Source organism: Bos indicus, chromosome 23 (genome assembly GCF_029378745.1).
Source record: "Bos indicus isolate NIAB-ARS_2022 breed Sahiwal x Tharparkar chromosome 23, NIAB-ARS_B.indTharparkar_mat_pri_1.0, whole genome shotgun sequence".
NCBI lineage: Eukaryota > Metazoa > Chordata > Mammalia > Artiodactyla > Bovidae > Bos > Bos indicus.
This window is the reverse complement of record NC_091782.1, coordinates 36,498,272-36,786,629: the sequence shown is the minus strand read 5'-3', so window position 1 is coordinate 36,786,629 and position 288,358 is coordinate 36,498,272. Positions and strand designations below refer to the sequence as shown.

Genomic DNA, 288,358 nt, shown 5'->3' with positions numbered 1-288,358 from the left:
AAAGTCAGTAAAAGACAGGTCTTTTTCACAGAGCCGATGACTTTGTGTTGGTGCTGACCATGTAATATTCTGATATTACCATTTGGATATTTATTAGAAATTTTCTCAAAGAAACAAATGTAATGAGAATATTAAAGATGCATAAAAGTAAAAGAGCTGTCAAGGTGCCTAGAGAAAGGCTAGCCAGGAGAACCAGGCCCCCACACTGATAATTGTCAAAGACTTTAACAGTGAGTGTTATAGACAGAGAAGAACAAATGGATAAAACCAATGTTCTAGGGCACTGCTGTTTTGTAGTCAAAGACAAAATATTTTTCCATTTAAGCAGAGTCATCACAGCTCCCAATGTGGTCCCAGTTACACACATGCAGACCGAGAGCCACAGGCATGTGTGATGTGACATCAGGAAGTGAACAGATGAGTGTATTGGTGTTCAGTGACCTGCATCTGCTAATAATGGGACCTGGGGAAAATTACTTGCCCTCTCCAAGTCATTACATCTTCATTACCATAACTCGATGATCATAGTGAGATTAACGCTATCTCACAGGGTTACTGTGAAACACAAATTTAAAAATTTTTTAAGCTTTTGGGAAAGTATCAAAGACATGCATGGGGTTACTAAGGTGAGTGAGCAGATCCAGGGTACAGTATCCTTTTTCTCTTGGTATTCTCTTTGTACTCAACAGTAGCGATCAGTCAGTCATGTGTTTACTCTTATCCCAGTGTGATGGTAAACCACACAGATCAACTGGACTTTTCTTGTCATTTCAATGTCTAAAATGCAAGCATTAGTCAATGTAGAATGAAAAATTACAAACTCCTTGAGGGCCTCCCTGCCAGAGTCTGCAGAGTCCCAACACTAAACTGTCTTAAAAGAATGGCCTAAACGCTCTGGCTCAGAATTAAGTTCCAAATGTTGGCAGAGCACAGAAGTACTTCTGAGAGCAATACAAAAATTCAGGGAGTAATCTACTTCTCCAACTATCTATCTGTGCAAATATCATCATATACCTAAATTTACACAGAAGGCGCTCCTTCTTCCCCACCCCAGGTACTACAGCACCTGGGCACTCAGAGCAACTGGGAAATAGAAGGCTTCTCTCCAAAGATGGATTTGATAACCTCAGGTGAATAGATCATCTCAGAATGGCTCATGTTTTTATTTAAACAGGTCCTGCCTGCTGCTGCTGCTGGTCATGTCAAATCTGCTCTGTGCCAAGGTAACTCATGCCCGTCCTGCTTTCCTGACATGTTTGACATCCCCCTGATCTCCTTTACAGACCCGTTTCTCAATGCCACCAGGCTGTCCCATGACATTTTTGGCCTTTCCTGGATAATGTTCACTGAGTTTGTAAGTACTGTGCTGGTGATGGTTTAGTTGCTAAACCATGTCTGAGTTTTGCAACCCCAAGGACTGTAGCCCGCCAGGCACCCAGATGAACCTTGGTGTAAGTGACTGAGCTATACTGTCCTTTCAACAAGAAGGCTGCATCAGCCAGACTTCAAATAACACAGTGTCTAGGTCAAAGAAGTCGTCAGCTTATAAGATGTGGAAATCAAAGAGAGGATCAGTTTTGTGAAATCTCAAAGATTCCTAAGAAGTGCAATAACTTTTTAAATTTCCTTTCATTCATTTATTTTTGTAAATTTCCAAAGTAAATGATTTTGTATTTGTCAGCCAAGAGTGCCATAAAAGAATAAAATAGACTCAGGAATAATCAACAGAAATTTATTTCCTCACAATTCTGGGGTCTAGAAGTCTCAGATCAGGAGATCAGGGTGCCAGCATGGTGAGGTCCTGGTAAGAACTCTTTCTTCCCAGGCTGGCTTCTCTGTGTGTCCTCACACAAGGTGGTGGGTGGGGAAGAGAGATAGATGAAAAGACACAGAGGCACTGAAAATTCTCTGGTGTTTCGCTTCATGAAGAAACTAAACCTATTGAATCAGTGTTCCACCTTAAGAGCTCATTTAACCTTTTGGGCTTTCTAGAGGCTCAGAGGGTAAAGAAACTGCCCACAATGTAAGAGACCGGGGTTCTATCCCTGGGTCTAGAAGATTCCCTGGAAAGGGGAACGGCAAGCCACTCCAGTATTCTTGCTTGAGAAATCCCATGGAGAGAGGAGCCTGGTGGGCTACAGTCCATGGGGTCCCAAAGAGTCAAACCCTTTCCAAAACACAGTACTTTGGCAGTTAAGGCCTAACACTCAGATTTGAAGAAAACACTTTCAGTCCATAATACTACCTGACATAAAGCACTAAAGTGAAAGAGGAGAGTGAAAAAGTTGTTTAAAGCTCAACATTCAAAAAACTAAGATCATGGCATCTGTTCTCATCACTTCATGGGAAATAGATGAGGAACAGTGGAAACAGTTTCAAACTTTATTTTTTGGGCTCCAAAATCACTGCAGATGGTGACTGCAGCCATGAAATTAAAAGACACTTACTCCTTGGAAAGAAGGTTATGACCAACATAGACAGCATATTAAAAAGCAGAGACATTACTTTGTCAACAAAGGTCCATCTAGTCAAGGCTATGGTTTTTCCAGTGGTCATGTATTGATGTGAGAGTTGGACTGTGGAGAAAGCTGAGTGCCTAAGAATTCATGCTTTTGAACTGTGGTATTGGAGAAGATTCATGAGAGTCCCTTGGACTGCAAAGAGATCCAACCAGTCCATTCTAAAGGAGATCAGCCATGGGTGTTCTTTGGAAGAAAGTATGCTAAAGCTGAAACTCCAGTACTTTGGCCACCTCATGCGAAGAGTTGTCTCATTGGAAAAGACTCTTATGCTGGGAGGGATTGGGAGCAGTAGGAGAAGGAGACAACAGAGGATGAGATGGCTGGATGGCATCACTGACGAGATGGACATGAGTTTGAGTGAACTCTGGGAGTTGGTGATGGTTAGTGGGACCTGAAGTGCTGTGATTCATGGGGTCACAAAGTGTCGGACACCACTGAGCAACTGAACTGAACTGAACTGGGGAAAGGGAAGCATGTTGATTTTCTGGTCCTTCAGTGTCTCTCTGGGCTTTCTTCTCCAGGCTCAGAATAAATAGCCAATAAAAGAGAATTTCTCTGCAGTGAACTGGGTGGATGGAACATGTTAAACAAAGCTGTATCCTGGTCACAAAAACGAATACTGTTTTTTTTTTCATGCTACAAGTTATTGTTTTCAGATTTGCAGTGAATAGATTTAGAGCTACAGTAGAATGGAGTTTAGAACTGGAAACAATTATTCTCTTACTGATGAAGGTATTTGAAAGTTGTATGTTAATTCTTTTAGGTCAATCAAGGAGCACACAGTAGCGCAGACAGCTAATAAAAAGCAGTGCTAAAGGTTTCTATTAAATTCACAGTTTTCTTTTTACTCACTAGTTTTTGTTTCATCCTCCATTTTTGACTACCCATTTTTTCCATATCTTCCAAGTAATCTATTGAAATCTTCATAACTTTTGCTAAAGATTAGTTTTCCTCTATCAATGCGTTAGCTTGATTTCTCTACTCTTATTATTCTCAGTCCATTTCTTACTATTTCCTATAACTTTATGCCATGTTTTTCTGCAGTACCATTTTGTCCCCATAAACAACACTGTATTCTGCACCTGGGATGAACACTAAGCTTCTTGGTGTGCGGATCAGAGATAAGTCAACGTCATAACTGTATAACACCTTATAAGGGAATATATTGGCTCTAACCCACAGTAAACAAGAGATTAATGGTTAATCTCTTGTTCATTGGAAGGACTGATGATGAAGCTGAAACTTCAATACTTTGGCCACCTGATGTGAAGAGCTGACTCATTTGAAAAGACCCTGATGCTGGGAAAGATTGAGGGCAGGAGGAGAAGGGGATGACAGATGATGAGATGCTTAAAGACATCACGGACTCAATGGACATGGGTTTGGGTGGACTCCGAGAGTTGGTGATGGACAGGGAGGCCTGGCTTGCTGCAGTTCATGGGGTTGCAAAGAGTAGGACATGACCAAGAGACTTAACTGAACTGAACTGAAATGGCCTAGAAGAATAAATAAAATGTCATATGGATATCATTATATATATTCATTTGTAAAGAAAATTAATGAGAACATGCAGAAGACTTACAATTTGCTGAAACAGAAAGTGTACCACCTCAGAGCTGAATATATATATCACCTAGAAAAAATACTTTCTCAGCTTATGATGACTTCTAAAGAAAGGGACTCCACAGCTTTCATCTCCAGCCTACTGTGGACTCCTTTCCACTTTCCTCCACAACTTCCCTCTATGAAAACTCTTCCCTAGGTTATAAAATACACCTTGAGCTTCTGGTTCAGACCAGAGGACATTGATCTTTTTGTGACCACTACTCTGATTGTTCTGGAAAAAGGAGACCACTAAAGGAGACATTTTATAGCTTGCAAAAAGAAGGTGAACTAGTTTAGGGCCTGAAGAATGGAAGAGCAACACAGCAGCACCTAAGAGAAGACAAGCCAGGCTCAGCATTCCTGACCTCCAACCTAGCCTCAGAAGGCAGCCTGAGTAGGGCTGTTCTTCCCAAGGAATAAATGTGAAGGAACACCAGGTGGTGGTTTAGTTGCTAAGCTGTGCCTGACTGTGTGTTATCCATGGAATATAGCCCACCAGGTTCCTCTGTCCATGGAATTCTGCAGGCAAAAATACGGATTCCCATGTCCTCTTCCAGGGGATCTTCCCAACTCAGGGACTGAATCCGAGTCTTCTCAAGGCAAGTGGATTCCTTACTGTCTGAGGCACCAGGAAAGCCCAAGAAACTCAATAATCACATGGATATTTGGAAAATAAAAGGATAAAAACAGATGTTAATATTAGATAAAGTAGACTTTAGAGAAAAGAAAATATCTACGAACAAAGGAATACAAGGACTTTACATAAGTGAAAAAGAGTCAATTCAGCAGGAATTCATAATACTCCTAAATATGTATACACCAAGCAACATAATCTCAAAGTACTTGAAGCAAAAATAGATATATCATCTGAATACTCCTATAAATTATAATGAGATTGAAACTGTGACATAAAACTTTTGAAAAAGAAATCATTAATCCAAGATAGTTTGACCAGAGAATTCTAATAAATATTTTAACTATTAAGATCAATTTGATATAATCCCTTCAAGAAAATGAAAGAGTAGGAAACCATTCCCAACTAATGAGATGGGGCCAATATTGATCTATATCAAAATGAGACAAAGGCAGTACAAAAATGAAATTTCAGACTAACCTGTCTCACAAATTTGGAATTAAAAGTTTTCACTCTCACACATACAAATCAAAAAAATGAATTCAACAATGTATATATCATCTCTTGATAGTTTCTGGTCCCTTCCTAAGTCTGGTCACATTACCTATCTCTTCTAAGGGTTTAAGTGAATCAAGGATACAGTCAGTTAGGGACCCAGTAATAATATTATGATACCAGAAATACAGTGACAAATACTCAAGTCTAGGTCAAATCAGAAACTGACTTCTCCCATTAAAGTTAGTCCTACCCAGTAATCCTAAATGTCTAGCAAAATTAACTACAACTAGAATCATAAGATAAAGAAAACATAGCAACTGTATAGACATGGTGTGTGTGTTTGATATTCTTTATATGCCCCTGGGGAACCCTGTTGATCATTTTCTATTATGTTTTGAACCTTTGGAGGCTGAGAAGACTAGACTTTATCTCTCTAGCTCTCCTTGCATCTGACTTCTACTTGAGTTGGCCAGGGGTGGACAAAAGAGATTGGTGAGTCAGTGGAGAAAGAGATTAGTAGATTGATTCTTTCCTCTGACTCCTTTTTGCTGGAAAGTAGCCAAGTTTCTCACTGAAGCCCAGAGATCTGGTCAGAGGCCATCGCTTTTAGCAGCAGCTATGTACAAGACTCTTTAGAGACTGCACTATCCATTCTCTTCCTTTGCCCTGTTGGCTTATAAGTGTTTGTGAATCTATGTTCTTGCCTGTCTCAAAGAGTTTCCCTTTTCCTTTTAAGCTATCCTTGTCTCTGATACATCTTCCAAATCCTTAAAGTTCATTGTGTGTTAGTTGCTCAGGCATGTCTGACTTTTTGTGATCCCCATGGACTGTAGCCTACCAGGCTTCTCTGTCCATAGGATTCTGCGGACAAGAATGCTGGAGTGGGTAACCATTCCCTTCTGCATGGATCTTCCCTGCCCCAGGGGTCCAACCCAGGTCCCCCACATTGCAGGCAGATTCTCTACCATCTGAGCCACCAGGGAAGCCACTTTTCTTTATTTTCCTTACCTGTGTAAATCATCTTGATTTCCGACAATGATAGGGTTGGCTATGGAGCTGCTAGATAAAGATGGTCCTCAAAGATCTAATGCTAAACTGCTTCCAACAGGAGCGGGAAATCTTTTTTCCTGACTCCAAAACCATAAATACAAGAACATGTCACAGGTCATGTAAAAATAAATGCTGAGAAATCAATGATTTAAGAATGGATTTGGTCAAAGTGCACAAACTTTAAGCTGTAAGATGATGCATAAGGTCTGAGGATCTAATGTGTAACATGGTGACTATGGTTTGTAAAGTGTTATTGACATTTGTGGGGCTTCCCAGGTGGTGTTCGTGATAAAGACCCCTCCTGCCAGTGCAGGATGCATAAGAGACATGGGTTGAATCCCTGGATCAGGAAGATCCCCTGGAGGAGGGCGTGGCATCCCACTCTAGTATTCTTTCCTGGAGAATCCCCATGGACAGAGGAGCCTAGCAGTGTATATAGTCCAGGGGTCACAAAGAGTTGGACATGATTGAAGTCAGTTAGCACACATTTAAGAGAGTTAAACTTAAAAGTTCTCACCAAAAAGATCTTGAAAAGTAAATATGTGAGGTGATATTAATAGATATGTTAATTAAATCAATGAGGGAATCCATTCATCATGTATACTTATTTAAATATAACGTATGCTTCAAATATCTTGCCATTTTATCTGGAAATTATACTTTAAAAGACTGAAAAAAGAAAAAAAAACAAGAATTTCAATACTTTTTATATCATATTATAGATATTTCAGCCATTACTCTTGGTATGTAAAGTGTTTTTTTTTTTTTTTTATTCCAGATAATAACCAGTGGGATTCATTGGACATTCAGAAAAGGAAGAAGCCTTGGAAATTATCTAGAAAATTCTCTCATATTAAGGACATATAAGGGAATCCAAGAATGATTAGGTCACTTATCTAAACTTATAAAACTCGATGCAAAAGTAGCAATAGAAACCAGATTTTGTAGGTTTAGGTGACTCTTTACCGAATTACCCAACAAATGGAAATATCTCGTATGCTCTGCAAAACTTGATTGTTATCTCTTTCACAGAACTGATCATATTCCACCTCATGTTATTGTCCAGTTAGCCTGTTTTACCAAGTATATTAAATTCCTTGAAGGTTCAATCCTGGCATGTCTGTTCTCACTCTATATTCTCACATATGGCTAACTCTTTAACAGTGCCATTCCTACTACCTGGAAGACCCTGTCTCTTTTACCTCATGACTTCCCCGACATCTTTCAGATCTCAGTAAAGACCACTTCCCCAAAGCAGCCGTTCCTGATTCTGACACAGCTCAGGGCTCCTTGTTATGTGCACATATGGCATTGTGTGCTTTTCCCTCTCAACACGTGTCCCAATTGTGGTGCAACATGTAACTTTGAAATTTATCTGTTTCTGTTTTTCTATTAAAATTTAAGTCCTAATTCACAAAGTCCACATGTGTTCTTCCCTGCTGTTCATTCTTTGCATCCTGCAGGCCTTCCTTAGGTGCTCATTCAATGAAACACTTTTATTCGTGCAGAGTAAAATTCCAGTGAATTTTTGATTCTGCTCAAAGCATACACTGAACTACAACCATGGAGGTCTTTTCTCCCCACCCAAGCCCTCATACCCTGATTATTTGGACATAATTACAGAACTAGAACTGTGGGGATTTCCCTTGTGGCTCACTGGTGATATATCTGCCTGCAGTGTGGGAGGTCTGGTTTTGATCCCTGGGATGTGAAGATTCCCTGGAGAAGGGAGAGGCTACCCACTCCAGTTTTCTGGCCTGGAGAATTCCATGGACTGTATAGTCCATGGGGTCACAAAGATTTGGACATGACTGAGTGACTTTTACTTTCACAAAACTGTGGATGCATTTGTTTTTAATCATCACCTTATTAGATAGAAATCACTTGATTTGCAGTCTGTTATTCCACATACACTAGCCCTTGCAGTTCATGTCCTAAGATAATGTGATAATCCACTCACGGACCAAAAGCCTGAATAGGACAGAACTAGAGACAGTGCTCTGAACCTGCCGCTTGAATCTACTTTTTACCATAGGATTCTCAGCTTCACTAGAGGAGTTCAGTTTCTTAGCTGTACTCTCTGATGATGACAGATAAAAATACTTTAAGGAGAGCCTACAAATCAAATATTCCTACATTGTACACAAACATTTAATCTCTCTTGGAAGGTACAAAAGAAAGTCACCTCCTTGATGAATTGTTACCTACTTTTCCCAGATGAAAGTACCATCTTCCTCCTTATGGCTTCCTGATTTCATTCTCACAATTTTTGTCTCACTGACCACATTTTGACCTATATTATAGTTAATTATCTGAACAACTCCAAACCCCACTCCTTTAGTTCAGTTCCCCTGGAGCTATAAGGGTATGCCAACTGCCCTGACGTTAGTATTTATTGAGTATCAAACATGGCAGAAACTGGCCAGCCATTTGTTCTTTCTGAGGTAAATATTATAATTAAAAGAAAATACCCAGCCTCTGGTATTTTGGACAAACTGACAACTGGACAAAATCTTAACTGCTATTCCAGATAAAAGTTCCTTTTGTGTGGACTTTTTTCTTTTAGAGAGAACTTGCATTCTAGATAGCATTCAGGTAAATAGAAATTGGACTGATACATTAGCTGGAAAAACCCACGGTTGCAGGAAACAAAAGTAGACAAATCACACATCTTCTGTATACTTCAAGACCTATTTTATTAGGAGCTGGCAGCTCAGACAGGAAAGAGAGTCCCCGTGCATACAGGAGATCTGGGTTCCATCCCTGGTCAGGAAGATCCCTGGAAGAGGGCATGTCAAACCACTCCAGTATTCTTGTGTAGAGAATCCCAATGGACAGAGAAGCCTGGTGGGCTGCAGTCCAAGGGGTTGTCAGTCCAGGGGGTCGTAAAGTGTTTGACATGACTGAGCAACTACGCACCGCAAACTTCTCACATTGACATCCTGACATTTAGAAACAGTTTCTCTCACAATGTGCTTAACTACAACTCCTGCTTTTCAGTGGAAGATCACAGATAAAAGTAATATTCCATAACAGTCAAGTAATTATTTCTATCAAGGTACTTTCTGAAAGCTACGCTAGAGAAATACACTGTGGGATAAAGCAGATAATGAGAAGTATAAGAGACCCAAACACAGAAGCTGCACAACCAATCGATAATTTTCTTTTTGGGAAAAAGAATAAAACCTCAGTTTGGAATCATGTTTTATACAGAGATTTGCATAATCTTTGGAAATGTAAAGGATTTTCTACTCTAATTTTCCTTTTCCAGTTGAGAAAACCAAGCCCTAGAAAATTGAAGATAAGTTTTCCAAGTCAAAGAGCAAGTAAGTTAGGATTCTGATGAGAGCCCAGATACAGGCCTCAGTGTCCATTTGCTTCATCGTTAGGCTGACGGGCTGGTGATTGGGGTACCAGTAATGGTGCCGTCTTCAGGCTGAATTGCTTTTATTTGGGAAACCTCTATCTTTGCTCTTAACAGCCTCAACTGATCGCATAAAACCCACAATCTATTGATTTAAATATTAGTTACCTCTAAGAAAATATGTTAGCATGTCAAGAAAATAGGTGAGCATGTCAAAGAACTACAATTTGAAAGAAATGTACAATTCTATGGAATAGGTCACCATGGGCCTCAGGAATTGAATATCTATGCTACCTGTTCCACATTTATCACCTTGGAAGGGAAAACAAGAGTTTCAGTCCCCCCCCCATTTAATCACGTTCAGTGTTTTAGTGCACGCAGGCTGCCTTTACAGAATGCCAGCGGCTGGGTGGTTTATAAACCACGTTATTTATCACAGTTATGGAGGCTAGAAGTCCAAGATCAGGGTGCCAGCATGGTTGAGTGAGTGAGGGCCTCTTCCAGGACATATCCCTAAATAGAAGGGATGAGCAAGTATTTCAGGCCTCTTTCACAAGAGCCCTAATCCCATTCATGTGGGCTCTGCCTCATGACCTAATCATTTTCCAATCATCCCACTTCCTAATATTGTTACTTTGGGGATTAGGTTTTCAACATATGAATTTTAGGAGAACACAAGCATTTAGACCCTGGCACCCAATGAGGAGACTGACTTGTCTAAGGTAACCCAGTGCCTCATCCATACTGAATGCTCAGTGGTGCTGATAGGAAGCCAAGGACTAAGGAAGCTGAATCAGGACCAGCAGCCCCAGGTGGAGGGTCTGAGATGGCAAACTCCTTGATGGATTTCCCAACAATATAAGAGTGTTTCCAGGGTCTTCCTTGGTTATCAGTCATTGAGCAATCCCCCGCCCCTCCTATACATGTTCCAATTTCAAATATGAGTTAATTACTGAGTTCTTAGACAAAGTACCTGTTGATCAACATGGAAACATCACGACTATGCACATGAGGAAAAGGGCCTTTGACAGATACAAATTTCAGTGTGGAAAGTCCTCAAGACTTTATTCACTTCAAATAGCAATTACAAGTTTGGGGATCTCCCAAGATCATTCTTGGATTCCTAATGAGCTAGGACACCAAGAGCTCACTTAAAGCTGTTATACATGTGGTTATGGTTTATTCCAGATCTTTGATTTATTTTTAATTCATTTTTTTATTTTTAGTGCAGTATAATTGATTTGCAATGCTATAAATGTCAGTTTTTGTTGAACAGTGAATAAGTTATACATATATGTATATACAATCTTATTCAGATTCTTTTCTCATGGAGCACAGACGGGTTCCAAATAGGAAAAGGAGTACGTCAAGGTTGTACATTGTCACCAGGCTTGTTTAACTTATATGCAGAGTACCTCATGAGAAACACTGGGCTGGATGAAGCACAAGCTGGAATCAAGATTGCCGGGAGAAATATCGATAACCACATATATGCAGATGACACCACCCTTATGGCAGAAAGTGAGGAAGAACTAAAGAGCCTCTTGATGAAAGTGAAAAAGGAGAGGGAAAAAGTTGGCTTAAAGCTCAACATTCAAAAAACTAAGATCATGGCATCTGGTCCCATCACTTCATGGCAAATAGATGGGGAAACTGGAAACAGTGGCTGACTTTATTTTGGGGGGCTCCAAAATCACTGCAGATGGTGACTGCAGCCATGAAATTAAAAGATGCTTACTCCTTGGAAGGAAAGTTATGACCAACGTAGACAGCATATTAAAAAGTCAAGACATTACTTTTTCAACAAAGGTGTGTCAAGCCAAGCCTAAGTTTTTTTCAGTAGTCATGTGTGGATGTGAGATTTGTACTTTAAAGAAAGCTGAGTGCTGAAGAATTGATGTTTTTGAACTGTGGTATAGGAGAGAACTCTTGAGAGTCCCTTGGACTACAAGGAGATCCAACCAGTCCATCCTAAAGGAGATCAGTCCTGGGTGTTCTTTGGAAGGACTGATGCTAAAGCAGAAACTCCAATACTTTGGCCACCTCATGCCAAGAGTTGACTCATTGGAAAGATCCTCATGCTGGGAGGGATTCGGGGCAGGAAGAGAAGTGGATGACAGAGGATGAGATGGCTGGATGGCATCAACAACACGATGGACGTTAGTTTGACTGAACCCCTGGAGTTGGTGATGGACAGGGAGGACCGGTGTGCTGCAATTCATGGGGTTGCAAAGTGTCAGACACAACTGAGCGACTGAACTGAACTGAACTGATGGGACCAGATGACATGATCTTAGCTTTTTGGATATTGAGATTTAAGCCGGCTTTTTCATTCTCCTCTTTGAACCTCATCGGAGTTTCTTTAGTTCCTCTTTGCTTTCTGCCATTAGAATTGTAACACTCACATATCTGAGGTTGTTGATATTTCTCCCAGCAATCTTGATTCCAGCTTTTAGGACTCATCCAGTCCAGCAATTTCCATGACATGTTCTGCATATATATTAAATCAGCAGGGTGAAGGCCTTGAAGGACTCCTTCACTAATTTTGAACCAGTTTATTGTTCCTTGTCTGCTTCTAACTGCTCCTTTTTGAACTGCACACAGGTTTCTCATAAGATGGGTAAGGTTGGTCTGGTATGCCCATCTTCTTAAGAATTTTCCACTTTGTTGTTGTCCACACGATCTGGTGAGGTCAATGAAGCAGATGTTGTTCTGGAACTGCCTTGCTTTCTCTGTGTTCCAGAAAATGTTGACAATTTGATCTCTGGTTCGTCTCCCTTTTCTAAACCGAGATTGAACATTTGAAGTTCTAGCTTTGAATAATGCTGAAGCCTAGCCTGGAGGATTTTGAGCATAACCTTACTAGCACTGGAGATGATTGCAACTGTTCAGTGGCTTGAACAGTCTTTAATACTGCCCTTCTTGGGAACTGGGACAAGGTTGACCTCTTCCTGTCCTTACGCCACTGCTGGCTTTTCCAAATTTTATGATATATTGAATGGAGCCTTTATTAGCATCATCTTTTAGGATTTTAAATAGCTTTGCTGGAATTCCATCACCTCCAATAGCTTTATTGGCAGCAGTGCTTCTTAAGACCCACTTGACTTCACATTCTAGAACGTGGGGCTCAGAGTGAGAAACTACACCATTGTGATTATCTGGGTCATTAAGATATTTTTTTGTATAATTCTTCTGTGTTCTTCTCCTATCTCTTCTTGGTCTATTCTGCTGTATTAAATCACAAAATACCAAAGAGTCAAAGTGACCTTGAGAAAGAAGAACAAAGCTTGAGACCATGGCTGCTGATTTCAAATATATTAGAAAGCTGTAGTAATCAAAACAGAATGCTTTGCTTCTGGCACAAAAACAGACACATAGATCAACAGAGCAGAACAGCAAAGCCGGAAAGAAACACACACCCGTATATTGTCGGTTAGCTTATGAAATAGGAGCCAAGAATATCCAGTGGGGAAGGACAAGCTTTACAAAATGGCACTGGGAAAACTGGATAGTCCTATGAAAAAACAGAACTGTGTCCCTCTCTTTAACCATACACAAAAATCAGCTAAAAAGGGATTAAAAGTTGAACGTAAGACTTTAAGGGATTAAACCCCTAGAACAATACATTGGGGTAATCTTCTTGCCATAGGTCTTTGCAATGAGGTTTCGGGTTTCACAGCAGAAGCAAAGGCAACAATTGCCAAAACAAACAAGTGGAACCACATCAGACTCCAAAGAAAGGAACATCAACAAAATCAATGGCAATTTACAGATTCACAGAAGATATTCCAAATCATATATTGGTTAAGGGCTTAATATCCAAAAATACATGGGACCTACAACTCAATGGCAAAAAACCCCAAATAATCCAAATTTTTAATGGAGTGTAAGGAAAGTAAGAGTTTCAATAAATCTGAAGATTATACTGTAGATGAGAGACACAGCAAGGTTTTCCGTCTAGAACAATAAAAGCCTATGCCTTCCTGGCATTACTTTCTTCATCTCCACTCACTTGTTTGACAATTACAGTTCAATGTGTACATTCTTTAGTCAATACTAATCACCCCACAGTGAGCTATAATATGTACTAAGAACAGCCCCACTGGGGAAAAAAAAATCCTAATATTTGCATCCTTACTAATGAGGCATATCAAAAGGTAGGTAATTTCCAGAGTTTACCACTCCATTGTTTTCTATATTTCATTTCAAAATTGAGCTGCCTAGTAAGGAAAATGAGTTAAGAGACTTCAATAATATATAGATAGAAAATCAGTTTTAAAAGGGAGCATTAATGGATTATAATTTGGGGGTAATTTATTACTACTGTTGTAACTATAGTCCTTTTGGTTCTCTACTGCATCCATTAATAATTTTTATGAATATTAATACCAACACAGGGACTGCTGCTGCTGCTGCTGCTGCTAAGTCACTTCAGTTGTGTCTGACTCTGTATGACCCCAAAGGTGGCAGCCCACCAGGCTCCCCTGTCCCTGGGATTCTCCAGGCAAGAACACTGCAGTGGGTTGCCATTTCCTTCTCCAATGCATGAAAGTGAAAAGTGAAAGTGAAGTCGCTCAGTGGTGGTCAGACCCTCAGGGACCTCATGGACTGCAGCCTACGAGGCTGCTTCACCCATGGGATTTTCCAGGCAAGAGTACTGAAGTAGGTTGCCATTGCCTTCTCCGGAGAATTAGGTAGGGTCGGGTATACAGACATTCAAAATTCTCCATTGCTTAGTGCATCAGGCACTCAAGGACCACCCTCACTGAAGTCTTTCTTTATTGCTCAACCTACAGGTACCAGCATGGAGAAAGAGACAGCTCTACTCCACAGGCAGTAGAAGCCTACCTTTACGCCTCATGGCTTTCCTTAAGAAGCATTCCATGCAGCAGATTCTCTCCATCCCATCCCATCTGGCTGACTCCCCACTGTCAACAGGAGTCCTCACCCTGGGATCATTCCGCAATCCCCATGGCTCCAGCTCCCAGCTTCCGTGGACACCAGTGGACTTACAACCCTGTCCGAGGTATGAAAGGCTGCAGCATGGCTTGTCTGTGTGGTTCTCACTCTGTTCAGACTGTCACAGATTAGTGAGTTCACTCCCCAACAGCTTCAAATGCCTCCCCCTTCCCAGTGGATGGGCATGGACATGGGGATCTCTCCCCTGCGCTTCAGCTCCCTCTCCCCCAGGTGCAGGCTGGTCCCACTTGCTCTCCTCCTTCTTTCCCCTTCCTCCTTGTCCCTTCTTTGCTTTGTCCTACCAAGTTCTGTATGGATCCGGATGTTCCTTCTCAGTAGTCAGCGAGTCCTGCCAGGATTCACCTGGTCTTCTGTGAGAACTGCTGCGTCTTTAGACGTTCTTGATGCATCCGTGGAGAGAGGTGTACCCCACTTTCACCTACCCCTCCGTCATCTTGTCCACCCCCATTTGTGCATGGATTAGAAACGAGTTTCCTTTTCTATTAAGTAACATTGCCATCACCACACACATTTAACTTTTGCTTTTTGAGGAGAACACAGGTAATTCCCACTCTCTTCAGTTCAGTCTGTCATTCAGTCGTGTCCCACTCTGTGTGACCCCAGGGACTGCAGCACGCCAGGCTTCCCTGTATATCCCGACACCCAGAGCTTGTTCAATCTCATGATTAGACCCAAAGCTCAAACTTAGATCTTCATCTTAATAATTTTTTATACATAAAAATATGTAACCTTTAAAAATCTCTCCCAATTTTCCTACCCTCCAGTCTTTGGCAATCATTTTTCTACTCTGAGTTCCTTTTTTTTTTTTTTTTTTTGGAAATTCCTTATAGTTGAGATCCTATGGTATTTGTCTTTCTCTGACTTAGTTTACTTAGTGTAATGCCCTCCAGTTTCATCCTTGTTGCCACAAATGGAAGGATTTCTAATTCTAATGGCTAAATAATATTTACCTATATATATCACATCACCATTCACCTGTTGAAAGATTGTTTCTATAACAAGGCTACTGTGAATAATGCTGCAATGAACATGGGAATACAGATCTCTCTTTGAGACAATGACTTCATTTCCTTTGACTATATATCCAGAAGTGGGATAATGGATCACATAAACGTTCTCTTTTAAATTTCTCGAATAACTTCCACACTATGATTCCAATGGAGGTGCACTGGTATACATCCCTACCAACAGTGCATAAGCACTCCTTTTTCTCCTCATCCTCAATAACATTTGTCCTTTCTTACATTTTTGGTACTAGCCATTCAAACAGGTAAGAGGTGATATCTCTTGTGCTTTTGATCTGCATTTCCTTTGATTATTAGTGATGCTGAGCATCCTGTCATATACCTTTTGATCATCTATATGTCTTATTCATGGGAAAACTGTCTATTCTTTAAAGATGTAGCATACATTATGTTTACTATATTCCAATATATGAAACTCAGTTGTCTACCTATGTATCAACAGCAAATTATCAGATAGTGGAATAAAGAAACAATTCCATTTACTATTGCATCACAAAAAGATAAAACACTTAGAAATAAACTTAAGCAAGGTGTTGAAAGGTTTTATGCAAAACCATTAAGACATTGATAAGAGAAATTTTTAAAGAGTTAAAGATATGTAAAGTTAGGTCACCTATCAATGTGTTTCTTGAGGTAGGATTTGTATTACTATAAACTTCCCTCTTAGAACTGCTTTGGTCCATCCTCTAGGTTTTTGATCATCATGTTTTCATTGTTCTTTGTTTCTAGGAATGTTTTGATTTCCCTTATTTCTTCAGTAAACTGTTCACTATTTAGAAATGTGTTGTTTAATCACCATGGGTTTGCGTTCCTTAAAGTTTTTTTTCCTATAATCGATATCTAGTATGATAGTACTCTTGCCTGGAAAATCCCCTGGATGTAGGAGCCTGGTAGGCTGCAGTCCATGGGGTTGCCAAGAGTCAGACACAACTGAGGGACTTCACTTTCACTTTCACTTTCATGCATTAGAGAAAGAAATGGCAACCCACTCCAGTGTTCTTGCCTGGAGAATCCCAGGGACGGGGAGCCTGGTGGGCTGCTGCCTATGGGCTCGCACAGAGTCGGACACGGCTGAAGTGACTTAACAACAGTAGTAGTAGCAGTATCATAGTGTTGCGGTCAGAGAAAATTCTTGATATAATTTCAATTTCCTTAAATTTACTGAGGTTTGATTTGTGACCCAAGATGAGGAGAATGTTCCATATGCACTTGAGAAGAAAGTATACTCTTCTGCATTTGGATGGAGTGTGCTGAAGATATCAATTAGGTCTGTTTGCTCTAATATTTCCTTCTAGGTTTATGTTTCCTTATTACTTTTCTGTTGTGTTGATCTGTCCACTGGTGTAGGTGCGGTGTTAACATGCCTACTATTATTGTGTTACGGTCAATTTCTCCTTTTGTGTCAGTTAGTGTTTACCTTATGTATTGAGGTGCTCTTATGTAGGGTACATAGTTAAAATTGCTGTCTTTTTCTTGGACTGATCCCTTGATCATTTGGTAGTGTTCTTCTTTATCTCTTATAATAGTTTTTATTTTAAGGTCTATTTTTTCTGATACGAAAATTGACAATCTGGCTTTCTTTTGATTTCCATTTGCATGGAATATCTTTTTCCATCCACTCACTTTCAGTCTGTATGTGTCTCTAGGACTGAAGTGGGTCTCTTGTAGACAGCATATATATGGGTCTTGTTTTTGTATCCATTCAGCCAGTCTGTGTCTTTTGGTAAGAATGGAAGAAGATAATAGCAAATAAAGCAACTGATAAAGGATTGCTTTCCAAACTACAAGCAGCTCAAACAACTCAGTCATCAAAAGCAAAGGCAAGAACTGCAAAAATAAACTAGTGAGATCACATCAAACTCAAAACCTTCTGCATAGTAAAAGAAGCCATCAGTAAAATGAAATGACAACCTATGGAACGAAAAAAAAATTTGTAAATCACCTATTTGGTAAGGGCTTAGTATCCAAGTATATATAAGAGACTCATGCAACTCATTATTGAAAGAAATCAAACAACCCAAATTATTAAATGAGCAAAGGAAGAGTAAGTGTTTTGAAAAATCTGAAGAGTAGACTGTAGATGACAGACACTGTAAGTTTTTCCTTCCAGAACAAAAGCCTGTGTCTTCCTGGCATTGTTTTCTTTATCACCAATCACCTGTTTGGTGACTGCAGTTCTCAGTATACATCCTTCATTCAATAGCTGTCACCCAACACTTAGCTATATGTGCTCAGAATAGCCTTATTAACTATAACAAACTAATAATTACATACTTAACCTTGAGGCATCTAAAATCCAATGTGATTTTCATAATTTTCCAGTCCATTGTTTTCTACATTCTATTTCAAAATTGAAACACCTAGTATGGAAAAATGAGTAAGGGACCTCAACAATACATGCATAGAAAGTAATTTAAAACTGGGAGCATTACTGGATTTTATTTTGGGGGAATGTATTATTACTAATGCTATTGCAATTGTATTCCCTTTAATTCTCTGCTATACTAGTAGATATTGATTTAAAATAGTAATAACAACATAGAGCGCATAGTACTCAAGTTATAGTAGATTGAGAAAGACAAAGCTTGTGGGGCAGGCAGTGAAATCACAGAAAATTAGTAATCATATCAAAACAAGGGGCAGTGTTGCCTAGAAAGAAAGCAGAGTTCTGTAATTATTTGGAGACAACATGAACAAGCCAGACGTGAGCCAACCAGCTTAAACTGTGTACCAAAAACCGCACCAGAAGGAAAATGAAGTTCATAAAAATATGCTGATGCTAAACGCCAAAATCCAGACAATAAGAGAATAGGGTAGGGTTTATGTAGATGCTGAAAACTACTCAGAGAGGTAGACATGGAAGGAAATACACTAATGAGCATCAGAAAGATCAAAGCACAAAAGGGTCTGAAAAATAAATCGTAAAGGGACTTGGTAGTCTGTTCAAAAGAATAAGAGAATCAAATTAGAAAACCAAAATATAAAAACGTGTGCACGTGATAGACCCAGAGAATGCTCAGCAGAGAAAATTTCAGCCTTAGTGACCAGCGAACGGAAGCCTCCAGCATCAGGAACAAAAACCCTGGGCAGGACTCACAACTGTGCGCTTCTGGGAACAGCCTCAGTTTCAAAGTTTGGGCACTATACCACCAAAAAGCGAACACAGCAAGGATTATAGCTTGCTATTGCACTGAATCACAGACAGTAGTGTTTGTCAGTTTACATTTCTCATTCAACTATAAAGTTAATGAATCACTAACCGATGATAATTGACATCATCATTTTCTAGTCAGACCCTCTTTAGTCATACAATGGATATGTGAACCTGTTATATGATCCCCAATAACAGTTTTAATAATTGAATTTCTTGATGTTTAATTGAAGGGAAATTGCTTTACAATACTGTACTGCTTTCGGCCAAACATCAGCATGAATCAGCCATAGGTATACCTGTGTCCCCCCGCTGTTGAACCTCATTCCCACCTTCCTTCCTGTCCCACCCCTTTAAGCTGTTACAGAAAAATATGGAAGGCTTCAGAAATGTGTGTGTCATCCTTGGGCAGGGGCCGTGCTAATCTCCAATTTATTAATATATGTGCTACCAAAGCAAACGCACGAATAACAATTTAACAGAAAAACAAACCACATAGTCACCTACAAGTAAATGACCAATTACATTAGGAATTAGGGTATTCTGCTATATTTACCATCTCTTATAAAATCGAATTTTATAAGGTCCAAAGTTCCATGAAGGAATTAAGCATATATTTAGGCATAACACATGTATACATGCACAGAAATATATGCACACAAATTCGTCTATGTTATACAAGCTATTATTCTCCTTGGCTGTCACAATAAGCTCTTTAGTTGATAAAAGATATAGTTTCAAATTTTTCCAACTTATATGTCTTCCTTTTGAGAACTACTTTTATTTTTATCACCTAATTTTAAATAACCATTTTATTCTTAGGTACCATGCCCCTTTAAACTAGGAGCACAAAAACCTAGTAAATGTTGATATCTTATCATTAATTATATCACCATTTTTCTGGTAAATTGGAAAAAGAATCATGTTAAGATCTCATTCAGGAGGATATAATCCCTATTTTACCAGTTCTCTTGTCCAAACTCAGTTCTTGCTCACTTCAGTCTTAAATTATGCTTACTTTGATGGATGAACAGGAAAAGTAATATTAAAATCACGCTTGCAAGAGTCTGTGATTTTATGCTTCTGTTGGTCAAAGGTAGGGGCCATGAATAATATCTGAAATTTTACAATACATCATTGAAACATGAAGGTCTAGTTCTACCATCAAAGAGGAGATGTTTGGAGATGGTTCAAAAACTAAGCACCATGGGTTGTCAGGATGTACTCCCGACCAGACAGATAAATTTTGTCCCTAAAAAGTCAAAGTCAGGAAAGGGCAGACCTTGTTCCCAGAGCCAATGATGTTGTCTTGGGTGCTGACCAGGTAATAATCTCCAATTATCATTTGGAGATTTATTTGCTATTTTCTCGAAGAAACAAACGTAATGAGAGGATTAAAGATGCATAAAAGTAGAAGAGCTGTCAAGGTACCTAGAAGAAAGGCTAGCCAGGAGAACCAGGCCCCCACACTGATAATTGTCAAAGACTTTAACAGTGGGTGTTTTATAGACAGAGCAGAACAAATGGATAAAACCAATGTTCTAGGGTCACTGCTGTTTTGCAGTCAAAGACAAAATATTTTTCTCATTAAGCAGAGTCATCATAGATCCTGCTGTGGCTCCTGGTTACACACATTGCAGACCGAGAGCCACAGGCATGTGTGATGTGACATCAGGAAGTGAACAGATGTACTGGTGCCCAGTCACCTGCATGTGCTAATAATGGGACCTGGGGAAAATTACTTGCCCTCTCCAAGTCATTGCATCTTCATTAACATAAATTGATGATCATGGTGAGATTAAAAGCTATCCCACAGGGTTACTGTGAAACACAAATTTTAAGATGTTCTAAAGCTTTGGGGAAAGTATCAAAGACATGCATGGGGTTACTAAGGTGAGTGAGCAGATCCAAGGTACAGTATCCTTTTTCTCTTGGTATTCTCTTTTTACTCAACAGTAGCGATCAGTCAGTCATGTGTTTACTCTTACCCCAGCGTGATGGTAAACCACACAGATCAACTGGACTTTTCTTGTCATTTCAATGTCTAAAATGCAAGCATTAGTCAATGTAGAATGAAAAATTACAAACTCCTTGAGGGCCTCCCTGCCAGAGTCTGCAGAGTCCCAACACTAAACTGTCTTAAAAGAATGGCCTAAACACTCTGGCTCAGAATTAAGTTCCAAATGTTGGCAGAGCACAGAAGTACTTCTGAGAGCAATACAAAAATTCAGGGAGTAACCTACTTCTCCCACTATCTATCCGTGCAAATACCATCATCCATGTAAATTTACACAGAAGGCACTCCTTCTTCCCTACCCCAGGTACTACAGCACCAACTCCTGCTCAGAGCAACTGGGAAAGAGAAGGCTTCCCTCCACAGGATGGATTTGATAACCTCAGGTGACTAGATCATCTCAGAATGGTTCATGTTTTTATTTAAATAGGGTCCTGCCTGCTGCTGCTGCTGGTCATGTCAAATCTGCTCCTGTGCCAAGGCAACTCATGCCCGTCCTGCTGTCCTGACGTGTCTGACATCCCCCTGGATTTACATAGAGAACTGTTTCTCAATGCCACCTTGCTGTCCCAAAGCATCCTTAAGCATTCCAGAATAATGTTGAATGAGTTTGTAAGTACTGTGGTGTTGGTGGTTTAGTTGCTAGTCCTGTCTAACTCTTGTGACCCCATGGACTCTAACCTGCCAGGATTCCAGATGGAACCTTCGCGTAAGTGACTGGGCTATACTGTCCTTTCAACAAGAAGGCTGCATCAGCCAAACTTCAAATAACACAGTGTCTAGGTCAAAGAAGCCATCAGCTCATAAGATGTGGAATACGAATAAGGATCCTTTTTGTGAAATCTCAAAGATTCCTAGAAGTGCAATAACTTTTTCAATTTCCTTTCATTCATTTTCTTTTGTAAATTTCCAAAATAAATGATTTTGTATTTGTCAGCCAGGAATGCCATAAAAGAATACAATACACTCAGTGGAATAAACAACAGAAATTTATATCCTCACAGTTCTTGGGTCTAGAAGTTCCAGATCAGGGTGCTAGCAAGGTGAGGTTCTGGTAAGAACTCTTTTTTCCCAGGCTGGATTCTTGGTGCATCCTCAGACAGGGTGGTGGGTGGGGAAGAGAGATAGAGGAAAAGACAAAGAGACACAGAGGTAATTCTCTGGTGTTTCACTTCATGAAGACACTAAACCTATTGGATCAGTGTTCCACCCTAAGAGCTCATTTAACCTTAATGGGCGTCTGTGGTTGCTCAGATGGTAAAGAATCTGCTCTCAATGTGAGAAAGAGACCTGGGTTCTATCCCTGGGTCTGGAAGATTCCCTGGAGAAGGGAACGGCAAGTCACTCCAGTATTCTTGCCTGAGCAATCCCATGGACAGAGGAGTCTGGTGGGCTACAGTCTATGGGATCCCAAAAAGTCAGAACCCTTTTCAAAACACAGTACTTTGGCAGTTAGGACTCAAACACATGAATTTGAAGAATACACATTTAGTCCATAATACTTCCTGACATAAAGCACTTTTAGGTGGGACTGGGGAAAAGGAAGCATGTTGATTTTCTGGTGCTTCAGTGTCTCTCTGGGCTTTTTTCTCCAGGCTCAGAGTAAATAGCCGACGAATGAAAACTGCTCTGCAGTGAACTTGGTGGATGGAACATATTAAACAAAGCTGAATGTTGGTCACAAAAACAAATACTGGTAGTTTTTTTAATGCTACAAATTATTGTTTTAAGATTTGCAGAGGTATAGGTTTTGAACTACAATAGAAGGGGAGTTTACAATTGGAAACAATTATTCTCTTTTTGAGGAAGGTCTTTGAAAGTTGTATGTTAATTCTTTTAGGTCAATCAAGGAGCACACATTAGAGCAGACAGCTAATAAAAGGCTGTGCTAAAGGTTTCTATTAAATTCACGTAGTTCTTTTTACACACTAGTTTTTGCTTCATCCTCCATTTTTGACTGTCCATTTTCCCCCCAACTCTTCCAAGTAATCTCTTGAAATGTTCATAAGCTTCGCTAAAGATTAGTTTTTCTCTATCAATGTGTTATCTAGATTTCTCTACTCTTATTATTCTGTCCATGCTTACTATTTCCTATAGCTTTATGCCACGTTTTTCTGCCGTACCATTTTGTCCCCATAAACAACACTGTATTCTGCACCTGGGATGAACACTAAGCTTCTTGGTGTGCGGATCAGAGATAAGTCAGAATCATAACTTATTACTCCTTGCAAGGGAATATATTGGCTCTAACCCACAGTAAACAAGAGATTAAATGGTTAAAAAGAGGTGCATGCATGCATTCTAAGTCACTTCAGTTGTGTCCACCTCTTTGCAACCCTACTGACTGTAGCCCAACAGGCTCCTCAGTCCAATGGGTTTGCCAGGCAAGAATACTGGAGTAGGCTGCTGTACACTCTTGCAAGGGATGCTCCTCACCTAGCAATCAAACCTGAGTCTTCTTATATCTCCTGCACTGGCAGGAATGTTGTTTACTACTACCTTCACCTGGGAAGCATCAAGTATTGGCACAAAAGTGCTATATTTGGTTCAAATACTAAAAAATAAAAAATAATAATAATAAAATAGAGAAGGGAAAAGGTTGAACTTAGAAAATTTACATGTAAAATCATTTTATAGAGACAACATATAGAAAAAGTAGGAAAAGAATGACTTTCACATTTTGTGATGCCCCCCGTTAAGAAAATTACAGGACTGTCAAACATGTTAATGTTTTGGTAGTGGGTTCATCTATTTAATACCCCAAAACCCTAACTAATTGCCTGATCACTTTCAGGATGAAAAGTATGCCCAGGGCAAACTGTACTATCTCACTGCCACCAAGAGCTGCCATACCAATTCCCTCCATACTACCGAAGACATGGACAAAGCTGAAAAGATAGACGTGAGTCTTTCACCTGGGTTTTTCACAAGATCATATGAGACAGTTGTAGGTTACCAGGCTTCAGATTATAAGAGGTAATGGTAACTGTACATGCAGAAAAAGGTGGAGGAACCATAAGCAATTGAAGGAAATTATATTATGCAGTTGATGAAGCATGAGCAAAATCAAGGGATGAGTAAAGATCTGTAGTAGCAAGATAAATAACAGATCCATAAATTGTCCATGCAGACAACTTTAGTTCAACCAATGGATTAGACACAGGATTGCAGCTATTGTACTGTACAAAAACAGGAAATGAATGGGAACTTCCATGAGTAAAATATAAGATTGCAAAATTCATGAATATGTAAGAAACACACTCCAGTTTTGAGTGCTCCCTGTTACTAGTGAGTGCTACTTGGAAATGCTATACTGCACCACCCGAGCCCTCGCATCTGCCTTTCAAGGCTCTCCTGATACTGCTTCTACTTCTCTGACACCTCCTTCATTCGTCATTCTCAATGAATCCTCCATCACCTTTTATTCTTAATTTGTAAGTCTCCCCTACAATGGCCTATAACATATTGCCTTGCTTTTCATGGCCACAATTGCATCTGTTCTGAGCACAGCACAGTTTACATATCAAGCCTCAATCATATGGCAGCTCCAAATTTTTACCCTTATGATCCCTCCTTTCTGATTTCCTGCATTATCCTTCGTCCTAACACTATTTAAAATATTTTCACATGCATCCCCCCTTAAAATACTAACTTCTCTCTCTACAACTTTCTTAATGATACCAGCATTCTTTTCCTCTGTTAAGCTTATTAATAAAGAAGATGATCAAGTAAAGGAAAAAGTCAAAGAGAAAAAAGAGGAGGGATTTTTCAATAATCTTAAATTTAAAGTTTATTGAGAGTTCACTACATGGCCTTACATTTTACTCAGCACCTTAGGTGCATAACTATATTTAATCCTATTCAGTTCTCTGTTCTTTACCAGTAAAACAGTTCATGGCTGTAAAGAAATCAAGCATATTAACTAGAAATTTTCAGCCCCCAGGATTTTCATGCTGAATTCTGGTAATAGTAGTGAAGTAGGGGGAAAAACCCTCCATTGTGAATCCCACTGATGCTGTTACTAAAGACAACGCTATGCCATTTTCTGCCCGGACACATGTCAACAAAACAGACTGTTCTGATATCAGCAGGGGGCTGGTGTTGGGATCAGCTGAGGAGAGAAGCCTGTTTAGGAATGTCATGTCTTCTTCCTTGTCTCTTTGTTGTAATATCATAAAACAATTACCAATAAAAAATCAATATGGAGGACCCACCTGATTCATTAATACAAATGAATCACTGGGTGTCAATGATGTGGGCACAGGTGGAATCCCTCTTTCCTGGGTCAGGCACTGCAGCACATACTGACTTGCGTAAATACTTAGATTTCTCTCGAGAAAATACACAACATAAAAGAACTCACCGAGTGGTGGTAGAATTTCAGGGGACAAAAGAAAATTCTTCATGGTATAAATTAGAATGCATCAGAAGAATTAGTTCCTAGCATAGCCTAGATTTTTAATAATTCAGCAAAGTGTGAACTAATAGCTTACATTTTATACTTTTCTAACTTTCACTACCCTCTAAAATCTCTGCATACACATAGGAATAACCAAAAGTTTTTTAGGTCAGCTGCTCTAAGCAAAGATCACATGTTACCAAAACCACTTAATTATGATTATTTTAATGAGAATGTTTCTTCTGGTTGCTTAGAATGAAGACCTTAGTAAGTGGATACTCATGTTACTGTACTCCTGGCATAGACCTCTGAATCATCTAGTCACTGACATGCGGGGTATGATCGAAGTCTCAGACACTATCCTATCAAATGCCAAAGAGAACGTGAAAAAAGTAGAAGAACTTCAAGCATTCATAGAGAGGCAATTCTGCCAGGTGAGCATCCTGCAGAGGGCTTTCTTGCTTTGTTCATGAATGAAAGAGGTCACCTCTGTAATGCATAAGGTGTTTGGAAATATCTCATTTTGCAAGAAAAAGTTCATGACTAGTATATTCTAGACTGCTACTACATAAAGCAGGAGCCTAGTCATTCATAGTGATAGATTCTACTGTAAAGGAATCAGAATTTCACTGCAATTTTTGACATGTGCAGTCTTCCCTGCATTGCACACAATTCCATCAAAAGCTTGCCTCTTCCTGGGCACTGGTGGTTGAAATATTTTCAAGAGTATGAGAACTAGAGAACAGAATTTCCAAGATCAGAATTTTCTTCAAAGTAATCCAGGAGATATGCTATTGAAGTTCCACTTGTCTTCTTTCTCTGTTCTCATCAAATCAAAGGATGAGAGTAAGAAGGAAGAAAAGAGAAAGGTAAAACTAAACTCGAGTTATGTTTCTACTTTTTAGATTCATAGTAGTTTTCTCATAGGCTGGCTCCAAAATCCATATCTAGATAGTTTTATATTCATATGTCTTCCCCAGATCTTAATTTGATAATTAGAAGGAACAAAACAAATCCTCATAAAGCACATAAGAACTCATTATCTTTTGGGTATTCAGATTATTATTCCAGTAATGCGGAAGATGTTGGAGAATAATATTTACTGGTCGGGACTCCCATCCCTGTTGTCCAGCGATGAAGATGTGCGTCATTCTGCATTTTATAGCCTGTTCCACTGCCTGCACAGGGACACACTTGAAATTGACATTTACACCAAGATCCTGGCACGCCGAATGATCAACACCTAGTGCTAAATCCACATCCATGCAATCCAGGTCTGAGATTATCAGAATCATCTATCCCATAGCAAGCTTATTTGAAATTTACAGCGTTTTAATGCATGTTCTGTGAAATGGGTCTCCTCTTAAAAAAATAAACACAGACTCTGTAGAGATGTCAAACTCTATGAGGGCAATTTGTCAACATTTCTTATTTTCACTTAATAGAAAATCAAAAGAAAATCTACCCCTACAATTCAGAGAATGAAGCTCCTACTAAAATTAGGCACAAATAACAGAAGCTGGCATTACAAAGAAGATCATTAAGAGATTACGTAAGAATCACAGCCAGTTATGCTGGGTCATGTTATTAGAATCAAAGAATTAGACAATTGTTCATGGTTCTGGTCATGCTACCAAGAAGACTGAATTCTCAGGATTCTTTATGAAACCCAGCCACGAACTGTCAGCCAACTATCACAGTGTAACACCAGAAAATATAAGTGCTTTGTACCTTTGTATAAATACCATGAGCTTTACTGAACTGTCTAAAGATTGTTAGGATGCTGTATTAGTTCTTCTGGGTTGCCATAACAAAATATCAGAGGCTTAAAAACAATGGAAATGGATTTCCACAGCGTGGTCATGCAGGGTCCATTCTGGTCACTCACTTCTTAGGGTATCCTCACACAGGGGAGGGCTCAGGAGCTCTGTGTGTCTCTTATATATAAAAGCACTCATCTCATTGAAGAGACTCCATCCTTACAACTCCATCACCACACAAAGGCCCAACCTAGGATTACCATAACCATGAGAATCAGGATTTCATCATATGAAATTTCTGGGGGACACAAAGACTGAGACCATAGCAGATACAAAGGTGAACTGGCTCATCCTCCTGCAGTGGCTGTCATCACCCACACTCCACTGCATCCTCATTTCCAGCATCACCTTGCAGCCATTCCATACATTCTATCACTCTGGGTTTCACAAGTCCAGGTCAGTCAAGGGTCAGCTCCATCTCATATTCAGCCTATTCAATGTTTCCCTCTCCCCTGCTGAGGCCCAGGGAACCTACCAGGAAATGCAGATGTGTCCATTTTGGCAAGGTTCCTTCTCTCTCCCTCTCTGGATCTTCTTCCTTGGGCCATATTCAAACAAGGTAGATGGTAATGAAATGGGAAGGTTCTGACATCACTGACTTACATGGTGCTGTTGAAGCCTTCTCTTGGTTCAGACAGACTGATCTGAAATCCCGCTGACTGACAAGTGTTTCCCTTGTGGGGTATCCTTGTGATTTTCCAGGACATTCAGAGTTGGGGATCCCCAAATTCATAGTTTCCTTTGTAATCAGGGGAAATGTTCTGGAACCACAGCTCCCCACCTGCAGTAGTCACCACAGCCTCACTGATTCCCTCATTCTGCAAGCACCATCTGGAGAAAATTAAGCAGCCCACAGTGAGCTGCCTACTAGCTGACCCACAGGAAACCCATGTATCATAAACACTCTGAACATGAATGGAAGAAATACTGGTATGCATCTGTCCACTACTGAGGCCTCTGGACGATTGTCCAACTGGTCACATAGACACAGAGTAGATCAGAAAGCTGGATTCAAAAACACATTTATCTGATAAGTGAGATACCATTCTCTCTTCCTTTTAGAGTAACTATCCTTGTCATTAATTATTTGGCCTTACAAACATGCCCTGCTGCTGCTGCATCTGCTAAGTCACTTCAGTCATGTCCGACTCTGTGTGACCCCATAGATGGCAGCCTACCAGGCTCCCCCGTCCCTGTGATTCTCCAGGCAAGAGTACTGGAGTGGGTTGCCATTTCCTTCTCCAAAAACAGGCCTTAGTAGGTCCCTAAATTATAAAATTCTCCAAATAGACTGAGTCTCTACTGAGACTGGAGCAATGTGACTGGATTAGGGATGCTCAGCTTGTTCAACAGCCTCCAAACAACCTGGGATGGAGGCCAATCTCTTTACTGGCTCTCCTAGGAAGCCAGTGATGTTGCTGGGCTGGTGTTGCAGCATCTTTCAGGCTTTAGCAGTAATTCCTGGTAAAGAAAATGGGAAATCAAAAGGTAGAAGGAAAAGGGGCATGAAAAAAAGAGAAGGAAGAGAAAGACAGAAGGAAGGAAAAGCAGCAAAGGGAAAGTGAGTCTAGTACTTGGGTAGTGAAGGATGAAATGCTGTTAGAACATTTTATTTTTAAGGACACAAATATATAAGTTTTTTTTTTTAATATCCTAAGAGCAAATATCTCATATTCCCTTTTATTTCCATTTTCTCCTCTCTCCTCTTTTTTCTGAAATTGTCCTTTATATAATCAATCTGATTTCGGTCTTGACCATCTGGTGATGTCCATGTGTTGAGTCTTCTCTTGTGTTGTTGGAAAAGGTTGTTTGCTATGACCAGTGCATTTTCTTGGCAAAACTCTATTAATCTTTGCCCTGCTTCATTCTGTATTCCAAGGCCAAATTTGCCTGTTACTCCAGGTGTTTCTTGACTTCCTACTTTTGCATTCCAGTCACCTATAATGAAAAGGACATCTTTTTTGGGTGTTAGTTCTAAAACGTCTTGTAGGTCTTCATAGAACCATTCAACTTCAGCTTCTTCAGCATTACTAGCTGGAGCATAGACTTGGATTACTGTGATATTGAATGGTTTTCCTGTCGTTTTTGAGACTGCATCCAAGTACTGCCTTTCGGACTCTTTTGTTGACCATGATGGCTACCCATTTCTTCTGAGGGATTCCTGCCCGCAGCAGTAGATATAATGATCATCTGAGTTAAATTCACCCATTCCAGTCCATTTTAGTTTGCTGATTCCTAGAATTTCAACCTTCACTCTTGCTATCTCCTGTTTGACCACTTCCAATTTGCCTTGATTCATTGACCTGACATTCCAGGCTCCTATGTAATATTGCTCTTTACAGCATCGGATCTTGCTTCTATCACCAGTCACATCCACAACTGGGTATTGTTTTTGCTTTGGCTCCATCCCTTCATTCTTTCTGGAGTTATTTCTCCACTGATCTCCAGTAGCATATTGGGCACCTACTGACCTGGGGAGTTCCTCTTTCAGTATCCTATCATTTTGCCATTTCATACAGTTCATCGGGTTCTCAAGGCAAGAATACTGAAGTGGTTTGCCATTCCCTTCTCCAGTGGACCACATTCTGTCAAATCGCTCCACCATGACCTGTCTGTCTTGGGTTGCCCCACGGGCATGGCTTAGTTTCACTGAGTTAAACAAGGCTGTGGTCTTAGTGTGATTAGATTGACTAGTTTTCTGTGAGTATGGTTTCAGTGTGTCCGCCCTCTGATGCCTTCTTACAACACCTACTGTCTTACTTGGGTTTCTCTTAATTGGGAGTGGGGTTTCTCTTTAAGCCTGCTCCAGCAAAGTGCAGCCGCTGCTCCTTACCTTGGATGATGGGTATCTCCTCACTGCTGCCCCTTCTGACCTTGAACATGGAATAGATCCTCTAGGCCCTCCTGCACCTGCGCACCCACTGCTCCTCACCGCAGCCACAAGAGAAGAATCTACACATGGACATCACTGGATGGTCAACACTGAAACCAGATTGATTATATTCTTTGCAGCCAAAGATGGAGAAGCTCTATACAGTCAGCAAAAACAATTCCAGGAGCAGACTGTGGCTCAGATCATGAACTCCTTATTGCCAAATTCAGACTGAAATTGAAGAAAGTAGGGAAAACCACTAGGTCATTCAGATATGACCTAAATGAAATCCCTTATGATTATACAGTGGAAGTGAGAAATAGATTTAAGGGCCTAGATCTGATAGATAGAGGGCTTGATAAACTATGGACTGAGTTTGTGACATTGTGCAGGAGACAGGGATCAAGACCATCCCCATGGAAAAGAAATGCAAAAAAGCAAAATGGCTGTCTGGGGGGCCCTTACAAATAGCTGTGAAAAGAAGAGAAGTGAAAATCAAAGGAGAAAAGGAAACATATAAACATCTGAATGCAGAGTTCCAAAGAATAGCAAGAAGAGATAAGAAAGCCTTCCTCAGCAATCAATTCAAAGAAATCAAGGAAAACAACAGAATGGGAAAGACTAGAAGTCTTTTCAAGAAAATTAGAAATACCAAGGGAACATTTCATGCAAAGATGGGCTTGATAAAGGACAGAAATGGTATAGACCTAACAGAAGCAGAAGATATTAAGAAGAGGTGGCAAAAATACACAGAAGAACTGTATAAAAAAGATCTTCATGACCCAGATAATCATGATGGTGTGATCACTCACCTAGAGCCAGACATCCTGGAATGTAAAGTCAAGTGGGCCTTAGAAAGCATCACTATGAACAAAGCTAGTGGAGGTGATGGAATTCCAGTTGAGCTGTTTCAAATCCTGAAAGATGATGCTGTGAAAGTGCTGCAGTCAGTATGCCAGCAAATTTGGAAAACTCAGCAGTGGCCACAGGACTGGAAAAGGTCAGCCTTCATTCCAATCCCAAAGAAAGGCAATGCCAAAGAATGTTCAAACTACCACAGAATTGCACTCATTTCACATGCTGGTAAAGTAATGCTCAACATTCTCCAAGCCAGGCTTCAGCAATACGTGAACCGTGAACTTCCAGATGTTCAAGCTGGTTTTATAAAAGGCAGAGGAACCAGAGATCAAATTTCCAACATCCACTGGATCATGGAAAAAGCAAGAGAGTTCCAGAAAAACATCTATTTCTGCTTTATTGACTATGCCAAAGCCTTTGACTGTGTGGATCACAATAAACTGTGGAAAATTCTGAAAGAGATGGGAATACCAGACCACCTCACCTGCTTCTTGAGAAATTTATATACAGGTCAGGAAGCAACAGTTAGAACTGGACGTGGAACAACAGACTGGTTCCAAATAGGAAAAGGACTATGGCAAGGCTGTATATTGTCATCCTGCTTATTAACTTACATGCAGAGTACATCATGAGAAATGCTGGGCTGGAAGAAGCACAAGCTGGCATCAAGATTGCCGGGAGAAATATCAATAACCTCAGATATGCAGATGACTCCACACTTATGGCAGAAAGTGAAGAGGAACTCAAAAGCCTCTTGATGGAGGTGAAAAAGCGAGTGAAAAAGTTGGCTTAAAACTCAACATTCAGAAAACGAAGATCATGGCATCCGGTCCCATCACTTCATGGGAAATAGATGGGGAAACAGTGGAAACAGTGTCAGACTTTATTTTTTGGGGCTCCAAAATCACTGCAGATGGTGATTGCAGCCATGAAATTAAAAGACACTTACTCCTTGGAAGGAAAGTTATGACCAACCTAAATAGCATATTGAAAAGCAGAGACATTACTTTGCCAACAAAGGTCCATCTAGTCAAGGCTATGGTTTTCCAGTGGTCATGTATGGATGTGAGAGTTGGACCGTGAAGAAGGCTGAGCATGGAAGCATTGATGCTTTTGAACTGTGGTGTTGGAGAAAACTCTTGAGAGCCCCTTGGACTGCAAGGGGACCCATCCAGTCCATACTGAAGGAGATCAGCCCTGGGATTTCTTTGGACGGAATGATGCTAAAGCTGAAACTCCGGTACTTTGGCCACCTCATGCGAAGAATTGACTCATTGGAAAAGACTCTGAGGCTGTGAGGGATTTGGGGCAGGAGGAGAAGGGGACGACAGAGGATGAGATGGCTGGATGGCATCACTGACTCGATGGATGTGAGTCTGAGTGAACTCCAGGAGTTGGCGATGGACCGGGAGGCATGGCATGCTGCGATTCATGGGGTCTCAAAGAGTCGGACAGGACTGAGCGACTGAACTGAACTGAACTGAACTGTCCTTTATATTAGGAGTATTCTTTTGTTGTTACTAAAGGCCAAAGTTCTAGAGATGAACAATGCTTGGCAATCTTCAGGGCACAATCCAGCCAAATCATCTTCTTTTAGGCAAAGACACCTTTCAACCACATACAGGAACACTGTCCAGAAAAACCAACTTCTTCCCTCATATCCAGGGTTATTCTTGTCTGAGTCCTGCCCCTGACTCTACCTGGGATGACCCAAACCTTTCAGAACATGACAGAATACTCTGTCCCAAAGCAATCTATCAATCCCTCCTTTGGCTCCTTCATGCATGTAAAGTGTCAGCTTTCTTGTTTTTTCACTTTCTGCTTTCAAAAGTTGAAAGACCATCAAACACCCTGTAAGTACTTTGTAAGTCATTTACTGCCAAAAACATCTAATTCTATTTTGTTACTTGCTTAACTTTCTTTCCTTCAATGTCTAGATATTTCCAGCAGAGAACATGGTATTAATTAGAGGGAAAATTTTGCAATAAGGGGAACAATGTAATTGGAGGAAACATACACTCACCAATAGACCACACACATCTTCATGTATTTGTCTCTTATAAAATGTATTTCAAACATAAATTTAGGACTTTACATCAAGAACAGAGGTGGTGACATTAAGAGCACTCTCCTTGCTTGACTGTGACATATAAAGTGAATACTGTAGATTTCAGACAATATTGAACAGGGCCATAGATATATTATAGAGTCAGTCAGGAATAGCCAAAGCAGGGATATTTGGACAGGATTTGAGTCACTCCCTTGCTATCGAGAAAGTGTTGATTTTCCCCTCTTTTACAGATTTCCAATTAAGATTACATTTGAAGAAATGGCCCTGGTATATCAAGAATAGTAGCAGTGCTTACCAAATGGAAACCAACAAATGAAAAATCTTCGAAGTTCACTGACCTTTATAGATTAGTAAATCACATGTCATGGATACATGGATACTTAAACTGAGGCTTTAACAAATCTCTATTTTCCAGAAGCAGGCCCTCAAGTTGTGGAGAAAGACAGGTTGATATAAACACACAAACTGCTATATTACATGATAGATCGAAGAAGAATAAATGTGACATCAACATGGTGCTACAGTATATTAAAGTAAAGCTAGGAACCATCTAAGTGTGTCATAGGAGTGACGCTAATGGGATGGCTTTATGATGGAGTTTTGAAAAGTTGATGGGATATTGATGTGCAAAAATAAGAAAACAGTATATCTGTCAATTCATTTAGGATCATCTTAGGAAGTAACGATCTCTGACATCCTAGATCAAAGCAACTGAGATATTAATACACATAGCATTATAAGGTATCAGTGAATAATCAAGTCTGACAAAAACACAAGAAATGTTCATTTTTTACCATTCATGTTGTATCTCTCATGATTATGCTCCCGTGATATACTGCATATATTATTGTAGGGTTAGAATGGAGAAATACTTGTATGCATTTTTATGCATTAGATATTGCATTTTTTGCAATATCATATATTGCAAAATGGAGAGTTTGCCTTTATCCTACAATGCAGCAGGAAACCAAGAAAATTCAGTCCAAGAGAGCAGTATGTCCAGAATTAGAAAAGAGAAACTTTAATGTGGGTTGAGGAGTTGTGGCTGGTAGAGAAAAGAAAGATGAGAAAGATGTGGGAATATTATGACACTAAAAATCAAAGAGGGCTCTGCCAAATGAAAAGACACAAAGCATGTGAGAGATACAGGAAATGAAATAGACCTTGACCACATGCAAGGAATGAGGCAGACAGAAGAGCCAAAAAAGGCATCCAGCAATATGGGACTAGCTGAGTCAATAAATGACTGAAAAGTCAGAGAGAAGGGGGGAGATAAATTAAGGTTTTATCCAAAAGCACCTGAGCTCTATTTTCCTGTATTTCATATCTTAGTACCAGAAATCACCAAAAAATGTTAAGGTTCTGCAGCAAATGATAGAAATAAATACTCTATGGAGCCTCTGCTAGACCCTATGGAATCCCAGAACCAAAGCAGGACTACCCAGTGACAACAAGCAGTAAGTCACTAATCACTTTCAACACTTAAATAAGACATACATTGTAAAGCATAGAGGATGAATGGAAATCAAATGGAAACAACCCATACATGTACAGAGTCAGTCTAAACAAAACCTAAAACCTAAACCAAATAGAGGTAATGGTCTCCTTAATCTTGTGTCCACTTTCTCCCAGAGTTTCTCATTCCTTTTGCCTGAATTCTCCCTAGTTTCCTAACGCTTCATTGCCTTACTCTCAGTAGACGGTCAGCTAATCACTAATCAAGTAAATAATTAAACAGTGTTCACTCCTGAGATATAGTTGTATTGATGGACTCTACAAACTGAAAAGCTTCCTAATCCCCTGAAAGTAAAACGCTGATACTGGAAGGACTCCTTCCCAGCCTCTTTCCAAAATGCCCAGTGGGCAGCAATTGTGAGTCTAGCTACTTAGACATCTTCTGCTGTAATTATAACCTGTTTGGATAGTCAAGACAGGAGACAGATGAAGCACTGAATGATGTTGAGAAAGAAATGCATGGACAAGTGGAAAAGATACCATAAGCCTTAAACACCGATCTATGCCTGCACACCATGCCATGTGTGATGGGAGCCAGGTGGGCCTAATGAGGGATGGATTTTTCAAGAAAGCTGTATATGAGTTGGCACTGAGACGTTTGATTCAACTCAACTGTTTCAACATGATTTTTTGATTCTAAACTAGAGCCACTTGTCTCATTTAACTGCACTAATTCAAAAAGGGAATATACTTATTGCCTATTTGAACACTGACAAGAGATCATAAAAGTTTTCATCACAAGGAGAAAATTGTAACTATTTCTAATGAGGGATGTTCACCAGACTTATTGTGGTGATCATTTTGCAATATATGTGAAATAATTATGTTGTACACCTGAAACCAAAATAACATTATAAGTCAATATGATCTATGTAAAATGATACCTGAACCTAAAATAGCATATTTGTCAATGTGACTTATGTATACTGATCATATAATCATTATGTTATATACATAACATATATCATACCTTCAATTAACTTCAGTCACTCAGTCATATACAACTCTTTGAGACCCCACGGACTGTAGTACATTAGGGTCCCATTTCCTTCACCACCTCCTGGAGCTTGCTCAAACTCACGCCCATCGACTCAGTGATGCCATCCAACCATCTCATCCTCTGCCTTCTCATTCTCCTTCTGTCATCAATCTTTCCTAGCACCAGGGTCTTTTCCAATGAGTCAATTCTTTGCATCAGGTGGCCAAAGTATTGGAGCTTCAGCTTCTGTATCAGTCCTTTCAATGAATATTCAAGGCTGATTTCCTTTAGTATTGACTGGTTTGATCTCCTTGCAGTCCAGGGGGCTCTCAAGAGTCTTCTCCAACACTGCAGTTCAGAAGCATCAATTTCTCAGTTCTCAGTTTCCTTATGGTCCAGCTCTCACGTCCATACTGACTACTGGGAAAACCATACCGTTGACTAGATGGAATTTTATTTATATATATAAACATATATGTATACACATCTATGTAAGGAAAAGGTTTTGAAAAGGAATATAATTATATTTCAGATAAAGAAAACAAATAAACTAGTATAATTGTTTTTTCAAATGTGCATTTTGACTATCATGTTTAGTCTAAAGACTTTTCTTCAAATATAGTTTATGTTTATGATGATAAAAGAAACATAAATGTATCTTAATCTTGTAACATTAACTGTAGAACAGTTTATTTACAATAGCTAACCAAAATCATAAAATTTTGAAACCTATAGTCCTGCCCAGTACTCTGCTATTGGTCATTTAACCAAATGATCATTGACTTAATTCTTCCTTGACTCAGAAACTCTTATAGGTGCTTGAAGTGAAACTGAAAGTAAAGTCGCTCAGTCTTTTCTAACTCTTTGCGACCCCGTGGACTGTAGCCCACCAGGCTCCTCTGTCCGTGGGAATCTCCAGGCAAGAATACTACAGTGGGTTGCCATTTCCTTCTCCAGGGGATCTTCCCGACCCAGGGATTGAACCCAGGTCTCCTGCATTGCAGGCAGACACTTTAACCTCTGAGCCACCAGGGAAGCCCTCATAGGTGCTTAGTTTACACCAATAAACAAAGCAGGCAGACACGTATCCTCATGGAACTGATTCTAGCTGGGGGAAGACAGATAATCTGCAATAAACATGAATCCAAGTATATTATATGGTATGTTAACAGGTGATCTGTACTATTGGAAAAGAACTAGTAAAGCAGAGGATGGGGTTTAGGGAATAAAAGTGAAAAAAAGGGAAGTGATTTAAAGAAAAACAACTTAGACCACACTGAGGGGAGCAAACATGCTCTCTTGCATTCAAGAGTCAACCCAGTCAGGTCTCGGTCTTCTACCCAACTTCAAAATTGTTTCCATCTCTGAGGCTCTATGCAAACTCATGCAAACATGGATGTTGTGAACATTTTGCCTCTCTTCAGTTGAACTGGTTTCATAAAAAATTGTTGGTAAACTCCCCCAAATTAAGTAACATTTTATGCAGCAAATTTTGATAATTTTCTGTTTCCTGAAGAACTAATCCCCAAATTATTTTCCATTTTACAACACACTGTCAGTAATCTAATTGTATTATGTAAAAATATTATATATGCATTGCTATTCTATATATTATGACATTTAAAAATATACACAAAATATAAACTAAATGACACTGAGATAAAAATAGAAATGGAAATGCTACCATTTTCTTCCCCAGGGGATGAGGACACTCATTTTTATGGCCACTAGACTAATGGATTCTGAATGTACACACATAATTATACTAGTTATTTAACTATCATAAAAAAGTAACTTCTTTTACATATAGCTTCATTCAAAGTTCTCAGAATAACACAAGGGGCCAAGAATACAATTATATGTGAATAACTCTCTTCATATGCATATGTAAAATTTTGTGAGCTCAATTAAGTAATCATCTTTAGTTCTTCTGTTATTCCATCAATTCATCTACTGGTAAATAATCCAAACTCTACAATAGATATCTCATTTTCAGGGTTTAAATCTCAAGTCATAATAAAAGCAGAGCAATGGCCTAGAATGAATAAAATGTCATATGGATATCATCATATATATGCATTTGTAAAGAAAATTAATGAAAAAATACAGAAGACTTACAGTTTGCTGAAACATAAAGTGTACTCACTCAGAGCTGAATATACACTCACCTAGAAAAAATACTTTCTCAGCTTCTGATGACTTCTAAAGAAAGGGACTCCATGACTTTCATCTCCAGCCTACTGTGGACTCCTTTCCACTTTCCTCCTCAACTTCCCTCCATGAAATCTCTTCCCTAGGTTATAAAACACACCTTGGGCTTCTGGTTCAGACAAGATGACATTGATCTCTTTGTGCCCACTCCTCTGTCTGTTCTGGAAAAAAGAAGAGACCACTAAAGGAGACCTTTTATATTTGGCAAGAAGAAGGTGAACTAGATTAGGGCCTGAAGAATGGAAGAGAAACACAGCAGCACCTGAGAAGACAAGCCAGGCCCAGCATTCCTGACCTCCAACCTAGTGTCAGAAGGCAGCCTGAATAGGGCTGTTCCTCCCAACGAACAAATGTGAAGAAACACCAGGTGGTGGTTTAGTTGCTAAGCTGTGCCTGAGTCTTTGTGACCCCATGGAATAGAGGCCACCAGATTCCTCTGTCTACAGAATTCTCCAGGCAAGAATATGGATTCCCATGTCCTCCTCCAGGGGATCTTCACAACCCAGGGGTTGAATCCAGGTCTTCACAAGGCAAGTGGATTCCTTACTGTCTGAGCCACCAGGAAAGCCCAAGAAACTCAATAATCACATGGATATTTGGAAAATAAAAGGATAAAAGCATATGTTAATATTAAATAAAGTAGACTTTAGAGCAAAAAAATTTCCAAAGACAAAGGAAAAGGACATTACATATAGAAAAAAGAGTTTAATCCCTGGGTCAGAAGATCCCCTGCAGGAGGCCATGGCAACCCACCTTAACATTCTTTCCTGGGAAATCTCCATGGACAGAGGAGCCTGGCAGGCTATATAGTCCATGCGGTCACAAAGTGTTGGACATGACCGAAGTCACTTAGTACACATGTTAAGAGAGAAAAACTTAAAGTCCTCACCAAAAAGATCTAGAAAGGTAAATATGTGAGGTGATATTAATAGATATGTTAATTAAATCAATGAGGGGATCCATTAATAATGCAGGATATAAAATCAACACACAGAAATCCCTTGCATTCCTATACACTAATAATGAGAAAACAGAAAGAGAAATTAAGGAAACAATTCCATTCACCATTGCAACGGAAAGAATAAAATACTTAGGAATATATCTACCTAAAGAAACTAAAGACCTATATATAGAAAACTATAAAACGCTGGTGAAAGAAATCAAAGAGGACACTAATAGATGGAGAAATGTACCATGTTCATGGATTGGAAGAATCAATATAGTGAAAATGAGTATACTACCCAAAGCAATTTATAGATTCAATGCAATCCCTATCAAGCTACCAACAGTATTCTTCACAGAGCTAGAACAAATAATTTCACAATTTGTATGGAAGTACAAAAATCCTCGAATAGCCAAAGCGATCTTGAGAAAGAAGAATGGAACTGGAGGAATCAACCTGCCTGACTTCAGGCTCTACTACAAAGCCACAGTTATCAAGACAGTATGGTACTGGCACAAAGACAGAAATATAGATCAATGGAACAAAATAGAAAGCCCAGAGATAAATCCACGCACATATGGACACCTTATCTTTGACAAAGGAGGCAAGAATATACAATGGATTAAGGACAACCTCTTTAAATTGTCATGTATTCTTTATATATCTTGCCATTTTGACTGGAAAATATATTTTAAAAAAACTTAAAAAAGAAAAATAGCAAGAATTTCAATGCTTTTTATGTAATTTTGTAGGTATTTCAGACATTACACTTGGTAAGTAAAAGGTTTTTTTTTTTTTTTTTTTATTCCAGATAATAACCAGTAGGATTCACTGGATATTCAGAAAGAGAAGAAACCTTGGAAATTATCTAGACAATCTTCCCATATTAAGAATTTATAAGTAAATCCAAGAATGATTATGTCACTTATCTAAACTTATAAAACTCGATGCAAAGTAGCAATAGAAACCAGGTTTCCTAGGTTTAAGTGAATCTTTACCGAATTACCCGTCAAATGAAAATATCTCCTATGCTCTGCAAAACCTGATTCTTATCTCTTTCATAGAACTGATCATATTCCACCTTGTATTCATTGTCCAGTTAGCATAAGTTTTACCAAGTAAATTAAATTCCTTGAAGGTTCAATGTGGTCATATGGCATTCTGTGCTTTTCCCTCTCGGCACGTGTCCCAATTGTGGTGCAACATTTAACTTTGAAATTTACCTCTTTCTGTTTTTCTATTAAAATTTAAGTCTAATTCACAAAGTCCACATGTATGTTCTTCACTGTTGTCCATTCTTTGCATCCAGCAGGCCTTCATTGTGTGTTTGTTCAATGAAACATTTTTATTTGTACAGAGTAAAATTCCAATGAATTATTGATGTTGCTCTCACAGCATACAGTGAACTAAAACCATTGAGGTCTTTTCTCCCCAACCAAACCCTCATAACCTGATTATTTGGACATAATTATAAAACTAGAACTGGGGGGGCTTCCCTTGTGGCTCAGCTGGTAAAAAATCTGCCTGCAATGTGGGATGCCTGGGTTTGATCCCTGGGTTGGGAAGATTCCCTGGAGAAGGGAAAGACTACCCATTCCAGTATTCTGGCCTGGAGAATTCCAGTCCATGGGATCACAAAGAGTCAGACACAACTGAGTGACTTTTACTTTCACAGAACTGTGGATGCATTTGCTTTTAATTGCTACCCTATTAGATGGAAAGCACTGGATGTTCAGTCTTTTATTCCACATACACTAGCCCTCACAGTTTCATGTCCTAAGATAATGTGATAATCCACTCACGGACTAAAAGGCTGAATAGGACATAACTAGAGACAGTGCTCTGAACCTGCCACTTGAGTCTACTTTTTACCATAGGATTCTCAGCTTCACTAGAGGAGTTCAGTTTCTTAGCTGTGCTTTCTGATCATGACAGATGAAAATACTTTAAGGAGAGTCTACAAATCAAATGTTCCTACATTGTACACAAACACCTACTCTCTCTTCGAAGGTAGAAAAGAAATTCACCTCTTTGATGAATTGTTTCCTACATTTCCCAGATGAAAGTACCATCTTCCTCCTTATGGTTTCCTAATTTAATTCTCACCAATTTTATCTCACTGACCACATTCTGTCTTATAGTTAATTATCTGAACAACACCAATTCCCACTGCTTTAATTCAGTTCCCTTGGGTTTACAAAGGTTGCACCAACTACCCTGAACTTACTATTCACCACTTACTGTTTATCAACCATGCCAGAAACTGGTATTTTTCACAGACCAGCTTATTTGTTCCTTTTGAGGTAAATATTACCATTAAAAGCAAATACTCAGGCTCTTGTATTTTAAATAAACTGACAACTGGACAAAATCTTAACTGCTATTCCAGATAAAACTTCCTTTTGTGTTATTTATTTATTTTTTTTCTTTCAGAAAGAACTTCCATTATGGACAGCTTTCAGGTGAATGGAAATGGGACTGATATGTTAACTGGAAAAAAGCCACCATTGCAGGAAACAAAAGTAGACAAATCACACATCTTCTGTATACATCAAGACTCATTTTATTGGGAGCTGTTGGCTCAGACAGTAAAGAGTCCCCCTGCAGTACAGGAGACTTGAATTCCATCTCTAGTTAGGAAGATCACTTGAACAGGGCATGTCAAACCACTCTAGTATTCTTGCCTAGAGAATCCCCATGGACAGAGTAGCCTGGTGGGTTGCAGTCCATGGGGTTGTCAGATCATGGAGTCGTAAAGCATTAGACTCAACTGAGCAACTACGCATAGGAAAATTCCTCAAGTGACATACTGACATTTGGAAACAGTTTCTCTCACACTTGTGCTTAACTACAACTCCTGCTTTTCAATGAAAGACAAAAGATAAAAGTACTATTCCATAATAATCAAGTAATTATTTATATCAAGGAATTTTTCTTAAAGCTAAGCTAGAGAATACACTGTGAGATAGAGCAGATAATTAGAAGTAGAAGAGATCCAAACACGGAAGCTGCACAACCAATGGATAATTTTCTTTTCAGGAAAAAGAGTAAAACCTCACTTTGGGATCATATTTTATACAGAGATTTGCATAATCTTAGAAATGTAAAGTATTCTCTACTCTAATTTCCTTGTTTAGTTGAGAAAACCAAAGCCTAGAGAAGTGAAGATAAGTTTACTAAGTCAAAGAGCAATTAAGTTAGGATTCTGATGAGAGCCCAGTGACACGCATTAGGGTTCATTTGCTTCATCTTTGGGCTGATATGCTGGAGATTGGGGTACCAGTAATGGTGCAGTCTTCAGGGTGAATTGCTTTAGTTTGGGAAACCCCTATCTTTGCTCTTAACACCCTCAACTGATCCCATAAAATCCAAAATCTATATGTTTAAATGTTATTTACATCTAAGAAAATATCTTCCCATGGGAACATGTCAAAGAACTACAATTTGAAAGAAATGTACAATTCTATGGAGTATGTTACCACATACCACTGGAATTTAATATCTTTGCTACCTGTTCCACATTCATGACCTAGGAAGGGAAAACAAGATTGACAATTTTTTTTTTCCCCACTTAATCATGTCCAGAGTTTTAGTGCATGCAGGCTGTGATTACAAAATGCCAGAGGTTGAGTGGTTTATAAACCATGTTATTTATCACAGTTCTGGAGGCTAGAAGTCTTCAGAGAGGGTGTGGAGAAAAGGGAACCCTCTTACACTGTTGGTGGGAATGTAAACTAGTACAGCCACTATGGAGAACAGTGTGGAGATTCCTTAAAAAACTGGAAATAGAACTGCCTTATGATCCAGCAATCCCACTGCTGGGCATACACACTGAGGAAACCAGAAGGGAAAGACATGTGTACCCCAATGTTCATCGCAGCACTGTTTATAATAGCCAGGACATGGAAGCAACCTAGATGTCCATCAGCAGATGAATGGATAAGAAAGCAGTGGTACATATACACAATGGAGTATTACTCAGCCATCAAAAAGAATACATTTGAATCAGTTCTAATGAGGTGGATGAAACTGGAGCCTATTATACAGAGTGAAGTAAGCCAGAAAGAAAAACACCAATACAGTATACGAACACATATATATGGAATTTAGAAAGATTGTAACAATAACCCTGTGTATGAGATAGCAAAAGAGACACTGATATATAGAACAGTCTTATGGACTCTGTGGGAGAGGGAGAGGGTGGGAAGATTTGGGAGAATGGCATTGAAACATGTAAAATATCATGTATGAAACGAGTTGCCAGTCCAGGTTCGATGCATGATACTGGATGCTTGGGGCTAGTGCACTGGGACGACCCAGAGGGATGGTATGGGGAGGGAGGAGGGAGGAGGGTTCAGGATGGGGAACACATGTATACCTGTGGCGGATTCATTTTGATATTTGGCAAAACTAATACAATTATGTAAAGTTTAAAAATAAAATAAAATTAAAAAAAAAACAAAACAGAACCAAAATGCTCAGAAGTGGGAAAGAGGGAGTGAAAAGATAAGATGAATTATGAAGTTCTTGACTGGCAGAAATTTCAGAAAGGAAACCTTTATTGGATATAACTATCCAAAAAACTATTCAAAAATTTCCCACAAATGATAAATATGCATTTCTATATTGAAAAGACTCATTAAAATATTGTCTCTAAAATATTGGTGGAAATAAAAACAGCAACAAGATGCATCATCATAGAATTCACAGAATTTCTGGCATTGAGGAAAAAATTTGAAAAGCCATCAGCAAGAATAACACAAGTCACATGGGAAAGACCAGGAATCAAAATAGTCATATTTCTCAGTGATAATTAGGAGCTCAAAAGAAATGAAGATACAGTTCACAATTCTGAGGAGAAAATTATTTCTAATTTAGAATTCTATACACAGTTAAAATACGAAAGAAGTGGATCGAATAAAGTCATTTGAAGTACCTATGTGATATAAAAAAATTTACATTCAATGCACTCTTTCTAGGCAAACTATGGAAAGGATGGTATAAAGCAAGAAAAACATGGGATTCAGGAAGGAAAGAATTCAGCCTAGGAGAGAAGTACAAGGGAATATGACGATGATGCCTGTACAGCAGATATAGAAAGAAGCATGTCCAGATTAAAGCAAGAATATTAAAATGCCTAGGAGCAATATCTTTAAGAAAACAAAGGGAACTGACCACCTGATGTAAGACCAAGGGTTATCAAACTATGGCTGAGGCCAAATCTGGCTCCCTGCTTGTTTTTTTAAATAAAGTTTTATTGAACTATCAAAAAGAAAAAAGAAAATATCTTCCCATGGGAGCATGTCAAAGAACTACAATTTGAAAGAAATGTACAGTTCTATGGAGTATGTTACCACGTGCCACTGGAATTGAATATCTTTGCTACCTGTTCCACACTTATGACCTAGGAAGGGAAAACAGGATTGACAATTTTTTTTTTCCCCCACTTAATCATGTCCAGAGTTTTAGTGCATGCAGGCTGTGATTACAAAATGCCAGAGGTTGAGTAGTTTATAAACCATGTTATTTATCACAGTTCTGGAGGCTAGAAGTCCAAGATCAGGATGCCAGCATGGTCGCCTGAGTGAGGGCCTCTTCCAGGACATATCCCTAAATAGAAGGGATGAGCAATTATTTCAGGCCTCTTTCACAAGAGCCCTAATCCCATTCATATGGGCTCTGCCCTCATGTGGGTTCCAAACTCATGACCTAATTATTTTCAAATGGTCCCACCATCTAAAATTGTCACTTTAGGGATTAGGTTTTCAACATATGAATTTTGGGAGAACACAAGCATTAGACCATGGCACCCAACGAGGAGACTGACTTGTCTAAGGTAACCCAAAGCCTCATCCATACTGAATGCTCTGGTGCTGATATGAAGCCAAGGACTAAGGAATTAGAGATTTCTCCTGGTATATACCAACGGGATTGCAGAGTTTTGAAAGAAACAGATAAAAAACTGCCCAGATAAAACACTGTTTTATTTGGGGGAAAATTTTTCTATTCTGTAAAAAATAGCAGCATTTTGTATGCTGTATATGAATACATAAAACTGAGTTACCTGTCCATACACCAAAATACATTACAGAAATACAAATAATCCCATTTACAATTGCATCAATAAAATAAAATATTTAGAAATAACGTTAAGCAAGGTGTTGAAAGATCTATGTATGAAAACATTCAAGACACTCATGAAAGAAATATTTAAAAGACACAAGGGAAACATATTTCATATTTATTGACTAGAAGAATTAATATTATTAATACATCCATACTCCCCACAGCTATCTACATATTCACTGCAGTCTCTTTCAAAATTCCAAGGCATTTTTCATAAAACAGAAAGAAAAAAATTCTACAACTCATTTAAAACTGTTGTTGTTGTTCAGTTGCCAGGTCATGTCTGACTCTTTGTGACTCCACAGCCTGCAACACACCAGACTTCCCTCTCCCTTACATTTCCTAGAATTTGCCCAAGTTCGTGCCCATTGAATTGGTGATGTCATCCAACCATCTCATCCTCTATCACCCTCTTTTTCTTCTGTCTTCAATCTTTCCAAGCATCAGGGTCTTTTCCAATGAGTCAACTATTCACATTAGGTGGCCAAAGTATTGGATATTCAGCTTCAGCATCAGTCCTTCTGAAGAGTATATGGGGTTGATTTCCTTTAAGGTTGACTGGTTTTCAACTCCTTGGTGCCCAAGGGACTCTCAAGAGTCTTCCACGGAACCACAGTTCGAAAACATCAATTCTTCAGCGCTCTGTTTTCTTTATTGTCTGCCCAGCTCTTACATGTGGACATGACTACTGGAAAGAGCCTAGCCTTGACTATACAGACCTCTGTCAGCAAAGTGATGTTTTTGCTTTTAACACACTGTCTAGGTTTGTCATAGCTTTCCTGCCAAGAAGCAATCGTCTTCTAATTTTGTGGCTGCAGTCACCATTCACAGTGATTTTATTTTATTTATTTTTTTTAATTTAATGTTATTTTTTAACTATATAATACTGTACTGGTTTTGCCATATATCAAAATGAATCCGCCTCAGGTATACATGTGTTCCCCATCCTGAACCCTCCTCCCTCCTCCCTCCCCATACCATCCCTCTGGGTCATCCCATTGCACCAGCACCAAGCATCCAGTATTGTGCATCGAACCTGGACTGGCGACTCATTTCATATATGATATTATACATGTTTCAATGCCCTTCTCCCAAATCATCCCACCCTCTCCCTCTCCCACAGAGTCCAAAAGACTGTTCTATACATCAGTGTCTCTTTTGCTGTCTCATATACAAGATTATTGTTACCATCTTACTATACTGTATTGGTGTTTTTCTTTCTGGCTTACTGCACTCTGTATAGTAGGCTCCAGTTTCATCCACCTCATTAGAATGGATTCAAATGTATTCTTTTTGAAGGCTGAGTAATACTCCATTGTGTATATGTACCACTGCTTTCTTATCCATTCATCTGCTGATGGACATCTAGGTTGCTTCCATGTCCTGGCTATTATAAACAACGATGAACGTTGGGGTACACATGTCTCTTTCAATTCTGGTTTCCTCAGTGTGTATGCCCAGCAGTGGGATTGCTGGATCATAAGGCAGTTCTATTTCCAGTTTTTTAAGGAATCTCCACACTGTTCTCCATAGTGTCTGTACTTGTTAGCATTCCCACCAACAGTGTAAGAGGGTTCCCTTTTCTGCACACCCTCTCCCGCATTATTTGCTTGTAGACTTTTGGATCGCAGCCATTCTGACTGGCATGAAATGGTACCTCATAGTGGTTTTGATTTGCATTTCTCTGATAATGAGTGATGTTGAACATCTTTTCATGTGTTTGTTAGCCATCTGTATGTCTTCTTTGGAGAAATGTCTATTTAGTTCTTTGGCCCTATTTTTGATTGGGTCATTTATTTTTCTGGAATTGAGCTGTAGGAGTTGCTTGTATATTTTTGAGATTAGTTGTTTGTCAGTTGCTTCATTTGTTATTATTTTCTCCCATTCTGAAGGCTGTCTTTTCACCTTGCTTATAGCTTCCTTTGTTGTACAGAAGCTTTTAAGTTAAATAGGTCCCATTTGTTTATTTTTGCTTTTATTTCCAATATTCTGGGAGGTGGATCATAGAGGATCCTGCTGTGATGTATGTCAGAGAGTGTTTTGCCTATGTTCTCCTCTAGGAGTTTTATAGTTTCTGGTCTTACGTTGAGATCTTTAATCCATTTTGAGTTTATTTTTGTGTATGGTGTTAGAAAGTGTTCTAGTTTCATTCTTTTACAAGTGGTTGACCAGTTTTCCCAGCACCACTTGTTAAAGAGATTGTCTTTAATGCATTGTATATTCTTGCCTCCTTTGTCAAAGATAAGGTGTCCATATGTGTGTGGATTTATCTCTGGGCTTTCTATTTTGTTTCATTGATCTATATTTCTGTCTTTGTGCCAGTACCATACTGTCTTGATGACTGTGGCTTTGTAGTAGAGCCTGACGTCAGGCAGGTTGATTCCTCCAGTTCCAGTCTTCTTTCTCAAGATCGCTTTGGCTATTCGAGGTTTTTTTGTATTTCCATACAAATTGTGATTTTTTCTATTTGTTCTAGCTCTGTGAAGAATACCATTGGTAGCTTGATAGGGATTGCATTGAATCTATAAATTGCTTTGGGTAGTATACTCATTTTCACTATATTGATTCTTCCAATCCATGAACATGATATATTTCTCCATCTATTAGTGTCCTCTTTGATTTCTTTCACCAGCGTTTTATAGTTTTCTATATATAGGTCTTTAGTTTCTTTAGGTAGATATATTCCTAAGTATTTTATTCTTTTCATTGCAATGGTGAATGGAATTTTTTCCTTAATTTCTCTTTCTATTTTCTCATTCTTAGTGTATAGGAGTGCAAGGGATTTCTGTATGTTGATTTTATATCCTGCAACTTTACTATAATCATTGATTAGTTCTTGTAATTTTCTGGTGGAATCTTTAGGGTTTTCTATGTAGAGGATCATGTCATCTGCAAATAGTGAGAGTTTTACTTCTTCTTTTCCAATTTGGATTACTTTTATTTCTTTTTCTGCTCTGATTGCTGTGGCCAAAACTTCCCAAACTATGTTGAATAGAAATGGTGAAAGTGGGCACCCTTGTCTTGTTCCTGACTTTAGAGGAAATGCTTTCAATTTTTCACCATTGAGGATAATGTTTGCTGTAGGTTTGTCATATATAGCTTTTATTATGTTGAGGTATGTTCCTTCTATTCCTGCTTTCTGGAGAGTTTTTATCATAAAGGGATGTTGAATTTTGTCAAAGGCTTTCTCTGCATCTATTGAGATAATCATATGGTTTTTATTTTTCAATTTGTTAATGTGGTGTATTACATTGATTGATTTGCGGATATTGAAGAATCCTTGCATCCCTGGGATAAAGCCCACTTGATCATGGTGTATGATCTTTTTAATGTGTTGTTGGATTCTGATTGATAGAATTTTGTTAAGGATTTTTGCATCTATGTTCATCAGTGATATTGGCCTGAAGTTTTCTTTTTTTGTGGCATCTTTGTCAGATTTTGGTATTAGGGTGATGGTGGCCTCATAGAATGAGTTTGGAAGTTTACCTTCCTCTGCAATTTTCTGGAAGAGTTTGAGTAGGATAGGTGTTAGCTCTTCTCTAAATTTTTGGTAGAATTCAGCTGTGAAGCCTTCTGGACCTGGGCTTTTGTTTGCTGGAAGATTTTTGATTACAGTTTCAATTTCCGTGCTTATGATGGGTCTGTTAAGATTTTCTATTTCTTCCTGGTCCAGTTTTGGAAAGTTGTACTTTTGTAAGAATTTGTCCATTTCTTCCTCGTTGTCCATTTTATTGGCATATAATTGTTGATAGTAGTCTCTTATGATCCTTTGTATTTCTATGTTGTCTGTTGTGATCTCTCCATTTTCATTTCTAATTTTATTGATTTGATTTTTCTCCCTTTGTTTCTTGATGAGTCTGGCTAATGGTTTGTCAATTTTATTTATCCTTTCAAAGAACCAGCTTTTGGCTTTGTTGATTTTTGCTATGGTCTCTTTTGTTTCTTTTGCATTTATTTCTGCCCTAATTTTTAAGATTTCTTTCCTTCTACTAACCCTAGGCTTCTTCATTTCTTCATTTTCTAGTTGCTTTAGGTGTAGAGTTAGTTTATTTATTTGACTTTTTTCTTGTTTCTTGAGATATGCCTGTATTGCTATGAACTTTCCCCTTAGGACTGCTTAGAGCCCGGGAAGCAGAAGTCTGTCACTGCTTCCACCTTTTCCCCTTCTGTTTGCCATGTAAGTGATGGGACAAGATGCCATGATCTTAGCTTTTTTGATATTGAGTTTTAAGCCAGCTTTTTCACTCTCCTCTTTCAAACTCATCAGAGGCTTTTTAGTTCCCCTTTGCTTCCTGCCATTATTGCAGTATCATTCACAGATCTGAGGTTGTTGATATTTCTCCCAGAAATCTTGATTCTAGCCTTTAGGATTCATCCAGTCCAACATTTCACATGACATGCTCTGCATATAAGTTAAATCAGCAGGGTGACAATGTTCACCCTTGACAGACTCCTTCACCAATTTTTACCCAGTTTATTGTCCCTTTTCTGCTTCTAACTGTTGCTGTTTGAACTGCATACAGGTTTCTCAGAGGACAAGTAAGGTTCGTCTGGTATTCCCATCTCCTTAAAAATTTTCCACTTTGTTGTGGTCCACACAGTCTGGTGAGGTCAATGAAGCAGATGTTTTTCTGGAATTCATTTGCTTTCTCTATGTTCCAGCAAATGTTGCCAATTTGATCTCTGGTTCCTCTGCCTTTTTAAAACCCAGCTTGAACATCTGGAAGTTCTAGGTTGACATAATGCTGAAGCCTAGCCTGGAGGATTTTGAGCATAACCTTACTAGCACTGGAGATGATTGAAATTGTTCAGTGGCTTGAACATTCTTTAACACTGTCCTTCTCGGGAACTGGGATGAGGATTGACCTTTTCCAGTCCTCTGGTCACTGCTGGCTTTTCCAAATTTTCTGACATATTGAGTGGAACACTTTAGTACCATTACCTTTCAGGTTTTAACTAGCTTTGTTGGAATTCTATCACCTCCACTAGCTTTGTTGGCTGCAGTGCTTTTTAAGACCCACTGGAGTTCACATTTCAGGATTTCTGCCTCTGAATGAGAAACTACACCATCGTGATTATCTGGGTCATTAAGATATTTTTTTGTATAGTTCTTCTGTGTGTTTTTTCCATCTCTTCTTTGTCTATTCTGCTGTATTAAATCACAAAACACCAAAGATAAAAGTGATCTTGAGAAAGAAGAACAAAGTTTGAGACTAGGGTTGCTGATTTCAAATTGTATTAGAAAGCTATAGTAATCAAAACAATGATTTGCTTCTGGCACGAAAATAGATACATAGATCAACAGAGCAGAACAGCGAAGCTGGAAAGAAACACACACCCATATATTGTCGGTTAGCTTATGAAAAGGAAGCCAAGAATATCCAGTGGGGAAAAGACAAGTTTTCCAAAACTAATACTGGGAAAACTTGATAGTTATGAAAAAACAAAACTGCGCCCCTGTCTTTTACTATACACAAAAATCAACTAAAAATGGATTAAATATTTGAACATAAGACTTTAAACAATTAAACTCCTAGAAGAAGACATTGAGATAATCTTCTTGCCATTGGTCTTTGCAATTGTTTTTTGGGTTTCACACCAAAAGCAAAGGCAACAACTGCAAAAACAAACTAGTGGGACCACATCAAACTCCAAACAAAGGAACATCAGCAAAATCAATGGCAACTTACAGATTGACAGAAAATATTTCCAAATCATATATTTGAAAAGGGCTTAATATCCAAAACTCGGAGAAGGCAATGGCACCCCACTCCAGTACTCTTGCCTGGAAAATCCCATGGACGGAGGAGCCTGGAAGGCTGCAGTCCATGGGGTCATAGAGAGTCGGACACGACTGAGCGACTTTACTTTCACTTTTCATTTTCACGCATTGGAGAAGGAAATGACAACCCACTCCAGTGTTCTTGCCTGGAGAATCCCAGGGATGGGGGAGCATGTTGGGCTGCCGTCCATGGGGTCTCACAGAGTTGGACATGACTGAAGTGACTTCACTTCATTTAATAGCCAAAACTACATGAGACATACAACTTAAGGGCAAGAAAACCAAATAATCCAAAAATTTAATGCAGCATAATAAAAGTAAGAGTTTCAATAAATCTGAAGATTAGACTTTAGATGAGAGACACAGCAAGGTTTTCCTTCTAGAACACCAAAAGCCTGTGCCTTCCTGGCATTGCTTTCTTCATCTCCACTCACTTGTTTGACAATTACAGTTCAAGGTGTAATTCTTCAGTCAATAGCAATCACCTCACCCCATAAAGTATGTTGAACATGCAAAGAAAAAAATAAACAGCCCTATCCCTAAAATGTTGTGTAATCTAAAGATAAAATTATACATGTATGAAACGAGTCGCCAGTCCAGGTTTGATGCACGATACTGGATGCTTGGGGCTGGTGCACTGGGACGACCCAGAGGGAGGGTCGGAGGGAGGAGAGTTCAGGATGGGGAACACAGGTATACCTGTGGTGGATTCATTTCGATATTTGGCAAAACAAATACAATACTGTAAAGTTTAAAAATAAAATAAAATTTTAAAAAAAGTTATACTGTACCTAGGAGAATGACATATACGCTAAAATGGGTACTCAACAAATACTATAACAACAATAGTAAAAAGTCCTATGAATATGACTAATTTTCTGGGGCTAAAGGTACCTAAAGCACTAATCCACATTATCTCTGTTTCTCATTTTATATTCTTCCCTAAAATGCTATTCCTTTAATAAAGTGTAACTAATTTGCATTCCAAAAGTGTGAGGTGGATAAAAGTTTGTCAATCTTAATCTAAGTGTACAAGATTATCACAGGTACAGGCAATTAATAAGCAGATTGCCCTACACCCCGAGTCCTTGGGGACCCAAAGCTAGCAGTAAAGGGATAGTAGAGATTTCAGCTCAGTTACAAATAGAATTAGGCAGAGAATATTTATACACCCTGTTCTCATTTTCTCCATTTTCTTTTGAAATTGAGAACATGCTTCAGTCACTCTGAAGTGATATTATTGACTTGTATAATATTTTTTTTCTTTGCTCTGCAATGTGAATGTACATTTTTCAAATATCAAGCCTTTGATCTGAGTTGCTCCACCAGAACACTCTATAGAGAATGGAAACCATTTCTATATAAGGCTTTGCTTTGCTGAGAGGAAGAATACTTCAGCTTGGAAGAGGTTGGAAATATTCCATCTGAAAGATCTTTTCAAGCCCTCCTCAGCATAAACACTTTACTGAGAGGGGTCAAAGGTCACCAACTGCTAGAACAAAACCCAAATGACAAAGTGCTTCCATAAGGAAGCTAAGTTAACTGGAAACTCAGAGGTCACCAACTGAAATCCTTAATGCAACAAGGGTCAAACAGTAAAAATGTCCTTAAAAAGTAACAGGTACATTCTTCTAAATCCTACTGATTTTTACAAGTTGTCCAATAAGTTTAAAAGACTAGCTTCTTAGGTATCAATGTAGAAACTAAATTGAACTATTCAAGAAGGAGGAGGGAGTGGTAGTAGTAGTGGTGTGGTCAGCCCAAACTTTGAACTCTCAAAGCAACCAGCCTGCAAACTACGAAGCGCCAGATGGTTTTATAAACTCGTAGGTCCATAAATCTTTCCTTAAAATTTCCAATTTAAAAGAAAAAGGGTTGCTTTCTTTGTGGCATTGGGGTAAATTTTTGCCATTGGGTATCTGACCCCCCGAAACCCTAATAGCTTTTTAAGTTTTCTTGCTCTACATGCAGGAGACAAGCAGAACAGAGGCCAAGAGAACAAGCTCAGAGCACAGTGTCATCTGGCAGCTGTCTTGCTGGGGAGAGAAGGCTGAGCTTCTATTTCTCAACCTTGACTGTCTCACTGTAGTCATCACAACTTAATGAAGTTCTGAGATTTTAAACATTCATGGACTGAGTTCACAGATTGCTGTTTCAATTGGAAAAGTAATATGTATTTCTGATTTTCAATTACAACTCCAAATCTCCAGTTTTCAAATCATATTCAGCAGTGGCCAGAAAGAGAGAATGATGGGGAAAGACTTCCCTGATTTTGTTATTTAGTCACTAATTGGTGTCTGATTCTTTTGCAATCCTGTGGACCATAACCAACCAGACTCCTCTTGTCCATGGGATTTCCCTGGCATGAATACTGGAGTGGGTTGCCATTTCCTTGTCCAGGAGATCTTCACCACTCAGGAAATCGAACCCGGGTCAACTGCATGGCAGGTGAGTTCTTTACTGCTGAACCAGCAGTGTAACTTTAATTTGTAATGGAGTCAACTTTATCCCTACAACTTTTAATGTGTGTGTTTGAGCTACCCATTTCCCACATCCTACCCGGTAGAACATGCAGGAAGAGTACAGAAAATTGAAGGGAAAGGGGGGCAGACCAAAGAGCCATTGGTAGGCACAATGCAAATTGGCTCATTTCACTTGTCAAGGTCTGTGTACACACCTGTGTGCAGAGGTGTGTGCCAACTTTGTCAGGACGGGATTCAATCAGGCAAGAGTCTGCAAAAAATATGAGGCTTTGATTTTGCTACAAAAATTAGTGAATCAGAAAAGGGCAACTGTTCTTGGTAGATCCATCGATCTTACTTAGTTTGGCCACTGAAATACGTACACATGCCATTATTTCATGTTCTTACGTGTTCTTTCATGTTCTTACATTTCCTGATCTACTCAACCCTTCATTACACATCACCTTAACTTCCTTCCTTGCTTCCCAGATTTCTTTCTTCCTTAAGTGCATGAAACCCTTGTCTCCTTGTTTATCACAATGAGACTAAGACCAACATGGATATAAAAATTGCTTTGGAAATTATGAAGCTTTGAAACAATGTCAATCATGAATATTTATTCATATGCCAAAGTATACAAAAGATAGAGTGCAAAGGAAGACATGAGAAATGCTAAATGCTTAAGATGGCTTATCTTTAGAAAATAGGTTCAAGATCATTTAATAATCACATCAAAGTGTATTAGGAATTATTAGACTAGAGAGGTTTCAAATTCCATGGAAAATGGAAAAGAAAACATGGAATGACTTCAAGCTTCAAGGTATATATAATAGGAAATTTCAGCAATCTGGGTTGTTGAGTCCTGGGGTGGATCATTAAAGGAGACTGTGGCCTGACTTCCCAGGAATTGTATAAGGAGCAGAATGGTCACCATCTGATGTGGTCCCCACTCTGGAACCAAGCAAAAGGACTGAGAGAAATCCTGTCACCCCAATCCTATTTTCTAGTTCCAAAATTTGATCAAAGCATTAATTTTTTAAAACTCTTATGCAAAGTCCCTATAACTTTAATACAAACACTCACATTTAAAAATGTAAAATTTCCTACAGAATGGCAAAGTAGTTGAAAATTCCAGCTATTATGGTAACAAATAATAAAAGTATCTTTCCAAATGCAATGCATGGACATTTTAACAGCAGCCATTTCAGATGAGACTTCTGTTTATAAGACACCCCCAAAGATTCAAAAATCAGAGGTGGTGATAGCAAAACAAGAGCAAGTTTCTTGGTTTTTGCGTGTAGCCCCACAAAAGCTTTATGATCTGAAGTGTCCAGAAGAAAAAGAATATTCAGCCCCATGAAAAATGTCAAACCTTTCAGTGACTGGTTATCATAACACTGTCAGAGACCTTCCACACCAAAGTTAATGACAATCTGGTTAGAAGATCCTTCAGCTACCCTTTATGTATATCTGTATGAATATATGATGTCTATGTATTTATATTTTTTTTAATATTTTTATTTTAAGAAAATGAAGGAGGAATGTTAGAATTCTCTTCTGATTTGAAGGTTTAGTGTGGGATTTTCACTGTTTTCATTCACATTTTACTTTTAAAAGAAGAGAATTGGGGCAACAAGATCAGTCTAAATTTTTTATCTTCAATCACTGGAAAATGGGAAGCTGAGTTTCCTTTCATGCCAGTCTTTTATTATGTGGGGACTGTGTGTGTGTGAGATGGGCATATGTATGCAAGCACAAGACAGCCACTGCTGCTCAAGCAGCCTGAAAACTTTTGTACACCACCAATCTAGTCCTGACAAGAGGAGTCCAGCTTGGAAAACAAAACCTCTCTCTCAGTGCTACCCTCAGCTTTTTGGATCTCCTTAAAAACACGAATGATACGGGGCAGGCTTTTATTTCACACAAGCAGTTTCAACTGATAAGATTCTTTGTCACCTCTGGGGACAAAGCACCCAGTTATAACATTTGTATGGAAGCTGACTTGTTAAATTTGCCCTCAAAGATAAATAACCTACCAAAGCACAAGAAAGAGGAGAAGCAGGGTCCAGTTAAAGGTGATGCCAGAGGCTGAGGGGCTATTCATCCACTGATAACTACTTAATTATTAATGCTTTTGCTTAAGTGATATTTAAACATTGAAAAAGTTTCCATTTTGCCTTTCTTAGTAGATACTGCAGTTCTTTTTTTTTTTTCTTTTTCCTATGTAGACACCAACATATATAAATCAAATGTCATGAATAGTGACTAATAAGCAGAGTATTTTTTCAGACAGAATTGGCAAAGAAAACTGTCAGATATTTAAAGTGTCAGTTCAGTTCAGTCACTCAGTCATGTCCGACTCTGTGACCCCATGAATCGCAGCATGCCAGGCCTCCCTGTCCATCACCAACTTTCGGAGTTCACTCAAACTCATGTCCATTGAGTCAGTGATGCCATCCAGTCATCTCATCCTCTGTTGTCCCCTTCTCCTCCTGCCCCCAGTCTCTCCCAGCATCAGGGTTTTTCCAATGAGTCAACTCTTGCATGAAGTGGCCAGGTATTGGAGTTTCAGCTTTAGCATCAGTCCTTCAATGAACACCCAGACTGATCTCCTTTAAATGGACTGGGTGGATCTCCTTCCAGTCCAAGGGACTCCAAAGAGTCTTTTCCAACACCACAGTTCAAAAGCATCATTTCTTCGGTGCTCAGCTTTCTTCACAGTCCAACTCTCACATCCATACATGACCACTGGGAAAAAACATAGCCTTGACTAGATGGAACTTTGTTGGCAAAGTAATGTCTCCGCTTTTCAATATGCTATCTAGGTTGGTCATAACTTTCCTTCCAAAGACAGGATAATTTGATATATGTATATATTATTTTTTTAATTTATTTTAATTGGAATATAATTGCTTTACAATGTGTTGGTTTCTGCTGTACAATGGCATGAATCAGCCATAAGTACATATATCCCCTCCCTCTTGAATCCCCCCACCTGCACCCCATCCCACTTCTCCAGGTTGTCACAGAGCACTGGGTAAGCTTCCTGTGTCACAGCCACTTCCCACTGGCATCTATTAATATTTTACATATGGTAATGTACTATGTGTCAATGCTACTCTCTCAATTCAACTTGCCCTCTCCTTCCCCTGTTGTGTCCATAAACACGTTCTCTGTCTGTTTTTCTTTCTGCCCTGAAAATAGGTTAGCCAGTGCCATTTTTCTAGATTCCATATATACACATTAATATACAGTACTTGGTTTTCCCTTTTTGACTTACTTCACTCTACATAACAGGCTGTAGGTTCATCCACACCAGCTCAAGTGACCCAAATTCACTTCTTTTAAAGCTTAATTAAAATTCCCTTGTATAGATGTACCACGCCTTCTTTATCCATTGCTCTCTCAATGCACATACAGATTGCTTCCATGTCCTGGTTATTTTAAACACTGTTGCAATGAATTTTGGGGTACACGTGTCTTTGAATTATGGTTTTCTCAGGGTATATGCCCAATAGTAGAATTTCTAGGACATACGGTAATTTTGTTAGAACTTCCCTGATGTCTCAGCAGGTAAAGAATCTGCCTGCAATGGAGGCAACACAGGGAATGGTTCAATCTCTAGATCAGGAAGCTCCTCTGGAGGAGGAAATGGCAACCCAGTCCAGTATACTTGCTATTTCCACCTACCCCTCTGACATAGTGCTGATCTTTATTTACATATATTTTAGAAAAGATTTTCCCTTTCTATTAAGTAATGTATGAAAGCTGAGCGCCGAAGAATTGATGCTTTTGAACTGTGGTGTTGGAGAAGACTCTTGAGAGTCCCTTGGACTGCAAGGAGATCCAACCAGTCCATTCTGAAGGAGATCAGCCCTGGCATTTCTTTGGAAGGAATGATCCTAAGCTGAAACTCCAGTACGTTGGCCACCTCATGCGAAGAGTTGACTCATTGGCAAAGACTCTGATGCTGGGACGGATTGGGGGCAGGAGGAGAAGGGGACGACAGAGGATGAGATGGCTGGATGGCATCACCGACTTGATGGACTTGAGTCTGGGTGAACTCCGGGAGTTGATGATGGACAGGGAGGCCTGGCCTGCTGCAATTCACTGGGTGTCAAAGAGTCGGATGCCACTGAGCGACTGAACTGAACTTAACATAGGTATCATCTGACATGTTTACTTTTATTTTTTGAAGCGAATACAGGTAAGTTTCACTCTCTTAGACAGCATCAATTATACAACACAATTTTAACAGTTATAATCATCATGCTGTACATTAGATCCTCAGACCTTATAATTTAAATATGTTAAAATGTATCAGATCAGAGCAGAGCAGATCAGTCGCTCAGTCATGTCCGACTCTTTGTGATCCCATGAATCCCAGCACGCCAGGCCTCCCTGTCCATCACCAAATCCAGGAGTTCACTGAGACTCACGTCCATCGAGTCAGTGATGCCATCCAGCCATCTCATCCTCTGTCGTCCCCTTCTCCTCCTGCCCCCAATCCCTCCCAGCATCAGAGTCTTTTCCAATGAGTCAACTCTCCACATGAGGTGGCCAAAGTACTGGAGTTTCAGCTTAGGATCATTCCTTCCAAAGAAATGCCAGGGCTGATCTCCTTCAGAATGGACTGGTTGAATCTTCTTGCAGTCCAAGGGACTCTCAAGAGTCTTCTCCAACACCACAGTTCAAAAGCATCAATTCTTCAGCGCTCAGCCTTCTTCACAGTCCAACTCTCACATCCATATATGACCACAGGAAAAACAATAGCCTTGACTAGACAGACCTTTGTTGGCAAAGTAATGTCTCTGCTTTTGAATATGCTATCTAGGTTGGTCATAATTTTCCTTCCAAGGAGTAAGCATCTTTTAATTTCATGGCTGCAGTCACCATCTGCAGTGATTTTGGAGCCCAGAAAAATAAAGTCTGACACTGTTTCCACTGTTTCCCCATCTATTTCCCATGAAGTGGTGGGACCGGATGCCATGATCTTCGTTTTCTGAATGTTGAGCTTTAAGCCTACTTTTTCACTCTCCACTTTCACTTTCATCAAGAGGCTTTTGAGTTCCTCTTCACTTTCTGCCATAAGGGTGGTGTCATCTGCATATCTGAGGTTATTGATATTTCTCCTGGCAATCTTGATTCCAGCTTGTGATTCTTCCAGTCCAGCGTTTCTCATGATGTACTCCTCTGCTGCTGTTGCTGCTAAGTCACTTCAGTCATGTCCGACTCTGTGCAACCCCATAGACGGCAGCCCACCAGGCTCCCCCATCCCTGGGATTCTCCAGGCAAGAACACTGGAGTGGGTTGCAATTTCCTTCTCCAATGCATGAAAGTGAAAATGAAAGGTAAGTCGCTCAGTCGTGTCCAAGTCTAGTGACCTCATGGACTGCAGCCAACCAGGCTCCTCTATCCATGGGATTCTCCAGGCAAAAGTACTGGAGTGGGGTACCACTGCCCTGCATAAAAGTAAAATAAACAGGGTGACAATATACAGCCTTGACGAACTCCTTTTCCTATTTGGAACCAGTCTCTTGCTCCATGTCCAGTTCTAACTATTGCTTCCTAACCTGCATACAAATTTCTCAAGAGGCACATCAGGTGGTCTGGTATTCCCATCTCTTTCAGAATTTTCCACAATTTATTGTGATCCACACAGTCAAAGGCTTTGGCATAGTCAATAAAGCAGAAATGGATGTTTTTCTGGAATTCTCTTGCTTTTTCTATGATCCAGCGGATGTTGGCAATTTGATCTCTGGTTTCTCTGCCTTTTCTAAAACCAGCTTGAACATCAGAAAGTTCACGGTTCACATACTGCTGAAGCCTGGCTTGGAGAATTTTGAGCATTACTTTACTAGCGTGTGAGATGAGTGCAATTGTGCGGTAGGTTGAGCATTCTTTGGCATTGCCTTTCTTTGGGATTGGAATGAAAACTGACCTTTTCCAGTCCTGTGGCCACTGCTGAGTTTTCCAAATTTGCTGGCATATTGAGTGCAGCACTTTCACAGCATCATCTTTCAGGATTTGGAATAGCTCAACTAGAATTCCATCACCTCCACTAGCTTTGTTCATAGTGATGCTTTCTAAGGCCCACTTGACTTCACATTCCAAGATGTCTGGCTCTAGGTCAGTGATCACATCATCGTGATTATCTGGGTCATGAAGATCTTTTTTGTACAGTTCTTCTGTGTATTCTTGCCACCTCTTCTTAATATCTTCTGCTTCTGTTAGGTCCATACCATTTCTGTCCTTTATTGAGTTCATCTTTGCATGAAATGTTCCTTTGGTATCTCTGATTTTTTTGAAGTGATCCCTGGTCTTTCCCATTCTGTTGTTTTCCTCTATTTCTTTGCATTGATCACTGAAGAAGGCTTTCTTATCTCTTCTTGCTATTCTTTGGAACTCTGCATTCAGATGCTTATATCTTTTCTTTTCTCCTTTGCTTTTCCCTTCTCTTCTTTTCACAGCTATTTGTAAGGCCTCCCCAGACAGCCATTTTGCTTTTTTGCATTTCTTTCCTATGGGAATGGTCTTGATCCCTGTCTCCTGTACAATGTCACAAACCTCATTCCATAGTTCATCAGGCACTCTATCTATCAGATCTAGGCCCTTAAATCTATTTCTCACTTCCACTGTATAATCATAAGGGATTTGATTTAGGTCATACCTGAATGGTCTCGTGGTTTTCCCTACTTTCTTCAGTTTAAGTCTGAATGTGGCAATAAGGAGTTCATGGTCTGAGCCACAGTCAGCTCCTGGTCTTGTTTTTGCTGACTGTATAGAGCTTCTCCATCTTTGGCTACAAAGAATATAATCAATCTCATTTCAGTGTTGACCATCTGGTGATGTCCATGTATAGAGTCTTCTCTTGTGTTGTTGAAAGAGGACGTTTGTTATGACCAGTGCATTCTTGGCAAAACTCTATTAGTCTTTGCCCTGCTTCATTCCGTATTCCAAGACCAAATTTGCCTGTTACTCCAGGTGTTTCTTGACTTCCTACTTTTGCATTCCAGTCCCCTATAATGAAAAGGACATCTCTTTTGGGTGTTAGTTCTAAAAGGTCTTGTAGGTCTTCATAGAACCATTCAACTTCAGCTTCTTCAGCGTTCCTGGTTGGGGCATAGACTTGGATTACTGTGATTTTGAATGGTTTGCCTTGGAAACTAACAGAGATCATTCTGTTGTTTTTGAGATTGCATCCAAGTACTGCATTTCAGACTCTTTTGTTGACCATGATGGCTACTCCATTTCTTCTGAGGGATTCCTGCCTGCAGTAGTAGATATAATGGTCGTCTGAGTTAAATTCACCCATTCCAGTCCATTTTAGTTTGCTGATTCCTAGAATGTTGACATTCACTCTTGCCATCTCTTGTTTGACCACTTCCAATTTGCCTTGATTCATGGACCTGACATTCCAGGTTCCTACGCAATATTGCTCTTTACAGCATCGGACCTTGCTTCTATCACCAGTCACATCCACAGCTGGATATTGTTTTTCTTTGGCTCCATCCCTTCATTATTTCTGGAGTTATTTCTCCACTGATCTCCAGTAGCATATTGGGCACCTACTGACCTGGGGAGTTTCTCTTTCAGTATCCTATCATTTTGCCTTTTCATAGTGTTTGTGGGGTTCTCAAGGCAAGAATACTGAAGTGGTTTGCCATTCCCTTCTCCAGTGGACCACATTCTGTCAAATCTCTCCATCATGACCCACCCGTCTTGGGTTGCCCCACGGGCATGGCTTAGTTTCATTGAGTTAGACAAGGCTGTGGTCCTAGTGTGATTAGATTGACTAGTTTTCTGTGAGTATGGTTTCAGTGTGTTTGCCCTCTGATGCCCTCTTGCAATACCTACCGTCTTACTTGCGTTTCTCTTACCTTGGGCATGGGGTATCTCTTCACGGCTGCTCCAGCAAAGCGCAGCCATTGCTCCTTACCTTGGACGAGGGGTATCTCCTCACCACCGCCATTCCTGACCTTCAATGTGGGATAGCTGTAGGCCCTCCTGCGCCCGCGCAGCCATGGCTCCGGGTAACTCCTCTCGTCGCCACCCCTAATGTATAACCTTTTACAAACCCATCCTTATTTCCCCCACCATCCAAGCTTTGGCAATCACTTTCCTACTCTGTTTCTGAGTTCCAGTTTTGTTGTGTTTTTTTTTTTTAGATTCCTTACAATTGAGATCATACAGTATCTGTCTTTCTCTAACTTATTTAACTTAGCATATAGCCTTCCAAATTCATCCATGCTGCCACAAATGGAAGAATGTCTTTCTTTTTTAATGGATAAATAAAATTCACACACACATACACACACACACACACACACACACACACACACACACACACATATATATATATATATATATATATATATATATATATATATATATATATAACATCACATTGTTTTAATCTCTTCACCTCCTGACAGATACTTAGATTGTTCCTATAATAGGTTTCTAGGCTACTGTGAATATTGATGCAATGAACATGGCAGTACAGATTTCTCTTTGAGATGATTATTTCATTTCCTTTGAATATATATTCAGAAATGAGTATATATCCAGAAGTGGGATTAATGGGCGCATAACAGTTCTTTGTGAAATTTCTTGAGAAACTTCCTGAAGGTATTCCATGGGAGTTGCACCAATATAGATTCCTACAAATAATCCATTAGACCTCCATTTCCTACACATCCTCAACACACTTATTTCTTAATTCTTGGTAAAAGCCATTTCAACAGGAACGAGGTGGTGTATGTTGTACTTTTGATTTCACTTCCCTGATAGTGATGTTGAGCATCTTGTCATATACTTCCCGGGCATTCTGTATGTCTTATTTGGGGGGGGAAATTGTCTATTCTGTAAAACATAGCATGCATTTTGTATGCTGTATTTGAATACATAAAACTCAGTTACCTATCCCACACCAAAACAAATTATAGAAATACAAATAATCCCATTTACAATTGCATCCAAAAAAAATACTTAGAAATAAATTTAAGCTGGGTGTTGAAAGATTTATGTATGAAAACATTCAAGACACTCATGAAAGAAATATTTAAAAGACACAAGGGAAACATATTTCATATTTATTGACTGGAAGAATTAATATTATTAATACATCCATACTACCCACAGCTATCTACATATTCTCTGCAGTCTCTTTCAAAATTCCAACAAAACAGAAAGAAAAAAATTCTACAACTTGTATAAAACCACTGTTGTTGTTCAATTGCCAGGTTCTGTCTGTCTCTTTGTGACTCCACAACCTGCAACACACCAGACTTCCCTGTCCCTTACCATCTCTTAGAATTTGCCCATTGAATAGGTGATGGCATCCAACCATCTCATCCTCTGTAAGCCTCTTTTTCTTCTGCCTTCAATCTTTCCCAGCTTCAGGGTCTTTTCCAATAAGTCAGCTATTCACATTAGGTGGCCAATGTATTGGAGCTTCAGCTTCAGCATCAGTGCTTCCAAAGAGTATATGGGGTTGATTTCCTATAAGGTTGACTGGTTTTGAACTCCTTGGTGCCCAGGGACTCTCAAGAGTCTTCTACACCAGCACGGTTTGAAAACATCAGTTCTTCAGCACTCTGTCTTCTTTATTGTCTTCCCAGCTCTTACATGTGGACATGACTACTGGAAAGAGCCTAGCCTTGACTATACAGATCTCTGTCGGCAAAGTGATGTTTTTGCTTTTAACACACTGTCTAGGTTTATCACAGCTTTCCTGCCAAGAAGAAATCATCTTCTAATTTCGTGGCTGCAGTCACCATCCACAGTGATTTTAGAGCCCAGGAAGTGGAAATCTGTCACCGCTTCCACTTTTTCCCCTTCTATTTGCCATGTAAGTGATGGGGCCAGATGCCATGATCTTAGCTTTTTTGATATTGAGTTTTAAGCCAGCTTTTTCACTCTCCTTTTTCACCCTCATCAAGAGGCTATTTAGTTCCTCTTGCTTTTTGCCATTAGAGTGGTATCATTCACATGTCTGAGGTTTTTGGTATTTCTACCAGGAATCTTTATTCTAGGCTTTAGGACTCATCCAGTCCAACATTTTGCATGACATGCTCTGCATATATGTTAAATGAGCAGGGTGACAATATTCTGCCTTGATGGACTCCTTCACCAATTTTGAACCAGTTTATTGTTCCTTGTCTGCTTATAACTGTTGCTTTTTGAACTGCATACAGGTTTCTCAGAAGAGGGGTAAGGTTGGTTTGGTATGCCCATCTCCTTAACAATTTTCCACTTTGTTGTGATCCACACAGTTTGGTAAAGTCAATGAAGCAAATGTTTTTCTGGAATTCCCTTAATTTCTCTATGTTCCAGAATATGTTGCCAATTTGATCTCTGGTTCCTCTGCCTTTTCTAAACCCAGCTTGAACATCTGGAAGTTCTAGGTTCACATAATGCTGAAGCCTAGCCTGGAGGATTTTGGGCATAACCTTACTAGCACTGGAGATGAGTGCACCTGCAGTGGCTTGAACATTCTTTAATACTGCCCTTCTTGGGAAATGGGACAAGGATTGACCTATTCCTGTCTTCTGGCCCCTTCTGGCTTTTCCAAATTTTCTGACATTGAGTGGAGCACTTTAATAGCATCATGTTTTAGGATTTTAAATAGCTTTGCTGGAATTCTATCACCTCCAATAGCTTTATGGGCAGCAGTGCTTCTTAAGACCCACTTGAATTCAGATTCTAGAATGTCTGGCTCTAAGTGAGAAACCACACCATTGTGATTATCTGGGTCATTAAGATTTTTTTTTGTATAGTTCTTCTGTGTACTTTTCCCATCTTTTTTGGTCTATTCTGTTGTATTAAATCACAAAACACCAAAGATAGAAGTGATCTTGAGAAAAAAGAACAAAGTTTGAGACTAGATTGCTGATTTCAAATTGTATTAGAAAGCTATAGTAATCAAAACAGAATGACTTGCGTCTGGCACATAAATAGACACATAGTTCAACAGAATAGAACAGCAAAGCTGGAAAGAAATGCACACCCATATATTGTTAGTTAGGTTATGAAAAAAGAGGTTTTTTCCAATGGGGAAAGGACAAGCTTTTCAAAAATGGCACTAGGAAAACTGGATAGTCCTATGAAAAAATGAAACTGTGCCCCTGTCTTTTACCATACACAAAAATCTACTAAAAAGGGAATAAAAGGTGAACATAAGACTTCAAGCAGTTAAACCCCTAGAAGAATACATTGAGGTAATCTTCTTGCCATTGGTCTTTGCAACAAGTTTTTGGGTTTCACACCAAAATCAAAGGCAACTACTGCAAAAACATACAAGTGGGATGACATCAAACTCCAAACAAAGGAACATCAACAAAATCAAATGGCAATTTACAGATTGACAGAAGATATTTCCAAAACATATATTTGATAAGGGCTTAATATCCAAGAATACATGAGACATACAACTCATGGGCAAAAAAACCCCAAATAATCCAAATTTTTAACGGAGTGTAAGAAAAGTAAGGGTTTCAATAAATCTGAAGATTAGACTGTAGATGAGAGATACTGAAAGGTTTTCCTTCTAGAAAAACAAAAGCTTGTTCTTTCCTGGCATTACGTTCTTCATCTGCATTCACGTGTTTGACAATTACAGTTCAATGTGTACATTCTTCAATGAATAGCAATCACCCCACAGTGAGCTATAATATGTACTAAGAACAGCCCCATTGGGGGAAAAAAAAAAACATCTAATATTTGCATACTTACTAATGAGGCATATCAAAAGGAAGATAATTTCCAGAGTTTACCACTCCATTGTTTTCTATATTTCATTTCAAAATTGAGCCACCTAGTAAGGAAAATGAGTTAAGAGATCTCAATAATATATAGATAGAAAATCAGTTTTTAAAGGGGGCATTAATGGATTATAATTTGGGGGTAATTTATTACTACTGTTGTAACTGTAGTCCTTTGATTCTCAACTGCATCAGGTTAATAATTTATTATAAATATTAATACCAACACAGGGACACATACTACTAAAGTTATAGTGAATAGAGAAAGACATATTAGGCAAGAAGTGAAAGTATGGGAAGTCAGCAATGGTAGCAAACTAAAAGGCAGTATTGCCTTGAGGGGAAAGAAGATTCTCAAAGTTTCTTGAAACAGCAAGAACAAACCAGATGTGAGGAGTTAGTTTAATTTGTAAACCAGAAGCTCTACCAGAAGAAATGTAAGTTCATAAAAACATTACGATGCTAAAACTCAAAATTTAGCTAGGGAATAGGGTAGGGTCAGGTATATAGACATTCAAAATTCTCCATTGCTTAGTGCATCAGGCACTCAAGGGCCACCCTCACTGAAGTCTTTCTCTATTGCTCAACCTACAGGTACCAGCATGGAGAAAGAGACAGCTCTACTCCACAGGCAGTAGAAGCCTACCTTTACGCCTCATGGCTTTCCTTAAGAAGCATTCCATGCAGCAGATTTCCTCCATCCCATCCCATTAGTCTGACTCCCCACGGTCAACAGGAGTCCTCACCCTGGGATCATTCCACAATCCCCATGGCTCCAGCTCCCAGCTTCTGTGGACACCAGTGGACTTACAACCCTGTCCAAGGTATGAAAGGCTGCAGCATGGCTTGTCTATGTGGTTCTCACTCCGTTCAGACTGTCACAGATTAGTGAGTTCTCTCCCCAACTGCTTCAAATGCCTCCCCCTTCCCAGTGGATGGCCATGGACGTAGGGATCTTTTCCCTGTGCTTCAGCTCCCTCTCCCCCAGTTGCAGGCTGGTCTGACTAGTTCTGCTCCTTCTCCCTCCCCTGCCTTGTCCCTTTTTTCCTTGTCCTACTGAGTTCTGTGTGGATCCGGATATTCCTTCTTAGTAGTCAGAGAGTCCTGCCAGGATTCACCTGTTCTTCTGAGAGAACTGTTGCATCTTTAGACGTTCTTGATGCATCAGTGGAGAGAAGTGTACCCCACTTCCACCTACCCCTCCATCATCTTGTCCACCCCATTTGTACATATGTTAGAAATGAGTTTCCCTTTCTATTAACTAACATTGCCATCATCACACATGTTTATCTTTTGCTTTTTGAGAAGAACACAGGTAAGTTCCACTCTCTTCAGTTCAGTCAGTCATTCGGTGGTGTCCAACTCTTTGTGACCCACTGACTGAGGCAACACAGGCTCCCCTGTCCATAACCAACTCCCAGAGCTTTTTCAATCTCACGATTAGATCATGAAGCTCAAAGTTAGATCCTCAGACCTTATTAATTTTTTATACATTAAAATATGTAACCTTTAAAATCCGACATAGAGGCACATAGTATTCAAGTTACAGTAGACTGAGAAAGGCAAAGCTTATGAAGCAGGAAATGAAATCATATAAAATTAGCAATGGTATCAAAACAAGGGGCAGTATTGCCTAGAAAGAAAGCAGAGTTCTCTAATTTTTGGAGACAACACGAACAAGCCAGATGTGAGCCAACTAGCTTAAGCTGTATACCAGAAACTGCACCAGAAGGAAAATGAAGTTCATAAAATTATGCTGATGCTAAACCACAACATCCCGACATAAGAGAATAGGGTAGAGTTTATGTAGACGCTGAAAACTACTCAGAGAGGTAGACATGGAAGCAAATACACTAATGAGCTTCTGAAAAATCAAAGCACAAAAGAGTCTGAAAAATAAATTGTAAAGGGACTTGGTAGTCTAGTCAAAAGAATAAGAGAATCAAATTAGTAAACCAAAATATAAAGACTTGTATACATGATAGACCCAGAGAATGCTCAGGAGAGAAAATTTCAGCCTTAGTGACCAGCGAAGAGAAGCCTCCAGCATCTGGAACCAAAACCCTGGTCAGGACTCATGACTGTGTGCTTCTGAGAACAGCCTCAGTTTCACAGTTTGGGCACTAAACCACCTAAAAGCAAACGCAGACAAGGATTATAGCCTGCTATGACAGTGAATCAAGACAATAGTGTTGGTTAGTTTACTTTTCTCATTCAACTATAAAGTTAATGAATCACTAACCAATGATAATTGACACCATCAGTTTCCAATCAGATCCTCTTTAGTCATACAATGGATATGTGAACCTGTTACATGATCCCCCAATAACAGTTTTAATAATTGAATTTCTTGATGTTTAATTGAAGGGTAATTGCTTTACAATACTGTACTGCTTTCCGCCAAACATCAACATGAATCTGCCGTAGGTATACCTATAGCCCCTCTTTCTTTAACCCCCTTGCCACCTTCCTTCCAATCCCAACCCTCGAAGTTGTTATGGAAAAATATGGAAGGCTTCACAAATTTGTACATCATCCTTGGGCAGGGGCCATGCTGATCTTCTCAGTATTATTCCAATTATTTAATATATGTGCTACCAAAGCAATCACACGAATAACATTTTAACAGAAAAAAAAATCATATAGTTAGTCATCTACCAATAAATGATCCATTACATTAAGAATTAGAATATTCTGCTATATTTACTCGGAGAAGGCAATGGCACCCCACTCCAGTACTCTTGCCTGGAAAATCCCACAGATGGAGGAGCCTGGTAGGCTGCAGTCCATGGGGCCGTGAAGAGTTGGACACGACTGAAGGACTTCACTTTCACTTTTCACTTTCATGCATTGGGGAAGGAAATGGCAACCCACTCCAGTATTCTTGCCTGGAGAATCCCAGGTACGGGGGAGCTTAGTGAGCTGCCATCTATGGGGTCACACAGAATCGGACACAACTGAAGCGACTTAGCAGCAGCAGCTATATTTACTGCCTCTTATAAAATAGAATTTTATAAGGTCCAAAGTTTCATGAAGGAATTAAGCATATATTTAGTCATAACACATGTATACTTACACAGAAGTATATGCACACAATAATGTCTATGTTATACAAGCTATTATTCTCCTTGCCTGTCACAATAAGTCTCTTTAGTTGATGAGAGATATAGTCCCGAATTTCTCCAACTTATATGTCTTCCTTTTGAGAACCACTTCTTTTATTTTCACCACCTATTTTTAAATGACCATTTTATTCTTATATACCTTCCCCCTTTAAACTAACAAAGAGCAGAGAAAACCTAGTAAATGCTGATAACTTATCCTTAATTAAATTACCACTCTTCTGGTAAATTGGAAAAAGAATCATGTTCCCACCTCATTCAGGAGGATAAAATCTCTACTTTATCAGTTCTCTTGCCCAAATTCAATTCTTACTCTCTTCAGTCTTAAATTCTGCTTACAAAGGATGCACAGGAAAAGTAATATTAAAATCATGCTTGCAAGAGCCTATGATTTTATGCTTCTGTTGGCCAAAGGTAGGGCCAGGAATAATTTCTGAAATATTACAATACATCGTGGAAGCATGAAGGTCTAATTCTCCTATCAAAGAGGAGATGTTTGGAGGTGGTTCAAAAACTAAGCCCTATGGGTTGTCAGGATGTACTCCTGACCAGACAGATAAATTTTGTCCCTAAAAAGTCAAAGTCAGGAAAGGGCAGGCCTTATTCGCAGAGCCAATGACATTATATTGGGTGCTGACCAGGTAATATTCTTGTATTAAATTTGGAGATTTATTTGCTGTTTTCTTGAAGAAACAAACATAACGAGAAGATTAAAGATGGATAAAAGTAGAAGAGCTGTCAAGGTACCTAGAAGAAAGGCTAGCCAGCAGAACCAGGCCCCCACATTGATAATTGTCAAAGACTGTAACAGTGAGTGTTTTATAGACAGAAGAACCAGTGGATAAAACCAATGTTCCAGGGTCACTGCTGTTTTGCAGTCAAAGACAAAATATTTTTCTCTTTAAGCACAGTCATCAGAGATCCTGATGTGTTCCTGGTTACACACATGCAGACCGAGGGCCACAGGCATGTGTGATGTGACATCAGGAAGTGAACAGATGAGTGTACTGGTGCCCAGTCACCTGCATCTGCTAATAATGGGACCTGGGGAAAATTACTTGCCCTCTCCAAGTCATCACATCTTCATTAACATAACTTGATGATCTTAGTGAAGATTAAGGCTATCTCACAGGGTTCCCATGAAACACAAATTTTAAGATGTTTTAAAGCTTTTGGAAAAGTATCATAGACATGCATGGGGTTACTAAGGTGAGCGAGCAGATCCAAAGTACAGTATCCTTTTTCTCTTGGTATTCTCTTTTTAGTCAATAGCAGCGATCAGTCAGTCATGTGTTTACTCTTACCCCAGCATGATGGTAAACCACACAGATCAACTGGACTTTTCTTGTCATTTCAGTGTCTAAAATGCAGGCATTAGTCAATGTAGAGTCTAAAAATTATGAACTTCTAGATGGCCTCACTGCTCAGAGTTGCAGAGTCCCAACATTAAACTGTCTTAAAAGAATGGCCTAAACACTCTGGCTCAGAATTAAGTTCCAAATGTTTGCAGAGCACAGAAGTCCTTCTGGCAGCAATACAAAATTACAGGGAGTAACCTACTTCTCCACCTATCTATCTGTACAAATATCATCATCCATGTAAATTTACACTGAAGGTGCTCCTTCTTCCTCATCCCTGCTACTACAGCACCACTCCTGCTCAGAGGAACAGGGAAAGAGGAGGCTTCCCACCACAGGATGTATTTGATAACCTCAGATGACTAGATCATCTCAGAACAGCTCATGTTTTTATTTAATCAGGGTCCTGCCTGCTGCTGCTGCTGGTCATGTCAAATCTGCTCCTGTGCCAAGGCAGAACATGCCCGTTCTGCTGTTCTGACGTGTTTGACATCCCCTTGGAATCCCTTAGAAACCTGTTTCTCAATGCTACCATGTTGTCCCGCGACATTGCCATCCATTCCAGCATAATGTTCACTGATTTTGTAAGTACTATGGTGGTGGTGGTTTAGTTGCTAAGTCGTGTCTGAGTTTTGCAACCCCATGGACTGTAGCTCGCTAGGCTCCCAGATGGAACCTTCGCATAGTGACTGAGCTATACTGTCCTTTCAACGAGAAGGCTGCATCAACCAAACTTCATATAACGCAGTCTCTAGGTCAAAGTAGCCATCAGCTCATAAGATGTGGAAATCGAAGAAAGGATCAGTTTTGTGAAATCTCAAAGATTCCTAAGAAGTGCAATAACTTTTTCAATTTCCTTTCATTCATTTTCTTCTGTAAATTTCCAAAATAAATGATTTTGTATTTGTCAGCCAAGAATGCCATAAAAAAATACAATAGACTCAGTGGAATAAACAACAGAAATTTCTTTCCTCACAGTTCTGGGGGCTAGAAGTATCAGATAAGAGTGCCAGCAAGGTGAGGTTCTGGTAAGAACTCTTTCCTCCCAGGCTGGATTCTCCATGCATGCTCACACATAATGGGGTTGGGGAAGAGAAAGACACAGAGATGTAGAGAGAAAAGAGAAAATTCTCTGCTGTTTCGCCTCATAAAGACACTAAACCTATTGGATCAGTGTTCCACCCTAAGAGCTGGTTAATGTTAATGGGCTTCGCTGGTGGCTCAGATGGTAAAGAATCTGCCCTCAGTGTGAGAGACCTGGGTTCTATCCCTGGGTCTAGAAGATTCCCTGGAGAAGGGAATGGCAAGCCACTCAAGTATTCTTGCCTGAGAACTCCCATGGACAGAGGAGTCTGGTGGGCTAGAGTGCATGGGGTCCCAAAATGTTGGAACCCTTTTCAAAACACAGCACTTTGGCAGTTAGGGCTCTAACACATGAATTTGAAGAACACACATTCAGCCCACAATACTACCTGACACAAAGCACTTTTAGGTGGGACTGGGGGAAAAAGAAGCATGTTGATTTTCTGGTCCTTCAATGTGTCTCTGGGCTTTCTTCTCCAGGCTCAGAGTAAATAGCCAACAAATGAGAACTGCTCTGCAGTGAACTGGGTGGACGGAACATGTTAAACAAAGCTGAAATCCTGTCACAAAAACAAATAATGGTAGTTTTTTTTAATGCTACAAATTATTGTTTTAAGTTTTTCAGTGAACAGTTGTAGAACTACAATAGAAGGAATGTTTACAATTGGAAACAATTATTCTCTTTTTGATGAAGGTATTTCAAAGTTGTGTGTTAATTCTTTTAGGTCAATAAAGGAGCACATAGTAGAGCAGACAGCTAATAAAAAGCGGTGCTGAAGATTTCTATTAAATTCACGTAGTTCTTTTTACTCACTAGTTTTGCTTCATCCTCCATTTTTGACTGTCCATTTTTTTTCCAACTCTTCCAAGTAATCTCTTTAAATGTTCATAACGTTCACTAAAGATTAGTTTTTCTCTGTCAATGTGTTAGCTAGAGTTTTCTACTCTTATTATTCTCAGTCCATGCTTAGTATTCCCTATAGCTTTATGCCATGTTTTTCTGCAGTACCGTTTTGTCGCCGTAAACAACATTGTATTCTGCACCTGGGAAGAACACTAAGCTTTTTGGTGTGCGGATTCAGAGATAAGTCAAAGTCATAAGCGTATAACTCTTTGTAAGGGAATATATTGGCTCTACCCCACAGTAAACAAGAGATTAAATGGTTAAATATAGGTGCATGCATGCATTCTAAGTCACTTCAGTTGTGTCCAACTCTTTGCAACCCTACTGACTGTAGCCTAACAGGCTCCTCTGGCCATAGGATTTGCCAGGCAAGAATACTGGAGTAGGCTGCTGTGCCCTCTTGCAAGGGATGCTCCTCACCTAGGCATCAAACCTGAGTCTTGTTATATCTCCTGCATTGGCAGGAATGTTCTTTACCACTACCATCACCTGGGAAGCACCAAGTATTGGTACAAAAGTGCTATATTTGGGTCAAATAATAAAAAATAAAAAGAAAAGAGAATAATAAAATAGACAAGGGGAAAAGGTTGAATTTAGAAAAGTTAGATGTAAAATCATTTTTATAGAGACAATGTATAGAAAAATAGGAAAAGAATGACTTTCAATTTTTGTGATGCTCCACGTTATAAAAATTACACAAATGTCAAACATGTTAATGTTCCTGTAATGGGTTCATCTACTGAATGCCCAAAAACCGTAACTAATTGCCTGATCACTTTCAGGATGAAAAATATGCCCAGGGCAAACAGTACGATATCAATGACGAGAGCTGCCATACCGATCCCCTCCCTACTCCCGAAGAAAGAGAACAAGCCCTAAAGATAAACGTGAGTCTTTCACCTGGGTTTTTCACTGGGTCAAATGAGACAGGAAGTATGTTACCAGACTTCAGATTATTAGAGGTTATGGTAACTGTACATGCAGAAAAAGGTGGAGGAATGGTAAGAAATTGAAAAGAAATTATATTATGCATTTGATTAAGCATGAGCGAAATCAAGGGATGACTAAAGATCTGTAGTAGCAAAATAAATAACAGATTTATAAAATGTCCATGCAGACAACTTTAGCTCAACCAATGCATTAGACACAGGATTGCAGCTAATATTCTGTATGAAAACAGGAAATGAATGGGAACTTCCATGTGTAAAATATAAGATTGCAAAATTCATGAATATATAAGAACACACCCCAGTTTTGAGTACTCCCTGTTACTAGTGACTCCTACGTGGGAGTCCTATACTGCACCACCTGAGCCCCCGCATCTGCCTTTCAAGGCTCTCCTGATTCTGCTTCTACCTCTCTGACACCTCCTTCACTCGTCATTCTCAATGACTCCTCTGTCACCTTTTATTCTTAATTTGTAAGTCTCCCCACAATGGCCTATAAACATTGCTTTGCTTCTCAAGGCAGCAACAATTGCCTCTGTTCAGAGGACAGCACAGTTTACATATCAAGCCTCAGTCATTTATGGCAGCTCCAAATTTTCACAGTTATAATCTCTCCTTTCTGATTTCCTGCATTATCCTTCATCCTAACATTATTCAAAATATTTTCACATGCATCCCTCTTAAAATACTATCTTCTCTCTCTACAACTTTCTTAAAGATACCAGCATTATTTTCCCCTGTTAAGCTCATTAATAATGAGGGTGATCAAGTAAAGGAAAAGGTCAAAGAGTAAGAAGAGGAGGGGTTTTTCAATAAGCTTATTGTTTAAAGTTTATTGAGAGTTACTACATGGCCATACATTTTACTCAGCACTTTATGTGCATTACTATATTTAATCCTATTCAGTTCTCTGTTCTTTACCAGTAAAACAGTTCATGGCTGTAAAGAAATCAGGCATATTAACTACAGAGTTTCAGACCCCGGGATTTTCATGCTGAATTCTGGTAATAGTAGTGAAGTAGGGGGCAAAACCCTCCATTGTGAATCCCACTGATGCTGTTACTAAAAACAAGACTGTGCCATTTTCTGCCCGGACACATGTCAACAAAACAGACTCTTCTGATATCAGAGGGGGCTGATGTGGGATCAGCTGAGGAGAGAAGCCTGTTTAGGAATGTCATGTCTTCTTCCTTATCTCTTTGTTATAATATCATAAAGCAATTACCAATCAAAAATTAATACAAGTGACTCATCTGATTCATTAATACGAATGAATCACTGGGTGACAATGATGTGGGCACAGGTGGAATCCCTCTTTCCTGGGTCAGGCACTGCAGCACATACTGACTTGTCGTAAAAACTTAGATTCTCTCAGGCAAATATACAAAGATAAAAGAACTCACTGAGTGGTGGTAGAATTTCAGAGGAAAAAGAAAATTCTTCATGTTATAAATTAGAACTCATCAGAAGAATTAGTTCCTAGCATAACCTAGATTTTTAATAATTCAGCAAAGTGTGAACTAATAGCTTACATTTTATCATTTTGAAACTTTTACTACCTTCAAATATCTCTGCACGCACATAGGAATAACCAAAAGTTTTTTTAGGTCAGCTGCTCTGAGCAAAGATCACATGTTACCAAAACCACTGAATTATGATTATTTTAATGAGACTGTTTCTTCTGGTTGCTTAGAATGAAGACCTGAGTAAGTGGATAATCATGTTACTGTACTCCTGGAAAAGACCTCTAAATCATCTAGTCACAGAGCTGCAGAATATGAAAGAAGTCTCAGATACTATCCTATCAAGTGCCAGACAAAATTTGAAAAAAGTACAAGAACTTCAAGAATTCATAGAGAGGCAATTCAGCCAGGTGAGTGTCCTGCAGAGGGCTTTCTTGCTTTGTTCATGAATGAAAGAGGTGACTTCTGTAATGTGTAAGGTGTTTTGAAATATCTCATTTTGTAAGAAAAAAATTTATGACTTCTATATTCTAGACTGCTACTATATAAAGCAGGAGCCTAGTCATTCATAGTGATAGATTCTACTGTAAAGGAATCAGAATTTCACTGCAATTTTTGACATGTGCAGCCTTCCCTGCATTGCACACAATTCCACCGAAAGCTTGCCTCTTCCTGGGCACTGGTGGTTGAAATATTTTCAAGAGTAAGAGAACTAAAGTACAGAATTTCCAAGATCAGCATTTTCTTCAAAGTAACCCAGGATATCTGCTACTGAAATTCCACTTGTCTTCTTTCTCTGTTCTCATCAAATCAAAGGATGAGAGTGGGAAGGAAGAAAAGAGAAAGTTAAAACTAAACGAGTTATGTTTCTACTTTTTAGATTCCTAATAGTTTTCTCATAGGCTGGCTCCAAAATCCATATCTAGAGAGTTTTATATTCGTATATCTTCCCCAAATCTTATTTTGATAATTAGAAGCAAAAAAAAAATGAGCAAATACTAATAAAACACATAAGAAGTCACTATCTTTTGGGTATTCAGATTATTTTTCCAGTAAGGCGGCTGACCGAGGGTGAAATAGTCTGGTCAGAACTTCCATCCCTGGTGTCCAGCGATGAAGATATTCGTCATTCTGCATTTTATAACCTGTTCAAGTGCCTGCAGAGGGATTCACATAAAGTTGACATGTACACCAAGATCATGTTGTGCCGAATCAACAACACGTGCTAAATCCAAAGCATCCCATCCAGCTCTGAGGTGGTGGTAATGTTCTATCCCATAGCAAGCTTCTTAGAAATTTATAGTTTTTTAATGCATGCTCTGTGAAATGGGTCTCCTCTAAAAAAATAAACACAGACTCTGTAGAGATGTCAAAATCTAAGAGGGCAATTTGTTAACATTTCTTATCTTCATTTAAGAGTAAATCAAAAGAAAATCCACACCTACAATTGAAAGAACGAAGCTCCTATTAAAATTAGTCACAAATAGCAGAAGCTGGCATTACAACGAAGACCATTAAGAGATTATGTGAGAATCACAGCCAATTTTCTGAGTCAAGTTATTAGAATCAAAGAATTAGACAACTGTTCGTGGTTCTAGTCATGCTACCAAGAAGGCTGAATTCTCAGGATTCTTTATGAAAGCCAGCCACGACTTTCAGCCAACTATCACAGTGTTACACCAGACAAGATAAATGCTTTGCACCTTTGTATAAATAGCATGAGGTTTACTGAACTGTCTAAAGATTGTTAGGATGCTGTCTTAGTCCTTCTGGGTTGCTATAAAAAAAAAATATATATATATATATATATATATATATATATATCTCAGGCTTAAAAACAATGGAAATGGGTTTCCACAGCGTGGTCATGCAGGGTCCTGTCTGGTCACATACTTCTTACTATATCCTCACACGGGGGAGGGCTTGGGAGCTCTGTGGGTCTCTTATATATAAAAGCATTCATCTCATTGAAGAGGCTTCATCCTTACAACTCCATCATCTCACAAAGGCCCCACCTATGGATGTCATAACCATGAGAATCAGGATTTCATCATATGAAATTTCTGGGGGATACAAAGGCTGAGACCATAGCAGATACAAAGGTGAACTGGCTCATCCTCTTGCAGTGGCTGTCATCAACCGCACTCCACTGCATCCTCATTTCCTGCATCACCATGCAGCCATTCCATATTCACTCTGGGTTTCACAAGTCCAGGTCAGTCAAGTGTCAGCTCCATCTCATATTCAGCCTATTCAGTGTTCCCCTCTCCCCTGCTGAGGCCCAGGGAACCTACCACGAAATGCAGATATGTCCATTTCTGCAAGGTCCCTTCTCTCTCCCTCTCTGGATCTTCATTCCTTGGGCCAGGTTGGATCAGGGGAAATGGTAACGAGATGGGAAAGTTCTGATATCACTGACTTACATGGTGCTGTTGAAGCCTTTTCTTGATCCAGACAGACTGATCTGAAATTCCCCCTGACTGACAAGTGTTTCCCTTGTGGGGAATCCTTGTGATTTTCCAGGACATTCAGAAGTTGGGGATCCCCAAATTCATAGTTTCCTTTTTCATAAGGGGAAAGGTTCTGGAACCACAGCTCCCCACCTGCAGTAGTCACCACAGCCTCTCTGTTTCCCTGAATCTGCAAGCATCATCTGGAGAAAATTAAGCAGCCCACAGTGAGCTGCCTACTAGCTGACCCACAGGAAACCCATGTATCATAAACACTCTGAACAACTGAATGGCAGAAATACTGGTGTGCATCTGTCCAACGCCTGCGGCCTCTGGACGATTGTCCAAATGGTCACATAGACACAGAGTAGATCAGAAAGCTGGATTTAAAAACACATTTATCTGATAAGTGAAATACCGTTCTCTCTTCCTTTTAGAGTAACCATCCTAGTCATTAATTATTTCACCTAGTAGTTCCAGAAATATAAAATCCTCCAAATAAACTGAGTCTCTACTGAGATTGGAGCAGTGTGACTGGATTAGGGTTGCTTAGCTTGTTCAACAGCCTCCAAACAACCTGGGATGAGGGCCGATCTCTGACTGTCTCTCCTAAGAATTCAGTGATGTACCTGGTCTGGTTTTACAGCATCTTTAGGGCTTTAGCAGTAATTCCTGATACAGAAAATGGGAAATCAAAAAGTAGAAGGGAAAGGGGGATGAATAAGAGAGAAGGAAGAGAAAGACAGAAGGAAGGAAAAGCAGCAAAGGGAAAGTGAGTCAAGGACTTGGGTAGTGAAGGATGAAGTGCTGTGAGAACACTTTATTTTTAAGGACCCAAATATATATGCTTCTTTAATATCCTAAGAGCAAATATCTCATATTCTCTTTTATTTCCATTTTCTCTTCTCTCCTATTTTTTCTGAAATTGTCCTTTATATTAGAAGTATCCGTTTGTTGTTACTAAAGGTCATAGTTCTAGAGAGAACAAAGCTTGGCAACTCTTCAGGGCAGAATCCAGCCAAATTATCTTCTTTTAGGCAAAGACACCTTTCACCCACATACAGGAACACTGTCCAGCAAAACCAACCTCTTCCCTCATAGGCAGGGTTATTCTTGCCTGATTCCTGCCCCTGCCTCTACCTCGGATGACCCAAACCTTTAGAATTATGACAGAATACCCTCTCCCAAAGCAAACTATCAATCCCTCCTTTGGCTCCTTCATGCATGTAAAGTGTCAGCTTTCTTGTACTTTCACTTTCTTCTTTCAAAGGTAAAAGACCATGAAAAAACCCTGTAAGCACTTTCTAAGTCATTTACTGCCCAAAACACCTAATTCTATTTTGTTACTTGCTTAACTTTCTTTCCTTCAATGTCTAGACCTTTCCAGCAGAGAGCATGGTATTTATTAGAGGGAAAAATCGGCAATAAAGGGGACAATGCAATTTGAGGAAACATATACTCACCAAGAGACCACGCACATCTTCATGTATTTGTCTGTTATAAAATTTATTTCAAGCATAAATTTAGGACTTTACATCAAGCACAGAGGTGGTAACACTGAGAGTGCTCTACTTGCTGACTGTGACATATAAAGTGAATAATGTAGATTTCAGACAATATTGAACAGAGCCATAGATATTCTATAGAGTCAGTCAGGAATAGCCAAAGAGGGGACATTTGGACAGGATTTAACAATCATTCCCTTGCCATCCAGAAAGCATCAATTTTTCCCTCTTTTACAGATTTCCATATAAGATTACATTTGAAGAAATGGCCCTACTATATCAAGAATAGTAGCAGTGGTTCCCAAATGGAAACAAATGAAGAACCTTTGAAGTTCACTGACCTTATAGATTAGTAAGTCACATGTCATGGATACAGTGAGACTTAACTGAGGTTTAAAAAAGTCTCTATTTTCCAGAAGCAGGCCCACACTTGTGGAGATGGAAAGGGTGATATAAACACACAAATTGCTTTATTGCATGGTAGAGTGAAGAATAAGATGTGATGCCAACATGGTGCTACACTGGATTGAAGTAAAGCTAGGAGCCATCTGAGTGTGGCATAGGAGTGACGCAGATGGGATGGCTTTATGATGGAGTTTTGAAAGGTTGATGGGATATTGATGTGGAAAAATAGGAAAACAGCATATCTGTCAATTCATTTAGGATCATCTTATGAAGTAAGGGTCTCTGACATCCTAGATCAAGGCAACTGATATATTAATACATATAGCCTTAAAAGGTATCAGTGAATAATCAAGTCTGACAAAAACACAAGAAATGTTCATTTTTTACCATACATGTTGTATCTCTCATGATTATGCTCCCATGATATACTGTATATATTATTGTAGGGTTAGAATGGAGAAATACTTGTATGCATTTTTATGCATTAGGGAGAATCATATATGCCAATTTGGAGAGTTTGTCTTTATTCTACAAAGCAACAGGAAACCAAGAACATTAAGTCCAAGATAGCAAAATGTTCCGAATTAGAAAAGAGAAACTTTAATGTGGATTGAGGAGTTGTGGCTGTTGGGGCTGGTAGAGAAAAAGAAAGAGACCAGAAAGAGCTGGGAATATTATGACACTAAAAATCAAAGAGGGCTCTGCCAAGTGAAAAGACGCAATGGATGTGAGAGATACAGGAAATGAAATAGACATTGACCACATGCAAGGAATGAAGCAGACAGAAGAGTCAAAAAAGACATCCAGCAATATGGGACTAGTTGAGTCTATCAATGACTGAAAAGTTCGAGAGAAGGGAGGAGATAAACTAAGGTTTTATCCAAAATTGTCTTAGCTCTATTTTCCTGTATTTCATCATCTTAGTACCAGAAATCACCAAAAAAGAATGTTAAGGTTCTGAGCAAATGATAGAAATAAGCACACTACGAAGCTTTGCTAGACAGTCTGGAATACCAGAACCAAAGCAGGACCACCCAGTGATAACAAGCAGTAAGTCACTAGTCACTTTCAACACTTAAATAAGACATACATTGTAAAGCATAGAGGATGAATAGAAATCAAATGGAAACAACCCATACCTTTACAGAGCCAGCCTAAACAGAACCTAAAACCTAAACCAAATAGAGGTAATGGTCTCCTTAATCATGTGCCCACTTTCTCCAAGAAGTTCTCATCCTTTTGCCTGAATCCTCCCTTGTTTACTAACGCTTCATTACCTTACTCTCAGCAGATGATCAGCTAATCACTAATCAAATAAATAATTAAACAGTGTTCACTCCTGAGATATATTTGTATTGATGGACACTTCAAACTGAAAAGTTTTCTAATCCTCTGAACGTAAAACTCTAAAACTGGAAGGACTCCTTCCCAGCCTCTTTCCAAAATGCCCAGTGGGCAGCAATTGCGAGTCCAGCTACTTAGATGTCTTCTGCCATTATTACAACCTGTTTGGATAGTGAAGACAGGAGATGGATGAAGCACTGAAAGATGTGGAGAAAGAAATGCATGGACAAGTGGAAAAGACAGCACAAGCCTTAAACACCAATCTATGCCAGCACACCATACCATGTGTGATGGGAGCCAGGTGGGCCTAATGAGGGATGGATTTTTCAAGAAAGCTCTACATGAGTTGGCACTGAGAAACCTGATTCAACTCAACTGTTTCAACATAATTCTTTGATTCTAAGACTCTAGCCAATTTCATATTTAACTTCACTAAGTCAAAAAGGAAATATGCTTATTGGCTATTTGAACACTGTTAAGAGTTCTTGCCTGGAGAATCCCAGGGACAGGGGAGCCTGGTGGGCTGCCGTCTATGGGGTCACACAAAGTCGGACACGACTGAAGTGACTTAGCAGCAACAGCAAGAGATCTTAAAAGTTCTCATTGCAAGAAGAAAATTGTAACTATTTCTAGTTACAGATATTCACCAGACGTACTGAGGTGATCCTTTTGCAATATATATATCAAATAATTATGTTCTATACCTGAACCGAAAATAACATTGTATGTCAATATTATCTACGTATAATGATCAGATCAGATCAGTAGCTCAGTTGTGTCCGACTCTTCGAGACCCCATGAATCGCAGCACGCCAGGCCTCCCTGTCCATCACCAAATCCTGGAGTTCACTGAGACTCACATCCATCGAGTCAGTGATGTCATCCAGCCATTTCATCCTCTGTCGTCCCCTTCTCCTCTTATCCCAAATCCCTCCCAGCATCAGAGTCTTTTCCAATGAGTCAACTCTTCGCATGAGGTGGCCAACGTACTGGAGTTTCAGCTTTAGCATCATTCCTTCCAAAAATGCCAGGGCTGATGTCCTCTAGAATGGACTGGTTGGACCTCCTTGCAGTCCAAGGGACTCTCAAGAGTCTTCTCCAACACCACAGTTCAAAAGCATCAATTCTTCGGCGCTCAGCCTTCTTCACAGTCCAACTCTCACATCCATATATGACCACAGGAAAAACCATAGCCTTGACTAGACAGACCTTTGTTGGCAAAGTAATGTCTCTGCTTTTGAATATGCTATCTAGGTTGGTCATAACTTTCCTTCCAAGGAGTAAGCATCTTTTAATTTCATGGCTGCAGTCACCATCTGCAGTGATTTTGGAGCCCAGAAAAATAAAGTCTGACACTGTTTCCACTGTTTCCCCATCTATTTACCATGAAGTGATGGGACAAGAAGCCATGATTTTCATTTTCTGAATGTTGAGCTTTAAGCCAACTTTTTCACTCTCCACTTTCACTTTTATCAAGAGGCTTTTGAGTTCCTCTTCACTTTCTGCCATAAGGGTGGTGTCATCTGCATATCTGAGGTTATTGATATTTCTCCTGGCAATCTTGATTCCAGCTTGTGATTCTTCCAGTCCAGCGTTTCTCATGATGTACTCTGTATATAAGTTAAATAAGTTAAATATACAGCCTTGACGTACTCCTTTTCCTATTTGGAACCAGTCTGTTGTTCCATGTCCAGTTCTAACTGTTGCTTCCTGACCTGCATACAGATTTCTCAAGAGGCAGATCAGGTGGTCTGGTATTCCCATCTCTTTCAGAATTTTCCACAGTTGTTTGTGATCCACACAGTCAAAGGCTTTGGCATAGTCAATAAAGCAGAAATAGATGTTTTTCTGGAACTCTCTTGCTTTTTCCATGATCCAGCGGATGTTGGCAATTTGATCTCTGGTTCCTCTGCCTTTTCTAAAACCAGCTTAATGCCTGAAACTAACCTGAAACATTATTGTCAATGTGACCTATGTATAATGATCATATAATCATTATGTTATATACATAACACAAATGCATACCTTCAGTTAAGTTCAGTCACTCAGTCATATCCAACTCTTTGAGAGAGACCCCATGGACTGCAGCACATCAGGCTCCCCTTGTCCTCCACCATCTCCTGGAGCTTGCTCAAACTCATGTCCATTGACTCAGTGATGCCATCCAACCATCTCATCCTCTGCCATCTCCTTCTCCTCCTGCCATCAGTCTTTCCTAGCATCAGGGTCTTTTCCAATGAATCAGTTTTTTGTATCAGGTGGAAAAAGTATTGGAGCTTCAGCTTCAGTATCAGTCCTTTCAATGGATATTCAGGGCTGATTTCCTTTAGTATTGACCGGATTGATCTCCTTGCAGTCCAAGGGACTCTCAAGAGTCTTCTCCAACACCACAGTTCAAAAACATCAATTCCTCGGTGCTCAGTTTCCTTATGGTCCAGCTCTCACATCCATACTGACTACTCAAAAACCAGAGCTTTGATGAGATGGAATTTTATTTATATGTATAAACATATATATAGACACACCTAGGTAAGGAAATGTTTTTGAAAAGAAATAAAATTATATTTTGGATAAAGAAAACAAATCAACTAGTATATATATATATTTTTTAAACCTGCATTTTAGTTATCATGTTGGATCTAAAACCTTATCTTCAAATGTAGTTTATGTTTATGCTGATAAAAGAAAAAAAACGTTTCTTAACCTATAACATTAACTGCAGAACAGCTTATTTACAATAGTTAATCAAAACCACAAAATTTTGAAATCTATAGGCCTGCCCAGTACTCTGCTATTGATTTAACCAATTGATCAATGACTTAATTTCTCCTTGACTCAGAAACTCTTATAGGTGCTTGCTGCTGCTGCTGCTAAGTCGCTTCAGTCGTGTCCGACTCTGTGCGACCCCATAGGCAGCATCCCACCAGGCTTCCCCATCCCTGGGATTCTCCAGGCAAGAACACTGGAGTCGGTTGCCATTTCCTTCTCCAATGCATGAAAGTGAAAAGTGAAGTCGCTCAGTCATGTCCGACTCTAGGGACCCCATGGACTGCAGCCTACCAGGCTCCTCTGTCCATGGGATTTTCCAGGCAAGAGTACTGGAGTGGAGTGCCATTGCCTTCTCCTAAAGGTGCTTAGTTTACATCAATAAACAAAGCAGGCAGACACTTGTCCTCATGGAACTGATATTCTACCTGGTGGAAGACAGATAATTTGCAATAAACATGAATCCAAGTACATTATATGGTATGTTAACAGGTGATCTGTACACTGGGAAAAGAACTAGTAAAGCAGAGGATGGGGTTTAGGGAATAAAGGTGAAGAAAGGGAGGTGATTTAAAGAAAAACAACTTAGACCACACTGAGGGGAGCAAACATGCTCTCTTGCATTCAAGATTCAGGTTTTCCCCTGTCCAGGCAGGTCTCTTGGTCTTCTACCCAACTGCAAAAATGTTTCCATCTCTGAGGCTCTGTGTAAACTCATGCAAACATGGATGTTCTGAACATTCTGCCTCTCTTCAGTTGAACTGGTTTCATAAAAAATTGTTGGTAAACTCCCCCAAATTAAGTAACATTTTATGCAGCAAATTTTGATAATTTTCTGTTTCCTGAAGAACCAATCCCCAAATTACTTTCCATTTTACAACACACTGTCAGTGACCTAATTATATTATGTAAAAATATTTTATATATATGCTGCCATTCTAATATATTATGACATTTAAAAATATACACAAAATACAAATTAAATGACAGTGAGATAAAAATAAATGGAAATGGAAATGCTAACATTTTCTTCCCCGGGGGATGAGGATACTCATCTTTATGGCCACTGGACTAATGGATTCTGAATGTACACACATAATTATACCAGTAGTTTAACTATCATAATAAAGTAATTTCTTTTATATATACCTTCAATCAAAGTTCTCAGAATACCACAAGGGGTCAAGAATAAAATTATATGTCAATAACTCTCTTCATATGCATACATAAAATATTGTGAGCTCAATTAAGGAATCCTCTTTAATTGTTTTGTTATTCCATCAATTCATCTACTGGTAAATAATCCAAACTCTACAATAGATTTCTTTTTTTCAGGGTTTAAATCTCAAATCATAATAAAAGCAGAGCAATGACCCTGAAAAAAATGGCCTGGTGAAAAAAGTTGGCTTAAGCTCAACATTCAGAAAAGTAAGATCATGGCATCTGGTCCCATCACTTCATGGCAAATAGATGGGGAAACAGTGGAAACAGTGGCTGACTTTATTTTTCTGGGCTCCAAAATCACTGCAGATGGTGATTGCAGCCATGAAATTAAAAGATGCTTACTCCTTGAAAAGAAAGTTATGACCAACCTAGTAAAAAGCAGAGACATTACTTTGTCAAAAATGTCTGTCTAGTCAAGGCTATGCTTTTTCCAGTGGTCATGTATGGATGTGAGAGTTGGACTACAAAGAAAGCTGAGCACCGAAGAATTGATGCTCTTGAACTGTGGTTTTGGAAAAGACTCTTGAGTCCCTTGGACTGCAAGGAGATCCAACCAGTCCATCCTAAAGGAGATCAGTCCTGGGTGTTCATTGGAAGGACTGATGTTGAAGCTGAAACTTCAATACTTTGGCCACCTGATGCGAAGAGCTGACTCATTTGAAAAGACCCTGGTGCTGGGAAAGATTGAGGGCATGAGGAGAAGGGGATGACAGAGGATGAGATGAATGGCATCACCAACTCAACGGACATGGGTTTAGGTGAACTCCGAGAGTTGGTAATGGACAGGGAGGCCTGGCGTGCTGCAGTTCATGGGGTCACAAAGAGTCAGACTAGACTAAGCGACTGATCAGAACTGAACTGAAATGGCCTAGAAGAATAAATAAAATGTCGTATGGATATATATGTATATATATGTATATATATATATATATATATATATATGCATTTGTAAAGAAAATTAATGAAAAAATACAGAAGACTCACAGTTTGCTGAAACAGAAAGTGTACTCCCTCAGAGCTGAATATATATATAACCTAGAAAAGATACTTTCTCAGCTTCTGATGATTTCTAAAGAAGGGGACTCCATGACTTTCATCTCCAGTCTGCTGTGGACCCCTTTCCACTTTCCTCCTCAACTTCCCTCCATAAAATCTCTTTCCTAAGTTATAAAACACATCTTAGGCTTCTGGTTCAGAGAAGATGACCTTGATCTCTTTGTGCCAACTCCTCTGTTTGTTCTGGAAATAAGAAGAGACCACTAAAAGAGACCTTGTATATTTGGCAAGAAGAAGGTGAACTAGATTAGGGCCTGAAGAATGGAAGAGCAACACACCTAAGAGAAGACAAGCCAGGCCCAGCATTCCTGACCTCCAACCCAGCATCAGAAGGCAGCCTGAGTAGGGCTGTTCCTCCCAAGGAATAAATGTGAAGGAACACCAGGTGGTGGTTTAGTTGCTAAGCTATGCCTGACTCTTTGTGATCTGTGGAATGTAGCTCACCAGGTTCCTCTGTCCATGGAATTCTCCAGGTAAGAATACGGATTCCCATGTCCTCCTCCAGGGCATCTTCCCAACCCAGGGATTGAATCCAGGTCTTCACAAGGCAAGTGGATTCTTTATTGTCTGAGCCACCGGGAAAGACCAAGAAACTCAATAATCACATGGATATTTGGAAAATAAAAGGATAAAAACGTGTTAATATTAGATAAAGTAGACTTTAGAGCAAAGGAAATATCTAAGGACAAAGGAATACAAGGACATTATATAAGGAAAAAAGAGTCAATGCAGCAGGATACATAATAATACTAAATATGTATATACCAAACAACATACTCTCAATATACTTGAAGCAAAAATAGATACATCATCTGAATACTCCTATAAACTTTAATGAGATTGAAACTGTGACATAAAACTTTTGTAAAAGAAATCATCAATCCAAGATAGTTTGACCAGAGAATTTTTTTTTCATTTTTTTAAATTTATTTTTTTTTTTTAATTTTATTTTATTTTTAAACTTTACATAATTGTATTAGTTTTGCCAAATATCAAAATGAATCCATCACAGGTATTTTTAACTTTACAATATTGTATTGGTTTTGCCATATATCAACATGAACCCGCCACAGGTATACATGTGTTCCACATCCTGAACCCTCCTCCCTCCTCCCTCCCCATACCATCCCTCTGGGTCGTCCCAGTGCACCAGCCCCAAGCATCCAGTATCATGCATTGAACCTGGACTGGTGACTCATTTCATATATGATATTATACATGTTTCAATGCCATTCTCCCAAATCATCCCACCTATATTTTAAAAATTAAGGTCAGTTTGACATAACCTCTTTAAAAAAATTAAAGAGTAGGAAACCATTCCCAACTAATTAGGTGGGGCCGATATCGCTCTGTATGAAAATCAGACAAAGGCAGTACAAAAAGGAAATTTCAGACTAACATCTCTCACAAATTTGGAATTAAAAGTTTTCACTCTCACACATACAAATCAACAAAATGAATTCAACAATGTATAAAAACATCTCTTGATAGTTTCTGGTCCCTACCTAAGTCTGGTCACATTACCTATCTCTTCAAAGGGTTTAAGTGAACCAAGGATACAGTCAGTTAGGGGCCCAGTAATAATATTATGATACCAGAAATACAGTGACAAATACTCTAGGTCAAATCAGAAACTGACTTCTCCCATTAAAGTTAACCCTACCCAGTCATCCTAAATTTCTAGCAAAAATAACTACAACTAGATTCATAAGATAAAGAAAACATAGCTACTATATAGAAATGGTGGGTGTGTTTGATATTCTTTAAATGCCCCTGGAGAACCCTGGCTAATAGAGTATTGCCAAGAGAATGCACTGGTCATAGGAAACACACTTTTCCAACAACACAAGAGAAGACTCTACACATGGACATCACTGGATGGTCAACACCGAAATCAGATTGATTATACTTTTTGCAGCCAAAGATAGAGAAGCTATATACAATCAGCAAAAACGAGACCCGGAGCTGACTGTGGCTCAGATCATAAACTCCTTATTGCCAAATTCAGACTGAAATTGAAGAAAGTAGGGAAAACCACTAGACTTTTCAGGTATGACCTAAATCAAATCCCTTATGATTATACAGTGGAAGTGAGAACTAGATTTAGGGGACTAGATCTGATAGATAGAGTGCCTGATGAACTATGGAATGAGGTTCATGACATTGTACAGGAGACCGGGATCAAGACCATCTCCATGGAAAAGAAATGCAAAAAAGCAAAATGGCTGTCTTGTGAGGCCTTACAAATTTCTGTGAAAAGAAGAGAAGTGAAAAGGAAAGGAGAAAAAGGAAAAATATAAGCATCTGAATGCAGAGTTCCAAGGAATAGCAAGAAGAGATAAGAAAGACTTCCTCAGCAATCAATGCAAAGAAATAGAGGAAAACAACAGAATGGGAAAGACTAGAGATGTCTTCAAGAAAATCAGAGATACCAAGGGAACATTTCATGCAAAGATGGGCTCAATAAAGGACAGAAATGGTATGGACCTAACAGAAGCAGAAGATATTAAGAAGAGGTGGCAAGAATACACAGAAGAACTGTACAAAAAAGATCTTCACGAACAAGATAATCACGATGGTGTGATCACTGACCTAGAGCCAGATATTCTGGAATGTGAAGTCAAGTGGGCCTTAGAAAGCATCACTATGAACAAAGCTAGTGGAGGTGATGGAACTCCAGTTGAGCTATTTCAAACCCTGGAAGATGATGCTGTGAAAGTGCTGCACTCAATATGCCAGCAAATTTGGAAAACTCAGCAGCAGCCACAGGACTGGAAAAGGTCAGTCTTCATTCCAATCCCAAAGAAAGACAATGCCAAAGAATGCTCTAACTACTGCACAATTGCACTCATCTCACATGCTAGTAAAGTAATGCTCAAAATTCTCCAAGCCAGGCTTCAGCAATATGTAAACCATGAACTTCCAGATTAAAAGGCAGAGGAACCAGAGATCAAATTGCCAACATCCACTGGATCATGGAAAAAGGAAGAGAGTTCCAGAAAAACATCTATTTCTGCTTTATTGACTATGCCAAAGCCTTTGACTGTGTGGATCACAATAACTGTGGAAAATTCTGAAAGAGATGGGAATATCAGACCACCTGACCTGCCTCTTATGAAACCTGTATGCAGGTTAGGAAGCAACACTTAGAACTGGACATGAAACAACAGACTAGTTCCAATTGGAAAAGGAGTACGTCAAGGCTGTTTATTTTCACCCTGCTTATTTAGCTTATATGCAGAGTACATCATGAGAAATGCTGGGCTGGATGAAGCATAAGCTGGAATCAAGATTGCTGTGAGAAATATCAATAATCTCAGATATGCAGATGACACCACCCTTGTGGCAGAAAGTGAAGAAGAACTAAAAGGCCGCTTTATGAAAGTGTAACAGGAGAGTGTAAAAGTTGGCTTAAAGCTCAACATTTAGAAAACGAAGATCATGGCATCTTGTCCCATCACTTCATGGGAAATAGATGGGGAAACAGTGGAAACAGTGTCAGGCTTTATTTTTGGGGGGTCCAAAATCACTGCAGATGGTGATTGTATCCATGAAAGTAAAAGATGCTTACTCCTTGGAAGGAAAGTTATGACCAACCTAGATAGCATATTCAAAAGCAGAGACATTACTTTGCCAACAAAAGTCTGTCTAGTCAAGGCAATGGTTTTTCCAGTGGTCACATATGGATGTGAGAACTGGACTGTGAAGAAAGCTGAGCGCCAAAGAATTGATGCTTTTGAACTGTGGTGTTGGAGAAGACTCGAGAGTCCCTTGACTGCAAGGAGACCCAACTGCTGCTGCTGCTAAGTCAGGTCAGTCGTGTCCGACTCTGTGCGACCCCATAGATAGCAGCCCACCAGGCACCCCCGTCCGTGGGATTCTCCAGGCAAGAACACTGGAGTGGGTTGCCATTTCCTTCTCCATTGCGTGAAAGTGAAAAATGAAAGTGAAGTCTTTCAGTCGTGTCCAACTCGTAGCAACCCCATGGACTGCAGCCTACCAGGCTCCTCCTTCCATGGGATTTTCCAGGCAAGAGTACTGGAGTGGCTTGCCATTGCCTTCTCCAGGAGATTCAACTAGTCCATTCTAAAGGAGATCAGTCCTGGGTGTTCTTTGGAAGGAATGATGCTAAAGCTGAAACTCTAATAGTTTGACCACCTCATGCAAAGAGTTGACTCATTGGAAAAGACTCTGATGCTGGGAGGGATTGGGGGCAGGAGGAGAAGGGGAAGACAGAGGATGAGATGGCAGGATGGCATCACCGACTCGATGGACATGAGTTTAAGTGAACTCCGGGAGTTGGTGATGGACAGGGAGGCCTGGCGTTCTGCCATTCATGGGCTGGTAAACAGTCAGACACGACTGAGCGACTGAACTGAACTGAACTGAACTGGGGAAACCTGTTGATCATTTTCTATTATGTTATGAACCTTTGGAGGCTGAGAAGACCAGACTTCATCCCTCTAGCTCTCTTTGCCTCTAACTTCTACTTGAGTTTGGCTAGAGGTGGACAAAAGAGTTTCATGAGTCAGTGGAGAAAAATTAATGGATTGATTCTTTCCTCTGACTCCTTTCTTGCTGGGAAGTGGCCAAGTTTCTCCACTAAAGCCCAGAGCTCTGGTCAGAGAACCTCACTTTTAGCTGCAGCTATGTACAAGACTCTTTAGAGACTGCAATATCCATTCTCTTCCTTTGCCCTGTTGGCTTATAAGTGTTTGTGAATCTATGTTCTTGCCTGTCTCAAAGAGTTTTGCTTTTCCTTTTAAGCTATCCTTAGCTCTGATACAACTTCCAAATCCTTAAAATTCATTGTGTGTTAGTCGCTCAGGCATGTCTGACTTTTTGTGATCCCCATGGACTGTAGCCTACAAGATTTCTCTGTCCAAAGGCTTATTCAGACAAGAATTCTAAAGTGGGTAACCATTCCCTTCTGCGTGGATCTTCCCTACCCCAAGGGTGCAACCCAGGTCTCCCACTTGGCAGGTAGATTCTATACATTTTGAGCCACCAGGGAAGCCAGATTTCTTTATTTTCCTTATCTGTTTAAATCTTCTTGATTTCTGACAATGATAGGGGTGGCTATAGAGCTGCTAATTAAAGATGGTCCCTCAAAGATCTAATGCTAAACTGCTTACAACAGGAGGGAGACATCTTTTTCCCTGACTCCAAAATCATAAATACAAGAATGTGTCACAGGTCATGTAAAAGTAAGTGCTGAGAAATCAATGATTTAAGAATGAATTTGGTCAAAGTGCACAAACTTTAAGCTGTAAGATGATGAATAAGGTCTGAGGATCTAATGTGTAACATGGTGACTAAGGTTTGTAAAGTGTTATTGACATTTGTGGGGCTTCCCAGGTGGTCTTAGTGGTAAAGACCCCTCCTGTCAGTGCAGGATGCATAAGAGACGTGGGTTGAATCCCTGGGTCAGGAAGATCCCCTGGAGGAGGGCATGGCAACCCACTCTAGTATTCTTTCCTGGAGAATCCCCATGGACAGAGGAGCCTAGCAGGCTATATAGTCCATGGGGTCACAAAGAGTTGGACATGACTGAAGTCAGTTAGCACACATGTAAGAGAGTTAAACTTAAAAGTTCTCACCAAAAATATCTTGAAAAATAAATATGTGAGGCGATATTAATAGACATGTTAATTAAATTAATGAGGGACTCCATTAATCATGTATACCTATTTAAATTGTAATGTATACTTTAAAAATCTTCCCATTTTATCTGGAAATCATATTTTAAAAACCTGAAAAAAGAAAAAAAACAAGAATTTCAATACTTTTCATATCATATTATAGATATTTCAGCCATTACTTTTGGTATGTGAAAGGTTTTTTTTTTTTTTTTTTTTTATTCCAGATAATAACCAGTGAGATTCACTGGATATTCAGAAAAGGAAGAAACCTTGGAAATTATCTAGAAAATCCTCTCATATTAAGGATATATAGGTAAATCCAAGAATGATTAAGTCACTTATCTAAACTTATAAAACTCGATGCAATGGTAGCAATATAAACCAGGTTTCCTTAATTTAGAAAGATGGTAATGATAACCCTGTATGCGAGACAGCAAGAGAGACACAGATTTTTTCCCCCATTTAATCATGTCCAGTGTTTTATTGCATGCAGGATGCTGTTACAAAATGCCAGAGGTTGGGTGGTTTATAAACCACGTTATTTATCACAGTTCTGGAGGCTAGAAGTCCAAGATCAGGGTACCAGCATGGTTGAGTGAGTGAGGGCCTCTTCCAGGACATATGCCTAAATAGAAGGGATGAGCAAGTATTTCAGGCCTCTTTCACAAGAGCCCTAGTCCCCTCATGTGGCCTCTGCCCTCATGACCTAATCATTTTCCAATGGTCCCACCTCCTAAAATCGTCACTTGGTGATTAGGTTTTCAACATATGAATTTTGGGAGAACACAAGCATTTAGACCATGGTACCCAATGAGGAGACTGACTTGACTAAAGTAACCCAATGCCTCATCCATACTGAATGCTCTGTGGTGCTGATAGGAAGCCAAGGACTAAGGAAGCTGAATGAGGACCAGTAGCCCCAGGTGGAAGTTCTGAGATGGCAAACTCCTTGATGGATTTCCCAACAATATAAGAGTGTCTCCAGGGTCTTCCTTGGTTATAAGTCATTGAGCAATCCACCCCCTCCTATACATGTTCCTATTTGAAATATGAGTTAATTACTGAGTTCTTAGATAAAGTACCAGTAGACCAACATGGAAACATCATGACCACGCATATGAAGAAAAGGGCTTTTGACAGATACAAATTTCAGTGTGGAAAGTCCTCAAGACTTTATTCACTTCAGATAGCAATTACACGTTTGGGGATCTCCCAAGACCATTCTTGGGTTCCATCATCAGCTAGAACTGCAAGAGCTCACTGAGCTGACTCATTTGAAAAGACTCTGATGATATAACTGAAACCTGTTATACATGTGGTTGTAGTTTATTCCAGATCTTTGATTTATTTTTAATTCATTTTTTTGTTTTTAGTGCAGTAAAATTGATTTACAATGCTATAAATGTCAGTTTTTGTTGAACAGTGAATAAGTTATACATATATATATATCCACTCTTATTTGGAATCTTTTCTCATGGAGAAACAGACAGGTTCCAAAAAGGAAAAGGAGTATGTCAAGGTTGTATATTGTCACCCTGCTTATTTAACTTATATGCAGAGTACATCATGAGAAACGCTGGGTTGATGAAGCACAAGCTGGAATCAAGATTGCCGGGAAAAATAACAATAACCACAGATATGCAGATGACACCACACTTATGGCATAAAGTGAAGAAGAACTAAAGAGCCTCTTGATGAAAGTGAAAAAGGAGAGCATAAGTTGGCTTAAAGCTCAACATTCAGAAAACTAAGATCATGGCATCCAGTCCCATCACTTCATGGCAAATAGATGGGGAAACAGTGGAAACAGTGGCTGACTTTATTTTTTTGGGCTCCAAAATCACTGCAGATGGTGATTGCAGCCATGAAATTAAAAGACGCTTACTCCATGGAAGGAAAGTTATGATCGACCTAGAAAGCATATTAAAAAGCAGAGACATTACTTTGTCAATAAAGGTCCATCCAGCCAAAGCTATGGTTTTTTTCAGTAGTCTTGTGTGGATGTGAGACCTGGACTATAAAGAAAGTTGAGTGCCTAAGAATTGATGTTTTTGAATTGTGGTGTTGGAAAAGACTTTTTTTTTTAACTTTACATAATTGTATTAGTTTTGCCAAATATCAAAATGAATCCGCCACAGGTATACATGTGTTCCACATCCTGAACCCTCCTCCCTCCTCCCTCCCCATACAATCCCTCTGGGTCGTCCCAGTGCACTAGCCCCAAGCATCCATTATCGTGCATGGAACCTGGACTGGCAACTCGTTTCTTACATGATATTTTACATGTTTCAATGTCATTCTCCCAAATCTTCCCACCCTCTCCCTTTCCCACAGAGTCCATAAGACTGTTTTATACATCAGTGTCTCTTTTGCTGTCTCGTACACCGGATTATTGTTACCATCTTTCTAAATTCCATATATATGCGTTAGGATACTGTATTGAGTTTTTCCTTCTGGCTTACTTCACTCTGTATAATAGGCTCCAGTTTCATCCACCTCATTAGAATTGATTCAAATGTATTCTTTTTAATGGCTGAGTAATACTCCATTGTGTATATGTACCACTGCTTTCTTATCCATTCATCTGCTGATGGACATCTAGGTTGCTTCCATGTCCTGGCTATTATAAACAGTGCTGCGATGAACACTGGGGTACACGTGTCTCTTTCCCTTCTGGTTTCCTCAGTGTGTATGCCCAGCAGTGGGATTGCTGGATCATAAGGCAGTTCTATTCCCAGTTTTTTAAGGAATCTCCACACTGTTCTCCATAGTGGCTGTACTAGTTTGCATTCCCACCAAGAGTGTAAGAGGGTTCCCTTTTCTCCACACCCTCTCCAGCATTTATTATTTGTAGACTTTTGGATCGCAGCCATTCTGACTGGTGTGAAATGGTACCACATAGTGGTTTTGATTTGCATTTCTCTGATAATGAGTGATGTTGAGCATCTTTTCATGTGTTTGCTAGCCATCTGTATGTCTTCTTTGGAGAAATGTCTATTTAGTTCTTTGGCCCATTTTTTGATTGGGTCATTTGTTTTTCTGGAGTTGAGCTGTAGGAGTTGCTTGTATATTTTTGAGATTAGTTGTTTGTCAGTTGCTTCATTTGCTATTATTTTCTCCCATTCTGAAGGCTGTCTTTTCACCTTGCTAATAGTTTCCTTTGATGTGCAGAAGCTTTTAAGGTTAATTAGGTCCCATTTGTTTATTTTTGCTTTTATTTCCAATATTCTGGGAGGTGGGTCATAGAGGATCCTGCTGTGATGTATGTCAGAGAGTGTTTTGCCTATGTTCTCCTCTAGGAGTTTTATAGTTTCTGGTCTTACGTTTAGATCTTTAATCCATTTTGAGTTTATTTTTGTGTATGGTGTTAGAAAGTGTTCTAGTTTCATTCTTTTACAAGTGGTTGACCAGATTTCCCAGCACCACTTGTTAAAGAAATTCTAGCAATCAGAATCCAACAACACATTAAAAAGATCATACACCATGACCAAGTGGGCTTTATCCCAGGGATGCAAGGATTCTTCAGTATCCACAAATCAATCAATGTAATACACCACATTAACAAATTGAAAAATAAAAACCATATGATTATCTCAATAGATGCAGAGAAAGCCTTTGACAAAATTCAACACCCATTTATGATAAAAACTCTCCAGAAAGCAGGAATAGAAGGAACATACCTCAACATAATAAAAGCTATATATGACAAACCCACAGCAAACATTATCCTCAATGGTGAAAAATTGAAAGCATTTCCTCTAAAGTCAGGGACAAGACAAGGATGCCCATTTTCACCATTACTATTCAACATAGTTTTGGAAGTTTTGGCCACAGCAATCAGAGCAGAAAAAGAAATAAAAGGAATCCAAATTAGAAAAGAAGAAGTAAAACTCTCACTATTTGCAGATGACATGATCCTCTACATAGAAAACCCTAAAAACTCCACTAGAAAATTACTAGAACTAATCAATGACCATAGTAAAGTTGCAGGATATAAAATCAACACACAGAAATCCCTTGCATTCCTATACACTAAGAATGAGAAAACAGAAAGAGAAATTAGGGAAACAATTCCATTCACCATTTCAACGGAAAGAATAAAATACTTAGGAATATATCTACCTAAAGAAACTAAAGACCTATATATAGAAAACTATAAAACGCTGGTGAAAGAAATCAAAGAGGACACTAATAGATGGAGAAATATACCATGTTCATGGATTGGAAGAATCAATATAGTGAAAATGAGTATACTACCCCAAACAATTTATAGATTCAATGCAATCCCTATCAAGCTACCAACAGTATTCTTCACAGAGCTAGAACAAATAATTTCACAATTTGTATGGAAGTACAAAAAATCTTGAATAGCCAAAGCGATCTTGAGAAAGAAGAATGGAACTGGAGGAATCAACCTACCTGACTTCAGGCTCTACTACAAAGCCACAGTTATCAAGACAGTATGGTACTGGCACAAAGACAGAAATATAGATCAATGGAACAAAATAGAAAGCCCAGAGATAAATCCACGCACATATGGACACCTTATCTTTGACAAGGGAGGCAAGAATATACAATGGATTAAAGACAATCTCTTTAACAAGTGGAAAAGACTCTTGAGAGTCCCTTGGACTGCAAGGAGATCCAACAAGTCCATCCTAAAGGAGATCAGTCCTGGGTGTTCATTGGAAGGACTAATGTTGAAGCTGATACTCCAATATTTTGGCCACCTGATGCGAGAGCTGACTCATTTGAAAAGACTCTGATGATGGGAAAGATTGAAGGCAGGAGAAGAAGGGGACAACAGAGGATGATATTGTTAGGTGGCATCACTGACTCAATGGACATGAGTTTGTGTAGACTCCGGGAGTTGGTGATGAACAAGGAGGCCTGGCGGTTCATGGGGTTGCAAAGAGCTGGACACGACTGAGAGACTGAGCTGAACTGAACTCAGTAGCTCATTACAGAGAGTTGAGTAGAGTTTCCTGTTCTATATAGTAGGTCCTTATTAGTTATCTACCTTATATATATTATACCTTATATATATACACACAAATATATATTAGTGTGTATACATTAATCCCAATGTCACAATTCATCCCTCCCTTCTTCCCCCTGGAACCGTAAGATTATTTTCTACATTGTGACTCTCTTTCTGTTTGTAAATAAGTTCATTTGCACCATTTTTTAATATTCCACATATCAGTGATATCAGATGCATTTGTCTTTCTCTCTTTTACTTCACTTGGTATGACAATATCCAGGTCCATCCATATTGCTTCTGATAGCATTATTTTGTTCCTTCTTATAGCTGAGTAACATTGCATTGTATATTTGCACATCTTCTTTGTCCATTTCTCTGTTGATGGACATTTAGGTTGCTTCCATGTTCTTGCTATTGTGAACAGTGCTGCAAAGAACACTGCTGTGCTTATTCACTCAGTCGTGTCCAACTACTTGCGACCCCATGGATTGTAGGCATATAGGGCAGAGTAAAAGCAAGTGTAAAACATGAAACTTTGGTTTCCTCTTCCCAGGGTGTCATGGGCAGCTTTGTGTTCCCAGCACCGATGTGCCAGCAGTGAGCACTTGCAGACACAGGAGCTCACTCCAAGCTCCATGTCCAGAGCTTTTAATGGGGCTCCATCGCCAAGGCATGACTGACAGTCCATACAGCTGATCTCAGGCTCTAACCTCTCTAGAGGTGCAGCTGATACTGCATGACCAAAACCCCCATCCTGAATCACATCATTCTTGTGGCCCAAAGTTTTTACTCTAAATCACACTGTTTACATCCCTATCAGGCTGGCCCAAGACCCTCACATAAACAATAGCACTTTTCTCAGTGTCAACCTTTGACACCTTTAGTCACCCTTCCCCAGAGGAAACAACCTAAGGGTTGAGAGAGGAGCTCCCAGGAAACAAGGGCAAAGTCCAGACTTCCCTTTGGATGAGGCTGAGCCCTTCACTACAGAGCCCGGTGGCTGGTTTTGCTTGACAAGGCTTCCTCGTTGTAACTTCACAATAAGAAAATGTGAAGTGACAAACATTGGTCAAGCATTTATCTTCTTCTGGTCTTTCTCTGAAATGTTTTTCTTGTGTTATCTTCATTAATTCTTATGCAACTCCATGAAGTAGACACTAGTTTGAATGGCATTATGGAGAGAAGTAAATTAAAGCTAGCCTGAAGATTCAGAGCTAGTGAGTGGTGGAGTGGGAGTATGTACAAGGGCTACAGGACTCCAAGGTTCATACGTAAAGCCACTATGTGGCGAAGATCCCAGCACTTCTTTTTTTAGCATTTTTATTTACTTGGCTGCATTGTGTCTTAATTGTAGCACATCTGGATCTTACAGTAGGATAGAAAACAGCCCAAGTCAGCCTGCTTTCTTACACCAATTAGTCACTGAGCAATACAAGAAGTAACCATTTTAGGGGATGCAATTTCATTCTGTAAAATTTTGGGAGGTTCCCCTTAGTCTATAAACTGTGTCTAAGAGATTAACTAAAAGTAAATTCAAAAGAACCTGATCAAAATCTCTGAAGCACTTTTGGAGTTTAAGTAGAAATGAATGCAGGTCTGGTAACCAAGATTCAGTCACAGATGAGTCAGAACCAGTACCACTTTAGAAAAATATCTGTGTATTGTATCTGTTCAATCTGGAGTCTCCCCATTTTCCAAACAAATGACTGTATAGTATCATTTAAGATCCACAGTTCAGTTTTCATCTCAGTCTACATATGAACTTTGACATGTTAGCACTGTGTTGGAAAGAGGATGCAAACAAATAGATTTATCAGAGGTTGAGAAGCAAAATAAGAGCTACTGTTGTAGAAGGAAAAATATTGCGTTGCCTAACCGCTGACATAATGTCTAACAGGCTGAGGCAAAGTTAAGGAACAGATCAGACCTCAAGATTCAATCTCTGAGTCTCATGTTTTGAGCTTTACACTCTGAACATAGACTTCCACAATATTATAGTTCACCATCATCATTTCAGGAAAGAACACGGGGAAAGAAAGAATTGTCAGGAGAGTTAATTTTTATCACAATATGGTTAATATTTAGTTTCTAGCAAATCAGATAATTTGTGCTAGATATATGTCAAGTAAGTACCGATATAATACGCTAAAATATTTGCATGCATAGATGTGAACGTAAGACTTTTTCTAATGTTATCATAAAGTATGTTGAACATGCAAAGAAAAAAAATAAACAGCCCTATCCCTAAACTGTTGTGTAATCTAAAGATACAATTATACTGTACGTAGAAGAATGACAGACACCCATAAAATGGGTAATCCACAAATACTATAAAACAACAGAAAAAAATCCTATGACTACCACTAATTTTCTGGGACTAAAGTTATCTAAAGGGCTAATAATCCACATTATCTGTTTCTCATTTTATATTCTTCCTTAAAATGCTATTCCTTTAATAAAGTGCAACTAATTTGCATTCCAAAAGTGTGAGGTGGATAAAAGTTTGTCACCCTTTTAATCTAAGTGTACAAGATTATCACAGGTATAGGCAATTAATAAGCAGATTGCCCTACACCCAGAGTCCTTGGGGACCCATCACTAGCAGTAAAGGCATAGTTGAGATTTAATCTGTTACAAATAGAATTAGGCAGAGAAAACTTATACACCCTGTTCTCATTTTCTCCATTTTATTTTGAAATTAAGAACACACTTGAGTCACTCTGAAGTGATATTATTGACTTGCATAACATTTTTTTTTTTGCTCTGCAATGTGAATGTGCATTTTTCAAATATCAAGCCTTTGATCTGTGCTGCTCCACCAGAACACTCTACAGAGGCTGGAAACCATTTCTATATCAGGCTTTGCTATGCCGAGAAGAAGACTACTCTAGCTTGGAAGAGGTTGGAAATATCCCATCTAGAAGCTCTTTCAGTACTCCTCAGTCTAAACAGTTTACTGAGAGGGGTCAAACGGCTAGAACAAAACCTAAATTATGCAGTGCTTCCTCAACCTTGACTGTCTCACTGTAGTCATCACAACTTAATGTTAAGTTCTAAGATTTTAAACATTCATGGACTGAGTTCACAGATTCCTCCTTCAATTGGAAAATTAGTATCTATTTCTGATTTTCAATTACATCTCCAAATCACCAGTTTTTAAATCATATTCAGCAGTGGCCAGAAAGAGGAAATAATGGGGAAAAGACTTCCCTGATTTTGTTATTTAGTCACTAATTTGTGCCTTATTCTTTTGCAATCCCTTGGACCTTAACCAACCAGGCTCCTCTGTCCATGGGATTTCCCTGGCATCAATACTGGAGTGGGTTGCCATTTCCTTGTCCAGGGGTTCTTCACTACTCAGGAACTCGAACCCAGGTCTCCTGCATTGGCAGGTGAGTTCTTTACTGCTGAACCATCAGTGTAACTGTAATTCATAATGGAGTCAACTTTATCCCTACAACTTTTTTTTTTTAATTAATTTTATTTTATTTTTTTTATTTTTTTTAAATTAATTTTATTTTATTTTTAAACTTTACATAATTGTATTAGTTTTGCCAAATATCAAAATGAATCCGCCACAGGTATACATGTGTTCCCCATCCTGAACCCTCCTCCCTCCTCCCTCCCCATACCATCCGTCTGGGTCGTCCCAGTGCACCAGCCCCAAGCATCAAGTATGGTGCATCGAACCTGGACTGGCATCTCGTTTCATACATGATATTTTACATGTTTCAATGCCATTCTCCCAAATCTTCCCACCCTCTCCCTCTCCCACGGAGTCCATAAGACTGTTCTACACATCAGTGTCTCTTTTGCTGTCTCGTACACAGGGTTATTGTTACCATCTTTCTAAATTCCATATATATGCATTAGTATACTGTATTGGTGTTTTTCCTTCTGGCTTACTTCACTCTGTATAACAGGCTCCAGTTTCATCCACCTCATTAGAATTGATTCAAATGTATTCTTTTTAATGGCTGAGTAATACTCCATTGTGTATATGTACCACTGCTTTCTTATCCATTCATCTGCTGATGGACATCTAGGTTGCTTCCATGTCCTGACTATTATAAACAGTGCTGCGATGAACATTGGGGTACACGTGTCTCTTTCCCTTCTGGTTTCCTCAGTGTGTATGCCCAGCAGTGGGATTGCTGGATCATAAGGCAGTTCTATTTCCAGTTTTTTAAGGAATCTCCACACTGTTCTCCCTAGTGGCTGTACTAGTTTGCATTCCCACCAAGAGTTTAAGAGGGTTCCCTTTTCTCCACACCCTCTCCAGCATTTATTATTTGTAGACTTTTGGATCGCAGCCATTCTGACTGGTGTGAAATGGTACCTCATAGTGGTTTTGATCTGCATTTCTCTGATAATGAGTGATGTTGAGCATCTTTTGAGCTACCCATTTCCCACATCCTACCCGGTAGAATATGCAGCAAGTTTCTCGGTTTTTGTGTGTAGCCCCACAAAGGCTTTATGATCTGAAGTGTCCAGAATAAAAAATATATTTCAGCCACATGAAAAATGTCTAACCTTTCAATGACTGGTCATCATAACACTGTCACAGACCTTCTACACCAAAGTTAATGACCTCTTTGTTAGAAGATCCTTCAGCTACCCTTTATGTGTATCAGTATGAATATATTGATGTCTATGTATTTATATTTTTTTGAATATTTTTCTTTTAAGAAAATCAAGGAGGAATGTTAAAATTCTCTTCTGATTTGAAGGTTTAGTGTGGGATTTTTTACTCTTTTCATTCACATTTTACTTTGAAAAAGAGAATTAGGGCAACAAGATCAGTCTAAAGTTTTTATCTTCAGTCACTGGAAAATGGGAACCTGAGTTTCCTTTGCATGCCAGTCATTTATTGTGTGTGTGTGTGTGTGTGTGTGTGTGTGTGTGTGTGTGTGTGTGTGATGGGCATATGGATGCAAGCATAAGGCAGCCACTGCTGCTCAAGCAGCCTGAAAAATTTCACACATCCCCAATCTAGTCCTGACAAGAGGATCCAGCTTGAGAAATAGAACCTCCCCCTTCAGTGCTACCCTCAGCCTCTTGGATCTCCTTCAAAACATGAATGATACAGGGGAGGCTTTTATTTCACACAAGCAGGTTCAAGTATAAGGGACTTTGTCACCTCTGGGGACTAAGCACCCAGTTATAACATTTGTATGGAAACGGACTTGTTAAAATTTCCCTCAAAGATAAGGAACCCACTAAAGCATTAGAAAGAGGAGAAGCAGGGTCCAGTTCAAAGTGATTTCACTTTTGGACTCTGTGGGAGAGGGAGAGGGTGGGATGATTTAGGAGAATGGCATTGAAACATGTATAATAACATATAAGAAATGAAGTGCCAGTCCAGGTTTGATGCAGGATACAGGATACTTGGGGCTGGTGCACTGGTATGACCCAGAGAGATGGTACGGGGAGGGAGGTGGGAGGAGGGTTCAGGATGGGGAACACGTGTTCACCTGTGGCAGATTCATGTTGATGTATGGCAAAACCAACACAATATTGTAAAATAATTATCCTCCAATTAAAATAAATAAATTTAAATTTAAAAAAGTGATTCCAGAGGCTGAAGGGCTATTCATCCACTGATAACTACTTAATTATTAATACTTTTGCTTAAGTGATATTTAAACATCAAAAGTCTCCATTTTGCCTTAGTAGATACTGTCAGAGAAGGCAATGGCACCCCACTCCAGTACTCTTGCCTGGAAAATCCCATGGACGGAGGAGCCTGGTGGGCTGCAGTCTATGGGGGCGGTAAGAGTTGGACACGACTGAGCGACTTAGCAGCAGCAGCAGCAGTAGATACTGTAGTTCTTTTTTTTTCTTTATACTATGTAGAAGCCAACATATATAAATCAAATGTCGTGAACAGTGACTAGTAAGCAGAGTATTTTTTGAGACAGAATTGGCAAATAAAACTATAAGATATTTAAAATATCAGTTCAGTTCAGTCACTCAGTCATGTCCAACTCTTTGCGACCCCATGAATTGCAGCACACCAGGCCTCCCTGTCCATCACCAACTCCCGGAGTTCACTCAAACTCATGCCCATTGAGTCGGTGATGCCATCCATCTCATTCTGTGTCGTCCCCTTCTCCTCCTGCCCCCAATTCCTCCCAGCATCAGAGTCTTTTCCAATGAGTCAAATCTTCTCATGAGGTGGCCAAGTATTGGAGTTTCAGCTTTAGCATCAGTCGTTCCAATGAACACCCAGGACTGATCTCCTTTAAAATGGACTGGTTGCATCTCCTTGCAGTCCAAAGGACTCTCAAGAGTCTTCTGCAACACCACAGTTCAAAAGCATCATTTCTTCGGCGCTCAGCTTTCTTCACAGTCCAACTCTCACATCCATACATGACCACTGGGAAAACCATAGCCTTGACTAGATGGACTTTTGTTGGCAAAGTAATGTCTCTGCTTTTTAATGTGCTATCTATGTTGGTCATAACTTTCCTTCCAAGGACATGATAATTTGATATATGTATATATTATTTTTTAAATTTACTTTTATTTATTTATTTTTGATGTTAATGGTTTAAATTTTATTAATTCCTAGATACTGTGTGCTGTTATGTAAACATTTATTTATTTATTTATTTACTTTTTTAAAATTTTATTTTATTTTTAAACTTTACAATATTGTATTAGTTTTGCCAAATACTTTTAATTGGAGTATAATTTCTTTACAATGTGTTGGTTTCTTCTGTACAACGATGTGAATCAGCAGTAAGTATACATATATCCCCTCCCTCTTGAATCCCCCACCTGCACCCCATCCCACTTCTCCAGGTTGTCACAGAGCACTGGGTAAGCTTCCTGTGTCACAGCCACTTCCCATTGGCATCTATTAACATTTTACATATGGTAATGTACTACGTGTCAACGCTACTCTCAATTCAACTTGCCCTCTCCTTCCCCCATTGTATCCACAAGCATGTTCTCTGTCTCTCTTCCTGCCCTGAAAATAGGTTAACCAGTGCCATTTTTCTAGATTCCATATGCACGCATTAATATACAATATTTGGTTTTCTCTTTTTGACTTACTTCACTCTACATGACAGGCTGTAGGTTCATCCACCTCAGCTCAAGTGACCCAATTAACTTCTTTTTAACATTAATTAAAATTTCTTTATATAGATGTACCACAATTTCTTTATCCATTCCTCTCTCAGTTCACATCTAGATTGCTTCCATGTCCTGGCTATTGTAAACACTGTTGCAATGAATTTGAGGTACAAGTGTCTTTTTGAATTATGGTTTTCTCAGGGTATATGTCCAATAGTGGAATTTCTAGGACATATGGTAGGTTTGTTAGAACTTCCCTGATGGCTCAGCAGGTAAAGAATCTGCCTGCAATGCAGGCGTAACAGGAGATGGTTCAATCCCTAGGTCAGGAAGCTCCTCTGGAGGAGGAAATGGCAACCCACTCCACTATACTTGCCATTTCCACCTACCCCTCTGCCATAATGCTGACCTTCATTTACATATGTATTATAAAAGATTTGCCCTTTCTATTAACTTAAGTATCTTAGCTGTCATCTGACCTGTTTACCTTTTATTTTTTGAAGAGAACACAGGTAAGTTCCACTCTCTTAGCATCAATTATACAACACAATTTTATCAGTTATAATAATCATGCTATACATTAGATCCTCAGACCTTAACATTTTCACATGTTAAAATGTATAACCTTTTACAAACCCGTCCCTATTTCCTCCACTCTCCAAGCTTTGGCAATCACTCTCCTACTCGGTTTCTGACTTCCAATTTTTTTTTTTTTCAGATTCCTTACAGTTGAGATCATACAGTATCTGTCTTTCTCTAACTTATTTTACTTAGCATAAGGCTCTCCAAATTCAACCATGCTGCCACAAATGGAAGAATTTCTTTCTTTTTAAATGGCTAAATAAAATTCACATGTTTTAATCTCTTCACCTCCTGACAGATACTTAGATTGTTCCCATAATAGGTTGTTTCTTGGCTACTGTGACGGAGAAGGCAATGGCACCCCACTCCAGTACTCTTGCCTGGAAAATCCCATGGACGGAGGAGCCTGGTAGGCTATAGTCCATGGGGTCGCTAAGAATCGGACATGACTGAGGGACTTCCCTTTCACTTTTCATGTTCATGCATTGGAGAAGGAAATGGCAACCCACTCCAGTGTTCTTGCCTGGAGAATCCCAGGGACGGGGGAGCCTGGTGGGCTTCTGTCTATGGGGTTGCACAGAGTCGGACATGACTGAAGTGACTGAGAGTGAGTGAGCGAGGCTACTGTGAATATTGAGGCAATGAACATGGGAGTACAGATTTCTCTTTGAGATGATTATTTCATTTCCTTTGAATATATATTCAGAAATAAATATATATCCAGAAGTGGGATTAATGGCCATATAACAGTTCTTTATGAAATTTCGTGAGAAACTTCCAGAAGGTATTCCATGGGAGTTGCACCAATATAGATTCCTACAAATAATATATAAGACCTCCATTTCCTACACATTCTCAACCACACTTATTTCTTACTTTTTGGTAAAAGCCATTTAAACAGGAACAAGGTGGTGTATGTTGTACTTTTGATTTGCACTTCCCTGAGAGTAATGTTGAGCATCTTGTCATATACTTCCTGGGCATTCTGTATGTCTTATTTGGGGGGAAAATTGTCTATTCTGTAAAAAAATAACATGAATTTTGTGTACTGTATTTGAATATATAAAACTCAGTTACCTATCCATACACCAAAACAAATTACAGAAATACAAATAATCCCATTTACAATTGCATCAAAAAAATAAAATACTTAGAAATAAATAAAGCTGGGTGTTGAAAGATCTATGTAAAGGAAACATATTTCATATTTATTGACTGGAAGAAATAATATTGTTCATAAATCCATATTACCCAAGGCTATCTACATATTCACTGCAGTTTCTTTCAAAATTCCAAGGCATTTTTCACAAAACAGAAAAAAAAAATTCTACAACTTGTATAAAACTGTTGTTGTTGTTCAGTTGCCAGGTCATGTCTGACTCTTTGTGACTCCACAGCCTGCAACACGCCAGACTTCCCTGTCCCTTACCATCTCCTAGAATTTGCCCAAGTTCATGCCCTTTGAATTGGTGATGCCATCCAACCATCTCATCCTCTATCACCCTCTTTTTCTTCTTCCTTCAATCTTTCCCAGCATCAGGGTCTTTTCCAATGAGTCAGCCATTCACATTAGGTGGCCAATGTATTGGAGCTTCAGCATCAGCATCAGTCCTTCCGAAGAGTATTTGGGGTTGATTTCCTTTAAGGTTGACTGGTTTTGATCTCCTTGGTGCCCAAGGGACTCTCAAGAGGCTTCTACAGCACCACAGTTTGAAAAGATCAGTTCTTCAGCACTCTGCCTTCTTTATTGTCTGTCCAGCTCTTACATGTGCACATGACTACTGGAAAGAGCATAGCCTTGCTATACAGACCTCTGTCAGCAAAGTGATGTTTTTGCTTTTAACACACTGTCTAGGTTTTTCAGAACTTTGCTGCCAAGAAGCAATCGTCTTCTAATTTCGTGGCTTCAGTCACCATCCACAGTGATTTTAGAGCCCAGGAAGAGGAAATCTGTCACTGCTTCCACCTTTTCCCCTTCTATTTGCATGTAAGTGATGGGGCCAGATGCCATGATCTTAGCTTTTTTGGTATTGAATTTTAAGCCAGCTTTTTCACTCTCCTCTTTTACCCTCATCAGAAGCTCTTTAGTTCCTCTTCGCTTTCTGCAATTAGAATTGTATCATCCACATATCTGAGGTTGTTGATATTTATCCCAGCAATCTTGATTCCAGCTTTTAGGACTCATCCAGTCCAGCATTTCACATGACATGCACTGCATATAAGTTAAATCAGCAGGGTGACAATATTCAGCCTTGTCGGACTCCTTCACTCATTTTGAATCAGTTTATTGTTCCTTGTCTGCTTCTAACTGCTGGTTTTTTAAAAGCATACAGGTTTCTCATAAGACGGGTAAGGTTGTTCTGGTATGCCCATCTCCTAAAGAATTTTCCACTTTGTTGTGATCCACACAATCTGGTGAGGTCAATGAAGCAGATGTTTTTCTGGAATTCCCTTGCTTTCTCTATGTTCCAGCAAATGTTGGTAATTTAATCTCTGGTTCTTCTGCCTTTTCTAAACCCAGCTTGAACATCTGGAAGTTCTAGGTTCACATAATGCTGAAGCCTAGCCTGGAGGATTTTGAGCATAACCTTACTAGCACTGGAGATGATTGCACCTGTTCAGTGGCTTGAACATTCTTTAGTACTGCCCTTCTTGGGAATTGGGACAAGGATTGAACTCTTCCTGTCCTCTGGCCACTGCTGGCTTTTCCAAATTTTCTGACACATTGAATGGGACACTTTAATAGCATCACCTTTTAGGGTTTTAAATAGCTCTGCTGGAATTCCATCACCTCCAATAGCTTTATGGCAGCAGTGCTTCTTAAGACTCACTTGACTTTACATTCTAGAATGTCTGGCTCTGAGTGAGAAACTACACCATTGTGATTATCTGGGTCATTAAGTTATTTTTTGTATATTTCTTCTGTGTACTTTTTCCATTTCTTCTTGGTCTATTCTGCTGTATTAAATCACAAAATACCAAAGTGTCAAAGTGATCTTGAGAAAGAAGAACAAAATACAAGACTAGGGTTGTTGATTTCAAATTGTATTAGAAAGCTGTAGTAATCAAAACAGAATGATTTGCTTCTGGCACAAACACAGACACATAGATCAACAGAGCAGAACAGCGAAGCCAGAAAGAAACGCACACCCGTATATTGTCGGTTAGCTTATGAAAAAGGAGCCAAGAATATCCAGTGGGGAAGGACAAGCTTTACAAAATGGCACTGGGAAAACTGGATAGTCCTGTGAAAAAATGAAACTGTACGCCTGTCTTTTACCGTACAAAAATCAACTAAAAAGGGATTAAAAAGTTGAACATAAAACTTGAAGTGACTAAACCCCTAGAAAACACTGAGGTAATCTTCTTGCCATCAGTATTTGCAACGACTCTTGGGTTTCGCACCAAAAGCAAAGGCAACAACTGCAAAAACAAACAAGTGGAGCCACATTAAACTCCAAAGAAAGGAGCATCAGCAAAATCGAATGGCAATTCACAGATTGACAGAAGATGTTTCCAAAACATATATTTGATAAGGGCTTAATATCCAAAATACATGAGACATACAACTCAAGGGCAAAAAAACCCAAATTTTTAATGGAGTATAAGAAAAGTAAGAGTTTCAGTAAATCAAAACTAATACAATTATGTAAAGTTTAAAAATAAAATAAAATTAAAAATAAATAAATAAAGATTATACTGTGGATGAGAGACACAGCAAAGTTTTCCTTCTAGAACAACAAAAGCCTGTGCCTTCCTGGCATTACTTTCTTCATCTCCACTCACTTGTTTGACAATTACAGTTCACAGTGTATGTTCTCCAGTCAATAGCAATCACCCCACAGTGAGCTATAATGTGTACTAAGAACAGCCCCACTGGTGGTGGGGGGGGACTAACGTTTGCATACTTACTAAGGAGGAATATCAAAAGGAAGGTAATTTCCAGAGTTTACCACTCCATTGTTTTCTATGTTTCATTTCTAAATTGAGCCACCTAGTAAGGAAAATGAGTTAAGAGACCTCAATAATATATATATAGATAGAAAATCAGTTTTAAATGGGAGCATTAATGGATTATAATTTGGGGGTAATTTATTACTACTGTTTTAACTGTAGTCCTTTTGATTCTCTATTGCATCCATAAATAATTTATTATAAATATTAATAGCAACACAGGGACACATACTATTAAAGTTATAGTGAATAGAGAAAAACATAGAATATATTAGGCAAATAGTGAAAGTATGGGAAGTCAGCAATGATAGTTAAGGGCAGTATGGCCTTGAGGAAAGAAGGAAGGTTCTCAAAGTTTCTTGAAACACCTATAATGAGCCAGATGTGATGAATTGGCTTAATTTGTAAACAAGAAGCTCTACCAGAAGAAATTTAAATTCATAAGAACATTACTATGCTAAAACCAAAATTTAGACAGAGAATAGGGTAGGGTAGGGTATATAGACATTCAAAAATCTCCATTGCTTAGTGCATCAGGCACTCAAGGACCACCCTCCCTAAAGTCTTTCTCTATTGCTCACCCTACAGGTACCAGCATGAAGAAAGAGATAGCTCTACTCCACAGGCAGTTGAACCCTCTTTTATGGCCTCATGGCTTTCCTTAAGAAGCATTCCATGCAGCAGATTTCCTCCACCCCATTCCATCCGGCTGACTCCCCACGGTCAACAGGAGTCCTCTCCTTGGGATCATTCCACAATCCCCTTGGCTCCAGCTCCCAGCTTCCATGGACACCAGTGGACTTACAACCCTGTCCGAGGTATGAGAGGCTGCAGCATGGCGTGTCTATGTGGTTCTCACTCCGTTCAGACTGTCACAGATTAGTGAGTTCACTCCCCAACTGCTTTAAATGCCTCCCTCATCCCAGTGGATGGCCATGGACGCGGGGATCTCTCCCCTGTGCTTCAGCTCCCTCATCCCCAGGTGCAGGCTGGTCCCACTTGCTCTGCTCCTTCTTTCCCCTTCCTCCTTGTCCCTTCTTTCCTTTGTCCTACTGAGTTCTGTATGAATCCGGATATTCCTTCAGTAGTCAGGGAGTCCTGCCAGGATTCACCCGGTCTTCTGTGAGAACTGCTGCGTCTTTAGACGTTCTTGATGCATCGGTGGAGAGACGTGTACCCCACTTCCACCTACCCCTCCTCATCTTGTCCACTCCCATTTGTGCATGGATTAGAAACAAGTTTCCCTTTCTATTAAGTAACACTGTCATCACCACACATGTTTAACTTTTGCATTTTGAGCAGAACACAGGTAAGTTCCACTCTCTTCAGTTCAGTCAGTTATTCAATGGTGTCCGACTCTTTGTGACCCCAGGGACTGTGGCAACACAGGCTTTGCTGTCTATAACCAACTACCAGAGCTTGTTCAATCTCATGATTAGACCTCATGATTAGATCATGAAGCTCAAGCTTAGATCCTCAGACTTTATTAATTTCTTATACATGAAAATATGCAACCTTTAAAAATCTCTCCTTATTTGTCCTACCCTCCAGTCTTTGGCAATCATTTTTTCTACTCCAACTTCCATCTTTTTTTTTTTCTACTGAGATTCCTTGTAATTGAGATCATGTGGTATTTGCCTTTCTCTGACTTAGTTCACTTGGGGTGATGCCCTTCAGTTTCATCCATGTTGCCACAAATAGAAGGATTCCTTTCTTTTTCTAATGGCTAAATAATATTTACCTATATATGTCACATCACATTGTTTTAATCCATTCTCCTGTTGAAAGATACTCAGGTTGTTCCTATACCAAGGCTACTGTGAATAATGCTTCAGTAAACATGGGAATACAGATCTCTCTTTGAGACAATGATTGGGATAATGGATCACATAAGAGTTCTCTTAAATTTCTTGAGGAACCTCCACAATAAGTTTCCATGGGAGTTGCTCTGGTATACATCCCTGCCAACAGTGCATAAGCACTCCTTTTTCTCCTCAGCCTCAATAACATCTGTCATTTCTTACCTTTTGGTACTAGCCTTTCAAAAAGGTATGAGGTGATACCTGTTGTGCTTTTGATCTGCATTTCCTTTGCTTATTAGTGATGCTGAGCATCTTGTTATATACCTCTTGATCATCTAGATGTCTTATTTGTGGGAAAATGTCTATTCTTTAAAGATGGAGCATACATTATGTTTACTATATTCCAATATACGAAACTCAGTTGCTGACCTATATATCAACAACAAACTATCAGAAAGTGGAATAAAGAAAACAATCCCATTTACCATTGCATCACAAAAAGATAAAACACTTAGAAATAAACTTAAGCAAGGTGTTGAAAGGTTTTATGCAAAAACTTAAAGAAATTGATAAGAGAAATTTAAAAAGAGTTAAAAGATACATAAAGTTAGGTTGTCTATTCAATGTGTTTCTTGAGGTAGGATTTGTATTTCTATAAACTTCCTTCTTAGAACTGCTTGTGTTGCATCCTCTAGGTTTTAAATCATCGTGTTTTCATTGTTCTTTGTTTCTAGGTATGTTTTGATTTCCCTTATTTCTTCAGTAAACTGCTCATTATTTAGAAATGTGTTGCTTAATCTCCATTTGTTTGTGTTCTTTACAGTTGTTGTCTTTTTCCTATGATCGATATCTAGTCTCATAGTGTTGAGGTCAGAGAAAATGCTTGATATAATTTCAATTTCCTTAAATTTACTGAGGTTTGATTTGTGACCCAAGATGAGGAAAATGTTCCATGTGCACTTGAGAAGAAAGTGTATTCTTCTGCGTTTGGATGGAGTGTGCTGAAGATATCAGTTAGGTCTGTTTGCTCTAATATTTCCTGTTAGGCTTATGTTTCCTTATTAATTTTCTGTTCTGTTGACCTGTCCATTGGTGTAGATGTGGTATCAACATGCCTACTATTATTGTGTTACGGTCAATTTCCCCTTTTATGTCAGTTAGTGTTTACCTTATGTATTGAGGTGTTCTTATGTTGGGTACATGGATATTGAAAATTGTTATGTCTTTTTCTTGGACTGATTCCTTGACCCTTTGTTAGTGTCCTTCTTTATCTCTTATAACAGTTTTTATTTTAAGGTCTATTTTTTCTGATATGAGAATTGCCAATCCGGCTTTCTTTCTTTTTCCATTTGCATGGAATATCTTTTTCCATCCTCTCACTTTCAGTCTGTATGTGTCTCAAGGACTGAAGTGGGTCTCTTGTAGACAGCATATACAGTGGTTTTGTTTTTGTATCCATTAAGCCAGTCTGTGTCTTTTGGTAAGAATGGGAGAAGATAATAGCAAAAAAACAACTAAAAAAGGATTGCTTTCTAAAATACAAGCTGCTCAAACAACTCAGTCATCAAAAGACAAGGCAAGAACTGCAAAGATAAACTAGTGAGACCACATCAAACTCAAAACCTTCTGCATAGTAAAAGAAGCCATCAGTAAAATGAAACGGCAACCTATGCAATTAAAAAAAATATTTGCAAATCACATATTTGATAAGGACTTCATATCCACATATATATAAGAGACTCATGCAACTCATAGGAAAAGAAGTCAAACAACCCAAATTATTAAATGAGCAAAGGAAGAGTAAGTGTTTTGGAAAAATCTGAAGAGTAGACTGTAGATGACAGACACTGTAAGTTTTCCCTTCCACAGCGGAAGCCTGTGTCTTCTTGGCATTGCTTTCTTTATCTCCAATCACCTGTTCGGTGACTGCAGTTCACAGTATACATCCTTCACTCACTAGCAATCACCGTACACTGAGATGTATGTGCTAAGAATAGCCCTACTAAGTATAAAAAACTAACAATTACATACTTAATCTTGAAGCATCTAAAATCCAAGGTGATTTTCAGAATTTTCCACTCCATTGTTTTCTACATTCTGTTTCAAAATTGAAACACCTAGTAAGGAAAAATGAGTAGGGACCTCAACAATACATGGATAGAAAGTCATTTAAAACTGGGAGCATTACTTAATTATAATTTGGGGGAATGTATAATTACTAATACTACTGTAATTTTATTCCCTTTAATTCTCTGCTATACTAGGTTGGTATTTATTTAAAATAGTAATACCAACATAGAGGCACATAGTACTCCAGTTACAGTAGATTGAGAAAGACAGAGCTTATTAGGCAGGAAGTGAAATCACAGAAAATTAGCAATGGTATCAAAACAAGTGGCAGTACTGCCTAGAAAGAAAGCAGAGTTCTCTAATTTTTGGAGAAAACGCGAAGAAGCCAGATGTGGGCCAACCAGCTTAAGCTGTATACGAGAAATTGCAACAGAAGGAAAATGACGTTTATAAAAATATGCTGATGCTAAACACCAAAATCCAGACAGTAAGAGAATAGGGTAGGTTTTATGTAGATGTTGAAAACTACTCAGAGAGGTAGACATGGAAGCAAATACACTAATGAGCATCAGAAAAATTGAAGCACAAAACAGTCTGAAAAATAAATCGCAAAGAGACTTAGTAGTCTGATCAAAAGAAAAAGAGAATCAAATTAGAAAACCAAAATATAAAGACTTGTGCACGTGATAGACCCAGAGAATGCTCAGCAGAGAAAATTTTGGCCTTAGTGACCAGCGAACAGAAGCCTCCAGCATCAGGAACAAAAACCCTGGGCAGGACTCACAACTGTGTGCTTCTGGGAACAGCCTCAGTTTCAAAGTTTGGGCACTATACCACCTAAAAGTGAATGCAGACAAGGATTATAGCTTGCTATGACACTGAATCACAGACAATAGTGTATGTCAGTTTATTTTTCTCATTCAACTATAAAGTTAATGAATTACTAACCAATGATAATTGATGCCATCAATTATCAGTTTCCAGTCAGACCCTCTTTAATCATACAGTGGATATCTGAACCTGTTATATGATCCCCAGTAACAGTTTTAATAATTAAATTTATAGATGTTTAACTGAAGGGGAATTGCTTTACAACACTGTACTGCTTTTGGCCAAACATCAGCATGAATCAGCCATAGGTATACCTATGTCCCCCCAAATTTCAACCTCCTTTCCACCTTGCTTCCTGTCCCACCCCTCAAAATTGTAACAGAAAAATATGGAAGGCTTCACAAATTTGTGTTTCATCCTTGGGCAGGAGCTATGCTAATCTTCTCAGTATTATTCCAATTATGTAATATATGTGCTACCAAAGCAAACACAGATCTAACATTTTAACAGAAAAAAAATCATATAGTTAGTCATCTACCAATAAATGATCAATTACATTAGGAATTAGGGTATTCTGCTACATTTGCTGCCTCTTATAAAATCGAATTTTATGAGGTTCAAAGTTCCATGAAGAAATTAAGCATATAACACATGTATACATGCACAGAAATATATGCATACAAATACGTCTATGTTATACAAGGTATTATTCTCCTTACCTGTCACAATAAGCTCTTTAGTTGATGAGATAGGTAGCCCCAAATTCCTCCAACTTATATGTCTCCTTTTTGAGAACCACTTCTTTTATTTTCATCACCCAATTTTAAATGACCAGTTTATTATTAGATACCATGCCCCTTTAAACTAACTAAGAGCAGAGAAAACCTAGTAAATGCTGATATCTTATCCTTAATTAAATTATCACTCTTCTGGTAAATTGAAAAAAGAATCATGTTCAAATCTCATTCAGGATGATAAAATCTTTATTTTATCAGTTATCTTTTCCAAACTCAATTCTTGCTCACTTTAGTCTTAAATTCTGCTTACTTAAAAAGGTCAGAAAGGAAAAGTAATATTAAAATCATGCTTGCAAGAGCCTATGATTTTATGCTTCTGTTGGCCAAAGGTAGGGCCAGGAATAATTTCTGAAATAATACAATACATCGTGAAAGCATGAAGGTCTAGTTCTACTGTCAAAGAGGAGATGTTTGAAGCCGGTTCAAAAACTAAGCCCCATGGGTTGTCAGGATGTACTCCAGACCAGACTGATAAATTTTGTCCCTAAATAGTCAAAAGTCAGGAAAGGGCACGCCTTATTCACAGAGCCAATGACATTGTCTTGGGTGCTGACCAGGTAATAGTCTTGTATTACCATTTGGAGATTTATTTTCTGTTTTCTCAAAAAAACAAATGTAATGAGAAGGTTAAAGATGCATAAAAGTAGAAGAGCTGTCAAGGTGCCTAGAAGAAAGGCTAGCCAGGAGAACCAGGCCCCCACACTGATAATTGTCAAAGACTGTAACAGTGCGTATTTTATACACAGAGCAAAACAAGTGGATAAAACCAATGTTCTAGGGTCACTGCTGTTTTGCAGTCAAAGACAAAATATTTTTCTCTTTAAGCAGAGTCATCACAGCTCCTGATGTGGTCCTGGTTACACACATGCAGACCGAGGGCCACAGGCATGTGTGATGTGACATCAGGAAGTGAACAGATGAGTGTATTGGTGCCCAGTCACCTGCATATGCTAATAATGGGACCTGGGGAAAATTACTTGCCCTCTCTAAGTCATTGCATCTTCATTAACATAACTTGATGATCATAGTGAAGATTAAGGCTATCTCACAGGGTTACTGTGAAACACAAATTTTAAGATGTTTTAAAGCTTTTGGAAAAGTATCATAGACATGCATGGGGTTTTAAGGTGAGTGAGCAGATCCAAGGTACAATATCCTTATTCTCTTAATATTCTCTCTGTACTCTGTAGTAGCGATCAGTCAGTCATGTGTTTACTCTTACCCCAGCATGATGGTAAACCACACAGATCAACTGGACTTTTCTTGTCATTTCAGTGTCTAAAATGCAGGCATTAGTCAATGTAGAGTGAAAAAATTACACACTCTTAGAGGGCCTCACTGCTCAGAGTCTGCAGAGTCCCAACACTAAACTGTCTTTAAAAAAATGGCCTAAAAACTCTGGCTCAGAATTAAGTTCCAAATGTTTGGAGAGCACAGAAGTACTTCTGGGAGCAATACAAAAATGCAGGGAGTAACCTATTCTCCAACTCTCTATCTGTGCAAATATCATCATCCATGTAAATTTACACAGAAGGGACTCCTTCTTCCCCACCCCAGGTACTGCAGCACCAACTCTTGCTCAGAGCAACAGGGAAGGAGAAGGCTTCCCTCCACAGGAGGGGTTTGATAAACTAAGGTGACTGTATCATCTCAGAATGGCTCATGTTTTTATTTAAGCAGGGTCCTGCTTGCTCCATCTGCTGGTCATGTCTAATCTGCTCTTGTGCCAAGGCAACTTATGCCCATCCTGCAATCATGACGTGTTTGACTTCCCCCTGAAAACACTTACAGATGTTTATTGATACCGCCAGGCTGTCCCATGATATCCATAACCTTTCCACCATAATGCTCAATGAGTTTTAAGTACTGTGGTAGTGGTGGTTTAGATGCTAAGTCGTGTCCGAGTCTTGCAACCCCATGGACTGTAGCCCGCCAGGCTCTGAGATGGAACCTGGCATAAGTGACTGGGCTATACTGTCCTTTAAACAAGAAGGCTGCATTAGGCAAACTTCAAATAACACAGTCTTTATGTCAAAGAAGCTGTCTGCTGATAAGATGTGGAAATAGAAGAAAGGATCGGTTTTGTGAAATCTCAAAGATTCATAAGAAGTGCAATAACTTTTTCAATTTCCTTTTATTCATTTTCTTTTTTAAATTTCCAAAATAAATGATTTTGTATTTGTCAGCTAGGAATGCCATAAAATAATGCAATAAACTCAGTGAAATAAATAACAGAAATTTATTTCCTCACAGTTCTAGGGGCTAGAAGTACCAGATAAGGGTGCCAGCAAGGTGAGGTTCTGATAAGAACTCTTTCCTCCCAGGCTGGCTTCTCCGTTTGTCCTCACACAGAGTGGTGGGTGGGGAAGAGAGAGAGAGGAAAAGTCACAGAGACACAGAGAAAATTCTCTGGTGTTTCGCTTCATGAAGACACTAAACCTATTGGATCAGTGTTCCACCCTAAGAGCTCAGTTAACGTTAATGGACTTCTCTGGTGGCTCAGATGGTAATGAATCTGTCTGCAATGTGAGAGACTTGGGTTCTGTCCCTGGGTCTGGAAGATTCCCTGGAGAAGGGAACGGCAAGCCACTCCAGTATTCTTGCCTGAGAACTCCCATGGACAGAGGAGTCTGGTGGGCTACAGTCCATGGATCCCAAAAAGTCAGAACCTTTTTCAAAACACAGTACTTTGGTATTTAGGGCTCTAACACATGAATTTGAAGAACACAGATTCAGCCCACAGTACTACCTGACACAAAGCACTTTCAGGTGGGACTGGGGAAAAGGAAGCGTGTTGATTTTCTGGTCCTTCAGTGTCTCTCTGGGCTTTCTTATCCAGGCTCAGAGTAAATAGCCAATAAATGAGAACTGCTCTGCAGTGAACTGGGTGGATGGAGCATGTTAAACAAAGCTGAATCCCGGTCACAAAAACGAATACTGGTAGTTTTTTTTAATGCTACAAATTATTGTTTTAAGATTTACAGTGAATAGCTTTAGAGCTACAGTAGAAGGAGAGTTTACAATTGGAAACAATTATTCTCTTTCTGAGGAAGGTATTTGAAAGTTGTGTGTTAATTCTTTTAGTCAATCAAGGAGCACACAGTAGAGCAGACAGCTAATAAAAAGCGGTGCTAAAGGTTTCTACTAAGTTCATGTAGTCCTTTTTTCTCACTACTTTTTGCTTCATCCTCCATTTTTGACTGTCCATTTTTTTTCCCAACTCTTCCAAGTAATCTCTTGAAATGTTCATAACTTTCACTAAAGATTACTTTTTCTCTATCAATATGTTAGCTAGATTTTTCTACTCTTATTATTCTTAGTCCATTGCTTAGTATTTCCTGTTACTTTATGCCATGTTTTTCTGACGTACTATTTTGTCAGCATAAAAAAGATTGTATTCTGCACCTGGAATGAACACTAAGCTTTTGGTGTGCGGATTCAGAGATAAGTCAGAGTCATAACTGTATAACACCGTATAAGGGAATATATTGGTTCTAACCCACAGTAAACAAGAGGTTAAATGGTAAAATATAGGTGCATGCATGCATTCTAAGCCACTTCAGTTGTGTCCAACTCTTTGCGGCCCTACTGACTGTAGCCCAGCAGGCTCCTCTGTCCATAGGATTGGCCAGGCAAGAATACCGGAGTATGCTGCTGTGCCCTCTTGCAAGGAATGCACTTCACCTAGGGATCAAACCTGAGTCTTCTTATATCTCCTGCATTGGCAGGAATGTTCTTTCCCACTACCGTCACCTGGGGGGCACCAATTATTGGTACTTATGTACTATAGTTGGTTCAAATACTAAGAAAAAAAAAGATAATGATAAAACAGAGAAGGGGAAAGTTTAAACTTAGAAAAGTTTTATGTAAATCATATGTATAGAGACAATGTATAGAAAAAGTAGGAAAGGAATGACTTTCAAATTTTGTGATGCCCCCCTATTAAAAAAATTACACATCTATCACGCATGTTAGTGTTCTGTTAATGGGTTCATCTACTGAATGCCCAACAATACTAACTAATTGCATGATCACTTTCAGGATGAAAAATATGCCCAGGGCAAACAGTACGATATCAATGCCACCAAGAGCTGCCACACCAATTCCCTTCATACTCCTGAAGAAAGAGAAAAAGCCCAACAGATGAACATGAGTCTTTCACCTGGGTTTTTTTTTTACCAGATCAAATGAGACAGTATGTAGCTTACCAGGCTTCAGATTATCAGAGGTAATGGTAAGTGTACATACAGAAAAAGCTGAAGGAATTGTAAGCAACTGAAGATAAATTACATTATGCAATTAATGAAGCATAAGCAGAAACAAGGGATGACTAAAGATATGTAGAAGCAACATAAATAACAGATCTATAAATTGTCCATGCAGACATGTTTAGTTCAAACAATGCATGAGACACAGGATTACAGCTATTATACTGTATGAAAACAGGAAATGAATGGGAATTTTCATGTATAAAATATAAGATTGCAAAATTCATGAAATGTAAGAAACACACCCAGTTTTGAGTACTCCATGTTACTAGTGACTGCTACGTGGGGTCCTATATGGCACCATCTGAGCCATCGCGTCTTCCTTTCAAGGCTCTCCTGATTCTGCTTCTACTTCTCTGACACCTCCTTCACTCGTCATTCTCAATGACTCTTCTGTCACCTTTTATTCTTAATTTGTAAGTCTCCCCCAAATGGCCTATAAACATTGCCTTGCTTCTCATGGCCACAACAATCGCCTCTGTTCTGAGGACAACACAGTTTACATGTCAAGCCTCAATCATTTATGGCAGCTCCAAATTTTCACTGTTATAATCTCTCCTTTCTGATTTCCTGCATTATCCTTCATCCTAACATTATTTAATATATCTTCACATGCATCCCCCCTTAAAATACTATCTTCTCTCTCTACAACTTTCTTAATGATACCAAAATTCTTTTCCTCTGTTAAGCTCACTAATAAAGAGGATGATCAAGTAAAGGAAAAATGTCAAAGTGGAGGAGGAGGAGGGATTTTTCAATAAGGTTAAATTTAAAGTTTATTGAGAGTTACTACATGGACATACATTTTATAAGCACTTTATGTGCATTACTATATTTAATCCTATTCAGTTCTCTGTAAAACAGTTCATGGCTGTAAAGAAATCAAGCATATTAACTAGAGATCTTCAGCCCCTGGGATTTTCAGGCTCAATTCTGCCAGTAGTAGTGAACTAGGGGGGACCCTCCACTGTGAATCCCACTGATGCTGTTACTAAAGACAACGCTGTTCCATTTTCTGCCCGGACACATGTCAACAAAACAGACTGTTCTGATTTCAGCAGGGGGCTGGTGTTGGGATCAGCTGAGGAGAGAAGCCTGTTTAGGAATATCATGTCTTCCTCATTGTTTCTTTGTTCTAATATCATACAACAATTATCGATCAAAAATCAATATGAAAGACTCATCTGATTCATTAATACGAATGAATCACTGGGTGACAATTATGTGGGCACAGGTGGAATCCCTCTTTCCTGGGTCAGGCACTGCAGCACATACTCACTTGCGTAAATACTTAGATTCTCTCACGGAAATATACAAACACAAAAGAACTCACTGAGTGGTGGTAGAATTTCAGAGGAAAAAGGAAAATTCTTTATGTTATAAATTAGAACACATCAGAGGAATCAGTTCCTAAAATAACCTAGATGTTTAAAAATTCAGCCAAGTGTGAACTAATAGCTTACATTTTATACTTTTGCAACTTTTACTACCTTCAAAAATCTCTGCATACACATAGGAATAACCAAAAGTTTTTTAGGTCAGCTGCTCTGAGCAAAGATCACATGTTACCAAAACCAGTGAATTGTGATTATTTTAATGAGATTGTTTCTTATGGTTGCTTAGAATGAAGACCTTAGTAAGTGGACACTCATGTTACTGTACTCCTGGAATAGACCTCTGTATCATCTAGTCAAAGAGCTGCTGAGTTTGAAAGAAGTCTGAGATGCTATCCTACAAGTGCCATAGACAATGAGAAAAATTCAGACAAACTACAAGGATTCATAGAGAGGCAATTCAGCCAGGTGAGCGTCCTGCAGAGGGTTTTCTTGCTTTCTTCATGAATAAAAGAGTGACCTCTGTAATGCGTAAGGAGTTTGGAAATATCTCATTTTGTAAGAAAAAGATTCATGACTTCTATATTCTAGACTCCTACTACATAAAGCAGGAGCCTAGTCATTCATAGTGATAAATTCTACTGTAAAGGAATCAGAATTTCACTGCAATTTTTGACATGTGCAGCCTTCCCTGCATTGTATACAATTCCACCAAAAGCTTGCTTCTTCCTGGGCACAGGTGGTTGAAGTATTTTCAAAAGTAAGACAGCAAGAGTACAGAATTTCCAAGATCAGCATTTTCTTCAAAGTAACCCAGGACATCTGCTATTCAAATTCCACTTGTCTTCTTTCTCTGTTCTCCTCAAATCAAAGGAAGAGAGTGGGAAGGAAGGAAAGAGAAAGTTAAAACAACTTGAGTTATGTTTCTACTTTTTAGATTCTTAATAGTTTTCTCATAGGCTGGCTCCAAAATCCATATCTAGAGAGTTTTATATTTGTATGTCTTCCCCAGATCACAATTAGATAATTAGAAGGGACAAAATAAGCTAACTAATAAAATGCATAAGATGCCATTATCTTTTGGGTGTCCAGATTATTTTTCCAGTCAGGTGGAAGATGTACAAGGCTCGTATTTACTGGTCAGGACTCCCATCCCTGACGTCCAGCGATGAAGATAGGCATCATTCTGAATTTTATAACCTATCCCAGTGCCTGCACAGGGATTCACATAAAGTTGACATGTACATCAAGATCCTGGCGTGCCGAACCCACAAAACGTGCTAAATCCACATCCATCCCATCCAGCTCTGAGATGGTCATAATGATCTATCCCATAGCAAGCTTCTTTGAAATTTACAGCTCTTTAATGCATGCTCTGTGAAATGGGTCTTCTCTTAAAAAATAAACACAGACTCTGTAGAGATGTCAAAATCTAAGAGGGCAATTTGTTGACATTTCCTATCTTCATTTAATAGAAAATCAAAAGAAAATCCACGCCTACAATTGAAAGAATGAAGCTCCTATTAAAATTAGTTACAAATAGAGGAAGCTGGCATTACAAAGAAGACCATTAAAAATTACTTAAGAATCACAGCCACTTCAAGTGGGTCAAGTTATTAGAATCAAAGAATTAGACAATTGTTCATGGTTCTGGTCATGCTACCAAGAAGACTGAATTCTCGGGATTCTTTATGAAACCCAGCCATGATCTGTCAGCCAACTATCACAGTGTTATACCAGACAATATAAATGCTTGGCACCTTTGTATAAATAGCATGAGCTTTACTGAACTGTCTAAAGATTGTTAGGATGCTGTCGTAGTCCTTCTGGGTTGCTATAACAAAATATCACAGGTTTTAAAACAATAAAATGGATTTCCACAGCGTGGTCATGCAGGGTCCATTCTGGTCACACACTTCTTACTATATCCTCACATGGCAGAGGGCTTGGGAGCTCTGTATGTCTCTTATATATATAAGTGGTCATCTCAGTGAAGAGGCTCCATCCTTATAACTCCATCACCTCACAAAGGCACCACCTATGGATGGGACTCAGGATTTCATCATATGATATTTCTGGGGGACACAAAGGCTGAGACCATAGCGGATACAAAGGTGAACTGGCTCATCCTCCTGCACTGGCTGTCATCACCCACACTCCATTGCATCCTCATTTCCAGCATCACCTTGCAGCCATTCCATACATTCTATCACTCTGGGTTTCACAAGTCCAGGTCAGTCAAGTGTCAGCTCCATCTCATATTCAGCCTATTCAATGTCTCCCTCTCCCCTGCTGAGGCCCAGGGGACCTACCAGGAAGTGCAGATGTGTCCATTTTTGCAAGGTTCCTTCTCTCTCCCTCTCTGGATCTTCTTCCTTGGGCCATGTTGAAACAGGGTAAATGGTAACAAGATGGGAAAGTTCTGACATCACTGACTTACATGGTGCTGTTGTAGCCTTCTCTTGGTCCAGATAGACTGATCTGAAATTCCCCCTGACTGACAAGTGTTTCTCTTCTGGTGTATCCCTTTGATTTTCCAGGACATTCACAAGTTGGTGATCCCCAACTTCATATTTCTTTTTTAATCAGGGTATATATTCTGGAACCCACAACTCCCCACCTGCAGTATTCACCAGAGCCTCTCTGTTTCCCTCAATCTGCAAGCACCATCTGGAGAAAATTAAGTAGCCCACAGTTAGATACCTACTAACTGACCCACAGAAACTCATGTATCATAAACACTCTGAACAATTGAATGGCAGATACTGGTGTGCATCTGTCCACTGCCAGGAGCCTCTGGACAATTGTCCAACTGGTCACATAGACACCAAGTAGATCAGAACGCTGGATTTAAAAACACATTTATCTGAGAAGTGAGATGCCATTCTCTCTTTCTTTTAGAGTAACTATCCTTGTCATTAATTATTTGGCCTTACATACCTGCCCTAGAAGGTCCCTGAATTATAAAATCCTCCAAATAGAGTGATTCTCTACTAAGACTGGATCAGTGTGACTGGATTAGCATTTCTCAGCCTCTTCAACAGCCTCCAAACAACCTGGGATGAGGGCCAATTTCTTGACTGGCTCTGCTAAGAAGTCAGTGATGTTGCTGGACTGATGTTGCAGCATTTTTAGGGCTTTAGCAGTAATTTTTAGTAAACAGAAAATGGGAAATCAAAAAGTATAAGGAAAAGTGGGATGAATAAGAGGGAAGGAAGAGAGAGACAGAAGGAAGGAAGAGCAGCAAAGGGAAAGTGAGTCAAGGACTTGGGTAGTAAAAGATGAAATGCTGTTCAGTTCAGTTCAGTTGCTCAGTCATGTCTGACTCTGTGAACCCATGAATTTCAGCATGCCAGGCCTCCTGTCCATCATCAACTCCTGGAGTTCACCCAGACTCACGTCCATCAAGTCAGTGATGCCATCCAGCCATCTCATCCTCTGTTATCCCCTTCTCCTCCTGCCCCCAATCCCTCCCAGCATCAGAGTCTTTTCCAATGAGTCAACTCTTCACATGAGGTGGCCAAAGTACTGGAGTTTCAGCTTTAGGATCAGTCCTTCCAAAGAATACCCAGGGCTGATCTCCTTCAGAATGGACTGGTTGGATCTCCTTGCAGTCCAAGGGACTCTCAAGAGTCTTCTCCAACACCACAGTTCAAAAGCATCAATTCTTCGGTGCTCAGTTATCTTCAGAATCCAACTCTCACATCCATACATGACCACAGGAAAAACCATAGCCTTGACTAGACGGACCTTTGTTAGCAAAGTAATGTCTCTGCTTTTGAATATGCTATCTAGGTTGGTCATAACTTTCCTTCCAAGGAGTAAGCATCTTTAAATTTCATGACTGCAATCACCATCAGCAGTGATTTTGGAGTCCCAAAAAATAAAGTCTGACACTGTTTCCACTGTTTCCCTATCTATTTCCCATGAAGTGATGGGTCCAGATGCCATGATCTTCGTTTTCTGAATGTTGAGCTTTAAGCCAACTTTTTCACTCTCCTGTTTCACTTTCATCAAGAGGCATTTTAGTTCCTCTTCACTTTCTGCCATAAGGGTGGTGTCATCTGCATATCTGAGGTTATTGATTTTCTCCTAGCAATCTTGATTCCAGCTTGTGATTCTTCCAGCCCAGCATTTCTCATGATGTACTCTGTATATAAGTTAAATAAGCAGGGTGACAATAAACATCCTTGACGTACTCCTTTTCCAATTGGAACCAGTCTGTTGTTCCATGTCCAGTTTTAACTGTTGCTTCCTGACCTGCATATAGGTTTCCTAAGAGGCAGGTCAGGTGGTCTGGTATTTCCATCTCTTTCAGAATTTTCCACAGTTTATTGTGATCCACACAGTCAAAGGCTTTGGCATAGACAATAAAGCAGAAATTGATGTTTTTCTGAAACTCTCTTCCTTTTTCCATGATCCAGTGGATGTTGGCAATTTGGTCTCTGGTTCCTCTGCCTTTTCTAAAACCAAATTGAACATCTGGAATTTCATGGTTCACGTATTGCTGAAGCCTGGCTTGGAGAATTTTGAGCATTACTTTACTAGCATGTGAGATGAGTGCAATTGTGCAGTAGTTTGAGCATTCTTTGGCATTGCCTTTCTTTGGGATTGGAATGAAAACTGACCTTTTCCAGTCCTGTGGCCAAATTTGCTGGCATATTGAGTGCAGCACTTTCACAGCATCATCTTTCAGGATTTGAAATAGCTCAACTAGAATTCCATCACCTCTACTATCTTTGTTCATAGTGATGCTTTCTAAGGCCCACTTGACTTCACATTCCAGGATATCTGGTTCTAGGTGAGTGATCACACCATCATGATTATCTGGGTCATGAAGATCTTTTTTGCATAGTTTTTCTGTGTATTCTTGCCACCTCTTCTTAATATCTTCTGCTTCTGTTAGGTCTATACCATTTCTATCCTTTATCGAGCCCTTCTTTGCATGAAATGTTCCCTTGGTATCTCTAATTTTCTTGAAGAGATCTCTAGTCTTCCCTATTCCGTTGTTTTCCTCTATTTCTTTGCATTGATTGCTGAGGAAGGCTTTCTTATCTCTTCTTGCTATTCTTTGGAACTCTTCATTTAGATGCTTATATCTTTCCTTTTCTCCTTTACTTCTCACTTCTATTCTTTCACAGCTATTTGTAGGCCTCCCTAAACAGCCATTTTGCTTTTTTGCATTTCTTTTCCATGGGGATGGTCTTGATCCCTGTCTCCTGTACAGTGTCATGAACCTCCATCCATAGTTCATCAGGCACTCTATATATCAGATCTAGTCCCTTAAATCTATTTCTCACTTTCACTGTATATCATAAGGAATTTGATTTCGGTCATACCTGAATGGTCTAGTGGTTTTCCCTACTGTCTTCACTTTAAGTCTGAATTTGGCAATAAGAATTTCATGATCTGAGCCACAGTCAGCTCCCAGGCTTGTTTTTCTGACTATAAAGAGCTTCTCCATCTTTGGCTGCAAAGAATGTAATCAATCTGATTTCAGTGTTGACCATCTGGTGATGTCCATGTGTAGAGTCTTCTCTTGTGTTGTTGGAAGACGGTGTTTGTATAACCAGTGCATTCTCTTGGCAAAACTCTTTTAGCCTTTGCCCTGCTTCATTCTGTATTCCAAGGCCAAAGTTAACCTGTTACCCCAGGTGTTTCTTGACTTTTTACTTTTCCATTCCACTCCCCTATAATGAAAAGGACATCTTTTTAGGGTGTTAGTTCTAAAAGATCTTGTAGGTCTTCATAGAACTGTTCAACTTCAGCTTCTTCAGCATTACTAGTTGGGGCATAGACTTGGATTACTGTGATATTGAATGGTTTGCCCTGGAAACGAACAGAGATCTTTCTGTCATTTTTGAGATTGCATCCAAGTACTGCATTTTCGACTCTTTTGTTGACCATGATGGCTACTCCATTTCTTCTAAGGGATTCCTGCCCACATTAGTAGATATAATGGTCATCTGAGTTAAATTCACCCATTCCAGTCCATTTTAGTTCACTGATTCCTAGAATGTCGATGTTCACTCTTGCCATCTCCTGTTTGACCAATTCCAATTTGCCTTGATTCATGGACCTAACATTCCAGGTTCCTATGCAATATTGCTCTTTACAGCATCGGACCCTGCTTCTATCACCAGTCACATCCACAACTGGGTATTGTTTTTGCTTTAGCTCCATGCCTTCATTCTTTCTAGAGATATTTCTCTACTGATCTCCAGTAGCATATTGGGCTCTCACCAACCTGGGGAGTTCGTCTTTCAGTATTCTATCATTCTGCCTTTTTCATACTGTTCATGGGGTTCTCAAGGCAAGAATACTGAAGTGGTTTGCCATTCCCTTCTCCAGTGGACCACAGTCAGACCTCTCCACCATGACACGTCTGTCTTGGCTGGCCACACACGGCATGGCTTAGTTTCATTGAGTTAGACAAGGCTGCGGTCCGTCTGATTAGATTGAGTAATTTTCTGTGCAGACCCCCCAGAAGCATGCCGGCTGTGACGGACCACACAGAAGCATGGCAGAGAGGAGCTACCCCATGTCTGAGGTCAGGGGCGGTGGCACAGGAGCGGCTGAGAGGAGCTACCCCACGTCCAAGGTCAGGGGCAGCGGCCTAGAGGAGCAACCCCATGTCCAAGGAGTGGAGGCTGCGTGGGCACAGGAGGGCCGAGAGGAGCTACTCCACGTTCAAGGTCAGGAGGGGCGGCCGAGGAGATACCCCTCGTCCAAGGTTAGGAGCAAGTGCTGGGCTTTTCTGGAGCAGCCGTGAAGAGATACCCCACGTCCAAGGTAAGAGAAAACCAAGTAAGATAGTAGGTGTTGCGAGAGGCACCAGAGGGCAGACACAATGAAACCATAATCACAGAAATGCTGTTAGAACACTTTATTTTTAAAGACTCAAATATATATGCTTTAATATCCTAGGAGCAAATATCTCATACATATTCCCTTTTATTTCCATTTTCTCTTCTCTCCTTTTTTCTGAAATTGTTCTTTATATTAGGAGTATTCTTTTGTTGTTACTAAAGGCCACAGTTCTAGAAATGAGCAAAGCTTGGCAACTCTTCAGGGCAGAATCCAGCCAAATTATCTTCTTTTAGGCGAAGACACCTTTCACCTACATACAGGAACACTGTCCAGCAAAACCAACCTCTTCTCTCATAGGCAGGGTTATTCTTGCCTGAGTCCTGCCCCTGACTCTACCTGGGATGACCCAAACCTTTTAGAACATGACAGAATACTCTGCCCCAAAGCAATCTATCAATCCCTCCTTAGGCCCCTTCATGCATGTAAAGTGTCAGCTTTCTTGTACTTTCACTTTCTTTTTTCAAAAGGTAAAAGACCATGAAAAAACCCTGTAAGCACTTTCTAAGTCATTTACTGCCCAAAACATCTAATTCTATTTTGTTACTTGCTTAACTTTCTTTCCTTCAATGTTAGATATTTCCAGCAGAGTGGATGGTGTTTATTACAGGGAAAATTTGGCAATAAGGGGGACAGTGCAATTGGAGGAAACATACACTCACCAATAGACCATACATCTTCATGTATTTGTCTCTTATAAAATTTATTTCAAGCATAAATTTAGGACTTTACATCAAGTACAGAGGTGGTGACATTGAGAGCTCTATGCTTGCTTGACAGTGACAATTAAAGTGAATACTGTAGATTTCAGACAATATTTAACAGATCCTATAGAGTCAGTCAGGAATAGCCAAAGAGGGGATATTTGGACAGAATTTAACAATCACTCCCTTGCCATCCAGAAAGCATTGATTTCCCCCTCTTTTACAGATTTCCATGTAAGATTACATTTGAAGAAATGGCCCTGCTATATTAAATTCAGTAGCAGTGGTTACCGAATGGAAACAAATAAATGAAGAACTTCTGAAGTTCACTGACCTTATAGATTAGTAAGTCACATGTCATGGATACAGTGAGACTTAAACTGAGGTTTAAAAACATTTATTTTTTTCAGTAGTAGACCCGCAAGTTGTGAAAAAGCAGAGGGTGATATAAACACACAAATTGCTACATTACATTGTAGAGTGAAAAACAATAAGATGTGATGTGAACACGGTGCTGCAGTGGATTGAAGTAAAGCTAGGAGCCATCTAAGTGTGTCATAGGAGTGACACAAATGGGATGGCTTTATGATACAGTTTTGAAAGTTTGATGGGATATTGAGTGGAAAAATAGGAAAGCGGTATATCTGTCAATTCATTTAGGATCATCTTATGAAAAAGGATCTCTGACATCTTAGATCAAGGAAACTGAGATATTAATATGTATAGCATTATAAGGTATTAGTGAATAATCAAGTCTGACAAAAACACAAGAAATGTTCATGTTTTACCATACATGTTGTATCTCTCATGACTATGTTCCCATGATATACTGTATATATTATTGTAGGGTTAGAGTGGAGAAATACTTGTATGGATTTTTATGCATTAGGGAGAATCATATATGTCAATTTGGAGAGTTTGTCTTTATTCTACAAAGCAACAGAAAACCAAGAACATTTAGTCCAAGAGACCAGAATGTCCAGAATTAGAAAAGAGAAACTTCAATGTGGATTGAGGAGTTGTGGCTGTTGGGGCTGGTAGAGAAAGAGAAAGAGACCAGAAAGAATATTATGACACTAAAAATCAAAGAGGGCTCTGCCAAGTGAAAAGTAGCAAAGGATGTGAGAGATACAGGAAATGAAATAGACCTTGACCACATGCAAGGAATGAGGCAGATATTAGAGTCAAAAAAGGCATCCACAATATGGGACCAGTTGAGTCAATAAATGACTGAAAAGTCAGAGGGAAGGGAGGAGATAAATTAAGGTTTTATCCAAAAGCACCTGAGCTGTATTTATCTGTATTTCATCATCTTAGTACCAGAAATCACCAAAAAATGTTAAGGTTCTGCAGAAAATGATAGAAATAAGTACTCTACGGAGCCTCTGCTAGACCCTATGGAATACCAGAACCAAAGCACGACTACCCAGTGAAAACAAGCAGTAAGTCACTAGTCACTTTCAATACCTAAATTAGACATACACTGTAAAGCATAGAGGATGAATGGAAATAAAATGGAAACAACCCATACCTTTACAGAGCCAGCCTAAACAAAACCTAAAACCTAAATAAAATAGAGGTAATGGTCTCCTTAATCATGTGTCCACTTTCTCCAAGAGTTTCTCATTCCTTTTGCCTAAATCCTCCCTTGATTACTAACCCTTCATTGCCTTACTCTCAGCAGATGATCAGCTAATCACTAATCAAATAAAGAAACAGTATTCACTCCTGAGATATATTTGTACTGATGGACTCTACAAACTGAAGAGCTTTCTAATCCCCTGAAAGTAAACCATAATACTGGAAGGACTCCTCTCCAGCGCCTTTCCAAAATGCCCAGTGGGCAGCAATTGCGAGTCTAGCTACTTAGATGTGTTCTGCCATAATTATAACCTGTTTGGATAGTGAAGACAGGAGACAGATGAAGCACTGAAAGATGTTGAGAAAAAAATGCATGGACAAGTGGAAAAGATAGCACAAGCCTTAAACACCGATCTATGCCTACACACCATACCATGTGTGATGGAGCCAGGTGGGTCTAATCAGGAATGGATTTGTCAAGAAAGCTCTATGTGAGTTGGCACTGAGAAATTTGATTCAACTCAACTGTTTCAACATTATTCTTTGATTCTAAGACTCAAAGCCACTTGTCTCATTTAACTGCACTAATTCAAAAAGGGAATATACTCATTGCCTATTTGAACACTGCTAAGAGATTATAAAAGTTCTCATTGCAAGAAGAAAATTATAACTATTTCTAGTGACAGATTTTCACCAGACTTATTGAGGTGATCATTTTGCAATATATTTCAAACAATTATGTTGTACACCTGAAACCAAAATAACATTATATGTCAATATTATTTATGTATAATGATACCTGAAACTGAAATAGCATATTTGTCAATGTGACCTATGTATAATGATCATATAATCATTATGATCTATACATAAAACATATGTATACCTTCAGTTAAGTTCAGTCACTCAGTCATATCCAACTCTTTGAGACCCCACAGACTGCAGCACATCAGGCTCCCCTGTCCTTCACCATCTCCTGGAGCTTGCTTAAACTCATGTCCATGGAGTTGGTGATGCCATCCAATTATTTCATCCTCTGCCTTCTCCTTCTCCTCCTGCCATCAATCTTTCCCAGCATCATGGTCTTTGCCAATGAGTGAGTTCTTTGCATCACGTGGCCAAAATATTGGATTTCCAGCTTCAGTATCAATCCTTTCAATGAATATTCAAGGCCGATTTCCTTTAGTATTGACTGGTTTGCTCTCCTTGCAGTCCAAGGGACTATCAAGAGTCTTCTCCAACATCGCAGTTCAAAAGCATCAATTTCTCAGTCCTCAGTTTCCTTATGATCCAGCTCTCACATCCATACTGATTACTGGGAAAACCATAGGTTTGACTAGATGGAAATTTATTTATATATATAAACATATATGTACTCACACCTATGTAAGGAACAGTTTTTGAAAAGGAATATAATTATATTTTGGATAAAGAAAACAAATCAACTTGTATAGTTTTTTTTTTTTTTTTCAAATGTGCATGTTGGCAATCATATTTGGTCTAAAACATTATCTTCAAATAATCTGCAATAAACATGAATCCAAGTACATTATATGGTATCTTAACAGGTGATCTGTACTATTGGAAAAGAACTAGTAAAGCAGAGGATGGGGTTTAGGGAATAAAGGTGAAGAAAGGGAGGTGATTTAAAAAAATACAACTTAGACCACACTGAGGGGAGCAAACATGCTTTCTTTCATTCAAGAGTCAAGTTTTCCCCTGTCCAGGCAGGTCTCTTGGTCTTCTACCCAACTTCAAAATTGTTTCCATCTCTGAGGCTCTATGCAAACTCATGTAAACATGGATGTTCTGAACATTCTGCCTCTCTTCAGTTGAACTGGTTTCATAAAAAATTGTTGGTAAACTCCCCCAAATTAAGTAACATTTTATGCAGCAAATTTTGATAATTTTCTGTTTCCTGAATAGCTAATCTCCAATTTTTTTTCCATTTTTCAACACAGTGTCAGTGACCTAATTATATTATGTAAAAATATTATATATGCATTGCTATTCTAATATATTATGACATTTAACAAATATATACAAAATATAAATTAAATGACAGTGAGATAAAAATAAATGGAAATGGAAATACTAACATTTTCTTCCCCAGGGGATGAGGACACTCATCTTTATGGCCACTGGACTAATGGATTCTGAATGTACACACATGTTTATACGAGTTAACTACCATAATAAAGTAATTTCTTTTACATATAGTTTCAATCAAAGTTCTCGGAATACCACAAGGGGCCAAGAATACAATTATATGTGAATAACTCTCTTCATATGCATATATAAAATTGTGTGAGCTCAATTAAGTAATCACCTTTAGTTCTTTTGTTATTCCGTCAATTCATCTACTAGTAAGTAATCCAAACTCTACAATAGATATCTTTTTTTCAGGGTTTAAATCTCAAGTCATAATAAAGGTGGAGCAATGGCCTAGAAGAATGAATAAAATGTCACATGGATATCATCATATATATGCATTTGTAAAGAAAATTAATGAAAACAATCAGAAGACTTACAGTTTGCTGAAACAGAAAGTGTACTCACTCAGAGATGAATATACATATCACCTAGAAAAAATACTTTCTCAGCTTCTGATGACGTCTAAAGAAGGGGACTCCAAGACTTTCATCTCCAGCCTACTGTGGACTCCTTTTCACTTTGCTCCTCAACTTCCCTCCATAAAATCTCTTCCCTAGGTTATAAACACACCTTGGGCTTCTGGTTCAGACAAGATGGCCTTGATCTCTTTGTGCCCACTCCTCTCTCTGTTCTGGAAATAAAAAGAGACCACTAAAGGAGACCTTGTATATTTGGCAAGAAGAAGGTGAACTAGATTAGGGCCTGAAAAATGGAAGAGCAACACAGCAGCACCTATGAGAGGACAAGCCAGGCCCAGCATTCCTGACCTCCAGCCTAGTGTCAGAAGGCAGCCTGAGTAGGGCTGTTCCTCCCAAGGAATACATGTGAAGGAACACCAGATGATGGTTTAGTTGCTAAGCTGTGCCTGACTCTGTGTGACCCCATGGACTGTAGCCCACCAGGTTCCTCTGTCCATAGAATTCTCCAGGTAAGAATACGGATTCCCATGTCCTCCTCCAGGGGATGTTCCCAACTCTTCACAAGGCAAGTGGATTCCTTACCATCTGAGCCACCAGGAAAGCCCAAGAAACTAAATAATCACATGGATATTTGGATAATAAAAGGATAAAAGCATATGCTAATGTGAGATAAAGTAGATTTTAGATTAAAGAAAATTTCGAAAGACAAAGGAATACAAGGACATTACATAAGGAAAAAAGAGTAGAATCCCTGGTTCAGGAAGATCCCCTGGAGGAGGGCATGACAACCCACCTTAACATTCTTCCCTGGAGAATCCCCATGGACAGAGGAGCCTGGCAGGCTATATAGTCCATGGGGTCACAAGGAGTTTGACATGATTGAAGTCACTTAGCACACATGTAAGAGAGTAAAACTTAAAAGTCTTCACCAAAAAGATCTTGAAAGGTAAATATGTGAGGTGATATTAATAGATATGTTAATTAAATCAATGAGAGAATCCATTAGTAATGTATACCTATTTAAATTGTCATGTATACTTTAAATATCTTGCCATTTTATCTGGAAAATACATTTTTAAAAAACTGAAAAAAGAAAATAAGCAAGAATTTCAATGCTTTTTATATAATTTTGTAGGTATTTCAGATATTACACTTGGTATGTAAAAGTTTTTTTTTTTTAATTCCAGATAATAACCAGTGGGATTCACTGGACATTTAGAAAAGGAAGAAACCTTGGAAATTATCTAGACAATCCTCCCATATTAAGGATATATAAGTAAACCCAGAATGATTATGTCACTTATCTAAACTTATAAAACTCAATGCAAAAGTAGCAATAGAAACCAGGTTTCCTAGGTTTAAGTGAATCTTTACTGAATTACCTGGTAAATGGAAATATCTCCTATGCTCTGCAAAACTTGATTCTTATCTCTTTCACAGAGGTGATCATATTCCACCTTGTATTCATTGTCCAGTTAGCATAAGTTTTACCAAGTCAATTGAATTCTGTAAAGGCTCAATCCTGGCATGTCTGTTCTTCTCACTCTATATTCTCACATATGGCTAAAGCTCTTTATAAGTGCCTTCTTCCCCCTGGAACACCCTCCCTCTCTTACATGATTACCTCCTCGACATCTTTCGGCTCTCAGTAAAAACCACTTCCATACAACAGTCTTTCCTGACTCCGACACAGCTCAGGTCTCCTTTTAGGTGGACTTAGGGCATTCTGTGCTTTTCCCTCTCGACACGTGTCCCAATTGTGGTACAGCATTTAACTTTGAAATTTACCTCATTTCTGTTTTTCTATTAAAATTTAAGTCCTAATTTACAAAGGTCTTTTATTCCACATACACTAGCCCTCACAGTTTCATGTCCTAAGATACTGTGATAATCGAGTCACTGACTAAAAGGCTGAATAGGACAGAACTAGAGACAGTGCTCTGAACCTGCCACTTGAGTCTACTTTTTACCATAGGATTCTCAGCTTCACTAGAGGAGTTCAGTTTCTTAGCTGTACTTTCTGATCATGACAGATGAAAATACTTTAAGGAGAGTCTACAAATCAAATATTCTTACATTGTACACAAACACCTACTCTCTCTTCAAAGGTAACAAAAGAAATCCACCTCCTTGATGAATTGTTACCTACTTTTCCCTGATGAAAGTATCATCTTCCTCCTTATGGCTTCCTAATTTCATTCTTTTCATTTTTATCTCACTGACCACATTCTGTCTTATAGTTAATTATCTGAACAACACCAATCCCCACTGCTTTAATTCAGTTCTCTTGGGTTTACAAAGGCTGCACCAACTACCCTGAACTTACTATTTACTGAGTATCAACCATGGCAGAAACTGGTATTTTTCACAGACCAGCTTATTTGTTCCTTTTGAGGTAAATATTACAATTAAAAGCAAATACTCAGACTCTGGTATTTTGAAAAAACTGACAACTGGACAAAATCTTAACCGCTATTCCAGATGGAAGTTCTTTTTGTGTTATTTATTTATTTATTTATTTTTTTTTCAGAAAGAACTTGCATTCTAGATAGCTTTCAGGTGAATGGAAACGGGACTGATATGTTAACTGGAAAAAAACCACTGTTGCAAGAAACAAAAGTAGACAAATCACGCATCTTCTGTATACGTCAAGACTCATTTTATTGGAAACTGTGGGCTCAGACAGTAAAGAGTCCGCCTGCAGTACAGGAGACCTGGATTCCATCCCTAGTCAGGAAGATCACTGGAAGAGGGCATGTCAAACAACTCTAGTATTCTTGCCTAGAGAATTCCCATGGACAGAGGAGCCTGGTGGGCTGCGGGGTCATCAGACCATGGAGTCATAAAGTGTTAGACTCAAATGAGCAACTGTGCATAGCAAAATTCCTCAAGGTGACATACTGATATTTAGAAACAGTTTTCTCTCAGTATTGTGCTTAACTACAACTCCTGCTTTTCAATGAAAGACCAAAGATAAAAATAGTATTCCCTAACAATCAAGTAATTATTTCTATCAAGGAATTTTTCCTAAAGCTAAGCTAGAAAAATACACTGTGAGATAGAGCAGATAATTAGAAGTAGAAGAGATCCAAACACGGATGCTGCACGACCAATTGATAATTTTCTTTTCAGGAAAAAGAGTAAAACTTCACTTTGAGATCATGTTTTATACAGAGATTTGCATAATCTAGGAAATGTAAAGGATTTTCTACTCTAATTTCCTTGTTTAGTTGAGATAACCAAGGCCTAGAGAAGTGAAGATAAGTTTACTAAGTCAAAGAGCAGTTATGTTGGGATTCTGATGAGAGCCCAGTGACAGGCCTTAGGGTTCAGTTGCTTCATCTTTGGGCTGACATGCTGGAGATTGGGTTACCAGTAATGGTGCAGTCTTTAGGCTGAATTGCTTTTAGTTTGGGAAACCTCTATCTTTGCTCTTAACACCCTCAACTAATTGCATAAAATCCACCATCTATTGGTTTAAATGTTAATTACATCTAAGAAAATATCTTCCCAGGTAAGCATGTCACAGAACTACAATTTGAAAGAAATGTACAATTCTATGGTTTATGTTACCACATGCCACTGGAATTGAATATCTATGCTACCTGTTCCACATTCATGACCTAGGAAGGGAAAACAAGATTGACAATTTTCTTTTTTCCCACTTAATCATGTCCAGAGTTTTAGTGCATGCAGGCTGCTATTGCAAAATGCCAGAGGCTGGGTGGTTTATAAACCACGTTATTTATCACAGTTCTGGAGGCTAGAAGTCCAAGATCAGGGTGCCAGCATGGTTGAGTGAGTGAGGGCCTCTTCCAGGACATATCCCTAAATAGCAGGGATGAACAAGTATTTCAGGCCTCTTTCACAAGAGCTCTAATCCCATTCATGTGGGCTCTGCCTGCATGTGGGTTCTGAACTCATGAACTCATTATTTTCAAATGGTCCCACCATCTAAAATCGTGGCTTTGGTTATTAGGTTTTCAACATATGAATTTTGAGAGAACACAAGCATTTAGACCATGACACCCAATGAGGAGACTGACTTGTCTAATGTAACCCAAAGCCTTATCCATACTGAAAGCTCTCTGGTGCTGATAGGAAGCCAAGGACTAAGGAATTATAGATTTCTCCTGGTATATACCCAGGGGATTTCAGAGTTTTGAAAGATACAGATAAAAAACTGTCTTATTTGGGGGGGAAATTGTCTATTCTTTAAAAAACAGCATGCATTTTGTACACTGTATTCGAATATATAAAACTCGATTACCTATCCATACACCAAAACACATTACAGAAATACAAACAATCCCATTTACAATTGCATCAAAAAAATAAAATACTTATAAATAAATTTAAACAAAGTGTTGAAAGATCTATGAATGAAAACATTCAAGACACTCATGAAAGAAATATTTAAAAGACACAAGAGGGACATATTTCATATTTATTGATTGGAAGAATTAATATTTTAATACATCCATACTACCCACAGCTATCTTCATATTCACTGCAGTCTCTCTCGAAATTCCAAGGCATTTTTCACAAAACAGAAAAAAAAAAATTCTACAAAATGTATAAAACTGTTGTTGTTGTTCAGTTGCCAGGTCCTGTCTGACTCTCTGTGACTTCACAGACTCAGATCCCCAGACTTCCCTGTCCCTTACCATCTCCTAGAATTTGCCCAAGTTCGTGCCCATTGAATTGGTGATGCCATCCAACCATCTCATCCTCTGTCACCCTCTTTTTCTTCTCCCTTCAATCTTTCCCAGCATCAGGGTCTTTTCCAATGAGTCAGCCATTCACATTAGGTGGCCAATGTATTGGAGCTTCAGCATCAGCATCAGTCCTTCCGAAGGGTATTTGGGGTTGATTTCCTTTAAGGTTGACTGGTTTTGATCTCCTTGGTGCCCAAGGGACTCTCAAGAGTCTTCTACAGCACCACAGTTTGAAAAGATCAGTTCTTCAGCACTCTGCCTTCTTTATTGTCTGTCCAGCTCTTACATGTGGACATGACTACTGGAAAGAGCACAGCCTTGACTATACAGACCTCTGTCGGCAAAGTGATGTCTTTGCTTTTAACACACTGTCTAGGTTTGTCAGAGCTTTCGTGCCAAGAAGCAATCGTCTTTAATTTCATGGCTGCAGTCACCATCCACAGTGATTTTAGAGCCCAGGAAGAGGAAATCTGTCACTGCTTCCACCTTTTCCCCTTCTATTTGCATGTAAGTGATGGGGCCAGATGCCATGATCTTGGCTTTTTTGATATTGAGTTTCAAGCCAGCTTTTTCACTCTCCTCTTTCACCCTCATCAGAGGCTTTTTAGTTCCTCTTCACTTTCTGCCATTAGAGTGGTATCATTCACATATCTGAGGTTGTTAATATTTCTCCCAGTAATCTTGATTCCAGCCTTTAGGACTCATCCAGTCCAATATTTCGCATGACATGCTCTGCATATAAGTTAAATCAGCAGGGTGACAGTATTCAGCCTTGACGGACTCCTTCACTCATTTTGAATCAGTTTATTGTTCCTTGTCTGCCTCTAACTGTTACTTTTTGAACTGCATACAGGTTTCTCAGAAGTCAGGTAAGGTTCAACTGGTATTCCCATCTCCTTAAGAATTTTCCACTTTGTTGTGATTCCACACAGTCTGGTGAGGTCAATGAAGCAGATGTTTTTCTGGAATTCCCTTGGCATTACTATGTTACAGCAAATGTTGCCAATTTGATCTCTGGTTCCTCTGCCTTTTCTAAACCCACCTTGAACATCTGGAAGTTCTAGGTTCACATAATACTGAAGCCTAGCCTGGAGGATTTTGAGCATAATCTTATGAGCACTGGAGATGAGTGCACCTGTTCAGTGGCTTGGACATTCTTTAATACTGTCCTTCTTGGGAATTGGGATGAGGATTGACCTCTTCCTGTCCTCTGGCCACTGCTGGCTTTTCCAAAATTTCTGACATATTGAATGGAGCACTTTAAAGCATCATCTTTCAGGATTTTAAATAGCTCTGCTGGCATTTTATCACTTCCACAAGCTTTGTTGGCAGCAGTGCTTTTTAAGACCCACTGGAGTTAACATTCAAGAATTTCTGGTTCTGAGTGAGAAACTACACCATTGTGATTATCTGGGTCATTAAGATATTTTTTTGTATAGTTCTGTTTATTTTTTACATCTCTTCTTGGTCTGTTCTGCTGTATTAAATCACAAAACACCTAAGATAAAAGTGATCTTGAGAAAGAAGAACAAAGTTCAAGACTAGGGTTGCTGGTTTCAAATTGTATTAGAAAGCTATAGTAATCAAAACAGAATGATTTGCTTCTGGCACAAACACAGACACATAGATCAACAGAGCAGAACAGCGAAGCCGGAAAGAAAGGCACATCCGTATATTGTCGGTTAGCTTATGAAAACGGAGCCAAGAATATCCAGTGGGGAAAGGACAAGCTTTACAAAATGGCACTGGGAAAACTGGATAGTCCTGTGAAAAAATGAAACTGTGCCCATCTTTTACCATACACAAAAATCTACTAAAAAGGGATTAAAATGTTGAACATAAGACTTAAAGCAATTAAACTCCTAGAAGAAGACATCGAGGTAATCTTCTTGCCATCAGTCTTTGCAACTGTTTTTTGGGTTTCACACCAAGAGCAAAGGCAACAAATGCAAAAACGGACTAGTGGGACCACATCCAACTCCAGACAAAGGAACATCAGCAAAATCAAATGGCAATTTACAGATTGACAGAAGATATTTCCCAATCATATATTTGATAAGTGCTTAATATCCAAAATAACATGAGACATACAACCCAAGTGCAAAAACCCCAAATAATCTAAATTTTTAATGGAGCATAAGAAAAGTAAGAGTTTCAATAAATCTGAAGATTAGACTGTAGATGAGAGACACAGCAAGGTTTTCCTTCTAGATCAACAAAAGCCTGTGCTTTCCTGACATTACTTTCTTTCATCTCCACTCACTTGTTTGACAATTACAGTTCACAGTGTACAATCTTCTATCAATAGGAATCACCCCACAGTGAGCTATAATGTATACTAAGAACAGCCCCACTGGAAAAAATACTAATATTTGCATACTTACTAATGAGGTATATCAAAAGGAAGGTAATTTCCAGAGTTTACCAATCTATTGTTTTCTACATTTCATTTCAAAATTGAGCCACCTAGTAAGGAAAATGAGTTAAGGGACCCCAATAATATATAGATAGAAAATAAGTTTTAAATGGGAGCATTAATGCATTATAGTTTGGGGGCAATTTATTATTGTTGTTGTAAGTGTATTCCTTTTGATTTTCTACTGCATCAGGTTATAATTTATTATAAATATTGATACCAACATACAGACACCTACTGCTAAATTTATAGTGAGTATAGAAGACAGAATATATTAGGCAAGAAGTGAAAGTATGGGAAGTCAGCAATGGTAGTAAAGTAAAGGGCAGTATTGCTTTGAGAGGAAGGAAGGTTCTCAAAGTTTCTTGAAACACCAAGAACACGCCAGATGTGAGGAATTAGCTTAATTTGTAAATCAGAAACTCTACTAGAAGTTATTTAATTTCATAAAAACATTACGATGCTAAAACCCAAAATTTAGACAGAGAATAGGGTTGGGTCAGGTATATAGATAGACATTTAAAATTCTCCATTGATTAGTGCATCAGGCACTTAAGGACCACCCTCACTGAAGTCTTTCTCTATTGCTCAACCTACAGGTACCAGCATGGAGAAAGAGACAGCACTACTCCACAGGCAGTAGAAGCCTACCTTTATGGCCTAATGGCTTTCCTTAAGAAGCATTCCATGCAGCAGATTTTCTCCATCCCATCCCATCTGGCTGACTCCCCACAGTCAACAGGAGTCCTCACCCTGGGATCATTCCTCAATCCCCATGGCTCCAGCTCCCAGCTTCCGTGGACACCAGTGGACTTACAACCTTGTCCGAGGTATGAAAGGCTGCAGCATGGCTTGTCTATGTGGTTCTTACTCTGTTCAGACTGTCACAGATTAGTTAGCTCACTCCCCAACTGCTTCAAATGCCTCCCCTGTCCCAGTAGATGGCCATGGATGCGGGGATCTCTCCCCAGTGCTTCAGCCCCTTCACCCCCAGGTGCAAGCTGTTCCACTTGCTCTCCTCCTTCTTTCCCCTTCCTCCTTGTCCCTTCTTTCCTTTGTCCTACCAAGTTCTGTATGGATCCGGATGTTCCTTTTCAGTAGTCAGAGAGCCCTGCCAGGATTCACCTGGTCTTCTGTGAGAACTGCTGCATCTTTAGATGTTCTTGATGCATCGGTGGAGAGAGGTGTATCCCACTTCCACCTACCCCTCCGTCATCTTGTCCACCCCCATTTGTGCATGGATTAGAAACGAGTTTCCTTTTCTATTAAGTAACACTGCCATCACCACACACATTTAACTTTTGCTTTTTGAGGAGAACACAGGTAAGTTCCACTCCCTTCATTTGAGTCAGTCATTCAGACGTGTCCAACTCTTTGAGACCCCATGGACTGCAGCACACCAGGCTTCCCTGTACATCCTTGACTCCCAGAGCTTACTCAAACTCATGTCCATCTAGTTGGTGATGCTGCTCAATGATGTCCACTCTCTCAGACAATTGCAAAAATACAACACTATCTTATAGTTACATTAACCATGCTATATATTAGAGCCCTGTTCAGTTCAGTTGCTCATTCATGTCCCTCTCTTTGTGACCCCATGGACTGCAGCAACACAGGCTTCCCTATCCATAACCAATTCCCAGAGCTTGCTCAAATACATAATTTGATCCCATGATTATATCATGAAGCTCAAAGTTATATCTTCAGATCTTATTAATTTTTTATATATGAAAGTGTGTAACCTTTAAAAATCTCTCCCTATTTCCCCTACCCTCCAGTCTTTGGCAATCATTTTTTCTACTCTGAGTTCCATCTTTTTTTTTTTTTTTGAGATTCCTTATAATTGAGATCATACGGAATTTGTCTTTCTCTGACTTAGTTCACTTACTGTAATGCCCTCCAGTTACACCTATGTGCCCACAAATGGAAGGATTTCTTTCTTTTCCTAATGGCTAAATAATATTTACCTATATATGTCACATCACATTGTTTTAATCCATTTACCTGTCAAAAGATACTCAGGTTGTGCCTATATCAAGGCTACTGTGAATAATGCTTCAGTAAACATGGGAATACAGATCTCTCTTTGAGACAATGATTTCATTTCCTTTGACTATATATCCAGAAGTGGGATAATGCATCACATAACAGTTCTCTTCTAAGTTTCTTGAGGAACCTCCACAGTATGTTTCCATGGGAGACCAGTGTACATCCCTACCAACAGTGCATAACCACTCCTTTTTCTCCACATCCTCAATAACATTTGTCATTTCTTACCTTTTGGTACTAGCCATTCAAACAGGTATGAGGTGATACCTGTTGTGCTTTTGATCTGCATTTCCTTTGCTTATTAGTGATGCTGAGCATCTTGTCATATACCTCTTGATCATCTATATGTCTTATCTGTGGGAAAATGTCTATTCTTTAAAGATGGAGCATACATCATGTTTACTATATTCCAATATACGAAACTCAGTTGTCGACGTGTATATCAACAACAAACTATCAGAAAGTGGAATAAAGAAAACAATCCATTTACTATTGCATCACAAAAAGATAAAACAATAAGAAATAAACTCAAAAAAGGTGTCGAAAGATTTTATCAAAACCTTTAAGACATTGGTAAGAGAAATTTAAAAACAGTGAAAGATATGTAAAGTTAGGTGGTCGATCCAATGTGGTTCTTGAGGGAGGATTTGCATTACTATAAACTTCCCTCTTAGAACTGCTGTTGTTGCATCCTCTAGGTTTTAGATCATCATATTTTCAGTGTTCTTTGTTTCTAGGAATGTTCTGATTTCCCTTAGTTCTTCAGTAACCTGTTCATTATTAAGAAATGTGTTGCTTAATCTCCATGTATTTGTGTTCTTTAAAGTTTTTTTCCCCATATAATTGATATCATCTCTAGTGTGATCAGAGAAAATGCGTGATATAATTTCAGTTTCCTTAAATTTACTGAGGTTTGATTTGTGACCCAAGATGAGGAAAATGTTCCATGTGTACTTGAGAAGAAAGTGTACTCTTCTGCATTTGGATAGAATGTGCTGAAGATATCAATTAGGTCTGTTTGCTCTAATATTTCCTTTTAGGCTTATGTTTCCTTATTAATTTTCTGTTTTGATGATATATTTCAAAATTGAAACACCTAGTAAGGAAAAATGAGTAGGGGACCTCAACAATACATGGATAGAAAGTCATTTAAAACTGGGAGCATTACTTAATTATAATTTGGGGGAATGCATTATTACTAATACTACTGTAATTTTCTTCCCTTTAATTCTCTGCTATACTAGGTTGATATTGATTTAAAATAGTAATACCAACATAGAGGCACATAGTACTCAAGTTACAGTAGATTGAGAAAGACAAAGCTTATGAGGCAGGAAGTGAAATCACAGAAAGTTAGCAATGGTATCAAAACAAGGGGAGTATTACCTAGAAAGAAAGAAGAGTTCTCTAATTGTTTGGAGACAACACGAACAAGCCAGATGAGAGCCAACCAGCTTAAGCTGTATACCAGAAACCGCACCGGAAGGAAAATGAAGTTCATGAAAATATGCTGATGCTAAACGCCAAAATCCAGACAGTAAGAGAATAGGGTAGGGTTTATGTAGATGCTGAAAACTACTCAGAGAGATAGACATGGAAGCAAATTCACTAATGAGCATCAGAAAGATCAAAGCATAAAAGGGTCTGAAAATAAATCGTAAAGGGACTTGGTAGACTGATCAAAAGAATAAGAGAATCAAATTAGAAAACCAAAATATACAGACTTGTGCATGTGATAGACCCAGAGAATGCTCAGCAGAGAAAATTTCGGCCTTAGTGACCAGCGAACAGAAGCCTCCAGCATCAGGAACAAAATCCCTGGGCAGGACTCACAACTGTGTGCTTCTGGGAACAGCCTCAGTTTCAAAGTTTGGGCATACACCACCAAAAAGTGAACGCAGACAAGGATTATAGCTTGCTATGACACTGAATCAAGACAATAGTGTTTGTGAGTTTACTTTTCTCTCAACTATAAAGTTAATGAATCACTAACCAATGATAATTGACACCATCAGTTTCCAGTCAGATCCTCTTTAGTCATACAGTGGATATCTGAACCTGTTATATGATCCCCAGTAACAGTTTTAATAATTAAATTTATAGATGTTAGTTGAAGGAAAATTGCTTTACAATACTGTACTGCTTTTGGCCAAACAATAGCATGAATCAGCCATAGGTATACCTATGTCCCCTTGCCCTTGAACCTCCTTCCCACCTTCCTTCCCATCCCAACCCTTGAAGTTGGTACAAAAAAACATGGAATGCTTCACAAATTTGTGTTTCATCCTTGGGCAGGGGCCATGCTAATCTTCTCATTATTATTCCAATTTTTTCATATATGTGCTACCAAAGCAATGACATATCTAACATTTTAACAGAAAAGGAAATCATATAGTTAGTCATCTACCAATAAATGATCAATTACATTAGGAATTAGGGTATTCTGCTATATTTACTACCCCTTATAGAATTGAATTTTATAAGTTCCAAAATTCCATGTAGGAATTAAGCATATATTTATGCATAACACATGTAACATGCACAGAAATATATGCACACAAATACATCTGTGTTCATACAACCTATTATCCTCCTTGCCTGTCACAATAAGCTCTTTAGTTGTTGAGAGAGACAGTCCCAAATTTCTCCAACTTTTATGTCTCCTTTTTGAGAACCACTTCTTTTATTTTCATCACATAATTTTAAATGACCAGTTTATTCTTAGATACCATGCCCCTTTAAACTAACAAAGAGTAGAGAAACCTAGTAAATGCTGATATCTTATCCTTAATTAAATTACTACTCTTCTGGTAAATTGGAAAAAGAATCATGTTCAGATCTCATTCAAGAGGATAAAATCTCTATTTTATCATTTCTCTTGTCCAAACTCAATTCTTGCTCACTTGAGTCTTAAATTATATTACTTACAAAGGACGCACAGGAAAAGTAATATTAAAATCACGCTTGCAAGAGTCTATGATTTTATGCTTCTGTTGGCCAAAGGTAGGGCCAGGAATAATTTCTGAAATATTACAATACATCGTGGAAGCATGAAGGTCTAGTTCTACTATCAAAGAGGAGATGTTTGGAGAAGGTTCAAAAACTAAGCCCCATGAGTTGTCAGGATGTACTCCCAACCAGACACGTAAATTTGTCCCTAAAAAGTCAAAGTCAGGAAAGGGCAGGCCTTGTTTGCAGAGCCAGTGATGTTGTCTAGGGTGCTGACCAGGTAATATTCTTGTATTACCATTTGGAGATTTATTTGCTATTTTCTCGAAGAAACAAACATAATGAGAAGATTAAGGATGCATAAAAGTAGAAGAGCTGTCAAGGTGCCTAGAAGAAAGGCTAGCCAGGAGAACCAGGCCCCCACACTGATAATTGTCAAAGACTGTAACAGTGAGTGTTTTATAGACAGAGCAGAACAGTGGATAAAACCAGTGTTCTAAGGCCACTGCTGTTTTGCAGTCAAAGACAAAATATTTTTCTCTTTAAGCAGAGTCATCACAGCTCCCAATGTGGTCCTGGTTACACACATGCAGACCGAGAGCCACAGGCATGTGTGATGTGACATCAGAAGTGAACAGAGGAGTGTACTGGTGCCCACTCACCTGCATCTGCTTCTAATGGGACCTGGGGAAAATTACTTGCCCTCTCTAAGTCATTGCATCTTAATTGATGTAACTTAGTGATCATAGTGAAGATTAAGGCTATCTCACAGGGTTCCTGTGAAACACAAATTTTAAGATGTTCTAAAGCTCTTGTGAAAGTATCAAAGACATGCATGGGGTTTTTAGGTGAGTGAGCAGATCCAAGGTACAGTATCCTTTTTCTCTTAGTATTCTCTTTTTAGTCAATAGCAGAGATCAGTCAGTCACGAGTTTACTCTTATCCCAGCGTGATGGTAAACCACACAGATCAACTGGACTTTTCTTGTCATTTCAGTGTCTAAAATGCAAGCATTAGACAATGTAGAGTGAAAAAATCATAAACTCCTAGAGGCCTCGCTGCTAAAAGTCTGCAGAGTCCCAGTATTAAACTGTCTTAAAAGAATGGCCTAAGCAATCTGGTTCAGAATTAAGTTCCAAATGTTTGCAGAGCACAGAAGTACTTCTGGGAGCAATACAAAAATGCAGGGAGTAACCTACTTCTCCAACTCTCTATCTGTACAATATCATCATCCATCTAAATTTACACAGAAAGCGCTCCTTCCCCACCCCAACTACTACAGCACCAACTCTTGCTCAGAGCAACAGGGAAAGAGAAGCCTTCCCTCCACAGGATGGATTTGATAATCTCAGGTGACTATATCATCTCAAAATGGCACATGTTTTTATTTAAACAGGGTCCTGCCTGCTCCTGCTGCTGGTCATGTCAAATCTGCTCTTGTGCCAAGGCATCTTATGCCCGTCCCTCTGTCCTGACGGGGATGACGTCTGCCGGGCCTCCCTTATAGACCTGTTTGTCCATGCCTCCGTTCTGTCCACCGGCATGTATAACCACTCCGTGAAAATGTTCACTGATTTTGTAAGTACTGTGGTGGTGGTAGTTTAGTTGTTAAGTCGTGTCTGACTTTTCTGACCCCATGGATAGTAGCCCGCCAGGCTCCTAGAAGGAACCTTCGCGTAAGTGACTGGGCTATATCATCCTTTCAATAAGAAGGCTGCATCAGCCAAACTTCAAATAACACCCTCTCTAGGTCAAAGAAGCTATCAGCTCATAAGATGTGGAAATCGAAGAAAGGTTCAGTTTTATGAAATCTCAAAGATTCCTAAGAAGTGCAATAACTTTTTCAATTTCCTTTCATTCATTTTGTTTTTTATTTTCCAAAATAAATGATTTTGTATTTGTAGGCTAGGAATGCCATAAAAGAATACAATAGACTCAGTGGAATAAACAACAGAAATTTATTTCCTCACAGTTCTGGGGTCTACAAGTCCAAGATCAGGGTGCCAGCAAGGTGAGGTTCTGGTAAGAACTCTTTCTTCCCAGGCTGGCTTCTCCCTGTGTCCTCACACAGGGTGGGGTGGGGAAGAGAGACAGAGGAAAAGACACAGAGATGTACAGAGAAAAGAGAAAATTCTCTGCTGTTTTGCTTCATGAAAACACTAAACCTGTTGGATCAGTTTTCCACCCTATGACCTCATTTAACGTTAATGGGTTTCGCTGGTGGCTCAGATGGTAAAGCATCTGCCCATAATGTGAGAGACCTGGTTTCTATCCCTGGGTCTGGAAGATTCCCTGGAAGAGGGAATAGCAAGCCACTCCAGTATTCTTGCCTGAGAACTCCCATGGACAGAGGAGTCTGGTGGGCTACAGTCCATTTCAAAACACAGCACTTTGGCAGTTAGGGCTCTAACACATGAAGTTGAAGAACACAGATTCAGTCCACAATACTACCTGACATAAAACACTTTTAGGTGGGACTGGGGAAAAGGAAGCATGTTGATTTTCTGGTCCTTCAGTGTCTCTCTGGGCTTTCTTCTCCAGGCTCAGAGTAAATAGCCAATAAATGAGAACTGCTCTGCAGTGAACTGGGTGGATGGAGCATGTTAAACAAAGCTGAATCCCGGTCACAAAAACGAATACTGGTAGTTTTTTTTAATGCTACAAATTATTGTTTTAAGATTTGCAGTAAATAGGTTTTGAGCTACAATAGAAGGGGAGTTTACAATTGGAAACAATTATTCTCTTTCTGATGAAGGTGTTTGAAAATTGTATGTTAATTCTTTTAGGTCAATCAAGGAGCACACAGTAGAGCAGACAGCTAATAAAAAGTGGCACTAAAGGTTTCTGTTAAATTCACGTAGTTCTTTTTACTCACTATTTTTGTTTCATCCTCCATTTTTGACTGTCCATTTTTTTTTCCAACTCTTCCAAGTAACCTCTTGAAATGTTCATAACTTTTGCCAAAGATTAGTTTTTCTGTCAATGTGTTAGCTAGATTTTTCTACTCTTATTCTCAGTCCATTGCTTAGTATTTCCTATAACTTTATGCCATGTTTTTCTGCAGTACCATTTTGTCCCCATAAACAACATTGTATTCTGCACCTGGAATGAACACTAAGCTTCTTGGTGTGAGGATCAGAGATAAGTCAGAGTCATAACTTATAACTCCTTATAAGGGAATATATTGGCTCTAACCCACAGTAAACAAGAGACTAAATGGTTAAATATAGGTGCATGCATACATTCTAAGTCACTTCAGTTGTGTCCAACTCTTTGCAACCCTACTGACTGTAGCCCAACAGGCTCCTCTGTCCATAGGATTGGCCAGGCAAGAATACTGGAGTATGCTGATGTACACTCTTGCAAGGGATTCACCACACCTAGGGATCAAACCTGAGACCTCTTATATCTCCTGCATTGGCAGGAATGTTCTTTCCTACTACCATCACCTGAGAAGCACCAAATATCGGTACATATGTACTATAGTTGGTTCAAATACTAAAAAATAAACAATATATAATAATATAACAGAGAAGGGAAAAGGTTAAACTTAGAGAAGTTAGATGTAAAATCAATTTTATAGAGACAATGTATAGAAAAAGTAGGAAAATAATGACTTGCAAATTTTGGGATGCCCCCCCCATTAAAAAATTATACATGTATCAACATGTTAATGTTGTGGTTTTAGGTTCATCTACTGAATGCCCAACAACCCTAACTAATTGTCTGATCACTTTCAGGATGAACAGTATGCCCAGGGCAAAGAGTACTTTATCAATGTCTCCGACAAGTGCCACACCAATTCCCTCCATCTCCCTGAAGACATGCAGCACATCCGACGGATGAACGTGAGTCTTTTACCTGGGTTTTTTACTGTGTCAAATGAGACAGTATGTCGGTTACCAGGCTTCAGATTATTAGAGGTAATGTTAACTGTACACGCAGAAAAAGTTGGAGGCCTGTAAGCAATTGAAGAGAAATTATATTATGCAGTTGATGAAGCATGAGTGAAATCAAGGAATGACTAAAGATCTATAGTAGCAACATAAATAACAGATCTATAAATCATCCATGCAGACAAGTTTACTTCAACCAATGCATTGGACACAGGATTGCAGCTATTATACTGTACGAAAACAGGAAATGAATGGGAACCTCCATGTGTAAAATAAAAGATTGCAAAATTCATGAATATGTAAGAAACACACCCCAGTTTTGAGTACTCCCTGTTACTAGTGACTCCTACATGGGATCCTATACTGCACCACCAGAGCCATCGTGTCTTCCTTTCAAGGATCTCCTTATTCTGCTTCTATTTCCCTGACACCACCTTCATTCGTCATTCTCAATGACTCCTCTGTCACCTTTTATTCTTAATTTGTAAGTCTCCCCAACAATGGCCTATAAAACATTGTTTTGCTTCTCATGGCCGTAACGATTGCCTCTGTTCTGAGAACAACACAGTTTACATATCAAGCCTCAATCATTTATGGCAGCTCCAAATTTTCATCATTATAGTCTCTCCTTTCTGATTTCCTGCATTATCCTTCGTCCTAACATTATTTAAAATATTTTCACATGCATCCCCTCTTAAAATACTATCTTCTTTCTCTACAACCTTCTTAATGATACCAGCATTCTTTTCCTCTGTTAAGCTCATTAATAATGAGGATAATCAAGTAAAGGACAAAGATCAAAGAGGAAGAGGAGGAGGGATTTTTCAATAAGCTTAAATTTAAATTTTATTGAGAGTTACTACATAGCCATACATTTTACTCAGCATATAAACATGCTGAGGACTATATTTAATCCTATTCAGTTCTCTGTTCTTTACCACTAAAACGGTTCATGGCTGTAAAGAAATCAGGCATATTAACTAGAGATCTTCAGCCCCCGGGATTTTCAGGCTCAATTCTGCTAGTAGTAGTGAACTAGGGGGGACCCTCCATTGTGAATCCCACTGATGCTGTTACTAAAGACAACGCTGTGCCATTTTCTGCTCGGACACATGTCAACAAAACAGACTGTTCTGATATCAGCAGGGGGCTGGTGTTGGGATCAGCTGAGGAGAGAAGCCTGTTTAGGAATGTCTTGTCTTCTTCATTGTCTCTTTGTTGTAATGTCATAAAACAAATTACCAATCAAAAATCAATACGAATGACTCATCTGATTCATTAATACGAATGAATCACTGGGTGACAATGATGTGGGCACAGGTGGAATCCCTCTTTCCTGGGTCAGGCACTGCAGCACATACTGACTTGAGTAAATACTTAGATTCTCTCAGGCAAATATACAAACATAAAAGAACTCACTGAGTGGTGGTAGAATTTCAGAAGAAAAAAGAAAATTCTTCATGGTATAAATTAGAACTTATCAGAAATATTAGTAAAATAACATAGATATTATATGTTTTATAATATTATCTTTTAATAATTCAACAAAGTGTGAACTAATAGCTTACGTTTTATCCTTTTGCAACTTTTACTACCTTCAAAAATCTCTGCATGCACATAGGAATAACCAAGAGATTTTTAGGTCAGCTGCTCTGAGCAAAGATCACATGTTACCAAAACCACTGAATTATTATTTTAATGAGACTGTTTCTTATGCTTGCTTAGAGTAAAGGCCTTATTATGTGGATACTCATGTTACTATACTCCTGGCAAAGACCTCTGTATCAGCTAGTCACGGACCTGCGGAGTATGAAAGAAGTCTCAAATACTATCCTATCCAGCGCTAGAGAAAATGTGAAAAAACTAAAAGAACTTCAAGCACTCATAGAGAGGCCGTTCAGCCAGGTGAGCATCCTGCAGAGGGCTTTCATGCTTTGCTCATGGATGAAAGAGGTGACCTCTGTAATGTGTAAGGAGTTTGGAAATATCTCATTTTGTAAGAAAAAGATTCATGACTTCTATATTCTAGACTGCTACTACATAAAGCAGGAGCCTAGTCATTCATAGTGATAAATTCTACTGTAAAGGAATCAGAATTTCACTGCAATTTTTGACATGTGCAGCCTTCCCTGCACTGAATACAATTCCACCAAAAGCTTGCTTCTTCCTGGGCACAGGTGGTTGAAATATTTTCAAGAGTAAGAGAACTAGAGTACAGAATTTCCAAGATCAGCATTTTCTTCAAAGTATCCCATGACATCTGCTATTCAAGTTCCGCTTGTCTTCTTTCTCTGTTCTCCTCAAATCAAAGGATGAGAGTGGGAAGGAAGCAAAGAGAAAGTTAAAACTAAACTTGAGTTATGTTTCTGCTTTTTAGATTCCTAATAGTTTTCTTAGAGGCTGGCTCCAAATCCATATCTAGAGAATTTTATATTTATATGTCTTCCCCAGATCTTAATTTGATAATTAGAAGGAACAAAGATAAACAAATACTAATAAAACACATAAGAAGTCATCGTCTTTTGGATATTCAGGTTATTTTTACAGCCAGGAGGAAGATGTACATCGCTCGCATTTACTGGTTTGGACTCCGATCCCTACTGTCGAGCAATGAAGATAGGCGTCATTCTGCATTTTATAGCCTGTTCTTCTGCCTGCGCAGAGATACTCGTAAACTTGACATTTACACCAAGTTCGTGGCGTGCCGACTGATCTATAAGAAGTGTTAAATCCACATCTATACCATCCAGGTCTGAGACGGTCATAATGATCTATCCCATAGCAAGCTTATTTGAAATTTACAGCTTTTTAATGCATGCTCTGTGAAATGGGTCTCTTCTTAAAAAAATAAACACAAACTCTGTAGAGATGTCAAAATCTAAGACGGCAATTTGTCAACATTTCTTATTTTCATTTAATATAAAATCAAAAAAAAAAAAAATCTACCCCTACAATTGAGAGAATGAAGCTCCTACTAAAATTAGTCACAAATAGTAGAAGCTGGCATTACAAAGAAGACCATTAAAAATTACTTAAGAATCACAGCCAATTATTCTGGGTCATGTTATTAGAATCAAAGAATTAGACAATTGTTCATCATTCTGGTCATGCTACCAAGAAGACTGAATTCTCAGGATTCTTTGTGAAAGCCAGCCACGAACTGTCAGCCAACTGTTACAATCACAGTGTTACACCAGAAAATATAAATGCTTCGCACCTTTGTATAAATAGCATGAGGTTTACTGAACTATCTAAGAATTGTTAGGATGCTGTCTTAGTCCTTCTGGGTTACTATAACAAAACATCAGAGGCTTAAAAACAATGGAAATGGATTTCCACAGCGTGGTCATGCAGGGTTCTTTCTGGTCACACACTTCTTACTGTATCCTCACATGGGGGAGGGCTCGGGAGCTCTGTGGGTCTCTTATATATAAAAGTACTCAACTCATTGAGGAGGCTCCATCCTTATAATTCCATCACTTCACAAAGGCTCCGCCTGTGGATGTCATAACCATGAGAATCAGGATTTCATCATATGAAATTTCTGGGGGACACAAAGACTGAGACCATAGCAGATACAAAGGTGAACTGGCTCATCCTCTTGCAGTGGCTGTCGTCACCCACACTCCACTGCATCCTCATTTCCTGCATCACCATGCAGCCATTCCATATTCACTCTGGGTTTCACAAGTCCAGGTCAGTCAAGCGTCAGCTCCATCTCATATTCAGCCTATTCAATGTTTCCCTCTCCCCTGCTGAGGCCCAGGGAACCTACCAGGAAATGCAGATATGTCCATTTCTGCAAGGTCCCTTATCTCTCCCTCTCTGGATCTTCATTCCTTGGGCCAGGTTGGATCAGGGGAAATGGTAACAAGATGGGAAAGTTCTGACATCACTGACTTACATGGTGCTGTTGAAGCCTTTTCTTGGTCTAGACGGACTGATCTGAAATTCCCCCTGACTGACAAGTGTTTCCCTTGTGGGGTATCCTTGTGATTTTCCAGGACATTCACAAGTTGGGGATCCCCAACTTCATAGTTTCTTTTTTAATCAGGGGAAATGTTCTGAAACCACAGCTCCCCACCTGCAGTAGTCACCACAGCCTCTCTGTTTCCCTCACTCTGCAAGCACCATCTGGAGAAAATTAAGCAGCCCACATTCAGCTACCTACTAGCTGATCCACAGGTAATCCATGTATCATAAATACTCTGAACAATTGAATGGCAGATATACTGGTGTGCATCTGTCCACTGCCTGAGGCCTCTGCACGATTATCCAACTGGTCACATAGACACCGAGGAGATCAGAACACTGGATTCAAAAACACATTTATCTGAGAAGTGAGATGCCATTCTCTCTTCCTTTTAGAGTAACCATCCTAGTCATTAATTATTTCCCCTTACAAACATGCCCTAGTAGGTCCCTGAATTATAAAATTCTCCAAATAGACTGAGTCTCTACTGAGACTGGAGCAGTGTGAGTGGATTAGGGACACCCAGCTTGTTCAACAGCCTCCAAACAACATGGGATGAGGGCCAATCACTTGATCGGCTCTCCTAAGAAGTCAGTGATGTTCTGGGCTGGTTTTGCAGCATCTTTAGGGCTTTAGCAGTAATTCCTAGTAAACAGAAAATGGGAAATCAAAAGTTAGAACGGAAAGGGGGATGAATAAGAGAGAAGTAAGAGAAAGACAGAAGGAAGGAAAAGCATTAAAGGGAAAATGAGTCAAGAACTTGGGTAGTGAAGGTTGAAATGCTGTTAGAACACTTTATTTTTAAGGACCCAAATATATATGCTTTTTTTTAAGATCCTAAGGGCAAATATCTCATATTCCCTTTTATTTCCATTTTCTCTTCTCTCGTCTTTTTTCTGAAATTGTCCTTTATATTAGGAGTATTCTTATGTTGTTATTAAGGTCATTGTTCTAGAGATGAACAAAGCCTGGCAACTCTTCAGGGCAGAATCCAGCCAAATTATCTTCTTTTAGGCAAAGACACCTTTCACCCACATACAGGAACACTGTCCAGCAAAACCAACCTCTTCCCTCATAGACAGGGTTATTCTTGCCTTAGTCCTGCTCCTGCCTCTACCTGGGATGACCCAAATCTTTCAGAACATGACAGAATACTCTGCCCCAAAGCAATCTATCAATCCCTCCTTAGGCTCCTTCATGCATGTAAAGTGTCAGCTTTCTTGTATTTTCACTTTCTTCTTTCAAAAGGCAAAAGACCATGAAAAAACCCTATAAGCACTTTCTAAGTCATTTACTGCCAAAAACATCTAATTCTATTGTGTTACTTGCTTAAATATTTTTCCTTCAATGTCTAGATATTTCCAGCAGAGAGGATGGTATTTATTAGAGTGGAAATTTGGAATAAGGGGGACAATGCAATTGGAGGAAACATATATTCACCAATAGACCACACACATCTTCATGTATTGTTTCTTATAAAATTTACTTCAAGCATAAATTTAAGACTTTAGATCAACAACAAAGGTGGTGACTTTGAAAGCACTCTCCTTGCTTGACTGTGACATATAAGGTGAATACTGTAGATTTCAGACAATATTGAACAGAGCCATAGATATTCTATAGAGTCAGTCAGGAATAGCCAAAGAGGGGACATTTGGACAGGATTTAACAACCACTCCCTTGCCATCCAGAAAGTGCTGATTTTTCCCTCTTTGCAGATTTCCATGCAAGATTACATTTGAAGAAATGGCCCTGCTATATCAAGAATAGTAACAGTGTTTACTGAATGGAAACAAACAAATGAAGAACCTTTGAAGTTCACTGACCTTATAGATTAGTAAATCACATGTCATGGATACAATGAGGACTTAAACTGAAGTTTAAAAAAATCTCTATTTTCCAGAAGTAGGCCCTCAAGTTGTGGAGAAGGAGAGGGTGATATAAACACATAAATTACTATATGGCATGGTAGAGTGAAGAAGAAGAAGATGTGATGCCAACACGGGGCTACAGTGGATTCAAGTAAAGCTAGGAGCCATCTGAGTGTGTCATGAGAGTGATACAAATGGGATGGCTTTATGATGGAGTTTTGAATGGTTGATGGGATATTGATGTGGAAAAATAGGAATATCTGTCAATTCATTTAGGATCGTCTTATGAAGTAAGGATCTCTGACATCCTAGATCAAGGCAACTGAGATATTAATACGTATAGCATTATAAGGTATCAGTGAATAATCAAGTCTGACAAAAACATGAGAAATGTTCATATTTTACCATAAATGTTATATCCTTCATGATTATGCTCTCATGATATGCTGTATATATTATTGTAGGATTAGAATGGAGAAATACTTGTATGGATTATTATGCATTAAGAAGGACATATATGTCAATTAGGAGAGTTTGTCTTTATTATACAAAGCAACAGGAAACCAAGAACATTGTTTAGTCCAAGAGAACAGTATGTCCAGAATTTGAAAAGAAAAACTTTAATGTGGATTGTGGAGTTGTGGCTGTTGGAGCTGGTAGAGAAAGAGAAAGACACCAGAAAGAGCTGGGAATATTATGACACTAAAAATCAAAGAGGGCTCTGCCAAGTGAAAAGAAGCAAAGGATGTGAGAGATACAGGAAATGAAATAGACCTTGACCACATGCAAGGAATGAGGCAGACAGAAGAGCCAAAAAAGACATCCAGAAATATGGGACTAGTTGAGTCAATAAATGACTGAAAAGTCAGAGGGAAGGGAGGAGATAAATTAAGGTTTTATCCAAAAGCACCTGAGCTCTATATTCCTGTATTTCATATCTTAGTACCAGAAATAACCAACAAATGTTAAGGCATTGCAGCAAATAATAGAAATAAGTACTCTACGGAGCCTCTGCTAGACCCTATGGAATACCAGAACCAAAGCAGGACTACCCAGTGATAACAAGCAGTAACTCACTAGTCACTCTCAGCACTTAAATAAGACATACATTGTAAAGCATAGAGAATGAATGGAAATAAAATGGAAACAACCCATACATAGACAGAGCCAGTCTAAACAAAACCTAAAACCTAAACCAAATAGAGGTAATGTTTTCCTTAATCATGTGTCCACTTTCTCCAAGAGTTTCTCATTCCTTTTGCCTGAATCCTCCCTTGTTTACTAACCCTTCATTGCCTTACTCTCAGCAGATGATCAGCTAATCACTAATCAAATAAATAATTAGACAGTATTCACTCCTGGGATATATTTGTATTGATGGACTCTTCAAACTGAAAAGCTTTCTAATCCCCTGAACATAAAATGCTAATACTGGAAGGACTCCTTCCCAGCCGCTTTTCAAAATGGCCAATGGGCAGCAATTGTGAGTCTATCTACTTAGACGTCTTCTGCTGTAATTATAACCTGTTTGGATGGTGAAGACAGGAGACGGATGAGGCACTGAAAGATGTGGAGAAGGAAATGCATGGACAAGTGGAAAAGATAGCACAAGGCTTAAACACCGATCTCTGCCTGCACACCATACCATGTGTGATGGAGCCAGGTGGGCCTAATCGGGGATGGATTTTTCAAGAAAACTCTGTATGAGTTGGCACTGAGAAGATTGATTCAACTCAACTGTTTCAACATAATTCTTTTATTCTAAGACTCAAAGCCACTTGTCTCATTTAACTGCACTAAGTCAAAAAGAGAATATACTTATTGCCTATTTGAACACTGCTAAGAAATTATAAAAGTTCTCATCACAAGAAGAAAATCGTAACTATTTCTAGTGATGGATGTTCAGCAGACTTATTGTAGTGATCATTTTGCAATATATATCAAATAATTACATTGTACACCTGAAACCAGAATAACATTATGTGTCAATATATCTATGTATAATATACCTGAAACTGAAGTAGCATAATTGTCAATGTGACCTATGTATAATGATCATATAATCATTATGTTATATACATGAACACATATGCATACCTTCAGTTAAGTTCAATCACTCAGTCATATCCACTCTTTGAGACCCCATGGACTACAGCACATCAGTTTCCCATGTCCTCCACCATCTCCTGGAGCTTGCTTAAACTCATGTCCGTCTAGTTGGTGATGCCATCCAACCATCTCATCCTCTGCTATCTCCTTCTCATCCTGCCTTCAGTCTTTCCCAGCATTAGGGTCTTTTCCAATGAGTCAGTTCTTTGCATCAGGTGGCCAAAGTATTGGAGCTTCAGTATTAGTCCTTTCAATATTCAGGGCTGATTTCCTTTAGTATTGACTGGTTTGATCTCCTTGCAGTGCAAGGGACTCTAAAGAGTCTTCTCCAACAGCACAGTTCAAAAGGATCAGTTCCTCAGTGCTCAGTTTCCTTATGCTCCAGCTCTCACATCCATACATGACTACTGGAAAAACCATAGCTTTGACTATATGGAATTTTATTTATATATATATAAACATATATGTACACACACCTATGTAAGGAAAAGGTTTTGAAAAGAAATATATTTTGGATAAAGAAAACAAATAAACTACTATAATTTTTTTTCAAATGTGCATTTTGGCTATGATGTTGGGTCTAAAACCATATCTTCAAATGTAGTTTATGTTTATGCTGATAAAGAAACAGAAATGTGTCTTAACCTTGTAACATTAACTGTAGTACAGCTTATTTACAATAGCTAATCGAAACCACAAAATTTTGAAACCTATTGGCCTTCCCAGTATTCTGCTATTGGTCATTTAACCAATTGATCATTGACTTAATTCCTCCTTGACTCAGAAACTCTTACAGGTGCTTAGTTTACACCAGTAAACAAAGCAGGCAGACACTTATCCTCGTGGAACTGATATTCTAGCTGGGGGAAGACAGATAATCTGCAATAAACATGAATCCAAGTACATTACATGGTATGTTAACAGGTGATCTGTACCATGGGAATAGAAATAGTAAAGCAGAGGATGGGGTTTAGGGAATAAAGGTGAAAAAAGGGAGGTGATTCAAAGAAAAACAACTTAGACCACACTGAGGGGAGCAAACACGCTCTCTTGCATTCAAGATTCACGTTTTCCCCTGTCCAGGCAGGTCTCTTGGTCTTCTGAAAGAGAAAGCGAAAGTGAAGTCGCTCACTTGTGTCCGACTCTTTGCGACCCCATGGACAGTAGCCTGCCCCAGACTCCTCCGTGTATGGGATTTTCTAGGCAAGAGTACAGGAGTGAGTTGCATTTCCTTCTACAGGGATACTTCCTGACCGAGGGACTGAACTCAGGTCTCTAGCATTGTAGACAGACACTTTACCATATGAGCCACCTAGGTCTTCTACCCAACTTCAAAATTGTTTCCATCTCTGAGGCTCTATGCAAACTCATGCAAACATGGATGTTCTGAACATTCTGCCTCTCTTCAGTTGAACTGGTTTCATAAAAAATTGTTGGTAAACTTCCCCAAATTAAGTAACATTTCATGCAGCAAATTTTGAAAATTTTCTGTTTCCTGAATAACTAATCTCCAAATTATTTTCCATTTTACAACACACTGTCAGTGACCTAATCATATTATGTAAAAATATTATGTATGCATTGCTATTCTTATATATTATGACATTTAAAATATATACAAAATATAAAGTAAATGTCAGGGAGATAATAATAAATAGAAATGGAAATGGTAACATTTTCTTCCCCAGGGGATGAAGACACTCATTTTTACGGCCACTGGACTAATGGATTCTGAATGTACACACATAATTATACCAGTTATTTAACTATCATAATAAAGTAATTTCTTTTATGTACACCTTCAATCAAACTTCTCAGAATACCACAAGGGGCCAAGAATACAATTATATGTGAATAACTCTCTTCATATGCATATATAAAATTTTGTGAGCTCAATTAATTAATCTTTAGTTCTTTTGTTATTCCATCAATTTATCTACTGTTACATAATCCAAACTCTACAATAGATTTCTTTTTTCAAGGGTTCAAATCTCAAGTCATAATTAAAGAAGAGCAATGGCCTAGAAGAATAAATAAAATGTCATATGGATATCATTATATATATGCATTTGTAAAGAAAATTGATGAAAAAATGCAGAAGACTTACAGTTTGCTGAAACAAAAAGTGTACTCACTCAGAGATGAATATACATATCACCTAGAAAAAAATACTTTCTCAGCTTCTGATGACTTCTAAAGAAAAGGACTACATGACTTTCATCTCCAGCCTACTGTGGACTCCTTTCCACTTTCCTCCTCAACTTCCCTCCATGAAATCTCTTCCCTAGGTTATAAAACATACCTTGGGCTTCTGGTCAAGATGTGATTCAAGACAATATAGCCTTGACTTTTTTGTGCCCACTCCTCTGTTTGTTCTGGAAAAAAGAAGAGACCACTAAAGGAGACCTTTTATATTTGGCAAGAAGAAGGTGTTTAGGGCCTGAAGAATAGAAGAGCAACACAGCAGCACCTAAGAGAAGACAAGCCAGGCCCAGCATTCCTGACCTCCAACCTACCGTCAGAAGGCAGCCTGAGTAGGGCTGTTCTTCACAAGGAATAAATGTGAAGGAACACCAGGTGGTGGTTTAGTTGCTAAGCTGTGCCAGACTCTGTGTGACCCCATGGACTGTAGCCCACCAGGTTCCTCTGTCCATGGAATTCTCCAGGTAAGCATACGGATTCCCATGTCCTCCTCCAGTGGATCTTCCCAACCCAGGGACTGAACCCAGCTCTTTGTAGCACAGGCGGATTCCTTACTCTCTGAGCTACCAGGAAAGCCCAGGAAATTCAATAATGGCATGGATATTTGGAAAATAAAAGGATAAAACCATGTGTTAATATTAAAGTAGACTTTAGAGCAAAGAAAATTTCCAAAGACAAAGGAATACAAGTACATTATACAAGGAATAATGTAGGAATACATAATAATCCTAATGTATACATCAAACAATATAACCTCAAAATACTTGAAGCAAAAATAGATACATCATCTGAATACTACTATAAACTTTAATGAGATTGAAACTGTGACATAAAACTTCTGAAAAAGAAATCATCAATCCAAGATAGTTTGATCAGAGAATTCTAACAAATATTTTAAAAATTAAGATCAATTTGACATAACCTCTTCAAGAAAATGAAAGACTAGGAAACCATTCCCAACTAATTCGATGTGGCCAGTATTGCTCTATATCAAAATCAGACAAAGGCAATTCAAAAAAGCAAAGTTTCAGACTAACATCTCTCATAAATGTGGAATTAAAAGTTTTCACTCTCACACATACAAATCAACCAAATGAATTCAACAATGTATAAAAACATCCCTTGATAGTTTCTGGTCCCTTCCTAAGTCTGGTCACATTACCTATCTCTTGAAAGGGTTTAAGTGAATCAAGGATACAGTCAGTTAGGGGCCCAGTAATATTTTCATACCAGAAACAGTGACAAATGCTCAAGTCTGTGTCAAATCAGAAACTGACTTCTCCCATTAATCATACCCAGTCATTCTAAATGTCTAGCACAAAAAACTACAACTAGATTCCTTTGATAAAGAAAACATATCTACTACATAGAAATGGTGGGCATGTTTGATATTCTTTATATGCCCCTTGAGGAGAAGGCAATGGCAACCCATTCCAGTACTCTTGCCTGGAGAATCCCATGGATGGAGGAGCCTGGTAGGCTGTGGTCTAAGGGATTGCGAGGAGTCTGACACGACTAAGCAACTTTACTTTCACTTCTCACTTTCACAAATTGGAGAAGGAAATGGCAATCCACTCCAGTGTTCTTGCCTGGAGAATCCCAGGGATGGTGGAGCCTGGTGGGCTGCCATCTATGGGGTCGCACAGAGTCGGACACAACTGAAGCGACCTAGCAGCAGCAGGACCATATACCCTTGGGAATCCTGTTCATCATTTTCTATTATGTTATGAACATTTGGAGGCTGAGAAGACCAGACTTTATCCCTCAAGCTCTCCTGGACTTTTACTTGAGTTTGGCCAGTGGTGGACAAAAGAGATTGGTGAGTCAGTGGAGAAAGAGATTAGTGGATTGATTCTTTCCTGACTCCTTTCCTGCTGCAAAGTGGCCAAGTTTCTCCACTGAAGCCCAGACCTCTGTTCAGAGGCCCTCGCTTTTGGCTGCAGCTATGTACAAGACTCTTTGGAGACTGCAGTATCCATTCTCTTCCTTTGCCCTGTGGGCCTAAAAGTGTTCATGTATCTCTGTTCTTGCCTGTCTCAAAGAGTTTTGCTATTCCTTTTAAGCTATCCTTAACTCTGATACAACTTTCAAATCCTTAAAGTTCATTGTGTGTTAGTCGCTCAGGCATGTCTGACTTTTTGTGATCCCCATGGACTGTAGCCTACCAGGCTTCTGTGTCCAAAGGCTTCTTCAGACAAGAATGCTGGAGTGGGTAACCATTCCCTCCTGCATGGATCTTCCCTGACCCAGGGGTGCAACCCAGGTCTCCCACATTGCAGGCAGATTCTCTACCATCTGAGCCACCAGGGAAGCCAGTTTTCTTTATTTCCCTTACCTGTGTAAATCATCTTGATTTCCGACAATGATAGAGGTGGCTATGGAGCTGCTAGATAAAGATGGTCCTCAAAGATCTAATGCTAAACTGCTTCCAACAGGAGCGGGAAATCTTTTTTCCTGACTCCAAAACCATAAATACAAGAACATGTCACAGGTCATGCAAAAATAAGTGCTGAGAAATCAATGATTTAAGTATGAATTTGGTAAAAGTGCACAAACTTTAAGCTGTAAGATGATGAATAGTGTCTGAGGATCTAATGTGTAACATGGTGACTATGGTTTGTAAAGTGTTACTGACATTTGTGGGGCTTCCCAGGTGGTGTTTGTGGTAAAGACCCCTCCTGCCAGTGCAGGAGGCATAAGAGACATGGGTTGAATCCCTGGGTCAGGAAGATCCCCTGGAGGAGGGCGTGGCATCCCACTCTAGTGTTCTTTCCTGGAGAATCCTCATGGACAGAGGAGCTGGCAGTCTATATAGTCCCTGGGGTCACAAAGAGTTGGACATGACTGAAGTCATTAGCACACGTATCACCGACTCGATGGACGTGAGTCTGGGTGAACTCCGGGAGTTGGTGATGGACAGGGAGGCCTGGCGTGCTGCGATTCGTGGGGTTGCAAAGAGTCAGACACGACTGAGAGACTGTGAACTGAACTGAACAGAGTAAAACTAAAAGATCCTCACCAAAAGATCTTGAAAAGTAAATATGTGAGGTGATATTAATAGATATGTTAATTATATCAATGAGAGAATCCATTAATAATGTATACCTATTTAAATTGTCATGTATACTTTAAATATCTTGCCATTTTATCTGGAAATTATATTTTTCAAAAACTGAAAAAAGAAAAAAAGCAAGAATTTCAATGCTTTTTATATAATTTTGTAGGTATTTCAGCCATTACTCTTTGCATGTAAAAGGGTTTTTTTCTATTCCAGATAATAATCAGTGGGATTCACTGGATATTCAGAAAAGGAAGAAACCTTGGAAATTATCTAGACAATCCTCCCATATTAAGGATATATAAGTAAACCCAGAATGATTAAGTCACTTATCTAAACTTATGAAACTCGATGCAAAAGTAGCAATAGAAACCAGGTTTCCTAGGTTTAAGTGAATCTTTACCAAATTACCCCGCATGGAAATATCTCCTATGCTCTGCAAAACCTGATTCTTATCTCTTTAATAGAACTGATCACATTAGACCTTGTAGTCACTGTTCAGTTTGCATAAGTTTTACCAAGTAAATTAAATTACTTGAAGATTCAATCCTGGCATGTCTGTTCTTCTCACTCTATATTCTCACATATGGGTAACTCTTTATCAATGCCATTTCTTCTCCCTGGAAGACCCTCTCTCATTTACCTCGTGACTTCCCTGACATCTTTCAGATCTCGGTACAAACCACTTCCACAAAGCAACATTTCCTGACTCTGACACAGCTCAGGTCTCCTTCTTATGTGGACATATGGCATTCTGTGCTGTTTCCTCTAGACACATGTCCCACCTGTGGTGCAACATTTAACTTTGAAATTTACCTCATTTCTGTTTTTCTATTAAAATTTAAGTCTTAATTCACAAAGTCCACATGTGTGCTCTTCACCGCTGTCCATTCTTTGCATCCAGCAGGGCTTCGTTAGTTGTTTGTTCAATGAAACACTTATTCGTGCAGAATAAAATTTCAATAAATTTTTGATGCTCACAGCATACAGTGAACTAAAATCATTGAGGTCTTTTCTCCCCACCCAAACCCTCATACCCTGATTATTTGGACATAATTACAGATGGAGAAGGCAATGGTACCCCACTCAGTACTCTTGCCCAGAAAATCCCAAGGATTGAGGAGCCTGGTAGGCTTCAGTCCATGGGGTCCCTAAGAGTTGAACACAAATGAGCAAGTTCAGTTTGACTTTTCACTTTCATGCATTGGATAAAGAAATGGCAACCCACTCCAGTGTTCTTGCCTAGAGAATCCCAGGGATGGGGGAGTCTGGTGGGCTGCCGTCTATGGGGTCACACAGGGTCGGACGTGACTGAAGCAACTTAGCAGCAGCAGCAGCAGTAGCACAGAACTAGAACTGTGTGGGCTTCCCTTGTGGCTCAGCTGGTAAAACATCTGCCTGCAATGTGGGAGGCCTGGGTTTGATCCCTGGGTTAGGAAGATTGCCTGGAGAAGGGAGAGGCTACCCACTCCAGTATTCTGGCCTGGAAAATTCCATGGACTGTATAGTCCATAGGGTCACAAAGAGTAGGACATGACTGAGTGACTTTCAGTTTCACTGAACTGTGGATAGATTTGCTTTTAATTGTTACCCTATTAGATGGAAAGCACTGGATGTTCAGTCTTTTATTCTGCATACACTAGCCCTCACAGTTTCATGTCCTAAGATACTGTGATAATGGAGTCACTGACTAAAAGGCTGAATAGGACAGAACTAGAGACAGTGCTCTGAACCTGCCACTTGAGTCTACTTTTTACCATAGGATTCTCAGCTTCACTAGAGGAGTTCAGTTTCTTAGCTGTACTTTCTGATCATGACAGATGAAAATACTTTAAGGAGAGTCTACAAATCAAATATTCTTACATTGTACACAAACACCTACTCTCTCTTCAAAGGTAACAAAAGAAATCCACCTCCTTGATGAATTGTTACCTACTTTTCCCTGATGAAAGTATCATCTTCCTCCTTATGGCTTCCTAATTTCATTCTTTTCATTTTTATCTTTCTGACCACATTCTGTCTTATAGTTAATTATCTGAACAACACCAATCCCCACTGCTTTAATTCAGTTCCCTTGGGTTTACAAAGGCTGCACCAACTACGCTGAACTTACTATTTACTGAGTATCAACCATGCCAGAAACTGGTGCTTTTCACAGACCAGCTTATTTGTTCCTTTTGAGGTAAATATTACAATTAAAAGCAAGTACTCAGCCTCTGGTATTTTGGATAAACTGACAATTGGACAAAATATTAACTACTCTTCCAGATAAGAGTTCCTTTTGTGTTATTTATTTATTTTTCTTTCAGAAAGAACTTGCATTCTAGATAGCTTTCAGGTGAATGGAAACGGGACTGATATGTTAACTGGAAAAAAAAAAAAACTGTTGCAGGAAACAAAAGTAGACAAATCATGTATTTCCGGAATATGTCAAGACTCATTTTATTGGGAGCTGTTGGCTCAGACAGTAGAGTCTGCCTGCAGTACAGAAGACCTGGATTCCATCCCTGGTAAGGAAGATCCCTGGAAGAGGGCATGTCAAACCACTCTAGTATTCTTGCCTAGAAATCCCCATGGACAGAGGATAATGGTGGGCTACAGTCCATGGGGTCATCAGACCATGGAGTCATAAAGCGTTGAACATGACTGAGCAACTATGCATAGAAAAATTCCTCAAAGTGACATACTGACATTTAGAAACAGTTTCTCTCACTAGTGTGCTTAACTAAAACTCCTGCTTTTCAATGAAAGACCAAAGATAAAAGTAGTATTCCATAACAATCAAGTAATTATTTCTATCAAGGAATTTTTCTTAAAGCTAAGCTAGAGAAATATACTGTGAGATAGAGCAGATAATGCGAAGTAGAAGAGATCCAAACACAGAAGCTGCACAACCAATCGATAATTTTCTTTTCAGGAAAAAGAATAAAACCTCAGTTTTGGGATCATATTTTATACAGAGATTTGCATATTCTTTGGAAATATAAAGGATTTTCTACTCTAATTTCCTTATTTAGTTGAGAAAACCAAGGCCTAGAGAAGTGAAGATAAGTTTTCTAAGTCAAAGAGCAATTATGTTAGGATTCTGATGAGAGCTCAGTGATAGGCCTTAGGGTCCAGTTGCTTCATCTGTAGGCTGACAGGCTGGAGATAGGGGTACCAGTAATGGTGCAGTCTTCAGGCTGAATTGCTTTTAGTTTGGGAAACCTCTATCTTTGCTCTTAACTGATCGCATAAAATCCACCATCTATTGGTTTAAATGTTAATTACATCTAAGAAAATATCTTCCCAGGTGAGTATGTCAAAGAACTGCAATTTGAAGGAAATGTACAATTCTATGGAGAAGGCAATGGCACCCCACTCCAGTACTCTTGCCTGGAAAATCCCATGGATGGAGGAGCCTGGTGGGCTACAGTCAATGGGGTCGATAAGAGTCCGACACGACTGAGCGACTTCACTTTCACTTTTCACTTTCATGCATTGGAGAAGGAAATGGCAACCCACTCCAGTGTTCTTGCCTGGAGAATCCTAGGGATGGGGGAGCCTGATGGGCTGCCGTCTATAGGGTCGCACAGAGTTGGACACGACTGAAGCGACTTAGCAGCAGTAGCAGCAGCATGGAGTATGTTACCACGTGCCACTGGAATTGAATATCTATGCTACCTGTTCCATATTCATGACCTAGGAAGGGAAAACAAGATTGACATTTTTTTTTTTTCCCACTTAATCATGTCCAGTGTTTTAGTGCATGCAGGCTGCTATTACAAAATGCCAGACGCTGGGTGGTTTATAAACCACATTGTTTATCACAGTTCTGGATGCTAGAAGTCCAAGATCAGGATGCCAGCATGGTCGCCTGAGTGAGGGCCTCTTCCAGGACATATCCCTATATAGAAGGGATCAGCAATTATTTCAGGCCTCTTTCACAAGAGCCCTAATCCCATTCATGTGGGTTCTGCCCACATGTGGGTTCTGAACTCATGACCTAATTATTTTCAAATGGTCCCACCATCTAAAATCATCACTTTGGAGATTAGGTTTTCAACATATGAGTTTTGGGAGAACACAAGCATTTAGACCATGGCACCCATCGAGGAGATTGTCTTGTCTAAGCTAACCCAATGCCTCATCCATACTGAGTCCTTTGTGGTGATGATAGGATGCCAAGGACTAAGGAAGCTGAATAAGGACCAGCAGCCCCAGGTGGAGTGTCTGGGATGCAAACTCCTTGATGGATTTCACAACAATATGTGAGTGTCTCCAGGGTCTTTCTTGGTTATCAGTCACTGAGTAATCCCACCCCTCCCCATACATGTTCCCACTTGAAATATGAGTTAATTACTGAGTTAGTAGACAAAAGAAGAAAAGAGCCTTTGAGAGATACTAATTTTATAGTGGAAGGTCCTCAGGACTTTATTTACTTCAGATAGCAATTACAAGTTTGGGGATCTCCAAGACCATTCTTGGGTTCCACAATCAGCTAGGACTCCAAGAGCTCACCGAAAGCTGTTATACACATGGTTATGTTTTATTGAAGATCTTTGATTTATTTTTAATTCAGTTTTTAATTTTTAGTGCAGTATAATTGATTTACAATGCTATAAATGTCAGTTCTTGTTGCACAGTGAATACGTTACACATATACATATATCCACTCTTGTTTAGATTGTTTTCCCATGCAGCATCTGGTAGTTTCTGGTGCTATACAGTAGGTCCTTATTAGTTATCTATCTTATATATAGTACTGTGTAGACATCAATCCCAATATCACAATTTATCCCTCCCCTCTTCCCCCTGGAACCATAAGTTTATGTTCTACATCTCGACTCTCTTTCTGTTTGTAAATTTCATTTGTACAATCTTTTAATATTTCACATGTGTTTTCATATGTATTTGTCTTTCTCTAACTTAACTTCACTTGGTATGACAATATCCAGGTCCATCCATATTGCTTCTGATAGCATTATTTTGTTCCTTCTTATGGCTGAGTAATGTTACTTGTATATCTGCACCACATCTTCTTTGTCTGTTTCTCTGTTGATGGACATTTAGGTTGCTTCCATGTTCTGGCTATTGTAAACAGTGCTGCAGTGAACACTGCTGTGCTCAGTTGTGTCCAACTATTTGAGACCCCAAGTATTGTAGCCTGCCTGGTTCCTCTGTCAATGGGGATTGTCCCCATGGACAAGAATAGGCAAGAATATTGGAGAGGGTTACCATCCCTTCCTGCAGGGGATCTTCCTAACCCAGGGATCAAACCCTGGTCTTCCGCATTGTAGGCAGATTCTTTACCATCTGAGCCACCTGGGAAGCCCTGATGAAGCAATGAACACTGAGGTGCATGTATCCTTTCAAATTGCAGTTTTCTCCTGGTATATACCCAGGGGATGGCAGAGTTTTGAAAGATACAGTTAAAAAAAACAGCCCAGGAAAAAGGCATATAGGGCAGAGTCAAAGAAAGTGTGAAGCATGGAGCTTTTCCTCTTCCCAGGGTGTTATAGGCAGCTTTATGTTCCCAGCACCGATGTGCCGGCAGTGAGCACTTGCAGACACGGGAGCTCACTCCAGGCTCCGTGTCCAGAGCTTTTACTGGGGCTCCATCTTGTAGGCATGATTGACACTCCATACAGCTGATCTCAGGCTCAAACCTCTCTAGAGGTGCAGCTGATACTGCATGAGCAAACCCCCCATCCTAAATCACATTGTTCATGTGGCCCAAACTTTTTACTCTAAATCACGTTGTTTGCATCCATATCAGGCTGTCCCAAGACCCTCACATAAACAATAGCACTTCTCTCAGTGTCAACCTTTGACACCTTTAGTCACCCTTCCCCAGAGGAAAACAACCTAAGGATTTAGAGAGGAGCTCCCAGGAAACAAGGGCAAAGTCCAGACTTCCCTTTGGATGAGACTGCGCCCTTCACTATACAGCTGGGTGGCTGGATTTGCTTGACAAGACTCCCTCTTTGTAACTTCACACTAAGAAAATGTGAAGGGACAAACACTGGTCAAGCATTTATCTTCTTCTGGTCTTTCTCTGAAATGTTTTTCTTGCATATCTTCATTAATTCTTATGCAACTCCATGAGGTGGACACTAGTTTGAATGGCATTATGGAGAGAAGTAAATTAAGGCTGGCCTAAAGATTCAGAGCTAGTGAGTGGTGGAGTGGGAGTATGTACAATGGCTACAGGACTCCAAGGTTCACACTTAAAGCCACTATGTGGCGAAGATCCCAACATTTATTTTTTTTTAGTATTTTTATTCATTTGTTTCTTAGTTGTAGTACATCTGGTTCTTCCACCTCTGTTGTGGCCTGTGGGATCTAGATCTGTGAGCAGGGACTGAATCCCAGGCCCCCTGCATTAGGAGCACAGATTCTTAAGCACTGGACAACTGGGAAATTTCCAACACCATTTCCATTCGGAGTAAGTGTTCACATGCAAGTGCGCATCCAAAGAAGATTGTGGAATAAATATTGTCCAGTCCTGCCATTCTGTTGCACAATATATATAAATTAAGCAAGTTACAACATGAAACTCTTCTTGCAATCCATTTAAAAGAAATAAATAAAAGACAGAAAGACATGATGACTTACCATAAGCTCATGATGCCAAGATCAAAGAAGGCTTAGGCAACAGGAGCATTTCAAATGGTCTCTTTGTCTGGCATCCCAGAAATCTGTACTCCCTGGGGCATCACACAATAATAAGATTCCAGATAGTGAAAGGCATGCCTTTCTTTGTCAAAGAGGGCCAGGGCAATTCTGAAATGGGAGGTGGGAAAGAAGACCAGTATTTAAGCCTTCAAATACAAATGCTTTCTCAGAAAGAAACATTTAGAAAAGAAAATGTATGAATGTTGAGAGTCTGAAAATTGTTTCCCTAAAATCTCTCCCTGTGAGCATACACCATGGAAAACTTCGTGTGCCCCAGAATGCCGTGGTTTGTTAATACTATCTGACTGATCCAGTATTTTAATGATTTTCTTAATTTTGGGTGAAGCTTTCATGAACTTCCCATGTGACCAATGGTGTTGATAATTGATAAATCAATTGGAATGGGGTTCCTGAAAATGGAGTGGACAGATGAGAAATGTAATCTGAAGTCTAAGTAAAGGGGGTTCAATACACAGTGGGAGAAAGGATTTTAACTTCTCTGAGGAATGGTTGGTGAGATGTGGTCCTCAAGGTTCTAGGTGAAGGAGTCCACTCCCTGCATCAACTGAGGACAGGGGAAAGGATGGAGTCTAAGCTTTGGTGGCAAGACAGAAGTGTTTCAGCCCACAGCCCTTCATTATAGACAGAGCGAGCTCTCTGTAGGCAACAGTATCCAAAATAGGATACCAGCAACAGCAATACAAATGACCAAGCGATGGAGGAGCAACACAGACCTATTCTAAGCAAACCAAGGTGTTCCTAGTGGGAAAATTCTGATGGCCTCCCCAGCCCTTACTTCTTAGTTCTACTTTTGTCTGAGAGAAAATTTCCTCCAAGAAGGATAGGAGTTCACTCTCCTTCCAGGAAGTCAACTGAGGGGCCTAAGCCATGGAATCACTATTTGGATCTAGAGTCATTTTTGTAATCATACTGTGTCTCTTATCCTTCAAGTGGTGGACTTGGAAACAGCAGTTACAATTGTGATTTTAAAGAGATACTAAATACAGATGTTCTTCTATTTTACTGTCTGTAAATTTTAGAAACAGGTAATGTGAAATTTAACATTTAAAATTGCCTTACTCAGAGGATTATTTTACACTGATTAGAACGTAAATTACCCTTAAATAAATTTGACCAAAATATTGTCAGAGCTTCATGGTATGCACACTCTGCAAATACTTCATAGCAGTGTTTTTAATAAAACAAGAAAGGCACTGAATTGATACCAATATAATAGTTGAAAAGTGAAAATCTAAGTTAATTAATCAATTGTACCATTCTTACAGGAAAACCAAATATATTCTAGTGTCGGAGGGATTTGCTTTGATTTGGTGCTGGTTTATCCCACTGGATTGATTGTCTCTTGATCATCTGGTTTTACTTTTTTATTGCTTATGCTACTTAATATATCACAGTCCTTCAAATTTGTGGATTGTATGGTCAAAAAAAAGCATGGACCTTCTCCTGGTTTTGTTGTATGGGGGTAATTTTTCAAACTTTCAGTTTAGAGGAGGAAATAGGCACCCTATTTCCATAATTGGAAACTTCCAGCACCAGCAGGTACAGCTCAGATAAGGTGGGATATAAACAAAAAAAAAAAGAAAAGGTTGACTCACAGCATGTTCCTCAAAGGAAGGGGTGTGTGTCCAGCTCCCTTTTTATTGACACTTAACAATTAATACTTGAGTAAAGCCGTTTATAGTATCCATGGAGGGGTGAAGTAGGGCAGGTTGGGAGACTACGTCTGTGGTCAAGCATTAAGTCTCTGGGGATAGGAGAGTAGGAAGACTTCAGCTTTAGTTGAAATAATTTGCCTTTGCTTCCAATTTCATGGCCTCCTTTAGCCATGATATAGCGTAAATAGAAGATGGAACTTAAAAAATTAAAGAATGCAGAATGGTTTTGTTTCTGCAAATGCCTTGAACAAAGCACGTGTTTCTGTTTAAAGCTGGATAAGCTCCAATTGATATCTAGATCCTTGTCAAAATGTTTACTTTTCCATGGGATTTTTTTTTTTTTTTCCTAGTGGGCCATTCTGAAGCCATGGCTACAGCTCTGGACTTCAAAGTTGCTGCCAACTTCATTAGAAAAGCCATTGTGTTACCCCTTCCCTATCTCCATTCAAATTAAATCTTAATTTTTTAATAATCATTTTGGGCCAGAAAATGATCAATCTTAGTACCAAAAAACAGAACAAACTCAACAAAGAGTTGAAGGAAATTCGCCAAAGCAACTACAAGGACAATAAATATTGGAAAAAATAGGGATACTTTGCTCTTTGGGTATCATGTAAACAACAGCAGCAAAATAACATTTTCTGTTTCAGCAGTTGTGGACATCTGATGTGAGTGTGCAAGACCACTGGAGAAGAAGTCTTGAAAATAAAAAAAGGTACTTTATACTATGGTTATTTTATTTAACTCCATAGACCCATAGAAAGTAAAATACATATGCCATGAATTATAATATTATAATTTCATTGGAAGGACTGCTGCTGAAGCTGAAGCTCCAGTATTTTGCCCACCTGGTACGAACAGCTGACTCATTGGAAAAGACCCTGATGCTGGGAAAGATTAAGGGCAAAAGGAGAAGAGGAGGACAGAGGATGAGATGGTTGGAAGGCATTACTGACTCAATGGACATGAGTTTGAGCAAAGTCAGGGAGACAGTAAAGGACAGGGGAGCCTGGCATGCTGCAGTTTATGGCGTGGCAAGGAGTTGGACAAGACTTAGTGACTGAACAACAACAACAATGAATTATAAATATGTCAAAACAGTAAATAAATAAACTTGAATGATTTTTTCTTACATTTTTACTAGAAAGTTTAACCCATAATTAAAGGCACACAGTATGATGCCAGAGACTGCAGAACTATAAAAGTAGGAAATAAAAAATATAGCTTAGAGATAACACCTATTTACCTGAAAAGATGAATGAGTTTTGTCAAAGTAAATAGTTGTGTTGGAGAAGACTCTTGAGAGTCCCTTAGACTGGAAGGAGATCCAACCAGTCCATTCTAAAGGAGATCAGTCCTGGGTGTTCTTTGGAAGGAATGATGCTAAAGCTAAAACTCCAGTACTTTGGCCACTCATGCGAAGAGTTGACTCATTGGAAAAGACTCTGATGCTGGGAGGGATTGGGGGCAGGAGGAGAAGTGGATGACAGAGGATGAGGTGGCTGGATGGCATCACTGACTCGATGGACCTGAGTTTGAGTGAACGACGTGAACTTGAGTGAACTCCAGGAGTTAGTGATGGACAGGGAGGCCTTGTGTGCTGCAATTCATGGGGTCACAAAGAATCAGACACAACTGAGCGACTGAACTGAACTGAACTGAAAAATGAAGTCTCTCATACCACTGTATAAGGGTTTAATTTCTCCCTTTCTGATTTTTAAAATTCTTTACACCAATTTTTTCAACAACTGAGTAAAACACTCACTCCTCCCAGCCTTCCCCAAGGAGTGCCGAAATTGAACCACAAAGATCTGGGTTCTGGTCCTGTGTCTACGTGCTTCTGATGCTAGGTTTATAAGTTAGTTTTTGCTGTTTAACAAATCATCCCAAAAACACAGTGCTTTAAGACAACAGTCGCTGATCAGTGCGCAATTCTACAGGTTATCTGGTTGGTTTTATCCTCTCAACTGGCTTGATGGGACTGGCTGATATAGAACAACCTCATCACATGTCTCAGGTCTTGTCTGGGCTTCCAAGAGGCCAGCCAAGGCCTCATCACTTCCAGGGAGATGGATTTCCAGCAGGAAGAAAGGGCAAATGCAATGCAAGGATCTATGCACCACATTTGCTGCTGTTTGATTGGCCAAAGCAATCATATGAGTAAGCTTAGCCAGAGTACAAGGGGATGTATAGGGAATAACACAAGGATGTGTAAATGATGGTGAGGGCAGGGGTCTTTATTGTAACAATCTGCCAATTAACCCCTCAAGGACTCATTTTCTTCATCCCTAAATTGGAGAACATAAAAATTTGAATTTCTCTGAAAAAACTTTAGAAATTAAATGAGAAAATATATATGGAAGCTTTGAAAAATGCAGAGAACTCCATAATTACAAAATACTATCATATTTCTAAAGAAATCCTTGTTCTGGGTTGCTTTTTTCCCTCTAAGTATGATTATTATTTTTATTTTAGTTTTATATAATATGTCCCAACAAATTAAAAACATATTGACCCCTGGGAATTCCTTGTCGTCCAGGGGTTAGGAAGTCACTCTTTCACAGTGGAGGGCCCAGATTCAATCTCTGGTTGGGGAACTAAAATCCCACAAGCCTTGCGGCTCAACCACACACACACACACACCTACGACAATATTGACCCAATATAAAACATTTAAATTTAACATCAAAGTCACTACTTTTTTAAACTGAAATTTTAATATTTCAGCCAGTCATCTAGGTAGTATTCATCAATTTAGCAAACAAAAATCTGATGTCTTGTCAACTCTTTACAGAATTAAGACTTACATATTTGGCCAAAAGAGGTGGCCAGTGTAAAAAAGTTGGCTTTTATATGGTGTCTGGATATTACATCTATCTACACTAAAGATTTACCTGTGGCGGATTCATTTTGATATTTGGCAAAACTAATACAATTATGTAAAGTTTAAAAATAAAATAAAATTGGAAGATTTAAAAAAAAAAAAAAGATTTTGAATCACTATTGATCCATTAAATTCTTCTATTTCATTTTGTTTTTAAAAGATGGTACAGTTGCCTGCTTTTGAATTACTTTAAGCATTCTAAATTATGCCCTGAGATTAAAATGTCTCTTTCTGAGAAGAGTGATTTTTTTCCCTACCACACCCAATGTATCATCTTCTTCACTAAATTTCTTGTAGCAATAAAAGTTCTAATTTTTAATTTCTCAAACGCACTGTCCCCAGGAAGTAGAAGCTTTATGGAAAAATGAGTATCCTGTCTTAATATAGTGTCCCCATATGGCTACTGTTCTTAAAGACCCAACTGACCATTCTCTCCTACCATGCAGAACTTTATCCAGTACACATTTTTACATCTTTTTTCTTGTGGTTCTCTTCTTTTTCTCCAATTTCAACTTTAACCACCTTGTTTTCATTTTATTCCCCTATTGTATCATTAGCCACAGGATTTCTTAGCAAACATAGGAGATTCAATGTAAATTTGAGTGATTGCTCTATGATAAAGAGGAGAAGGCACTGGCAACCCACTTCAGTACCCCTGCCTGGAGAATCCCATGGCTGGAAGAGCCTGGTAGGCTGCAGTTCATGGGTTCACTAAGAGTCGGACACGACTGAGCAACTTCACTGTCACTTTTCACTTTCATGCATTGGAGAAGGAAATGGCAAACCACTCCAGTGTTTTTGCCTGGAGAAGCCCAGGGACAGCAGAGCCTGGTGGGCTCCCATCTATGGGGTCTCACAGTGTTGGACACAACTGAAGCAACCTAGCAGCAGCAGTAGCAGCAGCAGCTATGATAAAGAATACAACTTTGAGATATAAATAAGAATCATTAAAAGAAACATGGTAATTGCTTAAAAATAAGTTAGAATGTGGGTATCCAAATGCTATATAATTCTTTAACCACATTCATCTTGATGAAAAGTTTGAGTTAGGTATTTGATAGGCCTCAAATGTTTTATTTTCTTGGGCTCCATAATCATTGCAGATGGTAATTCAGGCATGAAATTAAAAGACGCTTGCTCCTTGGAAGAAAAGCTATGAAAAAACCAGACATGTATTAAAAAAGCAGAGATATCACTTTGCCAAAAAATGACTGTATATTCAAAGCTATGGTTTTTCTAGTAGTCAAGTATGGATGTGAGTATTGTACCATAAAGAAGTCTGAGCTCTGAAGAACAGATGTCTTTGAACAGTGGTGCTAGAGAGGATTCTTGAGAGCCTTAGACTACAAGGAGAATAAACCAGTCAATCCTAAAGGAAGTCAACCTTGAATATTCAAAGGAAGTATTAATGCTGAAGCTCCAATACCTTGGCCACCTGATACAAAGAGCTGACTCATTGTAAAAGACCTTGATGCTGGGAAAATTTGAGGGCAGGAGGGGAAGGTGGTGACAGAGGATGGGATAGTTGGATGGCATCCCCGACTCGATGGACATGAGTTTGAGCAAACTCCAGGAGATAGTGAAGGACAGGGAAGCCTGGTGTGCTGCAGTCCACAGGGTCACAAATGTCAGATATGACTTAGTGACTGAACAACAAGAAGAACAAAGCCTCACATGTGGATATGAAGTTTAATATTTATGAAATATAAGGAGTCTTACATTACACATACAGAATAACTTCAGTACATGTGAGTTGTAATAAAGGCTAATCACAGCACAAGTAAAAGGCCAAATGTAATCACAATTCTTTGATTTGTTGTTACTACCAGTTTCTAATTGTTGTTGCTGCTCAGTTGCTAAGTCATGTCTGAATCTTTTGGGACCTCCTGGGCTGTAGCCCACCAGGCTCCTCTGTCCATGGGATTTTCCAGAAAAAAAATATTGGATTAGGATGCCATTTCCTTCTGCAGGGGATCTTACCTATAGAACCCAGTGCTGTCTCCCAAGGTCATGTGAGGAGGCTTGTCTCCAGGACAGACAGGAGTGGAGGGTTCGCTCCTAGGCTCATGAGTCCATGTGTCTGCCCGGAAGTCCACTCATAGGAAGGACAAACCACAGGGAGTAAGTGTGACCTGTGAGTCACAGGCTGGGGATCGTTTGCTGTTTTTGCCTGGCCCTCCCAAAGATAGGAGAGAGCTGATAGAATTCAGCATCCTTCCCCAAACTTGCAGCTCTCTTCAGATTTTAAATGTCTTTCTTTGTATAAGCTCTTCCTCAACCTTGAGTCCTGTCCCCTTCCACTCCCAGGGAGCTCGTCCAAATCCTATTTCACTTCCTTTTTGAAAATTCTTGTGACTTTCCCAGATAAATCAGCTCTTCTCTCCTTTGGGTTCCTATGTTAGGCTTTACTTACATTCAAAAAAATGACTACAACTGGACTAATTGTTTATTCACATATTTATCTGTTTCTCATGAAAAATTTGGGACCAGCAAGATTAAATTCAAACAATAAACCTTCATAAAAGTTAACAAATATATATTTAATAAATGTATGTTGAAGAAATGCTCAAAATATATTATTTATTTATAAGTTGGTTATCAAGGTCATTTCTCATGCCAAAATGCCTTAGGCTATGTTTCAGGATAATATTAAATTTTTATTAATGTAAAGGAGTAAAGTAGTAAACTCAAAATCAGTTAACTATTTTGAAAATATGAATAATTTCAAAAATTTCATTCTTAAGATAAAGGAATCCTTGAAAAATATCGAGAGTTTTACTTAACATTCAACTTATTACTATGGATCCCCTCTATGGCAAAGGACAGAGGGTTTATTAGGAAAGTCTGAGGAATCTTATTTTCTGTCATTCAAGGTCAAATGCCTGTTGGATAAATATTACAATCTAGACTCTCTGCCTTTCCCCTCCTATGTCAGGAAAATTTCACAAGTCATCAAGTTATTCAGATATACATCTTCATAGATTCTTATGCCAGTTAATACAGGTGAAATAGGAATATGAAGGACCATATAAAAACATATGGTCAAAGTTTCCCTCTACTTTTTATTCCAAGATGTAGGTTATTTTTTCAATTGACATATAAGATCATACACGTTTTAGGTATGCAACATAATGGTGTGATATTTGTATATATTGCAAGATTATCACCACAGTAATTCCAGTGTTAATTTCCTAGTGTGACCCATCATTACACACTGCTTCAAATTTTTCTTGTGGTGAGGACCTAAAATCTGCTCTCTTAGCAACTTTCAAGTATACAATACACTATTATTAACTATAGTCACCACGCTCTGTATTATATCCCTGTGACTTGTTTATAACGGGAAATCTGTATCCACTTCACCCATTCTGGCTCCCCAACCCAAACCCTGCCTCTGGAAACCACCCAACTGTTCTCTGTGTTTGTATTTTGTTGTTTGTGTTTATTGGTTTTTGATTCCTCATTTAAGTGAGATCATATAGCATTTGTCTTTATCTGACTTATTTCGCATAGCATAATGCCCTCAGGGTTCATTCATGCTATCATAGAGAGCAAGATTTCTTCATGGTAAGTCCATAACTAATACATTATGATTACTTGCATAATCCTGAGGATAATGTTGGTTAGCACCACACCCTGCTCACCCCTCATGGTGAACAAATTGTTGATAGTGGTATGATTCATGTAAGTTACCCTTTAATTGTTCCCTGTCTGTTTGCTTGACGCCATTTTGCTACCTGGTCACCTGGACCTGACCCCCAGTGTCCAGTGCAAGAGCAAGCATCATTAGCACCTGGCCATGAGGTGGGACGTGGAACAGCTGCTATACTTTGGCAAAAACCATTACGACTATATAAAAATAAAACTGGAGTGAAGTAAATACAATTTTTACTAGAGAAACCTTATAGTATATTAGTTTTAAATCAAAAGTGCAATGCAGTGACTAAATTTTGTGGAATTTAATGCTTCACAATTGCTTGCTATTTCTTTCCTTGGCCATTTCAGTTCATGTGAAAAAGTTATTTTAAGAAATGAGTATCACTATTTATAAAAATACAAATCTATCGAAGATGCTATCCAAAATAGAAAAAAAAAAAAATTAAGATCATTGTCACTTTATAATTGGCAAAGCAAAGAACATCACACTAATAAAACTTAATTAAATCATTAAATATTTAAAATGAATTCCTAACTCTTGCTTATTTAATGGTTCTCTTTTATGTAGTTTAATCCCCATAATGAAGTCTATACATAAAGAAAATTCAAATGTAAAACCAATCTATGTAATGTATTCCTCTCAATCAAAAATTCCATTTCCTTTATCCTTCCTAAATTTAAATCATCTCAAAACACTACATCTCAATTTATATTTCACTCATATCAGAAAACACTTAATAAAATAGGGTTACAAATACATCACTTACAAAGTAGTTGCATCTTTAAATATAACTCATTCATTTCACATGTTTCATTTCATTTCACTAATAATGTATAATAATATTGTCCAATTTAGAATGAATGTCGTATTTCTGGTAGATGAGATATTGAATATTTACGAACTCCATTTTTAACATCACTCACGACCAATTATATAGATACATATAAGTCTTCAATATCCTTCAGAAAGTATTTCTAACAGTGAGACATAGGAGTTTTACTTTGAATAAAAGGCAGAATTAGATACATAATTACCTTATTTAGTAAAAATACAATATATTGCCATATTACTACATGGATTTGTATACATCTGTGGAGAAGGCAATGGCAACCCACTCCAGTACTGGCAAATCCCATGGATGGAGGAGCCTGGTAGGCTGCAGTCCATGGGGTCGCTAGGAGTTGGACAAGACCAAGCAACTTCACTTTCACTTTTCACTTTCATGCGTTGGAGGAGGAAATGGAAACCCACTCCAGGGTTCTTGCCTGGAGAATCCCAGGGACAGGGGAGCCTGGTGGGCTGCTGTCTATGGGGTCGCACAGAGTCGGACACGACTGAAGCAACTTAGCAGCAGCACATCTATAAGATAAGCACTTCTCCTGCATTATACTACATATTTTAAAATTTAAAACAAAATCAATAAATACCATAAGTAACCAAACACATCACACAATACACAAGCATATTCCTGGGTTGCTTTACCTGACCACATAAGAGTGGCAGACTGAGCATTTCCTCATTTCTTGGTTTATTCCCTTGTGGCTCAGCTGGTAAGGAATCTGCCTGCAATGTGGGAGACCTGGGTTTTATCGCTGGGATGGAAAGATCCCCTGAAAAAGGGAAAGGCTACCCATTCCAGTATTCTGGCCTAGAGAATTCCATGGACTGTATAGCCCATGGGGTCGCAAACAGTCAGACATGACTGAGTGACTTTCACTTGCACTACACTAAAACTGGGCTTCCCAGGGGACTAGGTGATAAAGAATCCACCTGGCAGTTCTGGAGACGCGCGTTCAGTCCCTGGGTCAAGATGATTCCCCTGCAGTGGGAAATGGCAACCCACGCCGGTATTCTTGCCTGGAGAATCCCATGGACAGAAGGAGCCTAGCAGCCTATCGTCCACAGAGTCACAATAGAGTTGGATAGGACTTGGTGACTAAGCGTGCATGCACTGCTCTAATGCTAGCATTATTCTGCTTTAGCAGGAAAAAGGAATTATAACCCTTACTGGACCCATAGTCTGGATAAGTAAGGAAATCTTTCTCCCTTCAAAACTTTCAAATGCCCTTTGAAAACAGAAAGGCTTTAGACTGCTCAGTCTGGAAGCCCAAACCCAAACTTTCTACTTTCAAGCCACTGATCTCACTTCTCTTTCATCTGACTACCGGCTTCTCTCACCATCCGGTTTGTTGCCTGAATCAAACACTGGAATCAGTTTACAATCATCCAAATCTGCCAGCTCTCCCTGACATCTTTTCAGTCTCTCCACGAGGCCTCCCAGTACTGGTCTCTCACTGCAGCTTCTCTGACACTCCACACTGTCCCGGCAAGCAGCCTCCTCATCTCAACCTGGCTTGAGTGGGTATTCATTCCCTTCTCCAGCGATCTTCCTGACCCAGGGGTAGAACCCAGGTCTCCTGAATTTCAGGCAGATTCTTTACTCTCTAGCCACCAGGGAAACCCTGCCTCTCTCCTGGTTGTATTATATTAAGTTGGCCGAAGGGTTCATTCTGGTTTTTCTATATCATCTTGCAAAAACCCAAACGATTTCCGGCCAATCCAATATTTTAAGGCCACTTAACAGCTTGTTTTAAACAAGCTGTTTTTTTTAGTCTTGTGTTTTCTTAGTCTTCTCAGTACTCTGCAGAAAAAGCAGTACTGCAGTACTTGGTACAGTACTTGCAGAGAAAGCAATAAAACCTTTCAGAGCAGGAGTAGTGTCTCAGAGCATAACGATCTGCCTCAGTGAAGTTCCTCTTCAAATGTACCACTTCAGTTCAGTCAGTCAGTTCAGTCGCTCAGTTGTGTCCGACTCTTTGAGACCCCATGGACTATATGGACCACTTCAAGCTGCTGCTTTACTTTTTAAATGAACAATTAAAATACAAGAAGAGCCATACACAGTTTCTCCTGCTTTCATATGCTTAACAGGCACCGTAGTTATACCTAAGGCCGCGGTAGTTTAGATGTCTGGTTTACAATCAAAAAATTCATGATTTGTGGATTATGTTAGACTGGACTTGCCTGGCAGATATGTTAGGAACAAAAATCCTGCTTTCATATTCTTCCTCAAATTTTCTCTAACTTCACTCCTCCTTCAATGTTCACCATTCCTTAAGGATATGATCCAAATTTCTCAATGTGTCACACGAGTCCCCTGACAATCTGACTCTAAATTATTTTACACACCCCAACTACACAGCCAATGCTCCAGACAAGATGGACTATTAGGAACATTCAACTCTCAGCCGCTCTCTGGAAGAGCTCACTCATTCAAAGCCATGATTTTGACATGATAAGCCTACTACTCTAAAACTGCCCATTATTCAGCCATCTCTCAGATTTTAGCAAATGAGATATGCTTTATGCCTAAGGCACTAGAAGGTAAGGAAGCATTATCAGGTAAACAGAAAAAAAAAGGTCAAAAGGGAAAGTTGTGAAATACTGAAGTGTTCAAGTGCGTCATTTCATAACTTTAAAGGGACTTCATACGCTCCCTGGGGCTTCCCTGGTGGCTCAGATGGTAAAGTGTTTGCCTGTAATGCGGGAAACCCAGGTTCAATCCCTGGGTCGGAAAGATCTCCTGAAGAAGGAAATGGCAACTCACTATAGTACTCCTGCCTAAAAAATTCCATGGCTAGAGGAGCCTGGTAGGCTACAGTCCATGGGGTCACAAAGAGTTGGACACGACTGAACGACTTCACTTTCTTTCTTTCTCATATGCTCCAGTTTTAGAAAATGAAAACATCGATTAAAATGTACATTATTATCTGTTTGTTCTTTAAACATTTATATAGAGTTTTATAAAGGGATAATAACCTTTGAATCTGCTGTTAAAAAAAATGCTTTAGATGTTTATATTTTTCTTGTATTATTCTGTTTCTGTCTCTTGTGAGGAAACTTACCACAGCAAAGGAAAAGGAAAGACTGCTATCGTGACATAGTATGAGTTTATTGTCCAAGATTAACCATTTCAACATATCACTATTACATTTATTATCTAATAATATCATTTCAATAAAGTATATTCTCATCTTACCTGATAGCTCAGTTGGTAAAGAATCCACCTGCAATGCAGGAGACCCCAGTTCAATTCCTGGGTCAGGAAGATCTGCTGGAGAAAGGATAGGCCAACCAATCCAGTGTTCTAGCCTGGAGAATTCCATGGACTGTATGGTCCATTGACATGTATAATCCATAGACATGTATATTCCATGGGGTTGCAAAGAGTCAGACATGGCTGAGTGACTTTCACTTTCCCTGCGGTATCAACATTTGATGCAAGCTTCCTAAATGTATTAAAGTTTCTATATCATGGGGAGGGATACTAAGAAAGCTTGGTTATAGTGCCTGTCATAAAAAATGATAAATGCATTTGTAAGAATTGTTATTGAGTTTCCAAGTCATGTCTGACTCTTTGTAACCCCATGGAAGGTTTGTGCTTATCTCCAGAAGTATCCTTCAAGTAACTGACTGGGCTATACTATCATTTAAACAAGAAGGCTGCATCAGCCAAACTTTAAATAATACACTCTCTAGGTCAAAGAAGGCATAAGCTCCTAAGATGTGGAATCAAAAGAAAAAAAGGATCAGTTTTGTGAAATCTCAAAAGATTTTTCAAGATTGAAAAATCTGTTTCAATTTCCTTTCATTCACTTAGATTTTTACATTTCCAAAATAAAGTTAAAGCTCCCATATTTGTTATCTTAGACTGCTATAACAGAATACCATAGACTCAGTGCATTAAACAACAGAAATATATTTCTTCACAGTTTTGGGGCTGGACATCCCAGATCAGGGTGCCATAAGGTCATGTTCTGGTAAGGGCTCTGTCTTCCCAGCTTGGCTTCTCCCTGTGTCCTCACACGGTGGGGGGTCGGGAAGAGAGACAGACAGAGACAAAAGAGAAAACTCTCTGGTGTTTCTCCTCAAAAAGACACTAATCCTACTGGATTACTGTTCCACCCTATGAGCTCATTTAACCTTAATTAATCTTCATAAAGCCCTTTTTCCAAACATGTACTTTGGGAGTTGAGGGTTCAACACATGAATTTGGGGGAGACACATTCAGTCCATAACAATACCTGACATAAAGCACTTTGGGGAAGGGGCTGGGAAAAGGAAGCATGTTGAATCTTTGGCTCTTCAGTGTCCCTCTGGGCATTCTTCACGTGCACTCAGTAAATACACAATAAATGAGAACTGCACTACAGTGAACTGTGTGGATGGAATGTGTTAAACAAAGCTGAATCCTGGCCATGGAAACAAATGATGACAATTCTTTAAATGCTACAAATGATTGTTATACGATTTGCAATGAATAAGTTTAGACCTAAAATAGAGGGTTGTTTTAGAATTGGAAACAATTATTCTCTTTCTGATGAAGTTACTTTGAAGGAGTGTGTAAACTTTTAGGTCAATCAAGGAGTCCACAGTAGAGCAGACAAATAATAAAAAAAAAATAGTGCTCAATGTTTCTATTAAACTCCATAGTCCTTTATATTCACTAGCTTTTCTTTCATCCTCCATTAAGTCTTTTTAACTAATTTATTTTTATTGAAGGATAATTGCTTCACATAATTTTGCTGTCATCCTCCATTTTTGACTGTCATCTTTTTTCCAAATCTCCCAAGTAATCTCTTTAAATGTTCACAACTTCCACTAAATATTAGTTTTCCTCTATCCATGTGTTAGCTAGTTTTTGTTGTTCTTAGTCTCAGTCCATTGCTTAGTGTTTCCTAGAATTTTGTGCCGTGTCTTTCTAACTACTTTGTCACCATCACCAACATTGTATTCTGCATCAACAGTGAACACGAAGCTGTAGGTGTGTGGATTCACAGGTTAGTCAAAGAAAAGTTATAACTTTATAACTCCTATTAAGAGAGCATATTGGTCCCAACCTCAGTAAACAAGAGATGAAATGTTTATAAATTATCTCTATAAACAAGTGTTTATAGATATAATGGAAAGAAAAAGTAGGAAAAAGAATGACTTTCAAATTTTTATGTGATCTTCAGAAAAATTAGACATCTATCAAATGTGTTAATATTCTGGTAATGGGTTCATTTATTGAATGCCCAAATAACTCTAACTCTGAATTTGCTTGATCACTTCCAGAATAAACAGTATGCCCAGGGCAGAGACTTAAATCTCTTCAACAGTTGCCATACCTCCTCCCTCCCCACCCCTCAAAACAAATGAGCAACTGAGCAGACAGAGGTGACTCTTTTTGTCCAGTTTATCACTCAAGCAACCGAGACAGTACACTTATGTTACCAAGCTTCATATCGTTAGAGGTTACGGTAACCACTCATGCAGAGAAAAGTGGAAGAAAAACAAGCAATCAAAGAGAAATTACTTCTGCAGTTGATAAACTATGAATAAAATCAAGTGATGGCTAAATATCTGTAGCAGCAAAATAAATAACCAATCTATAAATTGCCCATACAGTATAAACTAAGATCTTATATTTTATTTTACAGCTTTTACCACCTTCAAAAAATTTGGCATGCACATAGGAATAACAAAGAGTTTTTTAGGTCAACTGCTCTGAGTAAATGTCACATGTTACCAAGCACACTGAAGTATACTTATTTTAAGAGATTGTTTCTTATGGTTGCATAGGATGAAATCCTTCTGAGGTGGGTGCTCATTTTGCTGGTCTCCTGGCATGACTCTTTGCATCACCTAGTCACAGAGCTGCAGGATATGAAAGGAGCCTCAAATGCTCTTCCATCAAAGGCCAAAGAGATTGAGGAAGACAACAAAGTACTTCAGGAAGGCATGGAAACTATAACTGGCCAGGTGAGCAGCCTCCTGAAGGCTTCCTTGCTTTTCTCATGAATGAAAGAGGTGACCTCTGTAATAAGGAATGTGTTATGAGATTTCTCACTTAGTAAGAACAAGATTCAGGCCTTCTATATTCTGGATTGCTATTACAGGAAGCAAAAGCCTAGTCATTCATAGTCATAGATTCTCCTGTCAGTGGATTAGAATTCCACTGCAATTTTTGACAGGTGCAGCCTTCCCTGAATTGCACACAATTCCACCAAAACTGTGCCTCTTCCTGGTCACAGGTGACTGAAATGTTTTCGAGGGTAAGAGAACTACAGAATAATTTCCAAGATAAATGCTTTCTTGAAAGTATATCCCAGGACATTCATTAGTGAAATTCCACTATTTTCTTTGTCATCCTCAAACCAAAAGAGAGAGAGGGAAACAAGAAGAGAGAAAGTCAAAACTAAACTCATACTTGAGTTCTGCTTCTAGTTTTTAGATTACTAATAGATATCTGATGTGCTGGCTATAAAACACATGTCTAGGGAATTTCATGTCTCTTCCCGTAATCTTAATTTGATAATTGGATGGAACAAAGAAGAGCAAATACTAATAAAACTCATAATTTATTATCTTTTGGTGCTTAGATTCATCCTGGAGTCAAGGAGAACGTGACTACTCCTTGTGATCAGGACTCCTATCGCTGCAGTCAAAAGATGAAGATGGCCACCAAACCACTTTGAACAACCTGCCCTAGTGCCTGTGCATGGATACAAGTAAGATTAACACTTACCTCAGGCACCTGAATTGCTGAACCATCTACAACAAGAAGTGCTAAGCCCATATCCCTCACATGAACTTCTGAGATGGTTTTTAGTGATCCATCCCATAGCAAATTTCTTTGAGTTTTGCATCTTTTTCATGCGTGCCTGAGTGCAATGGATCTCATCTTTAAAAAATTAAAAAATAATCTGTAGAGATGTCAAAATCTAAGAAGGCAATTTTTCAATGTTTCTTACTTTCATTTAAGAGAAAAATCAAAAGAAAATCCATCCTTACCATTGACAGAATGAAGTTCTGATGAAAATTTGTCACAGATAGGAGAAGCTGGCATTACAAAGAAGACCATTAACAGCTTACTTTAGAATCCTAGCAAGTTATTCTGGGTCAACTTATTAGATAATTATTCATTATGTTGGTTATCTTACCAAGAAAACTGAATTCTCAGGATTCTTTATGAAAGTCAGCCATGTACTATTAGCCAAGTTTCAGAGTGTTACAACAGACAATAAAAGTACTTTGCACCTGGGTACCCAAATAGCAGGAAATTTACAGAACTGTCTAAAGATTGTTAGGATTCTGTCTTAGTCCTTCTGGGTTGCTATAACAAAATAACAGATTTATAAACAATAGAAATGGATTTGCACAGTGTGGTCAGGCAGGGTCCTTTCTAGTCCCACACTTCTTACTGTATCCTCACATGGGGGGAAGGGTTAGGGAGCTCTGTGAGTCTCATATACATAAAAACACTTATCTCATTCAGGAGGCTCTGTCCTTATAACTCCATCACCTCCCAAAGGCCCCACTTAAGAACACCACTTAAGAGATGATGCCAAGCAAAGTGCAACAGTGGATTGAAGTACAGCTAGGAGCCATCTGAATGTGAGAGCAAGGAGTTTTTGGATTAACAAAATTGCGATGGCTTTATGATGGAGTTCATGCAAATATAGGAAGACAGCATATCTGTCAATTCATTTAGGATCATCTTATGAAATATGTATCTCCTACATCCTGGACAAGGCAACTGAGATTTAATACATATAGTATTTAAGGTATCAGTGAATAATCAAGTCTGACCAAAACACAAGTGTTCATTTTTTTAACAGACACGTGATACCTCTCGTTATATGGTCCCAAGATACGCTGTTAAAATGGAGAAAATCTTGTAAGGATTGCTTGTGTATTAGGGAGCATCATTTATGTCAGTTTGGAGAGTTTGTACTTATTCTACAAAGCAACAGGAAACCAGGAAATTTTAGTGCAAGAGTACAGTATGTCCAGAATTATAGAAAAGAAAGATTAACCTGGATTGTGGTCTTGTGGGTAATGGGGTTGGTAGACAAAAACAAGCAGCCCAATAACCTTGGAATATTATGACACTGGGAAAAGGCAATGGCACCCTACTCCAGTACTGTTGACTGGAAAATCCCATGGATGGAGGAGCCTGGGAGGCTGCAGTCCATGGGGTCGCTAAGAGTCGACAGGACTGAGCGACTTCACTTTAACTTTTCACTTTCATGCATTGGAGAGGGAAATGGCAACCCACTCCAGTGTTCTTGCCTGGAGAATCCCAGGGACAGGTGAGCCTCATAGGCTGCAGTCCATGGGGTCACACAGAGTCGGACACGACTGAAGCGACTTAGCAGCAGCAGCAGTATTATGACACTAAAGGAAAATCAAAAGGGCTCTGCCAAGGGAAAAGAAGCAAAGGTTGTGAGAGATACAGGGAAAGAAATAGGCCTTGACCATACAGCAGGAATGAGGCAAATATGAGTCAAAAATGCATCCAAAAACACGGGACAAGATGAGTAAATAAATGACAGGAAAGTAAGAGATAAGAGATAAAGAGGTAAATTAAGGTTTTTGTCCAAAAGCATCTGAACTTTACTTTACTGTATTTCATCAAATTAGTACCAGAAATAAATTTTTAAAAAGTTAAGTTACTGCAGCAAATCATAGAAATAAGCACTCAAGAGCTTCTTCTAGACAGTATCAAATACCAGAACCAAAGCATCACTACTCAGTGATAACAAGCAGTAAGTCACTTGTCACTTTCAACACTCGCGTAAGACATACATTGTAAAGCATACAGGGTTAATACAAATAAAATGTAAACAGTCTATCCCTTTACAGAACCAGCCTGGCCCAAAACCTAAACAAAATGTAAGTAATGCTCTCATTAAACATGTGTCCACTTTCTCCAAGCGTTTCTCATTCCTTTTGCCAGAATCCACTCTTGTTTACAGTCGTCCCTCCCTAGTCTTACTCTCAGCAGATGGTCAGCTAATCACTAATCAAATAAATAATTAAAAAGTGTTCACTTTTAAGATGTTGAAAGACTCTTGAAACTGGAAAGCTTTATAATCCCCTGGTCAAGCAGATGGTCAGGTGAGCAGATGTGACTTCTTTGACTACTGGAGCTGTTTATTGCTGCCATGTGGCAATCTTGCATATGTACTAAGTTGCTTCAGTCATGTCTAACACTTTGTGACCCCATGGACTGTAGCCTGCCAGGCTCCTCTGTTCGTAGGATTCTCCAGGCAAGAATACTGGAGTGGGTTGCCGTGATCTCCTCCAGGGGATCTTCCTGACCCATGGATCGAACCCAAAATCTCTCGAGTCTCCTGACTTTGGCAAGTGGGTTCTTTTCCACAGGTGCCACCTGTGGCAATCTTACCTGCATAGAAAGGCAACATGTGTTGGACAGATCCAGAACTTCCAGGGTAAAGGATGTAGAACCCCATGTGAACTACATAAACCCAGATCTGCCACTCGATGTTTTCAGTCATCCAATAAGCGCCTTATGTTTTTCCCACTTGTGTTTGGGTTTCTGTCAATTGCAACAGAAACTATTCTTTGTAATATACATGGACTGGAAAGAATAGTAAATGGCATTTCATTTCATAAGTTTTCAGTAGAAAAAATGATGATATTTGATTTAAAACTTTTTCATAAATTTAAAATAACCATGTATTCCTATTACAACTCCTAACTTAATTGGGTTTAAACTTGATTACTGTTAATTACAAATTCTAACATAGAATAAAAACAAATACCAGTTTATGGTTAGATGTGGTTAGTATGGTAACTCTGAAGAAAAGTTACAGACTATCAGCTAACTGCCAGATGTAAAAAAAAAAAAAAGATCTGACAAGAATGCCATGTGTCTAATCTTCTAAAAGGAGAAAACTAAGGTTGAACAAAGAATTTAGTATATGATACAGTGTGGTGTGCTGTGTACTGTGCCTAGTTACCTCCGACTCTTTGTGACCCTGTGGACCCCGCCAGGCTCATCTATCCATGGGGGTTCTCCAGGCAAGAATACTGGAGTGGTTGCTATGCCCTCCTGCAGAGGATCTTCCCAATCCAGGGATGGAATTCAGGTTTCCTGTATTGTAGGAGGATTCTTTACCAGCTGAGCTAATAATACAGTGTGATATTATTTAGAAAATTCATCTGAAATAGTAAGAAAAAATAAGATATCGGTTGCATTAGTTTCGACAATAGAGATGAACACTCCTGCTTAATTATTTAATTTACTGTGGAGAAATTAGATTTGGAAAGGATTAAAATCAGGCCAAATATTTATCCAATTTCTTCAAAAATAGTTTCTTTTAAGAATCGTTTGTCTTTCAATTCCATATCTAAGATCAAGCTCAGGGAAGAGACATATTTCTTTATTATTTCTGCCACTAAAAATTATTCTAATTTGGCTAGACTTCCATTCTTTGTAGTTCAGACACATCCATAGTAGTGGACAGCAAAGAATGCTTCTTTAAATACTGTCACATGCCAGTACCATTCAAAGAAATGCCCAAGGTGTCACCAACTGAATCCCAGGTGAACTGCTAACGCTTTACCTGGAAAAGCTATGAAATGATAGCTACCAGAAGCTACTGCCTAGGACAATAAAAATGAATTCTGAACAATTCTGAGCTCATCTTTATTGTATTAGGTAGTTTCCATTTGCAAGAGGAAGAAAACAATTTCTACTGAAAGAGAACAGGATCTATTGAGAGTCCACTTTCTAAAGGAGACTCAAAAAAAAAAAAAAGGTATTTCTGGATGCACAATACATATAATCTCAACAGCAGTAAGATAGGACTCTTTATTGTACACCATACTGTGCCAACAATATGACGTAAATATTCCCCAAAAGCCTATTTTTAATGTCCTATCAAAAAAATCATTTTCTTACCCTTTATTTTTATTTTTCTCTACCTAATTGTTCTGCTTACTCAAAGTTTCTATTACCTCATAACTTTGGCAAAGTCCATCATATCTTTCCAGCTGATTTCATTTAACTTTGGTACCTGCTGCTAAATGACTCATTCCCCCAGAAGTTCTTAGTTCAAGAGAATCTCACTAACTGAGCTCATCGTTTGTGAGTCAGACCACATCACAGTTTCCTCATCAGCCATTGGATTGACTGTTCTTTCATCCAGTTGGGGATGACTAAGATGGTGGATATTGTGCAGGAAGATTTTTGTGAGGCAGCTTATCCTGGGAAGGAGTTAAGCTTACCAGGATAAGTTCTCTGTGCATCCGTGGAGAACAAGGCACTTACATGATATAGATTAGGTCAGTAGAGCCGGTTAGCAGAGGCTTCACATGCTGCAGTCCACAGAGTCACAAAGAGTTGGATACGACTAGGCTACTGAACAACAACCAGTAAAGCAAACATCGTCCCCAGCACAGCTGCAAAGCTGCGCCCATCTAACCCATTCCATCTATCACATGCATTGTACATAGGCCCATATCATGCAAATAGAATGCTGTGCTGTGTATCAGTTTCATCTCCTGCCTCTGAAAGTGGTGTCTAAAGGACCTATCAAAAGTTCTTGATGGTCTTGGAGTCTACTGGATAATTCTTGATTCTACAGAACTAAGAATTTATTCTTTTAAGTTCTGATAGTGTCATGCACAGATGGAAGTAAAGATACAAAAAAAACACCTTGATTATATTCTACATGTTTCATGCTCAAGGGCTTCCCTGGTGGCTCAGAGGGTAAAGAATCTGCTCTCAATGCGGGAGACCCAGGTTTGATGCCTGGGTTGGGAAGATGCCCTGGAGAAAGAAATGGCACCCCACTACAGTACTCTAGCCTGGAAAATTCCATGGATGGAGAAGCCTGGTAGGATGCAGTTCATGGGGTTGTGAAGAGTCAGACACAACTGAGCGACTTCTCTTTCACTTTTTCATGCTCAAATATACCCAAACAAGACCTGGATTTTCCCCAGTCCTTTTATTTATTCTGTGTCTCAATAAAGATGCCAAGTGTAAAAACAAAGGTACCTTTAGTGCATTAAAGACATTTAGTAGTCATCCAATGCCAATATTTTCTCTTTGACTAGTGATCAAGAATATTTTATAGGAAAATAGTAGAGATATCCACTCTAATTGTTAATAAAAATTCACTGACATGAAATAGATTTGAGAAAAAAACTTAAAGCTAGACCCACTCAGTCTGTATGGTGAATACATGACATGAGAATACAGTCTCAATGACCTTTTCACTGTCTCCGCTGAATTGACTTCGATATGGTTCCTTTCATCTTCATGTAGGAATGAACAAACCACCTCCCATGGAGGCCGAGACTTACATGAGGTCTGTCCCTTGCTAAGATCTTCAATCAATAGAAAGGTCATGAAAGCTGCATACTGATCACATTCTACACCTTTTCACCCAAGCCCCGGTGGAAGCCAGGATTAATGAGACTGATAAACTCTGATTTATCTTTTAGGACAGTTAGAGAAAAACACCCCATTGTGACCATTCAAGGCCAATAGGAAAAGCCATGGTAACCCTCTCTTACCTGGCTCTTGTTCCAAAGACAATTTTGAAACCAACAGGCAATGGCAAATGTGCAAACATTCCTTTTTTTCACTTCCCTGGAATGAGAAGGGGACACCATCAAAAGTCAAAATTTCCAGAATAAAGTGATTGATCAAAGGTTACTGGAATGCTTTTAAACTTATTACCAATAAAGTATTTTTATCCATATTCTCATTGGGACAATTTTATGTTCAAATGACCCATTTATGTTTCATTGTATCTCTAATGTTTCTTTTATTTCTTCAACTTGGCTGAAAATACCAGTCAGTCAAAATGTTCAAAATACTTGGGACAAAGAAAAATCCCAGTTTGACCGAAACTCAGTAGATGTATGTTGTTTGTTCATAATGAAAAACATTTGACATAGGAGAAAAATGTCTCCCCAAAAATGTCCATGACCAAATTCCTAGAATCTGTGACTATGCTATCTTCTATGGAAAAAGGGACCTTGTAGATTGTGACTAAATTAGAATTCTTCAGAAATTAACCCAGATTTACTGCACAGCACCAATATGATTGCAAACTCAGGCCCCATAAATTAAAAAAGGGTGGCATAAGAGTCAAAGGCTGGGAAGGAGTTGTGACAACAGAAGAAAAGGGAGTAATATAAATACTGGTTTTTAAGATAGAGCCAAGGAAGGAGAGGAGCTTATAGAAGCTGGAAAAAGACAAGGAATTCTCCCCTATAACCTCCAGAAGGAATGCAGCCCTGTAAAAGCCTTAACTGTAGACCAATGAGACCCATGTGAACTTCTGACACCCAGAACTGTAAATTAATAAATATTTCTAGTTTTAATCCCTGAATTTGTGCTGACTTGGTACAGAAGCAATAGGAATCTAATGTGTGTGCTTAGTCGCTTAGTCATGTCTGACTCTTTGCAACACCATGGACTGTTGCCTGCCAGGTTCCTCTATCCATGGAAATTCCCAGGCAAGAACACTGGAGGAGGTTTTCATTTCCTCTGCAGGGGATCTTCCCAAACCAGGGATTGAACCCAGGACTCCTGCCCGCATTGCAGGTGGATTTTTTTTTTTTTTTTTTTTATTGTCTGAATCACCAGGGAAGCCTAAGAGTACTGGAATGGATAGCCTATCCCTTCTCCAGGGTATCTTCCTAACCCCAGGAATTGAACCAGGTCTCCTGCATTGCAGGCAGATTCTTTACCAGCTGAGCTACCTGGGAAGCCCCTAGGAATCTTAGACATGGTCTAATAATTTTATTATTAAATCATTGTAAGGAATCTATGCAACCATAGGTAATAGACTAGTTTATCAGATCAGATCAGATCAGTCGCTCAGTTGTGTCCAACTCTTTGCGACCCCATGAATCCCAGCATGCCAGGCCTCCCTGTCCATCACCATCTCCCGGAGTTCACTCAGACCCACGTCCATCAAGTCAGTGATGCTATCCAGCCATCTCATCCTCTGTCGTCCCCTTCTCCTCCTGTCCCCAATCCCTCCCAGCATCAGAGTCTTTTCCAATGAGTCAACTCTTTGCATGAGGTGGCCAAAGTACTGGAGTTTCAGCTTTAGCATCATTCCTTCCAAAGAAATCCCAGGGCTGATCTCCTTTAGAATGGACTGGTTGGATCTCCTTCAGAATGGACTGGTTGGATCTCCTTGCAGTCCAAGGGACTCTCATCAGTCTTCTCCAACACCACAGTTCAAAAGCATCAATTCTTTGGCACTCAGCCTTCTTCACAGTCCAACTCTCACATCCATACATGACCACAGGAAAAACCATAGCCTTAACTAGACGAACCTTTGTTGGCAAAGTAATGTCTCTGCTTTTGAATATGCCATCTAGGTTGGTCATAACTTTCCTTCCAAGGAGTAAGCGTCTTTTAATTTCATGGCTGCAGTCACCATCTGTAGTGATTTTGGAGCCCAGAAAAATAAAGTCTGACACTGTTTCCACTGTTTCCCCATCTATTTCCCATGAAATGGTGGGACCAGATGCCATGATCTTCGTTTTCTGAATGTTGAACTTTAAGCCAACTTTTTCACTCTCCTCTTTCACTTTCACCAAGAGGCTTTTGAGTTCCTCTTCACTTTCTGCCATAAGGGTGGTGTCATCTGCATATCTGAGGTTATTGATATTTCTCCCAGCAATCTTGATTCCAGCTTGTGTTTCTTCCAGTCCAGCGTTTCTCATGATGTACTCTGCATAGAAGTTAAATAAACTTTTCCTATTTGGACAAGTCTGTTGTTCCATATCCAGTTCTAACTGTTGCTTCCTGACCTGCATACAAATTTCTCAAGAGGCAGATCAGGTGTTCTGGTATTCCCATATAGCCCATTGTTAAAATGATTATTAAAAATATTAATTGACCACTCCTTACTTTTCAAAAAACTAGGCCACCTTTGGACTCAGTGAAGACCCATGACTAAAATATCAAAGTATTTCCTTCTTATACTCAACCTGACCCATATTATCTGCTTAAAAAAAAGTATTTGCAGCTTTATCATTTTGAAAAAATAATCTAGTGATATAAAATTAAGCCCTATTAATAGAAATCCCAGAGATAAATCCACATACTTATGGATACCTTATCTTTGACAAAGGAGGCAAGAATATACAATGGATTAAAGACAATCTCTTTAACAAGTGGTGCTGGGGAAACTGGTCAACCACTTGTAAAAGAATGAAACTAGAACACTTTATAACACCATACACAAAAATAAACTCAAAATGGATTAAAGATCTAAATGTAAGACTAGAAACTATAAAACTCCTAAAGGAAAACATAGGCAAAACACTCTGACATAAATCACAGCAGGATCTTCTATGACCACCTCCCAGAGTAATGGAAATAACAGCAAAAATAAACAAATGGGATCTAATTAAACTTAAAAGCTTTTGCACAATGAAGGAAACTCTAAGCAAGGTGAAAAGACAGCCTTCAGAATGGGAGAAAATAATAACAAATGAAGCAACTAACAAAGAATTAATCTCAAAAATAAACAAGCAGCTCATGCAGCTCAATACAAGAAAAATAAATAACCCAATCAAAAAAAAAAAATGGGCCAAAGAACTAAACAGACATTTCTCCAAAGAGGACATACAGATTCCTAACAAACACACGAAAAGATGCTCAACATCACTCATTATCAGAGAAATACAAATCAAAACCAAAATGAGGAAACATCTCACATCAGTCAGAATGGTTGCTATCAAAAAGGCTACAAAAAATAAATGCTGGAAAGGGTGCAGAGAAAAGGGAACCGTCTTACACTGTTGGTGGGAATGCAAACTGGCACAGCCACTATGGAGAACAGTGTGGAATTTCCTTAAAAAACTGGAAATAGAACTGTCATACAACCCAGCAATCCCACTGGTGGGCACACACACTGAGGAAACCAGAATTGAAAGAGACATGTGTACCCCAGTGTTCATCACAGCACTGTTTACAATAGCTAGGATTTGGAAGCAACATAGATGTCCATCAGCAGATGAATGCATAAGAAAGCTGTGATACATATGCACAATGGAATATTACTCAGCTATTAAAAAGAATGCATTTGAATCAGTTCTAATGAAGTGGATGAAACTGGAGCCTATTATACAGAGTGAAGTAAGTCAAAAATAAAAACACCAATACAGTATATTAGAGCATACATATGGAATTTATAAAGATGGTAATGATGACCTTATATCAGTTCAGTTCAGTTCAATTGCTCTGTCATGTCCTACTCTTTGTGACCCCATGAACCACTGCATGCCAGGCCTCCCTGTCTATCACCAACTACCGGAGCATACCCAAATTCATGTCCATTGAATTGATGATACCATCTAACCATCTCATCCTCTGTTGTCCCATTCTCCTCCTGCCTTCAATCTTTCCCAACAGGGTCTTTTCAAATGAGTCAGCTCTTCACATGAGGTGGCCAAAGTAATGGAGTTTCAGCCTCAACATCAGTCCTTCCAATGAACAACCAGGACAGATTTCCTTTAGGATGGACTGGTTGGATCTCCTTGCAGTCCAAGGCACTCTCAAGAGTTTGCTCCAACACCACAGTTCAAAAGCATCAATTCTTCAGTGCTCAGCTTTCTTTATAGTTCAACTCTCACATCCATACATGACTACTGGAAAAACAATAGACTTGACGAGATGGACCTCTGTTGACAAAGTAATGTCTCTGCTTTTTAATATGCTGTCTAGGTTGGTCATAACTTTCCTTCCAAGGAGTAAGTGTCTTTTAATTTCATGGCTGCAGTCACAATCCACAGTGATTTTGGAGCCCCCCAAAATAAAGTCAGCCACTGTTTCCACTGTTTCCCCATCTATTTGCCATAAAATGATGGGACCGGATGCCATGATCTTAATTTTCTGAATGTTGAGCTTTAAGTCAGCTTTTTCACTCTCCTCTTTCACTTTCAACAAAAGGCTTTTTAGTTACTCTTCACTTTCTGCCATAAGGGTGGTGTCATCTGCATATCTGAGGTTATTGATATTTCTCCTGGCAATCTTGATTCCAGCTTGTGCTTCTTCCAGTCCAGCGTTTCTCATGATGTACTCTGCATATAAGTTAAATAAGCAGGGTGACAACATACAGCCTTGACATGTTCCTTTTCCTATTTGGAACCAGTCTGTTGTTCCATGTTAGTTCAAATTGTGGCTTCCTGACCTGCATACACGTTTCTCAAGAGGCAGGTCAGGTGGTCTGGTATTCCCATCTCTTTCAGAATTTTCCACATTTTATTGTGGTCCACAAAGTCAAAGGCTTTGGCATAGTCAACAAAGCAGAAATAGATGTTTTTCTGGAACTCTCTTGCTTTTTCAATGATCCAGAAGATGTTGGCAATTTGATCTCTGGTCCTCTGCCTTTTCTAAAACCAGTTTGAACATCTGGAAGTTCATGGTTCATGTAATGCTGAAGCCTGGCTTGGAGAATTTTGAACATTACTTTACTAGCGTGTGAGATGAGTGCATGGTGGTGGATGGTACAGAAGGGAAGTGAGGTGCTGATGTTTCTTTTCTACATTATTTCTTCACCATATTTTTAACCCTTTCAGTGCCATGGCTATCTTGCACTCTGACTTACAGATAGAGTTATAGTGCAGAGATGCACCTTGAAGTGACTCCAGTTCCAAAATGAGAATTCTTCAAAAGTGGAGAAAGTTACCCCAATGTGCAAGGGCCAAGTAGGTATACACCTTCCCTTGATCAGGCTTTCAGGCAAAAGAACTTCAGGCAAACCATTGATCTTGAGATTTATCTGAGCATGGGGCACAATTTAAATTTGTTCCATGCAATATTCTTCAACCAGAACCTGTTGTGTCAGGTAAACTGTCTCTGGGACAATTATGTTGAAATATTTCTTTTTATAGCATATTGGCTTTAGCAAGTTTGGGGATAAATTCCTTATTATTAATAAAAGGAGGGGTTGTCTGAAAAATAGTGAAGCTTTGCCATCACTATGGAGAGAACATTTTATTAACAGTCTTTATGTGAGATAAGTGTATTGTAAGTGTAATTAGGTAGAGATATTACCAAAGTTGTCGTCATGGTCTCCTCCCTCAGGAGCAATGCAGTTTACAAAGCAAGATGATATTCCATCTTTATATAATAGCAATTATGAGAAACGTTATCTATAAGAATCATGAAGGAAATTTTGAGAGGCAAAGCAGTCATTAGATTAAAAATCTAACATGTTCATAAACTTACAACCAGTATTTCTACTTGAGAGAACATATTTAAAAAGATTAGAAATTTATGCACATATATGATTATTACTGTGTTCACTGTAATAGTGAAATTGTGCAAATGATCTTTATGTCTAAACAGTAAGATATTTAAGTAACTAAAGTACATCCATATACTGGGATAATTCAAAACCATTGAAACATGTCTTAAATGATCATTCACACATGACAAATGCACTTGATATATTGCCAAGTTAAGACAAATCAGATTGCAATACATTCAAATTAACCTCAATTTTGTAAAAAGTCTCTCTGAGTGTTGATTTCTTCTTAGAGAGGTTTAAGCAGAAATAAACCAAATATTAACTGGGTTTCTCTGCTGTGAAATTTTGGGTGATTCTATCTTCTTTATTTTTCTTTTCTATATTCTGCTATTTTTTTCAACATGTAACAATACTTCAAATGTATTTTAAACAAATGAAACATTCAACTGGAAGTAGTTTTTAAGATAGCCTGATGGAAAAAAAGAAATAGACTCAGGTAGGAATTATGTTTTGAAGTAACGGAGGCTTAAAGGTATCAGGATGTTGATTAAGGAATTGGCCATTGAAAAGGAGATTTGGAGAGGGAAATTGCAAAGGGAAAATTTAACCAAATTACTCAGTGAAAAGTTAGCCACATGCTTAAAATATTAATCACTGAACATTTATTTTTAAATAGAGAAGGAAATGGATAAATTTCCAATTTCTGGTTTTGTCCCAAATCATCCACTTGAGTTAGTTGGATAGTTTTAAAATCTCTGGACTTTCTAATTAACTTAAGATCAAGGACTAAAGTACTTTTTTATTGGGAAGTTCTCTGAAGTAGCCATCATGGAGCCTCGCTCAAAGTGATTTGTAATTCCTGTGTGTGAATTTCATCATTGGAAAAACTGTTACATCATCCATGTGTCCATAATTGAAGAGTTCTGATGTTGGCTAGGAACTTGGGTTAAAGTGACTGGTTTCTCAACCCTGTTATATATTCAGTAGTAAGTACCTTTCATCTTCTTAAATTATGCTTTATGAAAGTGAATACACCAAGTCCCCTACACAGGAATGAGTTCAGTTCCCAGAGTGCATTTGTAGTCAAATTTGTCCACAAGTCCAACGAAATTGTACCCAAGTTGAAGCCCAGGTACTCAACTAACACAGTCCGATATACAGTACTGTAATGCAATAGGTTTATAATACTTTTCTCACAAATGATATGTAGAAAACAAACACATAAAACAAACATTTTTAATCTCACAGTACAGTGCTTTGGAAAGTTCAGTAATGCAGTACAACATCTGGCATATAGGGGCTGGCATCCAGTCAACAGGCAAGAAGGTTTACCGATGAGGGGAGCGAGAGGGGATGGGAGACGACAAAGCTGAAGGATCATTTGCAATAGGAGATGGAGTGCAAGCTGCAATTTTTCTCACACCTGACATGGATGGAGAACACTTTCACATCTTTGAAAATTCGCAACTTGAACTTTGTAGGGGAACTATATAGGGGACTTATTCTAGATGTAGGACTAATTAAATATTTATAAAACAGTCAGCTATACTAGTAGAAATACATATACTATTTTAATTCAAACCCTTTAGAGTACATAAATATGGATTAAAAAAGAGAGCCAACGAGTCAACGAATGTACACTTTAGAGATGGCTCTGTACAACATTTCATGTACATTAAAATGAATTTAGTGTATTTTAAGGTCTATTTCAAATATTCAGTGCATAGAGTTTTGTTTTTTAAAAAACAGGAATATAATAAATACTGTGCAGAGATTCTGAATGCCCACAGTTTATAATTATCTCAAAGAATCTTCACCCCAGGCCACCTGGAGGCTAAATTTTAAAGTAAGAAAAGTTTGCATTTACCATTTCTTTCCTTATTACCTTTCATTTTTAGGAATGAATCTATTCCTCCAGTCCCTGAGCTAACCTACACTCTCATCCACAGCCTTTCCTTCTTACCTCCAAAATAGTTTGTCTACTGCTCGGGCCGTGGTGCCATGCTTTCCTGACAGTCCTGATGTAAGATTCATTGCTCCACCCTCCTGAGTCCCAGCCATTGTTCTCTGTTTGAAATGGGATTATTCACATATTGAGTGATTACTCCTCACCACCAACCATGCATAAAACATGATGTATGGTCTTTAGCACTTACACACTCCACAAAGGATCAAAAGTTGCCCGATATTAAAATGCCATCTTAGCTACATAGACCAGCTTTGAGTGTAAAAATGAGAAACTTTCTTCTGGTGGTTACAGCTGAATATCCCTGATGGGATTCCATATATGTGAAGTAGATAACTTTAATCAAAATGTCATGGGAGCCTATAATACTTTGGCCAGTTTAACTGATATTACTTTCCTCTGTCAAAATGAGCTTCAATTGCCCCAGACATCACAGGTGATGTTCACTTTCCTTTATAGTAAATCCCTTACATACAAATCTGCAAGTTGTGAACTTTCAAAGTGCAAACATGCCCAGAAAAGTAACAGAAACAAGAGGACAAATAAATAACTGAATAACAAAAGAGATTCATGACACAGGAAATGGAAGAAGATTTTCTTTATTTGAGTGGGCACTGCTGGTCTTAGAGGCATAGGACTCGAACAGAGAATGGTACACGAAAGTTGCAGCAGCTGTTCAAAATGCAGTCTAGTGATATGTGTCATCAATGCTGAAAGAAAAAAAAGAACTACTACACACTCATCACTGGATCATTTTTTCCAGAGGGTGGAAAGTAAAGAAAGTGAAGACTCTCAGTCATGTCTGATTCTTTTCAACTCCATGGACTGTAGGCTCCCAGGTTCCTCCATGCATAGGATTTTCCAGGCAAGAGTACTGGAGTGGGCTGCCATTTCCTTCTCCAGGGGATTTTTCTGACTCAGGGATTGAACCCTGGTCTCCCGCACTGCAGGCAGACTCTTTACTGTCTGAGCCATCAAGGAAGCAGATAGAATTGAATCCAGCCAGGAACCGGAACTGTGTCATCAACATCCAGCATGAGTGCGATTGCAGCGTCCCCACTGTTTCCCATTGCTCACAATCCTTCAGCTCTACCATCTCCCACCTCCTCTCCCTCCTCCAGTCAGTAGCTTGTCTTGCCTGCTCACTCCATGCCAGCCCTTGTATGCCAGCTGTTGTACTGTATTTTTCAAGGTCCTGTACTGTAAGATTAAACATTTTTTCTTTATTTTTTTTGTGCTTGTTTTTATGTATTATTTGCATGAAAAATATAAGCCGATTACAGTACAGTCTATTATAGCCGATTGTGTTAGTTGTTTACCTACGTTAACTTCATTGGACTTATAAATAAGTTAGACTTATGAGTGCACTCTTGGATGAAACGTGTTTGTATGTAGGGAACTTACTGTACTTTCTTACCATTCTTCCCTTCACTGGCTTTTTCTCCTGCAGTTAAGGCAAAGCGAACCCAGGAGATCAAGACATCATTCCATTTATTGTCTTTTCCCTCATCATTGTTTCCCTTTCTTAAAATTCATTTGATAGTGTTAGTTCTTTAAAAATAGTCTCAGGTAATCCTGTGTTTTTTTCCAAAACCATACCAATCCAAAAATAAACTAACAAAAATCATTTACCCCAAAGAGGAAAGCCCAAAACATATTTTAACATGCAATTCAACAAAGATGGAATGATGTCTGGATCCCCTCAGGATAGCATACATCTGCTAGTACAGCTGACTATTCAGTTCACCTAGTAAATGAAATTTGACCAATGGGACATTGGTATAGATGACTAATGAGAGACCTACACAGAAATAAAATGACATACTTTCCAAATTTATGACTTTGGCTCAAAGGTGTCCCTGTGGAAATCTTGAGGTCAAATGGAATCAAAGGAGCATTGACCATGTAGTAGGAAAACCGCCTACAAATTGATCTAGAGCAACTCTCCTTGGTTACTTCAGTTCTCACAGCACGTTAACTTATAAGGTGAGGACGAAGACACAAAGTAATCAGCCTGAATTAAATAAACCCCAACTTCTTAAAAATACCCAAAGGTATATTACTGATAATAAAAGTACTCAAGTCCTCTTTTGCTAAAAATTACTATGTTTTTGATTATCCTCCAGTAGAACTTACCATATTCCTATTTCCTACAATGTATTAGGGGAGATGAAGACACTGATTCATGAGAAAAATGAGGATTTACCCAATGTCACCTAACAGATTAATCAATAGGGAAAGTTCAGTTCAGTTGCTCAGTCGTGTCTGACTCTTTGCGACCCCGTGAACTGCAGCACGCCAGGCCTCCCTGTCCATCACCAACTCCCGGAGTTCACTCAGACTCACATCCATCAAGTCGTTGATGCCATCCAACCATCTCATCCTCTGTCATCCCCTTTTCCTCCTGCCCTCAATCTTCCCCAGCATCAGGGTCTTTTCAAATGAGTCAACTCTTCGCATCAGGTGGCCAAAATATTGGAGTTTCAGCTTCAACATCAGTCCTTCCAATGAACACTCAGGTCTGATTTCCTTTAGGATGGACTGGTTGGATCTCCTTGCAGTCCAAGAGATGCTCAAGAGTCTTATCCAACACCACAGTTCAAAAGCATCAATTCTTTGGTGCTCAGCTTTCTTTATAGTCCAACTCTCATGGAAAAATAGCATGTAAAATATAGTTACACTTCAAATCTTTGGCAGATACTCAAACAAGCCATAAATACTGATGTATGGAGTATGCTGGAGAAGGCAATGGCACCCCACTCCAGTACTCTTGCCTGGAAAATCCCATGGACGGAGGAGCCTGGTGGGCTGCAGTCCATGGGGTCGCTAAGAGTCGGATACGACTGAGTGACTTCACTTTCACTATTCACTTCCATGCATTGGAGAAGGAAATGGCAAACTACTCCAGTGTTCTTACCTGGAGAATCCCAGGGATGGGGGAGCTTGGTGGGCTGCTGTCTATGGGGTCACACAGAGCCGGACACGACTGAAATGACTTAGCAGCAGCAGCAGCAGCATGGAGTATGCTTATATGCATAATCATTAGCCAAATTATATATCTGTAAAGGAAGCAGCTTCTCTTATCTATATGCTTATTTGATATCTTTTTCCAACAAATGTGCAGAATCCATGTATTGCAGAACTTTTCAGCATTTACGTTGCTTGTAAAGATTGATTCTAGGACTATTTTCTCCAGATCCTGTCACTAGACTCACTAATCTTATTAGAGAGGGTGATAATATATAGAGTTTACAAATAAGGCCTACAAATAAACATTTCCCTATTTCTTCAAGATTAAACAATTAAATTCTTACATCTTATAGATTATGGTGTTTGGCAATAAAGTTATAACAAAACAATAGACATAGACTTGCCTCAAAAGTTCCTATACTTTACTAAGTGACATAGCATTTATTTATAAAGCCTTATAATGAAAGTAAAAGAGGAGAATTAAAAAGTTGGCTTAAAGTTCAACATTCAGAAAATGAAGACCATGGCTTCTGGTCCCATCACTTTATAGGAAAGTGGAAACAGTGTCAGACTTTATTTTTGGGGGCTCCAAAATCACTGCAGATGGTGATTGCAGCCATGAAATTAAAAGACGCTTACTCCTTGGAAGAAAAGTTATGACCAACCTAGATAGCATATTGAAAAGCAGAGACATTAATTTGCCAACAAAGGTCCATCTAGTCAAGGTTATGGTTTTTCCAGTGGTCATGTATGGATGTGAAGGTTGGACTGTGAAGAAAGCTGAGCGCTGAAGAATTGATGCTTTTAACTGTGGTGTTGGAGAAGACTCTTGAGAGTCCCTTGGACTGCAAGGAGGTCCAACCAGTCCATTCTAAAGGAGATCAGCCCTGGGTGTTCTTTAGAAGAAATGATGCTAAAGCTGAAACTCCAATACTTTGACCACCTCATGCGAAGAGTTGACTGATTGGAAAAGACTCTGATGCTGGGAGGGATTGGGAGCAGGAGGAGAAGGGGACGACAGAGGATGGATGATCCAGATGGCTGGATGGCATCACCGACTTGATAGATGTGAGTTTGAGTGAACTCTGGAAGATGGTGATGGACAGGGAGGCCTGGTGTGCTGCGATTCATGGGGTCGCGAAGAGTCAGACACGACTGAGCGACTGAACTGAACTGAACTGAACTGAGAAGTTCCACTGCCAAACACCCAGTAACTTCTAGCACCCTTGGTTTCTAACATCACGTAATTTCCTTTATATAGAACAAGATACAACTAGTTATCACACGTTAATTGCCAGATGAGCAACAAGGAAAATAAAAAAACTGAAATTGAAAAGAAATATACAGACAGTGTTTATAAAAACCCTCACTACAAAAATGTAAAGGCTTTTAAAGGTTTAAGAAGTGAACTTGTAAAGCGATCAAGGCAGAGTTTGGGCCCTGTCTCTGGCACACATCGACTGAGTTTTGAAGAAATCATCTAACATCTACCATTGCTTCCCAATGGAATCATTATTAGCGTTTGGAGCAGGATAATTCTTCTTTGTTGAGTCTGCCTGAAAATATGCAGGATGTTTACCATCTCTTGCTCTTGACATCAAAGGTCATTACAACCTTCCATTTATCTTTATCTTGACAATAATACCCTCTCCTGAACCCTCATCTTCTGCAATTAATTGGATAGAAGTTAGATGAAATGGGTACTATCACCTTTGTTGAGAACCTCTATTTTTTAACCATTATCCTCCTGTTATTCCCTTATTTATAAATGGGACTTTTGTTCACAAGTTAATTTACTTTCCTTTGTTTTCAAGTTCTCAAATTCCCTACAGCTTACAACACAAAGTAAAATCATCATGATAACTATTAGACTCTTTGAGGTGGTGTGAATATTTTATTTTTCTTTTTCTTGTCCCACAGGTATTGTGTAAGATGTGTTTTGGTGGGTGTTGGAGAAGTAGGTGATGCAAAGTATAGCACAATAAGAAATAAACGTAACCTTCTATATGACATTCATTTCTCCATATCCTCTTACCCTTCAAAGCCCAATACAAATGTCAAATCTGAAATATTTAATTTCATCCTCTGCCTTTCCCTCCCTCTCTTAGTGAACTTATACTGTGTTTATGCTGTGAAACTGGAAATAACAACACATAGCAACTGACTTCAATAAAAAAAGATCAATTTTAATCAGATAAATATTAAATCTTACCATGAGTCTAAAAAATTAACTGTTTAAGTGCAGATATGCCTCAAATATTGATCAGCTCCATATATTGGAAAGACTGTAGAAGATTCTCAAAAATTCTGTAACAACAGCTGAAAGAAATGAATTGTGACTATGCGTGTGGTTAAAGAAAAAAGGAATCAGAGAAGTGTTCTCTACATTTGAAGATAATAAAGCTCTTCTTTCAGTAATCAGGTCAATTTCTGACGCACCATTTACATCTTTTAGAGGATCCTCCTCTGCCCCTCCCTTCTTGCCTGGTGGGCTTCTTTCTCTGCCTCAAGTTCTTCTTGTAACAATGGAAATAGATGTGCAGGGACTGTTAAGAACAAAATTTTGACTAAGCTAAAGTTGATCTTGGATAGCTGCCTGTAACCTCTCTCTCCCTCATGAGGTTTCATGATTTTACATCTACTGTCTTTTGTGAAATTTAATTTAGTCGTATTCCAAGACATCCTCATTTATTTTGTGATTGAGTCCCATCTTTGTAAATGGAAAGAGGGCTGAGTTGAATACATAAGGGTAGGTGACCTTTACCCCGTGATGGAATTGTGAGAGAGATTTATGATGGTGAGAGAATCCATGTCTACACAGCCAGCAAATCCCAGCATTGCCAGTCTCTGCCACTGCCTAATTTCCGTCTGCCACCTTGCTCTGCTGCGATGTTCAGTCAATGTCTTCTTTGGTATGTTTCAATTGACAGCAACATTTACAAATGAAATCCTTACTAAAGGTGAAATAAAAAGATTTTCTCCTTTAAGGTCTGAATTTAGGAACCTGTCTTTTCTTATAACAGCTGATGACATCTCCGGTGTCGAGGAACAGAAGGGAGACTGCATCTGTTGGCAGGAAGAGAAAAAAGAATGTACACAAGGTACAATATATTTGCAATTTTTTTTAAACACTGGAGACAGGAAATGTTTGAGTTAAAGTGCTAATGGCAAATGTCTGGGTGTGTGTTCTTTATTATTACATACAATGCTTGCATTTAAAAGGAACTTAGAAGGGACTCTTTAAATAGCCAGTTTTCCCCCAAAATCATTTTTAAAAATATGATCTATACTATTAAAGTTAATGACATGTTGGAAAAAAATTAAGCTTGGTATACAGTGCTTTTAAAATTATCACCATAATTTAGCCTGTTACCACTATCATTTTAGGTTCCCTGATGCAGAGAGAAATACATAATGAGATATCCCCATTAATATAGAGTTTAGGATATTTATTTTTACACTTTCAGTTCCGTTCAGTTCAGTCGCTCAGTCGTGTCCGACTCTTTGCAACCCCATGAATCGCAGCACACCAGGCCTCCCTGTTAAGGTGCTTTTAAATTTATTAATTTTGTCTTAGGAGAAAGCTACATATATAAAAGACGCCAGCCCTCTCCAAACCTGGCTGAAGCAGCAGAATAACTTAACCTGTGTGGCTTCTGTGTATCAGAAATTCATTATCACCTAAAAAAATGGGCTCTTGTGAACAGCCTGGTTTGGATCATTTTAATGATGTGTTACAAAATACAGCGTAACTGCATAAACAATTTCTCCGTTGTTTAAAAGAAAGAAAAAGACATAGAACAAGGACAAGTAAAAATGCTTGCCATTTCAAAGCAGTCACTCTTGAAAACAATTCATATACTTGTGACAACATTCCTCGTTGACTAGCCACCAGCAGGCACACACACCCAATGCAAGGTGTGTATGAGTATTTGCACATGTATGGCTGTCTCCTAAAAAATGCCATTGAATTCACTTGCTATATCTCACTACGTGTCTAAAAAAAAAACACGATTCTTCTAAACTCTTTCAACTTACTTTAAGGCTGGAAAATCACAAATGAACTAAAGATTCATAAAGGGCGGAAACCCTTGTGTGATCAAATTTGCTGTAGTGGAAATGGCATTGGCCTCTTGGTTCTTGGGTTCTCAGCTACTTCAGGAAAACCATTCATCAGCATACATAAAACCATCACATAGACTTAATGGGATTCATTCAATGCAGACTTTTGGTTCCTGGTGTATGGTTTTCTCTTTCCTATTACACACTTCTTCACACATCCTACCTATTAGCTTAGCTCCACTGTTAGTTCTTGCTACCACTGGGCTTCTCACGTGATGCTAGTGGTAAAGAACACATCTGCCCATGCAGGAGACATCAGAAATGCGGCTTCTATCACTGGATCAGGAAGATCCTTTAGAGGAGGACATGGCAACCCACTCCAGTATTCTGGCCTAGAGAATCCCCACGGACAGAGGAGCCTGGCGGCTACAGTCCATAGGGTCGCAGAGAGTCAAACACTATTAGAGACTTATCATGCGTGCACTCAGAATTTCCCACAACAGCATTTCCAAAACTAATTTCTCTCTCTGACTGCTATAGGACTGGGATTTTTGTTAGACTCAAAAAATTACTATTCTCCCATCTCACAGAGAATATCTTGCTTTCCAATCCCATTATCTTCATCCTCTTGCATCTTTTCCTCCTGTTCTAACATCTTACAATGAGAAGTTCTTCCTTCATCCAAAATTCATCGCTGCCCCTGAAACCTGGGGCTGTCAATGCCTGCCTTCATGACTCATTGACTATCTCTTTTCTCATCTGAAATAACAACTTCTCTATTTCTCTCCCCCGCCCCCCAGCTATCTCCTTCAGCATATAATCGTACTCAAACCACTCCCAACTTAAAATTTTGCTCTGATTTTTCTTTGTAATGAGCACACATTTCTCTCCTTTAAATTACAAAGCTATTTTAACGTGATACTTCCAACTCTAATCCTCACTTAGTTTCTCATTTGATGCAAGGTCATTTCTGCATCCATCATCCTATAGAATCTGACCTTGTCAAAATCATCAAAGATTCTAGCTGCTAAGTGCCACGGACACTTTAAAGTCATTATCGTGAACTTTCTGAGGTGTTAATATTGTAAAACATTTCCCCATTTTAGAATCTCTTTCTAGTCTTCTAGTTCATCACTCTTTCCTGAATTTGCTCTTCTCTCTGACCACCTTGTTGTAGTTTACTTTTTTTTTTTTTTCTGAGAAATTCACAATAGGCATTTCAGGCATTCCAGGACTTGCCTGGTAGTTCAGCTGGTAAAGAATCCACTTGCAATGCAGGAGACCCCAGTTCAATTCCTGGGTTGGGACGATCTTCTGGAGAAGGGATAGGCTACCCACCCCAGTATTCTTGGGCTTCCCTGGTGGCTCAGCTGGTAAAGAATTTGCCTGTAATGTGGGAGACCTGGGTTCGATCCCTGAGTTGGAAAGATCCCTTGAAGAAGGGAATGACTACCCACTCCAGAATTCTGGCCCGGAGAATTCAATGGACTCTGTAGTCCATGGGGTCGCAAAGAGTCAGACAAGACTGAGAGACTTTCACTTCCACTCACTTTCAGTGTGATACAAATAGATTACAGCTGTGCCAGAGATAGTGATGCTACAGAATAAGAATCTCCCCGGAGCTGACTCTGGACATGTGCCATATAAACAATTGGTCCTTTTCACTGTAAGACATAATGTTGAAAAGTTTGGCAATCAGTGATCCAAACTTGAAGAAGCTGCTGGTCATGAGGGTTTGAGTTCGGTCTTCTTTAAGATCCTCTTCTCATTCTGCTAAGTCCCTCTCAGTGATCTTCCAACCCTGACATGTGGGTGATTTCCATACGTGGTTGTGAGTCACGTTCCAGACATGCAGGTTCAACTACTTCTTCTTCAAACTAATTTGTTGGTATTTCTGGCATCTCAGATATTTTGAAATGTCCGAAACTGAACTCATTATACTTTCCCCCCCAAGTAGATATTCAGCTTAATTTTGCATATTGAGCTTGACCCAATTCCCTAACCAGTTGTCCAAAGATTGAGAATTATCCTTCCCACTGTTTCCTTTCTCTCCACCACATCTATTGGTCATTATATCCTAGTCATTTTTATTTCCTTAATAACTCTGACATCTAACCCTGCACATATTTTTATACTAATCTCTATATTACATATCTATCTATAATTTCCTACCATAGGCAAGCAAATATAAATTCTTTTTAATGAGGCACAAGACCCTTCCTGGTTTTATCCCCCATGAGTTCAGTTTTATTTCTCATCACGTCTATTCTTCTCTTATCTGTATCCACTCCCTAAAGTCCAGCCACGCCATGTTTTTCTAGACACGAGGAGATACAAGAATTAGGGTAGATGGCAAGTGCCAATGGCAAATGCCAATTTGTAGTTGACATTTGTAAGTAGAATCTTTGCATATTTAACCAAGTTAAGATGAGGTCATAAAGGTGGGTGCTAATCCAGATATGACTGGATTATATTTCCCTTTAAAAGGGGGGAATGGACACAGGCACACAGAGAAGAAAGACTATGTGAAGACACATAGAAAGAATGCCATGTAATGATGAAGACAGATCAGAGTGATGCCTCTGCAAGGCAAGGAATGTTAAAGGCTGCTGACAACCCAACAGAGCTAGAAGAGATAAGGAAGGATTTCCTTCAGGTCTCAGAGGGAGCATAGAACTACCTACACTTTGATTTCAGAGTCTTGACCTCCAAAGTTCTGAGACAGTAGGTTTTGTAGTTTTACGCCCCCCAGTTAGTGGCACTTCCTAGTCATGTTAATGCTAGGAAAGTAATAAAGATACAACACCAATATCCTGAATAAATTTGTGGGCGCCTCTCCCCCAACACACACAAAATATTCAGAAGTACTGAATGTTTGCAGCCTCTATTTCTGTAATTTGGTCAGAACATGCTATGACATTTTTTTTTTTTTTTTGGTAAAATGCAAGTGACAACCATCATAATACTTTCCTGAAGAAACTGTTGCAATCAAATACATACAAAACACTTAAGCAGAATATGAATGCTCAAAAATAGTATTATTATTGCTATTGCTATCTTCATTCAGTTCAGTTCAGTTCAGTCGCTCAGTCATGTCTGACTCTTTGCGACCCCATGAATTGCAGCATGCCAGGCCTCCCTGTCCATCACCATCTCCCGGAGTTCACTCAAACTCATGTCCATCCAGTCGGTGATGCCATCCAGCCATCTCATCCTCTGTCATCCCCTTTTCCGCCTGCCCCCAATCCCTCCCAGCATCAGAGTCTTTTCCAATCAGTCAACTCTTTGCATGAGGTGGCCAAAGTACTGGAGTTTCAGCTTTAGCATCATTCCTTCCAAAGAAATCCCAGGGCTGATCTCCTTCAGAATGGGCTGATTGGATCTCCTTGCAGTCCAAGGGACTCTCAAGAGTCTTCTCCAACACCACAGTTAAAAGCATCAATTCTTCGGCACTCAGCTTTCTTCACAGTCCAACTCTCACATCCATACATGACCACAGGAAAAACCATGGCCTTGACTAGACGGACCTTTGTTGGAAAAGTAATGTCTCTGCTTTTCAATATGCTATCTTCATTATTGCTAGTTTTATTGCTCCATGTGGCACCTGAGAGGGCATATTCATATTCAGATATTCAAGTCTGGGATACAGGTCCCCCTGGATCCCAGCCCTTGCACTCTCTGCATGCTTTCCTATGAGCTAATCCACCTTGAGACTTTCCTTCTGCCAGAGGCCAGGCACACTCTCTCAGCCACCCCTATGTTGGGATTTGGATCACATTTTTTTTTCTGTAGAGGAATAAATGCTGAAATTGTATGTGAGGAATGGAAAACAAAACAAAACAAATACCGGATCCACTTGAGATAAATGTTTGCTTTATAAATAGCTCCTCAAGAATGACTTGTTTCATTAAACGAATTTGTCAAGAAAAATCCAAATTTCAGGACATAAATAAGAGCTAGTTATTCACATCATATACACATATTCATCTTCTAGATTTTCCTTAACGAGATATAGCAGTTAAAGTTGTATAAGTGTGAGTCTATTTAGAATTTCTTGGTCATATAGCTCATCTACAGAGAGAGTACAGTGTGAACATTTATTCCAGACCATACATAACAATGCTGATGATCTTGCAGATGTCTCTCTCTCCTTAGAAGTATCTCTTTCTTCCTTTTAGGATCCTATCTGGAGGTTCCCAACTGCTGGGATCTAACGCCTAATGATCTGAGGTGGAGCTGATGTAATAATGATAGAAATAGAGTGCACAATAAATGTAATGCATTAGAATCATCCTGAAACCATCTCCCACTCCCACCCCACTCCACATACACTAGCCATGGAAAAGCTTTCTTCCAGAAAACTGGTCTCTGTTGTGAAGAAGGCTGGGGACTGCTACTATAGCCTGATACTCTTCTGGTCTCTAACCCCTCAGTAAATCCTGACTACAGGATTGATTCTAATGATATAAAAATTCTAAGTTATGAATGACAAGTAAATTTAAAATTTTTGTCACTTCCATGAATGGTTAAGATGGGTGACCATCACATGGTTCTCCAGGTATCTTCATGCATGTGAGAAAGAGACATTAAGGTGATCTTGACATTAAGCTCACTTATATTGATAGCAATGAATGAAATGTTGCCAAGGGAAATGACAGCACCTTGGCTTGGAGCACTTTCTATAGTTCTCCAAGTTTCTATCAGACACAAGTGGATAATCCAATTCACTAATTTCTACATATTCTTGGTGATTTGCAAGTGTTAAGAGAGGAATATTATTTAGTAGCCGATATCTTCATTTTTTCACTTTCAATTAAGCTAGAGAACTGGCAGGGATAAAAATGCTTTATAGACACAATTTAAGAGTCATAAAGAAAAACAAGGGAAAAAAATTGAAAGAAAAGCAAAAGAGAAAATCCTCGCTGAAAAACAGATTAGAGAGCTGGTTGTAATTTGCTGAAGATATTCTGTGAGTTGGAGTAGCCTGGCTCTGGAGCTATTCATAGAGTGTGGTGAAATCTTTTATATAAAATAAATATAGTTTGGTGGGGGAAAAAAGATAAAGAAAATAAGAGAAAACACCTTCCAGCTGGCTGGCTTAATTGGCAGCCTGCAAAGGGTGAATTGGTGGTTTATGCAACCAGGAAAGAGTGTTTGTGAAAAGAAAGAGAAGTGAAGTAAGCGATTAGAAATTTCAAGTTGATCTCACACCGTTCCCTTTCCTTATATTCTCACCAGCACTCTCCCTTTTCAAGGTCTGTCTGAAATTATCAATAAGGATGCCAAATGAGAGGGCACCTGTCCCCATATCCAGGATGATATTCTTCTTTCTTTCTTTTTTTTTTTTTGATATTCTACTTTCTTTGGGGTTGAACCTATATTATTTTATGGATAATTGAACTATTACATATCACTTCTATATACCATTATGCATCATTTGACTGTTTTCCCACAAAAATAATAAATGAAGATGGTCATTTACAAACTATGCTGTGTATTGGCAAGAAACTTACCTTTTGGAAGGATCAGCTGAGCCACAAATTATATCTTTTCTGGAAGAAAGGTAATGTCTTCAAGGGAGGAACGTTCTATTTCCTGAAGACTATTCCAATCACTGAGAATATTGGATTTATAGCAGTAGCTATCATAATAGCAGATCCCTGAGGTTATCTGATTCCTAGGGGAAGAAAATACCATAAATCCTTTCTATTTTTTACATATTCATGTTACACTACCACCAATAAGATCACAGATATGTGACATTTGCTGTCTCCATATGTGTAACAGTAATGTTAAAGTTGTCCTTCCATTGCAATGTTTACGTAAAATAAATACCCTCCAGTACTGGAGATAAGGATTTCTGACTGAGATGATGGAGTAGAGGTGGTACTGTTGCCATGCTGGGTGGACAGTTTGGCACAACCCAGGAAAATCAGCATCCCTGACTCTTGCCCACTAAATGCCAGGAGCATCCCCACCCTGAAGCATTAGGGAAACCAAGCACAGCCTCCCCTCCCAAAACACACACACACAAATGCACACACACATGCACACACACACACATTTGCAACCATTCCCTGGGTAAACAGTGCTACTCTGGTTTAGGGGCACAGATCTGAAATTATTTTTAAAAAGTATATTTTCCTTAAAAAAAGGAAAGAGAAGAATCAAGAAGAGTACATATCTTCCTTTGCCCACCTCAGCATTCTATCGAGCTAAGAAAAATCCCTGTTTCCTAGTATCAACCACTTTATCAGAACAGGAAAATTTGAATAATATCTGGCACAGACTAGGTGTTGAATGAACACTGCATTTCTTTCCTCATGTCCCTTTTTCCAAGAAAAGGAAGTGAAATAAGGAAACATTTCATGGTGAAACATTTTGGTTATGACTTTATTGCTCATTTGGAAAGGGTAAGTCATTTTCTTACCCATTTGCTTATCAAAAGAAGGCTGTCCATTCTTGTTTTGTCATCTTGATGGACAAGGCATAATTTGTTTCATGTTCGTAGCACAGAGCCACTCTTTTCTAGACAAGTTGCAGGCAAATTTCAACTGCAAGAGTTACCAGCTATTAAAAGAGGCCATGTACAGCAAGGCACCAGCTCTTTGCTGACTGATACTGCCTGCTATTTTATTTTTGGAAAGTAGCCTAAAGCTATTATGGCTCTGGGTTTTTGACAGGCATCATATATCGGTATTTCAGAAGAAAATTTAACTTCAAAAATCAAGTAGCCTGAGGGTTTGGAATCAAATTTAAATTTTTAATAAGTTGTCAAAATATACTTTGCAGTATTCATTTATAACTGGACTCAACCCTCTGCAAATTAATATGCAAAGCTTCTTACTTCGCTTACAGTTTGTTATGCAAAAAAAAGTTAAAGGACCAGTTATCATGTATATTACTAAGAGAACTAGGAGGTGCTATTTGTTTATTTTTTATGTGTGTTTAACAGGGACATACTAGCCTGAATATATTTCTGTCTAGAACTAAACTGATAACTAATATCAGTTCTTTTGACTGACTTCAATTTGAATATGCAAATGAAGTTTTCAGAATCAGTTCAGTTCAGTTGCTCAATTGTGTCTGACTCTTTGGACTGACCCCATGGACTGCAGCACGCCAGGCTTCCCTGTCCATCACCAGCCCTTGGAGCTTGCTCAAACTCATGTCCATTGAGTCGGTGATGCCATCCAACCATTCCATCCTCTGTTGTCCCCTTCTCCTGCCTTCAATCTTTCCCAGCATCAGGGTATTTTCCAGTGAGGCAGTTCTTCGCATCAGGTGGCTAAAGCATTGGAGTTTCAGCTTCAGCATCAGTCCTTCCAATGAATATTCAGGACTAATTTCCTTTAGGGTTGACTACAGTGATCTCCTTGCAGTCCACAGAACTCTCAAGAGTCTTCTCCAACATCACAGTTCAAAAGCATCAATTCTTTGACACTCAGCTTTCTTTATAGTCCAGTTCTTACATCTATACATGACTACTGGAAAAGCCATAGCTTTGACTAGACAGACCTTTGTTGGCAGAGTAATGTCTCTGCTTTCTAATATGTTGTCTAGGTTGGTCATAGTTTTTCTTCCAAGGAGCAAGTGTCTTTTAATTTCATGCCTGCACTCACCATTTGTGGTGATTTCAGAGCCCCCCAAAATAAAGTCTGTCACTGTTTCCATTGTTCCCCCATCTATTTGCCATGAAGTGATAGGACTGGATGCCATGGTCTTAGCTTTCTGAATGTTGAGTTTTAAGCCAACTTTTTCACTCTCCTCTTTCACTTTCATCAAGAGGCTGTTTAGTTTTTCTTCACTTTCTGCAATAAGGGTGCTGTCATCTGCATATCTGAGGTTATTGATATTTCTCCCAGCCATCTTGGTTCCAGCTTGTGCTTCATTCAGTCAGGTGTTTCGTGTGATGTATTCTGCATATAAGTTAAACAAGCAGGTTGACAATATACAGCCTTAAAGTACTCCTTTCCTGATTTGGAACCAGTCAGTTATTCCATGTCTAGTTCTAACTGTAGCTTCTTGACCTGCATACAAGTTTCTCAGAAGGCAGGTCAGGTGGCCTGGTATTCCCATCTCTTTCAGAATTTTCCACAGTTTGTTGTGATCCACACAGTCAAAGGCTTTGGCATAGTCAATAAAGCAGAAATAGATGTTTTTCTGGAACTCTCTTGCTCTTTTGATGATCCAACGGATGTTGGCAATATGATCTCAGGATGAACCCTGCAATAAGGATTATAATCGTCCATGGGTCACTGAGAAACCTATTTAGCATCTGGAAAGAGAATCTTATAGTTTAAGTAGTGATATCAATCAATGACTACAAAGTCTACAAAGCAAGCATCAGAACTGATTATCTGATCTTTGTCATCTGATCATATGGGTGAGCTAATTAAAATATTGATTATTTGGCTATTATTGACCTGGAAAGTAGGTCTGGGATAGAATGAAGGGATTATAGGTAGTTTGGATTAAGTTTAGGAGAAACGTATGGTGTCATCACGGCATCTGTGAAGACTCATTGTGTTAATGAAACAATGCAGACTGTTTTTAATCAGATAGAGCTGGTTTTAAAGTCTTCATCTTCCTCTTATAAGCTATGTAACTTTGTATAGGTTTATATAAAAATTTCTAACATCAATCATGATAAAAATAATGAAGATAACAAAAATAATACCTGCCTTATTACACTGTGATGGAGATTAACAAAATGTATTGGAAATAAGTTCTTCAATTGTTTCTGCCTTGAATGGCCATTAATTTTTTCTTCTTTACTCATATTTGGGACCGAAGACAAATAAGAGGCTCAAGTAAACCTTTAGAACTTATTTAGGTTATTCAGGCTAACAAGCATATGGGAAAAATACCCATGGAGTGATATTTAGCCAGTACATGTTAGCCTGTATTCAACTTGCCAGAAAACAGAAAGTGGACATAAAAGCCAACTTCTTTCTGACTTTCTAGAATAAAGCCTTCAAGGATATTTTCTCAGATGTCTAAAAGACTATCTAAAATGCATATTAGCCTTTTACAGTTGTACTGTCAGAATGACAAATGTGTATGCAAAATATATGAGTATCTGAGAACTTCACAGGACTCAGAGCCCTTCCAGCTCTCTGAGATAGTTTGGAAAGGCACAATGAGATTTCAGTTATATTTTAGGAAGTGGCTAAATTTAGATGAGAAGCCTGGAATAAAGACATTTTAAGGAGTCCTGGATAATTCTAGTCCTAAACATGCAAATATTTAAGATCTATTCCAGGGATCACACAAGTTGTTTGGAGAGAAGGTTCTAGAGTATTCTCATGAGAGAAAATGGAAAGATTATTTGGAAGTGGCTTTAGAAGTCTCAGATGCTCAATAAGCCCTGTATCTTCAAAGTTTTGATAGTGATGAGAATGGAGCATTGAGAAAACTCAGCAGTGATGTACTGAATGATGGGAAGGCAGAGAAGCTACAGATATGAGCTAAAGCACAATCTATTATGCATTCCAAATAGCACATATGATTTTCTTTAAAACACAATACAAAATCAGAAAGTAGTAAGGAACAGATAACAAAATAAAATTGACAAAATGTTGATACTTTTAAAGTTAGGTGATAGCTACTTGGGAAATTCCTCATAATAAAGGAATATAAATAAATATATAATATTATTATTTCTTAAACTTATTTGTGTATTGTCACTTTGAATAGCTGAAGAACGCAGTTGATAATCTGTCCAGAAATATGCATTCATTCAAAAATATTTATACACATACATTTGCAGAAGTTCATAGCTCTGTCTTCTCCCTTAACCTCTCTGTGAAGTCCATCCATGTGCCTCCTGAGTTCAACAGATTTCTTGTGTATATACAGGAAATATCTCCAAGTCAAGACTCTTGGAGACTTTAGACTGGGACTTTGGATCTTCAAGTGCAGTTCATGGCTCTCATTCCTCAAACCTTGGCTTTAATTCAATTCTGTTTTACTTTCCATTCTTCCCAAGCCCCATCTGTTCTTTGTCACACAGAACTTTTCAAGGGTGACAGTGCTTCTCTCATTCACATGCTGTTTAAAGAAAGACAGGGAGCCAAGACCAATTCAAAGAAAGAAGTGGTTTATGATACCATACCACAAGGTCACAGAAATGTTTATGTTAACAGAGGCATTTTCTAAACTCTGGTGAAAGGAATTCAGTAGATCTCTCAACAGCTAATTGGTATTATACATATCCAAACTGATTACTATTCCAATGGAAGGTATGTTGGTAAAATCTAGGAAAGGAGGCAAAACACCCTATCAGTTAATAACTCATATTTTGGAGTGACAAGAACCAAAACTCAGTTACATACATTTCTTATCTGTGAAAAGATAAAATTATTTATTTTCATGTAATTACTTATTACATGAAAATTACTTATTTCCATGAGCTTTCATTTTTTTTTCATCTGTAAACTATGTGATACATAATTCTCGAAAAGATTAAAGTGTGAAAGTATTGATAATACTTCCAATTAATAGTGACAATTAGCTGGTAATTTCCAACCAGGGCTTAGCCAAGTTTTTATGTAGTACTCAAGATTGTATTATTTTATCTGAACAAAGCCCTGAAGCATATGATATCAGGCATTTCCAATGTGTTTCTGTAACATCATCTCCTTTTCAGAACTCCTTAGGATCACTCCTTTCTGTACTATTTTTTTTCCCCCCACCTTTATAAATATATACCCTGATTATCATTCTGGATCTTTCCAATCCTCTTACTCTGTAAATGAATCCTCAGGATTCCATGCAAAGTTATGGTTTTAATTACTACCCATACAAGGATGATTCCCAATTGAAAAAAAAAAAAAAAAAAACCTTCAACCCTTTATTATCCTCAAGCTCTAGATTTGGAAATGAAAATGTTGAAAAGTCAGCATTTCCAGAACTGAGCTTCTATTCCTTATCTACTCTCATCCCTATAACTATTATTGCTCTTCAATTTTCCATCTCAGTTAAGGTTACTGCTAACCAGTTTAGAGATCCTATAAATCCTCCTCCCTCATCATCCATATTCAAACAACTCTTGAATCTTCTTAATTTTTTCTGCTTTCTTCCCTTGTTTACCTCCCTGTTGCTACTTCCTCAATTCAGAAGTCATTGTCTTCCCACTAGATTTCAGAAATAACCTGCTGGCTGGCTTCCCAACTCTTGTTTTCCCTTTTCCGGTTAGACATAGCTCCTCAAGAACAATCAAAAAATATATACTAGCTATGGCAAGCTGTATTATTTTTCTAGTTGGTGGAATTATTTATAATTATAGAAAACAGCCCAGGTAGTTGAAATTAGAATCATCACAGAAAACCTGGAGTATATTGTTGCCTATGTTTTTATGTAGAAAAATTTTCTTGGTTTATCTACTAAAACCATTTTACATTTTATTTGTCCTTTTTAATATAATGCAGTCCAACTTTACAGGATTAAACAGGTATTTAAACAAGATAATGGCTTTGTATTTTGAAGTTTAGAAACCAGTGTCAGTGATGAAAATAAGAACATGTGATGACTGATCTTGTCTTGAGCTCTTGGGCCTAGATGAATTTATAATCAGAAAGATACCTTTCAAATAATGAATGCCTTTAAGCCAACCCTTCATATACAATTACTTTTATTGTTCTTTTCTACCTTCTAAGAGTCAAAAATAGGTTTGACTGAATGTTAAGAAGCCAGAAAATGTCTGCCCAGTGCAAAGTCCAGATTTTTCTGAGAAAGTTTATCCACAACTGTTGTTTAGCCATTGTTATTGTTGTTTAGTTGCTAATTGGGTCCAACTGTTTGCAACCTTGCAGACTGTAGCTCGCCAGGTTCCTCTGTCTATGGGATTTCCCAGGCAAGAATACTGGGTTGAGTGGGTTGCCATTTCCTTCCTCAGGGTATCTTCCCAAGCCAGGGATCAAACCCACGTCTCCTGCCTGTCAGGAGGATTCTTTACTGATGAAGCACGGAGGAAGCCCTCCACAACCACAGCATCCATGAGAGCAAACAAATAGTCTATCCTCACTTCTGAAATAATTTTGAAATGAAGTATTTTGGAATTGTATGCTTCTTCCTCAGACCTGCCTTCAACAATTTAGTTAGGGAATGTGATAATAAGAAACAGTGTCAGAAAAATTTGGAATTGAGAGAGACTCTCTGTTATTTACTTTAAAATATACCAAAATAAAGCTTAGAGGGGAAAAAAAAAAGTTCAATAATAAGAAATAAGAGAGGACATAGCTAGAAGAAAAGAAACCAGAGAGACATTAATATTTTGGGGAATTCAACATTCCCAATGCTCTGTTCTATATTTAGGTAAGATAAATGTTTTCAGAAGGGAAAAAGAAAAGGACATTCTGGCCTTTTTAAAGGCTAAATAGAGCTTTTAAGGAACCATTTCATCAACGGGTTAGTTCCCAACCAATCTGATTCTTCTGAGACAAGCTGCTGGTCAAAACATTTCATCAGCAGCTAATCAAGAGAGCTAATGTTCTATGTAGTTAGGCACTTCATGACCTGGAGTAGTTTAAATTAATCTTATGTAACTGACAGCTGTCAACTTTCATCTAGCTTGTGGGTTAAGAACGAAAATAAGAAACCAAAAGTTAAAAATTCTTAACTTGCAATAGTATGCCACTTTGCTTTCTAGGGTATTTTAAATACTAGCTTTTCAAGAATTTGGAAGAGGACATTCAACTGAATCATTCTTCAGTTCAACATTTCCAAAAATTTTAATGGACTATTTCTGTAGCAATGAATATGTTCTGAATACATATTTAAAATGAACACAAAAGTTGACACACATATTTATTAAAGTCAAGGTCAAGTTTAAGAAACATTATAGCTAAAGAGACTGTTGGGTAAATTAGATGACCAAGGTCATTTCTAAAGGACACATCCAGAATAAGAAGGTACAAAGTGTGAGTTTAGTTCATGACTCTTTCTGAGTACTGTGAGCTCCATTAAGCCATTTAAACTCTATTTTCTTATTAAATTTGTTGAACGAAATAAGCTGTAAAGTCCATTCAAGGTTGATGATTCTTCAACCAACTATTAAATAGACCCTAATTATGAGTATGCAAATGATTTACATTTCAAGAAATTTGCATCCCTTACCCAAGGGTCAGAACCCAATTTACATTTGTCAGATATACTTCTATCTGAGGCAGACCACTTCATATATGTTGGCATTTTTCTGGTTTTCCATTAGGAAAATACAGGATATGTTTAGCCTAAAATTAAAACTTAGCTCCAGAACAAAGTTTTTCACAAAAAATACAATAGGCATTAATATATGCTGTTGAATTACTGAATAAGATATACATGAAGTAACAACTGTTTTGAATCATTAATATTATTAGTTTAATCTTCCAACACATATTATCATTTAAGGTATTCCTAAACTGTATTGTTAGCAAAATCAGTCCCTTTGTTTATAAAGTCTTAACTCTAAGTTGTCTCTATTAATGTGAATGAGGAGAAAGGTACTTTTTACTTCCCTTAGTCCCCCTCAAAAAGAGCTGGGTCCAAAAAGGGAAGTGTCCACCCACTGGATTTTGATGCTGAAGCTGAAGCTCCAATACTTTGACCACCTGATGCAAAGAGCTGACTCATTGGAAAAGACCCTGATGCTGGAGAAGATTGAAGGCAAAAGGAGAAGTGGGTAGAAGAGGATGAGATGGTAAGATAGCATCACTGACTCAATGGACATGAATCTGAGCAAACTCCAGGAGACAGTGGAGGACAGAAGAGCCTGGCTTGTGTAGCTCATGGGGTCGTAAAGAGCCAAACATGATTTAAGCAACTGAACAACACCAACAAAAACTTCACTTCAAGCTTAATGTGACTTTTTGGTTGTCAGTTTACAACATGAATGATGAAAATGCATTAGGGTGAGGAACCTAGCAGTCTTTATTATTCACAGAAGTAGAAGAAGATAATGCTATTTTATTTAGAGTCTTAATAACCTTTATTCTTTTAAAAAATGTGTTTTATTGAAGATTAGTTGATTTACAATGTTGTGTTAATTTTTGTTGTACAACAAAGTGACTCAGTTATACATATATATGAATATTCTTATATATATATATTCCTTTTCACTATGATTTATTATCGGATAGTGAATATAGTTCCCTGTGCTATACAGTAGGACCTTGTTGTTCATCTATTCTATATTTAGCAGTTTGCATCTGCTAATCCCAAACTCCCAGACAATCCCCCTTTATACGTCTATGCCATGGCAGTATATAGTAATCATTATGTTCAACTGACATAATACTTGGAGTATAATCTTGAAACCATTTTGTTTTTGTTTCTTACCATCCTTTTTTTATTCAGAATCCTAGTTCTTCTCCTCTTTGCCATACAATAGAAATGAACACAACATTGTAAGACAACTATATTTCAACAAAAAATAATTAAAACAAAAAAAGATTCTAATTCTTCTCTTGTCCTTGGATGGAAACTTGCAGAGGTTCTTGAACCTTACTCATTGCTTTTAGCTGCAAAATCAAACTTTAGTTCATGAATAAAATACCCATCCATTATCAGAAACAAATTTGCAAACTTGATTTGGTTTGAAAGTGTCTCCCGTGCCCCCAGCTCAGGCCTCTACACATGGGAAAGATTGCCATGAAAGGAAGAACAGGTGGGCTCCTTCCACCTCTCCACTACCTCCAGAGCTTCCCTGCCTTCAGATGGTTCTGCAGGGCTGAGCCCTGGGGTTGGGACACAGGAGAAGCAGTGGAGAAAGGATGGCAGGAAACCCTCAAATCATCAAAAACTCTCCTGAGCTTGGGTTAGTGTTCTAGGGGCATGGCAGGGGTTAAATTCATTTTGGCCTGAGGTTGGTGACTTCTTTGGAGACCTTGGTGTGTCTCCTCCACACCCCACTTCCACTCATCTAAGGAAGTTTCGAGTCTAGCTCCCTTGAGTATGGTAGATGTCCTAGAAATACTATGACACTTCAATGTCCTTCTGCCAGCTGGTCCTCTTGCATTCATTTTACCTAAGGGAAGCTTTTTACTAGATCTTTCACTTAACAGTCTCTGGGGATACAATTAGTTCACAAACAGCTACTAACTCTTTGCCAATCCTTTTCACCTTTGGGATGACATGGTCACCAGTCTTCTGCAATTTCCCTGGGTTCAATTGGTGGGGGTGGGGGTGGGGTTTCTGAAGATGCAGGAGCCATTTTGGTGATGTCTTTTAAAACCCTGTTCTCACGACTCATGGACACCATGGGGGAAGGAAAGGGTGGGATGAACCAAGAGAGTAACATTGACGTATACACACTAGCATGTGTCGAATAGATAGCTAGTGAGAAGCTGCTGTATAACACAGAGGCTCAGCTCTGTTCTCTGTGATGACGAGAGGAGTGGGATGGCAGGGGTAGCCGAGAGGGAGGCTCAAGAGGGAGCGGATAATGTATACATATAGCTGCTATGCTTTGTTGTACAGCACAAATTAATGCAGCATTGTAAAGCAATTATACACCAATTTTTATTTTTTTCTTTTTAAGCCTTGTTCCAGACATGGGATAAGGAGCAGATGAAAGATTTCTTCCCTTCCCTTTGGGAGAGTTTCAAAGCCTCACTCTCTCCTGAGAAAATGTCCTCAAGACTACTCTCAATTCCCTAGATCCAAATACTTGTCTACCCTCCATGTGCAAGAGGAGTTTCAGAATAGTCCAACGTATTCTAACCACTATTTAAAAAAAATTTCCCAAAATGTGTTAGCACTGTCTTTATAATGTGGTTCACCTGAGACTTTGAATTAAGCACCCCCTTCTAGAAATAACACTAGGAAATTTTCCTCTCTACCTACCCTCATTTACCTAGAGGTGACTAGTGTCTGAGAATTGATGCAAACAACTCTTTGAAACATTATTATGTCTGCCAATATTTAATTATAACATTGTATATGGTTTATACTTATGTCAAAAGAAAATAAGTGGGATGTAAAATGATATATCTATAGATTGCCTTTGGAATTTCAGATTGAAATTAGACTTTTCATAGATTATATTTAAGAATAGTTAAAATGTTCTTATCACACCAGTCTGAGGAGAGAGGCTTATTATTACTACTTTTTGCATTTAGCAAAATAAGGAGCAGAATTGCTGCTACTTATTTAAATATACTTTAGTGGCATTGTTCACAGTGATAGTCACTAGACGCAGGTAGCCATATAAATGTAAATTTAAATTAATTAGCTTATATAAAGTTAAAAATTCTACTTCTTATGTGCACTATCCATGTTTCAAGTATGTGAGAGTTATAATTGGCTAGAGACTACCATGTTAAACAATGCAAATATTAAAAAAAATCACACCGTTGTAGACATTTCAATTGAATAGCAGAGATCTGAAGATGAATACTACAGTTAAACCCATACACATGGAATCAAATATTCTTCTTGTCAAGGGAGGTAGAGGAACATTCTAGAGTTATTCAGGATGGCCTTCTAAGGTAGGGTTGAGAATTTGTACCATACAAATGATGAAATGTCTTTCTTGGGACAGCTAAGCTGGTTTTGGTGATATGATTGAGGAAGCTTCCATGTTGGGCAGGGCATTAAGAATCGGTTCTTCTCAATTATGAGGTTATAGCTGTGGGGAAATTGCCTTTGTATTACTAGATGTAGACTTCATTACTCAGAAGAGCTGAAAGAGGATCTTAAAAGAGGCCAAGTCCCAGGATTTGACATTGTGCAAATTGAACTCACTGCTGAATGTTAACATTTTTGAGAGAAACTCACTTGGCTTACAGGTGTGAGATATTTCCATTTTCTCTTCCTGTGTCTTTAAAATAATTATAATTTAGACCCACAGTCACTTATTGGGATAATATCTTCATTCTTGTGTGTAAGATGTCACTGGAACTTTACTAGGAAAATCGTAATGCACCTTCTCTTTATACAATTTATTTATTCTTCTTTGCTTTTTAAAACTGATTTATTTTATTCCAAAAGACCAAGAAAGGATGAGATAAAACCTGGAGACAATGAAAAAAATATATCCTGTTTGTTTTTTGTACAAAACAAAAGGTTAAGGCTATTTTTTTTTTCAAAATAAAGAAAATAATTCTTTGGTCATCTATAATAGGACAGAGCTATTTTGAACAGTTTGATGTCATATCTACATCCCTCAAGGAAACAAAGGGGAAAGTCAGAGGAAAGGGAAAAGGCAGCTTTGATAAGTTCTGCCAGCCACTGGGCCCTGAGAGTGAAGCATCCTGTTTTTATCATGTGTCTGAAAACAGTGGAAAAAAATGTACTGCAATCAATGGTACCATTCTTTTGTTATTTCACAGTTACCTGCCATAATTCCCTAAATAATCACACCAAATGAGAGCCTTTTTAGTGACAACTGTGAAACAATGGGCCAGTCTGTATAAAGGTCACTGGAAAATTACAGTCTGAGATGGAGAAAGAATGGTGACAAACCAGAGACACCTTGTGATATGAAGAGCATTCTGAGTCCTGATTGTCTGTCACCACTAGGTTTTATGACAGTCCTATCCAGGCCATCAATTAATACTCCCAATTACTGTAAAAGTCAGTGGGAGACACTATACAGAAAAAGTAATAGAAAATATAATCCTCATAAAAATAAAGGATTCCTTTCAAACAAAAAATGGCTTCTAAATGGACTTTTTGCAGTTCCTAGGATTGCTCTATCTATTAATCAGTCAATCATTTTAAGGGACTTCAAGCAAAATGACCTCAGAGATTGCTACCACTTGGAATTCATATCCTTTCAGTCATCTTATCTCGGGGTATCCAGGTGCAATCCTATAGCATTTATCAGCACAGCATCTATAGGATGTCAGTGCAGCACAAGTACACTCCCAGAAATTACCGAAGAAACAGTTCTTCACCCATCTGTTTATCAGACTGGCTTTCTAGGGCATCCTTCATGGTGGGGCAGAAAGAGGAGAGAACAGCTTCTCTGCATTTTAGTATATTTAGGAATAATTTTGGAGCAAAGTTCTAAGGGTTTTTCTTCGTGGATATGGTTCTTTAATTAAAAGAAGATCATTAAACCTGAAATTGTCTGGTAACTGACTTTCATCCTTACTGTCTTTTTGTCAGGACTTTTATCTAACCAATTACCTGTGGGTTTGTTTTACTTGCTGCCAAACATCTGGTTAATTTAAACATATCCAGATAAAATTATATTTTTCAATGATTTTATATGAGTTGTATAGACACAGCCTCAGATTGCAGGCGAGATGAACTGATATAATCCTGGAGAGCTATTTATACAGTTAAGCCTCTATCAAGAAAGAATGTGATTTCAACCTCTGTCCTTTGGAAAGCATGATTTATATGAAATTGATTTACTATTTTAGAATTTCTACGTATTGTTTTCTTCTAGTATGGCTTCCAGCCTCCCAGTGAATTGAAAATATTCGAGTACTTGGAATCCCAATGGATTGCCACTGGGAATGAACAGAAGGTCTCTCTCCCTCCCCCTCCCCGCTCCTTTTCCTGTTTTCAAGTTCCAGAGCCAGATATATGGCTGTGAGACAACACAGAAGCAGTGTCAAGAAAACCATTTTGCTCAAGGGACCTGGCAGTTGAACTCTCCCCAAAAGCTTTTAAAAAGAAAAAATACATATATATTAAATGCCAATTTAAAACAAATCCAAAGATTTGTGGAGCCCTTGTTCACCTTGTGATGTTGCTGGAGATATGAATATACACCAAATGAGCTAACAGATTATGGAAAGCCAATGCTTAAAATCTCTTGAGTTTTCTAACAAGAGATCTGTGAAGTTTAAAAGCCTATCGGGTTTCCCAGAGATTATTAACTCTGGCTTGCATTTCAAAGTATATCAAGTGCCGTCTGCTTTATACCAAACAAAAGGGAATGTACTACCAGATGGAGCAGACAGAACTAATAAGAGCTGTAATAAATCAAATTAAGAAATATTTATTGAACATCTCTGCATCTCCAGCATTGAGCTGTTAGGTGTGTGATAAATATAAAGTATAAATGAAAAGGTCTGTGGTCTCAAAAAGCTTAAATGAATTTGGAGAGATAAGATAATTGCACAGAAAATAAATAATAAAGCAGAATTTGAAAAGCAATTCCAAAGGAATGACTCAAGAAATATCATAAATAATAAAAATGAACCAAACCAGGAACATAAAAAATGTTATCATTTGAATTAAGCTTAACAGGCAACTTCATGAAAATTTTTCCGTGGAGAATAATGTTGCCCTTCAAGGTATATATATTTATATTTCTTCAGAGACCCACTCTTTGGCTGAATCCCAGGACTGTTCTATTTGCAAGGGGGTTGGATGGCCAAAATGGCTATAGCCAATAGACTCACAGAATGACGTTAAAGTTATATCATCAAATAAAAAACATTCCATAGTCAAGTCACTGAATTGCACTGTAGGGAAATATGGATCATTATTCTTGAAAATATCATAATATGACAATAATTACAGCTTCTATTTAAATTGCTAGACTTATGTGAATGATCTACCAGATCTGCACATCCTTCAAAAGTCTCTGAAAGGCCAAGCTTTATAGCAGTTTCATCTTATTTCTTCTTTCTTGGTGAGTGTGCATGCTAAGTCACTTGTGTCTGACTCTTTGCGAACCAGTGGACTGTAGCCTGCATGCTTCTCTGTCCATGGGATTCTTCAGGCAAGAATACCAGAGTGGGCTCCATGTCCTGCTCCAGGGGACCTTCCTGACCCAGAGATTACGCACAAGTCTCCTGCATTCGCAGGCAGCTTCTTCACCATTAGCGCCACCTGGTTATGCTTATTAAGAAAACCCAAAATTATTTTAACTGAGGTAAACTAAGCATGTTCCCATTCTCTTTGACCTGAAAGCACCTAAACACCCTCTGATATAAATGACCTAGTTCCTATTGACATTCAGTGTTACTACATCATCTGAGTTTTGACAAAGACTTGAAACAAAGCATAATAAATAGCCATGAGACCCAGTACAAAGTAAATAAACAAAGGAAATGTTTTTAAATGAAGAAAGAATTTACAAACCCAGAATAAATTAACTAACACAGAGAAAGAAAGAGAGGTAAGGAAAAGGCCAAATCCCTTATCTTGAAGAAAGAGAAACCAAAAATTATTTTTAATAGATTTTGGCCCTTTAACGTGGTTCAAAGAATGGTGTTAAGATATTCAGCTAATCTCAAATAGAACTAAAAATAGAATGCTTACCTTGAAAGTCCCTGCTGAAAACAAAGCTGAAAGAGCCCCTACAGCAAAATAGAAGAAACTGAAAAAGCAAAGGAACTGGAATTAAATCATATACTGAGATGAAAAAGTTTTAAACCAGGCACAGTACACCAACAAGGTGGCAGGAGATGGTAAAAGCGGGTAAGTCAATAGAAGCGCTGTTCAAAATGTATGAACAAGAGACTTCCTCCATGGTCCAGTGGTTAAGATTTTCCCCTCCAATGCAGGAGGTGTGGGTTCGATCCCTAGTCAGAGAACTATGATCCCACATGCCTTGGGGTCAAAAAAACAAAACATGAAAAAGAAGCAGTTATTGAACAAATTCAATAAAGACTTTAAAAAAAGGTTCACATTAAAAAAATTATTTAAAAAAACATATGGACAGATTTAGGGACATCAGCAAGATAAAATTAGGTCCTGGAGTTAGCAACATCAGGGATCTTTTCCACCCATAGGCCTAAAAGGCAACGGGAGGAAACAGTTAACCAGAATGAAAGAAATCAGGTCTGCAAAGAGAGACTTTATCAGGCTGTGGCACTTGCTAGAGAGACAGCTATCACTGAGACCCAGCAGGAAGGAACTAGGATAATAGCTCCTCTACCTCACTCTTTTCCTGTCTGTCAACCTCTGTCAGAGTCTTCCACCAATGGACTCAACAGGCAGCTAGAGGGCAAGGAAGTCCTTGATGTCGTCCATATAATTCAGCCTCCTGGAGCATAGAGCAGTAGAAATTATGGAGAGTTGATCTTGAGGAGCAAACCACCCCCCCAAGATATCCAATGATACAATGATTACAGAAATAAGCATAACATGATACAAGGTGTTTTAGAAAAAAAAGTAAAAAAGTGAAAGTGTGAGTCACTCAGTCATGTCCAACTCTTTGCAAACCAATGGACTGTAGCCTGCCAGGCTCCTCTGTCCATGGAACTCTCCAGGCAAGAATACTGGAGTGAGTAGCCATTCCCTTCTCCAGAGGATCTTCCCGACCCAGGGGTCAAACCAGGCCTCCTGCATTGCAGGTGGGTTCTTTACCATCTGAACCACCAGGGAAGCCCAGAAAAGACAATGATCTACATACAGTTGAGTGTTTAAAAAATTGCTTCATTGAGATGTATTATATTATATTATATCACATATTATATAATATAATATCACATATAATATCACATATTATAAAATTCACTCTTTTAAAATATACTATTAGTATCAGTGCTTAAGACATCATCTTTCAATTCCAGGAGTGTAGGTTCAATTCTGGGAGTGTAGGTTCAATCCCTGGTCAGGAAGCTAAGATACCACATGCCTCACGGCCAAAAAACAAAAACAGAAAATAGAAACTATATCGTAACAAATTCAATAAAGACTTTAAAAATGGTTCACATTTTTAAAAAAGGACAAGATTCTGTTACTATAATACATTCAGAGTTATATAACACCACTCTATGCATAATTTTTAAATATTTTCATCACCTGCAAATGAAATTCCATGCTTAATAGCAGTTACTTTTCCATTTCCCTCTCCTCCCAATCCCTGGCAAACACTAACATATTAATATTTTCTTTCTCTATGGACATGTTCTGGAGATGTTCTATACATGAAATCCTACAATACATGGTCTTTGGTCTGACTTAATGTAACAGGAGAGATCAAGAAGAGATGGAAAGAATACACAGAAGAACTGCACAAGAAAAGATATTAATGACTGGGAGAATCACAATGGTATTGTCTCTCACTCAGAGCCAGACATTCTGGAATGTGAAGTGAAGTGGGCCTTAGGAAGTGGTGTTTCCAATAAAACTAGTGGAGGTGATGGAATTCCAGCAGAGCTATTTAAAATCCTAAAAGATGGTGCTATTAAAGTGCTGCAATCAATACGTCAGCAAATTTGGAAAACCCAGCAGCGGCCACAGGACTGAAAAATGTCTTTCCTCACCCCAGTTCCCAAGAAGGGCAGTACTAAAGAATGTTCAAGCCACTGAACAATTGCACTCATCTCCCATGCTAGTAAGGTTATGCTCAAAATCCTCCAGGCTAGGCTTCAGCATTATGTGAGCCAAGAGCTTCCAGATGTTGAAGCTGGTCTATAAAAGGCTGAAGAACCAGAGATCAAATTACCAACATTCATTGGGCCATAGAGAAAGCAAGGGAAATCCAGGAAAAAAAACATCTAACTCTGTGTCATTGACTATGCTCTTTTGACTGTGTGGATCATAACAAACTGTGGAAAACTCTTAAAGGGAATATCAGACCATCTTACCTGTCTCCTGAGAAACCTGTGTGTGGGTCAAGAACCAACAGTTATAACCCTGTATGGAACAATTGACTGGTTCAGGATTGAGAAAGGAGAACAACAAGGCTGTTTATTGTCATCTTGTTTAACTTTGCAGAACGCATCATTCAAAATGCTGGGCTGGATGAGTTACAAGCTGGAATCAAGATTGCCAGGAGAAATATCAACAACCTCAGATATGTGATGATACCATTCTAATGGCAGAAAATGAAGAGGAACTAAAGAGCCTTTTGATTAGGTTGAAAGAGGAGAGTAAAAGTGTGGCTTAAAACTCAATATTAAAAAAAAAAAAAAAAACTAAGACGATGACATCCAGCCCCATCACTTCATGGAAAATAGAAGGGGGAAATGTAGAAGCATTGATAGATTTCCTCTTCTTGGGCTCTAAATTCACTGTGAATGGTGACTGCAGTCATGAAATTAGAAGATGATTGCTCCTTGGCAGGAAAGCTATGACAAGACAAGATAGCATGTTTAAAAGCAAAGACATAACATTGTTGACAAAGTTCATCTAGTCAAGGCTATGGTCTTTCCCTTAGTCTTCTACTGATGTGAGAGCTGGACAATAAAGAAGGCAGAGAGCCAAAGAATTGATGCTTTCAAACGGTGACATTGGAGACAATTCTTGAGAGTCCGTAGGAAAGCCAGGAGATCAAACCAGTCCGTCTTAAAGGAAATCAACCCTGAATATTCTTTGGAAGGACTGATGCTGAAGCTGAAGCTCTAATACTTTGGATACCTGATGTGAATAGGTGGACTTAATGGAAAAGATCTTGATGCTGGGAAAGATTGAAGGTTGAAGGAGAAGAGGGTGACAGAGGATGAGATGGTTGGATGGCATCACTGATTCAACGGACATGAACTTGAGCAAACTCTGGGAGATGGTGAGGGACAAGGAAGCCCGGAGTGCTGCAGTCCACAGGGTTGCAAAAAGTTGAACATGGTTTGACCACTGAACAACAACGACATACTGTTTACAAGATACATACGTGAAGTAGAAGGAATCATTATCTCATTCTTTCCTATGGATGAATTACACTTCATGATATGAATATATCACATTTTCTTTTTCCATTCTTCTTTTGATGAATATTTCATTGTTTCCTCTTTTGACTATTTTGAATAACAGGGTGCTATGGACTTTCATGTTGAATAACAGGGTGCTATGGACTTTCATGTGAAAGTTTTCTTTTCGTGTGGATATACATTTTTAATTCTCTTGGGTAACTATTTGGAGTGAAATTTCTGGGTCATATGGTGTAACATTTTGAGGAATCACCAAAAAGCTTTCCAAAGAGCTATGCCATTTACATTCCTACTAACAGTGCACGTGGATTCCAGTTTGGCCACATTCTTGCCAATACCTGTTATTATCTGTCTGCTTTTAGACTTTTGCCATCTTAGTGAGTGTGAAGATGTATCTCATGTGGTTTTCATTTCCATTAATGACTACAGTTGGTAGTTTTCAATGTGTGTCTTGACCATTAGTATATCAATGACAAATTGGCAATTTCCAAGGGCATTTGCCATCTGTCTCTCCAGGGATTGAATTTTGGATTGCTGCAGCTTTTGACCTTCAACATGCCCTCAAGGGAATTCAGGGAGAGAGAGGTATTTTCTGCTCCAGGAAAACTGGTGGAACAGGTCTTTAGATAGATATTTTCAGGAACTAATTTCATGATCCGAATCCTTGAATCCTCTCATATCTAGAAAAGCACTAAATCCCTTCATGAGGACATCAGCTCCTTTGGTTTAGCAGAAAACATTTTGTAAGATAAGTGCTTGATTGTATGAACTCCCCCTTCACCAAAATCACATATATTGATCTTTCCCTCCCACTATACCTTTGGAGCAGTTTCTCAGAGCTATCTGTGGTATTGTCCTCGAGGCTACAATCCTCATTTTGCCCCAAATAAAACTTAACACAGCTTTCACGTTGTACATCTTTTTTTAGTCAACAAATATATATTTTTTTAATTTTTGGGAACCTCTCTGTTCAAGTCTTTTCTCCCTTTTAAAATTGGGTTATTGCCTTTTTATTCTTGTGCTTTTAGACTTCCACCCCACTCCAGTACTCTTGCCTGGAAAATCCCATGGATGGAGGAGCCTAGTAGGCTGAAGTCCATGGGGTCGCTAAGAGTCGGACAGGACTGGGCGACTTCACTTTCACTTTTCACTTTCATGCATTGGAGAAGGAAATGGCAACCCACTCCAGTGTTCTTGCCTGAAGAATCCCAGGGACGGGAGAGCCTGGTGGGCTGCCACCTATGGGGTCGCACAGAGTTGGACACGACTGAAGTGACTTAGCAGCTGCATTGTGGTTACAAGTCCCTGATTGGATATTTGATGTTCAAGTATTTCCTCCCATCCTATGAGTTTTCTTTCCTCCGCCTTGATAGTGTCCTTTAAAGCACAAAACATTTTACTTTAGATAAGGTCTAATTTTCCTAAATTTTTCTTTTGAATTTTGAGGTTTAGATGTCCTTGGATGTCTAATCCAAAGTCATGAAAACTTACTCTTGTATTTTCTTCTGAGAATTGTATCATTTTATCTCTTTAATTTCAGTGGATGGTCCAATTTGAGTTATGTGTGTGGTGGGAAGTAAGTCTTCATTTCATTCTTTGCATGTGAATATCTAGGCACCCTAGTGCCATCTGTTGAAAGGATTTTTCTCCCTTGAATTATTCTGGGACTCTTGTCAAAATGAATTTATGATAAATGTGTAACTTTATTTTTAGACTCTCAATTCTATTCCTCTGATGCATTTATCTATCAATCAATTGATCGATCTTTCTATCATGAATCTATCATTTATCCTTTTGTCAGTACTCCCCTGACTCAATTACTATAGCTAGTAAGTTTTGAAGTCAAAAAGTATGAATCCTCATTTTCCTTTTTGAAATAGTTTAGTTGTTCTGGGTTTCTGACTTCCCATATGAATTTTAGAATCACTTTGTCAATTTCTTAAATAAAAAGAAAACTTGGGATTTTACAAGGAATTGTATTGAACCAGTATATCAGTTTGGAGAGTATTATCTTGGCAGTGTTGTCTTCCAATCTCTGAACATTGGCTATTGTTTCAGTGGTTTATGTTTTCTTTAATTGTTTTCAATGATGGTGGGAGAAGTGGGTGATGGGGTTGAAAGGTATAGGCTTCCAGTTTGTTGTTGTGTAGTTACTAAGTCATGTCTGACTCTTTTTATGACCCCGCAGACTGTAGCCCATCAGGCTCCTCTGTCCATGGGATTTTCCAGGCAGGAATACTGGAATGGATTGCCATTTCCTTTTCCGGGGATCTTCCTAACCCAAAGATCCAACCTGCATCTCCCATACTGTGAATGGATTCTTTACTACTGAGCCATCTGCAAAGTCACACTTCCAGTTGTGAAGTAAATAAATCATGGGGAAGTAATGTGTAATATGGTGACTATAGTTAATAAATACTGTATTGCATATTTGAAAGTTGCTAAGAGAGTAGATCTTAAAAGTTCTCATCACAAGAAAAGAACTTATTTATAACAATGTAAAGTGTGATGGATATTAACTAGACTTATTATAGTGATGATTTCACAATACATAATTATCAGTGGGACAATGCAAGGAGTTGGGATGCCAACCCCACACCATGTAAAATCGACATATAACTTTATAGTTGGTTTTCTGAACCCACATTTCTGCATCCTTGGGTTCAAGCAACCATGGATTGTGCAGTATTGTGGTACCTATTTGTTAGAAAAAAAAAAAAAAGTTTGGGTGGGATTGGCAAACTTCTTGAATCATGATAGCTTTCAAAAAGCAGAAATATAAACAAAACATATAACATATATGCACACACATATTAAAAAAAACAACCATGAGGGGGAAAAAAAGACATAATGGGGTTTACACTGAGGTCAAAATTGCTGTACAAGTGAGAATGTGCTATTTGGAACTGTATTTTCCAGAGAAAGCAGATTTTATACATTTGTATATATGCTTGCCAGAGAGAAGTGATTTTTTAATACTCTTCCCTGCATTTGCTGCCTGGGAGTGTTTAACTCAAACTCTAAGGAGACCCTGTCTCTTAAGGAGTAGGAATCATTTCTGGAAGTGTACAGAAGATTGATGGTAGCCAAGCTTGGATTAAGTCAAAGTTTCTAGTTCCATAAGTGAAACTAGATCCCTGGGGACTTGGAAATCGCTATGGGATTTTCAAATAAACAGGTTTTGAAACCACTGATACAGGCTAATTGCTAACAGAAACTCGAGAAGCTGGCAGAAAGAGCTATGCCAATGACTGGTGAAAAATATTTGGTTTGAGCAAGATTTTTAATGGCAAAAAACAGAAAGTCTCAGAGACTAGGATGTTCTGCTGATTAACTTACTCTGCAGTCTGCCCCGAGGTCTTATCAGTGGATTAAGCCATCCTTATGTCCAATTCTCTGCTGGGCTTTCCTATGCTTTAGTGCAAATATAAGAACTGATGACTTGCTGAATTTAAAATGATCCTTCACTAAAGAAGAAAAACATTATTCATGTTTACATTAGAGGACAGTTTCTGCTGAAGTGATTTGGCTAGGACCAGTGAAGTAAAGCTTAGAGATTCCTACAGAGTTGGACACGATTCATGAAAGAGGGATCTTTGAGCCATGTTTGCTAAACACTCTTGAATTTCACAATAAACCCAGGGGATCATTTGAATATTCACTGCTAGTTGAATTCATCAAGCTTTAGAAGGAAAAAGCTGTTATTTTAACTGCCCTCTGGAAGCTGGATTGAGCAATGACATTTGGATGTGAGATGTTGGGGCAGCTTTGAAACTCAGAAGTTACTTGGGCATTCCTCTGACTCTTAAATTTGGAGCCTCTCGTTGGATCTTGCTGGTTGTGGAAAGCAGGTCAATTGCTCAATATGGATTAGTGTATTCCTTAGAGCTAGGTGAGTGGCTCATGTGGTAAAGAATCTGCCTGCCAAACAGGAGACATGGGTTCGATCCCTGATCTGGAAAGATCCCCTGGAAAAGGAAACAGCAACCTACTCCAGTATGCTTGCTTGGGAAATTCCAAGGACAGAGGAGCCTGACGGGTTATAGTCCATAGGGTCACAAAAGGGTTGGACAAAATTTAGCGACTGAACAACTACAGAGCTGGCCCAGGACACAAAGTGGGCCTATGTCTCTCCATTTGAACCTAGTATGAGACATTGACTCATAACTATTTTATGCATAGATAGTCATTCAATCATATCCAACTCTTTGTGACATAGGTTACATGGACTATAACCTACCACACTCCTCTGTCCATGGGATTTTCCAAGCAAGAGTACCGGAGTGGGTTGCCATTTCCTTCTCCAAAGGATCTTTCCAACCCAGGGATCGAACCCGGGTCTCCTGTTTGGCAGGAGATGCTTGTAGGCAGATGCTTTACCGTCTGAGCCATCAGCAAAGTTATCTATGTTTGTGAATAATCAATCAAATGTAATCAAGTGAGTGATGGATTCATTGTAGAGAATGAGAAAGGAAGATGTTATATTTTTAATGTGAATGGGAATGGTTATGAGTGGTATGGCCATATTTCAAAATGGAGATGAAAAAACAAAGAAAAGTATTGACAAAGAATATTATCAGCACAATTTTAAATTGACTGGACTTTAGCCATCATTTAACCCAACTTGCTGTCTTTATTGATTAAGAAATCTCTGAAGTCTGTAAATATCAAGTAATCCATAGACTTAGCAGAAGAGCCAATCTTAGAACCCAGACTTACTAAACCTTAAGTCCCTAGGTAACGTTTCTCAGAGATGAAATAACTAGGCTCTTGATGAGATGGTTCAAATGGTAAATGAAGACTGTAGAATAATTGTAGGACTAAGGGGAAAGACGACAGACTGGAGAGGCATTTGCCCAGTTTTCAGTGAGGATGAAGAGCTAACCTAGAACTTAAAAAGCAGAAGGCAGATGTTGATGAGGTGGTGAAGTATGTGGTTATATATGATGAAACTCAAGTTAAATGCTTTTATAATATGAAATAGGTTTGCCGTAGAAATGGCACTGGATAGTACATAGAGCCATTCGTATAGAGTAGTACTAGTCATCAATTCCTTGTTGTTTCGTCGCTAAGTCATGTCTGACTCTTTGCAACCCTGTGGACTGTAGCCTGCCAGGCTCTTCTGTCCGTGGGATTTCCCAGGCAAGAATACTGGAGTGGGCTGCCATTTCCTTCCCCAGGAGACCTTCCCACCCAGGGGTCGAATACTGAAGGTGGATTCTTTACCTCTGAGCCACTACATACTCAACTACCAGCAATCAAAATCTACCCGGCACTGCTAGCATGTCCAAAGCTGATAGTCACTACTTCAGGCCATACAAAGATAAGCAATAGTGAATGTGAATTTGGACATAATGCAGAAAAAGAAAAGATTGAGGGCAAACACTGAAGCCAACACTCGTTACTAATGGAATTTTTTCCTACTGCCTTGATAGATTACCTTCTCTAAATGCACATTTTAATTTCTCTCCCATCTTCCTCATGCTCGATCTGCTTTCCCAAAAGAATTTCTTTACTTTGATTTAAAAACTATTTGCTCAAGCCTCTTCTGAAGACCCCTAAGCCAATATAATATGGATTTATTCTTTTCCCCCCTTTCAATTGTGTGCCATGTAATCAATACAAATTCAGTATGCAAAGCGTACAATACTTGTGGATCTGATTGTTTCCAGCAGTTAGTGGCTAAAACTTCATATTGTAATATGTTTGTGATTGTCAGTATACAGAGGTTGTATTTACTCCAAGGAACATAAGACAGAAAAGCAAGCGACTCTTCTAAGGTCAGTATGCACAAAATCAAAAATAGATATAAAACCTTATGCTTCCTGGTTTAATATTTTAGCACTATCTTTAATTTTATTTTTACACATCTGCAGCATTTGGTATGATTCAGATTACTTGAAAAGATGGTGCAAAAGTGACTCTCTCCTTTTAAGTTCTGCTGAATATAGTCCTATATGGATAGCAGACATTGTAAAATAAGATAAGGTGTTCTCTTAAGGAAAAAAAAAACAAAACACTGTACATGCTACATAAGGAGAGATTTAATAAAAATTAGTCCCAGAACTGAAAAATCAGTAGTGTGTATAACATCTTATGCTTTAATCTTGTTATCTTGAGCATTTTAATGTAATTTACAAAAAAATGTTATTCCCAATAAAAATGTAGAAAATAATGGATTTATGTAGTATGAAATAACACATTGAAATAAAACTGTCACCATACTTTCATTTCTCTATGATGTGCTCTAGTTTTCACTCACATATGGAACTCACGTACTGTGGCTTTACAAATGGAGAGTCAAAAGAGCCTTTAATGGTGATTAATGCTAATTCTAAATATATACATTTTGATGAATGCAAAAATCTATTTAATAAAAAGATTTAAGATGTTCAAAAAGGGTCTTGTACAAAGCTAAAAGAAGCTTTCTTCCAAAAATTGAATCTGTTTGTTTTTAAAAAATGACATCATCCAAGATGTGTTTTTAATCAATTATCATTGTAGATAATTCTGCGGGCAACATGGTTGGAGAAACAATGGTGTGATTAACTAGGCGTTGACCTGGTGTCATGGCACTGGTCCAGGGAGAGCTTATTAGTTTGCACTAGCAGTAAATATGAAACCCAGGGCATTGTAAATCACGACTGTAGGATTAACTGAAAGTGAATTAGATACCCGGGTAAAACTGAGCCATTCCCAGTTAGTTCAAAAACAGCTATAGGAGGTCAGTGGAGAGAAAGTAACAGTTTTCATACACAGGCCTATTCTAAATTTTTTCCATTTTATCTATAATTTTCAATTGAAAAAATTGATCCTTATACTTAATAATGTTCCTTAATAAAATACATAAAAAACAGGGACACTTAGACTTTCTGGTGATGCTGGTCAGGGTAAAATCTTTTTTTTGAGGGTGGCGGTAGTCCTGTATTTTGTCTCTCAAAGTGTTTTGTCGAGTCATATGTTCAAAACATGGTGAATCAGCACACCTTAAGGCCATAATTTCAGCATCATAAACTCATTTTGTTTAGTTTGTCTGTCTCATCACAGTTTTCATTCTTAGAAAAACACTCTGCCCCTTCTTCCTTGTGACAGCCAGTGAATTGGCTGGGCCACATTAAACAGTGATAGAAAATTGACTGGAAGACTGCTGAACCTTGTTTTGATCCATCCCTAATTTACATACACATGCTTAATCAGGATGTTAAAAAGAGCTTTGAGTGATGATACTCTGAAACTTATATACCACGAAAACAATTTTATTGTTGCTGTTTTACCATAATGTCAAATAATTACCTTGCACATATTTTCCCTCTTCTCATTTCCCTCTGAAATTGTTTTAGTAAATACAATTTCTTTTTAAGAGCAAACTCAATAAACCCAGTTGTGTATGGTGCTGTGTGTGTGCTCAGTTGATCAGTCAGGTCCGACTCTTGGTAACCCGGTCCATGGACTGTAGCCCACCAAGCTCCCCTGTCCATGGGATTTTCCAAGCAAGGGGTTGCCATGTCTTGCCCCTGAGGATCTTCCTGACCCAGGGATTCAACCCATGTCTCTTGTATCTCTTCATTGGCAGTGGATTCTTTACCACCGTGCCACCTGGGAAGCCCTGTGTAAGGAAACACAGCCAAGTCAGTGTGCTAAATTAGTAATGTAAGCTAATCAGAAACACACATGTGCTTCATACTCCTTTGGGGTTTCTACATGGGTATTCTTCCATTTATATATATTTATTTTTCAACCAGACATACTGAGTGTATGTAAAAAATATATTTCCCTACTGTTGTCTGCTTATAAGCCAGCTGCTGTTGTTGTTTTGATAGGTTCCATTAAGACCTACTTGTTCTTTCCCAGAGGCACTGAAAATGTTCACTGTGGCATGAGTCATACTTATGGCTGCTTTCTGTCAGAGGATGAGTCAGTGTGGGATGCCTAATTCCAGAAGGGTCTAGGACAGCAGAAGAGACAGCTTGTGTCTATCCTCTTAAAGCTCACACCGTTCCAGAAACGTACACGCAAAAAATAGCCCTTTCAATCTAGAGCAAAGACTTCTTTAACACTTTGATTATATCAGATCTACTATAGAAGCAAAGCATGCATAGAGTGGCAGACATAAAATTATATTGCACATGTGATTATTATCCTGGGATGATAATACATCCTTTTTTCAACCTGTTTAAGACAGAGCTAAATTAACCTAGTAAATTAAAAGATGATATGAAAGGACTTTAAAAGAATCTATTTTTATGATTATAGAAAACACAAAAGTATATAAGGGAGGTGAAATTTTTATGTCATTCAATTTCATTAGCATATAGCGAGCCAATTACATAAAATTAAATTTCAAGCCTGATTGATTTTTTAAATATTCATTTTAAGCACTGCTTTTGGTGTTTACTATATTATACAGGAAATATCAAAAATGTCTGCTGTCTTCAGGAATTAAATGAAACCTATACTGTCAATAGCCTAGATAGGCCTTTTGATAAAGTATTATGACATTTCTATATTAAGTAGCAGCATAAAATGCTAAACACACTCAGAACACAGCACTATAAGTTTCAAAAAGCACATGCTGGGAACTAGAGTGTTTGGCATTTATAGCTGGCTAGCACGGGAAGATAACGAGAAGTTTGATACCTTGAAAATCATAACTATGAAATATAATAGAACAATAGTTTCCCATCAAGATGGATCATATATCATACAATATCGGAGGATAATTCAAGTCTGTAATACAATCTGCTTTTCATTTCAAGTGGAGGGTGATGTAAGTCACAATTTACCCAGGTAGTACTCATGTGGGAAATAATGACAAACAGAGCAATAGATGAAAAAAAAAAAAAAAAATAGGAAAAACATGAAAGATTTGATGTCTTTGGCTCCCAAGTTTTCCCCCCTACTTTTCTTAACCTTCTTCTTCAGTGGAAAATCTTTGTGTTAATATGGATTCGTGATGAAATATAAATATTTCTATAAAGATATAATGGGACATAACACAATGACTGGGTAGTATTACCCAATAATTGTTGATTGATATAAAATAAGATAAACCATTTACATGATAGACTACTGTGGGTATCTAGGTCTCCAGGAAAATCTAAATATAAATAATTGTCTATTAAAATCACTTTCCATGTTAAGATGTGCGATGACTCCTCTTATACAACAATTATTTCTTTATCAAAAAAATTAATTTATGTCATATACAAATGGAGTTGAGGTGGCATAGGACCAGCATGTCTGGATTTTGAAGAGAGCTAAATGGTTGATATTCTGCTTTGATTTTTCTTTTCAGCATTTAATGAACTATCATGAGACAGTAGGAAGACAGAAGGAATTGTTAGTGAATAATAGAATAATTCTTTGTGTTCTAACAAAATAATGGTATCCTATGGTTTTTTCTTATTGTCTACATAGGCTTTGTAGACTGTTGTCACTCAAGTTCTTCATCTTGTACCTACTGCTAGATGAAAATATGTCTAGTAAAGACAGGGTCAGTGGGAGTTTGTGGTGTGGATCTGAGTTTTAGCCCCATCTCTGCCCTTACTTCTTTTTTAAAACTATAATATGGAAATATCCCTTTGCTTTTGACTTCAGTCCTAAAATCTAAAGACACCGTGTAAACAGTGGAACCATTTTTCTTTTTTTTTTCTTACATAGACTAAAACTTACATCACCATTACATTCATCTTCCTGAAAACCAAGAAAAAAAAAATCAGTTTCAACCAATAGTCAAGAGACAGGTCTACCTTTTCATATCTGATGACAGTGGAATCATTTTAACTCTTTAACTCTGTGTTTCAGTTTTATGATTCATTTGTACTTATATGCTGTGCTAAGTCACTTCAGTCATGTCTAACTCTGTGACGCTATGGACCATAGCCCACCAGGCTCCTCTGACATAGGATTCTCCAGGCAAGAACACTGGTGTGAGTTGCCATGCCCTTCTTCAGGGATCTACTCAGGAATCAAACCCGTTTCTCTTATATCTCTTGCATTGGCAGGCGGGTTCTTTACAACTAGCACCACTTGGGAAGCCATATAGATACGGTGATAATGTAGCAAAACGTACTCTTTCCTTTCAATTACCAATGGTAATATGAGAAAAAACAAAAATGAGGTTAATATAAATTTTCTCGATCATTTTAGTTAGGTGTTACAATGTTTACTTTTGCAAATTTGCGTTTGTTTTTTTTTTAATTCTGGGGGAAGACATTGTTTTAATTGATTTGGGTTCCTAGATAACTTTCACAGATAGCACAGAAGGTAACATACATTCCTGCATAAAGTTCTCAAGTAAGAAAATGAATTTAAGATTAACAGGGGGTAAGGAGAAGGAAATGGCAACCCACTCCAGTGTTCTTGCCTGGAGAATCCCAGGGACGGCGGAGCCTGGTGGGCTGCCGTCTCTGGGGTCGCACAGAGTTGGACACGACTGAAGCGACTCAGCAGCAGCAGCAGCAGTGACTATATACGGAGAAGGCAATGGCACCCACTCCAGTACTCTAGCCTGTAAAATTCCATGGATAGAGGAGCCTGGTGGGCTGCAATCCATGGGGTCGCTAGGGGTCAGACACGACTTCCCTTTCACTTTTCACTTTCATGCATTGGAGAAGGAAATGGCAACCCACTCCAGTGTTCTTGCTCGGAGAATCCCAGGGATGGGGGAGCCTGGTGGGCTGCCGTCTATGGGGTCGCACGGAGTCGGACATGACTGAAGCGACTTAGCAGCAGTAGCAGTAGCAAGGACAGTGGGGAGGGATAGATTTGGAGTTTAGGACTGACACGCACACATTACTCTCTTTAAAATAGATACTACTGTATAGCATAGGGAACTCTGCTCAACATTCTGTAATAACCTAAATGGGAGACGATTTTGAAAAAGAATAATTACATGTATATGACTGAATCACTTTGGTGTATACCTGAAGCTAACACAACATTGTTAATCAACTATGTTCTACTGCAAGGAGATCCAACCAGTCAATTCTGAAGGAGATCAGCCCTGGGATTTCTTTGGAAGGAATGATGCTAAAGCTGAAACTCCAGTACTTTGGCCACCTCATGGTGGAAAAGACTCTTGGAGTCTTTTGGAAGAGTCATTGGAAAAGACTCTGATGCTGGGAGGGATTGGGGGCAGGAGGGGAAGGGGACAACAGACGATGAGATGGCTGGATGGCATCACCGACTCGATGGACGTGAGTCTGAGTGAACTCTGGGAGATGGTGATGGACAGGGAGGCCTGTCCCTGTCGCGTGCTGCGATTCATGGGGTTGCAAAGAGTCAGACATGACTGAGCGACTGATCTGATCTGATCTGACCTGATATAAAATAAAAATGCTTTAAAATATATACTTTTAAGAACATAGACCATCTTCTCAGTGTTCTTTTCAAATTTTTAAACTTAATTCCTCTTATTTTTCCTTAGGGATTGTTTTCTAAAGAGGTAAAGAAAAAAATTTAAAAAGTTGTCAAGATGGTTATTTTGAATATTGTATTCTAATTTTATTATTGCCATGTTCCCCCTTTAGTCAAGTAAACTTAACTTCTTTTACATTATTTTTTGCCCCCTTTGCCAATTATGTAATTGTAATCATTTCAGATGCTCTAGTCGAGTGTCTTTGTACATATTCAAAACCATTTACTTCATCTTATTCACTTTAAAAAAATTTTTGAATGCAATTAAAAAGCTGTATGGTATACAAGTTATACAAAAATTAAATGTTCTAGGAAAGTTATTATATAGCAAAATTCATGGAGAAGGTTTAGGTTAAATAGATGAACACTTCAACAGGGTTTAACTTAGATTTACTTATTTATGTACTAATAAACAACCCGATTTATATCATGAATGAATTGTTAAAGTTTAAAGAAATAAACATAAAAAAAAGAAGAGAAAAACAAATAGTTGAGAGAGAGAAAGAGTAAAGCAAATATAAGGGCACACTTAAATGAACTCCTGCTGCTGCTGCTAAGTTGCTTCAGTCGTGTCTGACTCTGTGCGACCCCATAGATGGCAGCCCACCAGGCTCCCCCGTCCCTGGGATTCTCCAGGCAAGAACACTGGAGTGGGTTGCCATTTCCTTCTCCAATGCATCAAAGTGAAAAGTGAAAGTGAAGTCGTTCAGTTTTGTCCGACTCCTAGTGACCCCATGGACTGCAGCCCACCAGGCTCCTCCGCCCATGGGATTTTCCAGGCAAGAGTACTAGAGTGGGTTGCCATTGCCTTCTCCTAAATTCCTAGACATATAGAATTAAAGAGCCTCTTGATGAAAGTGAAAGAGGAGAGTGAAAAAGTTGGCTTAAAACTCAACATTCAGAAAACTAAGATCATGGCATCCAGTCCCATCACTTCATGGCAAATAGATGGGGAAACAATGGAAACAGTAACAGACTTTATTTTGGGGGGCTCCAAAATCACTGCAGATGGTGACTGCAGCCATGAAATTAAAAGATGCTTGCTCCTTGGATGAAAAGCTATGACCAACCTAGATAGCATATTCAAAAGCAGAGATATTACTTTGCTAACAAAGGTCCGTCTAGTCAAGGCTATGTTTTTTTCAGCAGTCATGTATGGATGTGAGAGTTGGACTCTAAAGAAAGCTGAGTGCTGAAAAATTGATGCTTTTGAACTGTGATGTTAGAGAAGACTCTTGAGAGTCCCTTGGACTTCAAGGAGATCCACCCAGTCCATCCTAAAGGAGACCAGTCCTGAATATTCATTGGAAGGACTGATGCTGAAGCTGAAACTCCAATACTTTGGCCACCTGATGCGAAGAACTGACTCATTAGAAAAGACCCTAATGCTGGGAAAGATTGAAGGCCAGAGGAGAAGCATATGAAAAGGACGAGATGTTTGGATGGCATCACCAACTCGATGGACATGAGTTTGAGTAGGCTCTGAGAGTTGATGATGGACAGGGAAGCTTGGTGTGCTGCAGTCCATGGGGTCGAAAAGAGTCTGGCACAACTGAGTGACTAAACTGAAGTGAACTGGAGACATATAGAAGTGTAAATATATGTAATAGATATACTGTAGTTAAAAAAGTAAGCCACAAATTTTGCCTCAAAGCTTTTAGCTGTTTAAGTAAAAAGGCAATTTGTATCAATTATAAGAATCACAGTATTCCTAAGATTTCAGAATGAAAATGAAATAGAAAACAGTAATTGAGGAAAAAATAATCCAAAAGTAGTAGAAATCTGAGGTTTTTCTCTCATCACTTCTCATAAAGTATTGAATAATGTAATAGAAATATGCCTATGGTAGGTATAGTGGTAATTTTACTGGACTGTTTCTGATGGTGCTTTTTAATACAGACAACTGATATAAAGTTATGGACAATTAAGTGAAAATCAATGAAAATATCAAATATTGTGGTTGAATGCCCAGCTCTTTAGTTTGATACAAGTGTGTTAGTCGCTCAGTCGTGTCCAACTCTTTGTGATCCCAGGGACTGTGGCCCATGAGGTTCCTCTGTCCATGGAATTTTCCAGGCAAGAATACTGGAGTGGGTTGCTATTTCCTTCTTCAGAGGATTTTACCCGACCCAGGAATCAAATCTGGGTCTCCTGCATTGCAGGCAGACTCTTTACCATCTGAGCCACTAGGGAAAATAGTTAAAATATATAAAAGAATAAATGTTTAGCATGCTCATCAAACCTATTTCTGTTGTTTAGTTGATCAGTCATGTCTCTTTTGCAACCCCGTGGACTGTAGCCTACCAGGCTCCTCTGTGCATGGATTTCCCAGGCAAGAATACTGGAGTGGGTTGCCATTTCCTTTCTCCAGGGGATCTTTGTGACCCAGGAATTGAACCCTCATGTCCTGCATTGCAGATGATTCTTTACCGCAGAGCCACCAGGGAATCTCTCAGTCTGTATCTAGAAATAATTCGCTATCACTCGTGTTTTGAAAAGGATTAAATAACAAAGACTTAAACATTTTCACCTGCCTGAAAAAATGTGTAGTGTAGCTATTCGGCACTGCAGATTAAATGCTGAATCATATTCCTCAAACTCTATTAACAAAGATAGAGTCTTCACCTGCCTCTCTTATCAGATCTACAATCAGACCTAATCTTAAGAAAAGGTGAAAGTGCAAGTCGCTCACTTGTGTCCTTCTCTCTGTGACCCCATGGACTATACAGTGCAGTTCAGTTCAGTTCAGTTGCTCAATCGTGTCCGACTCTTTGCAACCCCATGAATAGCAGCACACCAGGCCTCCCTGTCCATCACCAACTCCCGGAGTTCACTCAAACTCATGTCCATCGAGTTGGTGATGCCATCCAGCCATTTCATCCTCTGTCATCCCCTTTTCCTCCTGCCCCCAATCCCTCCCAACATCAGAGTATTTTTCAATGAGCCAACTCTTCACATGAGGTGGCCAAAGTACTGGAGTTTCAGCTTTAGCATCCCTCCTTCCAAAGAACACCCAGGACTGATCTCCTTTAGAATGGACTGGTTGGATCTCCTTGCAGTCCAAGGGATTCTCAAGAGTCTTCTCCAACACCACAGTTCAAAAGCATCAATTCTTAGGCGCTCAGCTTTCTTCACAGTCCAACTCTCACATCCATACATGACCACTGGAAAAACCATAGCCTTGACTAGACGGACCTTTGTTGGCAAAGTAATGTCTCTGCTTTTGAATATGCTATCTAGGTTGGTCATAACTTTCCTTCCAAGGAGTAAGGGTCTTTTAATTTCATGGCTGCAATCACCATCTGCAGTGATTTTGGAGCCCCCAAAAATAAAGTCTGACACTGTTTCCACTGTTTCCCCATCTATTTCCCATGAAGTGATGGGACCAGATGCCATGATCTTAGCTTTCTGAATGTTGAGCTTTACGCCAACCTTTTCACTCTCCTCTTTCACTTTCATCAAGAGGCTTTTTAGTTCCTCTTCACTTTCTGCCATAAGGGTGGTGTCATCTGCATATCTTATATAGCACATGGACTTTTCCAGGCAAAAATACTGGAGTGGGTAGCCATTCCCTTCTCTAGGGGATCTTCCCAACTCAGGGATCAAACCCAGGTCTCCCGCATTGCTGGTGGATTCTTTACCAACTGAGCCAGCAGGGAAGCCTTAAGAAAAGATATGGATAAGAAATAAATCATCAGCCCAAAGGAATAACTGAAATCCCTCTTTTCAATTTAGGGACTATCAAAGTCCCTAAAACATGTAGTTCTACTGTACTTGTTTGGAAATTCTCTCTGGGGTTAGCCACAGATTTCTTTAGAGAGATAAACTCAAATTCCAGTAGAATCAGTACCACTGATGTTAACAAAAGGTAGACACAGACACTGATATTCACGGCAAGATGTGTTTCAATAGAAATATCTGGTTTTTAGTATATTTGAGCTTTGAGCACCAATCACAATTAATAACCTGAAAGTGATTTGAAACACACACAGTGGTCTGTAAATATAGTTTTGATTTGTTTGGCCCGCCTCAAAATTAAAAATGAAATACTACTACTCATTTGCCAAACACTTCAACTGTTTGGTCAGATTCATTTTGAGAGAATCTGGAAGATGTTCCATTACTTTAAATGTTGCCTTTTTAGAAGAAAGCCTAGGCTTGCTCCCCACCCCCATGCCCCAAGAGAGTTCTAGTATAAAATAGAATTCTCCTGGAAAAAATTTCCACGTCTGTATTCTCAAAGAAATGTAATGTCTTATTTGCCCCCTCAGCTCCATTCCAGGGCCACACAGCAGTTTTGTTCTATTGCTTATTTTATTCCCCCCTCCTGTAACCTCTCATTCTCACAGCACTGAAAGAGTTTAAACAAAAATGACTTTGTTTGGTTCTGCAGAATTAACACGACACTCGGGCTTATTTCTAATTGACTGCAGATGTTCTTTAAGCAGAGAAAAGCCTCAGCCTTGCGTGCATAATTCTTCCATGGTCCTAATGGAGAGAAGTGAGTCCAAAATTAGCAACTTTTTAAAAGTCAAATCTGGCTATCTGTTGCATAGACTTTGTTTTTTGGTGTTGCTTTGTTTTGTTTTCAATTTTCCAAGGGCATCCAGACAGAAGATCTTTCAAGATCTTTACAGAGAGGGCCACTATGTTTCCAGGAAACTTACAAAAGAAAGAAATCCAAACCAATCATTGTGGCAGTGCATTTATGTCTCCCCTCTACTCTAAGGTTGTCTTAATAATAAGACACTGTCCTTGAGAATTGTTGCTGCTCAGAAACAGGACTTTTAAAACACTCACCAAAAAGTGTTGATCTCTATGCAGCAGAGTGGCAAGTTTTGAAGAGAATGAGGTCAACCCAAGGGTTCTGTTTTGACTGTCTCAAGTCTGAGTTGCTGACATGGATAAACTTGTGAAAACCAGCTGAAGAAAGGGACGCTCTGTGTTCTTTTGACTCCTGGCTTCAACAATTTGCCTCACAATATGTTACAACCTCATTGTTTCTTCCAGATCCAAGGCCATGTGTTTATGTGTCCAAACAACAGGTTTTGAGGCTGCTTATGTTGCTTTTAAAAATATCACTTTAAATATTGAGAACCTCAGAACTAAGTGTACCATGTCTCTGGTCCAGAGACCTGACCATGGGACCCACTAGGGGAAAAATGCATGGGCCCAAAGAAATTCATGTTTTAGGTATAGGAATGTGTGTCCTATTTTCTTTTTTGTAAAAATTTCAGGACAGTTAGGCAAACTTTCAGAATGTGTGATTATATCTAATGTGAAAATACATAATCGCTCAAAATTACATGTTAATAACTAAGAACAAAATGTTTGAGTGTAGTTGTTATGTCACTAAGTTGTGTCTGACTCTTTGCGACTCGATGGACTGCAGCATGCCAGGCTTCCCTATCCGTCACCATCTCCCAGAATTTGCTCAAATTCATGTCCATTGAGTCGGTGATGCCCTCCAACCATCTTATCTTATTTCCCCCTTCTCCTCCTCCTCTTAATCTTTCCTAGCATCAGAGTTTGATGATAGAGTTCAGTTCAGTTCAGTGGCTCAGTCGTGTCTAACTCTTTGCAACCCAATGTACTGCAACACACCAGGCTTCCCTGTCCATCAGCAACTCCTGGAGTTTGCTCAAACTCATGTCCTTTGAATCAGTGATGCCATCCAATCATCTCATCCTCTCTTGTCCCATTCTCCAGCCTTCAATCTTTCCCAGCATCAGGGTCTTTTCCATTGAGTCAGTTCTTCACATCAGGTGGCAAAGTACTGGAGCTTCAGCTTCAGCATCAGTCTTTCAATGAATATTCAGGACTAATTTCCTTTAGGACTGACTGGTTGGATCTTCTTACTGTCCAAGGGACTCTCAAGAGTCTTCTCCAACACACAGTTCAAAAGCATCAATTCTTCAACATTAAGCCTTCTTTATGGTCCAACTCTCACATCCATACATGACTACTAGAAAAACCATAGCCTTGACTAGATGGGGCTTGTTGGCAAAGTAATGTCTTTGCTTTTTAATATGCTATCTAGGTTGGTCATAGCTTTTCTTCCAAGGAGCAAGCATCTTTTAATTTCATGGCTGCAGTCACCATCTGCAGTGATTTTGGAGCCCCCTCAAAATAAAGTTTGCCACTGTTTCCACTATTTCTCCTTCTATTTGCCATGAAGTGATGGGACCAGATGCCATGACCTCAGTTTTCTGAATGTTGAGTTTTAAGCCAATTTTTTCACTCTCCTCTTTCACTTTCATCAAGAGGCTTTTTAGTTCTTCTTTGCTTTCTGCCATAAGGGTGGTGTCATCTGCATATCTGAGGTTATTGATATTTCTCCCGGCAATCTTGATTCCAGCTTGTGTTTCTTCCAGCCCAGTGTTTCTCATGATGCACTCTGCATATAAGTTAAATAAAGCAGGGTGATAATATATAGCCTTGATGTATTCCTTTCCCGATTTGGAATCAGTCTGTTGCCCATGTCCAGTTCTAACTGTTGCATCTTGATCTGCATACAGATTTCTCAGGAGGCAGGTCGAGTGGTCTGGTATTCCCATCTCTTGTAGAATTTCCCACAGTTTAGTCAAATGCTTTGGTGTAATCAATAAAGCAGAAGTAGATGTTTTTCTAGAACTCTCTTGCTTTTTCAATGATCTAACAGATGTTGGCAATTTGATCTCTGGTTCCTCTGCCTTCTCTAAATCCAGCATGAACATCTGGAAGTTCATGGTTCATGTACTGTTGAAGCCTGGCTTGGAAAATAAAGGGAGGGTATAATACTGTTAATGAACATAGAAGTCAGCCCTGGGTTTATTTGTTTTTTAATATTTATTTATTTATTTGGCTACACTAGGTCTTAGCTATGGCATATGAGATCTAGTTGCATGACCAGGAATTGAACCTAGACCCCAAGCACTGGATGCATGGAGTATGAGCCACCGGACCACCAGAGCAGTCCTCAATCCCTGCTTTAGGCTTAGGATTAGAGTCAGATATTCCTATAAAGAAGGGGATTCCTGAATTCACCAGCATCCTCAGTTCCTCCCCCAACCTGCTGACATGAGAATATCTACCCTGGAGTCTTTCTGCTGCCCTGCAGTCACTGGCCTCTTATTGATTTCAATACTATGCTTGCATTTTGCAAAAGTTCACCTGCAAGTATAGCATGAACATTAGGTTTTAGTGACCTAGAAAACATGGTTTTGCCATGGATTTTTGCCTCCATGGAATTATTTTCAAGAATTCAGTTATATAGTACTTCAGGTCTTAATTTAGGTAGAGGAAGCATCCTCTGGCATATGGTTTAAAATAAGACTTCTCAGCAGAGGCTGGGAAGCGTAGGTGACTGACGTAGCCAGCGTTTAGGCCAAGCTGCCACAGTGCTACAGGCAGCAGTGTTGGGGCTTCAGGAGACAGCACTAAAGGGGAAGATAAGCAGGATTGGAACAAGGAGAAGAAAGACATTGAGCGAGGTGGTAATTCAGAGATTACCGCCCACTTTGACCAAAGAGCAACTTCAGGAACATCTTCAGCCTACGCCTGACCATGATTATATTGAGTTTTTTTCTAATGATATTACTATGTATCCTCATGTGTATGCAAGAGCATACATCAACTTTTAAAGCCAAGAGGACATTATTTTGTTCAGGGATTGTTTTGATGGTTATGATGGTTATTCCTTGACAATAAAGGTCAGGAATATCCTGCCATCATAGAATTTGCACCTTTTCAAAAAGCTGCAAAAAAGAAGACTAAGAAAAGAGATACTAAAATCAGGACTATTGATGATGATCCAGAATATAGAAAAATTTTGGAGAGCTATGCTGCAGATAATGAGAAAATGACATCTACTCCAGAGACACTGCTAGAGGAAATAGAAGCAAAAATAGAGAACTAACAGCTAAAAAGGCATCTCCACTTTTGAGCTTCCTGAAAAACAAGCAGAAGACAAGAGAAGAAAGGAGGTGGCGAGAAATAGAAGGGAAAAGACAAAGAGAAGGAGAGAGGCAGAAGTGGAAAGAAGAAGAGAAACAAAAACAGATATAGAAAAGCTAAAGAAGATAGACAGAGTTCCAGAAAGGGACAAATTAAAGGATGAACCAAAGATTAAGCTGCTCAAGAAGCCAGAAAAAGGAGATGAAAAAGAATTGGACAAAAAAGCTCAAGAAATTAGACAAAGAGAATCTGAGTGATGAAAGAGCCAGTGGGTAAAGTTGTACATTGCCCAGGAGTTCTGAGGGTGAATTTAAAGATGAAAAGCCTAAGAGACCTGAAGATGAGCGTGGCAGAGAATACAGGGAGAGGGAGCGGGATTATGAATAGGTCCAAGAGTGCATCCGGCGGGAGAGAGAGGCTGAAGAGGCAGGAAGAAGAGATCCACAGGCAGAAGGAGCACTATGAGAAGGAGAAGGCTTGCAAGAGAAAGGAAGAAGAAATGAAGAAGGAGGAAGAAGCACTTTGGGAAAAAGGAAAGAAGCCTGAAAGTACAGAGCCAGTATGCAACTCAGAAAAAAAAAACTGAAAAGAAAGAAGTGGTTAAGAGAGATTGCATAAGAAACAAGGATCACCTAGCGATGCAGCTTTACCAGCCAGGAGCTCGAAGCCGAAATCGGTTCTGTACCTCTGAGACCAGCACCAGGACTGGAGATTCAGCCATAGAGATAAAGCAGGAAAGTGGTATTAACCATAGAATAGAAGGAAGGGAGGAGTGATAAGTCCAGATGGCCTTAGGTGTCCTGACTGTCTAGGCAGCCAAAGAGGACGGAATTAAGCAATCCTGAAGTGCCTTCGGGGCAAAGGAATAGAGAGAGAGAGAAAAGGGGTGCTGTGCTGGTGGGGTACACTGCAGAGGAGTAAGTTTTGTGTCAAAGCAGGAACCTGATTGCAGGTTCAGATTGGAAGTGCAATTTTCATTTTTTATGCAGTTTTCTACAAATTAACTTTAAAATGTCAGATAAAGCTGATGGGGAGAGGACATACATCAGTTTGCGGACAAGAAATGTCATGAGAGGACTTATTTAAGTATGACCTGAGAAGAAGACATGAGAACTGGCTTTAAAATCAAAAGGTTTTCTTAATCCTGGATTGAATTTTCTTAAATTTCAATTGAGCAGAGTCACTGTGAAGTCTCGTTCGGATCTAGTTATAGTCATTGTTGGTGATAACTGTTGACTTTGTGTAGTGTAGAAGCAAGAAGCATGTAATTGTAATACAAGTACAGTGAAGGATATAACACATCTTCATTTATGCAGAAATTTAAACAATCGTGTCATGTCAATATCTTTTTTTTAATTTAATTTTATTTTTTAACTTTACAATATTGTATTGGTTTTGCCATATATTGAAATGAATCTGCCACAGGTATACATGTGTTCCCCATCTTGAATCCTCCTCCCTCCTCCCTCCCCATACCATCCCTCTGAGTCGTCCCATTGCACCACCCCCAAGCATTCAGTATCACGAATCGAACCTGGACTGGAGACTCGTTTCATATATGATATTATACATATTTCAATGCCATTCTCCCAAATCATCCCACCCTCTCCCTCTCCCACAGAGTCCAAAAGACTGTTCTATACATCAGTGTCTCTTTTGCTGTCTCGTATACAGGGTTATTGTTACCATCTTTCTAAATTCCATATATATGTCCTGAAGTTTTAGAATTAGTTTAGGAACCAGTACCCACTCCAGTATTCTGGCCTGGAGAATTCCATGGACTGTGTGGTCCATGGGGTCACAAAGAGTCGGACACGACTGAGCGACTTTCACTTTCACTTTAGTTCTTTGTTTGATTACGTGAGATTAGTGTAAAATTTTTTTGAAAAAAACACATCATTTTGCCTTTAGCAATTTTTATATTCAAGAAGTTTAACCCTTAGTTGGTGCTTGACAATCCAGTCTTTGCTTGACCTTAGGTTTCATGAGCTGAGTGCCTACCTTCTCCAGGAAGGAAATTGCACCAATATTTGTCCCAGTTAAATAGCAACTTAGCTTGTCTTGCATCGATGTCAATAAATAACAGCACTCAAAAGAAAGAAAGAAGGAAAGACTTTTCAGCAAAACTTAACATTTGGGGAGAAAGGAAAAAAATATATATTAATCTCCTTTTGTTGCTAATTTATGATAGACCTTCCAGAAAGGCTCTATTACAAAATCAAAGTAGGTTACAGCTTTGAGAAGCTGAAAGTGCAATCTTACTTCTAGAGAATGAGTTCTTCTCTTGCTCAAATAATGTTATGAAAACAGAAAGGCCACAGAGCATATCCTACTGCTTTTTTGCCACATTGTCTGATAATGTTATAAATAAATTACTTATCTCATGAAACATTAAACATGTAGGAATGTCTGAATTTGCCAATGATAAGATACTACCCTGGAGAGTTGGAAAGTTTAAAAGGATTAAGCCTATCTCCATAAATATAAGAAGATTTGGGGCTTTAATGATAAATAATTAATATGTTATCTGAAAGCAGTTATCTGAAATTAGTAGTTATCAGAAAGTGTTATCTGAAATAATAATATGAAAGTTTAAGAGAAAAAAATTGTTGGTGACAAGAGAAAAGTCTTTATAAATATCATCCACTCAAGATTTCTTACAGATTAAGAGATGTTAAGCCTCAATATGTCAAATATCATATCTGTTTAACCTGTTATTTTACCAAGCAAAGGCCAAGATGAGTTGAATATGTATGTGTGCATGCCAAGTCTCTTCAGTAGTGTCCAGCTCTTTGTGACCCTATGAATTGTAGCCCGCCAGGCAACTCTTGTCCATGGGATTCTCCAGGCAGGAATACTGGAGTGAGTTGCCATGCCTCCTCCAGTGGTTCTTCCTAACCCAGAAACCTGCATCTCTTACATCTCCTGTACTAGCGCCACCTGGGGAAACCCTGAGTTTAATATCAGTTCAGTTCAGTCACTCAGTCGTGTCCGACTCATTGCAACCCCATGAATCGCAGCACGCCAGGCCTCCCTGTCCACCACCAACTCCCGGAGTTCACTCAGACTCACATCCATCGAGTCAGTGATGTCATCCAGCCATCTCATCCTCTGTCGTCCCCTTCTCCTCCTGCCCCCAATCCCTCCCAGCATCAGAGTCTTTTCCAATCAGTCAACTCTTCGCATGAGGTGGCCAAAGTACTGGAGTTTCAGCTTTAGCATCATTCCTTCCAAAGAAATCCCAGGGCTGATCTCCTTCAGAATGGACTGGTTGGATCTCCTTGCAGTCAAGAGTCTTCTCCAACACCACAGTTCAAAAGCATCAATTCTGCGGCACTCAGCCTTCTTCACAGTCCAACTCTCACATCCATACATGACCACTGGAAAAACCATAGCCTTGACTAGACGAACCTTTGTTGGCAAAGTAATGTCTCTGCTTTTGAATATGCTATCTAGGTTGGTCATAACTTTCCTTTCAAGGAGTAAGTGTCTTTTAATTTCATGGCTGCAGTCACTATCTGCAGTGATTTTGGAGCCCCCAAAAATAAAGTCTGACACTGTTTCCACTGTTTCCCCATCTATTTCCCATGAAGTGATGGGACCGGATGCCATGATCTTTGTTTTCGGAATGTTGAGCTTTAAGCCAACTTTTTCACTCTACTCTTTCACTTTCTACCATAAGGGTGGTGTCATCTGCATATCTGAGGTTATTGATATTTCTCCCGGAAATCTTGATTCCAGCTTGTACTTCTTCCAGTCCAGTGTTTCTCATGATGTACTCTGCATATAAGTTAAATCAGCAGGGTGACAATATACAACCTTGACATACTCCTTTTCCTATTTGGAACCAGTCTGTTGTTCCACGTCCAGTTCTAACTATTTCTTCCTGACCTGCATACAAATTTCTCAAGAGGCAGATCAGGTGGTCTGGTATTCCCATCTCTTTCAGAATTTTCCACAGTTTATTGTGATCCACACAGTCAAAGGCTTTGGAATAGTCAATAAAGCAGAAATAGATGTTTTTCTGGAACTCTCTTGCTTTTTCCATGATCCAGAGGATGTTGGCAATTTGATCTCTGGTTCCTCTGCCTTTTCTAAAACCAGCTTGAACATCAGGAAGTTCATGGTTCACATATTGCTGAAGCCTGGCTTGGAGAATTTTGAGCATTACTTTACTAGCATGTGAGATGAGTGCAATTGTGCGGTAGTTTGAGCATTCTTTGGCATTGCCTTTCTTTGGGATTGGAATGAAAACTGACCTTTTCCAGTCCTGTGGCCACTGCTGAGTTTTCCAAATTTGCTGGCATATTGAGTGCAGCACTTTCACAGCATCATCTTTCAGGATTTGAAATAGAGTTGAATATAGGTACTAACAAATTATAAAGTCTATATAACATTTAGAAAGAGAAAAAAACACCAAAAACATGAGAAAACCAGCCAAAACATGCTTCCTTCAAAGCTTGAAGGAAAAGGGGATTATTTTGGATGCATGTTCATCTTCTAATACCAGCAGAGAAAGACTTGAATTATCCGTAATCAAGGAAGACCTTTTAAAACAATCTCAGCCAGGAAGGCTAACTCAAAATATTGTAACTAGTGAATCATTTTTGCTTTTTCCATGCAATACCAGAGCCTTAGCATACTGACACTCATGGATTTATACCCATGGAACAAAGACTTTTTCCAGTGCCTTAGATGTTCAATATTAAGCAGTTCCAAATGCACTTAATTTTTGGTTTCTTTTTCTTCGAGTTTCAGTCACTATTTGTTATCTGCTCTATTTATTTACTTCTAAAACACATAGCTAATAGCTTTCCACTGAATAATACCTGCTTTTAAAGAGGACTCATAGTGTGCTATTATCAGGTTATCTTGTAATTGATTGTTTTTAACGGATGGGTCTTTTTGTTTAACTAAGGATTTCTGACCTTTAAGACTGTTAGTATTTCTAGGTGATATTTACTCTGTTGATCTCTGGCTTTCATTGTTTCTTTGCATTCCTTGTGTGTAGTGTCTATGTTTAAACTGGTGATTTCATGTATTTTGAAACTAAACACTCAATCTCTTCGGTTTGTATACTTTCTGGTCTGGGCCTATGGAAAGACTCTCCCAATGCATTAGAGAGATGTTGAAATTTTGGTTTCAGATAAACTCTAATGCTCCTTGTTGGAGGAGAGGAGCCCTTTGATGTGGCTTAGCAACTCTGCTTTATTTTCTATTTTTATTTTTGTTCATTATAGCTAATAATATCAGCCTAATAGCTAGTAATATTGGCATTTCAGAAAGGAGAAAACAATTTTTTGACAATATCTCTACACTATGGATTATTTGCTACTTTCTGGGAATGATAAGGCTAAAATGGCACAGTTAAAGTAACGCTATATATTTCCCCAAGGATAAGATTGGGTTACAAATTATTTACCAGATGGTCTGAGATCAAGTCTCCTAGGTTGGGGATAAGACAGAAGATATGCCCACAGTTAGCAGTGAAATAAAGTTTAAAAATGCTTAAGGAGGTTCTAAAGGAAAGAATCAAATAAAGGGGTGTGTTAACATAAAAAGGGTCAGTGGAATGAATGCTTTTTATCTTAATAATTTGTTTCACCCTTATGGGCTCATAAACCCAAAAGCAAGGTTGAACCTCCAGTGTCCATTACCTGGAATTCTGAGACTAATGCCTTCTGCTCTCAGCCCATCTGCCTGGATTCAGGCCTGTCCCATGGCACGGCCCCCAGAGTGAGGAGCCGAAATGGGAGTGGCATCATGACTCTGACTCAGTGCACCCTAAAGTGGATGCCATCCAGTCTTCCCCCATGACTGCTATGTTAGCTACGCAATGCTATTCATGGAGAACTTGGAAATCTCTCAGGCGGGGTCTTTGAAGAATAAAAGCAGTAACCAAAAGTGAGGTACTTAAACTGCCCTGCAAGCAAGAAAATGCAACAAATACCACTCCATTTCCTGGCTTTCAAAACTTGGGGAAAAAAAATAAGAGATTTAGCACCAAAGTGTATTTAAGAAAGTAAAATCAAGACAGTATAGCTGAAGCTGGGGGAGGAGGGAACACACGGAGTAAAAATTCCCTCAGAGCCCACGGAAAGCAATAAGAGTTCTCATTTAACCTCAGAAAATGACTTGAGAATCACTTGTACTTTGAAACGATTCTAAATTGCAAACTAATTTCCCAGTGGGATATGTTGATGGTCTACTGTACACAGCATAAATAATGAGTTTGCAGCCAGGACCCCAAATAAAGCAGTGCATGTTTGTGGAATTTATGAACCATTTTTTTCCCCATCTGACATCGCAATGTTAATGCTTCCAGTTAGGAGTTTTACTGTGTCAGCAGGTGAATTCCCTGGCAGTAAGTCAAGCTTTAATGGAACATGCTGGTAGGAATGATTATGCTGCTGCAGTATAAAACCCCAGCGTTGGTATTAGGCTTCTAGAACACATGGGCACAGCCTGCTACCTACCCTGATTGCAGATGTTCTTGGCTGTTTGACTTTAATGCTACACTTCAAATTGACCACGAGGAAGTAAGATTTCTATCTTATAAAGAATCTTAGAACTGGAAAATCTAGCCAAACCTGCTTTTCTATATAAGAAAGAAATCAGAGGCCTGAGAAGTTACATGGCTGATGAGACGATATCCACTGTAAGTGGGAGAACTGGGATGCTAAATTAGACTCCGCTGGTCCTTCAGTTCTCTGTTTCTGTCTCTTTCAAGGCTACTGCCTTTTGCTGAAAAAGAAAAAGGTGAGTATAATACATTTTATAAATGTGCTTAAGAAAAGCAGACAAAAATACAAATTTGAAGCATAACTTCATAACAGAAAACAAAGTGTACAACCTGGTATATATGAGTATTCAGACATCTCTGACTACAGTGAAAAATGATTTTTTACAAAGCTTCATCCTCAAAGTTAAAAATATTACTAGACCAGATGTCATGAGTTAATATGATGCTGATAAACAACTCGCTGAGGTGAAGACCAAATGGTCCTTACCTGCCTGTAGAAACAATGGATGTTTCCTAAGAAAAGCTTGTGTGCCATGTGTGTTAGGAAGGGGTAGCCAGGTTATACTCAGCCATACCTCTTCTGAGATCATTTGAGTGTGTCTCTACTGTGGAAGACACATGGTTTCCTCCACAGGAGCAATGTCCAAATTCTTAACCACTTATCCCAGGGTGTTTCCTCTGCTACATGGTATGGTATGGATTCTGCCCCTCAGAACAGTTCCAAGCACCTTGCCATTCACATAAGTTGGCAACTAGTGTTGCTCTATTATATCTTCATTAGACCCCTCCCCAAACCTAAACGTAAGATCTGAGTTCTAGCCTAGCCTGAGGATTTGTGCCACCATTCTAAGCATCCCACCTGGACTTGGGTGTCAATGAGCAGTCCTCTCCTCATCAGCTCCTTTTCCTCTTCTTTCCGTCAACTAGTCAACCTCTTTTCAAATCTTCTACTTGACTCCTTCATTGTCATTCTTTATAGATAAACATCCTTTTCCATTTTCATAAAGAAAGTCAAGAACACCTCAAACCGGGACTTCCTTGGTGGTCCAGTGGTTAAGACTCTGCACTTTCAGGGCAGGGGGTGTGGGTTCAATCTCTGGTCGGGGAATTCAGACCCTACACTCTACATTGTTGTTTACTCGCTAAGTCATGTCCGATTCTTTTGTCACCTCACGGACTGTAGCCTGCCAGGCTCCTCTCTCCATGGGAGACCCAGAGTTAGAACCCACAACTCCTGTGGCTCCTGCATTGGCAGGCCGATTCTTTACCACTGAGCCACCTGAAAAGCCCTTCAGATACTTTCCCCTTATACATTTTTAGTACACGCTTTAGAACTTAATTTTCACAGATTCAAGCATCAATAATAATACACTTCCCAACTTGAAGATGATGCTTGTTCCCAAGACCAGCCTATTGTTATTTCTAGCAGTCTATAATATGTACACAGGTAGAACTGTTTATATACAAAGTGCAAAGAGAGGATTTAAAAAACAACCATGTATGAATCACAAAAAATATTAAAATCTAAAAATGCTTAAACATGTCCTTCAGAATCCAAAGGCAGTAAATAAAAATATATTTAGAGCATCTGTCCAAAGACTGCCATAAAAGGTATCTAATGGTGCTGGAGATTCCTTTTGCATTTGGTTTGGTATTTGTGGACAGAACTGTGAGTGAGACATAAGCCGGTCAGTGCCCATGTTGTGAAGAGCTCTGAATGTGTTCATATACCTCCAGAGTCACACGTTCCACAACCCTCCAAGTATTATAAAATCTTTAAAGATAAGGTTTAATATTATTATTCTAAAATATATGCTTCCAAGTGCTAAGTTCTTCATAGCGTATTATGTCTTATGTCAGGGTACTGGTGACAGAAGGACTAAATCTGCTCATTTACATCCACAGTTGGAAACAAAGCTAGTTTCAGCCAACATAACTCAGCTGACATTATTCTAAAATATCCTCCTCCCACGTGAAGTAGGATTTCATATTTGCAGAAAATATTTATCCCAAGCTGCAAGCAATATTACAGTGACTCTTTGTTTCAAACTATTCATCACCATATTTAGATAGGTTTAAATGCCAAGTCAGGTGTCTTTCAACACATTGTAAGAATGAGGAAAATGGTGGAAAAGATTATGCATTCTTTAAAAGTGCACTGATTTAATCAATTTGTAAAGGCTATCAGTGGGACAGAAGCATATCCTGTACTTACCAACTTTTGACCAAGCAGATGGTCATTTTGTCACTGGTTAACTTGGATGGATCTGTGTGGATCCATGACAGTGTGATCTGGACAATTTTGTCAGGAGCTCAGGGAAGTGGGGCATTCAGTCATCTAGTCTTCACATTTGCTTGAATGCTAGGTGGAAAATATGAAGACATTTTATTGTCTGAACTGTGTCTGTGTCCTGAACCCTACAGTGATATTCAAAGTCAAATTGCTTTCTCTTAACTTTCATCACAGCATGATTTTTAAATTAAAAAGAAGCATTTGCCCTTTCCCTTTTAGTTGCTAATTATCCCTTAGGTAAAAGGGATGAAAAGTTAAGCTGCAAAACCCAGTAATACAGATTTTTTTTTTTTGCAGAAAGCAATGTTTTAAATTAACTCATTTATTTCTTTTATAAGTCCTATTACTGATACCTACAATGTATCTGTCACAGAACTGGGCAAAAGGAATGCAAATACAGAGATATCCCCTCTGCTTCCAAGAAGGGTATAAATTCTTGGACAAAAGAAAAGTGAAATGTTAGTTGCTCAGTCATGGATGACTCATTGCAACCCCATGAATTGCAGCCTGCTAGCCTCCTCTGTCCTTGGTATTTTCAAGGCAAGAATATTGGAGTGGGTCGCTATGCCCTTCTCCAGGGATCTTCCTGAATGACTCAGGGATCAAACTTGGGTCTCCTGCATTGCAGGCAGATTCTTTACTATCTGAGCCACCAAGATTCAGGAAGGTATAATTTCTTGGAGAAGACACACAGAATTAGGTAATAGTGGAATATGGTAAGTACTTTAGTGGTAATATGAATAAATACCATGAAAGTGAAAATGTTAGTTGCTCAGTTGTGTCTGACTCTTTGTGACCCCATGAACTGTATGGCCTGTAGCTTGCCAGACTTCTCTGTCCATGGAATTCTCCACCCAAGAATACTGGAGTGGGTTACCATTTCCTTCTCCAATAAATGCTATGGAAAACACATTTTAAAAATTCACACATTTTGGGGTTTAGCTGATAGCCTTATAGAGAAGAAATCTTTTGCCTTAATTAGTGAATAGAAACTGACCTGAGAAGGGGGCTTGCTTTATATATGAGTACAAAAGCATTGTTTCAAGATGGTCTGGTATATCTTTTACCTTCTTTAGCTGCAGTGGAGGATGACTATGGAATTGGGAAGGAGTGAAGAAGGAAGTGACCTTTCTACTGGATCAAAGGAAAAACATGTGATAAATGACCTTGAGCTTTCATCTCAGGAGTTATTTTTATTTCATCTTAATTTTAGGAGATTTATAAATCTCTACCCATCACAGACTTGAATTTGGGATGCTTATACAGACATTTCAAAATACAGAAAAGATTTTGTACCTCTCAGTGGTTACAGACATGCCTTAGATGTAAGGCAGAATCAATTAGGAATCAAAAGATTTACCACAATGATACGAGTGAGGAATTGTGACTAATAGAGGTATAAAAGGTATAGGAATGAAAGTTGACAAACTGCAGTTGCAGAGATCGAGAGTTTTCCAGTATTATCATGGAGGATTTCACACCCTAATAGAGCCAGTGTTTCATAGACAACAAGAGAAGTCAAAGTCATAGAATTATAATGATGAAGAAAGATCAGAATGAAGACCCCTTCATCCCATTGCTTCTAGATAAGGTTAAAAATACCATGGTGAAGAAGCACTCCCATTTAGTAGGTTACAATTATCCCTGCACATTACTTACTTTTCATGTGATCTGCGCCCAAAGGTGAATGTTGTATTGTCTAGTTGCACATTTCTTGACATGTGAGTGGCTGTTCATAAATATTCACAGAACAAATGGCTACACTGTTAATTGTTCATTCTACAAAGTAGCTTTCTTTCCCCCATATTAATCCTTTATTGGTTACAATAAAGTTCATGTTAAAAGAAGCTCTTCTATTCTCCTTAAATCTTAGAAGGAAGTCTTAGAAGGAAACTTGTATAGCTACTGCTAAGCTATTTCAGTTTGATAGACCATGGAACGTCATGCTGAAACAGGGGTTCTTCAGTTGAAGAGATCCTCCCTGTGGGATAGCTTTCTTTTTAACCTACAGTGCTTGCTGTTCTATAAATAAGCTTAAATTGACAAAAAACATAGCAATCTGAGTTTGGTAGAGTCTCATGACGCGTGTGAGATTGATAACTCTTTTGGTGAGACAGGAATTTATAGGGGACCCAAAAAGCTGTCACAAGTGATATATCTATAATAACTCTTGTGGAAAAAGTTGCTTCATATGTCTCTGTCTTTATTAATTACTGATAGAGATGTTTCTCAAAGCCCAGACCATGTTTTAAAAAAAAGGCATTTTAAAGGAAAATGAAGAAAATTCAAAAAGCTTCTAAGGCTTTTAGAAAACTATCACAAGATAACTTACAATTTACAAATACCTACCAAGAATCCAAATAACCAAAAGCCAAAATAATCCAAATCTGGCGTTGTATCTACTATTGTTCACACTGTCAAGGCAGGACTAGAAATAACATCCTAATACTTCCAGAGTCACAGAATAAAAATTAAACTTAGAATAATTCTATTTGTACATATATTTGACAGTGTTCTGTGTATGTATGAATATTAGTCAATCATATAAATATCATGCATTCATTCAAAAAAGCATTCTCTTTTACTATTTGAGAGACAGTATATTAGATACTAGAGGTACAAATAAAATTGACCGGTCCCTGCCCTCAAGAAGCTTATAATCTAGTATATTAAAAGTGGAACATTGTTTTGTCACATCACTCTGGCCCGTTGCTGTCACATTTGACTAAGATGATGGACTTGCAGCCATTGTGCAAAAAAGTGTATAAAAAGGACATCAGGAAGAACAGAAAGATAACAAAGACCTTGTATCATTTATACTAATGATGGCACCTTATTATTTTTATTTTTTACAAAAACAAACTTTTTTCATCAAGTTGAAAACCTACTTTTAGGATACTTCAGGCCAAAAATCATTCAAGAAGTAACCACAGCCTCATGGTAATAAAGAAAATTCAGGACTCAAGGCAACCAAAATTATAAATAGCTCATTGCTCAACTTAATTGTTCTTTCTCCTCTCAATATTGCCTGTTAACATTTTGCAGTTGGAATGCTTTCCATCTGTGTCTTTACTTGAACTGTGTGATCAACGTTAATGAAAACTATTATCGCTCTGTGTTTTAGTCTTCAAGTTGCTTTGTGGTGACATAATAACAACCTGAAAACCCTTAGCTAAGCCACACACTTAAATGTTATATATGCTTTATGTCCCATGTTCAAATGCACACGCAGAAATATTATCCATAGGAAGTTATTGGTAATTGTGTTGGGTTCTTTTAAATATTCAGAATCATACTAAATATAAAGACTCTAGTGTATTAATAAATAAAAGCAATTGAACATATTAATTTAGCAAATGCTGGTTCTTTATATCTATTCTTTCAATTAAGTATTTTACTCAGTCTTCTCTCTCATGTGTTAAAATGTACTTCTCACAAGGCTACCGTGATGACCAAGGACTGCTCTAGAGGGGACCATTCACATAATTATATATTCAGTTATTATATTCTTCATTTCTGAGTGAGATGTCTTTTATCTTTTTTCGAGCTCATTGTTAAAATTCTCAGTGAGTTCGTTTATTCTTTTCCCTAATTCAGTTCACATTTTGATTACCAATGCTTTGACTTCTTTATCTGATAAATTGTTTGTTTCATTATTTTTTCCCCCAGGGTTTTCTCTTGTTCTTTCAACTGCGAACGGTTCTGCCTTTTCATTTTTTTTTTAACTTTCTCTGCCTCTATGAATTTAGGTGAAGCAGTTACCTAACGTGGTCTTGAAGGGGTGTCCCGGCACAGACTGTGTGCTCATGCCTCTGGTGGGAGAGCTACATTGACATGGATGCAAGTCACATCTTTTCACAGGGTATCCTGGAAGGTATCACCTTGGCAAGTGGTGGGGTTGGAGATGGAGGGGCTAGAGCAGAGACAGGTGAAAGGTGGGACTTCCCCACTGCTCAGTGGCCCTCACTACCCTTGTGGGGTGCGGTCTGATCCCAAGCTGCTGGAGAAGAAGCCCTGAAGGTGGAGCCCATGCACAGTGACTCTGTTCCCTTTAAGTATATGCCTTCCCCTTTCCTAACACTGGGACCCTTGCCCCAGATGCAAGAGAACCTCAGCAAGGAGGCCCATTCAGGTTATCTGCTCATATCAGCCACAGACAGAGGCCTGAGCACTTTCTGATGCAACTGCCTGCGTGGGTGCCCCCAGTTGTTTCTCTGCCTTTGCTCAGACAGAGCCTTGAGTGCAAGTTCCCTTTGCTCCTTGCAGCCAATCTTTGAGCCCAGCCTGTACCACCCTTGCCCTGTTGTGGAGCCATGCTGTAAGGCAGGTGGGGCTCCCGTCAACTCTTGGCATACATTGGGGCATCAGTCGTAGTAGAGTTCTGGGCTGCTTCGAATGATTTTTCTGAATAAGCACCAACAATGGCCATAGCTGCTCTTCCTGGGCTCAGCCCCCAGGAGATCAGGTTGTCTCTGAGAAAGCCCATGGCCTGGCTTTCTCCCCAGTCTGGCCACTCTAGATCCAGTGCTGTGCTAGGATGCAGAATGAGCAGGGCTGCAGCATTTACTTGGCTTTGGATGGGGCTTCTGTTGAGGTGGTAGGCAGAAACCAGGGAGTCTCTAGAGCAGTCCTCTCTCTACCCTCTCTGCTCTGCCTCAGGGGCAAACCAGCCCCCACACACTCCTCCAGCTTCCCACAGCCCTCCAGCCAAACAAAGTGACTCCTCTCCCAAGTGTAGAAACCCAGGATGGAAGCACCCAATCTGTGGCTCTCATTGTTCACTCCTACAGGGAGGTAAGTGTAGCAGGGATGGGAGGAGGGTGAGAGGGGGCATCTCCACCCACATACTCTCTCTTTTCTTTAGATTTCCTCCCAGGGGCACAGGTCCTGTCTGCATTGCCTTTCTTCTCTTCTTACCTGATTATGTGTGAATCTTTCTTGCAGCCTTGGATGTACAAGAGTCTTTCTGACTGTTTCTAGTTAGTTTTCAGTAAGAATCGTTCCACATGTAGATGTATTTTTAAAGTTGTTCATGGAAGGAGGTGAATTCCATGTCCTCTTATTCCACCTTGACTGATCTCCTACCGTGCTTTAAAAAAATATTTGTAGCTAATTATATTTATGATGTCTTTTCTTAAAACCTGCCTTTCTAAAACAACTCTTGATTACATAAGTATCTTTATTGTGATTATTGCTCACACATTCTCTTGATGTCTGTAGTCTCCATGTAAAAAATGAACTATATAAGATACCAAAACTTATAATCAAATGGACCATTATCTATTTGGTCTTCCACTGTATAACTCAGGTTTTTTAATTTGTCTCCCTAATTGTTATTTTTTTTCCAAAGGAGATAACAAAGCATTTTTAGTAGACAACACAGATACTTCTAAACCCAAATGATCTAAATACTCTGTGTCACTATCCAGTCATTTAGATGGAATATTTGTGCAGCTCAATCAGTGGAATATAAGCCATTTCTATGCTTGAGTAGATTTATAGTCGATTACATTTATAGTAGGCAGTATCTCTTCCTGGAAAATGTTGACTTCATATAGGATTTTATGATGAGGGTGTGTAAGCATGCACAAGTGCATATTCCTGTGTGTGTGTGTGTGTGTATGTGTGTGCATGTGTGCACATTTTCAACACATGCCTCCTATTTCTCTGGGATTACCCAGGAAAGCATTTCCCAGAGAGCTTTATTTCTAAGCTTCACATGAATCTGGAGTTTTCAAGGTGAAAATGATTCCCTGTGGATTGGTTTCAAAACAAGGTGGGCAGCACAAACTGAAAGGGATTAAGGCAGTCAATGTGACCACACAACAATTTCCTCCCTTATAAACCTTTTATATCACTGATCAGAATTTTAATTCCATTTGCTAAGTAAATGCAGGTCCCCAGAGCAGAGGTTATGCCTGCAGCCACAGGTTTGAGTTTTCAGCTGCTTTTCCATTACATAGCACATTGTAATTTCTGTGGGCCTCTTTGGTGATGAAGCAAGGAAAATGAGAGTTAGATGGTTAATCCTTTTATTTATTTTTTCAATAGGAAAAGAATCCTTGATTTTGAAGACCATTTGCCCATTGCTGGATAAGAACAGCCCTATAAAACTTAGACCCAAATATTCTTAACTTATCAATTGACACATTTCAGAACAGTCTCTGCTTCTTTCGACTACACCATTTTGGAATGATTTAAGTTAGTGTATTTACATATAATTCTTGGAAGAAAGTCGATCTTTCCTCAACAAAGCTGGAGTACTCATTGGCAGGCAGCAAAGATGGGCTGTGTTAATGTCAATTTCTTTACTTTTTATAAATGCCACCTGTGTTACCAGCATTGATTTGAAGGTGATGTAATTTTCTTGCAAATCCATTAGTTTTATAGGTTTTTGGCAAGCCCTGCTGCTGTGTTGATTAGATATAGCAACTGTGTCTATTTAAACAGGGTTTTAAATGCTTGGCTCGACTTTCTGTATTGGCTGGATAACAAGACATACAGTAGATGCTTTAACTTAAGGTTGTGTGAGGCAATGATTTGACACATAGCTTAGTGTTTAGCCATTTGTGATAATAAGCACGTTAATTGTGGAGTTAATTGTAGGTACCTGCAAGACATACCGTTAAGTGATCCTGACAAATAAGATACAGGCTCTCCGCCCTCTTTACATAGCTTTTTTTCTAACAGTGTTTCTCAAAGCTCAGTCCTCAGACGAGGAGCAAATCAGTATCATTTGGGAATATGTTCAAAATGCGAATTCTTGGCCCCAGCACAGACCAAGTGAATCAGAAACTCTAGGGATGGGGTCGGGCAATCTATGCTTTAAAAAGTCCCTCTGGTGATTCTTCTCTTGTTAGTTTGAGAATCACTGGTTATAAGAGAATGCCTGACACACATCCCTGCTATGTTTTGGCACCAAACAATTCATCATGAGTCACTTTTATAATTATTCTTAATGAATTAACCTTCTATATCCAAATTGGCAAATGCTGGGAAATCATTTAATATTAATGAAAAAATGATAACTTATCTCTTAATTTTGAATATGTATCTTTACTCTGATAGATGGTGGATTATTATAAATGTATTAGAATTGAGGCTCAGGGTGAGGGAAAGCAGCTAATCTTTATTTTCTTTATCTCTCCTTGCCTCCTCGTTTTCATTATCCGAAGAAGTTAACATCACATGCTCCATTACACAAGATGCAGCCTTTATTATCTTTTATCTCTTCCTGAACCCTTTCTATAAATGCTACTTGATTACTCTTGCATGTTGAGATAGACATTTAGAATAATCAAAACATCAGGAAAGTGATGCCTGGTTAATCTAGGGCAGTGCTGCTTCCATGACATAGATAAATGAGTTGAGGCTGTTGGAAACATAAGTTCTGGTGAATGAGCTGAGATGATGTTTAATGGAAGATAGAAGGTGAGAGACTTGATGCTAGCAAATAAAAAAAAGGTAATAAGTATATTTTCCAGCAAAGGATATATTAAATTCCCTAGGGAAATGAAGAGCCCTGACAGTTCAGATATCTGAAATTCATGGCAGTTAATTCTTAAAGGTGATTAATTTGATTTTTCATTTGTTCACTCATTCATTAAATATTAATTGTCTGTTTTCTTTTTGTCTGCTTTAAGCTGAGCTGAAACTGTGTTTCCAGAAATCCCTCCTGAAATAGTTCCAGATGAGTGTGGGCCACAAGGCAAGAAGCATTTTGCCATGAGATTTGGAAAACAGAAGTGAAGCATAGCTGGGGCATTTCAAGGCACCGTGTCACTTACACCTTGGCTCACCTTATTGAAATGGGACAACAAACAATCCGAAGATTATTTCTAAGTGCTTCAATTGTGTTCACATGTGGTTAAGAAACTACAGTGTAAACATTTGAGAAAAACTCATGGTAGTCAGTTTTATTGTGCTCAGAATTGTTGTGGCGATTCAGCCAGAGACCCATCAATATATATTTCTGGGTCAAAGGCCAAAGTTTCTGGATTTTTCATGTTTTCTTTTCTGCAGTCTACATTTTACCCAAGCCCCAGAGGTAACTCTAGTACTAAAAGTACAGTTTCCTCAACCCTGTGAAAACCACTGACTGAGGCTTTTACCATAATATTGCAGAAGAACATGGATACATGTGCTCTGCTGCTACTGCTGCTGCTAAGTCGCTTCAGTCATGTCCAACTCTGTGCAGCCCCATAGACGGCAGCCCACCAGGCTCCCCCGTCACTAGGATTCTCCAGGCAAGAACACTGGAATGGGTTGCCATTTCCTTCTCCAATGCATGGAAGTGAAAAGTGAAAGTGAAGTCACTCAGTCGTGTCTGACTCGTAGCGACCCCATGGACTGCAGCCTATCAGGCTACTCTGTCCATGGGATTTTCCAGGCAAGAGTACTGGAGTGGGTTGCCATTGCCTTCTCTGGATATGTGTGCTCACTAACCCAGAAATGCAAAGTTAGTATAAAATCTCAAATAAATGACCAAGAGGCCAAGGCTGGCAGACTCTAGTGAGTTTTAAGGAAAACTGTGAATGAGTTTTAAGGAAAACTGTGACTTTGCTCTGGTGAAATTTAGAGGTCAAAAAACACATGAAGATGACCCCATGATGAAATATTAATAAGCTTGGGGAGAATAACAAACGTGGTTTGGATTCCACTCAATTTAGAGTGAAAACTAGAACTTGATTCAGAAGGTTAAGAGGAAAGACCAAACACATTAATGTGAAAGATTGAATAGAATTTGTTTTGTCCTTTCTTGACAAAGAAAAGAAATAACACAAATAACCTTTGCAATTTACATATATATATATATATATATACATATATAAACACACACATATATGTTTATTTATATAAATTATTATTTATATTATTATATATAATATTATATATATTATTTATATACAAAATAGTATACAAATGTGCATATATAAAGTTTCAGAGATTTTCTAAATTTCTCACTTGTGGCAACAGATGGATTCTGAGGATCCCCAAAACTTTGCAACTGAGACTCACATCATGTGATGTTTTCAAATGTACTTTCCTAAAAAGTGATGTCAACCAAGGATCAACCCCAATTGGCAGACACAAAGTCAGTAAACCACAGGTCAGAGTTTATTTGGTGCTTCTAGTTAGAAAAACTGAAGTTGATATGTTTGTCAAAGCTCAAAGATATTTTGAGTGCATTTTACATCAGAGTCAGGTGGAAATGCCCACACTCTGAAGGAATCATCTGAGAAAACTGGTGACAGATGGATCTGAGGACAGGAAAGGAGAAGTGAGTGAGCAAAAGGTGACTCTAAAATCTTGAGCCTTTAGCTGTGTATTCAGTCAACTAAGCTTACAGAGCCCCTTCCTTTTCTACTGCTACAAAAGAGTAGGAAAGAAAGCAGCCCAAGTCAGCCTGTTTTCTTACGCTAATCAGTCACTGAGCAGTTCAAGAAGGAACCATTTTAGGGGATGCAATTTAATTTTGCAAGGAGTTGGGAGTTTCCCCATAGTCTATACTGTGTCTAAAGGGACTAAATAAAAGTAAATTTAAAAGGGACTAACTAAAAGTAAATTTAATGAACTTGATCAAAATCTCTGAAGTACTTTTGGAGTTTAAGAAGAAATGAAATGCAGGTCTAGTAACCAAGATTTAGTCACAGATGAGTCAGATCCAGAACCAGTTTTGACAAAGATCAGTGTCTCATATCTGCTCAATCTAGAGTATCCTCATTTTCCAAACAAATAACTGTGTGGTATTATTTAAGATCCACAATTCAGTTTTTATGTCAGTCTGTCATATGAACTTTGACATGCTAACACTGTGTTGGAAAAAAGATCCAAACAAGTAGGTTTATCAGAGGGTGAGTAGCAAAATAAGAGCTACTGTTGCATAAGGAAAAATATTGCCTTGCCTAACTGCTAACGTAATGTCCAACAAGTTAAGGCAAAGTGAAGGTACAGATCAGACCTCATGATTCAATGATTCAATGTCTGGGTCTTTTGTTTTGAGCTTTATATCCTGAACATGACTTCCATAACATTATAGTTTACCACCATCATTTCAGGAAAGAACACAAGGAAAAAAAGGGTTGTCAGTTTTTCTATTATTGAGCTACTTATATATTTTGGAGATTAATTCTTTGTAAGTTGCTTCATTTGCTATTATTTTCTTCCATTCTGAAGGCTTCCTTTTCACCTTTCTTATAGTTTCCTTCATTGTGTAAAAGCTTTTAAGTTGAATTAGGTCCCATTTGTTTATTTTTGCTTTTGTTTCCATTTCTCTGGGAGGCGGATCATAGAGGATCTTGCTGTGATTTATGTCAGAGAGTGTTCTGCCTATGTTTTCCTTTAAGATTTTTATAGTTTCTGGTCTTACATTTAGATCCTTAATCCCTTTGAGTTTATTTTGGTGTATGGTGTTAGAAAGTGTTTTAGTTTCATTTTTTTACATGTGGCTGACCATGTTATTTTTTACATGTTTTTTACATGTGGCTGACAACTTGTTAAAGAGATTGTCTTTTCTTCATTGTATACTTTTGCCTCTTTTGCCAAAGATAAGGTGTCCAAAAGTACGTGGATTTATCTCTGGGCTTTCTATTTTGTTTCACTGATCTGTGTTTCTGTCTTTGTGCCAGTACCATACTGTCTTGATGTCTTTGGCTTTGTAATATAGTCTGAAGTAAAGAAGGTTGATTCCTCCAGTTCCATTCTTCTTTCTCAAGGTTGGTTTGACTACTCGAGGTTTTTTGTGTTTCCATACAAACTGTGAAATTATTTGTTCTAGTTTTGTGAAAAATACCATTGGTAGCTTGATAGGGATTGCATTGAATCTATAGATTGCTTTGGGTAGTATACTCATTTTCACTGTATTGATCCTTCCAATCCATGAACATGGTATATTTTCCCATCTATTTGTGCCATATTTGATTTCTTTCATCAGTGTTTATAGTTTCCTATATATAGGTCTTCTGTTTCTTTAGACAAATTTATTCCTAAGTATTTTATTATTTTCATTGTAATGGTGAATGGGATTGTTTCCTTAATTTCTCTTTCTGCTTTTTCATTGTTAGTGTACAGGAATTCAAGAGATTTCTGTGTATTAATTTTATATCCTGCAACTTTACTATATTCATTGATTAGCTCTAATAATTTTCTGGTGGTATATTTAGGGTTTTCAATGTAGAGGATCATGTCATCTGCAAACAGTGATAGTTTTACTTCTTCTTTTCCAATTTGGATTCCTTTTATTTCTTTTTCTTCTCTTATTACTGTGGCTAGGACTTCCAAAAACTATGTTGAGTAGCAGTGGTGAGAGTGGGCACCCTTGTCTTGTTCCTGATTTTCAAGGAAATACTTTCGATTTTTCACCATTGAGAAACAATCCAATAAAAAATTGTGCCAAAGAACTAAACAGACATTTCTCCAAAGAATACATATAAATGGCTAATAAACACATGAAAAGATTCTCAACATCACTCATTATCACAAAACTAATACAATTATGTAAAGTTTAAAAATAAAATAAAATTAAAAAAAAAAGAGAAATGTAAATCAAAACCACAATGAGGTATCATCACATGCTGGTCAGAATGACTGCCATCAAAGTCCACAAACAATAAATGCTAGAGAGGGTGTGGAGAAAAGGGAACCCTCTTACACAGTAGGTGGGAATGCAAACTGGTGCAGCCACTATGGAGAACAGTGTGGAGCTTCCTTAGAAAACTGGAAATAGAACTGTCATATGACCCAGTAGTCCCACTGCTGAGCATACACACTGAGGAAACCAGAATTGAAAAAGACACATGTACCCCAATGTTCTTTGCATCGCTGTTTACAATAGCTAGGACTTGGAAGCAAACTAGACGTCCATCAGCAGATTAATAGATAAGGAAGTTGTGGTACATATATACAATGGACTATTACTCAGCTATAAAAAAAGAATGCACTTGAATCAGTTCTAATGAGGTGAATAAAACTGAAGCCTATTATACAGAGTGAAGTAAGTCAGAAAGATAAACACCAATACAGGATACTAACACATACATATGGAATTTAGAAAAATGGTAATGACAATCCTATATGTGAAGCAGCAAAAGAGACACAGATGTAAAGAACAGAATTTTGGACTATATGGGAGAAGGCAAGGGTGGGATGATTTGAAAGAATAGCTTTGAAACATGCATATTACCATAGGTAAAATAGGTGACCAGTGCAAGTTCAATGCATGAAGCAGGGCACTCAAAGCCATTGCTCTGGGACAACCCAGAGGGATGGGGTAGGGAGGGAGGTGGGAGGGGAGTTCAGGATGGGGCCACACATGTACATCCATGGGTAATTTATGTCGATGTATGGCAAAAACCACCACACTATCATAAAGTAATAATCCTCCAATTAAAATAAATTAATTAAAATGAAAAGAAAAAAGAAAAAGTGAAACAAACAGGTAAAAGTAAAAAAAAAAAAAGGATCTGTCAGTATAGTTGATTTTATACAAGCCTTTTATCATGACATGATTAATATTTAGTTTCTAGCAAATCAGATAATGTATGATGATGCACATGTCAAGTAAGTATTGATATAATACACTAAACCCTTTGCATGCATCAGTTCAGTTCAGTTCAGTCATTCAGTCGTGTCCAACTCTTTGCGACCATATGAATCGCAGCATGCCAGGCCTCCCTGTCCATCACCAACTCCCGGAGTTCACTCAGACTCACGTCCATCAAGTCAGTGATGCCATCCAGCCATCTCATCCTCTGTCATCCCCTTCTCCTCCTGCCCCCAATTCCTCCCAGCATCAGAGTCTTTTCCAATGAGTCAACTCTTCACATGAGGTGGCCAAAGTACTGGAGTTTCAGCTTTAGCATCATTCCTTCCAAAGAAATCCCAGGGCTGATCTTTAAAATGGACTGGTTGGATCTCCTTGCAGTCCAAGGGACTCTCAAGAGTCTTCTCCAACACCATAATTCAAAAGCATCAATTCTTCGGTGCTTAGCCTTCTTCACAGTCCAACTCTCACATCCATACATGACCACAGGAAAAACCATAGCCTTGACTAGATGGACCTTTGTTGGCAAAGTAATGTCTCTGCTTTTGAATATGCTATCTAGGCTGGATATAACTTTCCTTCCAAGGAGTAAGCATCTTTTAATTTCATGGCTGCAATCACCATCTGCAGTGATTTTGGAGACCAGAAAAATAAAGTCTGACACTGTTTCCACTGTTTCCCCATCTACTTCCCATGAAGTGAAGGGACTGGATGCCATGATCTTCATTTTCTGAATGTTGAGCTTTAAGCCAACTTTTTCACTCTCCACTTTCACTTTCATCAAGAGCCTTTTGAGTTCCTCCTCACTTTCTGCCATAAGGGTGGTGTCATCTGCATATCTAAGGTTATTGATATTTCTCCTGGCAATCTTGTTTCCAGCTTGTGTTTCTTCCAGCCCAGCATTTCTCATGATGTATAGATGCACACATAAGACTACTTGTTCTAATGTTATCATAAAGCATATTCAACATGCATAAAATTACAGTCTTATCCCTAAATATTTTATCACCTAAAGATACAATTATATTGTACCTAGGAAAATGGCAGACAGCCATACCATGGGTACTCAATAAATACTGTAACAGGAAAAATCTTATCAAAACAACCAATTTTCTGGGAATAAAAGATTTAAAGGGCTAATCCACAGTATCTCTGTTTCTCATTTTATATTCTTCCCTGAAATGCTATCCCTCCAATAAAGTGTAAATAATTTGAATTCCAAAAGTGTGGGGTGGATAAAAGTTTGTCATCCTTGTAACTTAAGTGTACAAGATTATCACAGGTGCAGGCAATTAATAGGCTGATTGCCCTATGCCCAGAATCCCTGGAGACCCATCAAATAGTAATTAAAAAGATCATTGAGATTTCAGCTCAGTTACAAATAGAATTAAGAAGAGAAAAATTATACACCCTGTTTTCATTTTATCCATTTTCTTTTGAAACCAAAAACACACATAGGAGTCGCTTTGAAGGTAGGGCCGCTTGAATATGATATTACTGATTTCGATAACAGGTTTTTGGCTTTGCAGTGTGTATGTGCATTTTTCAAACATATATGCAAATCTTCGATCTGATTTGCTCTACCAGAACACTCTACAGTGACTGAAAATCATTTCTATATAAGGGTTTGCTACTGAGAAGAGGGGATTCCCAGGTGGCGCTATGGTAAGGAACCATTCTGCCAAGGCAGGAGACTTAAGAGACAAGGGTTTGATCCCTGGATTGGGAAAGATCCATATGGCTGCAGTCCATAGGGTCACAGAAAGTTGGACATGACTGAAGCGACTGAGGGGAAAACTGGTTTAGTTTGGAAGAGGTTGGAAATATCCCATCTGAAAGCTCTTTTCAGTCCTCAGCCTAAACATTTTACTGAGGGGGTCAAAGGTCACCAATAGCCAAAACAAAACCCAAATTACACAGTGTTCCCGCAAGGAAACTAAGCTGAGGGAAACCAGAGCTCACCAGCTGGACTTCTTAACGGAGCATGGAGCAAACAGTAAAAATGCCTTTAAAAAGAAACAAGTATATTCTAAACCCTACTGATTTTTACAAGTTGTCCAATAAGTTTAAAAGATTAGCTTCTTAGGTATCAAGGTAGAAACTAAATTGAACTATTCAATAAGGAGGAGTGGTGGTGGTGGTGGCGGCATGCTCGGTCCAAATTTTGAACTGTCAGAGCAACCAGCCTGCAAAGTCCAAAGCACCAGATGGTTTCATAAACTGGAAGGTTCCTAAATCTTCTCTTAAAGTTTTCAATTTTTTTTTTAAAGGTTGTTTTCTTTTTAAGACTGGGGAGGGGGGTAAATTTTGCCATTGGGTATCTGACCCACAAAATCCTAACAACCTTTTCATCTTTCTTGCTCTGCAGGAGACAAACAGAACAGAGGCAAGGAGGATAAGTTCCGAACACAGTGTCATCTGGTAGCTGCCTTGCTGGGGAGAGAAGGCTGAGCTTCTCTTTCTCAACCCTGACTGTCTCACTGTAGTCATCACAGCTTAAGGAAGTTCTAAGATTTTAACCATTCAGGGACTGAGTTTATGGACTCCTCCTTCAGTCATAAACTTTATAAATAATTCTGATTTTCAGTAGAACCCCAAATATCCAGCTTTTAAATCCTATTCAGCAGTGACAAGAAAAAAGAGGGAGTGATGGGGGAAAGACTTCTCTGATGTTGTTGTTGTTTGGTCTCTAAGCTTATCTGACTCTTTATGACCCCATGGACTGCAGCACACCCTGCTCCTCTGTCCATGGTATTTCCCAGGCAAGAATACTGGAGTGGTTGCCATTTCCTTCTCTAGGGGATCTTCCCAATCCAGGGATGGAACCCTTGTCTCCTGCTTTGGTAGGCGGTTTCTTTACTGCTGAACCACCAGTGTGACTTTAACTTTTAATGGAGCCAATGTTATCCCTAAGCTTTTAATGTATGAGTCTGTTTGAGTTCCTCATTTTCCACATCCTACCCCATAGAACATGCAAGAAGGGTAAAGAAAGTTGGAGGGAAAGAGGAGAAGACCAAAAAGTGATTGATAGCCACAATTCAAATAACTGGTTCATTTTACTCGTTAAGGTCTGTGTGCATACCTGTATCGGAGATGGCAATGGCAACCCGCTCCAGTACTCTTGCCTGGAAAATCCCATGGATGGAGGAGCCTGGTAGGCTGCAGTCCATGGGGTCGCTAGGAGTCAGATACGACTGAGTGACTTCACTTTCACTTTTCACTTTCATGCATAGGAGAAGGAAATGGCAACCCACTCCAGTGTTCTTGCCTGGAGAATCCCAGGGACGGGGGAGCCTGGTGGGCTGCCGTCTATGGGGTTGCACAGAGTCGGACACGACTGAAGCGACTTAGCAGCAGCAGCAGCAGCAGCATATCTGTATGTTGGGCATTTGTGTGCCAACATGGTCAGGATGGGATTCAGACAAGAATCTTCAAAAAATAAGAGGTTTTGATTTTGCTATGAAAATTAGTGAATCAGAAAAGGGAAACTGTTCTCAGCAGACCCATCAATCTTACATAGCTTGGCCACTGAACTATGTAAGCATCCCATTAATTCAAGTTCTTACATCCATCTCCTGTTCTATCTGACCCTTCATGGCACATTAGCATAACTTCCTCCCCCAGATTTCTTCCTTCCCTATCTAGTGTATTAAACCCTTTCTCTTTGTGTATCACAATGTTCTTGGGAGAACCAAGAAAAACACAGCATGAATTAAAGGGTGTTTTGTAAACTATGAAGCTTTGTAATACTTCCAACTATGATTATTTATTCATATGCTGAAATATACAAAAGACAGGGTGGAAAGGAAGACATGAGAAATGGTAAATGCTTAAGAATGCTTACCTTTAAAAATTATGTTCAAGATCATTTAATAATCACATTTAAGTACATTAGGAATTATAAGACTAAGGAGGCTTCAAATTAAATGTAAAACAGGAAAAAAAAAATTGGAATGACTTCAATAATAAGAAATTTCAGTAGTCTGAGTTGTTGAGTCCTGATATGGATGAATCATTAAAGGAGACCGTGGACTGACTTCCCAGGAATTGTATAAGGAGCAGAATGGTCACCCTCTAAAGTGGTTCACATTTTGTAACCACGCAAAAGTAATGAGAATATTTTTGTCACCCCAATCTTGTTTTCCAGATCCAAAATTTGGTCAAAATATTAATTTTTTAAAACTCTTATGCAAAGTCCCTATAACTTTAATATAAACATCTACATTTTAAAAAGCAAAATCTCCTACATATTGGAAAATGAGTTTAAAATCCCAACTATTATGGTAACAAACAATAAAAATATTTTTCAAATAAAACACGCACTACCCAATACATGGAATTTTCCACAGTGGCCATTTCCGATGAGACTTCTGTTTATAAGACACCCTTAGAGGTTCAAAAATCACAGAGGTGGTAGTGGCAGCACAAGAGCAAGTTTCTCGGTTTTTATTTGTATTCCCAAGAAGTCTTTATGATCTGAAGTGTCCAGGAAAAAAAAAAAATTCAGCCATATCAAAAACGTCCAAACTTTCAGTGACTGGTCATTATAAACACTGTCAGAGACATTCCACACACAAGTTAATGACATCCTTGTTAGATGATCCTTTAGCTACCCTTTATGCACATCTGTATGAATATGTTGATGCACATATATGTGCATTTTAGTTATTAATTTTATATTTTTTAATTTCTTATTTTAAGAAAATGAAGGAGGAAAGTTAAGAATCTCTTCTGATTTCAAGGTTTTGTGGTGTGGTATTTTCACTTCATTCAGATTTTACTCTGAAAAGAAGGGAATTAAAGTAACCAGACAAGAAGTCTAAATTTTTGTTCACTGCTCACTGGAAATTGGCATCCTGAATTTTGTTTGCATGTCCATAGTTTTATTATGTGGGGTATGTGTATGCATGTGTGTGTGTGATGGGCATATGTATGCATGCATAAGACTACCACTGCTGCTCAAGCAGCCTAAAAAATTTCATGTACCACCACTCTAGTCTTGACAGGAGGAGTCCAGCTTGGAAAACAAAACCTCTCCTTCAGCGCTACTTCAGCCTTTTGGATTTTCTCAAAAACACAAGGGATACAGGTGTGTGCATGCTAAGTCCCTTCAGTTGTGTCCAACTCTTTATGACACTATGGACAATAGCCTTCCAGGCTCCTCTGTCCATGGAGTTATCCAGACAAAAACACTGGAGTGGGTTGCCATGTCCTCTTCCAAGGGATTGGGGAGGCTTTTATTCATTGCAAGCTGTTTCAAGTGATAAAGGACTTTGTCACCTCTGGGGACCAAGCACATAGTTAAATTTGTATGGAGGCTGTCGTATTAATTGGTGCTTACTTTTGTTGTTTTGGAAGGAAAGCTTTCTGTGTTTCTCATCTAGAGTCTAATTTCAGATTTATCAAAAGAAAGAGTAATCTTTCTATACTCATTCAAAAATTTGGGTTGCTTTTTTGCTATTTAGTTGTATAAGTCTCATATATTTTTGGTTATTGAGTGAAATAAATCAGAGAAAGATAAATACTGTAATGTCTCAGTTATTTGGAACCTAAAAAATATTGGAACTCAGAGACAGAGTAGGATGCCAAATATGTGATTTGCAAATATTTTCTCTCATTGCATAGGTTGCCATTTGCCATTTGCTTTTGTTGATGGGTTTCCTATGCTGTTTAGAAGCTTTTGAGTTTGATATTATACCACTTGTTTATTTGTACAGATATTGCCTTTGCTTTTGATGTCAAATCTAAGAACTCAGTGCAAAGATCAGTGCCAAGGATATTATCCTTGGTTTTCTTCTAGGAGTTTTATGGTTTAAGATTTTGTGTTCAACTTTTAAATCCATTTTTAGTTGATTCTCATATATTATATAAAAGGGGATACAGTTTCAATTTTTGCATAGGACTATCTAGTTTGCCATGAAATTAAAAGACGCTTACTCCTTGGAAGGAAAATTATGACCAACATAGATAGCATATTCAAAAGCAGAGACATTACTTTGCCAACAAAGGTTCATCTAGTCAAGGCTATGGTTTTTCCTGTGGTCATGGATGGATGTAAGAGTTGGACTGTGAAGAAGGCTGAGCACCGAAGAATTGATGCTTTTGAATTGTGGTGTTGGAGAAGACTCTTGAGAGTCCCTTGGACTGCAAGGAGATCCAACTAGTCCATTCTGAAGGAAATCAGCCCTGGGATTTCTTTGGAAGGAATGATGCTGAAGCTGAAACTCCAGTACTTTGGCCACCTCATGCGAAGAGTTGACTCATTGGAAAAGACTCTGATGCTGGGAGGGATTGGGGGCAGGAGGAGAAGGGGACGACAGAGGATGAGATGGCTGGATGGCATCACTGACTCGATGGACGTGAGTCTGAGTGAACTCTGGGAGTTGGTGATGGACAGGGAGGCCTGGCGTGCTGCGATTCATGGGGTCGCAAAGAGTCAGACATGACTGAGTGACTGATCTAATCTCATCTGATCTAGTTTTCCCAGTACCACTTATTGAAGAAACTGTCCTTTCCCACCTGAATATTCTTGGCTTCTTTTGTCATAAGCTAACAGATAATACATGGTTGTGTGTTTATTTCTGATTTCTCTTTTCTGGTCTGTTGATCTATGTGTCTGTTTTTATGTCAATACCTTTCTGTTTGATTACTATAACTTTGTAATATAATTTGAAATCAGCAACTGTGATAGCTCGAGCTTTGTTCTTTCCTTCTCAAGATGGTTAAGAGGTATATGACAAGATGCTTAGCATCACTAATTATCAGGGAAATGCAAATCAAAAGCACAAGGGATATAACCCCATACCTCTTATGATGGCTATTACCAAAAAGGCAAGAAATAAGTGTTGGTGAGGATGTGGAGAAAAACAAACACTTGTGCACTGTTGGTGGGAATGGGCATAGATCCAACTCCCATGGAAAACTATTCTGGAAGTTTCTCAAGAAGTTTACAAGAGAACTGTTATCTGAACATTAATCCCTCTTCTGGGTATGTATTCAAAGGAAATGAAATCATTATCTCAAAGTGAGATCTGTACTCTCATGTTCATTGTAGCATTATTCACAGTAGCCTAGGTATAGAAACAACCTAAGTGTCTGTCAACAGGAGAACATATTTAAACAATGAGACATGACATATATATGTGAATGTTATTTAGCTGTTAAAAACAGAAAGATATACTGCCATTTGTAGCAACATGGATGAAAATGGAGGGTATTATGCTAAGTGAAATAAGTCAGAGCAAGACAAACAACACATGATTTCAATTATCTGGAATCTTAAAAAAAAAGAAGTCAGAAACAGAATAGGAAAGTGATTGCCAAGGCCTGGAGGATGGGGGAAATAGAGAGAGGTTTGTTAAAGGTTACACATTTTCACATACAAAATTAAGGATCTATTATAAAGCAAGGTTACTATAACTAATACAACTGTGCTGTGTAATTGAAATTGTCGAAGAAAGTGGAACATACCTGCATTCTCTTCAAAAAAGTAGAGGTAAACATGTGAGGTGATGAATGTGTTACTGAAGTCAACAAAATCTTTTATAATACATACATAAATGGGGATCAGCAACATGGTGGAGGGGTAGCTGGACATGTAATACTTCAAGAATACATCTACGGATGCAGCAATTATCACAGAACACCAGCGGACTACTGGCAGTGGAAAGGAATCTATGGATCCAGGCACAACTCAGAAGGATGAAAGAAAGAAGGAAGAAGGTGGAGGAGAGCTAGCTGGAAAGGACTTGCACCCGGCGGAGGGGGAGCTGAAACAGGGGAGAGATCCATGCATTAGGGATAGGGTTAGGTGAGAAAGGAGCATCTGAGGTTGTCAGAGAGTGAAGCAGGTAATCTGTGACAATCTAAATAGAGTGAGAAACACACAGAGAATCTGAGCCTTGGCCATATCTATCTCAGACAGGGTTGGGAGTCCACTGGTGTGCATGGCGGCTGGGAGCTAGAGCCATGGGGATTGAAGAGCTTTCCCAGGGTAAAGACTGCTGTTGACTGTGGCAAGATGGTCTGAGGGAATGGGAGGGTGGAAACCCATTATGCGGAATGCATTTGGAGGAAACCTGGGTGGTTGTGGAAGCAGGTTGCTACTGCTGAGTCACTCCCAAGTATGGAGTTTCACTGTAGTTTCCTTCTTTCCTCATGTAGGTGCCAGCAGCTGAGCAAAAAAGACCCCAGTGAGACTGTTCCTTTTAATGCCTGATGTGGCAAGCAATAGCAAAGGAGCAACCAGGGAGGCACTTTGAGTACCAGCTGTTAGAAAATAAGCCTAATAGAGCCATATGTCCTGAACCTGTGGTAGCTAGCTTCCTCGTATTGAATGCAATTGGGGTCTCTGAAATCCCAGCAGGGGCATCACTTCCCATTTGGTACTCATGGAGGCAGACCCAAGTCCTCCAGGGGCAAACTCTTGTTGATGATCCACAGGCTACTGTGGGAATGAAACCACAGTTGAGACCCAGAGATGCAGTGACTAAGGAGTATCAAAAATCTTTCCATCAGATGTATAAGCTACAGAAAAAACTCAAATGGCAACTAGGAGGACTCTTAGCCCATGGAATATATAAAAGGGCCATGAATGTTCCATTAAGGAAATGCTCTAGATTTAGCAGTTGTGGACATTGGAGGCAAAACATATACAGTAGGGCCAAATTAAAGTATGAGCCTATTATACAGAGTGAAGTAAGCCAGAAGGAAAAACATAAATACAGTATACTAACGCATATATATGGAATTTAGAAAGATGGTAACAATAACCTGGTGTATGAGACAGCAAAAGAGACACTGATGTATAGAACAGTCTTATGGACTCTGTGGGAGAGGGAGAGGGTGGGAAGATTTGGGAGAGTGACATTGAAACATGTAGAATATCATGTAAGAAACGAGTTGCCAGTCCAGGTTCGATGCGCGATACTGGATGCTTGGGGCTGGTGCACTGGGACGACCCAGAGGGATGGTGTGGGGAGGGAGGAGGGAGGAGGGTCCAGGATGGGGAACACATGTATGCCTGTGGCAGATTCATTTTGATATTTGGCAAAACTAATACAATTATGTAAAGTTTAAAAATAAAATAAAATTTAAAAAAAAAAAGGAAAAAAAAAAAAAAAAGTATGAGCTCTCCACACAGCAGGTCCAGAGAACCACAGTTCACGTCCACAGTTCAAAAGCATCAACTTTTCAGTGCTCAGACTACTTTATGGTCCAAATCTCACATCATACTTGACTACTGGAAAAACCATAGCTTTGACTGCTGCTGCTGCTAAGTCGCTTCAGTCATGTCCGACTCTGTGCGACCCCATAGACGGCAGCCCACCAGACTCCCCCGTCCCTGGGATTCTCCAGGCAAGAACACTGGAGTGGGTTGCCATTTCCTTCTCCAATGCATGAAAGTGAAAAGTGAAAGTGAAGTCACTCAGTCGTGTCTGACTCTTAGCGACCCCATGGACTGTAGCCCACCAGGCTCCTCCATCCACAGGATTTTCCAGGCAAGAGTACTGGAGTGGGGTGCCACGGTCTTCACCAATAGCTTTGACTAGATGGACTTTTGTCAGAAAAATAATGTCTCTGCTTTTTAATACACTGTCTAGGATTGTCAAAGCTTTTCTTCCAAGGAGCAAACGTCTTTTAATTCCATGGCTGCAGTCACCATCCATAGTGATTTTGGACTCCAAGACAATAAAATTTGTCACTGTTTCCCCAAATATTTTCCATGAAGTGATGGGACCAGGTGTCATGATCTTAGTTTTTGTGAATGTTGAATTTTAAGTCAGCTTTTTCACTCTCCTCTCTCATCTTCATCAAGAGGCTCTTAATTCCTCTTTGCTTTTTGCCATTAGGGTGATGTCATCTGCGTATCTGAGGTTATTAATATTTCTCCTGGCAATCTTTATTCCAGCTTGAGTTTCATCCAGCCTGACATTTCACACGCATGATATACTCTGCATATAAGTTAAATAAGCAGGGTGACAAAATACAGCCCCGATGTACTCCTTTTCCAATTTTGAACTAGTCTATTGTTCCATGTCTGGTTCTAACTGTTGCTTCTTGACCTGCATACAGGTTTCTCAGGTAATGGGGTCTGGTCTCATCTCTTTCAGAATTTTCCAGTTTGTTGTGATCCACACAGTCAAAGGCTTTAGTGTAGTCAGTGAAGCAGAAGTAGATTTATTTATTTATTTATTTGAAATTCCCTTGCTTTTTCTGTAATCCAAGAGATATTAGCAATTTGATGTCTGGTTCCTCTGCCTTTCCTGAATCCAGCTGTACATCTGGAAGTTCTCTGGAATATGGTAAGATACATAATAATACTGAAATTCTCTACTGCTCAGTTCCTCAAGGGCCACCAGTACTGGGGTCTTTCTCCATTGCTCATCCACAGGCACCAGCATTGGCAAGAGAGAAGCTACAGTGGTTGCTCCATCCCATGGGTGTTATTCAGCAGTAGTGCCGGATATGTAAGGCCAACTTTCCTCCCAAGGTGTTACCCACCACAGACTTCCTCCATCTGTCCCGTCAGGCCATTTCCCGATAGTCAGAAGCAGTCTTCACCCTGAGATTGCTCTCCAACCCACATAATTCCAATTCCCAGTCGCCCTGGACACCAGTGGACTTGCCACCCTGTCCAGGGTGCATAAGATTGTGACATGCTTGTCTGTGTGGTTCTTACTCCATTCAGACTATCACAGGTCAGCTTCTTTACTCTCCAACGGCCTCAAATGCCTTCCTCTGTCCCAACAGATTGCCCAGATGTGGGGATCTCTCCCCTGCTTCTGCTCCCCGACTCCAAGTACAGGTCAGTCCCACTCACTTTCCTCCTCTTTCCCTTTCTTCACTTCATCCTTTCAAGCTGTGGAGTGGATCCATATATTCCTTTCCAGTGGTCAAGGAATCCTACCCCTATTTAGCTGGCATTCTGTGAGAAATGCTGCATCTATAAATGTGTTTGTGAGGCATCCATGGTGAGAGATGGACTCCATGTTCGCCTACTCCTCTGCCATCTTGTCGACCCCAATTTATGTATGTCTTAGAAAAACATTTAAATTTCTATTGACTTTAGTAACACCTCACATGTTTACCTTTTCTTTCTTGAAAAAAAAAAAAGTTCCACTTTTTTAGACCATTTCAATTCTGCAACACAATCTTATCATTTATAGTCACCAGGCTATACATTAGATTTTCAGACCTTATTAATTTTATATTAGAAAATGTGTAACCTTTTACAAACCTCTCCCTATTTTCCCAACCTCCAGGCTTTGGCCTCCAGACTTTCCTACTCTGTTTCTGAGTTTCTCTCTCTCTCTTTTTTAGATATTTATGGGATTTTTAAAATTTCAGATATTTATGAGATCATATGGAATTTATCTTTCTCTGACATTCACTTAGCATAATGCTCTCCAGTTTCATCCATGTTGCCAAAAATGATGGGATATTTTTTCAATGGCTAAATAATACTCATATATATATATATATATATATATATATATATATATATACTCACACATACACAAAACATCATATTGTTTTAACCTGTTCACCTGCTGACAGATACTTAGGTTTTTCTTATACATTGCCTACTGTGAATAATGCTGCAATGAACATGGAGTACATATCTCAATTTGAGATAATGACTTCATTTTCTTTGAATATATTCCCAGAAGTGGGATTAATGGATCACATAGCAGTACTCTTTTAAATTTCTTGAGAAATCTCCCCAGTGGTTTTCCATGGGAGTTACACAAATACACATTTCCTCCAACAGTGCACAAGAGCTCTGTTTTCTCCAAATTCCCATCAACACTTGTTATCTCATACCTTTTGGTAATAGCCATTCAAACAGGTATGGGGTGATATCACTTGTGCTTTTGATTTGCCTTTCCCTGAAAATTAATGATGCTGAATATCTTATCATATACTTCTTGACCATCTGTATGTTTTACTTGGGGAAAAAATGTCTATTCCATAGTGCTGTAGAATACATTTTGTATACTTTATGCTAATATACAATACTCAGTTGCTTACCCATATAGGAACAACAAACTATCAGAAAGAGAAATAAAGAAAACTATTCTGTTTATAATTGCATCAAAAAAAAAAGGATAAAGTACTTAGGAATGAATTTGAATGAAGTGTTGAAAGATCATGAAAACTTTGAAGACACTGATAAAGAAATTTTTAAAAAGGCACAAAAGAAGGAAACATATTTCATACTTAAGGATTAGAAGAAATGATGGTTAAAATATCCATTCTACCCAAAGCTATCTATGGACTCAGGGCAGTCCCTTTTGAAATCCCAAGGAATTTTTCACAGAAACAGTAAAACAAATCTAGAACTTGTAAAGAACTACAAAGGACACTAGTCACAACGATCTTGATCTAGAAGAACAAAGCTTGAGGCACACAGTTGCTGATTTCAAATTATATTACAAAGCTATCCTAATCAAAATAAAATGATGTGTGCATGCTAGTCGTTTCAGTCACGTCCAACTTTTTGCAAATGTATGGACAGTAGCCTGTCAGGCTCCTCTGTCCATGAGATTCTCCAGACAAGAATACTGGACTGGCATGCAAACAAGCACATAGGTCAAAAGAGCATAACGAAGAAATCAGAAATAAACCCACACCATGTATTGTCTGTTAGCTTATGACAAAGAAGCCAAGAATGCCCCATGGGGAAAAGACAGTCTATTCAATAAATGGTACTGGGAAAACTAGATGGTTCTATGCAAAAATAAAGAAATGAACTGTACAGAAAATGAATTAAAAACTTGAACGTAACACCATAAACCATAAAACTACAAGAAGAAAGCATTGAGGGTAATCTTCTTGACACTGGTCTTCACAATGAGATTTTGGGTTTAACATCAAAAACAAAGGCAACATCTGCAGAAATAAACAAGTGGAACTACACCAAAAACAAAACTTCTACACAGTAAAGGAATCCATCAACAAAATCAAATGAAAACCTAAGGAATGAGAGAAAATATTTGCAAATCACATGTTTGAAAGGGTTTTAATACCCATGAATATATGAGACTCCTATGTCTCAATAGCAAAACCCCTAAATAACCCAAATTTTAAAATGATCATAGAAAGAGTAAGGGTTTAGATAAATCTGAAGATTAGACTGTAGATTAGAGACATGGCAAGCTTTTCCTTTCAGAACAACAAAAGCTTATGTCTTCCTTGCTTTGCTTTCTTTCATCCCCATTCACTTGTTTGGTGACTATAGTTCACAGTGTACATCCTTCACTCAAAAGCAATTACCCCACAGTGAGCTATAATATGTGGTAAGAAAAGTCCCACCGGACAAAAACTAATATTAACATATTTACTAATGAAGCATATAAAAAGCAGTGCAATTGCCAGAGTTTAATATTCCATTCTTCTCTACATTCCAAGCCAGGCTTCAACAGTATGTGAACCATGAACTTCCAGATGTTCAAGCTGGATTTAGAAAAGGCAGAGGAACCAGAGATCAAATTGCCAACATCCATTAGATCATAGAAAAAACAAGAAAATTCTAGGAAAACATCTGGAACATTTATTGACTATGTCAAAGTCTTTGACTGTGTGGATCACAACAAACTGTGGAAAACTCTTAAGGAGTTTGAAATACCAGACCACCTGACCTGCCTCTTGTGAAATCTGTATGCTGGTCAGGAAGCAACAGTTAAAACTGGACATGGAACAACAGACTGGTTCCAAATTGGGAAAGGACTGTGTCAAGGCTGTATATTGTCACCCTGCTTATTTAACTTATATGCAGAATACATTATGTGAAATGCCAGGCTCCACGAAGCACAAACTGGATTCAAGATGGCCAGGAGAAATATCAATAACCTCAGATATGCAGATGACACCACCCTTATGGCAGAAAGAGAAAAAGAACTAAAGAACTTCTTGATGAAAGTAAAAGAGTAGAGTGAAAAAGTTGGCTTAAAACTCAACATTCAGAAAAGGAAGATCATGGCACCCAGTCCCATCACTTCATGACAAGTAGATGGGGACACAATGGAAACAGTGACAGATTTTATATTTTGGGCTCCAAAATCACTGCAGATGGTGACTGCAGCCATGAAATTAAAAGACGCTTATTCCTTCGAAGGAAAGTTATGACCAACCTAGACAGCATATTAAAAACCAGAGACATTATTTTGCCAACAAAGGTCCATCTAGTCAAACCTCTGGTTTTTCCAGTAGTCATGTATGGATGTGAGAGTTGTACTGTAAAGTAAGCTGAGTGCCGAAGAATTGATGCTTTTGAACTGTGGTGTTGGAGAAGAGTCTTGAGAGTCCCTTGGACGGCAAGGAAATCCAACCAGTCCATCCTAAAGGAAATCAGTCCTGAGTGTTCATTGGAAAGACTGATGCTGAAGCTAAAACTCAAATACTTTGGCCACCTAATGTGAAGAACTGACTCATTTGAAAAAAAAAAAAAAAAAACCCTGATACTGGGAAAGATTGAAGGCGGGAGGAGAAGGGGCCAAGAGAGGATGAGGTGGTTGGATGGCATCACCGACTCAATGGACATGAGTTTAAGTAGACTTCAGGAGTTGGTGAGGGACAGAGGGGCCTGGTGTGCTGCAGTTCATGGGGTCACAAAGAATTAGGCACAACTGAGTGACTGAACTGAACTGAACTGATTCTGTACATTCTATTTCAAAATTGAACCACCTAGTAAAGGAACATGAGTTAGGGAATCTCAATAGCATACGGATAGAAAATAATTTAAAATTGGAACATTAATGGATTATAATTTGCAGGGAGTTTATTTTTACCATTGTAATGTTGTTCTTTTTAATTCTCTGGTACATCAGGTTAATATTTTATTATAAATATTAATACCAACACATAGAGACATATAGTACTGAAGTTATAGTGGATAGAGAAAGACAAAGACAAAATATGAGGCAGGAAGTGAAATTACAAAAAGTCAGAAATGGTATTAAAATAAAGGGCTGTACTCCCTACAGAGAAAGCGAAGTTCTCAAAGTTGTTTGAGGTACCAAGAACAAGCCAGATGTGAGGAAGCAGCTTAAGGTGTATACCAGAAACTACATCAGAAAGAAAATTAAGTTCATAGAAATATGTTGATGCTAAAAGTCAAAATTTTAGCATGAGAATAGGGTAGGGTAGGTTAGATGTAGATATGGAAATTCAAGATTAGAAGTAAATATGAAAGCCAATACACTAATGAACCTAGGGAAAAACAAATGACAAAAAGGTCTGAAAAATAAATCATCAAGAGACTTGGTAGTCTAGTCAAAAGAACAAGAAATTAAAATTTGAAAACCAAAGTAGAAACACGTGTGCAAATGGTGAAACCAGAGCATGCTCAGGAAACAAAGATTGGGACTTAGTGGAGCAGGGAACCAGAGACCCCAGCATCAGGAACAAAAACTCTGGAGCTAGGCTCCTGTCTATGAATTTTGGGAACAGCCTCAACTTCAATACTTGAGCACTACAGAACCTTAAAGTTAACGTAGGTAGGTTTTATAGCTTGCTATGATACCAAGTCAAAGAAAGTGGTGTTTACTAGTTTACTTTGCTCATTAAACTATAAAGTTAATGGATAGTTATCCAGGGATAATTGATGCCATCAGTTTACAGTGTGAATGACTCACTAAGACTCTCTTTGGTCATCTATTGGATATTTGGATATATGATCACCAATCACCAAATTATATTTTAACAGAAAAAAACATATAGTTAGCCATCTACCAATAAATGATCTATTACATTAGGACTTAGGATATTCTGCTATACTTATTGCCTCCTATAAAATCTAATTTTGATAAGGCCCAAAGTTGCATGTAGGAATTAAGTATACGTCTATATTTATGCATAACACATGTATACATACACAGAAGTATATGTACACCAATATGTCGATGTTATACAAGCTATTATTCTCCTTGATTGTTGCAATAAGCTCTGAAATGTTGAGAGAAATAGCCTCAAATCTCTCCAACATATTTCTTCTCTTTAAGAGCCTTCTTTGATTTTCATCACCTAATTTTAAGTAACCATTTTATTCTTAGATACCATGCCTCTTTATAGCTAAGAGCAGAGAAAACTAAGAAAATGCTGATATCTTATCCTTAATGAAATTACCCCTCTTCTGATAAATTAGAAAAACAATATCATGTTCAGAGCTCATTCAAAATGATAAAATCTCATTTGTCAGTCCTTGTCCAAACTAAAGTTTGCTCACTTCAGTCTTGAATCCTGATTGATCACAAAGGTCAACAGGCATATTATTCTTTTAAAATCAGGTTTTCAATATAATTATATTTTCAGTTTCATGGGCAAAAACACATTTTAGTAAAACTTGATGGCAGCATGAAAGTTAGAGCAGCTCTGACTATGGTTAATTTTATAGAGATATTTTTAAAATTCCCTTCTCAGAAACATTTTTATGAGGTATTCAAAATAAAATAATTTTAAAAGAAAGAATATTAGCATATTTAGATGAAAAGGGTATTTGCTAGTCCTCTGATATTCTTCTTATACTAAGGCAAATGCATAACCACTTTTGAAAATGCTATTGAGAGTTATTTTTATGCAACTGAAATAACAATATATAAAATAGATCATGATTCAACTAATAACCATGGGGTGTTTATATTTTTAGTGCAGGATATCAGAAGATTTGAATTTTGTTAAATTTCAAAGGAGAATTATCATCCTCAATTTACATACACTTGAAGCTTCTACTATGTTATTTCCTTCTTCTGGTAATAATTACGATCACTAAGGAAAGTAGAAAGTGTGTGTGTGTGAGGGAGAGAGAAAGGAAGATAGGATGAGAGGAAGGAAGGTAGGAACGCAGGAAGGAAAGAGAGAGAGATGGGAGGAAAAAAAGAGGCAGGAGGAAGGACAGAGGAGAAGGAAAGGAGAAAGGAAAAGAGGACAAAGGAAGGAAAAGAAAAACCAGCAAATCCGTACTTGAACATAACTGAAGAGTAACACTAAATGACATTAACTCTAGAGGACAAGTAAGGTCAAGAAAAAAATGATAAGAATGATAGTTCTGTACCATATGGCTCTTAGTCTAAGAGAAGAGTAGAATAATATTCTGTTGGGTGGACAAAACTCTGTTAGGAACTCGACCATCATTCTAGGCAAACCCTGTTTATTTAACTTATATGCAGAGTACATCATGAGAAATTCTGGGCTGGAGGAAGCACAAGCTGGAATCAAGATTGCTGGGAGAAATATCAATAACCTCAGATATGCAGATGACACCACCCTTATGGCAGAAAGTGAAGGAGAACTAAAGAGTCTCTTGATGAAAGTGAAAGAAGAGAGTGAAAAAGTTGGCTTAAAGCTCAACATTCAGAAAACTGGATCATGGCATCTGGTCCCATCACTTCATGGCAAATAGATGGGGAAACAGTGGGAGCAGTGGCTGACTTTATTTTCTGGGGCTCCAAAATCACTGCAGATGGTGATTGCAGCCATGAAATTAAAAGATGCTTACTCCTTGGAAGGAAAGTTGTGACCAACCTAGACAGCATATTAGAAAGCAGAGATATTAATTTGTCAACAAAGGTCCATCTAGTCAAGGCTATGATTTTTCCAGTGGTCATGTATGGATGTGAGAGTTGACTATAAAGAAAGCTGAGTGCCAAAGAATTGATGCTTTTGAACTGTGGTGTTAGAGAAGACTCTTGAGAGTCCCTTGCACAGTGAGGCGATCCAACCAGGATCCAACCAGTAGATCAGTCCTGGGTGTTCACTGGTAGGACTGATGTTGAAGCTGAAATTCCAATACTTTGGCCACCTGATGAGAAGAGATGACTCATTTGAAAAGACCCTGATGCTGAGAAAGATTGAGGACAGGAGGAGAAGGGGACAACAGAGGATGAGATTGGTTGGATGGCATCACTGACTCCATGGACATGGTTTTGGGTGGACTCTGGAAGTTGGTGATGGACAGAGAGGCCTGGAGTGCTGCGGTTCATGGGGTTGCAAAGAGTCAGACACAACTGAGCGACTGAACTGAACTGAAATGAAAGGGAGCGGAGACTCTCAGAAAGGAAAAACACAGAGAAAAGGAATCCCAAATTCCATGGAAATTTCTGGCTGACCTCTGTGTGTGTGGCAGACTCCACACAGCATAGCTAAGGATTAAATAACTGATCCAAGGTTTGAATTGCCACCTAAGAAATGGAGTTTAAAGTGTGAGTCTTGTTAAATAACTCACTACTAAAACAAATAAGCAAAAAGCAATTCTTTGCAATAGATTATAACAAAATCTAAACACAATGATATTTACAATGATGAGTAGAAATTGTCATTATGAAATTACTTGACATATGAGGAAACAGGAAAATGTCATTGATTATCTTTTCAAAAAACAATTAGCAGAGATGACTGTCTGTCTGCTGAGATAGAAATTGGTGACTAAATCATCCCTGATAACTGCCAGACTTTAAAAGTGAGTGTTTTATAGATAGAGCAGAACAAGTAGATAATGTCAACTTTCTAGGGTCACTGCTGTCATGCAAAGACAAAATATTTTTCTCTGCTAGTAATGACAATGACCTCTGCAAGCATGGGAGCATCACAGTTACTGATGTGGTCCCTGTTACACACATGCAGACCAAGAGCTCACATATTTGTGTGATGTGACATGAGGAAGTGAAAAAAGGACAGTCTTGGTGCCTAATCACTTTCATCTGCTAATCATGGGACTTGGGAAAATCACTTACACACTCTAAGTCTTGTTATTTCATTAATACAATTTCATGATTATAATGAAGGTCATTGAAAAGGACCCTGGTGCTGGGAAAGATTGAAGGCAACAGGAGAAGGGGGCAGCAGAAGATGAGATAGTTAGATAGCATCACTGACTCAGTGGACATGAATTTGAGCAAACTCCAGAGTAAATGACAGGGGAGCCTGGCATGCTGCAGTCTATGGGGTGACAGTCAGATAGGACTTAGCTATGTTCAGCAACAACAGCTCAATGAAGGTCAAGGCTATTTCAAAGGGTTAGTGTGAAACACAAATTTTACAAAATTTTTAAAGCTTTTGGCAAAGTATCAGGAAATGTATGTGGATTCAAGCTACAGTATCCTTTTATTCTTAGAATTCTCTTTGTACTTTATAGTAGCAATCAGTCAAGTGTTCATTCTTACCCAGTGTGATGGTAAAATCACAGAGATCAACTGTGCTATTCTTGCCATTTTAGTGTCTAAAATGCAACCGGTAGTCAATACAGAGTGAAAAAATTACGAACTCCTAGAGAGCTTCGCTGCTGAGAGTCTGCAGAAAGTCACAAGACATTAAACTCTTTTACGAAAATGACCTAAACACTCTGGCTCAGGATTAATTTAAGCTCCAAAGGTTTGCAGAGCACCAGAGCACTTCTGGGAGCAATACAAAAACGCAGGGAGTAACCGACTTCTCCAACTATATATCTGTGCAAATATCATCATGCATCTAAATTACACAGTGGAAGCTTCTGCCTCTTCCCCGTCCCAGCTACTCCAGCACCAAATCCTGCTCAGAGCAACGGGGAGAGAGAAGTCTCCCCTGGACAGGATGGCTTTTGCTAACCAAGGGTGAATAGATCATCTCAGAGTGGCTCATGTTTTTATTTAAGCAGGGCCGCACCTGCTCCTGCTCCTGGTGATGTCAAATCTGCTCTTGTGCCAGAGTGTGGTCTCCACGCCCATCTGTTCCAACTTTGACAACTGTGAGATTCCCCTTCCAAAATGATTTACCTTGTAGTCGCAGTGTCCAACTATATCCATTACCTCTCCAGGGAAATATTCCACGAACTTGTAAGTGCTGTACTTCTTGCTTACTTAGAGAAGGAACCTTTGTGTAAGTGACTGGGCTATATTATCCTTTAAACAAGAAGGCTGCATCAGCCAAATTTCACATAATACAATTTCTAGGTCAAAGAAGGCGTCAGCTCCTAAGATAGGGCAATGGAAGAAGGGATCAGTTTTGTGAAATCTCAAAGATTCTTAAAGAGTGAAATGGCTGTTTCAATTTCCTTTCATTCATTTTAATTTTTAAAGTTCCAAAATAGGAAGTGCGCTCGGCAGCCCCGCGGATCTGTCTCTTGCTTCAACAGTGCTTGGACGGAACAGACCCAGGGACGCCCCTTGCTCCAGCCTCCGACCACCCTCCAACCTTTTTTCCAGTCGCAACCTTCGGAGTCAGCCACTCAGCTGTCCGCGATCACCGGGACCAGCCACCATTTTTTAACTCCTTATTATTACCGACCAATCATGAGCTCCCAGATTCGTCAGAATTATTCTACCGAGGTGGAGGCCGCCGTCAACCGCCTGGTTAACATGCAACTGCGGGCCTCCTACACCTACCTCTCTCTGGGCTTCTATTTCGACCGCGACGATGTGGCCCTGGAGGGTGTGGGTCACTTTTTTTGCGAATTGGCCAAGGAGAAGCGCGAGGGCGCGGAGCGTCTCTTGAAACTGCAAAACCAGCGTGGCGGCCGCGCCCTCTTCCTGGACGTGCAGAAGCCATCTCAAGATGAGTGGGGTAAAACCCAGGACGCTATGGAGGCCGCCCTTCTCGTAGAGAAGAACCTGAATCAAGCCCTGTTGGATCTGCATGGCCTGGCTTCTGCCCGCGGAGACCCCCACATCTGTGACTTCCTGGAGAACCACTTCCTAGATGAGGAAGTGAAACTCATCAAGAAGATGGGTGACCACCTGACCAACCTCCGCAGGCTGGCTGGTCCCCAGGCTGGGTTGGGCGAGTATCTCTTCGAAAGGCTCACCCTCAAGCACGACTAGGAGCTTCTGGAGACCAGTGGCCATTGAAGAACCCACCTAACATCAGGGCTGCCTGAAGCCCCTCTCTGCAGCTACTAGGCAGCTTTTTTAACACCCTGGAGCCCTCTCTCAAGCCTTGGACCATATGGAAACAATAAAGCTTTTTGCAGCATTAAAAAAAAAATAAAATAAAATAAAGTTCCAAAATAAATTTAAAGCACCTGTATTTGTCAGCTTGGACTGCTTTAACAGATACCATATACTCAGTGGATTAAACAACAGAAATTAATTTTCTCACAGTTCTGGTGGCTGAGGGTCCCAGATTAGGGTGCCAATGAGGTTAGGCTCTGGTAAGAACTCTCTTCCCACTTTGGCTTCTGCCTGTATCCTCACAGGGTGAGGGGGTGGGAAAGAGAGACAGAGGCAAAGACAGAGACACAGAGATGAAACAGAGATGAACACAAGAGAAAACTCTCTTGTGTTTCTCTTCATAAAGACACTAGTCCTACTGGATCAGTGTTCCACCCTATGAGCTCATTCATTTAACCTTAATTAATCTTCATAAATGGAGAAGGCAATGGCACCCCTCCCCAGTACTCTTGCCTGGAAAATCCCATGGATGGAGGAGCCTGGTGGGCTGCAGTCCATGGGGTCGCGAAGAGTCGGACATGACTGAGTGACTTCACTTTCACTTTTCACTTTCATGCATTGGAGAAGGAAATGGCAACCCACTCCAGTGTTCTTGCCTGGAGAATCCCAGGGACGGGGGACCCTGGTGGGCTGCCGTCTATGGGGTCGCACAGAGTCAGACACGACTGAAGCGACTTAGCAGCAGCAGCAGCAATCTTCATAAAGGCCCTTTACAACACACTACGCTGGGATTCAGGGCTTTATCATATGAATTTGGGGGAGACACATTCAGTCCATAACAGTAGCTGACATAAAGGACTCTTAGGTGGGGCTGGGAAAAGGAAGCATGTTAATCTTTTGCTCCTTCAGTGTCTCTCTGGGCATTCTTCACCCAGCCCACAGTAAATAGCCAATCAATGGGAACTGCATGGCAGTGAACTGCGTGGATGGAACATGTTAGACAAAGCTGAATTCTTGTCATGAAAACAAATAATAGCCATTTTTTAAATGCTACAGTATATTATTGTAAGATGTGTAGTGAATAGGTTTAGAACTAAAATAAATGGGTGGGTTTAGAATTGGGAATAATTATTCTCCTTCTGATGAAGTTACCCTGAAGTAGTGTGTGAACTCTTTTAGATTAATCAAGGAGAGCACAGTAGAGCAGACACCTTAAAAAAAAAAAAAGCTGTGCTCAATGTTTCTATTAAACTCATGTAGTTCTTTTTATTCACTAGCTTTTCTCTCATCCTCCATTTTTGACTGTCATCTTTTTTTTTCAAATCTTCCAAGTAATCTCTTTAAATGTTCAGAGATTTGTTTAGTTTTTTCTCTATCAGCATGTTAGCCAGTTTTGTATTCTTATTCTCAGTCCATTGCTTAGTATTTCTTAGAACTTTGAGAATTCATGTTTTTCTGACTATCATTCTGTCACCATCAACAACACTGTGTTCTGCATCTATAATGAACACTAAGCTATAGGTATATGGATTCAGAAATTAGTCAAAGAAAAGTTATAATTTTATAACTCCTTTTAAAGGAGTATATTGGTTCCAATCAACAGTAAACAAGAGATTGAATGGCAACATGTAGGTATATAGACACTACATTTGGTTCAAATACTAAAAAAAAAAAATGGTATTTAATAAAACATTTAC

At 38.9% G+C, this 288,358-nt stretch overlaps 2 protein-coding genes, 3 non-coding genes and 2 pseudogenes across 5 annotated transcripts; 3 read left to right on the top strand and 4 right to left on the bottom strand.

Annotated features, from left to right (window-relative positions):
• Positions 1-19,196: 19,196 nt before the first annotated feature.
• LOC139179156 (U6 spliceosomal RNA) lies at positions 19,197-19,288 on the bottom strand (annotated as a pseudogene).
• Positions 19,289-65,415: 46,127 nt separating this feature from the next.
• On the top strand, positions 65,416-74,752 carry LOC109576792 (placental prolactin-related protein 3). Its single transcript, XM_019985415.2, has 5 exons — positions 65,416-65,470; positions 69,529-69,710; positions 71,896-72,000; positions 73,754-73,933; positions 74,564-74,752. Exons 1-5 carry the CDS (start codon positions 65,416-65,418, stop codon positions 74,750-74,752), a joined length of 711 nt encoding a protein of 236 aa, XP_019840974.2.
• LOC139179206 (U6 spliceosomal RNA) lies at positions 67,148-67,258 on the bottom strand. The gene has a single exon (XR_011563631.1). It is a non-coding gene; the product is annotated as a U6 spliceosomal RNA (small nuclear RNA).
• A 36,851-nt stretch (positions 74,753-111,603) lies between the features above and the next one.
• LOC139179205 (U6 spliceosomal RNA) lies at positions 111,604-111,712 on the bottom strand. Its single transcript, XR_011563630.1, has one exon. It is a non-coding gene; the product is annotated as a U6 spliceosomal RNA (small nuclear RNA).
• A 29,066-nt stretch (positions 111,713-140,778) lies between these two features.
• Positions 140,779-140,884, bottom strand: LOC139179201 (U6 spliceosomal RNA). The gene has a single exon (XR_011563624.1). It is a non-coding gene; the product is annotated as a U6 spliceosomal RNA (small nuclear RNA).
• Positions 140,885-162,666: 21,782 nt separating this feature from the next.
• Positions 162,667-245,219, top strand: LOC139178851 (regulator of nonsense transcripts 3B pseudogene; annotated as a pseudogene).
• A 40,646-nt stretch (positions 245,220-285,865) lies between these two features.
• On the top strand, positions 285,866-286,769 carry LOC109577299 (ferritin light chain). Its single transcript, XM_019986188.2, has one exon. The coding sequence runs from the start codon at positions 286,065-286,067 to the stop codon at positions 286,590-286,592; it is 528 nt and encodes a 175-aa protein (XP_019841747.2). The 5' UTR covers positions 285,866-286,064; the 3' UTR covers positions 286,593-286,769.
• The last annotated feature ends 1,589 nt before the right edge of the window (positions 286,770-288,358 follow it).

What these genes read in the sequence shown, in the direction of transcription:
- LOC109577299 (XM_019986188.2), top strand. Translation starts at nt 286,065, where the DNA reads ATGAGCTCCCAGATTCGTCAGAATTATTCTACCGAGGTGGAGGCCGCC.
- LOC109576792 (XM_019985415.2), top strand. Translation starts at nt 65,416, where the DNA reads ATGGCTCCAGCTCCCAGCTTCTGTGGACACCAGTGGACTTACAACCCT. An exon ending in GACTTACAACCCTGTCCAAG is followed by an intron (nt 65,471 to 69,528) that starts GTATGAAAGGCT and finishes TTATTTAATCAG; the next exon opens with GGTCCTGCCTGCTGCTGCTG. An exon ending in TAGAGAGGCAATTCAGCCAG is followed by an intron (nt 73,934 to 74,563) that starts GTGAGTGTCCTG and finishes TTGGGTATTCAG; the next exon opens with ATTATTTTTCCAGTAAGGCG.